The 273,276-nt window shown below is 41.7% G+C and overlaps 5 protein-coding genes across 5 annotated transcripts; 4 read left to right on the top strand and 1 right to left on the bottom strand.

The window, feature by feature from the left end:
* Positions 1-951: 951 nt before the first annotated feature.
* On the top strand, positions 952-6,377 carry LOC139648156 (anoctamin-1-like; the record flags this gene model as incomplete). Its single annotated transcript, XM_071524193.1, has 5 exons — positions 952-1,004; positions 3,623-3,807; positions 5,049-5,154; positions 6,126-6,249; positions 6,289-6,377. Coding segments are annotated over 5 exons (557 nt in total), but the record flags the coding sequence as incomplete, so codon positions are not given.
* A 30,448-nt stretch (positions 6,378-36,825) lies between these two features.
* LOC139648155 (SCAN domain-containing protein 3-like) lies at positions 36,826-38,316 on the bottom strand. Its single transcript, XM_071524192.1, has one exon. It carries the CDS (start codon positions 38,314-38,316, stop codon positions 36,826-36,828), a length of 1,491 nt encoding a protein of 496 aa, XP_071380293.1.
* A 73,676-nt stretch (positions 38,317-111,992) lies between these two features.
* LOC139648154 (seizure protein 6 homolog) lies at positions 111,993-177,490 on the top strand. The gene is made up of 17 exons (XM_071524191.1): positions 111,993-113,076; positions 114,094-114,914; positions 130,412-130,601; positions 147,751-147,936; positions 150,093-150,261; positions 151,906-152,072; positions 155,026-155,220; positions 155,432-155,570; positions 164,366-164,556; positions 166,481-166,675; positions 169,028-169,219; positions 171,104-171,298; positions 172,603-172,638; positions 173,073-173,181; positions 173,914-174,013; positions 176,973-176,981; positions 177,461-177,490. The coding sequence occupies exons 1-17, from the start codon at positions 111,993-111,995 to the stop codon at positions 177,488-177,490; spliced, it is 4,008 nt and encodes a 1,335-aa protein (XP_071380292.1).
* Positions 177,491-183,793: 6,303 nt separating this feature from the next.
* Positions 183,794-196,062, top strand: LOC139648152 (PHD finger protein 12-like). The gene is made up of 15 exons (XM_071524188.1): positions 183,794-184,443; positions 184,741-184,922; positions 187,143-187,215; positions 187,481-187,940; positions 188,217-188,337; positions 188,456-188,588; positions 188,728-188,892; positions 189,236-189,379; positions 189,798-190,539; positions 192,148-192,267; positions 192,488-192,628; positions 192,856-192,951; positions 193,468-193,550; positions 193,706-193,844; positions 194,902-196,062. The coding sequence occupies exons 1-15, from the start codon at positions 184,378-184,380 to the stop codon at positions 195,381-195,383; spliced, it is 3,147 nt and encodes a 1,048-aa protein (XP_071380289.1). The 5' UTR covers positions 183,794-184,377; the 3' UTR covers positions 195,384-196,062.
* Positions 196,063-200,749: 4,687 nt separating this feature from the next.
* Positions 200,750-242,762, top strand: brip1 (BRCA1 interacting helicase 1). Its single transcript, XM_071524189.1, has 21 exons — positions 200,750-200,769; positions 201,272-201,376; positions 202,217-202,328; positions 202,581-202,799; positions 203,284-203,313; positions 204,404-204,555; positions 205,377-205,514; positions 210,411-210,683; positions 213,874-214,095; positions 215,009-215,208; positions 215,626-215,758; positions 216,209-216,363; positions 216,495-216,672; positions 217,587-217,727; positions 218,322-218,483; positions 228,825-228,984; positions 229,967-230,088; positions 238,260-238,372; positions 238,466-238,548; positions 238,880-239,200; positions 240,955-242,762. The coding sequence occupies exons 2-21, from the start codon at positions 201,284-201,286 to the stop codon at positions 241,818-241,820; spliced, it is 3,873 nt and encodes a 1,290-aa protein (XP_071380290.1). The 5' UTR covers positions 200,750-200,769; positions 201,272-201,283; the 3' UTR covers positions 241,821-242,762.
* The last annotated feature ends 30,514 nt before the right edge of the window (positions 242,763-273,276 follow it).

Here is a 273,276-nt window from a genome sequence, read left to right as displayed (position 1 = left end):
CTTACTAGCTAGTAAGCTAGCCCTGCTAACTTCAAGCAGCTGTTGTGGTTGTTGTTCCCGAGATTGCAAGCTAATTTGATAGCTGTTAGGTCTATCTTCAGTCCTACGGTGACCAGACGTCCCGGTTTGTCCGGGATTGTCCCGGTTTGTCCGGGATTGTCCCGGTTTCAAGATGGGTGTCCCGAGTCCCGACAAATATCTGTAAAACACTAAAATGTCCCGGGTTTCAACATTAACTACCAAATTGTCCCGGTTTTCACCACAATTAAAATACTAATAATAGTATTATACTTGTTTTCAGCACTTACATAGATGTTTATCATGCTCTGTCCCGCTCATTATTACCTAACCCAATCAAAAAACATAAACAATGCACCACGCGACTGAATTCAACACTGATTTGTCTGTGTGTCAATCAATGTGTCGTTGTCAAGGCTGTTGCTAGCCTATGACGCTTGTGGCTCTGTCTGACAGAATCTGTCAGTACGCTAACGGTTAGCTGTCACGCCGAAGAGAAACTCGATCTTTTTTGGGATTTTTGGAGACAAAACATAATTTTTTGTTTGCTGAGGCTCTGTCCATGGTGTTGAAAGGTGCAGTCACTAGGTGTGCTAAGCGCTGAAATAACTGTCCCCCATCCTGATGAAAACGCCTATGGTGCATGCATAAGCGCATACATGTGCGCGTGCATGAACGTGCGGTACACTTAAGGGTCCCGGTTTGGGGGTTTGAAAATGTGGTCACCCTATTCAGTCCCCAATCATGTGTTGAAGTAACGCTAGTATATGCCAATCTGCCACGTAGAGTTTCCTACCTTGAGTGTTCAAAATGGCCGCTGCATGAATTAGGTCATTTGAGTCCAGAGTAAAAGACTTTGAAGTCAGTCTCATATCTAAGGTCAGCGATTGATGGCTATGTTTGATTGCTATGTCCATGTGTATGTGTCTCCAGGTATATGGTACAACTTACTCAGGGGGGTGGCAAAAGTGGCTGTCATCATTAATGTAAGTAAATCGTGAATTTACAACAATGCATGCACACACACATACATACAATATTGTATACATACACAAAGCAGATAGCTGTCAGAAGGTAGCGAGTGTTGCTCAACAAAATCCAACTTTTGGTTCCGAGTTCCATTATATTTCTTCCCATTCCTGTTTTCCACTTCCAGGACCAAAATGGCTAGTCTAGCTATCTAGTCTTTAAAGAGTAACCAAACCCCAAACCCAAATCTTTGGTGAAGCCTTCCATAGAGTACAACAGGTGGTGACATCACCTGGCACAAAGACCAGGCAATAGCAGATGACCAGTGCAGTACCCTACTTTTCACCATTAGGTGTCAGGCTTCATCAAAGATTTGGGTTTGGGGTTTAGTTACTCTTTAAAGGGCTAGCCTGGGCCTTGTTTCCCAATAGCAACCGCTCTTAGAGGTAAAGAGTGTTTTTGAGTGTGATCCTACGCTCGTTCGTTCAGAAACATGATTTAAATCACCTGCAGAGTGCTTACAGCTGTTATCTCATGTATGTTCGTGGGTTTAATTTTAATGTATGCTTTTGTCTTTTCTGTTGCTCGAGATACTTGCCCTTGAGCAAAAATGAATAGTCTGCCTCAGATTAATGATTCATATCATAGCTTCTGCTCTCTGATCAAGACAGCTGTCAATTTAAATGACACACTATTCAGGCGTTCGCACAACATTGCTGTCCTGGCGATAGCACCACAACAGATGCACAATTGCCTACATGATAGGTTTTACTGCACGTCAAGTTATTGAACATTTCTTTAGAAAATAAATTGTTCCCCTCCTTGTCCCATCTCCAAAAGTTCACCGCTCCAGTTGCAGCAATCGACGACAGCACACATTTTGTGTTTTACCTCTCTCAGCACCCGTTTTTTTATATCATTACATTCCAGCGTTCTCTTCTCGTGGGGCATATCGCTCCATTTCACACACAGATCATTAGTGGGAAAAAATATAGGCCTAATAAAGAAATAAAATATCTAGGATGAAAATAAATTAGACAACAGTAAATACGGTGAAAACAGCCTAATATACCTTAAACTCTCAAGTTAAAAAGTTGCCATGAGTCCTGCAGATGACACATTGAAATTTGTCTCAAAATTTTCCTTCTCAAGACACACTTAGCGTTGTATGACCGGTCAGAGGCAGTCGTTATCTACGATCACTTTTAAGAGTCTTTTTTGTTATTAAAGTTTGTTATTTATTTAAATATACACAAACAGACAGTATTATTACCTTTAGTTATAAAACATCCAAAGGCCCATGGTAAATGCACATATTTAGAACAACCAAAATAAACATTTACCAATTATAGCAATACAACCAGGTCATCACTGTGTCCTAGCAATGCTATGAGCGAAAAAGCGGTCCCATGACCTCTTAAAGTTCTCACCTTCATCATTGACTCTAGCTAGCATGTGTTTATATGATACTATTTCTAGCATAGATTCTATCCATTTTTTAAGATCTGGAGAGGATGTACTTTTCCATAATCTGAGGATCATTCGGGCAGCCGTGACAACCACTACATTTATCACTGCAAAGTCATGTTTTGATATATTGGGCAATTCTGTTTGGTCCCCCAGTAGGCATAGTCTTTGCGATACAGGTACTTTTAAGAGCGTCTTAAATTAAGATGCGCTTCGGAAACACTCACAAACTAAAGAGGCTTCGTAAGATGGATACTACGATTATCTTAGCCTTAAGATGCTTTTGGGAAACGATGCCCTGGCCTACATGAAAGGGCCAGTCAGGCCTAGCATGGGTTTACCCTTTGACTTGGCTTCTATTATAGGGCCAAACAGGTGTAGCCAGGGTTTACTCAGTAGCCTGGCTTCCAATACGGTGCCAAACAGGACCTAAGTCAAGACTTCTTTATTTAAATCTCACTCACATCTCTTATTCATTTTTGCATCTTCTTGCTGTGTTGTTGGTCTGACCCTTTCCCTGGTGAACCTCACTTAACCCTGCTGAGGAAAAGTTGTGCTTAAAAAAAATAAAGAAAGAAAAAGCCATTTGCAGTCGATTTACACCACCATGTAAAAGACATTCCACTTTTGCAGTGAATTTATGCCACCACTTTGCAGGGCTTACTTGTAAAACCTTATTCTTTATGAGGTTTTTGCCAATAAGAGGTCCAGTCTGACCATACTTGGTCAAACCTCCAGTTTGGCTTTAGGCTATAAATCTCCCAGCATGCTCTCTGCTTCTCTCTGGAATCTGTTGGAGGGAGATGACGAGATGGCAAAGATCTTCATCTTGATGGTTTACACACCAGGAGGAATATTTTACTTTTATTTTGACGTTTACCTTTATTCTGACTTACTTTACCTTTATTGCCCTCCTGGGATAGTTGTTTAAATTATTTAATTTGTATGTATTTCGTATGGCATGAATACCTCATTCGATAGAAAGTAGAAATGGGAGATTTATAACAGCTACAGACTTTTTAGTCCATGTGAAGGAGTTTAACAGCTGTTCCTAGAAAGCAGAGAAACTCTCAAATTACCATAGAGGATTAAATGTAACATGAAATCTCTATTCACATCTTTCTCTCTGACTCTGACTCCCCATGTCTCTGTACCCCCTCTTCCTCAGGCATTTGTCATCTCCTTCACCTCAGACTTCATCCCTCGGCTGGTCTACCAGTACATGTACAGCCCTGATGGCTCCATGCATGGCTTTGTCAACCATACTCTGTCCTATTTTAATGTCAGCCACTTCCAGGATGGCAAGGAGCCCATGGACCCACTGCACCTTGGCTATCCCGTTGAGATCTGCAGGTAGGAAATCAGTCTGTTGATAACTTAACTGACTCCATAGATAAAATGCAAAAAAAAAAAAATATTAAATGTGCTACGTGTAGCATTTTTAAACTTAATTGTGATACCTTGGTATAATTATTAGGTAACACTTTACAATAAGGGTCACTAAGTTAAGGGTTAGTTAATGCTTAATAAGCATTAAGTAACCCTTAATTAACAGTTAACTAATGTGTCTGGTAATCATTTACTAATGGTGTTCATGTTAATTAAGGTATTAATTAAACATTATTTAATAGTTTATAAAGATGACTATTACATAATGTATAAATTAATATCTTAGTTAACATGAACATCATTAATGATTACCAGACACATTAGTTAACTGTTAATTAAGGGTTAGTTCATGCTTATTAAGCATTAATTAACCCTTAATTAATGTACCCTTATTGTAAAGTGTTACCACAAACAGTTTATCTGATGCAAACACAACTCTAAAACAACCACCATGTAACACAGTGGTGTGTCAACTTATTTTCAAAGTTTTTTTCACAATATGAAACTGACACTCAATGAACTACACATGTCTAAGTGATACAAACCTATGCTGCCACATTAATGCAAAAACGTGTGCAAAAAAACGGAAATATTAGCACTCTTGACAGAACACAACACATTTGTGAGTCAACTGACATCCAAACTATTTCTCTTTTTCATTATTTGAGACTTGAGATTTGAGACAAAAAAAACGTGAAGTTCGTCTTTCTTCTAATCAAAGAGGCAAAGTTGTGTATTCTCAAAAAACTCTTGTAACTCTTGAAAGCCACCCACCCACCCACATACAGCAAAGACACAGAGAGAGAGAGAGAGAGAGACAGAGAGAGAGAGAGAGAGAGAGAGAGAGAGAGAGAGAGAGAGAGAGAGAGAGAATCATGAATCATAATTATGCTTTTAAAAGATGTTGCAGTTGGAGCACATTTCAGGTCAGCTGACAGACCATTCCAACTACACAGATTTTGATTTTAATCATGGCCATTTAATGCTTTATAGACAAGCTGCAGAATCTCAAAGTCAATCCTAAAACATGCTTGAGATCTGCACGTGGGAATATCAGTCAAATATCTCATTCAATGAGTCAATCAAGCAATTAATCAAGCACTTAAACAAGCACCAAGTCAAGCAGAAGAGCAATCAATCACTGAATTATTTCTAGATGCGTGGATGGGAAATTCAAGGCAGAAAATGTATTGTTCTCTCTGCAGGTATAAGGACTACAGGGACCCTCCTTGGTCAGCCACTCCTTATGAGATCTCTAAGGAGTTCTGGGCTGTGCTGGCTGTACGGCTGGCCTTTGTCATTGTCTTCCAGGTAAGGGACTGCTGTTTCACATCTAATCATCATCTAATCAATCATGATTATCTTTAATCAGGTAGTCTCTATGAGATCCAGATGTCTTTTTAAGAGCAACCCGAGAACAAAAGAAAAAAAAAACAACTTTCATACAGACAACAAAAAAAAAAATGCATAATGCATACAGGGACATACATTATAAAGAGTAATCGCAAATGTATCATTGAGGGGGATAAGAAATTCTAATTTCAATGTGCAGTCTGTTCCATTCATAGTGCAAGAAACCAGTCTTAAAGGATAAGGCTGGTGTTTTTTAATGCGCTGCTTACCGTCAACAAATCCTATGAAAATAACAAAATCAACAATGCGTTTGCTCTACTCCTGTTACTTTCTGACTTCCCACGTACCGTTTTTAGCCGTCAACCCGGAAGTCATTGGCTCCAATTGTAAGCTAAAAACCTTTAAATACAGCTCACAAAGACATAGTTCACATTTTATGTTACCATGAAAAGTCAGGCTGTTATAGTTATTACCAAATCAAATTCAAATGGGAACCAATTCTTCATTACGCCGGGGACTATTTTCGGTGCTACGGAACTACTTTCCTGAGATCGCAAAGTGTTTACAGCCGGCTTATTAAGTTGTTAGAGGAAAAAGTCGGCCGGCCCGGTGCATTGCGATAATGAAATATGTTGCCCAGAAGGCAACAGCATGGCTCGTGTTTTTAATCGTTTTTTTAATACAATGGAGTTCTATGGCTGCTGGGACATGGCTGCATTGGGCATCGGCTACATGGACGAGACTTGTTAGCAAAACAAATTCATTGCTGATTTTGGGTTTGGGTTATTTTCATAGGATTTGTTGACAGTAAGCAATGCATTAAAAAACACCAGCCTTGTCCTTTAACAAGCACAGCATTACTGTGCAGATACTTAAAACTAATCAGAGAAAACTACAGAAACTGACTGTTCTCTCTCTTCCTCTACCAGAACGTGGTGATGCTGATGAGCGACATCGTGGACTGGCTAATCCCTGACATCCCTAAAGACATCAGCCTCCAGATCCACAAAGAGAAGATCCTGATGGTGGAGCTCTTCATGAAGGAGGAGCAGGGCAAGATCCACGTCCTGGACAGCATGGCTTCTATGGGAGGCAAGGAGCACCGCAGCAACAGCAAAAACCACAGCCCAGGGCCTCGCCCGCGCTCTGGAACGCACACCAACAACGCCAACAGCTTCTGACGCTAGTAACGGTAAATTAGAATGGGCTCCTAGTTAGTAAGCTAATGCCTCTACACCGGTAAGCTACCTTAGCCGAGCTTAGCTAGCTAACAAGGCAGCCTGCTTGCTCAGGCCAAGCCAAATTCTGTGTCCTTATTATTGTCCGGAACATTCCAACAAATGGGAGAGGGGCTTCTAAGGGGATTTAACCAATGAGTGACTGACTGTCTCAGTTCACATCTTTTCTGTCATCATAAATATTTCACTGAGTAGCCAGCTATTTGCTAACCAGAACGATAGATAAACGGTCCACACGATATAGTTCTAAGTGGCGGCCGTGTTCGTGCCATAGTCCTACTGCTTCGCCGTTACAGAGGAAGAGTATTGATGTCTAGAATGTTTAAAACAGCGTGATGTTATGGAGGACATTGTTACATATTCTTAGCTGATACTTCTTTGTCTATAGCAATGGGCAATAACATGGTTCCAGTAGCACAACCTGGCCAAACTCTTTCTATTGCTCTGGAGCAGGGGCGGACTTAGTGATTTGGGGGCCCTAGACAAAGGCAAGCATGGGGCACCCCTGAATTCCAACTCTCTTGCTTATTAATCCATCCTTTCTATATGTAAACTTGGGTAGCTTTGCTTATTTTAATTTTTTAACTTCTCTCTCAGCTATTGATGCAGTGGCAAGGAAAATGAGCTTCAAGTCAACTGGCAAAACCAGAAGTGGAATAGCCCACTATAGCAAAAGAGGGGTGTTTTTCAAAAAGTGCATTTCTTTTAAATTGATTAAAAATAGGTTTACATTAGTTGTATTCTTGTCTTTTGTGGGGCCTTCTTCTGCTGGGGCCCAAGTTTGCCTAATGGTAAGTCCACCCCTGCTCTGGAGTCAGACATGGTAGCACACATCCAGTAGGAATTTTCACCAATCTGGACAATGGATCTAATTTTATAGCAGGATCCACAATTTCAAGTTGTGGGGAATGGTACACTCTTCTCAGTTGCAGCCCCATTTTACATGAAAAACCCCTGCCTAGTACAGCGTAAATTGGAGTTAAAATGGGAGCGTATCTATGTTCCCAGGGTCCTATGTTCCCAGGGTCCTAAGTTCCCAAGGTCCTATGTTCCCAGGGTCCTATGTTCCCAGGGTCCTAAGTTCCCAAGGTCCTATGTTCCCAGGGTCCTATGTTCCCAGGGTCCTAACTTCCCAAGGTCCTACGTTCCCAGGGTCCTATGTTCCCAGGGTCCTATGTTCCCCAGTTCAATATTCTTTTAACACACATTAACCCTCCTATTATGTTTGGGTCAAATTTGACCCGTTTCAAGTTAAAATATTTCATAAATATTATCAAGGTTTTTTTTTATTGGAACAAGACTTCAAAACAGCTATATAAACACAATAAAACCAATGGTTATCATTTTATTTGATTATAAAGGTCTCTAACCCTGACCCTAACGCTAACCCTAACCTAACCCTAACCCTAGAACTGGGGAACATAGGACTCTGGGAACATAGGACCCTTTGTCATGTTCCCATTATGTGCCATATAAATCTGGGGAACATAGGACCCTGGGAACATAGGACCCTGGGAACATAGGAATGACTCCGTTAAAATGGTGGACACATTTTTGTGCTTACAACAGACATTGCCATTTCAGCCCCCTCAAATTAGCTCAGTTGTGCCTCCATTGTGTGACTCCCATTCTCTCCTCCCCCTCGCTCCTATTAGAGCTGATCTGTCTTATTGAGGTGCCACTGTAACATGGGGGACCATGTTTAGGAAAAATAGATAAAATGGCTTGTTAGTACTTTCTGTCATTTCAAAAGACTTTTCTATCTTGCAGTTACAGTATGTGAGGCATCCAAGGTATTTCTCATAGCTTCATTGTATTTTCTAAAACAGGACGTAGACTACATGGGCTAGTTTTTATTCTTTATCTAGGACTCAAGCCTCCGCCTGAAAATAGCCAATTTCTATCTAGACAATAAATACCAGATATTTTTCTTACGTAAACTGTGTTCTGATGACATTTTCTTTATTTATTTAATTTTTGGAATTTAAAAATAATGTCACTTTAAGATAGGCCTATAACAGACTGGGATATAATGAGAAATATATTTGTAGCGGAGAATATTTAATTCTTTTTTTTTAAATAGATGATTTTTAATGGGTGACTGGGTGACTTGTCCTTGTCAAGCTGATCTCCACAATTGTGTAACCTTTCATTTAAGTCCATCAGAGGACAACAGACACAGAGGCTCTGCCTGTTTTTACACAGACACAAAATATATGGTTTTGTGGTATATTGTAAGTCTAATCTTTTCAGTGCTGTGTTAATAAGGGGAAATCACATTCATTGTTGTTTCTCCCTGTTTGAACAGCCATTATAAATTCCAATCTGTGCCAAAGAGTTAAAAAATCTCTTTGCCTGTTCTCAAGTCTTAGTTCTGTTTCTGTGAAGCTGAGCACTGCAAAAGGGACGGGAATGCAAACTACCTCCCTGCTTTCCACCCAGTGCATGGTGGGACAGGCTCCAGTCCCCTGTGAAATCAAGTCTCCTGAATAGGAATAAGCAGGTATGGAAAATGAATTAATGAATAAACACCATGAATATTTTTAGGTCACCATGCAGGTTCAAGCCTACAGTACCTCAGTATAACCAGCAGGTGATGTAAACCTGATGTTGAGCTATGGCCAATTCCATATCAAATTGAGGTACAAATAACTACTTTCTCTGGATTTTCTGCATATACATATACATACATATATGTATACATATACATGCATATGATAATAAGACTAATAGAAATTAGGCTACTGTTCTTGTCTTGATGACAGCCATGAGAGAATCAGATTTAAAAAAAAAAACATTTTCAGGTCGGATCTCTTTTACCTATGGAAGAGTATTAGGGCCATTGTAGGTGAATTTTTTTTTTTTTTTTTTTTTTTCTACCAAAGCCAGGAGGAGAGGGGTAAAACTCAGAAATTCTGAGATTAAAGTCAGAAAATTGCAAGAAAAAACTCTTGCAAATCTCAGATATTCTGAGTTTTTTCCCGCAAATTTCAGTTTTTTTTTCTTGCAAATTTCAGATTTTTTTTTTCTCGCAAATTTCTTACTTTAATCTAAGAATTTTTCTCAGAATATTACAGGGTATCCGCGGGTCATTAAAAAGTATGCAAAAGCATTAAATCAAGCAGCAAGCTTAATAAGCCTGACAAAGCCCGCAGTAAGAAAGCTGCTCCGAAACCAGAGTGAATATTGCTGCAAAGGTGGAGGAGCTTAAGACTCTGAAAACAAGAGCGATGCGGAGTTGGCCTTATGTTTATTGGACAGGTAAGCAACCTGATGTAGCTAAAGTTAGCCACCCACGCAACATAGCAAACTTTAGCTCCAGTGTTTCCCCTGTATTTTTTTTTCTGACAGCGCGGGGGGGATGACACTTTTTCCACGACCACATGTTGCTAATTGTCATTTCGATCATAAAGATGCGTCTCAGCAGAAATACATTTGATGAAAGAAAATCTAGCGGAGTTTCAGCAGCGGCGGTGCTACTGAATGACTTCATACTGAATTCATACTTTCTCAGTTTCAGACCACCGTAGCTCAGCGGGACGGGAGGGGTGAGAGAGGTTGGGTGGAGCTGGGGCTGTGTGACTGGTGGAGGAGAACCTCCTCGGGACACACGTTTGCCGATGTTGTTGTAGTTCCTGTGGCTGCTGTTCGATATTACTAAAGGGCCCATGTTACTGATCCCTTAACCTTGTTTGAATTTCAAAAAAACATCTGTATATTAATTGCGATTTATTATAGACAGTAATTTACGTGTGTCTGTGTTGGCATACCGTAGGAACCGTGGAACCTTATCATTCTGACAGACTGATTCAGGCCGGAACAAAATTGATGCATCATTACTGGCTGCTTGGGAACTTTAGAGTGAAATGAGTGGGAAAGTCAGTGGAGACAGACAGATGCACAGGAGATAGCTAGCTAATCCAGAGATGGGAAAATGCAAATTTTCACAAAAATAGCTGGAAGAGAAAGATTTTCAGGCATGGCTGCACGTTGGTTACGTAAATGACCGAGAAGCCTACTGTGCAGTCTGTGAGAAATCATTTAAGCGATGCACTATGGGCATCATGCTAGTGATTTGTTCCCACTCCATTCTTTTTCATCGTTACATTGGCCCTGCCATTGTTAAAACACTGTGGTGGAGTTCTTCTAACCCATCAAGACTTGTGCTTGGTTTTGCTTTCATACACTGCTTTTGTGTAACCTTCATGGTGTGACCAGTTACGGCTCGAAGTGGCATTCAAATGTCTTAAAAGTGGTATTAAAAAGGTCTTAAAAAGCATTAAATTCAATTTGCTGATACCTGCAGATACCCTGTATTACCCCCCTCCCCCCAGCTGCGGCAAAAAAAATTTCACCTACAATGGCCTTAATAATCTTCCGTTTTTATCTGTGTCTGTTGTATCTCCAACTAAAAACAAGGGAACAGGATCTCAGTAACACACACAAGATTGCATTGATTTTGCCCAAAAATGATGAATCAATGCTGATAGGCTTTGAAGAAACATAACCTTTTAAATTACTTTTTTGAAATAAAATCCTCCTATTAGCTCATATATCTGCCATAGCCTTCTCTTGTATCTGAAAAGAAAACAAAATCTGATTTGAAACATCATTAAAAAAGACAGATGTGTAGGCTACCACAGTTAAGAATCAGATTTTACTGATGTGTAAATGCTACTTTTGAACATTTTGTTGCACTGCAAAGCAAAATAATGGAACTTTTTAATCATTCTTTACTTAGACTGTTTGTGATTTGCAAAAGACTGAGGGCTCTATTTTCATGACTTTGCATGACGCCGGCAACGTGGTATTTTCATAAGGCGCACACAGGTGTTTTTTCTCCCCTGTGCCCATTTGGTATTTTGGTGACTTGCCGTGAACTTGACTGCACAAAAGTGGGCAGAGAGACCCAGTGCATATGGGGGGGGGGGGGCGCAGTCATGTTCTGTGCTATTTCCGTTGCTTCACCAAGCGATGCGTGCAAGAATAGATACTATACAACAGTGGTTCTCAACCTGGGGTTCGGGGACCACCAGGAGTCCTCGAGGGGGTTCCAGGGGGTCCCCAGCAAATGGATGAATTGTTAAACTTCAGCATTGTTTCATTTACAAGAAGTTAACACAATTAGAGAATGTAGAAGAATGACTGTTTTGGTCATAGCTTCACTGTTGTCTTTCTACCTACAATACAGATAGTCATGGAATTCTGGACAAAATCATATCTAACAATAAAAATATTCTCAGATTTGGGTCTGATAGACAAAATTTCATCAAATGGGGGTCTGTGTCCCAAATGTGGACTAAATTAGGGGTCCTTGACATGAAAAAGGTTGAGAATCACTGCTATACAACATCTTACCAACCATTTTTGTGGATAATTTGGCCAAATATGACTTTGATATAATTCATTCAAGCAGGAAAAAAGATACAGTATTCATTCATATAACTACATGCATGTGGCGGTGGTTGAATGATTGTCATCCAATATGAGCTGTCAGTATGCGCCAGGATGGCCCCCCTCCTGTAGCAAAACTGTCCCTGCGGTTTGCCACCAACTTCTGTTTGGCCAGTTTCCTCTTAGGAGAGGTGTGTAGCGGATCAGCTCCAGACTCCATCCGGCTCCATCAAAAAATTGTCAGTGTGCCACGGCACAGAGCGCACTGCATTTAAAGGGTGAGCCACACACACCTCTGGCCACAAAAATACCAACCATCAGACCCTAGCCTGCACTGTGTGCCATTGACTGCGCCATCGATTCAAGAATATAGAGCCCTGATTGTTTACAACTCATCCCTCTGTGTACAGGATATACAAGTGTAATGTAACTGTGCCTGCCCTTCTCTCCAACCATCACTAGTCTCCCTTCCTTTTCTATGTCCAGCTCATGTATTCATACCAAGTGGATATCACCATTTCAAATCAGCATAATATTCTACTGTATTTATACAGACTCTGTAGTACATGTATGGGAGATAATTGCCTATTCTCTATTTTGATGTGTTGTTGGGTAAATAATGAAATAAACTGAATGTAAAGAAACATATTGTGGTTGCTTTGACTAAAGGCAAAAGTAAAATAATAAAAAATAAAAGCATCTATTAATTCTGCTCCAACTATCAACATTATATTTTCTCATTAGTATAATAAACCACTAACATGGTAATTTGAATATATGTAGTATGTATATATGATGTAGTCTATGTATGACAGGGCTGGGCGATATGGACAAAATCAAATATCACAATATTTTTGACCAAATACCTCGATATCGATATTGTGACAATATTGTAGGGATGACTATTGGTGCTTTCACAAAATATTTACACAATGAGATTTTTGATAAATAATCATCAGTAATGTGGATATAATGACTAAGCGGGTAAAGGCAAATAATAGAACAGCTAGAACAGTCTGGTAAGTTCAGAAAATGACATCACTTTACTGTAATGCAGCCTTTAAAACCAGGAAAAGACAACACTTATGCCATATCACGATATGACAATATCCAAAATCTAAGACGATATCTTGTCTCATATCACGATATCAATATAAAATCGATATATTGCCCAGCCCTAATGTACTGTATATGATGCTATGTAAAGCCCTTTGAGACATGCTTGTGATAAAGGGCTATATACATAAACTAGACTAGGCTAGACTAGCAGCTGGTGAGCTCCCAAACACACAGACAAGAGCACAATATTGCGAAGTTTCTTTCCAAGTATGGCACATATAGACAGGTACCCGCAACTACAGACAACTACCTGAACCTTGATGACATCTGATGTGCAGTATGCTTTACTGATAAGGGGTGGCTCATGGATTGCCCTATTTCAAGATGATACAGGAGGGTATGGCTTCTCTGAGTCACACTCAAGAAAACCTGCTGCCCTTGCCCTCTGGAGTATATGATAAGGGCGCTGCTGCAATGCTGACCTTCACACACTTGAGTGATACGACTTCACGAGCAAGGACCACACCATCAACAGAATATCGAGGGCTTGGAGCCAAAGGGGCGTAAGTAATTAAACAAAAACTGAAAGCCGTAACAGTAAAAGTAGGGTTTTGTTTGCTGCCAAAAGGGCGTAACTGCACTTACGCCCTTTTGACACCAAGCAAAACCCCACTTTTGACACTGAACAAGCATTGTGGGTAGAGGATTCTAACAGCACTTAGGTCAACTCAAAATGCATGCTGACACAAGTAATGCTAGCATGGCAGCATGATCACATCATTTTTAGAATCCTATTCATATCCTAATTAATATTCTAGGTCAATGTTAGATTTATGTAAATATGTTAATATCCCCATGACATACTTAAGCCTATAGATTCAAAATGTTATTTTATAATGTTAGGAGTGTGAACTGGTCAAGATGAGCTCTGATACTAAAACTGCTGGTAGCTGAAGTTCTCCCTCAGTGTTATGAGGAGTTTTACAGGTCTGTGAATGTGTCCCAGGACACATCACGTATTGATGTGTCCTGGGACACATACAAAAATGTATTATACTAGCAAAAGAAAAATAAGTAGTAGTTTAGAATCAAAAGTAGTTTCTTATGTCTATAGAGGTTTATTAAAAAGGTTTATTAAAAGTTTTTAACAGAAAAAATGTATCAGTCAATTTGATATGTTCCATGTAGCCTACAATTTTAAAGGCCTTGGTGAAAGTTGCTGAGCATTACTTCAAGATAAAGATATTCATTCTGATCTTGTTTTATATTTCAGTGTTGATTGAAGTGAAATTGCTAGATTTGTATTGAAATGAATGTGTTTTACAATTGTTTACTTACATACGCCCATATTCTGCATGGCTGTATTGGGACAATGTTTGTGCCAAAAAGGCGTATTTCACTCTTTTGCCATTTTTAAAAAAGTTAACAAATATAATTCAAGTTAAACTGTAGCAGTATTGTTTTTATAGTAATGCTCAATCTGATAACACAAAAAGTTAAAAGTTTAAATATTGTGCTTAGTATGTGGTAACGGCAGCTGATCCAAAAATCTCCTGTAAAATCTACTATGACGCACTTACGCCCCTTTGGCTCCAAACCCTCGATATGGTTTGAACGTTTATTCAAAGATTGTGTTAGGTTTTCAGTGAGCACGGTTTGTAACGTTTGGCCATGGATGACGGCTTCTTCTTGGATATGGGTGAGACGTTGACTGTGGTGTGGGTGAAGGCTTTGAAAAGAATCTACCCGAGCTCCCGGGCTCAGCAGACCCCCTTGAGGACCCTGTGAAAGAACAGAGAAAGAGAGGGAGAGTGAAGAGAAGAAGGGTGGCGTAGAAAAATTAGGACAAACAGGTCCAGGGCAGGTAGACATGTATAGGTTAAGGCCGAAAGAGGTGGAGTTGAGGTGTGGCCCTGCTCCTGAACCTCAGCTTGTTAGGGTCATTAAATTGCCGTGTCATGCTACACACACCACCTACATGCGAATAATAATGCTCAGCTTCTTATGCTCAGTAACATTATGCAGCATTGATTCCAAAGGGGAAACACATCCAAGAATCTTCTGGAAATGGACAAGTCTCTTGTCTCTAACCTTTTGAGGATTTGTCATTTATTTGTAAAATGTGGCTATTTTGTGTAATATAAATTCAAACTAAACTGATGGATATGTGAAAAGTAGGGAGAGGGGATTTAACAGGACAGGTCTGTTAGACTGTCAGTTAGGTCAGTGAATTAGATAGGTCAGTGTGTTAGGTCAATGGCTGTTTACATGTACACTAATAATGTGATTATAATGCGATTACGGCAATAATGCGGAACCCATATAAGCACTATACTCCTTCAACGGTAACACTTTACAATAAGGGTCACTAAGTTAAGGGTTAGTTACAAACCCTTAACTAACAGTTAACTAATGTGTCTGGTAATCATTTACTAATGGTGTTCATGTTAACTAAGGTATTAATTTATACATTATTTAATAGTCATCTTTATAAACTATTAAATAATGTATAAATTAATACCTTAGTTAACATGAACACCATTAGTAAATTACACATTAGTTAACTGTTAATTAAGCGTTAACTAACCCTTATTAAGCATTAACTAACCCTTAACTTAGTGACCCTTATTGTAAAGTGTTACCCATATATTGAATGCCAAGGACCAGCCTTATAGAGAGGAAGTTGAGAGGTTTGTCAGCTGGTGTGAGGATAACTACCTGGATCTTAATATTAGCAAAACCAAGGAGCTGGTCATCGATTTTAGAAAAAAGAAGGAGAAGGCCACTCCAGTTTTTATTAAAGGACATCAGGTTGATATTGTTCCTTCTTACAAATATCTGGCTGTTCATGTTGACAAGGACTTGAACTGGAAAGAGAAGACTAATGTTGTATTTAAAAAGCCTAAATCTTGGTTGTTTTTCCTCAGAAAGCTTAAGTCCTTAAGTCACTAGCGAAGTGTGCTGACTGGCTTTAGCTTGAAAAGTTATTAATTATAAAGTACATACAATAAGCCAGCATAGTACTTGTTCAGAGTACACATGCACAATAAAACTTGGGGCAGCCCAGCAGGAAAAAAAAAACTCATTTTATGAATTCCATTATAATATACTACAGAGGCTGAATCCAGGTTTAGAGGGGCAATATATAAGATTTTTCCTGCCCCATAGCACATAATGACCATAATATATCTGTTGGGGTTGATAGGGTTGTTACATTTGGTGGAGGATGCAGGAGCAGAGAGGACCAAGAGGAGGAGGACCAAGAGGAAGGCCAGCTCTGAGTAGAGCCAAGAAGAGGAGGCCAAGAAGAGGATGAGGGGAACGGCCCAAAGCCCTCGAGCAGAGTTGAAGAAGGAGGTGAAAGTAGAAAGAAATTCACCTGTGTCCCCCCACAACGACAGCGGCAGCTCCAGGGGCCCTTCGTCCCGTAACAACACTGGCAGAACTAACAACATAAATCAGATAGAAAGATAGATAGATAGTGTGAAAGAGAATTACAGAAACATGAATTCTGTGTGTGTGTGTGTGTGTGTGTGTGTGTTCCATATGTAGCTTACAGTAAATATTAAGCTAAACAAGGATGCTGTCGGGGGCAGACAGCAAGGGTATATCCCCGAAATTCCGCAATCCTCGAAGGCCCCATTAAGTCAAATGTAATAAAAAGCCATTCAATAATCACGCAATAAGACTCCAGGGTTAATCTTCCCATTTATATTGGTTGTATATCCCAACTATTTTCATTTATAATATCTGTATAAATGTGTGTATGTGTGTTGTGTGATAACTGCTACCAAGAGTCAATTGTTACATCAGCTATCTGGCATAGGGAGATAAGCGGGAGCTATGTCTTGTCATTTAGCTGTCATGTACCTAACTGACCACTATACAGATCGTCGGTCTCTCTCAGTTCAAGGAGAGACTAACATCACTGACTGTGTTCATGTTGTTCCTCTACAGTGATGCATCATTAAACATCTACTTATTGATCAGATCGACTCCAATCTGTTCCTGTGCTATCAATATCACCATACAACTATATACAAATTAAAGTCTGATTCAATGGGTTTTTGTTTCAGACCTGAAGCATGAGGCAATACAAAAAAATACAATTGTGTATAGACTTTGGATACTCACTGTGTATGTATAGATATGCATACTGTACATAAATCATGTATATCAAAGCCTTACCAATGCATTATGAGGGAAGGGAAGATGGCACTGTATAAGCCTACCACAATTGCCTTGCTTGCATGTATTTATACCAATAGGGCTGCTGTGTGTGACCCTTTTCAACATAGGTATTACTTTAGCTGTTCTGTAAATTGTGAGCTTAGAATTATAATGTTCTATCTGCCTTCAGGATAGTTCTGAGATATTGAGCTTCAAATTGAGCTTTTCAGCATCCATTGAGTTAAATGGAGATGGGTCCTTTTATTTTGGAAATTACAGACTCAAAAATCATTCTTTTCAAAAAATAACACCACACATATGTCAACAGGCACTCATAGAATAGGTTCATGCGACTAACTCAGTTTTGACAAACAGGTCAGATAGAACCTTATAATACCAAAGTCACGAAATGTAGAGTTAATATTAACACACAAAATCTAGGAATCATTCCATGTATTTACTGATGTGCAACACAGTGATTTTGACTGTATGTTGAGTTTGCTAAGAAAATCATTTACAAAAGTACACTTTTATTTAAGCTTATTTGCAACATTGCTTGGGGTGCATTTGATTTCATGGTGTGAGAGGTGAGGACCTTGCAGTGGTTGAATCCTCACAGCGGAAACACTGGTGGAGACAAACACTGTGCAGGCCGGGCGTGCTGGAGACCTGAAGTGTTTGAGATTCAACAGACGCCAGTCAAGGGTTCTGGATAGATTCACTCTAAGCAGACGGGAAGCTCTTTTTCATATAAATACAGATATTGTGTTAAGGTCACATTCTTTCCTTTCCTTCAGAGCCAGGGACAGAAAATCCGATTTTTTTTTTTGCATGGAGTATTTACGGTACAGATCTAATTGTCTCATGGCTCTTCAAACAGGAAGAAATGCTAAGAGAAGGAAGACAACTTTCTGTTTCATGCCATGAGATAAGACATTTGTTTCTGAATCTCAAACCAAATTCCATACGGTTTTAGACATGAGAAGATGGGATCCGAGCCACAGTGAGTTAAAAATAAAAAAAACGCATGAACATGAAAACCCTGCCAGAAATCAGAGAGTAAGAGCAGTATTTGGCAGGACAGTGGTTCTGGAGGTACAGCATGGTTTAAACAGTGACAGGTGAACCATCTAACTATTTAGTCTGCCTGAGCTTCCTCAGATGATTGTTAAAGGAATAGTTCACCCAAAAATGAAAATTCTGTCATCATCTCCTCACCCTCATGCCAGTTGAAACACAGGTGAAGTTTGTCCATATAACACACAGGGAGGCTGCCAGCACAACTCCATAGCAGCCTTCTCCAAAACAACTGAAGTCAGTGGGGACCAGTTCTTCAGAGTTCCAAAAAGACCTACAGTATATTTACACCATCATTTAGTGCAAATCTTAACTACAGCTGATTGATTTGCAACAAATAATGGTGTATAGGTCATTCTATTCACAGTGTGATTGTTTGGCTGTTTTTGTTTTGGAACTCTAAAGAACAGGTCCCCATTGACTTCAGTTGTTTTGGAGAAGGCTGCTACCAGGTTGTGCTGTTAACCTCCCTGTGTGTTATATGGACTAACAAATTTCACCTGTGTTTCATTTGGCATGAGGGGGAGTAGATGATGGCAGAATTTTCATTTTTGGGTGAACTATTCCTTTAATAAGCATTTTTGCCTAAGCTTCACAGGGGGAAGGACAATGTGCCACATTTCCACTAAAACCTGTTTGCCAAAAGATCTGACATGCATGCACAGATGGATGGTATATCAAATAGATGCACCGAAATATGTGTATAACATATATATGTGTATAATATGTATAACTGCCATTTGACAGGAATAAAAAAAATCACGGAATTTGCTTAAAGACACTTTGGAAGACAGTATTTTTGTGTTTTAGTAATACAAAGTACTTCTTATAAATGCAACAAAATGTACTTATTTATTTTTACACCAGTTGTTTGACTTCTACTTAAGTAAAATATCAGCATGGTAACAGTACTTCAGCTTGAGTAGGATGTTTTAGTACTCTTTCCACCCCTGATCATTGGTGAGTCCAGCTTTCTCTTCCCTATTTTTCATTTATTTGAATAACATTTTCTCATTACTTTATTATTATTAATAATAATAATAATAATAATAATAATAATAACCTTTATTTGTATAGCACCTTTCATACACAACATGCAGCTCAAAGTGCTTTACATCAATAGAAGGCAGATAAAAGACAGATAAAAAGATAAAATTCATATAAAAGAACAAGCAAAATGCACTGCATTAAAATAATCAGTATAATAGAAAACATTGTATTGGTCTCATACAAAAAAAAAATCTAATAATTTCATTTTAAAATAATTTTGTAGCCCACAAATTGTGATAAAACAATCAATTAAAGAGGGAGAGCAGTATACACCCATTCCTATTTTTTTTTTCATTTTTGGTGGTGGGGCTACCCATTTGTTTAGGCTTATAGGTTTATATTGAGGATTCTGCCTTTATGATTGATAGACCAACCATTATAAATAATTCCTTTTTCAACTAAGCATGTAAGTTGCCTTTCTGAGTCTCACCAAAGGCATATCACTGCTCTGATTTTTCTTACACATTTTCTTCAGGTTTCCACTAAAACCTGTTTGCCAAAAGATCTGACATGCATGCTGGATAGTATTTCAAATAGATGCATCTGAAATATGTGTTTACTTAGTTTTGCATATTGTATAACTAGCATTTGACAAGAATCAAATTAATCTTCGATCACCACCACTACCAGTATGATTTAAAAGTATTAGATGACAAGAGAGCTGCAAGTCTGCGAAGGTAGAGCTTTATTTAATTATCTACAGTATTCTCTAATTCAGGAAATTATCTACAGTATACATAGGCTATTTCATGAGATCAACCAAAGATCCACATAACAGAAAGGGTAAATTCTTTTCATCTGCCAGTGAAAAGAATGAACTAAGCTACAGCAGAGGTCGCATCCTCCAACGTCACTGGTAGTCTGATTTTAAAGGACTACAAATGTATGGCGAGCCACAGTTAAATGTTTCTCACATAACAAATGTGTTAGTAACACTTTACAATAAGGGTACACTAAGTTAAGGGTTAGTTAATGCTTAACTAACCCTTAATTAACAGTTAACTAATGTGTCTGGTAATAATTTACTAATGGTGTTCATATTAACCAAGGTATTAATTTATGCATTATTTAATAGTTTATAAAGATGACTATTAAATAATGTATAAATTAATACCTTAGGTAACATGAACACCATTAGTAAATGGTATTTTAGCCTATATTCTTCCTGTGGACCCCAGGAAGAATAGTTGCTACCCCGGTAGCAACTAATGGGGATCCGAATAAAGAATAAAGAATATTTATCTAAGTATCAATTTACACATTTGTTAGTTTTGTCTGTGACTTTAAATTCAGAGAACGGGTGTGTGAATATTAATTCTACAAGTTCTGACATCGAGTCTACAAGCTCTCGGGTTTTGCGGCATAAGTACCTTCATACTACCCGCTTCTGCCATCAGACCTCTCACGTCACTCCCCTCTTCCACTAGAATTAACCTGTGTATGTATGTAACAATCTTTTTCTACACTCAATAAAATAAAATAGTTAGTTTAGTTAATTTATATGAGTGTAGGCATATCCGTATGCGTGTATGAAGCTATGTATGTACCTTTCCTTCTGTTTGTATCACCGGGTGTGTAAAATACAAAAAATGAAAAAAAATAAAATAAATAATAATAATTGCAAGGACATGAAAATATACTGGACATTTTGTGGTTGTACCCATTTATGAATTAATTGCAATAAAAGTATGAAAAAAAAAAAAAAACCTCTCTGATTCTACAAATGTTACTTATTCCTGGCTTAGCTGATGAAGACGGCTGATGATATTCGGTCAATTTGACAACTGCTGACAAAACACTTATTGTAAGATGCTTTGGACAAAAGCTCGCTTTCATAGACGTTAATGTCTATGAATATATGACAATGAGAATATACTGTAAATATTCTGTCACTCAGTACATGTCTCTTGATTTAAAAATAGTCATGTTTTATAAGTGTACATGGTTGAAGTTTAGATCCAACCACAAATGCCTATGTAGCATCACCAAGAAAATGGACCAGAGCATAAGGCTTATTGATAGAATACTCGTATGTGTGTGTGTGTGTGTGTGTGTGTGTGTGTGTGTGTGTGTGTGTGTGTGTGTGTGTGGCCCCAACAAATAAAAGAAAGCTTCTCTCAGGTTTCTGAACTTAGTCTGCCCTCAAGTGGTTGGACAGGTAAACTACATACTATCCATGCCAGGATACAGTGTGTGTGTGTGTGTGTGGTGGTTCTTCAGGTTTATGTTCCAGACTTGAATACTTTTGTTCAGCTATGCTTTTGCGCAAAAAAAATATTTTATTTATTTGTAGATGAAATTCTTTGAAGCATATAGGCTACTATTAATGACTGATGCATTTTAGTAGTCAGGCAGTGTATAAAAAGGTTCATCCACACTGTCTACACACTGGCATACACACTGTCTAATTATAGGACTTACCGAAGACAGATGGCCAGATGTTCCTCCTTTTTGCAAAAAGAAGTCTGCAGTACAAAACATACAACTGCACTGTAACAATAAGCAAAGGGTGGGGTTGGGGTAGACAAAGAGGACAACAGACAGTTAGAGATCACGGATTTTCTACTTGTATGCTATTGCCTAGAAGATACAATAAAGTCAGAAATATTAGATGTAATGAATTTCCATGCATCCACAGTTGAAGGTTTTGCCTTGTTTAACCTAGCAGTCATACATTCAAGATTCACAATGTTTTGAAAAGTGTGTATCCATAGATATATATAGATCTGACCAGCTTGCTGGATCACAGGTCAAAGTAGCTGTAGGGGCAAAAGATGGTTGCCTAGTGAGAACACTAGGCACCCCCACCCCGCTATCTATCTCACTCAAGGAGCCAGTTAGGGATCCAGTTAGGGCCCGATTCAATTATCACAATTGTGATTGATTTTTTTTGACAAGCATACATTTGTGATGTGCTTTTGTGCGTAGTTTTGTATTTCGTGTCTTGTGTTCTTTTTGTATAACTTTGTATGTTGTTTTTACTCTGTACTGTTTGTTATTGTGCTGTTTCTTTGCTTTGACCTGCCAAGGGACTACAGATGTAGTCTTGCAGCTATAATCTGGTACGGTGCATCAAATGGTGACATTTATGTTTGAACTGTACATTGTCCCTTTTAAATAAATAAATAACAAGATTTTCAAGGCTCTCGAAGTGAAGCAATTGTTTGCCCACAAGGTCATCAGCTGTTGTGCCATCCTTCACAACCGTTGCATCAGCAATGGGGACGTCTGAATCAGATGAGAGGGAGGAGATCATCGAAGACAGAGATTCTCAACCTTTTTCATATCAAGGACCCCTAATTTAGTCCACATTAGGGCCACAGACCCCCATTTGATGAGATTTTGTCTCTCGAACCCAAATCTGAGAATATTTTTATTGTTAGATATGATTTTGTCCAGAATTCAATGACTGTTTTGTAGTTAGAGAACAGTGAAACTATGATCAAAATAATCATTCTTCTACACTGTTTAATTGTGTGAACTTCTTGTAAATTAAATAATGCTGAAGTTTAACAATTCATCAGTTTGCTGATGGTGGTCCCCGGACCCCACGGTGAGAACCACTGATCTAAAAAACCGTATGGCAGCTGCTGTCTCTGCTCCTGATGTTCAAGCAGCACAGTCAATGTTCAGAGTTAAATGAACAATTTACCAAGATAGATCAATAGTACAAATATTCACAGAAACATCGCATTCAATGTTCAATTCAGTGTTCAGTTCTATAAAAAATGTACAGACAGTTCAATAGTTCAAATATTCATTTATTAAATATAACTATAAATAACATGTTATTAGAATGAAATGTTTTTTGTTGTGAAGAACCCTAAGAATATCTGAAATAAAAACAAAATATTAACTTAATATCAACTGCGTCCTGCGTCTTTCTCTTGCTCTTCCTCCCTCCTGCTCCTTTGCTCTCCCTCTCCATCCCTCCCTCCCTCTTCCTCTACTTCAGCCTACAAGTCAGAAGTGGTTCCCAACATGCTGTGGCCTTGTTTATTGCCAAGCACCTCATCCATGAGTGGGAGCCACTTCCAAGTCACAGCTGTTTCCTCCCCAGTCTCAGCTCCCACACCAGTGGGTGGCTTCACAAGCTCCTATTCATAACTTGCAGTCCCATGACAGGTTTGTAATCACTGCCATATTGATGCCCGACGCCCCCATTGTAGCAGTCGGAAGTAGCAAAACGCTAATGCTATTCTTTTGAGAGTGATTGAGAGGAATTCAGTTTGCATTTATTACCGTATCAAACTTTGATTGATTATGATGATATTCTTTATATGCATGCCTCTGCTACCTCACTTCAGGCTATAGACACAGTTTATCATGGAGCTTTACGTTTCATTCTGAATGCTAAATCACTCACTCATCGTTGTCACTTGTATGGTCTGACCTCATTACATTACCGCAGATGGCTTCATTGGCACATTTGTATCTACAAAGCCATCATAGGGAAACTCCCTGGCTATTTAAATCGCCTTTTCAATCGTATCACAAGTTCTTACAACTTGCGCTCTAAGAATTTACTACTTCTCACTGTCCCTCGCCCTTCCACAGAATTTGGGAAGATGGCTTTTAGTTGTTATGCTCCATGGTCCTGGAATCAGCTCCAGAAAGATGCAAACCTGGATCACTTCATCCCTCTGGGTGATTTTAAAAGTCTGTTGCAGTCTTTAAAAACTGAAGTTTGTAGCTGTTTTACTTGAGATTGTCTACTGTGTAATTTGTATATTTGTATGTATTCCTTATAATTTTATATTGTGGTTTTGTGTTGTATTTTTCTAACATCTGTTTGCTGCTCTCTTGGCCAGGGCTCCCTTGCAAAAGAGATGAACATCTCAATGGGACTCACCTGGTTAAATAAAGGAGAAAAAAAAACAAAAAACACGGAAAATCACTGAAAATGCCCATGATATGTTGTGCTGTTGGGTGCAACAATCGTGTTGGAATGGATGGGGTAAAATGTCATTGTTTGCCCACCGATAAAGACCGGCACGACTGGTGGCTAGCAGCCATCAGGGGAGAGAAGTGGATATCAACCAAGCATTCACGTCTTTGCAGTGCTCACTTTGTCTCAGGTAAGCGTGTAACAGAGAGAGTGATTATCTTGATAGATACCATAAGTTATATGTTAAATAGACAGACAGACAGAATAGAGTGGTTCCTGTAGGGACAGCTCAGGACTGGCAGTCCTCTTCAGTCCCTGTTTTTCAATTGAAGTGGGTCCGGGGGGAAGGAGTGGGAAAAGGAGGTTTTCAAGTTCACCATCAGTCCGCTCACCTTACTCACCATGGGATTCTTTCATCATTTTTTTTTTTTCTTTTCTTTTTTTTTTTTTTTTCTTTAACTGCTTTATTAATATAAAAAATAGAAATTGATAAAACAAATAAGTGTCATTAGTAGCCTAAAGTGATAAAAATAAGAAATAAAAGAGCTATAAGCAATAAAATGCAACACCGCACGATTGCCCCACTATTTAAAAGGTATAAAAAGAGTAAAAACCATAGAATCTTTGTCCTTTAAAATATACTGTATGTGGTATTTGTGTCAGGTTCCTGTATCAGTATTTCAGTAAAACAGACAGGGGAGTGCTGCAGAGGTATCTGGGCGGGTCAGTTTTTTCCTCCTCTATGGCCGGTTGCAGTGATGGGTTGGTTTCAGCTCTGTGAAGATATTTCTTTCCCAAAACGGCAATTCTTTCATGCAATGTCATCAGGCCAGAGAGTTGGTGGGTGTATTTATTGTTTGTATATTTGGGTAGTCTGTAGCACATTTTAATGGCGAGATTTTGGACAACCTGAAGTTCTGAAGTTGTGCTCTCCCTACGTTGCACCAGGCAGGCACTGCATATTCAAACAGTGGTCTGATGTAAGACTGGTACATACGCACAGCAGTTTCAGGATTCGCTCCTCCTTGTTTTCTGCAGAGCACTTTCAGATGATTGAGTCTCCGTCTCGCCTCTTTCTCAATTGCCGCTATGTGTGCCGTCCACTGCATGTTCTGTTGAAAGGTCACACCTAAGAATTTTGCTGTGGGGGTGGCCTGAAGAGTTTCTCCATATAGTTTGAGATCTATCGGCTTATTTTTGCGTGGGTGTTTAGAGAATAGTACACATTGCGTTTTTGAGGGGTTTAGTTTTACTCTCCACATATTTGCCCAGGCTTCCATCTCAGTGATGCATCTCTGTAATTTTTTTCCAGCATATTGAACATGTTTTGATGAGGCCCAGTAACAGAGGTCATCAGCGAATTGGGAGACTTGTCCCTCTCCTCTGGGTGGGTAGTAGATGTCACTTATATATAATAAAAACAGCAGGGGACTGAGAGCTGAGCCTTGGGGCACGCCAGCTTCTGGGGTAAATCTGCTGGAAGTTGATTCTCCCACTCTCACTGCAATCTCTCTCTGGGTTAAAAAACTATTTAAAAGCACCACCATTTGTTGCGGGAGTTGTAGATTACAGTCCAGCAGCCTGTATATGAGTCCTTCGTGCCACATTTTATCGAATGCCTTTTCAATATCAAAAAATACGGCAATCGTTACCTCTTTCTTATTAAAACTCCGCTGAACGTCTTCTGCCAGCCTTAGGATATTGTCAGTTGTACTTCTTGCCTTTCTGAATCCTGCCTGGTGGACCCCCAAAACTCCTATGGCCTGTCGGCCAGCACTCTTTCCAGAAGTTTGCCAAGGTTACTCAGGAGACTGATAGGCCTGTAACTGACAGGCAGGTGGGGATCTTTGTGTGGTTTGGGGACCATAGACACTAAGGCTGATTTCCAAGGCTTTGGGAAATAACCAACATGGAGGCAAAGGGTATAGAGGTCTGCAAGTACAGCCAGGAACTCTGCTGATGCTTCTTTGATAAGCCGATTGTCCACTGTATCTTCACCAGGGGCTTTCACTTTGAGCTTCTTAAAATGCTCCTGGAGTTCAGTTATTGTGACCACTTTGATTAGAGGATGATTGATTTCTGTATTTCCTAGGGGTAGATGGGTAGGCAGACAAACCTGTCGCTCTACTATTTCCTTCCACTCTGGATCGAACAAGGGGTCATCTTTTTCTTCCTCGACCATTTGGCCATTATGTCTTAACACTGTAATTCTTGAGTGTTTTTTCTTTCCATTAAGCTGATGGATTTTCTGCCAAAATGTTTTAGGATTTGGGTCATTGTTTAAATCCGTATAAAACCTGTACCATGTTTTTTCTCGTTCCTTCCTGATTGCTTTCCGTATTTGTGTTTGTAGTTGGTTGACTTTTTGTTTGATCTCTGGAGACCTTGTTTTCATAAATTCTCTTCTTAGTCTTCTTTTTATTTTAATAAGACGTAACAGAGAGAGGGGGAGGTTCTTTGGGCCTTTAGGATCTCCTCTAAGGCTTACTGAGCTTTCCCTGGCTGTAAGGAGTATCTGTCCTAGCAAGATAGATCTTTGGTCGATGGCAGAAGGTTCTGGATCACATGAAGGAAGGTGGGTACTCTGGTTGGCAGTAGAGAGCTTGAATGCTTGCCAGTTTGCTGATTTGTAATCATATCTTGTTTGTCTTTTAGCAGACTGGACTTCAAAACTGAGTGAAGTGAGTATTGGTAGATGATCACTGCCGATGTCACCGCAGACAGAAAATATGGTTACTCTTCCGGCTCTGGGGTGCAGAGGCAAAGATCTAAAATGTCCACAGAGTTGTGCATAGTGGAATAATGTGTTGGCTCATCATTGTTAAGAAGAACTAGATCAGTCTGCTCGATTATAGTATTCAGTATAGTACCTGACTGATTTGTGCTTTTATTATTGAAAGCTGAGTGTTTGGCATTGAAATCTCCCATTATGATTATTTTCTTCTCCTGGAGGAGAATCTCTTGGAAAAGATGGGGGGAAGGAATTACACCAGGAGGACAGTAAATTGACATCAGGAGTATGCTGGAGTTAGGAGAGAGCTTAAGTCTTGCAGTTATAAATTCATTACTTTGAGCTTGTTCTGGGCTTACTGAGATGATGGTTTTGTTGTATGTAATTGATCTTTTTATGAGCAGGGCAACTCCTCCACCTTTCCCCTGAGGCCGGTCTCTTCTTAGAATGTCATAGCCTGGTAGGGAGAAGTCTATATGTGGGGAAAGAAACGTTTCATTTATTGAAGCTGCATGAACATCCTTTTCCTGTAGGATGTGGAGGAGCTCTTCTTTGTTTGATCTGATTCCCCTTATATATGCAAAATATTGAATTGGTCCATATTGTTGTTCTTATTTAGAAAGACTATTTACTGAAGATGTTTCTCAAGGCATTTCCAGATGGCTTCGTATTGTTGTTTATCCTGGCACAGAGTCTTAAAGTCATTTTGGAGAATAGTGCATTGCACCAGGGGTCTGGAGGTTTTCTGGCCGGGGTGGAGCTGGGAAAGAGGCTGAGCCTGGGAGGATCGAATCATGGATAGGTAGGTAGGGCATTGCTTGGAAGCAGCAGAATGATTCCCACCACAGTTGGCACAGTTAGATTCATGTTTGGGCCTTTCACATGATTTGTGTGAATGGCCTGCCCCACATCTGACACATTTGATTTCATTTTTACATTGCTATGGTTGAAACCCTGACAATTGAAGCACTGTTTTATGTTTGTTGTAGAGTGAGCTTTTTCCACACGGTAGTGAAAGAGGTCCATGAAGAATCCTTCGCTGATGAGTTTAGCGGAGTCTTCTGGGTTGGATAGATGGACTCTGATGAAGTTAGTCGGCTGTTCTGTTCTCCTACTTATAATACGGTGAGCCTTCTGGATTGCCTTGATGATTCAGTTCCTCTTTGATTTGATCAATGGTGATATTAGGTGATGGCCCTTTAATAACAACTTGTTTGGCTGTTTGCCGTGATTCTGTCCCACCTTGACGGTTTGCCAGCTTTATGATGAGTTTGGTGCTTTTGAATGCATCCTCAGGCCACGGAGCCAGGAGCTGGTTCATTGAGCTTGGATCTCTTGGGAAAACCAGCAGCCCACCTCTCTGCAGATTGACCAGCTTTTGGACTTTGTTGGTTTGCACCGCATAATTTCCTTTGCAATATCTTTTTCATTTTTGAAGACTGTTCTGTTGATGTTGTCTATGATTATTGGTGGGGGTGAGTTAGTCTGTTCCCGTGTTATTCCAAATGGTGTGTTTGTTTTAGGACTTGGGCTGGGTCTGAGTCGTTTCTTTGGGTTTTGTACCAGTGTGAAGTCCTGGTCATCATGGCTGTCTGTCACAGCTTGGGCATATGATTTATGACTACTAGCTATAGCTGGAACTGCGTTATTTTCATTTAACAATATGTTATTCATTCTTGTAAGCGTATGCTGCAATTCAGGCACAAATGAAGCAAGTGGTGTTTTTTGGATGTGTAGACTCAGGTCTTTGAATAAAGTTTGAATTTGTCCAAAGATGGTTTTCAAAATCTCCTCCGATTTGTTGTGGTCCGAGCTCTGGCTATTACTGCTCAGAGTTGGGTCTGAGGCACTTGTTGACCTTCCCATTTCCTCAATATTCTGTAGAGCATCTTCAATAAAATTATCCAGGCTTTGATTAACATCTTGGTGGAGGTCAACAGGAATGAGAGGTGGTTTAGGCTTAATACTTTGTTGGGGCTTTGGCTTGGTTTGTTTAGATGGTTCAACATTAGGCTTTTGTTTGGTTGGGTTTGTTTTGGCATCAAAGGCTTTAGACCACACTGTTTTCCTCTGAACAAGTGTCAGTGCACTTGGGGCTCGCTTGGTTGCCATTTTAATATATATGTAAAAATCTTAGATAAAAACTATGGTAGAAGGAGACAATGTGAGTTAAAATAGGATTAAAACAAATATCCTAAAAATATCAAAAAGGGGCAATATATATAAAAAATATAAAGCTACAATTTAAACGTCTTCCAATATGAAAGCAGTTGTCTCGGATCTGAGAAGGAGCAGCAGCCAGGGGAGAAAAAAAAAAAAAAAAAAAAAAAAAAAAGGCTTGTGGGGTTTGGTGAGTTTGGTGAGAAAGTAGTGGTGAACTTCTTTAAACAGGTGATTGAGTGACTTGTTCCCGTGGAGAAAGTGACAATACCCGAAGGTTAACACGCCTTACCGCTGGATCAAAGTATCGTCCAGAGTGGTGGATAAGGCAATTTAGTGATTTGATGTGGCCTGGCGTTTCTCCTCTCCGGCTCGGGGCCGAGCTGCTGTCTGCCTCGGAACCAGGCGCAAAATTAGATGTAAAGCTGCTGGCTTAGACAACAAACAGTTAGACAACAAGCAGTTGAAACAATAGCCCATAGTGAAATCGAAGCGACAGCGTAATTCCTGATGACTGACTCTCTGATCTCTCTCCGATCTCTCCAGAAATTCTCCAGAAATAGCTAATTGCCTTACGGTCTTTGTAGCTCTCAACTCTCATCAGCCTCATTTTGTTACCTACTTGCCGCTGCTGCGATGTGCCATCTCCGTTAGCATGGAGCTAGCATGTCGTAGCAGCCTTTGACAAAAGGGAGGCATAACCCAGTAATTACATTTAAGTTACCACAAATTTACCAGCTAATGTTGCAATTGTGCTTTTAACATGCTATCTACCTCATTGGTTTAGTCACAGCAGTGCAGATATTTAACCTAATAGACTTGATGGCAGGCACATCTACACTGAGAAAAATGATGTGTAAGATTTACTAAAAAAAAATTGGCAACAATTTTAACTTGCAGTTATATTAAGTAAAATCTTACAGAAATAACATTCACAGAGTAAATTTAAGTAAAAGCAACTTAATTTTTTTTTTTTAGTATATTTCACTTGCTTATCTTGTGCAATAATACTTAAATCTTTCATTTTTTTAAAGTACATTTCACTCGCTTATCTTGTGCAATACTTACATTTTTCATTTTTTGAAGTACATTTCACTTGCTTATCTTGTGCAATAATGCTTTCTACGAAATGAGTAAAAAACACTTAATTATTAGTATTAATAGACATTTAAAATAATATTTACTACATACATTTCAATACTGTATAAATCACTTTACAATTTATCAAATACACTGAAAACAAGATTGTCAATTTCTTTATTGAGCCATCAAGTTTTTCATGTATTTTCATTAAACAATGATTCAACTTTCTCCCAGGTTGTAATCCCAGCAACCATTAAAAACATTGTCATCAACAAGTGGTTCTCAATGATTTTGACTTGTGACCCCTTAAAACAATGTCATGCCTCCTCGTGACCCCTCTTCACAGGCTCCCCAAACCTCCAAGTTGACAATCACTGTCATAAACAATGAACTGATACACATTCAATTAACAGCATTTTACATAAACGATCAGCAAAAAAAGTAGATTTTTTTTCCATCCAGATAAAACAAAAAAGCAATCAATACTACTGTATATACAATGCTACTCTAATTTACTCAATGCTACTCTAATGTACATATGTGTCACACATACCTTTCTGGCAGGACAGGATGGTCTGCAGGAGAGGGCAGTCTGACACACACAGTCTGAGGAGGGTGGAGGTGGAGACAGAGCCTGCTTGAAAGAGGGAGACAAACAAGAACACATGTATTGTGCAGCACAATGAAACACCATTGAATTGATTCATTCAGCGATTCATTCATTCTGTGACATTCACTGCTTCATTTATTGATTTATTCAAACACCGATTCAAACATTGATTCAATCTTTGATTTACACAAACACTCGGGCCCGAATCATCAAGTTAGAGACCCCTGGGCACAAATGTTTGATGGAACCCTAGCCAACTTGGTTTGGTATGATACTATGTTTAATGTAAGTTGTCCTCACACACACACACACACACACACACACCCCACCTCTCCAGGGGCTGTCTCTGTGTCTGTCTGTCTGTCGATCCCCTCCTCTCCTCTCTCCAGTTGCTCTTTTGGTCCTGTTCTCTCCTGTCCTCCTCCTCTGCTCTCCAGGGGCTGCCTCTGTGTCTGTCTGACGATCTCCTCCTCTTCCCTCTACTCTCCTCCTCTCTCCTCTACTCTCCTCCTCTCTCCTCTTCTGGTGATAAAAAAAGGATGCAAACGGCATAGGCCAACCAAAATCTAACCCAATCGCCCATTTTGTGATGTTTTTTTCTTTCTTTAATAAATCAGACATAGCATACAGGGCATATATGGAATAGTTCTAATTCATTATGGAGAGCACTGTACCTCATTGGAAAATGAGAAGTAACCATTGAAAGTAACCATTACAATACAACTAGACTAAAAGCCTTAAAGTATCAGATTAAATGGAAAATAAAGCTGCCGGAGATTTTTTTGCTTTTTCATAATGATAATACTATGTTTCATGTAGGTTGTCCTCTCACACACGTACACCTGTTGCTGTCTCTTTCCTGTCTGTCTCTCTCCTGTTCCCCTCCTCTGCTCTCCAGGGCCTGTCTCTGTGTTTTGTCTGTCTGTCTGATGATCTCCTCCTCTCCACCTCTCCTCTCTCCAGTTGCCCTTAGAACGACTTCTTCCGGGCTTTCCTATTAGCAAACTCAGTCACAACATCAAAGTCCAAGTCCGATTGTGAGAGGCAACAGGCCCTCGATCGATAAGGACAGCGCGAGCCTCTTCGTTGATTTCCCCCCACAACGCCGGGTCAGATGCCTCGTAAATCCACTGCGATTGTGAGCTGCTGCTGCTACGGAGGTCAAACGTTCTGTCCTAATGTAATCACAATGAGAGTTCCAGGCAGACGCTCTCATCAAAATTGACATCTCAGCTCATTTTAACATACTATTAAACATACAAATGGGTGATGTTAGAGTAAATAAATTGGTTGAAACGTTTCATTTGCACATTTATTCCTTAAAAAACCCAACTTTTTATTTTATAACCCAGAAATAATTATGCTAATTGAACTCTGTTTACGTGAGTTTTTTCCTGCAAACGCGGCAAGAAATCGCCGCAGCAGAAATAAAGGGGTTATAATAAGAAATCTGACAATATTTAGACAAATAAAATGTATTCTATCACAAGGAAAACTCACTTTGAGACGTTTTATTGATGACCTGATAGTTATCTATCCGCTATTTGCGGTATTTAGGTGATCTGAAAACGCTACAGACGCTACCGTCCAGCGGGACTTAGAATTCTGCAGCCTGTTTGGAGGAGAAATGGCACACAAAAAAATCGGCACTCGCCTCCTTTAAGAGGGCCGTACCAAGCGGGTATTTTGATTTGTACATTGATCTGTCACTTAAATTATAGCCAACCCCTGTATACACGTCAAGCCGGTTGTCCGAATTTGATACGTCTAAGTTATACCGACGAAAATTGTGTCAGTTCTGTTTACTCAGTCGGCTACTAGCTTTAACATTTAGCGGACAACGAGATACACACGTCTGATCGTTCCCTAACTTGTCGTCTACAACGCTGTGAAAACAGTTTTACATTTTCATTTGGGGTTTTTTTGTAATTTCTGTCAAAAGGCGTATTAAAAATTAAGAATCTAACGTCTGCTTGTTTCTAGCTTTGTTGATTAGCCAGATTAGCTCATGTGCGAGGTTCTATGCTCTGCAGTTAGCTGCACAGGCAGGTCGAAGCACAACATCCCCTCTGCACACGACTGTAATTTACAGCAACGAAATGTCATGGGTATTCCTATTACCATAAAGTACTATAACATAGCACAGTAGCATGTTTACTTTTTAACATTGATCTAAGCCTGCGGTTGTCTTGAACCTCCTCTATCCTCCCCGTTGATCCGATCTCATTCATTTACTTGCAGTGGTTAACATCATGAAAAAGCATTGTGGCACTTGTCTGCACTAAAAGTACTGTGATTGGTAAAATTAAATGATGCCACCAAATATCTTCCAATCATACGTCCCCACTGCCCCCCACCCCACCCCACCTCTGTTGCCTGCACCTGTTGTTTGTATATTTCTACTTGAGCGCCAAGAAGGAAGGACAGGACGACAAGATGAGCTGCAGTAAACTTGAGAAAAATGCAAAGGACGGTAGTAGTATGGAGTTCAGGGAGTGTGAGAGGTTGGGTGTAGGCTTTGAGTGCACTGTTGACAGAGCAGAGAAGTTGGATCATAACTTGCTGACCAACAAAGTTATGTTTGAGATAGAGAAGTATGTTAAAGTGATGGATGTGCCAAGCAATGAGCGTAGCTTAGTTGACATTGTGTGTCACAACTTCAGCTTCGACACTCAGGGACATGGTGAAGGCTATCGTAGCGTACTTGAAAAATGTGTTAGGACATATTTGCGTCGGGCTCATGTGAAGGCCAGAAAGATGCGTGGTCATGACAGGGAGATGTTTGACAGGGCAGTATTTCAGCTCCCAAAAGCACATGATGTGGCATGTCAGGCAAGTACAGACAGTGTCAGTGCTGATGAGGCTGTTGATTGTGTTACGGATGTCAGTGAGCTTGTAGGGGATCTGAATAGAGAGATAGTAGTTAAAAACAGGCTGCAGAGAGAGTTTGATCTCCTTTGTAATGAGAGGGACAGGTTAGATAAAGAACAGAAAGCCACAAACACAAAACTGTATGAGGCTGAAGTTAAAATTAGAAGCCTACAGTCCAAGTTGGCTAGGTGTAGTGAGAGGCTCACTCAGCAGCACCCGAGAAACCTTTATAAGAAGCTGAAGCGGAGGGAGAGTAAGTTGCAGAAAGTACAGCAAGACACAGAGGAACTTAGACTGAGGAACAAGGGCCTAGTAAAGGCAATAGTGCAGGCAGAAAGCAGGATTCAGGACCTTTGTGAGGATTTGGAGAAAATGAAATTAGAGAAGAGAAAGGAATCCCTTCGTAGTAACTACTACAAAAGGAAGGCAGGTCAGAGCAGTCATACAGTTACTGATTTACTAGAGCAGGTACAGGTTTTAAACCAGGAGGTAGAATTTTGGAAGGGTGAGCATGTTGCTGTCAGGGAAGAATTAGATAGGCTTGTAGGCCAGGCTCATATCACCACCTTTCAGCATGGCAAGTATTCTGATGCTGTTAGGGAAGTGTACATGGATTTAGTGACAACTAGAGGGGTAAGCGCCAATAAAGCCACAGAGGTGGTCAGGATCATACTAGAGAAGCTGGCTGGTTCCCAGGTAGAGAGGTTGCCAAGTGCCACCTTTTGCAAATATATGGTCTTGGAGGCACGACAGGTGGCACTGCAACATGTGCAGGATGCCATTCTTACAGAAAATGACATCACCCTGTGTACTGATGCCACCAGTAAGCATGGGCATAAATATGGTACTGCAGGCGTATTTTTAAAGGATGGCACTAGGTTGCATTTAGGTTTAAGAGAGCAAGCATCCGGCTCTGCCCAGTGCACATTTGATACAGTTAGGGAGATGATTCAGGATGTAGTTAGGAGTGGTGGAGGAGAGGTGAATGTTGAGTACTGTGAGAAAAATGTCTTCTCCAAGATCAAGAATTTGATGAGTGACAGGGCTAACGTACAGAAGAAGTTTAATGAAATTCTGACAGAATATAGAGCCAGCATTCTGCCAGATATAGTAGAGGGTTTTGATGAGTGTAGTGAGGAAGAGAGGGCAAGCCTCTGTGTAGTTCATGAATTATTTTGTGGCTTGCATCATATTGATGGTTTGGCACATCAGGCCAACAACACCCTGTGTAAATGGGAAAATCTGGTGTTTGGCACTGATAAGGTAGGCAGCAAGCGGAGCACACAGACAGCCAGTTGTGTGGTTGGAGATGACAGCGGGGATGTAGAGGATAGTGAATATGTGGTTAGAAATGAGAGCGGCACTGTTCGACTACTCAGAACAGTGTGTAAACTTGTACAGGAACGTGGATGTGAGAAGAGTGGCAAGCCTGTCCAGTTCAGAACATTTCTTATGGACAGGAATGGGTCTGACAGTGTTCCCCTTGCCCCCTTTAAAGGCAATAGAGCAAACATCACATTCCACAATGCTGCTGGTGTATACTTCCTCAGCAATGACCTTAGCGAATTCACAGCTGCCAACAGGGCAGAGAACAAGCTTGTTCAGGCTGTGAATGATGACATTGGTGTTCCTCAGTTTCTTGCAGATTGTAGGGCATTAGGTCTGATTGACAAGTTGGTAGTATATCCTCTGTGGGTTGCTCTTTCTAAGAAAGAGAGTGTACTTGCCATGAATGACAGGTATCAGGAGCTAGTTAGGAAGCTTGGGGAATGGCAGGCAGATGGACACCCATTTGTGAGAGGAGAGGTGAGGCTGTTTGAGGATATAGATGTATCAGATAGCCCTGTTTTTCAGTGTTTAGTACAGAACACCAATGCAGAGTTTGACGCTCTAACTGTGCAGGCAGTAGAGATCCTTCTAGCCAGCCTTGTCAGGGTATGCAGCTGCATGTTGGCTGACCATCTGCAGCGTGGCCGTTACTCTTTTGTAACCCAGGAACTGCAGGAACAGGTAACAGGTGCGCCAAAAACAAATGCCAGCTCAGAGCGTGATTTTGGCATGTTTGACAGGCTACTTAGGGAGAAGGCTAGGGCAAATACAATTACAGTGGAGGGAATGATGCTTTTTAAGCAGAACAGGTCTTGGGATTGGTTGTCAAAGTTAGACAGTGATAGGAAAGCACAGGTAATGTCTGTAGCCAGAAAATCTGTGCATGAGCAAACAGCCACATTTTCTGAGAGAGCCCAGGCTATTAGAGATGAGAGAATTAGGGTGCTACAAGACACTAGGGCAAAACGGGCAGAGAGAGAAGTTAGGAATGTTGCCACAAAGCAAAATCTCACACTTGAGATGTTTAAATATGGAGGCTTGTGGACAACAGTTGAAGAGGTAGATGACCAGCTGCAGGGTTTAGATGAGAGGATGCAACTGCTAGCTGTATCAGCTCAGTTGAGATTCAGGCGTGTTGTCCTTGGAATGAAGAATGTGAATGGAGTTTTTAACTTCAGTAAGGACAGGAGGAAGTTACCCTTGGACACTCTGGTCAGTAATCTGAAGAGTGTATTGCTTGACAGCCAGCCGCCAGTAGAAGAGGACAGTGAAGAGAGAGAATATGGTTGTGCTCCCTCTGATGTTGTTACTCTGGCTAAGGAAGAGTTTCTTCACCTGGCAGGGAAGCAGCAGGAGCGGGTTAGGGATTTAGGAAGGAAAAGAGGAGGGCTTCCACAGGTTGGTGTCCCACATGTCACTGCAGCAGAACAGCTTGTAGGAAAGTTAGACATGCATGCAGTGTAGAGCAGTGGTCGGCAACTAGCGGCCCGCGGGCCAAAATTGGCCCGCCTGTAATAGTATCTGGCCCGCCAGATGACACTGAAAATCTGATTTAAAAATAAATGTTTTTAAATTAAACAGAACAACAATTTCATACAGAATTCAGAGCCTTTATTCATAAAAGTTGTGAACTGACAAATGTGCTTTAAACATTTCTTTGGGGGGAAAAATAGGTGGGCCACCGCAACACACATATGAACAGTACAAATGTTGTTTCATTTAATAAAAACAAAAGACAAGAAACGCGGCTCAAAGATAAAATAGATCAAATAAAAGCAGCATCTGCTTGAATCCGGACGCACACAGGCTTGTGGTGGGAACTTGGGACATATGCGCTCCTGAAATTACAGAGAGAAAAAAAAGGAGAACGCGAAAATAAATTAGCCTAATATTTAAATAAAATTAAGCAACAATGTAAATAGAATATGGCTAGTAAAATCAGTAATAACAGGCTTAAAATGCTACTCACTTAATGAGAAAACTGGCATCTCCCTTCAGTCACGATCTTTTGGATGTCTGGAGATATGGATGTCATTTTAATTCGCAGGCAGTTCTCCAGATTTTTGTGCATCAGGCGATTCCTCTCGTGCGTCTTAATGGCATTCACGGAAGAGAAGGTCGACTCGCAGGTATAGGTGGAGGGAAACATCGTTAGCACATAAAAGGCGAGTTTCTTGATCCACCTGTACTCCTCTGAGCAGGTAATCCAAAACTCATCCACGGATTGCGCACTTTTGAGCGCATCGCTGAGCAGGGAGGATGTCTGAAAATCAATAAGCTCCAGCTGAAATGCGGCCTCATCCAACGAGGGGATGGTTTTTTTAGCCAGGGAGGAGAAATCCGCACTTCGGACAGTGAATGGGTCACGGACAAAACTGATGATGTCCTTCGGGATGGAGTAGTCCTCAAACCTGGACTTGAAGTTGGCCTGTAGCTGTTTGATGAAATCCACCATCAGCCCTGTCACTCGTCCCCGTCCCTGTGATTTTAGTGTACTGAAGTGCAGGAGCGTGCCACTTGATATGTCTGACTGGAACAACTCCAGTTTCCTGGTGAACGATTCCAGCTTTTCAATCATGTCCACTACGCTTTTGCCTCTCCCCTGTAGCTGCAGGTTAAAGTGGTTCAGATGGCCAAAAATATCCGTTAAAAATGCTACATAGGACATGGACATTTCATCTTGTAGAAAGGCAAGGTGGTCGTCTGCAGCTTGCATCTTGCTTAATCTCAGGAACGCCTTGACCTCATCCAGTAGCGCACAGAAGCGCTCCAGCACTTTGCCTTTACTTAACCAACTCACATCGTTGTGGAGCAGCAGGTCAGCATATGTGGCCTCCTCTGACTCAGCCACAAGTTGACGGAAAAGACGGTGCTGAGTGCTTGATGTACCCCTGATAAAATTAATTACTCGCATCACTTTATCCATAATCCCCTTTAGCTCACCACTGAGCCTGGCGCACAGGACACTCTGGTGAATGAGGCAATGCAATCCGTGCATTTGGGGCGCGATCACCTTCAATCTGCTCACCAGACCTCTGTGCTTTCCGACCATGGCAGGTGCCCCGTCTGTCACGATGAGGTTGATCTTTTCAAATGACAGTGAATGCAGCCTGAACAGTTCCTCCAGTTTGTTAAATATAATGTCTCCAGTGGTGTTCCCCTCTAATGGAATTAGAGACAGCAACTCCTCCTTGAACTCCTTCCCATCAAAATATCTCACATAGACACACATCTGGCTTACATCTGTGTGGTCGGTGCTCTCATCAATGGCCAGAGAAAAGTAACTGGCCTGACTCAGACCACTGATAATAACTCCGTGCACAGCATCCGACAGTGCGTCTATGCGCTGGGTAGCGGACCTCGCAGAGAGAGGCACCTGTTTCACTGAAGCGATCACTCCATCCATTGACTTATCAGTAGCCAGTTCCTCCAAAACTGCCACCATTACCTCTTTAAACATCTCTGCGTCAGTGAATGGTTTATTGTGCCGGGCGAGCACCCATGCTGCTTTCAGGGACGCACTTGTCACTTTTTGTTGCGCTGTGAGGCCTCGTACCAGGATCCTGCTGCTGTGCGCATAACCTGCTACCAGTGCTTCAAGTTTCTGCTTTCGTGCATCTGTCTGGAGTGGATAGCCAAATTTGAAGTTGCCATGCTTTGTGTCGTGGTGCCGTCGTATATTGTATTCCTTGCAAACTGCAACAACTTCGTTGCAGATTAGACAGACTGGTTTGGCGTTAATAAAATCAGGTAAGATGAATGCATACTTTTCTTTCCATTCTTCTTTGTATGTCCTACCTTCGCTGTCAACTTTTCTTTTCATTGCTTTTGACAGTGACATTTTGTCTTGCTAGCTATCAATGTTTTGCTAATGTCTCTGTGCACACAATGTAACCTCCCGCACAATAACGCGGGTAACGATGTAACGCGAGAGTAACGTACGTCGGATATCCAATCCTGAGTCCATAAAATAATTATTACAATACGTTAGTTAGGCTCAAAGAAGTAGTCATTTTCAAAATGGAAATGATACACATTTATTATTAACTGTGTGGAGAGGGGAAATATGAGATTTACACACATTCATGTCTTAAAAGACAGTCTGTCGGTGATTAAAGACAGCAGTCACATTATCAGCAGGTTACTATTATAAGCTGATTTATAACGCAGCCACAGAGTGGAGCAGGACACAAAGCAGTAATAACACACTAATAACAGTCTGTAGCAAATTCAAGTTACTTTATTTTAAACAAATAACTTTCTTAAATTACTATTTTGTACAATATATAATAGTATAGATTAGGAAAAAAAAGTTTTGTTTGGTAGAAAAAAAGGTTCTGTCCAAGATATTATGTTTTGGCCCACCATTCAGTTGCTTGGAAAAAATTTGGCCCGAGGCCAAACGTACTTGCCGACCCCTGGTGTAGAGGATGGCAGCAAAGTTTGGTATAGGGCCACAGTGATAGACAGGATAGAAATTAATGATAGGCAGGTATTTACCATGCATTATGATGGGGAGGAGCGGGTGAGACAGTGGGATGTATGGGGAGATTTCCAGCAGGGAAATGTAGTGATAGAGTCTGTCAGTGCTGCAGACATGATAGGTAGGAGTGTAAAGCACATGCTCATAGATGAGCAGGGAAAAGAGCAATGGCAGCCAGGTATTGTAGTTGCTGGTGGCACAGGGAATTTGCTCTTACTTGAATATACATTTGAAGAAGGACGTCTTTATGAATGTCCCCTCTTAGATGACTATGTTTGTCATAAACTTAGATTTGTGATATAGATCTCCAGTGTTGGTGTATTGTGTTTGCACAATAGTTAGGTAGTAACACTTAGAGTCCACATAAACCGAGTGCTTCTGCACTCTGATGGTCCTGTAAAACTTAGATTAAGTGGTTAGTGGATGCTGCTGCTCTTTGTCGGTCCTGTAACATGTAGATTAAGTGGTTAGTGAATACTGCAGCTCTTTGTTGGTCCTGTAACATTTAGATATTTTTGGTTAGTTGTGCCAGTGAACAGTCTGTACATAATTGTATATAGTTTGTCAAAAAAAACAAAAACAAAAAAAAACTTGCCTTGCTGTGCTGTGTTAAAACTGTATTTTTTTAAAGTCCATTCATGATCATGAATGAGATCATCAAATTAAAATTTGCATTGTTTATGAAACCTAGAAACCTTTAATCTATTTTCAGGTGAAGAATATCTTTTCAATTCAAGCTGAAGTCCACTAGATGGCAACAAAACCCAAATAAAACCGTTTCCAGTGAAAACATCTTTGTCTTAAAATGTCTTATTGAAATTATTAAATATTAAATTGATATCACAAGGTGGCCTTGGCATATATCAGATATCCATTTATTTTATTTGTGCCTATATGACTAAAGTAGTAGGCTATTATTTTGACCTGTTGGCATACAGTCAGACTCCATGAAAACTATACAATTTAGGCTATAATTTATAATTTTATATTATGTTGGACCATGCAACCTAACTTTGATTGTGTGGAATACTTTTTTGAGAGTACAGCTCAAGCTAGGATTATTAAACGATGTGTGATTTCAAGATTATTAAATATACGCAGCAGGGTTCGCCGCCAGTCCTAGCTGTCTGATGGTGAGCTGGAATCATACAGTCAGAATGTTGACGTGAGGCCCGCTAGGTCGGGAGTTTGGCTGTTTTGCACGTACGCCGTTTTGAGAGTACATTTTTCACTAAAACTGTAAAGTAAGTTAAATTTACTGCATGAATACCAAATAGTATTGATTATTGTTGTAGAAAAAAAGAAAAGATAGCCCCGCCCCCAAAGCCGCACAGGCGATGATCCGTTTCCGTCTTCCGTGTGATTACACGGAAGATGAGGGGGGCTAAATTTAAAATTGAATTTAAAACAAAAAAACGCACTTTCTAGGCAAGGAAACTTTTGATTTGTTGTTTATTGGTGATATACTAGTACATATAACGAGATAGATGCATCATAAGCTGTTAAAATGTTTTTTCAAAAAATCACGAAAACTGGTTTGACCTCCGTATGGTCAGTTGTGGTGAGGCTACTGCAAGTGCTAACGGTAGCCTCCGGTCCCGGATTAGCTTGCGCATCATCTTGCTGCTGAACATTTTCCTCAATGACGTTGTTAATGTTAACGTTTTCATCCTGATTTTGTTTAACGAAAAATGTGTCAATAGATGGCACACTTCTTAATAGTGACGCTCCCTCTCCTCTTTTTCTCGTTTTCTCTTTCGTTTGCTGCACCCACTTCTGCTTGTTTCATTCATTTTTGAAACTTATTTTTTATTTGGTTATTTCTCACATCCCCTTTTACATCAAAAATATTTCAACATAGGTTGACAGTTTCCTTTACAAGGAGTTACAATTGAGATAATGAAAATAATAATAATAACAATACTGAAAATAACTAACGTAAATAACACAAACATATCAAAACAAAACTAAACATGGGCTATATACAAGTTCACCTTACATAGACACACATATTCAGTCCAATATACATAAAGATATCCATATTATTTATCTAAAAATAAAAGTATATGGTCGTTCCATTATCAATCCCAATGGCCCTCTATTGCCTCCATTAATGGTGCCCATCTTTCTATAAAAATGTCCCTCTGTAATGTTTCATTCATTTTTAAACGATTGGGTCTGTTAGTGACGGCAGCGTAGGGGAGAGCGGGGCGGGGTGTAACCATGGTTTAACAAAGATTGTGACAGTCTAGCAAAGACAGTTTCATATTACTGTACTGTGACAGGATGGAAACACAGTCAGCCCTACTAACGTTACTCCTCATCATTTACTATAACATCGCTAGCTAGCTACAAAAAAGCTAAAAGTAGAATTAAAGTTAGCACTCACTTTGTTTCACGAACATTTCAAACACTTTTTTTCTAGCTAGCTATCTTATCCAACTTAAAAACATGGTGGAATGGTGAACACTTGCTGTATTATCAGCTGCCATAACCGTTCTCATGAAGTTTTCATTACAGTGTGAAATCAGCTGCATATGCCGATAGCCCCGATACCTGGTAGAACAGAACTTGAGACGTTTTACAAATTAAAAGATCTGGTAAATTTGGCATACAAGTGATCCGCAAAGTAGAGGTCTTCACAAGTCCAAAATGACGGACCCGAACCCTAATGGACCCGGGAAATTCGTTCCAAGAGCCGAATGGACCCGATAATTTTTAAAAATATATATATACCGACCCGTTTTTGCCCGAGCTATTACAGACCCGACCCGGTGCATGTCCGAGAGGAGAGAGACCCGGGTCTCGGGTGTATTTTATGGACCCGACAAACCCGGTAATTAAAATTGCTACTAAAAATGCCGTTCTACTGCTAAAAACGTTTATTATGTTGGATACAACATATGGTAGCCTAATAAAAGGAGATCAAAATAACAAAGACTTGCCAAGTTGTGCCGTTCTACAGTTTGTCCAGTAGATGACAGTGAGACTCCATAATGGAATCTAGCCGCTACGTAGCCTACAATAGACTAAGTGACAAGGAAATTAAATTAAATTATTATTAAATTAAATTATATTCGTTTTCTTTTAGCTTATTTTTCACCTCAGTGAAGAAGGTATCCATCTTGCACCTTTCCTCCGCTCCAACTCGCTTGCGCTGCTCAACGTTTTTTTCACCTCATTTTTGCTCTTGTAATCTGGTCCTAGGTCAGCCTAATCATCACCCAAGTTACACAGCGCTTCCATGCGTTTCTTGTCTCGTAACGTGATCAGCACTGATCACGGGTCTTCTTGGATCCACTCGGGTATTACACATAATGATAAACAGACCCGGGAGCCGCGGTAATAGAATGGGAACCGACCCGGTCCCCCTAACCGTAACTCGAACCCGTACGGGTCCCGGGTCGGGGCTCGGATCCGGGTAGACCCATGAAGACCTCTACCGCAAAGCAGCTCGTATTTCAATAAAATGTCAACTTGTAGAGTTGTTCACGCTGCCCGTCAGCACCAGCCCCCAGGCGTCAGGTCTCAGCCTTGCTGCCAATTTGACATGGTGGCCAATGGTGGTACTGCAGCCTAAAATTCACCTGCAGCCCAAAAAACGTTTTTCCCATAGACGGCCGTTATAAAACACAGTCGTCTAAAACTGTTAAGAAGATACCTACAACACCACACAAGACCTTAAAACACTCTTTGAATTATGTATTTTTTAATCATGAAGGCCGAGTTTTTTGTGTGTGACGTCACCCCAGGGTACGAGCCAAGCACGCGTCTCTGAGCTCTGCATCGGGGACGAGCGCCCTGCTTCCTCTGCTGCTCCGTCGCTTTTATTAATATATCAAGTATTTTACATGAATAGCCCACTGGTATTTAATATGTACAGATAAGAACAGATCACCAAAAACTGAGGTTTGGGATTAGGTGTTTTCTGTGCTTGTTCATGACATAGAGATGTAGACAGCAAGCTATCTATTAGCCTTGTTTTTAGCCTACTTGACATGTATTTCACAGGTCTGTCTGGCGAACCCAACTAGTCTGACATTACATGCTATTCATCACTTTTGTATTTCGTTGTGAATTAACTTTATGTTCTTTTATTTTTTTTAAATAAACGATTTTAAAAAACTTGCCCTGTACGCGATTTCCAATTCAGTTTCATGCCAGTATTGTATGGTGCTGTGTGGTGAACCTGCCTGCATGGTAGTGACTGTGAGTCTAGCTGCCAGTCAGAGTTGCACTGTGTTTCTAAACAGAAGTGTTTGTGGCTGCTGTGTAGGGAAGTGAACCAGGTCGACATTTAGTTCTGACAGATAAACTAACTGTATGATGACATCTTGTCAAACTACCACGGCAAAGTGCTGTAAATGCTTGTACAAGGATACAGGGCCAACTCATGATTTTCATTACCGAGTTCTGCTAAGTAACTCAAATAAAATAGCAAGGAACTGAAGCTGCATTTAAATGTCAGAATGTAATGTAATTTCGATTGGATTAATTACGTACGCCTGTTTTAGTCGAAGATAACAACTCCATCTTGTATATAACTTTCTAAATCCTCTTACAAAAGTTGAATAGGTTATTTACAAATAAAAAACTAAATTAGATCTACATGTTGACGCTGAATGTATTGAGGGGCAGACGAATATGAACTTTAGGAGATTCCTTCTCTGCTCTGCTCTCTCAGCCGCCCCTCCCCCATCAAACGTCCCACGCTCCCACCTGCAGCTGCTCGCTCCCGACCTGCTCACTTGATGACGAGAGCGCGACTGGGCCAAGGCGGGGCTCGCTCGTGGGCCCGCTACTCCTGGCGGGAATACGTAAGCAGACACTACTGCACAAGTTCCGTGGGCCACACATCACGGAAGTAAACCAGGAAGAACAAAACTTTTTTGGTGTATTGTAACGTGCTTGGTCGTGTCTTAGCTTACGTTAGCTTTAGGCTGCTCCAAGATAGCATGACAGAGCCAGATGACATCAGTATTGGGATTTCACACATGTACCACTTTATTCACCTATACTTGTCAACCATACAATGCCTGGTCTCTAGGGCACTATAATCTCTCAACATACATGTAGATTGATATAGTTTAACACGTACCCAATCGTTACTGAAGACACAAGCTACTCGTCGGGAGACAGACTGGGAGTAGTACTCAACCTGTGACTGTAACTCTCAGTAAAACCAAGGAGCGCCACCCAGTGACCCAATCCGTCACTGCAACCAAACAATGTTCCAAAAGCATATTAGGCACATTTGCGACTGTTACAGTATGCGCTGGGTGAGCAGCTTACGTTCAGATGAATGGGCAGCCATTTTTCCGTTCATCCTCCAGTCAATATAGAACCTCCTTGGTCCTGTCCCAGCCAACATGTGTATGTGGGCCCCACATGGGTTATGCTTGGGCTACATGGGTACCTAGTGGGCATGGGCCCAAAATGGGCATCTTATCTGGGACCCACTTGGGTCAACTAAGTAGGTCCCACATGGGCAAACCCAGGTGGGCTCCCTATGTGGGTCCTAGTTGGGTCACTAATGGGAAATGAGTGCATGGGCTCAGAATGGGCAACACAAATGGGGCCCATTTGGGTTTACCAAATGGGTTAGACAAGGGCAAACACAATAAATCCCATATAGGCTGATTACATGGGTCCGAGGTAGTACACAAATAGGTAAACAGTATATGGGTTCCTAATGGGGAAATACATATGGGGCCCACTTGGCCAAACCATATGGGTAAGACGTGGGCAAACACAGGCCAAACATAGGTGTCTGTCTGTATGGGTCCAAGGTTGGTCAGTAATGGGTAAGAGGATATGTGGGATCAGGGTGGGCAGTGGGTCGGGACCCCATGTGGGTCAACTGTATTGGTTACATATGGGCAAACACAGGTCAAACCCGGCTGTAGCTTTTGTGTGGACCCAGGCAGGCGGTTTCAGAATGGTAAATGCATATGGGGCCTATTTGGGTGACCCATGTGGGTAAGACATGGGCAAACACAAGCGAAACATAGGTGGGCGCCTATATGGGTCCTAGTTGGGTCACTAATGGGAAATGAGTGTATAGGCTCAGAATGGGCAACACAAATGGGTTAGAATTCAATATAGAGCAATTAGATTAGCTACAGGAGCTATGAAGACCCACATGTGCATCATAGTGGAAGCAGAGGAAGTCCCACTCAATTTAAGGTATGTCAGCGTTGTCAGCTTGGGTCAGATTACAAGGGAGTGTGGGATAGCCATCCAACAAAGTCAGTTACATGAGTGTTGGGACTACTCCATGAAGGCAAAAGGGTTTGGGTGGAACATAGACAGATCATCAGATCAGTTCAGGCTTGGAGTATAGTCCTGCAATAGCTATGAGGAATATTTCCCCCTGGATGCTTCCAGCCCCCCAAGTAAACATAGTGATAGGAAAGAGTTTAATGATCAATAAAGCTTTGTGAGTTACAGCAAAACATTTATCAATATAGTTATATTAAAATGTATACAAATGGTTCAAAATATCCTGAAAATTGTCACTTTGGAATAGGAAGAATGGGTTACAGAATCAGTAGGCTATTCCATAGAGATGACTGGGATTATAATGGCTTTAAGATGGTGGAAGAAATCATTCAGTGGCAGAGTGGACAGGGTGGAGTGTAGCCTACTTACACCCAGTGGCTACTTTATTAGGAACATTTGTGCACCTGAACACTAATGCAAATATCTCATCAATCATGTGGCAGCAAGTCAATATGCAGACACCGGTCTAGAGCCTCATAATGTTCAGATCAAACATCAGAATTGGGAAGAAATATGATCTGCTGGTGTCAGAGGGGGTGGTTTGAGTATTTTGGAAACGGCTGCTCTCCTGCCATTTTCACATCCAGTAAGCAGCAGTTCTATGGGGCAGAAGCACGAGAGGTAAGAGGAGAGTGGCCAGGCTGGTTCAAGCTAACAGGAAGGTGACAGCAACTCAAATAGCCACACAGTGGCGTGCACAAAAGCATCTCGGAACACAAAACGCATCAAATGTTGAGGATGACTACAACAGCAGAATGTTATGCCACTGGAATAATTATAGACCTTTTAAATTGTACTTTTACAGTAATTGTATTTCCTTCCTCCTTAAAAGATTTAATATAGAAGAATTCATATAAATTAATTAATATTTAGTAATAAAAAAAGTAATATTAATAAGAATAAGAAAATCTATTTAAAATAAAAATAACCGTCATTTTATTTTGAAGTCAATTATTAATAAACATAACATAAAAAGGAAACAGACAAACAAGGAACTTTAAATTTAATGATCTTTTTTAAAACACTTTGAGAAGATCGAATTGTAAACCTTTTTCCCTGTCAATTTTCTGTTCATTATTTCTATTCCATTATTATTATTATTGTAGCCGTGGAATGTCAGGCTGACATGGTGTGAATTAGTCTCAAGTAGCCTAAGTGCATTACAGTCTTTTAGACCCAGTTTGTCACAATTAAATCCGACAAATTCAAGGTGTTAGGCATTTGGACTGGATGTCTCAAGGTAATAAATACTGATGCGTTATGACGCACGGGGCGCATTGGAGACGCCGGTGCCAGGCGCAGCGTCCTCTACAACCTCAGAAAAGTCAGAAAACAAGAATACAGAACTTGTCTATGCGTTTTTTATTCACATCGAATTTATGTGAAATGTTGAGTGCGTGGTTACGTTCACTCTTTCCAAAAACAAAAGGCACATTTACGATACCTGGATCAGGAAGATATAATGCGCCAACTGTCGGTAACTGTCTGTCGGTTCTGAAATAACAGGTGAAGGCCTTTGCAGTTTATTTTCATGACTTTTTGCTGGGCTGTGCTTACTGTGTTATTTTTCTTGGTTGTAGGTTGCGTATTTAGCAATAAGGCAATGTGTGATGATGGTTAACGGGACATGCACGTTGCGCATTTGGCACTGCGTAATGGTGAGAGGGACACGTAGTTTTTGGCATTTGGCACTGCGTAATGGTGAAAGCATATGGCAATTTGGCAACAAAACGCATGTCAGGAACAAGTAAAGTGAAAATTTTCATAGATGATCCTATTTTTCTATTTTGCATGGTGACGCTGTGTGTGTTAGAGAGAGAGAGAGAGAGAGAGAGAGAGAGAGAGAAAACTGATTGATGCTGTGGGTTATTGTATGTGTGTGTGAGTTTAGCACATGCGCATGCGACATGACCACTTGGCGGTCTTTTTCTTCATTTTCTTCACCGACGGCGAGCAGCAAGCAAGCTTCTAGCGGTGAGTATCTGCCAATTTGATTAAATATCATGTAAATGTCTTTTAATAAACCGTCCTACGCAATACCGAAGTATTGTTTTTTTGATAAAGAAGCTAAGACACTGTGGAATTACGGTAGCCAATTTGCTAATGTTAATTTGAACTCAGCTAATGTTAGCTAACGTATTGTTCTAGTGTTTAGCTAGCTAGTACAAATCAACCTAAGTTAGTTGACATACTATTACACTGGTCTTCATAAAGCCCCTCCCGAAATCAAAGGCAGTTAAAGTTTAAACATAAAACGTTTGTGGATCTTGAATATTTCTTTATTTTGTGTTGTTCTCCCAATAATGTAAGCTTTTTACAGTGAAGTTCAGCAGCCACCATGATGCCGCTTTTTTTCTTTTTAGCCGCGCCCGTTTATTTTTCTTTTCTTTTTATGTGCATTTCAGTCCGAGCTTTCTTAAGTCAGTCTTTTTGTCTTCTTGACTTCCGATAAAATCAAACATGTTTAATATTACTGGTGTCATATTTCTTAACGGGAGTTTGGCGTAACAGTTTCCCCAGAGAGCGCAGGAGCTTTATTTTAATTCAAACACCTAATATGTATGTTTTTTTTTACGTTTTGTCATCACTACAGAAACACGGCAACAGTTAAATGCTAAAGTATGATAAGGTTGTCTGACGTTGACTGCTGTTATTGGTTTGATTAATGGTTTACACTCTAATAATGTGTGTTTGTATTGATTACTGAAGGTGGCTGATCAGGCTAATCATCAGCTAATTGTACTCAGTTTCTAATGGCAGTATGCAGTAAATGGTTTCCCTTTGTGTGGTGTTTTTAAACTACGTTCCTAATTAAACATGATGTGCTTGATGGTGTTAGGGTCATTCTGCCGAATTTGCATGTTGTAACTTTTCAAAATTAAACTTCATTCTTTATCTTTTTTCAGCACTGTAATAACACACTATTCAAAATGTGTCAATCAGGCCATTTTTTTTTTTTTTACAAGGTTCCTAAATGGAAGATGGTTGCATTTTTCTCAGTCCTGTTGCCAAAACTCTTACAACTGTTTAAATATCAATTAAAATGGCAACTAGTTTCTTTGTTTTTCCCTAAAGTGGGTATTTTAAAGAAATAATTGGTTACATGTAGAGCTGCAACGATAAGTTGATTAATTGATTAGTCGACAGAATATTAATCGGCAACTATTTTGGTAATCGCTTAATCGTCGCTTTTAAAGAAAAAATGTCCAAATTCTCTGATTCCAGCTTCTTAAATGTGAATATTTTCTGCTTTCTTTAGTCCTCTAAACTGAATATCTTTGGGTTGTGGACAAAACAAGACATTTGTGGACGTTGCTTTGGAAAACAGTGATCAGTGACCTATCGATTAATCTGGAAAATAATCAACAATGAAAATTAAAAGTTAGTTGCAGCCCTACAAATTATATGATTGATATTAGTATTGATAAAATATTTATTTACTATTTATTTTTTAATATTTATCTACACAGACAGTTGTAAACTACTCAAATGGCTCTCGAGTGCCTGTTTTGTGTGTTATTGTATTTGTGTGAGTTGACTGTACTTCCTTTCATGTGACAGCTGGCTGAGTGAAGTCACACACGTCAACCCTCAGGTGTGGTCCTGGTGTGTGAGGTTCCTGTTCAGCTCCGCCCTCCAAGACAGGTGAGTGACAGATGCTGACAGGTCACAGTGATGTATTAAACTGCAGTAAATATATTCACCAATAATTCTACTGTGTTCATGTCATGTTTGTGTGTTTTATGTAATCTGAGTCAGACTGGAGTCACTGAGTGTTTGTGTTGCTTCAGAATCCTGTCAGAGAGCGGTTGTTTCCTGCTCATTATGTTCGGAGCGACTCAAGAGCTCCTCAGTTCTTCCAGTGTCGAGGACCCAGACCAGGACCAGGACCACAGCTGGACTGCCAGCTGCTGACCGCCTCCCAGTCCCTCACACTCTACCAGGTAACAACACACCTGAGTTGTAGTTAAAATGCTTTAACGATTCATTATTTACTGTATAAGAGTGTGGCTGAATCCAAATGTCTGGACTTTGCGGGCTCATTCCCGGGAAGTCTGCGAGTGTCGTGGTCTGTCCAAATCCACAATTCATCCCTCGTCGCGCCCTCGCAGACTTGACGTGATGATGGTGAACACGTCACGGTACGTACGACTGAAGTCCGCGAGGGTTCAGTCCACAAGTCCGGAGGGTGGACATTTGGATTCAGCCTCTGTTAAAGTTTCCTCTGTACAGCAGGCGCATGATGTGTTGTGTGGTCAGCAGCAGAATTATTATAGTTTTCTATTTTTCATTAGTTTTTATTTTTATTTCAGTTAACTAAAATGTTTTGTTCACACCTAATTTTAGTTTTTAGTTTAGTTTTAGTTAACTTAACTATAATAGACTGTAGTCAGACTCTGCAGTGTGAGCTCAGCTCAGCTCAGAGGATCACAGCAGACAGACGCAGGTGTTCAGAGAGGCTCAGAGGTCCTTCAACAGGTAGGAACGTTTAAAGGAACAGTCCCACATTTACTGAAACCCTCATGTTCTCTGTCTTCTCCAGAGTCACATGAGAAGATATCCGTTCTAGTAACTTAGATTAACAAAGATTTCATAGTAAATGATTCATTTCTTAACTAATTAAAAACATAATTTATAGATGAATCAATAATGAAAATTAGAATTAGTTGTGATACATTAAGTCAATGATAGAATCAATGATAGCACTATATTTACTTTCAGCTTTAATGTGTCTGGAGTCGACAAGGAACTGTCACCACGACCGTCCCAGAGTCCACACCTCCCCGCTCAGCAGGTCAGTCAAATTTAAGGCTTTTTTCAAGTACAGGACGCAGTGGTTCCCCTAGAATTTTTTTCAGGCCTGGTGGTACGCACCGAAAAAACCCTAAACTGACGAGGCACGCGGGATGGCATATTGGCGCGGTTGGCTTCGGTCAGATGGCGCAGCAGGTGGTCTGCAATTTATATTTGCGTTCAAATTTTTGTTTGATTGGTATATTCAAGACTTAAAACAAAGTGATCACAAGGAGAGGATGACTTAATAAGCCGCATTTATTGCATAAAAATATGCTGTGTAACCTATGACCTTTGCAAAACATTAGCAGATCATGAACAGGGGCTGAGGTCGAATAGTCTTTTTTGTTTAGGAAGGTTCCTAACTGAGTGAAATGACCCGAAAGTATCTAAGTGGCAGCCATGATAAGAGCTGTTCGAATTCTCTAAATGCTAAAGAAAGGTGCTTCAATGCTTCCTTACTTAGCTCCTTTAGTTAGTTAGTTAGTTTATTGTCCCCGGGGGGGAAATTCTTTTTCACAAAACTGTACATCACAAGGAGAACCAACAATACACTTTACACACATCATCACATAAACAACATAAAAAGACAAGACTCATAGTTCCCTTAGCGAGTCACCCTGTTAGAGCTGCTATGGCTGCAGGTATCAGGCTTTTGCCAAAGCGAGCCCTTCTGCACCTCAGGGTCCTGGACCTGCGCCCAGAGGGCAGTGCAGTGAAGTGGCGATTGAGTGGGTCTGTGATGTCCTGTACTGTTGTATTTGCAATGCGTGTGATGGCCTTACAGTTGAGCTCTGAGAGGTTGGGTGTGGGGAGACCTATTATCTTAGCAGCAGTGTTGGTTATGCGTGTGAGCATAGGATACACTGGACCATCCTTTACGAAAGGAAAAGAGATAACGCCATCCCACAATCCTCCAGCTCCAGTCTGTCTGGACTGAAATGGCTAGTGAAACCCCCCTGACGTTCGCTGTGACTGCCGGTTGGTCCAAAGTTACGGTAGAAAATGAAAATTTTGCCATGTGCTAATGTAGAGTTTTCCCCAGGATATTGAAATCAGATGGACCGTGACGCATCTTATGTCATTATTAATGTAGTTGCAGTGTTTGAGGATTGTCTGAGGGTCGTGGGCCCAGTAGTACTTCTCGATGGGTTTACTGCTCCATAAAAGAGGACAATAAACAATACTGTGAAAACTGTACACCTATACGTTTAGTATGCTGTGTGATGTAGCGCCACTGCTTGTTTTTGGGCTGAAACTATATTATAATTATATTCATTATTTATTTATCATATTTACAGACCTTGTGCTATGCCATTCGGCTGACCGCTGCTCACATTTAGTGGTTTCTGTAACTAGATCCCCCTCTCAGTTTCATAAAATTCTGTGGCATCTAGTGGCTGAATCTCTTATATAGCCACTTTAAGCTTTGTTTTTATATTATCGTTTTCCTTACTGTAGGTGGGGGCTGTATGCTCATACATCTTCTTCCTGACAAATTTTCAACTGTCCCATTCTTTTCAAACTTTTTTTATTATTGCCCTGATTGTACCAAGCACAAAGGTGCTATTTGTAATGTTAGCTTATATATTCTTAAACCCAAATTTGTTTTACAGAGGCTCTTAAGAAGAACGCACTGACGTCAAAAGTCAACCAGCAAGAAGCTGAGAGGGCGCTGTCAAAATGGTTCACTGGGGCAAGAGACAGAGGAGGACACGGCGTCTAGAATGCACCAAAGGTCTGGCGTGTCTGCAGAGCTCTCTCTCTCTCTCTCTCTTTCTCTCGCTCTCTCTCTCTGGCCGAAATGTGCAAAATCATCTACCATATATATTTTTCTTTTACTTTACATGGTGTATACAACATCAACGATTTCCCTGAAAAAAAATGCAGCATGAGTTCACAGTGTTAATGCTGCATGGTTGTAAACGCTTATGCAAAGGACTACCAACTGTTGTTGTGACATAAACATGACATAATATGATGGGTAGTTAAATAAAAGTGGAATTTGAAAAGATTTCAGTCTCACCGTGTGCTCTAATGCTTTCTGCCATGGTAATATTTAGCTAACTTATTTGTGTGGTGTTGCTACTCAGATTTGCCTGATGATGGATTATAGGACAACATTTTTAAGTGTAACCATGTGTAAAAAAAATGCTGTGTGTCATGTTAACATAGTAGTATGTCTGAGTGAGGGAGGCATTTATCATCTTTTTTTGAAAATTGTTCAAAGTCTTTTATTCTGGTTAATGGGGTATGTTGCATAGCCCAGGGGTGGGCAATACAGCAAACCACACCGTCCCACAAAGGGCCGGTGTGTATAATAAATTCACAAGAAAAAAATGTTAGTCTGTTCCAGGGGGCCAGTGTGGCTGCAGATTTTCATTCAACCAAGCAAGAGCACACCTGATACGACTAATCAACTGTGTGAAGACTGAAATCAGTTGATAGTCGAGTCTGGTTTGCTCCTGCTCGGTTGGAATGAAAACCTGCAGCCACACTGGCCCCCTGGAATAGACACCAACATTCTTTACCTGTAAATTTATTTTTGACCTATTGTGCCATATATATTTTGCATTAGTATTTACAATACTAGATGTAGCAGAAGTTAGGGTTTTAATTATACCCTCACTGTAAATGTGTACATCTAGGTCCAGTGTGAAACCCATGTGTGTGCAATCTGCATGGGGCCAGCATGGAACCCGTGGACAAACCCACTTGCAACCCAGATTTCAGCCCATGTAGTTCCCGTGTAGCACCCACATAAAGCTTGAAGATGGGACCCAGATGGGTCTTGCGTATGTTGCCCAGCTGGGCCCCACCTAACACCCAGTGTAATCCTGCATGAAACCCACATGGGCAATTGGCATGGGGCCAACATGGAACCCGTGGACAAACCCACTTGCAACCCAGATTTCCGCCCATGTAGTTCCCGTGTAGCACCCACATAAAGATTGAAGATGGGACCCAGATGGGTCTTGCGTATGTTGCCCAGCTGGGCCCCACCTAACACCCAGTGTAATCCTGCATGAAACCCACATGGGCAATTGGCATGGGGTCATTATGGAACCCGTGGACAATCCCATATAGGACCCATTTTTCATCCCATTTACTACCCACATGGGCCCCACATACAAATGTTGGCTGGGGTGTTTGGTGGAAGTAGACTGGCGAAACAGCAGAAACAATTTTAAAATTTTAAACTATACTGAAATAAAAGCCGCTTGGTGTATCAGGTGTGCGCCGTATTAAAGACTGCCTCCTAATGATTCACCCGGTCCATTCGTGTTTTTTTCCTCTGTTGATGGTCGCTGTGTGCTCGCAAAATAATGTAAACATTCTGTTCTCTCAAGTCCAGAGTCAACATGAGCTAATTTGGACTTGAGAGAACAGGTGTTTGTTATTTGCTCTAATCAACCTGAAATAAAAGTCCGACCTGATTCATTCAGAAACAACTCAACAGAAACAACATATTGCTTAAAGATATGTAAAACTACTTAAATATTTTGTTTTGTTTCATGATCAGCCTTCAACAAATTAAACTAAAAATAGGATGCACAACAAATGAGAACTATTAAAACTATGTAGGAAAAATATAGTCCAAACTTAACAAATCTATTTTCTTCCTAGCAGAATGGAAAGTGGTCAACTATGTATGACTGGATACTTTAATAATTTGTCAGATATTACCAAAAGTGGCTGTAAATACTTCACTGGTAAGAAGAACAAAGTTCACCCCGTTTATCTGCGTTAAACCAGCAGTATATATTAAGTACAATAACAAAGTGACAATTCTTTGTATTGTATGTAGAAGTATATTAAACATTATGTTTAGTATACTAAAATACAATGTTATAGTTTGTATACATGTACCCTATTGCCTAACCCTAACCCTTATGCTCCTACAATTGCTAATTAAATATAATAAATAACCGTATTTCAAATTATGAAAGGATGGCAGTAACATTACAAGTAAAACTGCAAAACAAGTTTCACAGTAGCATCCAGGAAATAATTTACAACGACCAATCAGAATACATCTTAAACCCAGCCATCGGATTTGAGTATGACACCGAATACAGCAACAGAAACAAAATGATCAAAGATGTACCCAATGTCAAGGATTTTGAACAAGTAAGATCTTTTATAAATTTGAATGGACATTATTTAATTCAATTGAAGTTTATTCCCAACGATTGGATATCTGTGACAATAATAAAAAATTGTTAAAAGCGCATTCCACCTACAATCTGAACTGTATTTTGTCTCAGCTTTTGGTGTAATTGATTCTTCCAAGAACGATTTTTGCTATGGTCTTTAGTTATAATTCTTTTTGACTTGGATTCCTATAAAAAAATAAATTACAAAAATACTATCCTCTGTACTCAGTCTTACAACAACTTTTTCATTTTTGAGGAAAATATCTAAAAAATAATATATTCTCTTCTTAGGTAAACATCACTGCCAAAGTGGTTCAGCTGAAAAATGTTGGAAAGCAGGACACAAGTAATGGTGAAACGATACCATTTAAATCCTACCTCATTAGTGATGCATCAGGAAGTGACAATATGACTGTCTGGGGACAACAACATATAACAATCAATTGCTGGTATTGTTTTGAAAAAGTGACAGTCAAGACATTCAATACCTGCAAAATCATCAGCACCACGCCACACCCTCACCCTCTGGACAAGCAAACAAAATAACGCCAACCAATGAGGAAAAAAGTCACTGGCCAAATTGCAAGAGTCAACATTAAGAGGACCTTCATTTGCAAGAATTGTAGAACATCCTTTCCTGACTTCAACCCAGACAGTTTCAGCATCAAATGTGGTGACCGTGTCCGAATATCCACCCTCAAACCAAAAGTAAAAGCAGTCCTGACATTACAGATTGCACAGAGAGAAAAGCAGTTCCATATATCATCTTATCATTTGCAACAGATTGTTGAAGATATAAATACACAAACTCCAGAAGAATTGGAAATTCAGCTTCGGAAACTGGATGAAGTGACAGTAACTACTGAAAAAGGTCAAATCACAAACATTTAAATCTAACAGGTTCATCACAAATTGTGTCACTTTTAAATGGACTAGGACATTATACATCATAATATATAATCTATGAATAATGTAGTAATGATAATGTAATCATCATAATGTATTGAATGCAAGGATGAGACATGCTGTGACATTAACACATAATTGCATACCATATTTTGGGCTGATTTTGAGCTGTAATGCATCTATTGTAGAATTGTCCATTTTTGGCATTATTCAAAATTATAGGGGGTGGGGTAGCATTTTGATTAATTTCAGCCATCTTGGGCCAAAATGTGCTTTTTTTTTTTCTTCCTCTGATTACACAGTGGCTACTGAAAATTTTGATGTATAAATAAGTGTTTTGCAAAAATTTACCATGTGCGTTTAATTTTGCTTGGTGCCAATCACTGAAGTTGAAGTGTATTTTCTACAAATTTGCCATATTTCATGGTCTAAATTCACACTTGAGTATACTAATGCACCAATAGAGTCTCAGATGTTTAGGTACATGCATAAATGTCAGTTTGAGAGATATTTTGTGTTGCTAAAATGAATATAAATGTTACAAGCAAAACCAGCAGCATAAGATTTTCATTTTTTTTAATTCACATTTATATACATTTATGGGTCGTGACAAAAAACTGCAGGATATTTTGTGGAGAACTTTTAACACAAAGTCCATAAGGGTGTTGTCTGTGCAAAAACGCATTAAAAAGTAGTGCCCAGGTGTGGGAACGAAAATCACTCTTTCTAGCCACTTTTTCTTAGTTCACCTTATGGCCTATACAGCCGATCATGACTCCTCCTGCTACCAGCATTGTTGCTGCTACCAAAACTGCTGCAGTTACCACAAGTCCTGCTGACATCACTGCTGCCATCAGTGCTCCCACAGCCATGACAGCTACAAGCACTGACAAAGTAGCCCTTCACATGGAATGGTCAGATGAAGATGACACAAGCCAGTGTTTGTCTCCTGCCAAAATGTTGAAATTCCAAGAATAAACTTGGACAAATGGAACTTGAGTTTAATTAAATTTATATTGAACTTCTATTCTAATAATTTAGTTTTTCGGACGCTTTTCAGTTAATGTACAAAAAAAAAGACTAAAATGTTAAAAGGGAATAGAAATATTTTGTAGAGTTGTCATTGAGAAGATTTTCTTTGCATAAACCAAAAATGGCAATTTGAGTGTATATATGATTTTGAAGTTATTGATTCTGCCTGGATATTTTGTCAACAATGGATGAGTAGTATCTCTATCTGACCGTACTTGTTCTATAAATTTCTAAATCAGTCAACTGGTTTTAAGGGCTTTATCTATTGTCTATCTTAAATTAATGACTCAAGTCTTACTGTTTCACAAGCATCTTCTGCAATAGCCTTTTGAGTTATTTTCTACATGAAGAATATTTAGCATAAAAACATACTCATTAGGGTAATGCACCTATTCCTTATTGGCGTTTTCATTTTTCATTTAGGTTTGTGTTAAGTTATGTGCTCTCATCTGTTACATTATTTATATTAATTTTAAGTTGTATAAATCATTTGTTAGAATTATATGCTCCCATATTAAATGGTTTACGACCAGAAGTCTTTTTGTGCGCTTGTATTGTAAACCATACGTCCTGGTTTCGGTGACGTGCACTCCATGTGACTATTGCTCATTTTCTGGGCGGACACATTGTTTTTCTCTCTTCCTGTTTTTACAAGAGCACATGCCATGGCTGCTGATGTTTTTCCAGTGCTGTGAAGGAAAGAATAAATGTATTGTATCAGAAGATATGTTCTGCGTGATCCTTCCTCAGTATGGACAACGAAGCAGAAAACGCAACAGTTGCCTTTCTTCGAGGTGGATTCCAGCCCTCTGCCAACAACTGCATACTAGTAAAACTCTCCATCAGTTGAGGGACAAAGCAAAAGTCTAAGTGTGTCCATGTAAGTGTATCCATGTTATTGTTTCATATGTATTATGTAGTAATAACATTCAATTGAAGTGAATTCTAAAGTACGAGTTAAAAGAAGCTCATTTAAGAACCTGACCCAAACTGGCCACTTTCCTATCTAATCCATAGATGTTATCAGGCTTGGAATTTCGTCATTTTAGAGGCAAAGCCATTTGGCCTTTGGTGTCACAATTTTTTTTAGGGCACAAAGGCCACATGCCAGGGCACAAAGGCCACTGAGTGAAATAAGAGGATTTGGAGCCTACAAATAATATCCTGTTAAGGCCGATGGAGTTACGAAAAATCGCGATGGAAGATGGTCTATTAATAGGAGATATGAATGTTATACTGTTTTGAAAACATGGGGTCTTGAGCTTTCAGAATCCGTAAACCAACTGTATGTTGTCCAAACTATGTCTCATTACGAAGTATTTTAACAATAAAGTCGTACAAATATAAACTTCGTAAATATAAGAGCAAGTTGTGATCAAAAGATCCGGGATAATTTTCTCGTCTACAATACAACAGTCTACAATAACATGCTTGCTTGGTATCGCTGGAAACTAGAAATTCTGAACTCTCCAATGACCCTAAACGCACCACGACTGGAACGATACAACGTCCGCCATTTCCGGGGAAACGGAGCAGTCAAACTTCACATTTTACAGTCACACTGACAAAAATCTATGTTCTTGCCAAAATATTTCACCAAGGCTTATGTTATTTTCGCCAAAAACGGCAGATTTTAGTTACTCACATTTCTACCGTAAGTTTGAGACCGTTTCTGACTCAATGGCCCCCTTTACACCTTGCATTAAAATGCGTCTCGTATCCAGATTGTATCTAGATATGATTTAACCTGATTACATTTACACCTGGTATTAATATGTGTCTCCAGTGTCCACATTGAGATCCGATTAAGATCCGATTGCTCTGTCCAGCTCAAACAACCGAACGTCACATCCTCCTCTCGTTTGCACAGGTCAAAAAAAAAATAAAAAGATGATACCCATCCGTGAAGCCATGCTATTTTATGGACTTACGCTTGCTTTTGGAAGCAAGGGAAGAAGCCGTCTTCAACAACTTGAATGCCGAAGACGAAAGTCGCGCGCGATTACGTATTTCCGCCCACGTAGTTGTTGTATGTGGTTTCAAAACGCAATTGCATTTACACTTGTGTTCAATGTGGTCACAATGCGTCCCTGACCACCTCCGGAGGTGGTTTGGCCGATCGGATCACAATCCATCCTCAATGCGTCTTGGGTGCATTTACACCTGTACTTTCATGCGGTCAAGCACTATCCGATTGCAATCCGATCACCCAAAACGCATTTTAATGCAAGGTGTAAAGGGGGTAATAGAGATCCTCCGAGGATTTTCACCAGCCATTTCAGTCCAGACAGACTGGAGCTCTATGGTGGGAGCTCTGGCTCTTTGTCGCCATCTGGTGGCTGTATCGAAGTAAGTTACTAACGTATTAAGTATTAACGTTGAGTGGTATTAAAAACAGAGAGGTTTGATTCAGTTAAGCACTAAACAAGTCAGCTATCTATCTATCGATAACTAGCTAGCTTGCTTACCTGCATATAGTCCTTCTCAGTTGCGCACCCATTTTCTTGATATTCCGAAATGAATTCAATGTAGCCTGCTAGTGGCTTTGATGCAATGTGATGCTGGCGCGCGCATGCACACAACCAGTCCAAGCTACAAGGACTGCTGCAGTTCTAAGAGACCACTGACACTTTTAAAGCAACCTTGAGATTTTGACAGTATCAGGGCACAAATGCCATGGTGGCTGTAGGGGCGTACAGGCATCACGGCCAGAGCGAGGGCCATGGCCGTCGTGAAATTACTACCCTGGGTGTTATGTTTGGGAATACTCGCTGTCTTACAATATGTCATGTTTTGTGCTTAAGATTTGCAGATCTCCATCCATCAACCATCAAGTCGGGCTCCTGATGAGTTTGGACTACAGAGCTGACTCCATATGCATTATCTTTTCCAAATTTGTATTTATTTCTGTAATAAATCATCCATGTTGAATTCAATTCAAGAGTGAAATCTCTGATAAAAGGGGGGGGGGGGGGGGGGTAAAGGGGGTCACTCTCTCGTCAAGTTCGGTGGACGCAAGAGAGGGTGTGTTGCTTGTCGGAGAAGTGGACGGAGGGCAAAGTGTGGGCTGGGTGTAGAAACAACTTTTGGATGCTCCACCTCTGCAGTGCCATTGTGCAAACTGGGACCATGTTTCCAAGAGTTTCATGGCATGCTGTAAAATATCTGCCTGATGATGGCGCTGTTTGAATGCATGGCAGTTTGTTCAATTCAAATTCAACAATTTGTTCTTGAGTCTGTATTTCTATGGTTTGGTCTATTTTAGTGATGTCTCTAACTCTTGGTAAAATTAATATTATTGTAATTACCTAAATGCCCAATTCTTACCATATTTTATAGAAAATGTATTTGAATCTAACTATTCCTATGAATTTTCTGTTAAAAGTTTGTGATCGACTGTGATTTTTACTTTCTATATTTGTTACATTTTTTGAAAGTCACATTGAACTATAGACAAATGAAAATGGTTATGGTTATTCCCTACTCAAGTGAGTTGTAAAGCCCACTTGGTTTAAATGAAATAGCGATTTACAAATTCTCAACAGTTTTAGTGCAATATGTTGTTTTATTGGGTATTTTTTTAAATGTGTTGAATTAAACTCAGTCTAAAAAGCTACACATGCCACATATTTGGTACCAAATTAAAGAGAAAGTTGTTTTTTAAAATGAAAACAACTTGTGATTGTCAATTTCTTTTTGTTTTTGAGATAGAGCTGTTTGTTTGGATTGAGTAAGAAAATGTTCATTTAAGTGAGGGTTCTCAGTGAACTGCAGCAGCATTCTAGAATTCTACTGGGGTCTAGAGGGTTAAAGGCTCTGCACACCATGGTAAACCCACATGTGATTGTAATTTGGCTGATTAAACCTGTTCTTAGGACTGTGAGGTGTGAACAGACTGTTTAATTGACATCTCCCTGACTCTTCTGTTAGCTTTGTTGCACTGGTCAGGGCAGACTAATTACGCCTTAATCATTCTCATTAGTGCATATACACAAATTGAAACAAACACAGACAAGAGCATGCATGTAGGTTGCTGTGTTCCTAATGACACAAAGAAAAAAGGTGTCGAGCCATTTGATGCATGCACAAATACAGGCACTAAAAGGCACAAAACACAAGACAGGCTTGGAATGGCAGGTACTGTGAATTGCAATGTGTTTTAAGCTTGCCGCTGTTCCTCAGGCAACATAAAGTGGTTTATGCTAACATGTCTATAAAAATAAGGGAAAAGTACAAAGTGACATGATTTATGCATAACCAAAAATTCTTGAATACAAAACAATAGTGGGATGCTTACGTCATTGGTAACGATAGTCATATTAACCTCTTCATCACGAGCTCCGGGGGCAGCTCCGCCATCTTGCAGGAAACGCCATATAAGGGCATGTTAACATGTAGCAACATATTCATGTGGCACATCCACTTAACGGGAAGAAGCTCGGCTAAAAGCCCATGACAACCATTTTTACCTAAACGAAACACAATTCCAACACCAAGCAACTACATAAGCACGGAGCAAAAACACGCTAACGGTGCACGCGCTTATCTGTGGCGCTAGCGATTTTGCTACTTCATGCTACCCGCACAAACGATATGTCCTATGAAAGCTGAGACGCCACAGATTGCAACGGTGCAAGTCCTATCACTATGTGACCAAAACTCACTGAACTAGCAGCCGAAGAAGAGCAAAAATAAACTTCACTTTATACAGGCAGAACCATAAATTATGTCTTATCTTTGCTGTTTTGTGATCAAAAGTTGTGTTCGAGGGCATAACACCACTGCTAATGGCTACTCCAATGTCTCTTTGTCATTTTGAAATGATTCCTGACAGTCCCTGGGTGTTTACATAGCCAGGAGGAGGTTTCTAATGTGTAGTAGGTAATCTTCGTACACTTTGGATCTTTGTATTTGCTTGCTTGTGGTTGGCGCATGGTGTTGTTGACATGAATTTGGGGACTGCCCCTCGATTCTACTGGCTCTGACGGTTCGATAGAGGTGTCAATCATCCAAATTGACCAATGGATTCCTGAGATATATCCCCGCGTACTGACCGGCACATACTGACAGCTCAGTTGTCATTACGCACCGAAGCGCAGAGCGCACAGCAGGCCATCGACTACATTGATCGATTTGGATTTCGCTGTTGTTATTTTCTATTTTCTTGCTATTTTATCGAGGAAATAATGGCAGGCAGGGAAGAAAAAAAAAAAAAATTTACGATTGCGGAGGTACTGGATATGCTCGCTACTGACAGCGGGGCCAGTGTTTTTCCTGTGGACTCTTCATCGGACGATGAGGACCTCCTGCAGCAAGAACAAGACCCGGACAACAGTAGTAATTCAGATTATCTAATTCCATCATCGGAAAGGTATGTAATCTCTGTTTTGTTATCGATTACTTATTGATTTGGTGTCAAATTACCGATCTATCTACCGTATTATCCTGCAATGAATTTAGTAAATGCACTCACTCAAACTGGCGCAAACTGGATTGTTTGTGGGCTTGTTTACCCCAACATATTGTTACTTGTCTGTTTGGAGTTACATTTTCAAAACTATAGGCCAGTGAATGAATATATTTGTTTGTTGTTTGTTGACTTCCCCAGTACAGGGCTTGTTTACCCCAAAATCCATATATTGTTCCTTTGCATTTTCAAAACTAGGCCAGTGAATGAATATATTTCTTTTTCTTCTACATTTGGTTCCACAGTGATGATGATGATGATGATGATGAGCCATCTACGTCAACCGCCTCTGCACCAGCATCTGCCCGTCCTCATCAGCCACAGCCGTCAACATCTGCCCCCTCTCAGCCACAGCATCGCTCCACTCGACGTGCTTCTGCTCCAGCGTCTGCTCCAGCGTCTGCCCCCCCCCTCTCAGCCACAGCCACAGCCACGGTCATCGACACCTACCCTCACCTCTCAGCCACAGCACCGCTCCACTCGACATGCTTCTGCTCCAGCGTCTGCCCCCCCCCCCCTCAGCCACAGCCATCAACACCTACCCCCACCTCTCAGCCATCAACATCTGCCCCCCCCCCCCCCCCTCTCAGCCACAGCAAGGCCGCTCCACTCGCTCCAGGCGCACTTCTGATCCCCTTCCTCAGCCACTGTCTTCCTCATCGGATTCAGACTCACCTGAAGAAAAGCAACCCAAAAGAAAAGGGAAAGCTTCTTACAAATCAGCAAATCCAAAGAAGCGTGGTCGAGGTGGGTCTGCCACTTCAAGAGTGAGAGAGGAAGAGGAAGAAGAAAGGTGGCACAACAGAGAGGAGAAAGACAAAAAACCAGACCCACTCAGATTCATGCCAGCCAGGGTCCCTGGCCCCACATTACCGCATCCTGGTCTCCCCTTTCTCTTTTCCAGCTGTTTTTTAGCGCTTCCGTTGTCCAAAGTGTCATTGACAACACCAATGCCAACGCCATCAAGAGATTACAGGCTGGAAGGAAGTTGGTGTGGAAAGTGCTGACGGTGAGGGATTTTTATATTTTCATGGCCATTATAATTTTCTCAGGCCTTGTAAGTGTCCATCAGAGATCGGACTACTGGAGAAGGGAATGGCCATATAACTTCCACTTCCCCAGTGAAAAAATGACACGGGACCGCTTTGAAGCCATCTTGTGGTCACTGCACCTGAGCACCCAAAAGATGAGGACAACGACCGCAAGAGGAACACTGCCGAATATGACAGACTCTTCAAAATCAAGCCCCTGTACACTGAGATAGTCTCTGCCTGCCAAGCACATTTCCATCCATATAAAAACATCTCCATAGATGAAAGGATGGTGGCATCCAAGGCCCGCATCAGTATGAAGCAGTACATGAAGGACAAGCCCACAAAGTGGGGGTACAAACTGTTTGTGCTTGCGGACGCCTCAACAGCCTATACCTGGAATTTTTTTGTGTACACAGGTAAGAGTGAGTTCGCCACAGGCCAGGGTCTGAGCTACTCCTCAGTAATGGACCTTATGCCATTCCCTCTGCTCGGTGGGGGCTACACACTCTTCGTGGACAATTTTTATACCAGCCCTGCCCTCTTTCAGGATTTGTCCAGCAAAAACATCGGTTGTTGTGGGACCATTAGGAAGACTCGTATTGGTTTTCCAAAGACTGAACAAAATGACTTACCCAGAAAGGCTGAGGGGGGAGATTTGCGGTGGATAAGGAAAGACAAACTCCTGTTTGTGAAGTGGATGGACACCCGTGAAGTGACCATGTGCTCTACAGTGCATGAAGCATTCAGTGGACAGACTGTAAAACGGAAAGTGAAAGAGGCTGGTGTGTGGCAGACTAAGACTGTGTCTATTCCCGACTCAGTAGTTGACTACAATCGAAGCATGGGCGGTGTGGATTTGTCCGATGCTTTGATTGGTTACTACAGTGTCCACCACAAAACCATGAAATGGTATAAGACTTTTTTTTTACCATTTTGTGGACATTGCAGTGGTGAACAGTTTCCTTCTCCACAAGGAGCTGTACAAGATAAGGAATGACCCTACCATGAGAAAGCCACACACCCAGAAGATTTTCAGGGAGAAGCTTGCTGCAGAAATGCTGGAGTTTGCAGAAGGCTCAGCACCACCACCACCACCACCCACCTGCATGCCTATGTATTATGGGGCAGATGCTACCCAATCCAGGAGGTACTGCAGGAGGTGCCAGGATACTGGCATCCAAAGAGTGAAGACGCCTGTGTACTGCAGGAAGTGCCAGGTCCCTCTGTGCTTCACTTCAAAAAAGAACTGCTTCCAGGAGTGGCACGACGGACATTAGTATAAATGTAGTTAGATGTTAGATAGATAGATGTACAAAGTTCTTGCCAGCGTGTTGTATTTATCTAAAAAGTGACTGTTGTTTTTACCTGTGTTTTTGCCTTTGTTTTTCTCAGTTATGTAAGGTCCAATATTTAAAATATATCTGCTCCAGTTGGAGACAAACTTCATTTCCTTTGTATGGTTTTCTTTGAATGGGAAAATATATAGAGGTCTGGGTGAATTTTCAAAACAAGTCAAAAACTGTTGTATTTGGATGGAATGAATACCTATAGTGATATGTCAGTGAAATAAAATTAGTTTTACAGTCTAGTACCTGAGAAAGGTCAAATGGCACAGATGGTACCCAAAGGTACCCAAATGGCACCATTTGGTGGTCCGCCTGGACCTACCTCTACTAAAACCTCTCTAAAATTGCTCTGGTTCACTTTATTAGCATCTATCTTGGCACAAGTACTCATCAGATATTGGTCTACTGCTCCCTACATAAATTGGGCTACTATCCCATAATTCCAAGGTGGTATTCACTCTAAATGATGATTTTTTTTTAGACGGAAATACAAATTTACATTTTTTACTATGTTCTAGCTGAATTTACTCTGACACAGTAACATCTACATTGATTCTGACTTCTAACACTTCTGCAGCCACCTCACAGGTGTTACCTTTCTTTTGATACCAAGATTATTCATATAGCCCTTGTAGTTGTGGAGATATACTCTATTCATTTTGGGCATGTCATTTCGGGCAGGAGGCCTGAGAAATAGGCCTAGGGCTGAAGAGGTTAAAGACATAGTCATCTGGAGGTAGCCTAGAAAATAACATGATAATAATTATATATACATGTGATTGAGTGCAAAGACATCAATATGATTGTAGCTAATCTTCAAACCTTACCAGAAGTATTGACGTGGAATCAGCATCAAGACCTAAAGATGCGACCACAACAGCAGGGTCCATTGAAGGCCTGGCACCCAACACCTCATGCATGTCTCCAAAAAACTGCCAGGTGGCAGCTGTTGCTTCACCGCCATCTGTTCCAGATCCCGTTTTGGGAGTTTTCAGGTCCTGCAATAAACACACACAATGTTATCCTCCCTAATCTTCTTTATCAAACACAGCTATAACAATTATCACTTTGATTTCAATGGCAGCCATGGGTCTGACACGTATGAGATTATTCTTACACATCTGGGATAAGGTTGCATCCACAAAGGAAATCCTTCGACGTCCAGTCGCCCTCCACACCAGCACACTCAAAATGCAGCCAGTTTCTGCAAGTTGTGCATTGTACCCATGGGTAGTGCTTTATGTGGTCATGGAAAACACTGGTAAAAAACAGAAGTGGGACAACTTTACCAATTTTCCACAATACCTTTTGAAGTACAATCAAGTTTGTCCATTTCAAATATTCCAAAATGTGTTTTTCCATATAATCATAAGTGACTTCACTATAACTGACCTTATCAACTGCGTTGTGTGTAAAGTGCTATATAAATAGGGTTGCGTTGTCATTTCCGTTGTACATACCTGATTGTCCCAGTTGCTCGCTGGAACAAGCATGACTTTATTTTCCAGGCCAGGCAATGGCTGCTGGAGTCTGTCTTTTTTGCTTTTTAGCTTCCTGTAGTCTAATTTCCTTTTTTTCCATCTTTAACATTTCTTCCGCCGTAGGTGCGAAGTTCTGTGTAACAAAGACCTTTGCTGTAACCATAGCATTTCTCTTATTACCAGTATAAATGTTATATACATATTAAGAGATCAATTAGTCTAACCTCAGCATTCACATTTTTCAGCATTTGGGTAGCATGGCGCATACGAGGAGTCCTGCACTTCATTTTCAGCTGCCTAGTTGGGAACAAAGCAATTGACTTTGATGAACCCACAGACCACACATGCACTGAACAAGAAGACAAGCAACTCACAGAACAGGCAACTCACAGAACACACGAAAACTCCACAATTAACAGAGACCTGGGCCCTCATTTACAAAACAAACGTACGACAGAAAACTGGGCGTACGGTCATTTCCACGCAAAGCTCGGCATTTATCAATTTGGACGTGAGCGGAGGCTACGATCAAATCTCACATCAAGTCTCAACTCGTGTACGCAAGTTCTGGAGTCAGCGTGGACTTGCGGTGCAGCATAGTAAATCTGGCTGAGTCGGAGAACTGTTAGGATTAGACCATATAGTATTCTGACTGGCATCTAAGCATATGCAGCCACATATTCATCAATTAAAAATATGTAGCCTATGGCAAAATATTATATAGAACTAATTGGTTCAGTTGGACTTGGCAACGTTAGAGTTTCTATTTCGAGGTCGGAGAAGTTTCGCTTCTTAGACGTATTCCGCCTCTCCATGTTGTAAAGTCTGGGAGCGAGGCCTCTAAACTGAGAATATTTAGGGGCGTGATATTTAAATGACTATTGTTTTCAGCCTCCACATTTATCAACGCCCGATCATTCTTATGCTGGGATTGGCGAGATACGAACGTTTCATGAATCACACGTGAACCCTGTCGTAAGATGATTTCTGCGCTCGGATCTGCGCTGGTTTCTACGTTAGATTGATAAATGAGGGCCCTGCTGCTTCCACCGTGGAGGATACACAGTCCAACCTTGAAGGCCACCAGAAAATCTGAAGACATTTCTACAACAGAAGAAGGTGGCAATAGTTTAGTATGATCATAATGTCACATTACCTTACCAATAAATGATAGATGTTGTATGTAACTCTCTCTTTATCTGAGGAGGTCCATGTCATTATCACTGATTTTTGCATAAAGCATAAGTGAATCATAGATTGGAATCTGTTTGGCTTTGAAGTCAAACCTACAAGGAAATAAATCTGTCATCACTACATTCCAAAACATATTACAAAGTTTTAGCTCAACTGACATAAGTTTAAATGTAGGTCATGGTCTAGGTTATGGCTTCACTGTTTCTGCATCATTTAATGTAGGCGTCTGAACAAAACCACTTCCGCCAAAAATGTCATACAGACATATTTACCTATCCAATTCTATAAAAACCAAATGATAGAATAAAACCTTTAAATTAATGGTGGCTCACCCAAAGATGATATGTGGTGATGCGTGATATGATATTGTGGGTCATTTCTCTCCAGAGACGGGGAACCATTTCATGTTTTATTTTGCTATATTATCTAGCTATTTTATCTTGTGGTGTGACTTATATACTTTGGTAGTAATTAGTGGAAACTGCATAAACGGGCGCAAGTGTTTGGAACGGCTTTGTGTCAGTCCCTGCAACACCTGAATTCAGTCTCGTTAAGCCTTGTATTTAAAGCCCGTGGTTTGTGTGCTCGGTGACACCGTGTCACTCTGTTGCTCAAGTACTCGCTAGCCTTTTGAGTTTCAAGTAAAGACCTTTTGATTTTGACATTGCATTACAACTACTGGCAGTTAGCATCATTGCTTGTTCTGAAAAAAAAACTTCAGTGTCTTATCAACTTTCTTGTTCACTTCTAAGCCTTACGTCAAAATTACACATTGCCAAATACTACGTCGAATCAACTGCAGTTTTACCCAATTAACGTTCTCTGTCCCAACATTTAGCAATTTTATTTAACGTTTCAACTTACTTGTGTTTTTCTGCAACTAGCCTGCTTGTTCTCTGCCTCCTCCTTCTATTAACAAGTAGCCCGGTAGCACGTTTGTACATCAGCACAGTAGTATTGGTTTGCGCTTTTATTTTGAGTGACCGTGCTCCGTTTTTAATAATGTAAACAGTACGTTCTAATAGGTAAGCAGCTGTGCTAGTTATGTAACAGCTAGTCAATGTAGTAGCCTGCTGGTAGAGACAAAGCTAGCAGAGCTAGCACCATAGCCGGTTAGAAGCAAAAGCAAAGACAAACCGATATGTACCGGTTGGAAGCGGGTTTGAGTAGAGCGTTATCAGTACGTAAAGGAGGGGGTTCCAAGACGTTAACATCAGGGTATCCAATTCCGGACAGAATATGACCAAAAAATCACAATCATATATATTTCATCCTGTACTGTTTTCGCTGAAGTTTCTCATAAATTGACAATCCTCCATCTGTCTTTTTTAAAGTTTAATATCGCTTTTACCTTAACTTGTAATTGATTTCCTTCCAGTCCCTGCAAATGAATGATAGCGCACCTATTTCTGAGATTCAAAATTCGTATCCAATTCCGGACACTTACTTTTGTCGGTGTTGGTGTATTCATATAGCCTACTCGATATTAACCCTTTATTAAAACTTCCTGTCCCTTCACAGTGTTACAGATAGGCCTACTTGTAAGAAGTGCAGGCTATGTACTCAAAGCTATTATTTTTCCATTTATCAGCCAATACCGATTCTCTACATGAAGTAACTGTGGGATTTAAGGCTTCCCGCTTCTTGTTCGTGACTAAGTTCGTAACTTAGTGTTTTATATGATTAAATGTGTATAGATATTTATGAAATTTGATACCTAGCTTGTGAAATGTGTATGAATTTACGTCACTTGTAAACACCGGAAAATTACGCGAGTGACCGAGTGGCTGGAATTGGACACATTTGAGCCTTCTTGAGCTGTCGTGGGAAACTGCTGAGATTCCAGTGACTTTCCGAGCTACATTCACTCAGCCTGAAGCTATAGGTAGCGGGTGAATGTTGCTGTCTGTAGGTTCCTGCTGTTACACTTATAACAGTACAGCCTTATGTTTTATACTACTTTGCATGGTAGTCGTTACTGGAAACTCCAAATTTGGAATCTACATGAATAATCGCCTTCGACAGTTTAACTGGTGTTTGAAGTAACTTGTTAGGACCCATTGTCGACTAACCAGGAAATAAACAATCTCATTACTTCGTCTTTTAAACAGAACAGTCTGCTGAAACATTAATTTGGTCCTCATTACGAAAATCGTCATCTGGTCTCATGGATTAATAAAAAAGAAAACTCGTGCAGGATTCGACCGCTGGAGCTTTGATCATTACAACTTCTGATGCATGTCACTAAGGCAAGAGATGACAATCCACGTGTCCATCTTGTTGTGACATCATTAAGAAACGCTGTACAATAATAAAACCTTAATGCTTCTAAAACCCTTAAGAACAGTGCTTGTGGTGTTTCTACTTTTATTCCAGGTATTGGCAAACTTGTGTGTATTGTAGATTATAGATTGACATACAGTGTAATGATAGCTTTAGAGCATATTGTAGCTATACTTGCATCATTCAAACCCACGAAAATCAAATGGTTCAACACAACAGAATAGGCAAAACGGCAGCTCTGATTTAAAGAAAAATAAGTTAAAATGCAAGTTTTGTGTCTTGTTATAATAGCAACTGGGCTTACCCAATAATGTGAGGAAGGACAACAATAATGATCAGTAAAATATCTATTTTTTTTATTCAACAACATGCAGTGAATAAATAGTCTCCCTCTGTGGAGGGACGTCCAACACAGGAGAGGTGATACCACAGTTTGCATGTGGTGTACTCAGTCTGAAAGGGAAAAGAAAAAAACATAACTTTGGAGAATACCATATTATTTCTTAAACCTGTATGCTAATGTGTGTCAGATTCTGAGTTGAAATCCTAGTTGTGGGTCTTTGGAGTCAGCATGTTCTCTTTATATTCAGTGAGTTTACTTCAGGTGCTCCCGTGTCCTCCAAAAGTAACATGCAGGTTAGGTGAGTGAAAATATTCTTGTCAATGAAATTTCTGTGTAAATGTGACATCACCCAGTGATATTTATGTAATCCATCCAAGGTTCTTCCCAGTCTTTTGGACAAAAGTTGGTCTGAAGTTAAATTAATATTCTTGCCCATTCATCAATGTCAGCCCCTGAGCTGTCCTCCCCACAGGCCCAACACAGCTGGGATAGGTCATCTGTACAGGTAAAATACAGGCATGTAACAAAGTCTGCAGACATTTTGATTATAGATATATTTTGTTTACCTTGTATAGTATACCTGAGCGTCTTTTAACAAAGATGTTGCCATGTCCAGCCTCAACCTGGCTACCCCCTCCTGGTGCACAGGGAACTGGACATTTTTCCCTGGCAGGATTTGTTCTGCGAGCTATGAGATCATGAGTTTGTGATAAGTATAATTTTAATGTTACAGTGCCAGATTGACAGAGAGATAATCAGTTAGTTACCTTGCACACAAACACGCCGCATGATGGTGTGTCCTGCTGAAATCCTCCTTCTGGGTACATATTCTGTAAAATATGGGATTTTACCAGTCCAGCATATCTGTGTCTAGGATGATAGCTAGATCTATGAAGCAGAGCATGAGTGTCTGTCTCCTTCAAAAATACCTTAATATCCAGTTTGGACGTGGTCAAAAAATTAGTCCCCTTAATGTGGTGGTATCCAAAAAATCCACAGTTTCACAGAGCTGTTATGGTTATTCAGAGTGTTCAAAAATATCTCAAAATCCTCCCTCGAATGGGGCCACACACCCCAGATATCATCCAGATACCTTTTTTTTTTTAATGCAAGAGGCCAAGGCAGAAGTTTCCCATTCAGCCATAAAAATATTGGCATAAGCTGGTGCAAATTTCTTGCCCATAGCAGTGCCTTTAATTTGCAAAAAGGATTCACCATTAAATTCAAAGTCATTTCTAGTCAAATGAATCTCTAATAATTGAAGTAATTATTTGTCTGGTCTGCTTTTGTTAGAATATTTTTGGAATATATTTTTTATGGCTTGTATGCCTTCTTTGATGTCAATATTTGTGTATAGACTGTCAATGTCCATGGTGAATAGGATGGCATTTTGAGGGATGTGGAGTTTTTAAATTTTTTCCACAAAATCATAAGTGTCTTTAATGTAACTGGGGTGTCCCACTGAGAGAGGATTGAGGTAGTAATCGAGGAAATTTTTCTCATTCAACTGCCTGTATCCCTCCCAGAGATATTGTTCTCTATCCAAAATAACAACTGAACTGCCCTTATCCGCTGGTTTGATGACAAGTTGTTTGTTGTCGCTGAGCTCTTTTAATGCTCTGGCCTCCTCTTTGTTGAGGTTAGGCTTTATACGACAAATCTGAAAATTTACATCAAAATGATTGATGTCCTGCTGGATAAGAGTATTGATCTCAGTGGGCAGTTTGCTATTAGGAGGAGTCCAGTCTGATCTGGGAGTGAACGGCGGTGGTTCCGAATCTTGTTTATTTTTAAATGTTATGTTGCCAATTTTAATCTCCTGTGATATTGCTGAATATCCCATCTACTTTGCTCAATAATATTTTTGTTACTGCCTTTAGTAGGAATAAAATTTAGTCCTCTATTAAGTAGAGTAAATTGGGGGGGGAGTCAATTGGAATTTTTTGGTCAGAACCAAAACATTTTTAGACCCTTCCTGCTTAGGCAGGCTTATGGGGAAACCTAGTTTACATGGTCACTCCAGTGTTGTATGTGTCGGCCAGTCTCTGGAGTCCAGTGTATGTTGTCTCGTTCCGTTTCAAAGAACTCCACTGGCAACTCTGGTATGTGTTTGTAAAATTTGGCGGTATGTGAGTTCAGTTCTGCCAAATTCCCCTGTTCACCCAAAGGGAGATACCTGGAGTAATTAATTATACGCACCCAGATCTCAGCCAGTGGGAATTTGTTCCTTGCAGTCCTAACCGCAGTCTGCAGTTGTTTAATGGCTGTCTGTTTAACATCTTGTTGTCTGTTATTGAGGCCAAATGACAAGATGACCAGTTCAACTGCAGTGAGGGAAATGGCTTTGGCAATTATGACCTCAGCATGCCTGAAAGTAGCTTCCGGATAGCTGTCAATCTGTAGGTCCGGTGACGTGAAAGGTGGGAGTCTGCCTAAGTTACAGTCCCCAAGGATCAGCATTTTCTTGCTCACAGTCAAACCCCAGTTCTTCATCTTGTTGGTTGTGTTGATGTGTCTAGTGGGCCTGCGTGACGCTGAGGTTGGTGTAGAGAGTATGTGTAATGTTGTCTGTGTGAAGTTCCGGTCTAGTCGGCTCTGAACAGTTCTTTTGAGTCTGCTAGAGCTTCTCAGAGTCAGAGTACCAGCAAAACTGGAGACTTGCGGTTTAGGCGGTGGTGGGTCCCGAAACAAATCATCCAGCTCCTGTGATGACAAATCAGCAAGTCCAAGCCCATCATAAATCACTTGTATTAATCACAGGATCAGCATAGGAAGAGGCCTGGTGCTAGCCATTGGTTGTAGTGGTATAGCAGCAGGTGGTTGTGAGAGAGTCTCTGCTGTGTATACGGGGGGGGGGGTTTGTGTGTGCCATTTTGTTCCACACGTGTGCTTGTGTAACCGGGACCACGTGGGTCCAGGGTTAAAAAAATTGTGGCCGGTAGCCTTGCTCTTGGTAGCGGTGTCGGGAGTTGTCCCTGAACACACCTCGCCCGTCTCTTACTACGGATGCGTAGGTGTGCTGGCGGCCGTAAGAAGGGCGAGAACGGTAGCGGGAGTCGTTGCCGGGCGGCTCTGCGTAGCTGCGGTGTTTTTGGCGGCCGCGTCGATGGCTGACAACCGTCCAATCCCCCTCGTTTCCTCGTCTGCTCATCCTGGAGCTATGGAAAGCAAGTCGGCTATGCTACGCTAGTAGGCCCGAAGCGTTAGCTTAGCAATGCTAAGCAGGAAGCTCCAAGGCTGTAGCTTCAAAAAAGCCACGAAACAAGCCTTAATCGCGATGTTTCGGTCCTGACAAGGACCTTCCTCAGGCTAGCTTGTTAGAGCAAAATGTGTAGAAAAGCTAATAAAATTTTAGAGCGTCTTCTTTCTTGTATTTCTGTGCTATGTCTCTTTTCGATGTGTCTTGGTGATGGGTCCAAGAACAAGGCCCTCCTCTCCTTCAGATACATGATCTTAAAATATGAAATTAAACATTAAAGCCAATACTCTCCTTTACCCGACGGTCTCATGGTTGTGTTTGAATATGTTAAGATTACTTACAATGAGTGTCCAGTGTCCTTTGTCACACACTGCTCCAGCCGCCACATCATATTTCAATAGGTCCAACTAAAAACAAAAAACAGAAATTAACACACATACACATCTGAAGGGGAATTTATATGATAGTGTAAGGGTTGAAATCCTACCCACCCTTCTTAGACCTTTTTAGGAGTCCAAAATGAGCGCACCCTTCCTTCCCACCGCAATTAAGTAGGCATTCACAATCTATAAGTGCAAGAGTAACTTGTGATCCATTTTTTCCTAACAATCCTAAAGATAAACATCAGGAAAAGTATTTTAAAAAAATTTACCTCACTCTCCAACTCTTTCCCTGGGGCCAAATCTAGAATATTCTCAGAATATATTTTATATGGCCCAATCCTTGACCACAGAGTCGTCCGTTTTCTCCCAGCCCATATCTGATTACTGTAAACATATCAATGTCAGTCATTTGTGAAATGCATCATTTGAGGTGTAATTTGGGTCAGTTTACTGCATTGTCACAGGGCTCCGGGGACTGGGAAGATGTTGAAGGTGTTGGGTGTAATGAGGTACAACTCTGTGGGGTCTCTATGTGTTGTGTCAAGGTTTGTGTATGTGGTGGAAGTGTCTGTGATGGACCAGCCAGAGGAGAGGGATCCAACATTTTTCTCAATTTGGCAGGGATCCTCTCCTCTGGCTTGATGTAATGTGTGAGGTGATCGATGTCCATTTTGAATGTCTTTTTGCCCTATTCAGACACCAGGTCAGCACTCTTGCCATCAACAGATATCATTTTGAGGGGTCCCAGCATGTCCGCTTCCATGTTCCCCCCTTTTCTCTGCTCTTGTCTGATGTTCTTATGTAGGACAAGATCTCCCACCTGAAAATTGTCCTCTTGGCCTGTCTCCTCTTTTCTCTTGCGGACATTATCCTGACTTTTTCTTATGTTGTCCTTCACCTCCTTGAAGACAGATTGTTGCTCCTTGAGGCCTTCGCAAACCTCCTCCTTGAGCAATAGGGTCTGTGACTTTGTCTTCTGTAACCTGCCAAAAAACACAGATTAAAGTGAGGACATTGATGGAATAACTGGAGGTTGATCTGAATTTTTTTTTATGGTGAGAACATTAGAGCATCTTACTTTGTACTCCTTTGGTACCTCTGAGGGATACCTCGCCTCTCTCCCAAACATCAGGAAATAGGGGCTGTGTTTAGTGGTCAGTTATTTTTTGGTGCGGAGACCAAACATTGTTGATTGTAGGAATCTGTCCCACTTTTTGGGGCGATCAGCCACCAGTTTATTTAGGGACCTGTAGCGTGTTGAATCGAAAATATCTAACTTATAATTTGGTAAAGGCATATAAATATTAATATTCTGATCAAGAGATCAAATTACACTCGTAGGGGCACCACCTTCGTAAATGAAGGACCTTTACTCATACTAATCAGTCATCAATCTAAAGATCATGAGATCTTTCCAGTTCAGGGATTGCTTTTCTCTGCAGGTAAGGAAACACATGACAACTTCTCTGCAATAGATGGGAATATTTATTTAACGATCCAAGTATAACCATATTCAATGAAATAAGCAATATAAGTCACTGATATTGATCACCAGAATGAAATACGGAAACTAAACTAAAATAGACATGGAATGTAATGAAACAGAATAAGGATGAAAGGAAAATGATAATGAAATGTGGGAATAAGAATTGGCAGCAGTAAATGGAGATATGTATGGATCAATTAAGCAGAGGAACGAGGCGGAAAGCTACGGGACACCTAAACTATAAAGCCTAACTTTCTTGATCTATTTAATTTGAATCTAAGCTTTTGCATCAACTCTCAGCAGTAAAGACGTGGATAGTCAGAGCCTACTTTGTTCAGTTGGGAGGTCTTGCCGGTCGGGTTGTCTGGTCCCGCTGAGCTCGGAGAGACGGACTCGGCGAGGCCGGTTACCTGGCAACGGCAGACGCTGGATGGAACAGCTGGTCTCTGGTACTATCGTCACGTCGGGGCAAGCAGCGCTACCGGCTCGTCAAAGCTGTAGTTGTCAGGCCCGTGGATGTAGAACTGTGGCGATGTTGCACCAGTGTTGGCTGCTGGATGGAGTTGAAGTTTCTAGCTCTTCTAACTGTTGTAAAGTCTAAATAATCTCGTTCCTAAATAGCTTCGAAAGCAATCTTCGCTTGGCCGGGCGTTGATAACTTCTTGACTATTAGACGCGAGGTTCAAACTTCTTGCAAGCGATTCTTAAGTTCATCTGGAGAAGACGTCTCTAACTCCAGGATCAAACTCTAAGTTTCACTAAAGGCGAATTGCAGCTAAAATTGTTGATCTTGGTTTCAGCAGGTTTCTTGGTGAGGGCGGAATCTTGAACGAACGTTGAACACTGAACGTTGAACACTGAACGCTGAACTGCGAACAAGGCCAGATAAGAGAGTTTTATAGATCTTTGAATTTCCAGGCGTGGTTCGCCATGCAAATCACGCCTCGCGCTTTTTTCTGTTACGCCTTGTTTACTAATTAATTTCTTTGTTTGAGACGGTTCCACCCCGAATAGGGAGAGGGGGGGAATGGATGTAAGAGGAATTTTTCCTCTAGTCTATTTTATTTTGAGATCCCTTACAAAGTGAGAGGTGGGGAAAACAATGATTCAGGTGCTCCAAGAACATGGCTGGAGTTAACGCAAAGGAAAAGCGCAGAGGCAATTCCTTCGTTAAAGAGCTGGTGGTGGACTTCCGCAGAAGTAAACACTCTCCTCCTGTACCAGTGAACATCCAGGGAAAGGACATTGAGATGGTGAGGTCTTACAAGTACCTGGGTGTTCACCTGAACAATAAACTAGACTGGACAGACAACATACATGCACTTTACAAGAAGGGCCAGAGCAGACTCTATCTGCTGAGGAGGCTTAGGTCCTTTGGAGTGCAGGGGGCAGTCTGCTGGGGCAGCAGCATCTCAACTGCCGACAGGAAGAAACTTAACAAAGTGGTTAAGAAGGCCAGCTCTGTCCTGGGGTGCCCCCTTGACCCAGTGGAGGTGGTGGGGGACAGGAGAATGATGACTAAGCTGTCATCCCTGATGAAGAACATGTCCCACCCCATGCAGGACGCTCTGACAGCACTGGGCAGCTCCTTCAGCGACAGGCTGCTTCACCCGCGGTGCGTGAAGGAGAGGTACCGCAGGTCCTTCCTTCCTGCTGCTGTCAGACTTTACAACCAACACTGCTCCCAGTAGACCACACACACACCAACACTGACAATTTCACTCATGTGCAATATTGAATGTATACCAACTGTGCAATATCATTATTTCCTTACCGGCAATATTGTGATTAATAATTGTTTACTTATTTATAATAATTGTTTACTTATTTATTTATTTATTATATGTTGCTTTTACTGATGCCTTGTTTTTACTTACTTGCTTTTGCACTATCCCCCTTTGCTGCTGTGACACCATAAATTTCCCCGTTGTGGGATTAATAAAGGATTATCTTATTTTATCTTATTTTATGTGGGGATAATTTGGGGCTGAACGCAATCCTTGGTTACACCGAGAGCTTCTCCGGGAACAGTGTGTGCCGTTGGTGCCAAGTGAAGAAACAAGCCTTGCAAGCACAAACGGTGGAAGACAGTTCACTACTGAGGAATAGGGAGAACTATGTTTCGGATCTGGTAATAAGTAATCCAACAGTGACGGGTATCAAGAGACAGAGCGTTTTGAACAACCTGCAATACTTCCATGTGACAGACAATGTAGCACCTGATGTCATGCATGACATACTGGAAGGGGTGGGGGGGGTATGAGACTAAACTGGTGCTCAGTTCTCTCATCTCGCAGAAGCTGATAACCTTAGACCAGGTGAATTATCGAATTACCAGCTATGATTATGGCTTCTGTGACAGTGCCAATAAGCCATCCACCATCAGACCCCATGAACTGAAAACACCTGACAGTGCCACGAGGCACGATGAGGGGCTGCTGGAAATCCAGTGGATGCGCGGTTCCCCAGCACCAGATGCCGTCTTGCAGTTGTTCTCCTGCAAGTGTGTGAGGTCGTGCAAACCACCAGAGTGCACATGTCTCAACAATGGCCTGAAGTGCACAAACCTGTGCAAACTGCAAACCTGTGCCAATCAACACAGTGAGGAAGAGCCTGCTGCACAGCTGACAGACTCAGATGTGGATGACGATGATGATGATGTTGACCTAGTCGTGGGTGGCATGGTGTCTCAGGAAGGGTAGATTGCATTGTCCTAATATTGTGCTGAAAGACTGGACACATTTTGAATGCAGCTGTTCATATACACATTAACACAAATAAAACTCTTTGACTGAGAGATGTGCCAATTTAGTGGACACTATGTAGTATAGTATATCTAGACATGTCTGTTGAACATGTTTCTACATGTAATACTAACAGTCAGTAGTCCAGGCACACCCCAGAGAGAGAGGATATAATGAAAGAAAGATGATTTCAAGGGAAGGCACTTCCCGGTTTTGAACGACAGCAGTCCATACTTTAAGAGGGGATAACCACTAATAAGCTGCCAGTCTGCAAGATCTATCATATCAAAACATAACACACATATACTATACACATACTATACAGGCGCTAATAGGGGAAAATAACAAAATGCCCAATAAATATGAAAAGCTGCTCCTGTGGAAATTAATTTACTTCTAATGACCCTATAAGCAATTTAGTATAGGTTTTGCCCACTCAGATGGTACCGATATCTGGTCTGGCCCATGGACTACTCCACGAAACACACTGGAAAGAATCAGCTGGTCATTGGCTCCCATGAAATGGGTGAAGTACATGTTCATTGTTCCATCTACTGTGTCTCCATCTTTGTTGCTCAGCCTCACTGCTATGGTGTTTCTGCACTGTACTTCCCACAGATCACCTGTCAAACAGTGTTGGTGGAGCTTGGATTTTCTGTTGATGCAGTTTGTTTCTCTTTTCTTTGTCTGTTCAGCCATGGTGGCTATCACTGCTCATACTAACTACCCACTTCTTCTGTTTATTCCAAACAAACCGGAAATGTGAAACGCATCACTTACTGTGTGGCAAGGATATTTCCCAGGAAAGAGCTATCAGACACTGTCTGTTTAGAACAGAAAATGGAAAAGATTTCATGAACTGGACTCACTGAATCACTATTGTGTTATATCAATCAGTGATAGAGTAGGAAAACTGACATTTATTTACATGAAAATGTTGTGCATTATTACTTCCAACTGTTGTTTTGAGTCCTATTGTCTTTTAAAAATCTATCTGGCTGGTAAAATTAAAAAAGTGGCTGTTGAATATTGACTGATGGATAAGAAAGTTAGATTCCTTCCCTGTACATTTTGTTACATTGTTAACATATGTTAACATATGTGAATATTCATGTAACATTTTTATCAAAAGAAAATACACTTTGATGATTTTTAAATGCAAGTTCTCCTTTCCTGTGTCCTTATACATTAAAGACACAGGTATACAGATATAATGGGAAGCAAAAATGTATAAAGCTTACATAAACAGCAGCAAGGTTAAAAGCCCTACCCAACATACTGGATTAAATACATTACCAATACATTGGGTTGTTTCAACCCAGCAAAATGGTCATTATTACCCAGGAGTTGGGTTAAATACATTCAAGTTCAAGTTTATTTATATAGCACATTTCATACGACAGGCGTAGACTCAATGTGCTTCAAAATAAAAAGCAAAAAATAGGCAAAGATCATACATGACAAAAACATATAAGATAGGGACATATAACATAAGAAGGTATTACATAAATAAAAACATATAAGAAGATAAAAAATATATATGGTATTACAATAAAAAGGAATACGATAAGAAGGTATTATCACTATTATTAAAAAGGGAATAATAGTAATAATACTGATTCTAAAATAAAATACAATAAAAGTTCTCCTGTTAACCACACACTTTAAACCTAACTAAAAGCTTGTGAAAAGAGATATGTTTTTAGTCTGCTTTTAAAGGAAGACACTGTTGTAGCAGACCTTAGTTCATGTGGTAGAGAATTCCAGAGAGTAGGACCATAATGACTGAAGGCACCATAAGCTGATTTAGAGTTTATTCTAGGTATAGTGAAGAGACCTTTATTTGATGATCTAAGGGATCTGTCCGGTGTGTATTCAGTGAGCATATCAGCGACGTAAGAAGGAGCTAAGCCATTCACAGATTTAAAAACAATAAGAAGTATTTTAAAATCAATTCTTTGTTTTACTGGGAGCCAGTGAAGAGAAGTTAAAATAGGAGTGATATGTTCAAACCTTTTGGTTTTAGTTAATACTCTGGCTGCAGCATTCTGAATAAGCTGGAGTTTATTTAACACCTGCTTTGTCAGTCCAGCAAAAAGTGCATTACAGTAATCTAGTCTACTGGAAATGAAAGCATGAACCAGCTTTTCAGAGTCTGACTGTGACAGGAAGCTTCTAACTTTAGATATATTCCTCAGATGATAAAAGGCATTCTTGGAGATATTAGATATGTGCTTCTGAAAGTTAAGATCAGCATCCAAAATCACACCCACATTTTTGGCATGCTCACAAGGTTTGACCGACAGGGGAGATAACAAAGAGTGAATCTGGTGCCTTAAAGTCTTGGGACCTACTAAAAGAATCTCTGTTTTGTCATCATTTAGCTGTAAAAAAATTTTGGCCATCCAATATTTGATATCAGCAATGCATTGGATGAGGTCATTCACTGGGCTAAGGTAGTTGGCAGAAACAGATATGTATAACTGTGTGTCATCAGCATAGGAGTGATATGAAATGTTGTGTTGCTGAATGATGGACCCAAGTGGGAGCATATACAAATTAAACAGCAGTGGGCCAAGAATTGACCCTTGAGGGACTCCATATGGAATGCCTACTTCATCTGATTCAAAGTTACCAATAGAAACAGAGAAAGATCTTCCAGTAAGATAGGAAGAAAGCCAGTTAAGAACTGTGCCTTTAAGGCCTAAACAGTGTTCAAGGCGCTGAAGAAGAATTGTATGGTCAACTGTGTCGAAGGCTGCACTGAGGTCAAGAAGTACCAGAACAGAAACTTTATGGTTGTCTGAGCTAATTTTAAGATCATTAACAACTCTGACCAGGGCAGTTTCTGTACTGTGGTTAACTCTAAAACCAGACTGGTAAACATCAAACAAATTGTTATGTGACAGATATGTATGTAATTGTTGGTATACAACCTTTTCAAGAATTTTTCCCAGGAATGGAAGATTTGAGATTGGTCTGTAGTTCTCAAAAACAAATGGGTCAAGATTACTCTTTTTCAACAACGGTGTTACAATAGCATGTTTGAGACCTGTGGGAAAGATTCCAGAGAGTAGGGAGGCATTAACAATCTCAAAGACATCATCTACCAAACAGCTGAAAACATTTTTGAACAACTTAGTAGGCATTGGGTCAAGAGCACATGTTGCAGAACTTAGCTGCTGCACCACTTCTTGTAGTTCACTACGTTGAATAAGGGCGAGGTTGGACAGAGTGTTGGCAACATGGCACTGAGTGGAAGAAGAGCAGTCACACCCACCAGCAGTGGAAGTCACAATATTATTCCTAATATTGGAAATTTTATATTTAAAGTATGTGGCAAATTCATTACAGTTATCTGAAGAGTGGAGCTCAGCAGGTATTGGTCTAAGAGGATTAACCAGTTTATCAATTGTACTAAACAGAAACTTAGAATTATTCAAATTTTCTGTAATAATTTGAGAAAAGTAATGTTGTCTAGATTTTTTCATTTCTTTGTTATATTTACTGAGCAGGTCCTTATAGATATTATAATCAACCTGCAATTTGGTCTTACGCCACTTATTACGCTCAGATTTGCGGCAGGTTCTTTTTAGTGCCTTCACTCTTTCTACATTCCTCCAAGGTGCTTTTGTTTTTCCAGAAATGATCCTGGTTTTTATAGGCGCAATGTCATCCATAATCTGTGTCACTGAAAAGGTAAAATTATTGACCAAATTGTCACACAAGGACAAGGAAGACAAATTAAAATCAGGATGTGGCCAGGTACACCTAACAGAGTTAGTATATCTAGCGATAAACCTATCAGATGTATCGGCACAAATGCAGCGTCTTTTGACTAATTAAACTAAAACCAGGTACATGTTTGGTCATCCAAGCAACATCGAAAAAAATACAAAAGTGATCTGAAATCCCAACATCTAGAGTGCACTTTGGGGTTATATCAAGGCCTTTAGAAATAACCAGGTCAAGAGTGTGACCCTGATTATGAGTAGGCCCGGCAGTGTGCTGTATGAAATCAAAGGTTGATAACATGTCAGTAAACTGGTTAGCAAAATGGTCAGTGGTGTTATCAATATGAATGTTAAAATCACCAGAGATAAGAATTGAGTCATACTCAACAGTAATTTTAGATAAAAGCTCAGAAAATTCAGATATAAAGCCTTGTCTAAGCCTTGGAGGGCGGTAAACTGTGAGCACTAGACAGGGATATACAGATCTGATCACCAGAGCTAAATACTCAAAAGTAGAGTAAGAACCAAATAAGACACTTTTACATGATAAAATATCTGAAAAAATAGCAGCAACACCACCACCCTTCTTGTTAGGCCTGGTACAGTGTGAAAATGAAAAATTAGATGGAGAAGCTTCAATGAGTTCTTTGCTGCCAGTTTCGTCAAGCCAAGTCTCGGTAAGGAGAATACAATCAAGCCTATGAGATCTTATAATATCATTAACAATGAAAGTTTTATTAGTAAGGGATCTGACATTGAGGAGTGCCATCTTTAAAGAGCTTGCCGAAAAGGTAAAATTGTCAACTGTGGCAGGCCTAGGATGGCTAGAGTTTTTCAGAAACTGTGATTGAGAGTCAGAGTACACAGAGGCAGGACCCACACTGTTAGAACTGGATACAGTAGTAGGAGACACAAGGGTCTGGATAAGGTCTTGCCGTGGTGCATATCAGAACAAGTTAAAAGCTATAAACTGGATAAAATTATCAGTCAACTGCTTTGTTCCCTTTCTATTAGGGTGCACACCATCTGCTCTGTACAGGCTTGAATTAGACCAAAAGTAGTCAAAGTTTGAGATGAAGTCATATCCTGTAGCAGAACAGAAGTTTTTTAACCAGTGGTGGAGACTGAAGAGTCGACTAAAACGTTCAGAGTTTTTGGAAAGAGTTGGAATGGGGCCAGACATGAGACAACGTCTTCCCAGACTCTCAATTGTGCAGCACACATTACCAATACATTGGGTTGTTTCAACCCAGCAAAATGGTCAACACTACCCCGAGTTGGGTTAAATAGTCAACCCAACATGCTGGGTTAGATTTGCAACCCAACATACTGGGCTAAAACTACCAAGCGCTGGGTTAGTCCATATGTGACCCAGCACTGGGTTACACAAACAACCCATATTGGGTTAATTTCAACCCAGCGTTTTTTAGAGCGTACGTGGCTTTCAGGTGTGACGAAGGCAGACAGTGTCCTCTCCTGGCTCTCGGAATCAGTGTGACTGTGGAACATGTCCAGAGTCCTGGTGAAAACCGTCTGGTCCTCGGAGCTCCAGGCTTCTGTCCCCAGCTGCTGCATTATTCTCCCATAGGCCTGGGTAACAGCAGAGACGGTCCTTAAAAATAAGAGATTCAATGTTCATAATTAAAATGAATTATGTATAGTAGAACAGCAGAAAATTAAGTCACCTTCTAACCAGAAAAGAACATACTTTGATACCGTATTTATGGTCTAGGCAGGGGCATTTGCTGTTAACCTATTGTTTGCTCTCTGCTGAAGTACAATCCGATCAAATGTCGTATTTACCGGGTTAGGAGGGATTGACAGACTGCTCTGCCAATGACTGACTCGCACAGGATACGCAAACAGCATGCACGGTTCTCTGTGCTGTCTGGCGGGCTGTCCCCGAGAAGTGCCTGTGGCAGGCATGGACATCTTTTGAAATCTGCAGTAACGTTAGATAAGATAAATTACCTAAAATCCTTCAACTTCAAATAAAAATCAACTTCAGCTTCAAATACCACGTCCATGGCTGGGAGAGAGGTGAGCAACTTTGTTAACATCACCATGTTGTATGCATTAACGTTAGCTAACTAGCTAATACCCCTGTGACTTTATTAGCACGCTTGTGATAATCTGTAACGTTAGTCACTAACAGTTAGCTAACTGAGGCTGTGTTCGAAATGGCTCACTGTTTAACTAGTCACTATACAGTATAGTGTTGTCATCTGAACTATATAGGGAACATCTTAACGTATTTTTTTTTAATATTAAACATTTATTGATCAAATTCTTTTGTGTATCCATCACCTCCAACTGAACGAAAAATCATTGCTTCAAAAAAATGTGCCGGACATTCCTGTGATGCACCGGAAAGCGCCCAGCAGCTCATAAACAAACCAAGCATTGAAGACAGCGGGTTGAAATGTACTCAGGCAGTATCCATTTAGCGAAGTAAATGACAAATAAAAGTGTGGTTTTGTCAGCTAAACCGGCTACCAGCTAAAACTAAGTCGTGCTTGTTTCAGTAAAGATGACACTTATTAAAGTAGTTCAATTGAGAGAGGCCAGGATCCTCCTAGTGGCACTGGCAGCCTGTGGCACCTCAGTGGCAGCCTGTGGCATCTCAGTGGCAGGTAGTGGCACCGCAGTGGCAGCCTGTGGCACCTCAGTGGCAGCCTGTGGCATCTCAGTGGCAGGTAGTGGCACCGCAGTGGCATCTCAGTGGCAGGTAGTGGCACCGCAGTGGCAGCCTGTGGCATCTCAGTGGCAGGTAGTGGCACCGCAGTGGCAGCCTGTGGCATCTCAGTGGCAGCCTGTGGCATCTCAGTGGCAGCCTGTGGCACCGCAGTGGCAGCCAGTGGCAGGTAGTGGCACCACAGTGGCAGCCTGTGGCATCTCAGTGGCAGGTAGTGGCACCGCAGTGGCATCTCAGTGGCAGCCTGTGGCACCTCAGTGGCATCTCAGTGGCAGGTAGTGGCACCGCAGTGGCAGGTAGTGGCACCGCAGTGGCAGCCTGTGGCATCTCAGTGGCAGGTAGTGGCACTGCAGTGGCAGCCTGTGGCACCGCAGTGGCAGCCAGTGGCACCTCAGTGGCAGGTAGTGGCACCGCAGTGGCAGCCTGTGGCACCTCAGTGGCAGGTAGTGGCAGCCTGTGGCATCTCAGTGGCAGCCTGTGGCATCTCAGTGGCAGCCTGTGGCACCGCAGTGGCAGCCAGTGGCAGGTAGTGGCACCACAGTGGCAGCCTGTGGCATCTCAGTGGCAGGTAGTGGCACCGCAGTGGCATCTCAGTGGCAGCCTGTGGCACCTCAGTGGCAGGTAGTGGCATCTCAGTGGCAGGTAGTGGCACCGCAGTGGCAGCCTGTGGCATCTCAGTGGCAGGTAGTGGCACTGCAGTGGCAGCCTGTGGCACCGCAGTGGCAGCCAGTGGCACCTCAGTGGCAGGTAGTGGCACCGCAGTGGCACCTCAGTGGCAGGTAGTGGCAGCCTGTGGCATCTCAGTGGCAGGTAGTGGCACCGCAGTGGCAGCCTGTGGCATCTCAGTGGCAGCCTGTGGCACCGCAGTGGCAGCCTGTGGCACCGCAGTGGCAGCCTATGGCAACACTGCACATGTCTCTTCATTATTTTGAAGCTCCTCCTCCAAGTTATCCACTTCCTCCATCTTCTCCATTCTTCTGACATGATAACTTGAATCACTGGGTTCTGCACTCCCAATGCGCTTGACCTCCTGCATAATCTCCACCAGCTTCTTAAGTACACACTTCTGGAATTCTAAAATGATATGAAAACATTTGACAAGAATATTAATTCCATTTTATCTGAATTATTTCCCCCTGAAGTCTGCACAATGCATTTCTTTTAATATATTACTTTATGAACCTGCATGATACACACATTACAAAGGCCTGCATTTTAATCATTCCCACACATATCACGCCTGTCACTTTGTGAACACAATCAGCATTGGCAAAGCAGTTTGTTCAGAACAGGCCGCATGAATGGGGGAAAAAAGCAAGTGATTTCTGGCTGAAGATGATATTCATATTGAAGCTATTGGCTCAGACCATGCACAGAGTGAGGAGAAGCTGAGTGGACTTTGGTTTGTGCTCGCACAGGTGCTTTATTCTGTTGTCTCAACATATGCAGATAAATACACAAACAGTAGGCTCTATGCATATCTATAATAGTACAAATATATTAGTACACCAGACAAGTTAATTACTTACTGGAAATGGGCATTGGAAATACAGCCATGTTGTGGCCAGTTGGAGCCCTTGGTGTTTCTGAAACAGAAGAAAAACAAGAGAAAAAACAATTTTAGCTGCACACTTAATACTGCATTTGCAAGACAGGAACTGATAACTAGGAGAAAACTGACAGACTGAACAAGTTCGCTAAACAGACAGGCCTGAACATCAATGCCTCCAAAAGCCAAGTGATGTGCATTAGTGCCACTCCAGATGCACCAATCACAGTGAATGGGGACACTCGACTTATGTCGAGGAGTTTACCTACCTTGGAAGTCGTCAGTAAAGACAATGCAACACAAAAGGACATCAGAGCAAGGCTTGGCTTTGCTAGGCTCCAGTCTATCTGGAAGTCAAAGCAGTACAGCCTAAGAGCAAAGGTCCGACTGTACAACAGCAATGTAAAATCAGTGTTGTTGTATGGTTCAGAGTGCTGGCGAGTGACAACATGTGACATGAAAAAGATCGATGCCTTCCACAATGGATGCCTCAGGAAAACCTGCCGCATCTTCTGGCCTGAGAAGATCTCAAATGAACAGCTATGCAAGATGAGTAAGTGCAACAGTGTGGTGCTGAAGATCAAAGAGAGAGTCCATAGAGCTGGACTGCCCTGTAACACCAACATGGGACTTTGTTACGTGGCAACTAAAACTGGTGAACCCAAGTGCGGACACAGACAAGCCGGAGACAGGGATCAGACAGGTCCAAGGCTAAGGAGCTGGCCTGATGAGGCGCAGGCTGGAGACAGGAGCTGAAGCAGAGTAGCTGAGCTGATGAGGCGCAGGGCTGGAGACGAGGCTGGAGCAGAGCAGACGGAACTGCAGGAACAGGATCAGGCAGAGAAAACGGGCAACAAGCAAATGTGCGAGAGAGTGGCTAGACATAGACTGACTGAGCAGGAACTACAATCTGGCAAGGTGGATGTGGCAAAGCTGAGTCTTTGTAGAAGTCTTGATTACAGGATAGAATGCAGCTGGTGGCGCTCCACTCTGACTCCAGCACACCTGACTCCACTAAACAATCAAACAGACATACAGACGCAGTGGGGGTGCATCCCAAGTCTCTTAAATTGCATCCACGTTTCCCTCACTTGCGTCTTTTCCTTGTGTCTTAGTCCCTCCCACCGAGGATGCATGGAGAGATGCAAGGAAACCATGCGAGGAGAGAGGAAACGAGGAAATATGTGTTTAGAGAAATGAGACGTCCTTTCCTCTGAAGCGTCATGTGAAACGACGTCCATTTCTGTTTACAGCGGCACAGCTGGATCTGCTGCCAGCATCTGTCGTTACCGTTATACTCACACTGACACAGTCCCCCCCCGCCCCGCCCCGCCCCACCCCACCCCACCCCACCCCCATATAAACATCGAACAAAAAGTTCGGAAATTTGTGTTTGGTAGATTATTTCTCTGTTGTAACAATGCTTCTTGGCAATACATTTTATACCGTTGGAAAGCCTGTTTATTTCCCTTTTAAATGGTGCCCCATTTGTAAGGAACATGCATTTGTGGGATGAGCAGCACAGCTGAGTATGTGGGTTGCGCTCATGAAAAATTTGCCAAATCTTCTCTGCCAGTGCCAAACAGCTTATTCTGCTGTTGCTATTGACTCTTGTTTTGAGCTTCCGGTACCCCCAGGTGATGACAATCAGGTACCTGATTGGCACCTGCACTGGAACCTGAACATGTGGAGGAACGTTATGTTCAGCGATGAGTCCAGATTCTGCCTACGGAAGTTGGATCGTAGGGTCAAAGTGTGGAGAAGACGGGGAAAACGCTATGCTGATTGCTGCACCGATAGAGTAACACCTTTTGGTGGAGGCAGTGTGATGGTGTGGGGCGGCATCTCCATCACTGGAAAAACGAGGCTTGTCATCATTGGAGGCAATCTCAATGCAGAGAGATATCGAGATGAGATTCCGCAACCAGTGGCAATCCCATATCTCCACAGTCTGGGACCGAACTCCATCCTCCAAGATGACAACGCTCGCCCCCACAGAGCGGGGTTTATCAGAGACTACCTCCAGAATTTGGGAGTAGCGAGAATGGAATGGCCTGCCAACAGTCCTGACCTCAACCCAATTGAACACTTATGGGATCAGCTTGGGCGTGCTGTTCGTGCTAGAGTGACCGACACAACCACGTTGGCTGACTTGCGACAAATCCTGGTTGAGGAGTGGAATGCCATCCCACAGCAGTGTGTGACCAGGCTGGTGACCAGCATGAGGAGGAGGTGCCAGGCTGTTGTGGCTGTGTATGGTCCTTCCACACGCTACTGAGGCTCCTGACTGTTTGTTAAATGAATAAATTGTAAAATTGCCAATATGTCTTGTTTCTTCCTTGTTACTGATAGACTTCAATCATCCAATCCACCAAACAACACCAAACAAGAGTCAATAGCAACAGCAGAATAAGCTGTTTGGCTTGGCAGAGAAGATTTGGCAAATTTTACATGAGCGCAACCCACATGCTCAGCTGTGCTGCTCATCCCACAAATGCATGTTCCTTACAAATGAGGCACCATTTAAAAGGGAAATAAACAGGCTTTCCAACGGTATAAAATGTATTGCCAAGAAGCATTGTTACTGTAACAGAGAAATAATCTACCAAACACAAATTTCCAAACTTTTTGTTCGATGTTTATTACAGTTTTTCTTGATTGCTAAGACACATTTCTTGAAATTATGTTCCATTTCCCAAAACTCTAAACACAAATGCATAACTGCACACTCATCTTCACAAACTTCAAACCTCCATGTCAAAACCAAACTCTCCACTCAAAACCATGTAATCCTACATCTAAACCAAACTTTGCCTTCAGACATCACACAAAAGCCATCAAATATACACACACTACAAAGTAGCCTTTACACACTGGTGAGATCAATCAATCAAAACACTACTGTAAAAACCTGTTACTGCAATGAATAATGGCACTCATGGTTTTCCCCCAGAACAACCTCTTTACATGATGAACACAATATAAAGACACAACACATGTATACATTTTCAACATTTTTAATTCCTCAATGTACTGTAGTAAAATAAACTGAAATTGAGTGAAAAAGTAAATGTACTGTAAAAATATGCAACTGATAAAGAACATAGAATACAGTAAAATAATTTCCATGTATTTACCAATATAAACCAATTTAAAAAAAAAAACTGTTTGTAGATAAAGAAAGAAATCACATTTATTCTGCCTCAGCATCCCAATTTGAGAATCTCATCTCATCATTTGTCTCCTTGCCCTTGCCCTTCCTCTTCCACCTCCTCTCCTGTGTCCTCTTCCTCTACCTTCAGGTCTTTGTGGATCCATTGTTCCAAAACAAGTGAACTGACCCATGGCCCTTTTATCTATCTATCTATCTATGTATTTATCCTGAGGTTCTGATTGGTGTGTGAACAATTTTGACTCTTAGTGTTTGCACCTGGGGAATTGTATGTTAATTGGGTTTGAGCTGTGATGACTTGAGTTAATGATATTGAATGCCAGTGCTTTCTAAATGAGCACATGGTGCAGCCAGTGATATATGAAGGGATTTGTGTGTAGAGTTTTTCACAAAAAGTTCAACAAATGTGAATCATGTGTGAAAACAGGGGAATAGTGTTTATAGTTTTGGCAAATGGGTGTGTCTTTTGATAGATGGCATCATGGTTTGGGATGTTTAGTTAGTAGGTCCAGTTATAGTGTGTAAGCGATCGAGAAAAACTGTAATAAAATAGAATATTAGAATATTACTACTTATGTTACTTATACAACATGCCACTTATACTTATAACAGAATTGTAAGGAATAATATGAATTAAAATGGTCAGTTTTACAATTAAAAAAGAAAAATCTCATTTTTTCATAGACATCGTGCCCAGGTACACCTATGGGACTTGACAGTAGTTTCAGCAGCATGGAAGCTGTGGGTGTATTCGACTCAAGTTACCAGCCAGATACCACTCTTACCAGCACGTCATCATCAGAAGAGGACAGTTGCAAAGACTGGCATGACAAGAAGTTTATTGTCTATGAGTCCAGCCTGATGTCCATGTTCAAATTTTGTCAGATGTGCGGGAAGCCCATTTCATCCAAGACTGTTCATCACTCTGGGGCCCAGGTAAAGGTGAAGTGGGACTGTCTTGCGGGCCATTCTGGTACATGGTCACCTGAAGTGAGGGGAATGCCAGAGGTGAACCTCCTCGCAGCAGCATCTGTTTTGTTCACGGGTGGCACATATACAGAACTTGTGGACTGGTGTAACAGCATGAATGTGCAAATTATGAATGCCACCACATATTATGATATCCAGAAGGCCTACTTGCACCCTGCTATCGAGGACTTATACCATCGCCAGAGAGCAGAGATCTTGGCCCGACTTTACCTCGATCAGGAAGATGGGAAGCGGCCACACGTATTGGGTGATGGCAGGTGTGACACTTCCGGGTTCAGTGCAAAGTTCAGTCACTACTCCGTCATGGTCGACGACACAAAGGAAATAATCCACACTGAAGTCGTGCAGGTAAATGAAAGATCAATATTGGCATCATTAGTAATAATTACAGTTGCTAGTGTGAAAAGCATAATTTACATGTTTAAATTGAACAAACTTTTAAAACTTACTTTTTAGGTTACAGAGGCCTCCAGCTCTGTCGCAATGGAACCACTAGGTTTCAGACGGGGAATGACAGAGATCCTGAGCCAAGGCTTAGATGTGGAGGTGATGACCACGGACCGCTCCTCATCTATTCGAAAAATGATGAGGACAGAATTCCCGGAGCTCAAACATCAGTTTGACATCTGGCATACTGCCAAAGGTAATTTCTAATTTGTGTTAACGGGTATACAATACCAGTGAAAAAAAATATTTGTGTTTTACTAAACTTGTGCTGCATTTTTCCTCACAGGATTCAGGAAGAAGATGTTGAGTAAGGGGAAAAAAAGGGGACATGAGGCACTGGTTTCATGGTCCAGGTGAGTGTTGGTTTGTAATGAGGCAGGCTAAAATTTTAGAAAATGTGTCAAAATTATTTATTATATTTTCTTTTATAGGTCAATCACAAACCACATGTGGTTTTCCTGTGCAACATGCAAGGGTGACACAGAGGTAAGGGATCAAAGGCTGTAATATCGCAACTTTATATGTTTGGTTGATATGTTCTTTGTTGTTTGAGAAAATGTCTTTCTAGTGTGCTAATTGAGAATAATAATTACTGTTTCATACAGGAACTGAAACGGCGGTGGGCGTCCATTCTCCACCATGTGTGTGGTGTCCACGAATGGACAGAAAACGGACAAAAGCACCAGTGTCATCATGCACCTCTAACTGTCCAGGATCAAAAGAAGCGGGTGTGGCTGAAGAGGGATTCTGTGGCGTTTCAGGTGCTGTCATCACTGGTCCAAGACAAAAGACTGCTGAAGGACCTGGAACAGATGGCTTTGTTCAAACACACTGGTGAGAATATTTCTCCTTTCAGGCTTGTTCACTTTTAAAATGTATTCCCTAAAGATCATAGTTTCAGTATGTTTCTTTTTCCTTTTTTAATGTTACTACACACAGGTGCGCTGGAAGTGTTCCACAGTGCCCTCCTCAAATATCTCCCAAAACGGCAGGCTTTCTCCTACATGGGAATGAGGGAGCGGGCTCATCTTGCCATCCTTGAGCACAACGAAAACATCATCAAGAGGAAGCAGGCCACAACCAAGACAGGTGTGTTTTGATGTGTTGTAAGAGCTCTGCAACTATTAAAATTCCAATTTTCAAAGCAGACTCAGTTGCCAGCATTTGCTGAATGTTTTACTTTGAGGGGGTGGGCATAGAAGTATGTAATTTAATTTGTTGGTTGCTCAAGGTTCCTTCTTTTTCTTATCTTTAGATATATTTTCGTTTTTTAACATCATCATTGTATTCCTGCAAACAAAGCAGGAGTCATTCATATATGCTTTTACAGATTTTATCATTCTAACTTAGATGTAACATTTATTTTCCTCTTGCAGGAGAGCCACGTTTCTCTCAAGTGTATTGTAAGAGATCCAAACAGTGGGTGTTGAAAATTGTGTTCAATCCCCACACCACAGAGTTCATTGGCACACTCATCCAAAGTGTCATTGACAGACGACTGAACCCGAACATTCCCTACAAGGCACCAACCTCATCACTTGCCCTGCCCCAGCCTGCGCTGCCAGCCAACATTGCGCCGATACCCAAACCTTCAAAGGGAGCTGCAGTAGCACAATTCAAAAGCCACTTCCGACAGTGTTACATCTGCCCCTGGGACATCATCTGCCACGCCCTCTACCTCAAATTCAGCTTCATCTCATCTCTGTCCAGTCAGTGATTTGGCGCTATGTAAATATAAATTACTTTGCATTAATATCTTTTTACCTTATTCCTGTCTCCTCATCTGAGTGTGCACCTGGGTTCACCTGTTCTGCAGCCCCACGTAACAGACAGACTTCTGGGCATGAGGGGTAGACTGCAATAATAGTTATTGATTATGCTGATTCAGATTAAAATATCCTCATTGACACATTTCCAATATTCTTTTTAAACTGTCAATTTACTTTCATGTTATTACAATAGATCAATAGATACAATACAGCTCTGTTTTGCAAACAGAAGTAGCAGGGATAGATTATAAAATGAAGTATTGTAATTTATTTGTGTAAGTACTGCAATAGTTATACTGGCATAAAACAAACATTTGATGTCTTGGTTGGTGTGAAAATCAGTAGCTCAGCATCTCAAAGGTTTGTTATCAACCTTTTTCCACAGTTAAATATTAGTATTTATTAGTTTAATACAGTACTCTAGTGTAATAGCACTCTGGCTATTACAACAAATTATGTTCAAGTAATGATGCAGTTGCATAATGAATCTATGCCAGCAATAGCTGTGTGTAAAGAGAATCTATTGCAAGAAGCACCAACCTAGTATTTGCTGCTGCTTTGATAACTCAATACCATGTCCTCACAAACCAATGTGACATAACAGAACAAACACAATCAACATATATTTAAAGTTTTATTAAATTAAATTAAATTAATTAAAAGTTTTGAAAAAATATTAAATGAAATATATGCAACCTATTACACACTGCAATGATTCTGTGTGCTGAATAATGTCATGATGTAGCTCCTGGGAAAAAAATGAAAAAATGTGTAGGATCAGTTCACAGTAGGATCAGTTCTTCCGGCCAAAGTCACAGTTCTTCTTGTGCATCTGCTGTTTCTATGAATCCGCGGTACTGTCCGTCAGGTGATGGAAACTTTGCTCTAATGGCCTGCACTACACAGGCTGGCAAAACTAGATGATTGTCTCTCCCAAGTCTCTCGCCCTGTAGAATCCACTCCAAGAAATGGCGATAGGCTGTCAGGCGATATTGTCTGCAAAAAATGAACACAATAATATTAGCAAGGCAAGCTTATTTACAGTATACAGCACATTTAATACAAAAGGAATGTCAAAGTGCTTTACATAATGTATAAGAATACTAACATTGAATGAATATAGGGTATCTAGCAGAGATAATATCACAGCATGTCCCTGTTGAAGAGACATGCAATCAGTGGAGAATGTAAAAAAATCCCTGATGAATTATACAAACGAATATAATTGGGGATATCATGCCACTTTCCATAGGGCTTCATAACACCAATTTTTCACAAATTAAATGTACTTCTAGATTGCATCAAGCTGACATAACCCGGTTTGGCTTCTTAGCTTTTTAGGACGAGGACTAAACTATGTGTTTTGCAAGTATATGACAAGTATATGAGTAGTGTAAACTTCCCCAACTCCTACAAACAGCCGGTTAGAGCTACAAACTTTAGGCTAAACTCTGATAGCACCGCCGGGTAACAAACTGTGGCAGTGTATGTGCTAAGATAGTCTTGAACGGGCCTCATAAAAAAACGACCCCAACAAAAAGCCTTCTGGAGCACACTGGAAAAGGTGAAAAAAGATGCAGGAGGAAAAACGGCAGGAAAACAGAGATATGTCTGATAACTGTTTGTGTTATTTGACATTTTTCAAGCAAAGGTATAAAGCTAACCAGCTAGCTAGCTAACGTTAGCTAACGAGAGCAGCTGATATAGTATCATGATGGGAGCTGGCAGATGAGCTGCTTTACCTGTTGTCATCTAGCTAGATAGCTAACTACCTTTACCACTTATATTATTAAAGCTATCTATTTTGTTCCATCTGTAACTTATAAATGGTCATGGACACAAAATAAGTCTGCTAAATCATTAATGAGCTAGGTTATCACTTCTAAAAATGTATTTTGCGTAGTTGGCCACAGGAAATTATGTCAGCTAGTCAAAACTAGTCAGGCTGCTCAGTATTATTGCAGATAGATACCTACATTATTATCTGTATAATTTCCAGGTGCACTTTAAAAATATCTGGGTAATCCCACCACTGCACAAACTGAGGACTCTGCTGCTCAGTCTACTGCATCACTGGTTTCCCCCTACACATGAGTCCATCGGGAGTGGGGGCTCAATAGATGGCCGCCTCCCGATGGCCTCATGCATCAGGGAAAACTACGGCCAAGTGGCTGCCGTGCCGTGCCAACCCCGCCCCGCCCCGCCCCCCCCATCTGTCCCCGTTCCCGTCTGTGTTTTTTCTTTTCCGCTCCTGGAAGATATCAAACAAGGGATTCATCAGTGAGATGTAGACACACTGAAACCACTAGATTGTGATGCATTATGTAAAACAACAACAGTCACAAATGCTTTATATGGAAGTGAACTGAGCTCATAATAAATACAAAGTCTCACCTTATATTTCCTCTTTAAATTGTCCCATTTTTTTTAGACTTGTGTGGAGGTAAGTCGTCCCTCCATGCCCATCATCCTTATTATTTCCCTGTGGAGGACAAAACATGTCAACTTATTGGATCCGTGGTATGATCCCAGACACAAGATAGCTATGTTCAATATTAGTAAAAGGGTATCTCTCGTTAATAACTGTAATATTACAGTAAATTGACAATGCCAGAACATATTCTACTGTGGAACTTTATTATCAAAGTCAATATGTTATTAGCAAGGTTTATTCTCACATATGGCATTTGACTCATGAGAGTCTCACATGCAAAGTGAGGGGAAGAGCCTAAGTGTGATCACTTACAATAAGCGAGACACATAATAATTACAGCAAACACTATATTTAGTATGTAAGTGGACAATGGTGATAGCGCGATGTTGCATTGATTATCACACAGTGCAGGTGCTTGTGCTGGTGAGCAAAATAGCATTGAGAAAACAGACATAAAACAGTGAACTCACCCCCAGGCCTTCTTGGCTGTATGTCTCTTCCCCGTAAAGAAGTGGTCATTTTCTGACCTGTATTTAATTAAATTTGGCTGTGTCTTCCTCTGTCCCTGTTGAATGAGACATATTTCAGACCTTTCAGTAAAGGGCAACCTACAAGCCATGTGTAGGCACCCACACCGTCATTGTCATCACACAGCTGGAAGGGCCTTGCATCCTGTGTGAGCCTCTTCCCTGATAACAGATCTGGAAAGTGGTTGGATCGTAAAGGAGGCCACTGACCTCTTGGTGACTCACTCCATTTTCACCCTAAGAGCTGGTATCAAGGACCAGTCCTGGTAAATAACCATAAAACTCCAACCCTCAGCCCTGTCTTTGGTAATCTCCAAAGAGACAGGAATGTTACCAAAATCAGAGGAAATCTTTGTGATACCCAAGGTTTCATGAGTCTGTATCACTGTGGTGGACTCTAATGTATATGTCTAATTTTATGTGTAACTGTGATGTTTTATATAATAGTTATTAGCATTATTCAATTTCTTTATCTTTACATGGGGCTTAGATAGCCATGTTTGATATTAAAGTGTTCAGGAATTTGTGCTGAGTTTAATAATGTTAATGTTGCGACGGTCAATTACATTGGATAGGTCTGGGAACCAAAAGTAGGGTTTCATGCATATGTAATGAGCCGTAACACTAGACATGCCAGCCCACGCACACACCCCTCAACTGATCACAACAAAACCAAACACACACATTTCCAATGCGGATTTCATGCACTTTACGTGGTCGTGACACGTGTGCTAACAGAGTCTGACAACAACTTTGTTCCAAAGATTGTCTCCAAAGACAGACTCAACTGCATCATCATCACAAGCCAAGTAGAAAGCCTGTTTCACCCGAAACAGTGAAGAGAGCCTTGCTGCCTGCCTATCTGCCAAATACACACACACACCAGCACGTGTGTCTGTGTGTCCTGCCTGCTACAACCTCGCTATCAGCTATCCTGTTGAGTTTAACTCTGAAGAATCATGGGAACCTCCAGAGTGGGTCGGCGTTAGCCTTGAGAGACCCACAGCCTACGTGCTTCACTCTGTTGCGGCCTGCTGAGATCAACTGAACAGACGTCGGATCTTCATCCTCCAGCACCTCGTCGAGCCGAGACTCCTCACATACTCCCGGCCTCAGCGTGCTTCATCTCCCTCCGGACCTCCGCTGGTGTCGTATGTACTGATCATTGTCCACTGGGCATCATATCATACATCACACATAGCTATTCCATTACATTCACACTTCACACACATATCACACACTTTATTACGGCTCCCTGTAGTTACAGTAACCATTCAGTTATGCAAGGATTCATTTAAGTCAGTTTTCCAGATAGTTATACGGTCGCCCCTTTGCTATCGTTGCTGACTCATGTCTTCCACTGCTCATCTTCCATGATTGTGTCTGCTGAAATGTTGATTTAATTATCAGTATTGCACATTCACATGATCATCTATTCCTATTGCCATTAATTCATCACAATTCATAGGTATACCTCTTGTATATACTGTACTATATTCACTTGTATTTACCTGATTATTGAGTGTGCTTTAGTAATAAATATATTATTTTGCATAAAGTCACCTCCTGTGCTCATTGTGTGGGTTTAAATTCAAACATGCCGAGAATTCACTCCTTCGGATGAGACCTGTTGATGCTGTCTGTTATCTGGTGCCCCGTTCTTAATTCTCATTGAAGCTAACTCTAAATTATATTGATATCAGACACCATTAATACCTATCACCACTACACGTGACACACCAGGGTTTCCCATTGATGTATTAAACTGTGGCGGGCCGCCACAATTTAATTTGCCCCGCTACAGTTTCACGTTGGCATCCGCCCGCATTAGAGGTCTTCACAGGTCTACCTGGACCCTAGGATCGGGTCCACGTTTTATTATGGTCAATCAGGTCCGGGTCAGGTCCCATTCTATTACCGTGGGTCCCGGGTCATCCATTTAACATGAAGATGTTAAATTAAGATATTGCGCAATTTAGGCGAGAACGAGTCTTCAGAGACCGTACTGATTTTCTGGCCAATGATGATGACTGGCTAATGTGCCGCTTTCGATTTCCAAGAGCTGTTCTCTTGGAATTGTGTGCTGAGTTGGGCCCTGTGTTGGAACGGCACTCTCGGAGAAACCATGCCATCCCCATCCATCTACAGGTATTGACAACACTCGGGTTTTTGGCGACGGGGATGTTTCAGCGGGAGCTGGCGGACAGATCAGGGATATCCCAGTCTTCCCTGAGCCAGGTCATGCCCATGGTGTGGGGTGGCATAATTTCTTTAACTAACAGATACATCAGGTTCCCTTACACAGCAGCTGAACAGGCCAACATCAAAATGCAATTTGCAGCGATGTCCGGTTTCGCAAATGTAATCGGAGCTATCGACTGCACACACGTTGCAGTAAGGGCACCTTGGGAGGATGAATTTGTTTACGTTAATCGGAAACATTGTCACTCCGTCAATGTCCAGATCATTTGTGATGCTAACGCAAATGATGCTAACAAATGTGGTTGCCAAATGGCCTGGGTCAAGCCACGATTCATTTACACTGTCTCAAAGCAGTGTGGGGAGGAGACTTCAAGCTGGAGCAGTGCCAGATGGATGGCTTCTTGGTAAGATGTGATTAACTACTGACCTTTGATAATTATGCTGTTTCCGTTTCATGCAATTTAAACCATTAAATGCACACATTTTATACCCTCAGGTGACAATGGGTATCCATTGAAGCCATGGCTACTTACGCCATTTACTAACCCCCAGAGCGCTCAACAGACGTGCTATAATGTGGGGGCAGAGCATTGCATTGGGCTTTTAAAAGGGAGATGGTTGTGCTTGGATGCCACAGGTGGCAGACTACTATACCAGCCAGAAAAAGTAAGCAAAATTATAAGGGCGTGTGCTGTGCTGCACAATCTGGTGGTGAGGAATGCAGTCCCCTTCCCACCTGAACACGAGACCTGATGCCCCCGTTGAACCTGATGATGAACACCAGCCAGCTGCAGCAGCAGTCCAAATGCGTCTTGATGTGATGCAGCGACTCTATGCATGGGAAGTCAAGTGAACATTGTGTGTGTTTTATGAAACAAGTAGAGGATGGATACACTTTATTTTGTCACAAGTTCTTGTAGTGTACAGCTTATTTCACGTAAGACTACTTGCAGTTCCCTCAGTTCCATGGCAACATTATCAATAGAATTTATAATTTCTTTTTGTGACTCTAGGACAGTGTCAGTGAGGACACGTGCACGTGTCGGGGCAGGCGATGGCTGTAGCGCACTCGCACCGGATTCTCTCCCCCGAACCTCAACGTGTTCGCTGGAGGCACCAGGGTCTTCATCAGAATCTGTGAATAAAATATTTTACATTGTAACAAAGGACAAACAAGTATTTTTTTATTGCAAGTCCGATTACAATAAGATTCAAACTGGGCGACTTACCAAGTTCTATCTGGGCAGGTGCATCTGTGTCTCCTAAGTCATCTGGCACAAAGCCACTAATGGCAGTTTGGCCCAGGATACAAGCCATGCGCTCATCAAGCGGAGAGAGCGCTGGGGTCCCCTCTCCTCCTCCAGTAGCCCGCACACTAACGCCGTGCGTAGTAATGCGGCCTCATGTTTGAAATCAGACCACTTTTTCTTTATCTCCTCCGGGGTCCGTGGCTCAGAACTAACGGCGTTCACTGCTTCAGTTACTTTCTGCCATTCAACATGTTTCATTTTGTTGGTCATGCCAGAGCTTAGGCTTCCAAATAATAAGCGTTTTCTTCTTTCTATTTGTTCAACCATTATTTCTAGTTCAGTCTGTGAAATTGTGCTTCTTCTTTTTCCCTCTCATAAATGCTTCCGCCATTTCTCCTCAAAACTAAACTAAATGCTGGCCCTTTGTATGCAAACCAGGCAATTGGGGGTGTGTTGGAAGGCATTTATAGTAAATTGTGGGCATGGTCAGACGGCTCGTGCACGTGCGCACAATTTCAGGATGATTGAGATTTATGAGGAACAAACACGTAGGAACAGACGTACGTGGGGTTTTATAAATCTGACGAAAAGACTGCGTATGCATGTTTCCTGTTTTGGGCGTACACAGATTTCTACACCTAAATATACACAGAGTTTTATACATTTGGCCCCTGGGGTTCACCTTCACGCGCTTGTTTTTAATACTCTATGCCGACCAGCAAAGACTATGAACTGCAGTGATATTGTATGAATACATATCTTCGACTCTGGTCTAGCCTACAAAATTAACTCATGCTAAGAGATGAATGATCAACTTCATCCATATAAAAGCGGAAATTTCTTGTTCCAATGTAGCAAATTATTTTGGTATTACAAAATGTACCAAAACATAACTTACTTTGTGTAACGGCCGAAATACATGGGACACGGATGCGGCGTGACACGTCTGCCGCAGAATGCCTGCAACAGAGCGTGTCTATTATAATCAACTGAAGCTGCTACACGGACCACGGAAGCCCCCGCGCGGGCATCACGCAGCTCATCTCTATTTTTGCACGTCTGGTCTATTTTTTCCCCTCTACGCACGGCTACGCGGCCCTCAAACAGGTAAAAACTCCATAGAACTGTGTAAAAAACGAGTACAATCTGTTTAAAAATGATAAAAATAAATACCTCATTGTACCAGAGGCAATGTGACGCAGCAGAGCAACCTTGTGGGTGTTTTTACATTGCACATTAAAATAAATCAATCAAATCAATGTGTATCCATGATCCTGTAGTTAAAACGATCTAGTTAATTAATTCAGTACCAGTTAATATCGCCTACACTTCCAAACCCTGCATAACCAACTGCATTATCACTTGGCAAAACTCAAAAAACAGTGAATCCAATCATCTATGTGGCACGCAACCACACGCTACAAAGATGGAGTCTGTGTAGCAGGTAAAAAACCCCGCTCCGCCCCGCCTACGTGACGCGTCACGTCCGTGTCCCATGTATTTCGGCCGTAAGTATAAATGCACAATGCACAAAACTGAGGACACAACCTTATGTATCGAGACATCAGAAAAGACACTAACTAAAATTACATTTTGTTGCTTAAAATTCCATCTATTAGCATAGGAGATATCCTCAACTAATAACACCAATAACACACAAAACAGAGCAAATAATAACCTCCTTTGTAGAAATTGAAGTGCACAATGCACAACACAACAACACAAGAGCTGACACTCTTATTATGGACACAGTTTTCTTTTTAAAGTTGTTTAATGTTGTCGATTTTTGATGAAGAATTTAACTGCTCGCCAGTCTCTTTCTTTCAGGGCATTGGGTTCGCCGTTGAGGCAACGCTCACATTCCCTTTTGCCTGGAACTCGACATGATGAGATGAACTTTGTGCCAGCAATTTCTTCCCCTGTCCATTTTTTTTTGACACATTGACGGCCTATACGAACACACAAGAAGACCCAGAAGCTACAATCCCAGAACTCCATCCATCCGAGGAAGAGCCCTCCGGCGTAGCGAGAGAGCAACAAGCCCCCGCCACGCATCCTCAACCCCGACACGTTCCCCAGCTAGTCCGAGACACAGGCGAGATTCTCCGAATGCAGGTCCGGCTCCGCTCCGCTTCGAAGCCGGCGCTCTCACGCCCCGGCGAGGTCCCCCGACGATTCACTGCCGTCAACGATTCCGAGTGGACAGTGGTTCGACTCCAGAGAGAGTTAAAGGATAGAGGAATTCCCTACCACCGCTCCGATAACAAAGCAAAGTCATTCGAACGTTTTACAGCTTCCCGCCATACTCGATCCACCAAACACACACAAAACCGTCTTCTTCCGAGTAGCGTCACCAGCAGCGGCGCAAGACGCGACGTCATCACGCACCAGCACTACGCTCCACAAAACCGGGGAACCCGGGGAATCACTGCTACAGCTCCAGGATATCAGCTTCTCACCCTACTATTCCCAGCCTCCTATAGCAGCGCCTGCCTCCAGTCAATGCCACTGGCACCGGGTTGCCAGTTGCTCACCCTTTTTCCCCCTTTCTCAGCAGCTTCCTCCCTCAACGAACGGCACCGGGTTGCCAGTTGCTCTCCCTATTCTCCCCCCATCTCAGCAGCTTCCTCCCTCAACGAACGGCACCGGGTTGCCAGTTGCTCACCCTATTTTTCCCCCCATCTCAGCAGCTTCCTCCCTCAACGAACGGTACCGGGTTGCCAGTTGCTCACCCTATTTTTCCCCCCATCTCAGCAGCTTCCTCCCTCAACGAACGGCACCGGGTTGCCAGTTGCTCACCCTATTTTTCCCCCCATCTCAGCAGCTTCCTCCCTCAATGAACGCCACTGGCACCGGGATGCCAGCTCCACTCTTTACCTTTCCCCTACCCTGCTCCGTCACAGCACTCTTCCGGGTGACGTCATCACGCGCACCCCAACGACACGTCGCGACATCAGCCTTCCAGCTCAAAGGCAGCAAAAAGTGCGGCAACAAAAGCAACAAATTGGATCACCAGCCAGACCACATAACAACAGGGTTTCAGCAACCACCTCCCGTCAATATCTTGCACAATCAGCCACGTCAGTTGGAGCGCCCGACACTGGAGTTCCAGGACCCTCCGCCTCCCATCTAGGTTCTCATCACCAGGACCGACAGCCTACACCATCCAGGGCAAATGACACAGCGCCCCCAGCCATCCAGTTCCAGCATTTGCAGCTCGCGCTAGCTGGGGCTTCCGGCACCGGGATGCCGGCGCCCTCTGCCGCCCGCTTCCAGCAACCGCAGCAGCTCGCTCTAGCCGGGGCTTCCGGCACCGGGATGCCGGCGCCTCCCGCCGCCCGCTTCCAGCAACCGCAGCAGCTCGCTCTAGCCGGGGCTTCCGGCACCGGGATGCCGGCACCCAGCTTCCTCCACAGCTCTCGCTGCAGCAAGTTCCTGCTGCACCTAACTCCGGTCTCCTCTCTCAAACCATTCCAGCCCAGCAGGCAACCGTCAACTTCACCTTGCCTATGGCTAATCCTCCCATTCGTCCTCCTTATACCTTCGCCTCCCGTCCTTCTCCGGTTCCCGCTATTCTATGTAAACAAATCATTGATGGTAATTACATAGACCTTGCACTTCTCATGCCTTCCCTCCACCAACCACCCATCGATAGATTCCTCGAAGGACATGAAGGCACCCTTCTCCACCCGAAAGAGGGAACACCCACCCGTTCCAGAGAGCTTACACCCGCCGAGTTCGCCTGCGCCTTCTCTCTCTACAGAGACGTTCTTTGTTCACAATTTCCCACCCGCCGCCAGGAACTGTACGACTACATGGCCACCGTCCTTAATCTGGCCCTCCGTTTTGGAGGCAACGGTTTCTACCAATATCACACCCACTTCGCCTCCGAAGCCGCCGCCCGCCTTCTGCAATTCAACGAGGCCACATACTGGGGCGTTCTCGACACTGAAACTTACTGTCGCATCTTCGCTGCCCGTGCAGCCCATACGTGCCTTACGTGCATTTCCCCTTCCTCATCGCCACCTTCTTCCGGCCTGGTCACTCTGACTTTATACTCACTCTGGTTTTATCCGACCTCGGGGTTCCCCTGTCTGCAGAGAATGGAGGGCCCCTCCACATCCCTTGAGTTCCTCGGAATCGCTCTTGACACAATTCTGTTTCAGGCTTCTCTCCCAGTCGAAAAAAAAAAAAAAAAAAAAAGAAAAAAGCTCAATCGAATCAGCCTTCTGATCTCCAATTTCCTGCTCGCCCCGTGCTGCTCCAAACGCCAACGTCTCTCCCTCCTAGGCCATCCCAACTTCGCCCTTCGCATCATTCCACAAGGGCAGGCCTTTATCTCTCACCTGCTATCCATCGTTTCTTCCGCCCCGTCTCTCTTGACCTCCATCTCCCGGGACAGTCCAAGCCGCGCCAAACTCCGTCTGTGGCTCAACCTCCTTGCCAACTGAAACGGGATCACCTTCTCTTATGATGACCATCTGACGCACCCGCATGACATCAATCTGTACACAGATGCCGGTTTTGGGGGTTTCTACAACGGAAGATGGTTCGCAGCAGAATGGTCCCGGAGCTCGCAAACGAATGCCAGGTCACTTCCTCTGCTCTCTTCGAAATCTACCCCATAATAGCCACCGCCATTCCGTGGGGTCACGAATGGTCCCGCAAGGCCTTCCTTATTTACTCAGACAACCTCGTAGTCGTTGACATAATCAACAAAGGACGCTCCAACTCTCCATCCATCATGCCGTTCATGCACCGCCTCGTCCGGCACTCCGTTACACACCAATATATTCTCAGCGCAGCCGATGTTCCCGGCCACTCCAACGCCATCGACTTTCAACTCGTAAATCCTGCCCTAATACCCCTGATCGTCGAATCCCAGAACTCCATCATCAACAGCCTATCACCCACAACCCTATCATCCTACTGGACAGCTTGGAAAGTTTCCGTCACTTTCACGTCCAGCATAACATAACCTTCCCATCGTTCGATCTCGTCACCCTGACTAGTTTCATTACCTATTCCCATTCCGTGATGGCCATCAAAACACACACCATCAAAGTTTATCTTAGCGGCATCAGCTTCTTCTCCAAACTCATAACCGGCAGTCCGAGCCTAGCCTCCAGCCATCCTCAGATAACTTAGCTCCTCAAAGGACTCCTACGTCAAGAGCCAGCAAAAAATCCTCACTGCCTTCTTCTTACTGCCGACTTGCTGTCAGCCTGCATCCACACCATCCGCTCCGGATACGGCACTCCCCACGTAGCTCGAACCCTAGAAGCCATATTACTACTCGCTTTCTTCAGATGCTCTGAATTCACCGCCTCAACCGTCCACTTCGACCCGCGCCACCACGCTTGCATTTCAGACTTGTCATATTTCTCAGAAGACACCATGGTATTCCACCTAAAGCTAACCAAAACCAATCAATCCGCTCAGCCTACACCTGTCTTCTACTTCAAAGTCCAATCACCACTGAATCCCTTCCAGACCCTCGCAGACTACTCGGCGTTCCGGAAATCCCAGAGCATAACATCTTCAGATCCTCTCTTCGTCTCCGAATCCAGACGAGTGGCTACTCGTTTTTGGTTCCACCATCACCTCCGCCACGTACTCTCCTTGTCCACCATTTCTCCCGTTCACTACTCCGGACACTCCTTCAGGATCGGAGCCACCACTTCAGCCTCCCACAATGGCATCCCAGAACACTTCATTCAACTCATGGGCCGTTGGTCCTCCCAAACATATCACCGCTACATCCGTTCAGATCTCAAAGATCTCATATCCGCTCAATCTTATCTCCTTAAGTAACTGGAGGTTTTTGGGGGTCCGTCGTGGCCCGGGTGCCGCGGCGGATTCCCTACGAAGCCTCCCCACAACGCATTCAGCTACCAGAAACCATGCTCATCAATCTTCCTTCAATAAATCATTTAAACGCATCTTGTTGATGGTGTGGTCCTTGCTAGTGAATTGAAGCTTACCTAGCGAGTTTCAGGAGCAGGACCACACCTCAACCGCGCCTCTTCCGGCATCCCTTAAATACCACCCCTCTTCCCCTTTCGCTCTCGTATTCTGCGCCCCTCCCCCCCGCCCTATTCTTTCTTCCTGTTCTCCCTCTCCTTCCTCCCCCTTGGGGGTCCGTCGTGGCCCGGGTGCCGCGGCGGATTCCCTACGAAGCCTCCCCACAACGCATTCAGCTACCAGAAACCATGCTCATCAATCTTCCTTCAATAAATCATTTAAACGCATCTTGTTGATGGTGTGGTCCTTGCTAGTGAAATGAGTGTTCTTAGTTTAGTGTGTTAGCATGCTAACATTTGCTAATAAGAACCAAATAAAGTACAGCTGATGATGGCGCTAGATGAAAAGTCAGAGGATCACCAAAGTTATTACAATTCATCCTGAAGGGAACATAAATGTCTGAACCACATTTCATGGCAATCCATCCAGTCGTTGTGGAGACGTTTCACTCAAAACCACAACCTCATGAAAAGTCAGGGGATTACCAAAGTCAGTAGGAACCATGAATGTATGTAAATTAAGTAGATGTTAAGATATTTCACAGGATAAGTGAAAACTTTTGACCTGTTGATGGTGTTACAGGAACATTCAGTGGATCAAAGGTGGACCATGAATGTCTGTACACAATTTCATTGCCACTCATCTGGTAGTTGCTTTTATATATTATTTATTATTTCAAAGTTATATACTGTATATACACAGTATATAGTCCTCATATCTGAAGCACTTTCTCTTGAAGGGAAACATGTATACTTCCATTGAAGCATAACATAAATCTCACATTTGTGTGTAGCTTTTCCAAGTATATTTTCAAGTGCAGCTGATTTTTGTTTGGTATATAAGCCACATACTTGGACTCTGTAAGGCTCTTGGAAGAGGTCAGAATAATTTTCGCAGCAATAGCATTTTTCGTTTTGAGCTACGCATTATGACATTCTGTGACATCGGTATTTCTTGGCTGCTTGACTGATTATCCAGTCTCAGTCCATTTCAGCAAGAACGGCGACGCCTTTGACTAATTTTCACTCATCTGGAATGTATTTCCTCTAACCCTAACCCCAACCCTAACCCAGGGCCAGCAAAGCATCATAGGCCTGCTTGGTAAAGGGAGACCTGATGCAGTATGCTGAGACTAAGATGGCTATGTTAGTGGCCAAACAGAACATCCCCTTCACCTTCACTGATTATTTTGTTATTTTCATTCTTTAAAAGACACCAGAATGCAGGAAACAAAGTCTCTGAAACTCAAATTTTTATGGGGGAGGACCCCCAGACCCCCCACTTTGGTTTCGAAATCCTCCCTATTTTTGAGGTCTCAAGGTTGGCAAGTGTGAATACAATCTAATTATTAACGTTAAGTTGAATATTTCCATTAATGATGCAGTCTGATAGAATAAATGTCACATCTTAGGAGATGTGGAATTTGATGTCTCCATACATCTCTTGTCGAGACACTTATCAGTCCGACAAGAATGGAACACTGAATGAGACTTCCCAGATGAGTAAACGGACTAGGGCACTCTACAATGCCATAACAGCCCAACAAGGTTTTACAATTATGAAAGACAATGTTACGGAATGAAATTAACAAAAATAATGTGAATAACAAAATTAGTTAATAGAATAAAATAGATAATGAAATAAATAAATTAAACAATAAAATTATATATAAGTAATCAAGTTAGTATTGGTACAATTCCAATGTGACTTTAACAATGCAAGACAAACAAAAACAATGCTAATGTTGTGTTAGTGTTAATCTACTGATAATAAAATAAAGAGATGTTAGTGGGGATAATACACAATATCAATTCTATGGATAACAAAAGAAAATCTACTGATAATAAAATAAAATAAAGAGATGTTAAAATAAAATAAAGAGATGTTAATAGTAGGGATGATACAACACAGCCATTAGTCTATTAATAACAACATAAAAACAAAAACAAAAGAAGATGGTGGCGGTAAGTAGAATATGGTAAGTACAAGTATATTTATAAATGTCTATCTGTCTATACTTCTATGTCCTACTGGTTATCTCTTTTGTTGTGGCAGGAAGTGACATATTTAGCAGCATAATACCAGAGTGCTTATTTACTTGTATGACATTGTCTAAGCAGTAATGTGACCACTCTGTCCCCCGTTCTGCTTACTGACTCATAGATGGCACAGGAGTCAAGGTGGATGGTGCATTCAAGTCTTTTATTCTACAATGGGACACATACAACCAGTCAGTTCAGGAAGATGGATAGATGGATCGGCACAGCTTGCTCCCACCACAGCATGACAATCCTACTCTGCTATAGGTTACTATGTTGGCTTGAAAAACTTAACATTGTAGTCTTTACATTGTGATCGTATAGTGATATAATCTTAATAAAATAAACTTACAAATGAAATAAAATAAAATAAATTAAAATGACTGTGTACCTTTTACAATATTATGGAGCCCCTAAAGTCCCAAAAAAAAATATCACTTTAGGGGCTCCGTACAATATCAATAACACTCTATAACATAAATATCTACACAGTTATACCAAAACTAGAATGGATTCCTTACAATAGAAAAGATGTGTCATTTAATGTCATGCTCTAAATGGTCATAGTTTTATTTTATTTTTTATTTTTTACAAGGGAATAATGAATTTATAAATGGTCCTCTGCTGCCACCCTCAGGAATGTTACAGTAACACCAGGCAAGCTGGCTTACCCCAGTCAACAAGCAAGAATGAACAGCCTTTACCTAATGGTAGGGATGTGCAGAGAGTATTTGCACTTGTATCTGTATTTGTTGAGGCAGTACAATTATTTTATAAAATTATCACGCAGTCCCAGGCACCCCAAGCCTTCTTTAAATCTGGCAAATACAAATGATCAGGAAATAACACAAATTACATTTTCTGCCATATGTATATCACATTCATGGACTCTGCATGTTATTAAACTCACTGGTTGACAACCTCCTGCAGCCTCCCCTCCAGGTAGAACTTGGTGGCTGACTGGACAAGGGTGTCCCTGTCCTCAAGGCTTCTGATGTATCTGACTGACCCCAACATGGACAGCTCATCAGGAGCCTCCATGATTTGCCTCCATGGCCGTTTCTGGTGACTCAGGAGATTGGATCTGAATGGAATTAAACACAAAAGATACTTTGTGTACTTAACAAGGCCGACATTTATTTTAAGTTACTAAAAGTTTAAGCGTGTGAGTAAAGTACTTTTTAGTGAAAATTTGCCATACCAGTGCTAAAAAGTGCTACTTCAGATTTCAAGTCAAATGAAGTAAAGGTTGTCTGTGAAACTCCGAAAGTACTTACTTTGAGGAGCTTATCCTCGAATGAGTAGTCCACTATTTCAGTGATGTCAGGTTCTGGAGCAGGTAGGCCACATACCTGGATGTAGAGCCTCCTTGAGAAAAACTGAGGCTCTACACCTCCATGAGCAAGGCACACTGCAATCATGCAGCCCACCAGCCTGTACTTTCCAGAATAAAGAGCGAACACACAGATTAACAAAAGCATGAGATTCTATTTGATGTTATATTCAAACAGATACAACGTCAATGTCATTTAGCTCATCAAAAACAGTTACTGTTTGTTTTATAAACTGACCTTGACAATTGCATGGCAAAACGTTATTCCAGTCAGGGCCTTTGAAAATGTCAGAGCTATGAATGTCCCTCATAAGGAGCCTTATAAATTCCCTTGTGGGCCCTCCCTCATCTGCCATCCCCTCACCAGTGCCTTCTGCATCCTGAAATACAATGTCTAATTTTGACTCTGGGTCAAATCTCCTCCGTCCAAAAGCTCGAAGCGCACCTTCCAGAATGCTGTCCCTCATGACATTTATCTGGTTGGCAGGGGAGGTGACGTTCAGGACTTTACTACATAGAAGGGAAAGCAGCTCCTGGAGGTCAACTCTAAAAACAATAAATGCAGATTAGATGTTTTTCTTATTTCCACAGTGCTAAGAACATGTCTCAGCAGTAAATGTAAAGGGCCTAATTACTCGTTATCCTCCAGAATGTAGTTGAATGGAGTAGAGGAGGGAGGAAAAGGTGTGGGTGGAGGGGGGTCCATGGTAGATGTAGTGGGGGTGGTGTAGTAACTGCACCCACACCGTCATTGTCATCACACATCTGGAAGGGCCTTGCATCCTGTGTGTGAGCCTCTTCCCTGATAACGGATCAGGAAAGTGGATGGAAAGTGGTTGGATCGTAAAGGAGGCCACTGACCTCTTGGTAAATCACTCCATTGTCACTCTCCAGAGCTGGTATCAAGGACCAGACCTGGTAAATAACCATAAAACACCAACACTCAGCCCTGTCTTTGGTAATCCCCAAAAAGACAGAGAGTCTGAGATGACAACCATTGGAATGTTGCCAAAATCAAGAGAAATCTTTGATACAGACTCATGAAACCTTGGGTATCACATTGTGGTGGACTCTAATGTATATGACTAATTTTATGTGTAACTGTGATGTTTTATATAATAGTTATTTACGTTATTCAATTTCGTTATCTTTACATAGGGCTTCGATAGCCATGTTTGACATTAAAGTGTTCAGGAATTTGTGCTGAGTTTAATAATGTTAATGTTACGACGGTCAATTATATTGGATAGATCTGGGAACCAAAATTAGGGTTTCATGCATATGTAATGAGCCGTAAAACTAGACATGCCAGCCCACGCACACACCCCTCAACTGATCACAACAAAACCAAACACTCACATTTCCAAAGCGGATTTCATGCACTTTACGTGGTCGCGACACGTGTGCTAACGGAGTCTGACAACAACTTTGTTCCAAAGTTTGTCTCCAAAGACGGACTCAACTGCATCATCATCATCAAGCCAAGTAGAAGCCTGTTTCATCCGAAACAGTGAAGATTGCCTTGCTGCCTGCCTATCTGCCTGACAAATACACACACACACCAGCACGTGTATCTGTGTGTCCTGCCTGCTACAACCTCACTATCAGCTATCCTGCTGAGTTTAACTCTGAAGAATCATCGGAACTTCCAGAGTGGGTCGGCGTTAGCCTTGAGAGACCCACAGCCCTGTCCAGCAGCCTGCGTGCTCCAGCCTGCGTGCTTCACTCTGCTGCGGCCTGCTGAGATCAACTGAACAGACGTCGGATCTTCATCCTCCAGCACCTCGTCGAGCCGAGACTCCTCACAGCCTCCCGGCCTCAGCGTGCTTCATCTCCCTCCGGACCTCCGCTGGTGTCGTATGTACTGATCATTGTCCGCTGGGCATCATATCATACATCACATATAGCTATTCCATTACATTCCCACTTCACACACATATCACACACCTTATTACGGCTCCCTATAGTTATAGTGACCATTCAGTTATTCAAAGATTCACTTGAGTTTTCCAGATAGTTATACTGTCGCCCTTCATTCCTATCTTGCCGACTCATGTCTTCCACTGCTCATCTTCCATGATTGTGTCTGCTGAAATGTTGGTTTAATTATCAGTATTGCATATTTACATGATCATCTATTCCTATTGCCATTGATTCATCAATTCATAGGTATACCTCTTGTATATACTGTACCATATTCACTTGTATATACCTGATTATTGAGTGTGCTTTAGTTTAGTAATAAACATATTATCTTGCATAAAGTCACCTCCTGTGTTCAGTGTGTGGGTTTAAATTCAAACATGCCGAGAATTCACTCCTTCAGATGAGACCTGTTGATGCTGTCTGTTATCTGGTGCCCCGTTCTTAATTCTCATTGAAGCTAACTCTAAATTATATTGATATCAGACACCATTAATACCTATCACCACTACATATCTGGTGCCGCCGTGTGAGGCGGAGTTGTTTGAATTGCCCATACATTTCTGGCACAGCCCGTGGCGGATTTGCTTGAATTACCCACACAATCAACTCAATATTCAGTGTTCATATTTTATAGCAGAAGGTATAGGTGTGGCTCATGTGCTTGTTGTACTGGGAGTACTGATTGATGATGATTGTCCTGTCATAAGAAAAGTGCTTAAGACTGCGGCTATTGCCTTAGTTAAAATAGCAGCTCAAGTTGTGCACTATTAGTGCAGTGATATTAATGTTGCAGTATTGTGTGGCATCCACCATTATACTGTTGATTGAGGCATTAACGCCTGATTATGCGTGTACCGCATCCTAGCCGATAATAGTGCTATGAGTGTAGCTCATTAGTCACTAGGCTTATTCTGTCTAGACTGTTGTTTTGAAGTGCTGATCTATACGGACGTGCCTATAGATTTAGCCAAGCGATCGCATGGTGTAAAGTTCCTTGGTGATAAAAGTCTAGCCCACTTTTATCGTCTCTGCTGGGCCGCAGATATGGAACGTAATTTGGGTAAATCTCCGCTTGTAATGAGTAATTGAATGAGTTTGCAACTTGTTGCTGTACACTCATAGCTGGAGACCTGTGTTTACCCCTAGAGTAGCTCAACAGATAGCCATTATAGCTGCGCTCGTAGCCAAGCTAACTTCTCAAGCTGTGTTGTAAGCTATTCAGTGAGACCCTCTTGCTTAATGCTCAAATAGACTAAGCCAAAATCGGGTCGAGTGTCACCGCACAATCACCACTGTGAGCCACAGGGCCATAAGTAAATTTATTGTGTGTAGCGCTTCTCTTGCCGGCCTCCGTGCCCCCAATCTGCATAAATTTCACCTCTGGTGCATCACCGTGGTGACGTCGCAGTAGACCGCTCACGTTACAGCGCCAACCTCCCACAGTGGAGAACAGCGTAACTGCCGGTTGTAGTTCATTGTAAGCCCACCTCTGTGGCAAAATTGTGAGTGCAGTGCACTTCACCTAAAGTGACTAATCAGACGATTAGGTACCATTAGCATACTATTGTGTGAGTGTCTTGGATCAGAGAGGCCTACTAACCAGGCCTGCAACCAAGCATTGTGGCTAAGCTAATTGCTTTAGCCTTTACCACAGATGTGCTAGGACCCTCCGAGCCTAGCCTAGCCTAACAGCCTAGCCTAGCATATGCTCATCTCAGTAAGCTAATAGCCTTAGCATAGCATAGGCCGTGCTCTCCTAAACAAATAGGGATTTCTAGCACCCTCCTAGCCTTTATGCATGCTCACATAAGCTAAGCTACTAGCCTTTAGCATAGCGCTAGTTCACTGAGCAATAGTGTCTCTAGCATCCTAATTAGCCTAGCCTAAGATAACTAGCCTAATGCTAGCTGCATGTGCTTGAACAGACTGACTTGCTAACCCACTCATTAGTATAGCCCAAGGCCTGCTTGCCTTAGCAGTGGTATTATATTAGCCAGTGTTTGCTTGAATAAATTGTGCTCACTAACATCCTTAGCCTTTAGCACAGATAGCTGTAATATGAATGCCCTCTTCCACTAATTGCATTCATTCAATTGGAACATCCAATTTAATTTTGAAATCTACCTTAAGTTGGGATCGACGACCTCCCACCTCAACCTTTCATTGCAGCCTTGCAACTATAGCACACTATTCTAACAGTTTGGCTTGCTGCATTCCTTAGCCATCTGTTTAACTGCATGCTTGTTGCCTGTCGGTGTGTGCACACATTCACTATTATTTCTAATTAGTGTTGTGATAAGCAATCTGAGCAATTGTGACCCACTTAGTATAGAGTTGAATCAACCAATAAGTGAAGTACACAATGGCACCAAAATTTCCTATCATGGAACAACTTGTGAGTGTTCCACCTGACACACTCAACCATACGAACATGGAGAAAAGTAAAGATGATACTGACCTGAAGTCAGAACTATTAGAGAAGCAGAATAAAGCTCTAATGAAGGCCACCATGGCCATGACTGACCTCTTAGCCCAGGTTGAGATGAAAGACAAACAAATAGCAGAGCTGACCCACCATAGCGACGAAATCGCAACGCTCAAAGACCAGGTCACTCAACTCACTCGATATCTTGACCAGTTTCACCAGCGAACCTGGGAAACCGAGACAGAACTGAGAGATGTGGAGTGCAAATATACTGCGGAGAAAGATTCATGCAATAAATACATGAATGAGCTTCAACAACAAAAGGAAGCCTTGCAAGAAGCACAAGGTAAGTATGAAGACCTCCTAAAGGAGCATGAGGCAACTCAACTGGAGTGTGCCACCACAAAAGGTAAGTATGAAGACCTCCTGAAGAAGCATGATGCAGCTCAACTGGAGCTTGCCGTCACTAAAAAGGAGAATGAGTTCATCTTATCTGAGAAGACGAAGCGGCAGGAGATCTTGAAAGATACCCTCCCTGCTACCATCTTGATGAATGAAGGTCATGAGAACGGAGCGCCTCCCCATGGCTTGAGTACAGTTGAAACGACGGCGGACCGAGTCACTTCCATCCCAGTGGTGGAAGGAGCCTTCTCTCCTCCTCAAACTCCCCGAGCAGATCTTGAAGATGCATATCAATGTCATCAGCCTCCAGCCCCACTGGGCATGTATACAAGAGACCTAGACAAAATTGCTAGGAATATCTTGAAATTTAACCCTGTCCTGGGTGGCTCAAACGACACAGCGACGTACCTCAGACAGTTGGAGTACTACCTTCGGAGACATTCAGAAGCACAATTGGATGACAAGGTGTACCTCTTGAAAGTCACCTCCAGTCGAGAGGTCAACAGCTTCATTGAACGTCAAGCCCCTGAAGTCCAAGCTAACTACGACTTGTTGGCTCAGGCCCTGACGCGGGAATTTTCAAATGTCAGTGACAATGAACCTGACTTAATAACCGCCATGACTGTTAAACAGTCCAAGAATGAATCACCTCATGCCTATTACCACCGCTTGCGAAAGGCATTCTTCGGTAATATGAATGAACCAGGAATGGAAGAAGAAAAGTCATTTAAGCAACTCTTCATTCGCAATCTGCATCCAGCGACCAGCCTCCACCTAGGCGTCGCTGCAGACGAAAGCATAATGACTAGTCTCCAATTGCGCAAACTTGCCACTAGGGCGTTCAATAAATTGAAAGTGCCTCAGAGTAAATCTGCTGAGCACCATGTTGTTAACAATGACAACTCAAAGGCCGCAGGCCTACAACTTGAAGATGTGCCAACCTCGCACACTCCGCCCATGGCCATTAAGTCATCGCGCTCATCATACAATAAAGATTCTAGGTTTCGCTCCAAGCAAACTGACTTCCAGTCAGGCAAGTCTAGAGCTGGAAACCATCCAACTGGCCAACACGAACGCCAGCCCGTACGTAACTGCCCGTCAATGCGAGACTACGGTAACCATAGGAATTATAAGAGACCAGATGATCACCATCATTGCTATGGATCCCAGAATGATAGATGGCACCAAAGGTCATTCCACCGCCACCATCGTTACCGATCCCAAAATGATGCACCGCATAGAGAAAGCCAAGATCATGGCAAGTCATTCAACATGTCAGCTGATGAATTGAGATCCATGTGTAAAGAATTCACCTGCAGAGCTTTTGAGAAAATGCTCAGAGGAAAGAAAGGTAAGCAGTTATGACTAACGGCGGTGGACTATGATCCACCAAAGAATGAGCATAAACGCTCCAAGACCGGCTTGCCTACGACAACTGAAACCAAACAGAACACATGTGTAACTCAGACAGTGATTCCTAACATTGGCAACAGCCAAACCCTGGATCCTGGAGAAACATGTGATGATTTGTATTTGAGGCCAGACAATGTGCCAATGCCTGCCAAAGCTGAAGTTGCAACACTGAAGAGAAGACCGCCTTTCCGCCGGTTCTTGTGCAACCTCACCAGAAAGGGTAGAAAGCGAAAGCCCTTTCTTTCAACCAAGCTTGAAAACTCCCTATTCTGTGATGCCCTTGTGGACACAGGAGCTGACTTGACAGTCATGTCAAGTTCCGTGTATGACCAGCTGCAAACAGCCTCGTTTTCAAATGGCAGATACCCCGACATAGACCATTGTGATTTCAGTATCAGAGGTTTCACGGAAAACCAAACCCACATCGATCGAGTGATGCTTGTTGAGCTGAAAATTGGACCCATGGTCCTCATGCATCCCGTCTACGTGTCAGAGATGGACACTTTTCCTCTGATCCTTGGTATGGACCTCCTTGATCGGTTTGAAGCCTTGATCGACCTCAAACGCTTGAAAATCTACGCTCAGGTCAGAGAGCCACTGCCCATTCCCAACAAGTGGTTCCACGAAGACCAGTACGATGCTCTGTGCATGGATATTCCAGCTCAGAAAAACATCCTTGACGATGCCCTTCTTGACTCAGCTCCAGATGAAACCAGCCAGGCTCGAGAGCCATGGCCACCTGCTGAGTTCTTCCACAACCAAGACACACTCTTGTGCTCTTTGGGCCCTTCACAGTCTGAAGGACAATGCCCCCTTGTGGTGAATGGCTTTGACTTGCAAAGCGCTCATGTTGAACATGTGACATTGAGTCTCGGGACAGAAAAGTCTTCCATCAGTCTTGAACGCCAAGTGGGGGACAAGGTCTGCGACACCTTCAGGCAACCAGTGGGGGTCTCCAAGACATTCCTGCCCCATTGGTCAGACCCACAGAAGATCACAGACAAACTCTTCCCAGTGACCAACCAAAGCAAGATCAGTAGGGGTCAGAAGGACCTCACCTTTGAAGTGGTTCAAAGAAACCAGAATGAACTGTTCAAAAACCCCATGGGACGCGTAGGGGATTCTCCTGTTGTCAAATAAACAACACATAGGATTTCTTTTAAAGCACCCTGTGTGCTCATTCCCTCTTCTAACTCTTTAATTCATTGTTGCATTAAATAGTTGTGACTATTAGTGCGTGATACATTTAACTGTCCAGTTCACTCGTGATCATTTTAGTAAGAATATTCTTCCCTGTCAGATATAACTGAGAGTAAATTGGTACTCTGTGTGCCAGAGCACACCTGCTTCATTGGTGGCGATAGACGCCACAGCATAGTCTAATTGCAGCCCTCAATAGTAACTGCTGTGATCTACAGTCTACTATCTTCAACTGCACTAATTCCAATTGATCAAAGCCTTGTTGTGTGCTGTGCTGTTTAACTACTGTGCCTCTTCTAACCATCGTGCATGCCCTCTGTGTCATCCTCACGATGAAGATTTTCTGGGTGCTCGTGTTCCTATTCAGCGCTTATGTTGCTGATCAGAGCCGGACCAAAGATCAGTTTAGTGATGCTGAGATTGACATAACTCACAGGTTACACCAGTTTGAGAAGTTCAAGTTCACACAAGCTAAGCTGCATGGCTCACAGCGCTCCAAACATTTTCTGGGTGTAGTTGTAACTGCCTCCGCTGGTGACTCCCTGTTTTCCACTGGGACCTCCACAGTGAACGCAGTCAGATTGTCCACTGTTAAACAACAGGTTCATGATTTACAGGTAGAACTGCCCGAAATCCATCAACAGACAACCGATCAACTTGCACAACCCAAACAATTGGTAGAAAATTCCAAGGCACTGTTGTAGTTCTCAACACTCACAGCACTGTTTTCAGCTAAACTTTTCACACTGTAAGTCACTTAATAGAAGTGATGCAGTATGATTTGGCCCATACTCAAAAGGTTAACATGCTAATGACAAACATGCTCAGAGAAGTCAGTTCCTCCAACGACAGCCTGACCATGAGCCGCATTCTTCCATATTTGATTACTTTTAGCCTGGTGAATGACATCCTTTCAAGAACCATAGCTGGTAATCTCATTCCCTTGCAAATGCACATAGTCTCTAACTTAGGTAATGCTCCTCATCCATACATGAGCACAGAGGCTCAAGAAGTGGCATTCCTGCTCAGCCTCCCAAGTGTAGACCATAAGAATATCTACAGGTTGAAGGATATGATGAATGTTGGCATGTGGAAAAGTGACATCCAGATGAAAGTAAACACTTCTTCTGTTATGGCAAACCATGACAGTAATTGCAAATTGTACGTAATACCTAACCTAATAATGTGCACATTAATGAAAGACAATCAATTTTTGTGTCCAAGCAGAACCTTTGTGAGGAATGACACCGACCAATCGTGTGGCAGTCACCCATCGAGCAACAGCTCGCATTGCAGAGCCGAGGTTACCTCCCGCTCTGTCACAGACACCAAAGAAATGGTTGGGAAATGTTTGCTAATTACTTCCCTTGCGTCGATTGCCACTCTCACGCATGGAAGACATGACACGGCTAACAGAATTACGCTACCCAACCACACTATGTGGATCCAATGTCCTAGCCTGTATCCTCTGCCGAAACAAGCCTATAACAGTGATAATTTTGATGGCCTTGGCACTGGCTCTGGAAAGCTCCTGAGCCTGCGTGCCGTCCACTCCAGCACTGCCCCAGCTTGTCAAAGATTCATAAAGTACGCCTTCAATGATGACCTTAATTTAGCAATGATATATATGCTCATTTAGCTACCACAAGTTATGGTTAGGATATGAATGTAACAATTAGTTACACTTAGACTTAGCGTGCATGTTGTTTGTCAAGTTTATTAGTGATTATTATAGGAGAGACCCTTAGAGCGCCCTATCACACTGAAGCCACTTCAGACAAACACACTTCTGTTAATTCCACTGTTACATATACACACCTCACTGCCCATGTGTCTGACAATGATCATACTGTGTGCCAGTGATGCTTGCTTGTGTCCTGCAATGATGCTCCAGTTCTTTCCAGGAGACGCACCATTACCGGACAAGTGGGGGAATGTAGTAACTGCACCCACACCGTCATTGTCATCACACATCTGGAAGGGCCTTGCATCCTGTGTGTGAGCCTCTTCCCTGATAACGGATCAGGAATGTGGATGGAAAGTGGTTGGATCGTAAAGGAGGCCACTGACCTCTTGGTAAACCACTCCATTTTCACCCTAAGAGCTGATATCAAGGACCAGACCTGGTAAATAACCATAAAACACCAACACTCAGCCCTGTCTTTGGTAATCCCCAGAGACAGAGAGTCTGAGATGACACCCATTGGAATGTTGCCAAAATCAAGAGAAATCTTTGATACAGACTCATGAAACTTTGGGCATCACATTGTGGTGGACTCTAATGTATATGACTAATTTTATGTGTAACTGTGATGTTTTATATAATAGTTATTTACGTTATTCAATTTCGTTATCTTTACATAGGGCTTCGATAGCCATGTTTGATATTAAAGTGTTCAGGAATTTGTGCTGAGTTTAATAATGTTAATGTTACGACGGTCAATTATATTGGATAGATCTGGGAACCAAAATTAGGGTTTCATGCATATGTAATGAGCCGTAAAACTAGACATGCCAGCCCACGCACACACCCCTCAACTGATCACAACAAAACCAAACACACACATTTCCAATGCGGATTTCATGCACTTTACGTGGTCGCGACACGTGTGCTAACGGAGTCTGACAACAACTTTGTTCCAAAGTTTGTCTCCAAAGACAGACTCAACTGCATCATCATCATCAAGCCAAGTAGAAGCCTGTTTCATTCGAAACAGTGAAGATTGCCTTGCTGCCTGCCTATCTGCCTGACAAATACACACACACACCAGCACGTGTGTCTTTGTGTTCTGCCTGCTACAACCTCACTATCAGCTATCCTGCTGAGTTTAACTCTGAAGAATCATCAGAACCTCCAGAGTGGGTCGGCGTTAGCCTTGAGAGACCCACAGCCCTGTCCAGCAGCCTGCGTGCTCCAGCCTGCGTGCTTCACCCTGTTGCGGCCTGCTGAGATCAACTGAACAGACGTCGGATCTTCATCCTCCAGCACCTCGTCGAGCCAAGACTCCTCACAGCCTCCTGGCCTCAGCGTGCTTCATCTCCCTCCGGACCTCCGCTGGTGTCGTATGTACTGATCATTGTCCGCTGGGCATCATATCATACATCACACATAGCTATTCCATTACATTCACACTTTACACACATATCACACACTTTATTACGGCTCCCTATAGTTATAGTAGCCTAACCATTCAGTTATTCAAAGATTCATTTGAGTCAGTTTTCCAGGTAGTTATACTGTCGCCCCTTCATTCCTATCTTGCCGACTCATGTCTTCCACTGCTCATCTTCCATGATTGTGTCTGCTAAAATATTGGTTTAACTATCAGTATTGTATATTCACATGATCATTTATTCCTATTGCCATTGATTCATCACAATTCATAGGTATACCACTTGTATATACTGTACTATATTCACTTGTATTTACCTGATTATTGAGTGTGCTTTAGTTTAGTAATAAACATATTATCTTGCATAAAGTCACCTCCTGTGTTCAGTGTGTGGGTTTAAATTCAAACATGCCGAGAGTTCACTCCTTCAGATGAGACCTGTTGATGCTGTCTGTTATCTGGTGCCCCGTTCTTAATTCTCATTGAAGCTAACTCTAAATTATATTGATATCAGACACCATTAATACCTATCACCACTACAATATATGTAAATATTAAAATGTTAAAAAAAGGTAGGCGACTGACTTGGGAGCCAGAGGGCCCTACAAAAGACAAGAATGCAACTAATGTAAACTTATTTTCAATCAAATTAACAGAAATGTACACCTCTCTTTTGTTACAGTAAATTATTTCAATCTTGAGTCATGGAGTCATGTGGAAATCTATGTTAATATATTTCTTTTCCTTATGGAGATGCAAGTTTTCACTGCAGCTGCATTGGGAGATTCATTTTTCCATTTCACATTTCTCTACAATAACTTGTGGAAGCGTTTGAGCTAGTAGAAACTTCATCTCAAGTTCTGTTGGCTGTCTTGGGTCAGTGTTGGCTGCTCAAAAAGTTGCTAGAAGTTGTCAGCAACTTCTAGTTGTTGCTAGAACGTTGTGCAGTATTTTGCATATGCATGATGTCATCAAGTTTATTTGCATGCAAAGCTGGACTTTGAGAGAGAGGGAGAGCACCTAACTGGACCAACCAACAGCCTCTTGCTCTCAGTGGAGGTAGACTAGACTGTGTATGGGAAGCGCTGTGATCAGAACTCTGGATTAGACAAGAATTGTTGCCAAATGATTTGTTAACACATTAACATTATTTTTACATGGTCTCTTCCTAAATGCCTGGTCACATGACACTTAACCATGCTTACCATTGCTAGGATACAGGGGGTGGCTCAACTTACCCACTGGCTCAACTTACCCCACTCTCCCCTATCTAGTAGCATTTGTGGTGATGGTGATAGTCAATACTGTTTTTAGGCCAATATTAAGGTTTTGTAGGCCAATATTGATGATATTTTCGGTCTGAAACTGCCAGTGTAACCAATCAAACTGCATCATATAAATCAGTGGTTCTCAACGTGGGATCCGGGGACCACCAGGGGTCCTTGAGGGGGTTCCAGGAGGTCCCCTAGCAAACTGATGAATTGTTAAACTTCACCATTGACAAGAAGTGAACACAATTAGAGAATGCAGAAGGATGACTGTTTTGATCATAGTTTCACTGTTATCTCTCTACCTACAATACAGATAGTCATGGAATTCTGGACAAAATCATATCTAACAATAAAAATATTGTCAGATTTGGGTCCGAGAGACAAAGTCTCATCAAATGGGGGTCTGTGACTCTAATGTGAACTGAATTAGGGTCCTTGATATGAAAAAGGTTGAGAATCACTGATATAAATCATATCAGAGGTGGACGACACTGATCTGATTTTAAATCAAAGGACAATACCGGGCCCCATGTAATGACAAAACAACACATAACCCTAATGGTGATGATTGGTGCTGAATGGTACTATTTGCAGTGTGTGGCCATAACCTGACAGCCCCTCTGTCTGTGTGTCTGATCTTTCCAGATAGGCCTGGGTACTCTGGCCTCTGCTCAGGACAACAGACAAGTCTATTGTTATTGCTGAGAGCAAGGATACAGCTACGTAGCGTGAAAGGCAGGAGAGTGGAGAGTGGAGGACAGAAGTCTGTTACTCCTCTCTCTCTCACTCTCTCTCCCCAGCCTCTTTGCTCTCAGCTCCGCCTTTTGTAGCCGGCCATTGTCGGCGGAGGATTTGAGGTGTGTGTTTGTGGCTGAGGCAGGCCTTTTAGATGTGCACAGTGCAGCGCTGCACTTTGGAAATCCTCTCCGGTGGGGTTTTTTCAGATGTGGATGGGGTTTTTTTTTCTTTTTTTTTCTTTTTTTTTTTTTTTTCTGCTTCAGGTGAGCCACGCTTGATGGGTCAGCTATCAGCTCCGTGCAGCCCTGCACATCAGGCTTTGATTCACCTCTCGAAGACACACTCACACACACACACACACACTCACACACACACACACATATTTATACACACGTACACGCAAACAGAGCACAGTGCAGGTACATACACCTTTGTACACATTCTCCTTCTTATTGCCCTTGACTTTTCACTTGACTTTTTGGAAACTCCAGCCTTTGTACCGGCTCGCTTTAGGGAGAGAGAGAGAGAGAGAGAGAGAGAGAGAGAGAGAGAGAGAGAGAGAGAGAGAGAGAGAGAGAGAGAGAGAGAGAGAGAGAGAGAGAGAGAGAGAGAGAGAGAGAGAGAGAGAGAGAGAGAGAGAGAGAGAGAGAGAGAGAGAGAGAGAGAGAGAGAGAGAGAGAGTCGATGAGCGCGCTGCATACATATAGACTCAAATTAGAAAACTAGAATTTTCCTCTCTAGCATTACTGGTGACAGAATGAGCAATAGGCCCGCAATAATGCGAGGAAGAAATGGAATACTAAACGGAACGAGAGAGAGAGAGAGAAACAGAGGAGGCAAAGTGGATGCTACAAAGTGCGTCGCTGTCAGAAATTCTGACTGAATCGATGGCACAGTGTTAATAAAGCTGCCCTCAGGCTCCTTTCTACTCGGAGTTGTTCAATCGATTAAACTGATCTTGTGTTAACACCCCCATTGATGCAGAGAGAGGTAGATATGGCAGTCGCGCTGACCTCCTGTAAATAGTGAGTACAATGAGGAAAGCGCTGTGAGTTTCTTCAAATATTTCTGCGCTTTTTCCCCACTGCTGAATTTGATCAAGATCAAGAGTGGATCGGTAGAAGTTGGAGCACTCGCTTAAATATGAGGAAACTTACAAGCCGTACTACTCACATCCTCCACTCTCACTGATGTATTTTGTAACATAATTATGAGCTTTGGGTTCGTGAGTCTTCTCTACTTTCTCTCCTTCCGCACTCGTAATGTAAGGTGCCTCTCTCTCCTGTTCCCCAACTCCGTCTCAGATGACGCCGAATCCACCGGAGACAAGAAATAGTCATTTGGAAAGACAATTATCAGTGCTTGGCTTACTTTGAATATTATTTGCGCTTTATATAATCTCAGCGTTCCCCAGACGGTAGAAATCCTTGAACAGGCGTCTCTGGTGTTATCGCACTATCACAATGTTTCTCACTTCTGTTTCATACTGATATACCGGAATGAAATTTCCGCGCACAGTTCCCTGAGAAAAAGAAAAAAAAAACAAAAAAAAAAACAAGATAGATTTTATTTCCCTCTATGCAATTTATTCTGTTCAGCACCATTTCTCACACAGGGCCATTCATATTCAATGACAAACAGGTCCCAGCATCTGAATTCCCATTCTGTTTTTGTTCATACATACAGTATCCTGCAGCGCGCCTAAATATATTTTTCATTTACACCTTAACCTTACTTGCTCATCATTCCTGTCTCTCTGTTTTTTCCCCCCGCGCAGTAATTTCTCCCCCTCATTCAGGCGTGTTGCATAAAACCAATTTTCCGACAGGCGTGTAGGGATTGCGGTGATAATGAAACAGCAATAGGCGAGGTGAATGTTAAAACAAGATAAGTGCAGATCCATAAAGTGTGTGGATGTTCAGTTGCTTTGGAGGACGAGTGTGTTATCCTGCTAGTCACAGGGAGAGTATCGTATGTGAGATGCAGTTATATAAATATGCAGAATATATAACCCCATCAAGTTTAACATGTTTTTAAAAAAAAAAAATTATTTTACGTTAAAGCAATATTCCACTTAGTTTTAACATGGGGGTTATTGATCGTCATGAAAACCAGAATATAAACTACTCACCAAGATCAGATGCAGCTGGACGAGTTTGTAACATTCAGATTTTTACTTCCCATTCATTTGAATGAGGCCACGAAAATAGACTGAAAACTGACATTTAACACGTTGGTGAACAGATCCAATAATAGATCCGACTTTTAAGACAATAAAGCAGTCCTGGGTCTGTCCTCATTTTACATTTCTATTCTTGGTTTACACTAAAATTAGTATTTAAAAATAAAAGTAGATCCGGTCTCCCAAACAAGAACTATCTCTCTTAAATCGTATCACTCCGCTATGTTTTCTTCTATCAATAAAAAGTATATTTGGCAAAATTCTGTTCTAAAACATTGGATCCACAGTCAATTGAAAATCACAGCAGCAGGATCTGTTGTTGAATCTGTTCACAAAAGTGTTAAATGTCGGTTTTCAGTCTATTTTCGTGGCCTCATTCAAATGAATGGGAAGTAAAAATCTGAATGTTACAAACTCATCCAGCTGCATCTGATCTTGGTGATTAGTTTATATTCTGGTTTTCATGGTGGTCAAGTGCCGAATAACCCCCATGTTAAAGCTAAGTGGAATATTGCTTTAAGCTTTATTTACCACAAGGAAGTCGACTGTTGGCCAATGAGCAGCTCCACAGGAGTAGTTAGTGGTTCAGTGCCTTGCTCAATGGCACCATGACAGTAGTTATTGAGGGTGGAAAGAGTGTTAATCACTTTCCTCACCCACATTTTCCCGACCGGTCCAGGGATTCGAACCTGCAACCTTCCACTTACAAGCCTGCATCTCTAACCGCTAGGCTCCTGCCTTTGCCCTGTATTTCTTTAAAGTAGTAATCTTCAAAACCCTCATTTTATTTTTTACATTTGGTGCTTTGCTTTGTTGCTAAGCATTCATTGCTGTGGTGTTTCTGCACTGCTCTTCCCAGAGATCACCTGTCAATCAAACAGTGTGTCCAGTACTGTGACGTCTTTTTCCTTGGATTTTCTGTTGCTGCAGTTTGAGTTTCTCTTTTCTTTGTCTGTTCAGCCGTGGTGGCTATCGCTGCTCATGCTAACTACCCAGTTCTAAGTGCTAAGGACCCTTCTTCTGTTTATTCCAAATGAAGCAGAAATGTAAAACACGTCACGTGCCTGTGCGCCAGAGGGTTTTACCCAGGAAAGAGCTACCAGACAGCGGGTGCTTCGAACAGCAAATGGAAAAGCTTTCATGAACTGGCTGTAGGTTGAATCACTGTTGTGTTATATCAATCAGCAAGAGCCATAAACAGCCAATTTATGTATATGAAAAATGTATTTGTACGAAAACGTTACAGCTCATTTAACTTTGTTGCCTATACGGGACGATTTCAGCATGATCTACAGTATTTGTCCAACCAAACATCTGTCTCGTCTATATAGTCTTGCCTTTCTGAAGGCGGACTTTACAAGCTCTCCACTCTTCAGCTTCAACATACAGTACCTACTCTCCCATTCAGATGACCTTCTACCCATCTGCATTCACACCGGCCACGAAACAATGATTACCAAGGTGTCCTAATGGAAAAAAGGAATAAAACAGAAAAAAAAAAAAAAGACACTCTGTCTGCTCGGTGTGACACAATGTTCAATTTCTTTTCAAACAGCCGGCCTAATCTCGGGCCTCTCTCTTTTGTGTTGTTAGCCTTGGCTCTTGTGTGATAGCAGCTTTTGTGCGAAAGACTGGAGGGCGGTTCAAGGACGGGGGCGTGAATGCATACAGGATATTGTCTGCCGCTTCTCTTTTATGCGCGAGAGAAGACCGCGTTCGCAGCCTTATGTCGACTCCATTGGCGAGAGGGTCGGCTGCTGCAGCGTTTGTTCCACGCACAATCGTGAAAATCCAAGACAACAAAGCCTCTGAAGCTTGTCAATATGGACACCCGACAAGAGAGCGTAATCTATAATATATATAATATTATACATCATTTTAACACTATCTTTATCTTACTCTGGCTGAGAGTTTGTAGATGAAGTGCAATTTATATCAAAAATAGTACTTTTATCACAGATGTGATTCACAATGGCTTTCTGCCTCGCGCAGGTGCTTGAGATTGAGTACCTCATGTATCCTTTCAATGTATTGTGTGCAATGTTACTTCTGTTTTTTACATAAGTTAAGGTAAAGTATACAACTTCTTTTTATAATGTTTTTGTGGTGTGGTGAGTTTTTCCTCCCGTTTATTCTGGTTGGGTCAGAAGGTTTGGACATTTTGGACAAAATGTAAATTTTATATATCAAATGAAAGCTACAAAAGGCAAGATATGTATGTAAAAGTCCAGCCATCATATCAGCCTAAATCACAAAGTGGAGCTGCAATTCTGACTTTTCTTTTCTCACAGTTCTGACTTTTTTTTCTCACAATTCTGACTTTATTTCTCACAATTCTGACTTTATATCTCACATCTGACTTTTTATCTCAGAATTCTGACTTTATATCTCAGAATTCAGATTTATTTATTTTTTTGGCTAGAGAAAAAAAAAGTCAGAATTCCAATATATAAACTCAGAATCACGAAAAAAAAGTCAGAATTCTGAGATACAAAGTCAGAATTCTGAGGAGTAAAAAGTCAGAATTGTGAGAAAAAAAAAGTCAGAAATCTGAGATATAAAGTCGGAATTCCGAGATATGAAGTCAGAAATCTGAGATATAAAGTCGGAATTCCGAGATATAAAGTCAGAAATCTGAGATATAAAGTCAGAATTCTGAGAAAAATCCTCACAATTGAGTCGTTTTTTAATTTAATTGAGTGGAGGGAATGGGCTTCCATACCATCTTGATCAATTTACAATGGAAATTAACTGGAAGGGTGTACGTTTTTTTTTTGTTTTCCTGCACAGTCAAAACCCACTCGTGTTAAAATCTACTCCCTACCTCCTACAGGCCTCCTCTCATTAAGGCAGTTCAGACAGTAACTGAGCAGAGATATTTATGTCACAGAAAAAAAAACAAAAAACAGGATTTTCATCATCAGTGGCCTTGGCTGACGTGCTATGGGACGCCTCAGTGTCTCTCTGTTCTCTCCCCACCGTGACCCACTTCTCCTGCTGGAACAGATGTTCCCTCGACTCCATCGTTTACTCACCTCCCTCTTAATTACTGCTGTTAATTAGCAGACGGTACATACACACACACACACACACACACACACACACATTTCCATGGGAACACACGCAGGATATATTTTCATCTGATGATAATGACCGTGATATTGCTTTGATATATAAAACACTGCTTGTTGCATTTAAGAGGCAAGTAAGTTCAGCAGTTACAGTCTGCTGAATAGCAATTATGGATGAAGGGAGAAAGTGTGATGTTTTGAAGGAGGCAAGCAATTAGAGGTAAATAGTCCTCTTATTCTCTCCTGGCCTTGCTTTCCATCCGCATTACGGAGAGGAGGAGACAGAGAAGAAGATCAACAGAGAGTCTCAGTGGGGAACAGGAGAATATATAATAGAGAAATACAGTCTTCCAGTACAACATTGTTGTTGTGATGTTTTCGCATCACGTTGGATCTTCCCCTCATTTCTCTCTGTCTTGTTCTTGGTGTCGCTGCGTTTGTTTTCATTCGTGTCTGCGTGAAAGAGCATCCCTTCACACACACACACATACACACACACACACACACACACACGCACACACATACACACACACGCACGCACATCGCAGACTTTGATCCATTAGTCAACACTATATCCCAGGGTTCCATCTGTCCCTATTTTGCGCTCATCCTCCACGCTGTCCCCAAAGTTGCCGGCTTATATTTAATGAGGAAGTGTCAGTTGAATTATTCAGCCATCATTTGTTGCTTTTATAAAGTAAATGGATGTCAGGACGGCTTTTCTTTCACACCAGTGCGCTCTCTGTTCTCTATTCTCTGATGTGTCACTGTATAAGATAAGAAGTGTTATAAGTATGTAGTTCTTCAGTATGTTTGATTTATGTGACGGAACAAAGCAGAACAGAACAGAACGAAACAGAATAGAATAGAATAGAATAGAACAGAATAGAATAGAATATAGGGCTTTCAGGCGATGTAACACACCCTCTGGCGGCCATATTGGAGGTCCACAGCTCTTAGTAACAGTGGCTGGTTACATTTCTAAATGTACAGCTTGGACAGAGTTCGATAGATAGTTCATTTCTGTGCTGTTTTTGACTGGGAGCTGATCATTTCATCGCTGATACATCTGATTGATTTTGTGTTTTGATAATGTGAGATTGTTAGCTAGCTAACCACAGTATCTGGTTTAGCTAACTGTCTTGTTGTGAACACATCATATGATTTAGACTCTAGCTAACATATCTAACAGGAGCTAGTGTTTGTACTAGCTAGTAGCTGTGTGTTAACATCAAAGGATAATTCTGGGTATTTTCAACCTGGGCCTTATTTTCCTAGTTTTTGCCAATATGATATTTACTCTAGCTAACATATCTAATAGGAGCTAGCATTGACCTTATTCACATGGCAGCCATTTTGAACACTCGGGGTGGGAATGCTACCTGGAAGAGCGACTCTGTGCCACTGTTGTGAACCAAGATAGATCATACAAACATTTATCATTTCACATTCTCCACTAAAAAACATATTTGAAACGAATGGAACTCAAGAATCCAGAGGGATATGTTTACATTTTAATATATTTAGTCCATTATCGCTATACTAGCTAGAGTCTAGCCTAGGTTGCTAGCTAGTAGTTTACTGACTAGTTAGTAAGCTACCTACCTACTACCTTCCCTGCTAAATTAAAAAGTTGTTGCGGTGGTTGTTCTCAAAATTGCTAGCTAATTTAGTAACAGTTAGGTTTATCTGTATTTTGTGCTCATTTATGTGTTTAAGTAGCCTAATCCTACTTTTATATAGGCTATGTGCCAATCTTCCGGGTAAAGTTTCCCACCCTTAGTGTTCAAAATGGCCACTGTGTAAATAAGGTCCATTAGTACTAACTAACTAGTCGCGTGTTAACATTGAAGGATAATTCCGGTTATTTTCAACCTGCACCTTATTTTCCTAGTTTTTGCCATCATGACGATTGATTTCATGACTTACTTCACTGTAGAGCTTGGCGTAGCTTCAGTTCACCAGGCGCACTGCTGTCCAACACACACGTACAGGACCAGCGTAATCTCCAACAGTTGAACCCTGCTATTTGAAGTTGCAGTTCTTCAGTATGTTTGAATTTAGTTACGTGATACAGCAAATAGGAATTGAATAGAATAGTTTAGTGGGGAAACTTCATTTTTGTGACTGCATAACCTATGACATGTTTGCATATCTGAAGTCGCATTTCTTTCAGCCAGTGATTTGGACTCGGAAGTGTACTGGCATCCATTACGTCATCAAAGTAATAACTCTGTTTCCAGACATGGGTTCACCCCCCCATGATTATGTTTGTGAGGTACAGTTATACAGAGGCTGGACTTGTGCCAGGGCAAATTGGATTATGTTCCCTCAAGTGTTTTATTATCCCTGAGCTCAAGGCATAATGTGATTACTTGGTGATGCCCTTTGTTCGCCGCACTATTATCCTGATGCTGTGTCCATGAGTTCATTAACAGCACATTATGACTTGTTATACACAACGACGCTGCCACTTTGTCTGTGGCACATTGCAGAGGCTGCCGTGCTGCTATGAGTGCTTCATGTTATATTCAGGCTAGGTAGGCTGCTATGTGGGTGGAGCTGCAAGACAAGTTTTGGGTAACAAAGTGCCCTATGAAATAATAATAGACATATATAAATAGTATTCAGTGCAGTAAAGTGGCAACTGTCATCAATTTCTCACTGATTTTATACCTGAAAACACCAGCAAAACTTAGTAACCAAAATAAAAACTTCTTGGCATGAGTTCGGAATTGAACCGTTTTTTGATGTGGCATGTGAACTGGCCATTGGGTAGTCATTAGGAATTTTAATGTACTCATAATGCCTTATGACCATGCCTTTAAGAACACATAATGCTTACTGATTAAATCAACACTCATAAAACAATATAGATATAATGAATTATGAGTACAAGTGTCCTATGAATGTTTATGACCATCTATCAGAGGTTGTCTGACAACATTCTAATCTCAATGGGACAAGCTCTTGTGCCATGTGCCCTTATAAGCATGGTCATGAGGCATTATGTGTGCATCGTAATTCCTCATGACTGCCCTTATGATACTATATATACTGTATGTACAGCAGTCGCAGAAACCCAGAAGACATTTAGACATTGAATAGATGACACAACGGCCTGTACCAACCTAGGAAATCGGTGTAAATAAAACACCAAGATGAAAGTTGAGTCGTCCATACCTGCATCGTTTTGTGAAATCAGGACCTCAAGATCTTTCTGATATCAGTTCAAAACAATTTCCAAAGCTGTTTAACATGAATTTTTACCATGCAATAATATCATATTGTAAAAATGTTGTGTTGATTTGGGTTGAAGTTGAACTTGGCCACTTCTTGCATGTCGCCGTCTGTCAAATTCTTGCGGAGTGCCAAGTTCTGTTGGTGGTTTGAGCTGTAAATTCAGTGGGGAATTGATGACTGTCTTGAAAACTGTTTATTATATTATTTATATACATGTCTATTATGTCTATTTTTATATTATCGGACACTCACAATATCATTGCATCGCTAACCATTAAGTCTTTAACTATGATTTGCCTCTGATTTGGATATTCATGTAATATTATCATACTGTGTATGACAGATACGTCCTGTCTGTGGATACACTTCACTAGACAGTCTCCCTCAGCAGGTTTTCCCAAGGGAACTGGGGATCCGTCTGCCAGCTAGGTGAGATAGGATGCAGTTGATATGATCTATGGAGGGCCACATGAAGACAAGATGTATCTCTTTCACGCCTGAATAAAGATATACCTGCTGTGATAAAAGCTGGAGTGACAAAGTGGCATTTCTCGCATGCTGTCAGTGAAGACGACAGGTTGACAATTATCAAGCCTATCTTCAGTGTAATCACTGAGGTCTACATTGGCCTTTTGGCTATTCCATATTTCTTACTTTTGATTTGTGCCAGAGTGTTATGGAGTGTAGAATGCCAGCGCTGGTTCATGTGATACATGCTGTACATTGATGTAATGTTTGTCATTTGCTGCACCACACTGACTTAGACTGAGCTTTGTCCCAGACCAAGAAGCTTCAACACTGTGCTTAATCCACAGCTGTAAAGGTCACTAAGATCACGGGTTCCGTTCCGGTTTGCGCACCTAATTTTGAACCGTTCGGAGCATTTCGACCAAAAATAAATTGGTTCAGAACCCGAAAAGTTGGTTCCCAGCTGGAACCAAAAAATTTATGAACCGTGATGACATCAGTGGGCGTGTCATATTCTACAGGTATAATAACATAACAAAAGCTTGCAGGTAATCAGTGTGAACCGCCATCTTGCTACTACTGTTTACTTCCCGTGTGCATTGTGCAACGCCCTCCGTTGATGACGCATCCTTGATTACAATGGTTCCACTCAAAACTGGTGGAAACGTGGGCTGGTTCGCTAGATAGCACCAAGATTCCAAGAATCCTGAACGGAACCAGAGCTAATTTGGTGGAAAAGGGGTGAGAGATTCACTAAGATGTGTGAAGTGAACACTAAGAAGTGTTTTCTTTCAAGAGTGCAGAGTTTTTGGCTTATTCACTAAGAGATTCCTGCAAATCCAGCTGAAGCACAAACAAGCCCTCGAAGAGACCCCTGCGCAAGCAAATAGCCTCCTTCATCAATTGCAAGTGCAAATAGCTTCACCTGTAAGACTGATCCACCAAGGCTGGCACCCTTGCGCCCTAAATCCAGTTAATAATTGGAGCATGCTCTGATCTGATCATAGATTCTCGGATGGAAAGCCCTTTGCCTTGGTTCTTGACTTGCTGGTGGATGATGCAGCATCTTGCAGCAATGATAGTAGCCATTCTGGTCATGTGTGGGAATCATAATGAGATTAATTCATATGCCTGACCATGACAAGCGCAAAGATACTATATTTTTTTTTACCAGTGCTATTAGGTAGCTTTCCACTTACTACGCATGGTTAGTGAATAGCATGTCTTTCTGATTTGGTCGTTTGGTGATATAGCGCGTTCTTCCCTGCGCACACCTTTAGTGAATCTGGGTCTCAGTGATTTTTGTCTTTCTGTCCCTTTCCAGGTGATGAATGTGAATCTATCGGAGGGTGACAAGGTGGTGTTTGAAGACCTGGGCAATGGGGAGAACACCATGCTGGCCAATGAGTCCATCCTGATGAGGGGGTTGGTAGTGCGAAGCCGCAGCAACCAGATCACCATCCGCTTTCACAGCCAAAGGTCTCAGGCCGGATCAGTCCTGTTGCGCTACCAAGGTAAGGCTGGATTCAAATCAAACTGTGCTGGTATGTTGTTGACACTTTTCCCAAAGGAGACTATTAAACTACGATTTTGGTAATGAACCAACAGCAAATTTAAATGTCGCCTCTTGAGTAACTGCATTTTTTGCCGCTTTGACATCATTAGGCCTTTCAGTATTCATTTAAATCTTTTGTGCTCGCTGATGCCTACCTGGGGTGTGAAGTGTGGTTTGTAGGCACAACCCAGTAGTGTTAGATTGATATATCGGTTTGCCAAGAGCTGTGGAGCTGATATTGCCCATTTATTAAAAATAAAATATCAGCCAGTCAGTGTGGTCCACCTCTGATATGATGGATATGATGCAGTTTGATTGATTACATATTTATTGTAGAATTGATCAATACAACACTGGTTGTGTGACATTTTGATCAGATTCAAGAGCTGTTTCACAAGCCACCCTGACAAGAATAAACTTCCTGGGGAACCACTGAATACTTTCATTTTTGGGTCATTTTTTGGCATTACAATGGTGAACAAAAAAATGCTGACACAAGATATCAGCTATTGGCAGCTTCATTTCAAAATATCTGTATCAGCTTTCAAAAACCTATATTGGTTGAACCTTACTATCCAGTTTGTTCATTTGCACTAGGCAATATAAATCACTCACAAGTAGAGTGCAGGAAAGAATATCTAACACATGACCCAGTCTGGCCACAGCACACCAAGCTCATTTCCATTTATGATTTGAAATAGATTTAATTACTATTCTGGAAATGGAATTGATTCATCTTATCTGGCACGGCGGGATCACGTATGCAAAGTCTACCTGTCTCGTACTCCTGGCAGGCTGTGGGCGACGTGTAACAGGGCAAGACTCTGTGTTATCACTTGTTAACATAATGTGTTGTTCTTGTCAGCCAGAAAATGACTAGTGCTATCAATCAGTCACTTGATTAGCTAATAAATTATCATTGTGACTCTACTTTAATTGTCAATTATTGTACAAGAGATGTCCAAAAGAGACATGGATTTCTGAAAGACTGCATGCCCTGCAGCTTACAAATGACAGAGGAGTGAATTGAAAGTCATCTTCTGCAGCCGCTTTTGTTTCTCTGCATTGAAAATCCTTGGATGGTTTTAAGTGGGTGATGTTAGTTTGAGTTTTTACACTGTAGAGCCTCTCTTACTGCTCAATTTTGTCTGCTTTCTCTCCAGCCTTCTCTCATGCATTATATGTCAAACATATAATGGTTGTACATACATGGTTTTGACTTGTTATCATATAGATGATGTCGGCAGCCATGTTCTGTCGTGCCTGGACAGCATATGCAACCTTTGGTAGAAAGCACAGACTAGACCGACAGCTCTGGGAGTCCAGTACTGGCTCACGTCCTTATTGGCACAGACACACAGACGATTATCAAAGCTTTATCTAGTTGTTCTCCCATTTGGCCAGCGGTGGTAAGAGCTAGCAAACAGCTCACAGTTTGCTTTTAAGCAGCAGGTAATGATGTTGATGCAACAATTTATCAGGGGAGAAGTTTCGTTTGCCATCTGCGCTTTGGAGGGCAATCAATGGAAACAAGGGATGAATGAACGCATATCAAAGAAAGGAACCGTCTCTCAACACGGTTTTCAGGGGATGAAAGTTGAGCGGGTCCAGATCTGACCCCGTCTCCTGGTGGCTGTTGAAGAGACAAAAAGATATGGTGAGACTTTATTGATCCAGGTGGGGATACTGGGCTGTTGCAGCAGCAAGCGTAATAGGACACAGTAAAGACATTCTAAATAACAATATATTAGTATTATAGTTTATAGCATATATACACATTTGGAAACAGTTTGGATTATGGCTGTTTCACCTCATCTCTTCTGTGGATATATTTGTTTCCTCTCTGCAGTATGCAAGGAGGTCAGGACTAGACTGAGCTATGTGCGTGTGTGATTGACAGGTAGGGGCGGGACGCCTCCTTGCAGAGAGCTGTCCTGATTGGTTGTTAAGATTCAGGCACCCTGAGATTTTGGAGGGGTTACAGGGCCTGGACAGCTATAGAGACAAGATTTTTTTTCTCAGAGCATTTGATTTACTGATAGCTGTAAAGAGAACTTCACCAAATATTACCAAAATGGTTCAAAAATAAATTGCTTACCCCAGCTTTAAGCAACAGCTAGCAATAACTGCTGCTGTATACATTGCCCATACACAGATAGCTGCTAACAAACTGACACTGAATAGCAAGCATGTAGCCAGAAGGTACACATGGTAAGCGTACAGAGGGGCTAACAACATAGCTGCTCCAGGCTAGAACTAGCCACTAAGAACTTTCGGAGATAAGCAGTACGAAAGTAACATCGTAGCTCATTTACCAACCTTGAACCTGAATGTTCTGCCGAGAAAATGAAGAGCGAGTCTATATGGGGGAGGGGCCTTTATAGGGTCGGCCCAGCCTCACAACGCATACAGTAGTGAATCATAAAATCCTTTCCTCGAACGTATCCCTCCATCATGGAGTGATATCAGCGACACTGGAGTGATCCAATTGAGGGAAACATAACTCGGATAAAAGGAGACACTGTAACTGGAGAAGCTATTGATCGGTGGAGAAAGTATTTTGTACCAGTGCAGACGTAGTATTCTTCTTACTCGTCTGGCAAGTTAGCTTGCTAGCTAGTCTAGCTATGTTACTTGTGTTACAATCCTAGATTGAGCTGGAAATTCTAGTAAATGATGCTGATGGGTTAAATAAGTGAGGTGGTGGGAGCTTCTTCTCCAAGCTGCGAGATCAGTATTAAAAATTAAGACGGTCCATGTCTATTACCTTCAATGTCTTTCAAGGTAATACATTTATTCAACATCCACTGGGGTCTAACAACATACTCTATGTCTGTACGAGTGAAATTATGAATGTAAACAAATCCAGACTGTTTACATGAAGAACTCTGCTGGTATCTTTAAGTAAAGCTAGATGTAGATGGGGGTTATTATTTTGTTTTATTTACCAGGGGATAGGGTTTTATATGAATTGATATCATAAGAACAACCAAATATCTGATGAATTAAAGGCAAGAGTGAGAAGTCCAACAGGTGAATTAATTACACCCAAGGTAGGGACAAAATATTATTGAGGTGAATTATCAATAAAATGATAAGAGAGGAGAGAGACATCACACTTTATGCCTTCGTTCACAATTGCTAGTCAGCAGGCTGTAACTGCTGAACTTACTTGCCTTTTAAATGCAACAAGCAATGTTTTATATATCAAAGTAATATGACGGTCATTATCATCAGATGAAACTATCTTCCATGTGTGTTCCTATTGAAATGTGTGTGTGTGTGTGTTGAAGAATAGGAAATGTTCTGCGGTACAGTTGGTTAAAGTACCAGTCTCATAAGAGGAGATTATGGTATGATTATTTGAATCCCAGCTGGGCCTTGAGACCAGCCGGCTACGTCAGATGGCTGACACTGATATTTTTGGATCGAAGCCAATAGCCAGTATTTTGTGTTGATTTTCACTATTTCGAAATTTAAGTTTATTTGTTTATACAGCACCATTCATACATAGAATGTAACTCAAAGTGCTTTACATAAAATGCATTGATTAAAACAATAAACACTTTTAAAACAGTGAATGGGTTAAAACTAATACATTGCATTAAAATAACATTAACATTTCAAAACAAAAGCATCCAGCATAGGAACGACCCTCTATGCCAATGACAACAGCAGTTTTACAATGACCAACCAAAATGACAAGCAAACAATAAAACAGCAGAATAATAAGAATAATATTACAAATTTGACAATTTTCATGCCAAAAAAATTACAAGGATTCAGAATTGTATTCTTGTCAGGGTGGAAAAGCCTCTGAAACAACATTTAGACCATCATGGGACACTAAAACTCTCCACTGAAACCCAGGAGAAAAAAACAGTTGAAAAATAAAATAATAATGATAAAATATAGTCATACATCCTTGTATGGAGTGTTTGATCCTAAGAAGATTCATTCATTGCCTATTGCCTGTGCATTTCTCAAAGCAGCATTTATATATTATATTCTTTTATATATTCTCCCGCCACCAAAAGAACTTAGCCACTCCCATATTCATTTGTTTACACAGGAATGATTTCTTCATTGGTCGTTGTTGCGCCCCTACCTGAAACATGTGACATTAGGGCTGGGCGATAATTCAATATTATCGTTTATCGTCTTTCAGTGGAATCATATCGTGATGATATGAAGATATTTTAATATCGTGACACACATTTCTGCTGTCTAAATTGATGATGACAAGCAGATTTTACTTAAAAACTCTCATAAAATGAGGTATGGTAGGAATATTATTTGAAAATTTCAGTTTTGTTTGACACCACACCTAACATTACCATTCGGTTCAATGGGATGAACATTAATTTGATTATTTAACGTGATTTTGCATGCATGAACCATATCGTGATATATATTGATATCGAGAAAAGTCCTTATGATTATCGTGATATTGATTTCACCCATATCGCCCAGCCCTATGTGACATTGCAGCAAATTAGCGTCAAATTACAAACTTTGGACACATTTTGCTGCACAAGAACGCTAAATTATGGGACGTCGTCAAATACTAAACAAAAATGAAACGCAAACAGAAACAACTACACACGCTTAGAATCATCACAGAGACGTGTCTGCTGCTTAACGCAAAGATAATTACGTGACAATGCTTATGACACGCTTTCTGAGCGAGAGAGCTGGTGTTATTCCGGCGTGGATGAAGGATGAAGGGGGGCGGAGGAAGAGGAGGAGGGGCGGTGAGATTGGCGCGCCATCCATCCACGACTGCTTTCACCGCACGTCAACGAGATATTGAACATTTCGTTTGAGAATAAATCCCCCCCCACCCCATCCCCCCCCGCCCTTCCCTGTCCCGTCTCCGGAAGCTCAGCGCTCCGGTTGCATCAACCGCCGCCGCCGCCACTCATTTCTGTGTTCTGTCTCCTTTTTCATGGTTCCCTCAGCACCTGAAGCCTTTTTTTTTATCATTATTATTATTTTTATATCATTTTATAATTCACTTTTCCTCTCTCTCTCTCTCTCTCGCAGCACACCACTCCATTTCACCAAACTCATCCATTTTATACAGACATGATTAGTGGGAATATATAGGCCTAATAAAGATATGGAACATATAGGATGAAAATAAATACGATAATATTAAATAATATAAAAACGTCGCCTAATTAACCTTAAAATCATGAGTTTATTTGTGTGTATATATATGTTATGAGTCGGTTTTTTCACTTCTCAAGAGACATTTAGTGCCATCGTTATCTATGATCATTTTTTTTGGAAACACTTCACAAAGTAAAGAGGCTTTGTAAAATGGATGCTACAATCATCTTGGGAAAACAAAGAAAGAAAGACCAATATCGGCAAACAGATATATATCGGTTGAACCCTGGGACATACTCATACTCAAAACTACTCCTGGTACTCGTGTGTGTGAGTGTGTGTGTCCCTGTGTGTTTGCGAGGAGGAATTGATTTTTGAAACTGAGAATCAAGACGAAACAATTCAGTCCCCCGGCGGCACCTTTCACCCTCCAGTCCTGACAGTCCCATATGTCTCTCTCCCTCTCTCTCTCTCTCTCTCCCTCTCTCTCCTTCCCTCAGTCTGATTCGTTCACACATTGGTTTATTAAATTCTCTCTCCTCCTCTGAGACAATCTATTCTTCTCGTGGCCCTGCTAGAGGCTAGATCAGGAAGAAAGACCTATAGACCACACACACACACACACACATACCACTGTATATGACCCGAAAAAATAGCCCCAATCCTATTGAACTGATAGAGAGGACATTGCAGCAGTGCAATCTGCAGGGTATCAGGTCCTTGAAAAGTAGGAAAAAGTCTTGAATTATCTCAATTTAAAGCCTTCAAAAGTATTAAAGTGTCATTTTTTTGCCGCAGGTTTATTTTCAATTCAGTTTTGCTTTGAAGCGACTATAGAATAAAATTGGAGTTTTTGACAGATTGTTTTTATTCAGTGATATTTAGTGGAGGCAGATTTGAAAGTAAGTAAATTGTGTAGTGTCATGAATTGTGTAGTTTCACCAAGGTGTGAATGGAATCGTGAATGGAAATTTTGTTTTCTTATGTTGTATTGCATTACGTTCACTTCACTTTCACTAGTACATACAATTAATACAATTTGCCAAACATGTCGGACTTCATGTCCCTCAACAGTTAATTTCCTGGTGTCCTGTTTCATATGCTGAGCTTTGATTTTGGATTTCTTTTCTGTCAGAAATAGGCTAGTTTAGTTTGTTCTTTTTGGTTGATAAATGAATATTCAATTCAACGCCAGGTAGCATTAAAAAGGTCTTGAAGAGTCGGCGTTCTGAAACCTACAGATTTCCTGTGTGTTCGACAGCCAGTGAACTTTTGCCTCGTTGGTCCATAAATTAATCTCAAATTAATCCAAAGATACAAATTGTGAAACGTACGGTTAAAAACTTATATGATGACTTGGTGACATGTCCAGAGATAGTAATATCTTTCCTTTTCCCTGCTGGGTTCTGCAATTGAGATTTTATTTGTCAGGGATGGCTGGCTTTAATGTATCACCCTGACCACTCCTGCACATAAATCTTCAAGGCACTGTGGGACTGAAATGATCGCACTTTTGTCCCTGCTGGCCACCGTACACACACACACAAACCCATGGAAGTATTATGGTCTAACTAAACCTAAACTTCTGCAAACTTTTACTCCTGTTTCTCTGCTGCCTGGGTGTTTCCCATCTAGTCACTGTACACTCTCTCTGACCTTATTCTAGATCCAAAACTGCTAGGATGACATATTTCTACAAAAAATTTATTATTTGGCTTGTACAAAATTATGCTTTACAGGTCTTTTTTTTTTTTCTTTTACCAGCCCTTGGTAGAAGAGGCAAAAAGTTCAGTTTGGATACTGATTGTGTGTTAACGGAATTGTCTATATGCACTTGCTGTAGGAGAGACATGGGCAAAAATGCAATTTCTGAGTGTCATATTGTATCGCCTCAAATATGGAAGAGATTCCATACACAGCATGCCTTCATATAAGCTCTATGGTAGCCCTCTGATAACCGGAAACTCCGAATATTGACTTGGGAAACGGGGTTAGAATTTTCCGAGGGGATGTCGTACGCCTGTCAGAGCTGAAATATTGCAAATAGACCTCTCATGTTCGACCCTGAATACAATCAAACATCCAGGGCCAGCGCTGAGCAGCTGCCTGTCATTTCTGCACCACTATAGCCCCGGCCTGCAGCTTCCTTTTCTCTGCCGGGGAACAATAAGTGTCACCGCCGACTCGCTGTGATGAATCCTATCTCAAGTCAACACATGCGACTCCTTTTCGCCGCTCAGCCGATTCCGCAATCCGGAAAAAAAAAAAACCATTTCATTTATTGATCAGCAGCTTTGCGGGGGGAAGCGGGAGGGGGGGGTGGGCATTTTTCTGAATTCACTATTTCCAGACAAAAAGCCAGGGAAACAAGGCTAGCTTCTTGGAGAGATTTGAATGGTGAAGCACAAAATGTAATATTTTAGCGTGCATCTTTGGCAAACAGTCGCCCGGATTGTTTAGAGCGTTATCTCGCTGCCTACAGTGTGACCAACAAGTCCCCGCAAACGCAAATATTAAAAGTAGGGTTAGGCCAATATATGGCTTGCTGATATATATCGGGCTGATACTGCTCTTTTTATTAAATATCACATATCAGCCAGTCGGTATTGTCCACCTCTGATATGATGGAGCTTACTGTCTGGAAAACCTACAATGATTTTTTTTTCTTTGCGCACTTCACTTATTCATTTAATTTTCCAATAATGTTGTTTTTTTTGCAAATGAATTCTTCATGTAAAGGCCTAATGTATCCCTACAAGCTGCTAACTCTAAAATAATCTCATTAGTCTGGGTTTCAGTGGAGAGTTTTAGTGTCCCATGATGCTCTAAATGCTTTTCCGCAAGAAAATTCTGGAGGAAACACTGACAACTTGTATTTCTTTGGCATGAAACTAGTCAAATGAAAAGATAGAATGAATATCGGCAGCTTAAACACAAAAATATTCAGTATCAGCCTGCAAAAACCTAGGGTTAAAATGATGCACTCTGAGTTTAAAACTGTACAACTGACAGAACACTCAGTAACCTTCCATTGGATTCCAGCATGGTAAGAGTGGCGCCGAGATCTTAAGCTAATTGTTCTGTCGCGGAGAGGCCAGTTCATCTTGTTCCCTCGTTAATTATAAACCATTGACATGCTGACAAATTAATTTTTAAATGGGCATGTATCTAATATTCTTTTGGTTATTATGAAGACGTAATTGCAACAGGATTTCCCATTACTTAATTATGGGTCGAATTGATTTTTTTTTATTTTTTTTTTTTACATTAAATTACCACCATATCAGACATTTGCATGAATAACAACACGCACAAATAGGTTGGGTATTCAGTTTAGTCTGTCAAGCATGAAGAAGACATGGGGTGAGCTCTCCGACGGCAGAATATTCAGCTGAAGAGGGAAGAAGTACATGTGTTAGTATCACTGTAGGAAATTCTGAGTTTGTGTTTCTAAATGACATTTTCAGTTCGCAAAATTTCTGGGAATCTTACCTATTCATTCATTGGTTTTAAAACACGTATACATTTTGGAAACGGCATGATACTTGGTGTTCATTGCTCAATATATTAAAAAAAAACAAAAAACTGATTATTGCATCTTTTTAAGTTTTCTCCTTGAAGCAGGAAGTGTATTGTTAGCACCGCCCTCCTGCCCCTCCGTTGGTCAAGTCCCTGCCCCAACATCACATCATCCTGCTCTGTGGCTGCTAGCCTCACCGTGATAGCCAGAACCAGCTCACTCCTGGCCACACCCATGTGACACGCCCACAATAAATGGTACACGGCCCAAAACATCATTAAAAAGACAAGTTCAGGCAAATAGAGGGATTTAGGCATGAAAAACAGACTGATAATGTAGAATATACCCCATATATTTATTGTCATTTTAATGTGAAAAAGGCTGCATATTGCAGCTTTAACTTGGTCTGCTCTAACTTCCGTGCCAGCAGGCATTTCACAAAAGTTACACAGTTACACTTTACTGATCACATTTTGTAATGAAACTCTCGTTGATCCTCCCTTAATTGGTAGAGAACAGTAAGACAAGAGGTGACAAGCTGCTGTTATTTATAGGCTTTGTGTTGGCACCTGCTGTGTAAAGGAAAAAATGAAAGGTGTGTGATTTCCATGGAAACTAGGTAGCATTTAGACCTGGGTTTTAGCAGTTTGTATATACATTTCTCACTTTAGAAGCCATAGTGTTTTGTTGACGTATGGCTAAATAAATACTCAACTAACCAGGACTATGAATTATCAGTGCATGTATAGCCAGGCAATACGCAGTTAGAAATGTCACAGTTGCGATGGTTCGGTCTAAATGGCTACATTCACACCGCAGGTCTTTATGCTCAATTCTAAATATCTGCTATCTGTTTTTGTTTCCAACACATTTCAGTTACAGTATGTGCCTTTGAGTTTTGATGAATTGAGAATTGATGCATCCCCCATAGAACTTGAATGGTCATTGCCATTTAAATCAACGTTCCTGGATGGTCAGAGCGGCAGTCATTTTTATGTGTACCATTGGGCTAGCTTCCATATAAACTGACGTACGGCAAGTTGCAGAGGCGAGAGGTTTTGCAGCGAGGACCAAAGCAATGGAAAAGGCTACTGGCAGCTGAATTAAGTTGTCAGTCAAGGTCTTTTACCAGTTGCTGCTGTCTTTATGTAGGTCAAACGTTTTGATGTGCACAGTTAGTAGAAATGATTATAGTGGAGTTAATCTCAGTTTCAGCCAATGTCCGTGTTCTTCTCCACTAAAGGAAGGCTCAGCTATGTTAGTTTCTAGCATTTAAAGGGTTATATGACATTAAAGGTAACTGTTTGATGCTGTTTACCAGCTAGGTTTGCTAATATGCTAATGTCGACTAGAAGAGCTAGCGAGAGAAGCACAATCTTTAATAATGCTATGTTGTCGCCAACCTTACCTTTCATTTGAGTTTTGACAGTTTGCTAAACACTCGTGCAACAAACACATCGGCACAGTTCTCAAGCAAGTGTGACACACTGTAAAACATCAGATTTGTGTCTCAAAAAAAATCTGAATTGGGAATTGCTGCAGTGTGAACGCAGCCAATGTTGCATATAAAGCCTGCCACACAGAGTCCGAGGCTCAAAGCCAAGCCAAATCCGACACGGCAGAGGTTATGACATTGTGTGAAATCAAATCTCATCACTGAAGGATATTTCCCACCCACCGAGTGTCCTCTCCTGTACAAGCCTGTCACGCCCAATTATTCTCAATGAGCTCTGATGAGCGAGGCGTAAATGAATCCCCTCTGTCAGTTTATTATTGATGTCCGGGCACGGAGGAGGATGTATCTATTTTTCATCAGTCCATGTAAAATACAGGAGTGCTAATAGACCATTCGTCTCTGTTAGCAAAGGAAAATTTCACCGCGCTATAAATATAGAACATCTGCAGAGCTGTCATGACACAGGATGCTGACAGTAAAGTGAAAGTGTGCAACCTTATTCAAAGAGACTGGAATCTGTAATTGGAGCGGAGGCTTGTCCACTGTAATATCTGCTATAGCACCATTAGTGCTTACAGGCTAGAGCGAATCTATGAATACTTAAAACATGTATATTTAACATGGATGTGTACCAGCATACAGCCAGAGAAGCATGCACTGATATTATGTATGAAAATATTAGCCATTTAGGCCCAGCAGCAATGTGTAGAGTTGTCATTTCCCTCCTGTAAATATGTTTTTAGACGTTATGCGTGTTTTATATGGTAATGGCATGCAGCAAAACAGCTAAATATAAACATCATGAAGATATGGCAAAGCTGAATCCCCCTGATAAAAGGAAATTGTTATAAACCGTGGTGTATTTTATTGACATATATATTTCATTAAGCATTTTTAAAGAGTTTCTATCCTGGAAGTGCATTCTAAAAAGGCTTTTTGTGTTGAAAATGCATCTTGTCAGTGAATGTCATTGCACTTTTTGGTTTATCTGGTTTATCAATAAAAACATACATACATATCATTTTTGATCTCCTATAAGAATTTCAATTTTGCATGTGTACTTGCATATAGGGACGAGACAAAAACAAATGCAAAAGTTGTTTATAGGGGATGCATGTATGAAACTTTGAAAAAATCTAGGCACATACAGTATGTTTCATCTCTTTCAAATACAGTATGTTCAGAGAATAGGATTAGACTGACTACTAGTTATGGGACAATATATCGAAATTCAATATATCACAGTACAGAAATGTGACAATACGTATCGTGGGGCAGAAAAATGAATCACGATATTAGCTCCATTTTATTCTGCTGTAGTAATCACAAATGAGACGGCTTGACCATCACAATTTCACAAGCTCTCCATCCAAATTATATTATTCACATTTTGTAGCAAGCCATTGCCATCGCTGGAAAGATCTGTGTCTCAGAAATAAACAGAATTCTACATAGACTTTGTTGTCATTGAACTTTTATATATTACATCGTATCGTGGTTGTATTGAATCATGAACCCCATATCGCATATCGAATTGTATTGTGAGATAAGCATATCGTCCCGGTAAAACCTATATATCGGGCTGATATTGTCTATTGTATTAAAAATGGGATCTGGTCCAGTCAGTTTGATTGATTACATATTTATTATAGAATTAATCAACACTACACTGCTTGTCTATGGGAAGCCCTTAACCTGAACTGATTGTAATGAGACGTTTTGTTCAGATTCCACATAAGTATGCAGGAATATATTATTATTCTAAAGATATTGCATATCTAAAAACTTTCAAAACCCCATATATCGGTCCAACTCCTCTCCCAGGAGTCAGGAAGGGACGAGAGGGGAGGAGAAAGACAAACCCGAGGCTGAACTCTGATGCTTCCGTTAGAAGGACTGGGCCGTGAGCTTCTTGCGTTACTGAGGAATTTACAGCCGGCGGTGGCAGCGGGCGATAAAGACGTTGGCTATACCGGCTCATCTCCCCGGTATGAGTTTCCTCGACGGCCCCCCCCCCCCTCTCATTACGGCACCGCCATCTCCTTTTATTGGCCCCGCGGAGCAAGCCGGCCTTCAGCGGGAGGAGAGGGCTGCTAGTGGGGTGATTTACCACCGGAGGGGAGTTCGGGGGGGGGGGGGGGGGGGGTGTTTCCATGTTAGTCTAATTGAAAGAGAAACGGCAGGGTGATCATGCTATAACAACATGCCCCACGCCCCGCACCCACAAGCCCCCGCTGAGCTGATAGGCCGCCGCAATAAAGCATAAATAAAATGGATCGGGGGTGTGTGTGTGTGTGGAGGGGTTGGGGGTTGGGGTGCCTGGAAGCCCCCCTCGTTGGCTCATTGACTCTGAGAGAGTAGGGGGGGGGTGGGGGGGTAAAGAAAAGAGAGGAGCACTTTCATTGCAGCACAGATTAGATGACAGTCTGCCGACAATTTGTTCCTTCCCTCGTTCTTTTGCTTCAACTCTGCACTGTATCATCTGTGTTCCTTCTCTCTCTCTCTCTCCCTCTCTCTCCCTCTTGTCCTCTCTTTAATATATGATCTCGATTTGTGTGTGTGTGTGTGTGTGTGTCTTCATTCTCTCCTCTCTCCTTCTGGCTATTTATCATAGTAGATAGTCTCTTGGGGGTGGAGGGAAAGGGGGTGCAGCCCCGGTAGATTCTCCTTGGAGCAGATAGGCCTTTTTTTGTATTAGAGTTAAAGCGATATATATGAGGACAATATATCATTCTTACTATAAATCAAACATCAGCCAGTCATTGTCGTCCACCTCTGATTTGATTGAGGTTCCTCCCTGACCGCAGCTAGTGAATATGTTTTTATCATTATTACTTTTATATCAGATGTCTGACCACAGAAATCATTCCAGTGTGGTGTAGGAGGATAAAACCTGCAGTGAAACCTGCCTCACTCTGCCTTAAGGAGCTGCTAACCCACCTGAAAGAATTTCATTAGTCTGGGTTTCAGTGGAGAGTTTTAGTGTCCCATGATGGTCAGAATGCTGTTTCAGAGCCTTTTCACCCGGGCAAGAATTAAATTTTGGGGGAAACACTGAATACACATAGTTTTTTTGGCATGAAAATGGTCACATTTAATGATACTGAATATCAGTATAATAACTCTCTGCAGCTTCAATCAAAAAATATTGTTATCAGCCTTTAAAGGTCCCATATTCTACACTTTCCAGTGTTTTATTTTATGTCTTGAGGTCCATTCAAAGCTGTTTGTGTGGTGTCATGTACCAAAAACACTCTCAATCCATTTTTACATTTTTCCAGCATCTCTCTGAGCCTTACCAAGAACAGGCTGTTTCTGTCGCTGTGTCTTTAAGGCTCATTAATATTAACGACCCCTCTGTTCTGGTTGGCTAACCGTTTCAAGAGTGAAACGTGAGACACCGCGGCAGCCCGGCAGCTACAGGTAGGGAAAACACTATAAACAATGACAACCGCTCAACCGCTTTAAAAAAACAATTTGTTAGTCTATTATTTCTTACAAAAATGATAATGAGCGAACCTTTGTGACGCCACAAAGTTACGGAAGTCCAAATGGTTTGTTCAGAGGCTCGGCTTTCTAATATGGATTTCACCAAGTTTAGATAGCACATCCAACTCCTTTAAGAGGCAAGGGAAATTCCATTTTCCACAATATGGGACCTTTAAAAACCGATATCGGTTTGTCCCTACTTTGGATGCCTCACATTTAAATCAACCAAAATGAGATTAAGAATATGTTTGTCCTAGTCTAACATTTGCCTCTGTGACTGACTAGACGTTGGTTCTCACACAGTGTTATGGACTATACATGAGGCATTGTACAGACGTTAAAAACTTGGTGGCTTTTCCTTGCAAACTCTTTGGCACAGAAATCACAAGTGCAAAGGCAGGAAATGGAACTACGAGATACATTAATCTCTCCGGAGTTTGTCAGCTCTTCACAGTAATGCGAGGCCAATGGTCAGCTGAAATAAATGCTTCGAGGGAACAAACAAGATTAGAGATGAAGTTTGATCCGAGCAGAGCCGTTTCACATCAAAGCTGTATCACAATGCAGCGGCAAAATAAATAAATTCAATTTACATCGGCAAGCCACAGGGGCCCATTAAACATCTCAAATTATTGCACTTCTCCTGTGATCTATATTGTGGCCACAAGGCCCGATTAGATCCAGTTGAGGCAAACATTTTCTCATAGCAATTGCACAGAGCCTTTTTATGGCCAATTTAGGACTAGTGTTGGTTTAGAAGCTCAGTAGCAGGGATGAAAAGCGTACTAAAATATCCTATTCAAGTAGAAGTACTGTTACTTTGCTGAAATTTGACTCAGAAGTAAAACTACTGGTGTAAAAATGTAAAGAGTTCTTTCAATAAAAACAGCCATATGATTTTTCACATGCAACACAAAAACAACTGTGAAAATATGTGATATTACACCTTATGGAGATTCTGAAATTCATGTCAGTATTCTATTTAAAGCTATCCAACTAGTTAGCAAGGCTAGTGAACTAGCTAGACAAGCTATTTCACTGTCACTAGGCTAGACTAGGCTACACAAACAATAATACTGTAGCTGGATGGATGATAACTAAACTGCTATCATGGATACATTTTGTGCATACAGTTAGTATTGTTAGTTAATGTTTCCTCTTCATGCTTGTGCAGGTTTGATGCAGATGTAGGCTAATTCATGATTATGGCAGTTTCTGATGCAATGCTATGGACAGCCTACAAAATTCAAACTCTGTATTGGATGCGATTTAGAATGTAGCGAAGCACAGTAATTCAGTTCAGTCAAAACATATCTAAATAAAAGTAAAATTGCAGACTTCGAAAATATTAAAATAGTACAAGTACACAAAAAACTACTCAATTACACTAACCAGAGTAACTGTAAGTTGCTTAAATTGCTTCCACCCTTGCTCATTGTGTCGGATAAATGAGTTCCTGGATATACTGTGGCCCTGAACTGTCTCTCTGAAGACATGAACTGTCATTCTTCATGCGGTCCATTAGACTTTAGCTGAGCAACATCCATGAAAGAAAACACCATATAGAAAGAGAAAAAGCAGTGCTTATCAATAGCCTTTCATTAAAAGCAAAACAAGATAAATGGCCATAGGGTCTGAGAAGACAAGACAAAGTGATGTAGCATATAGTGGGCATTTTGCAGTTCCAAGGCAATTTGTCTCTGTGAAAGCTCCCTGTTAGCACCAGTGTTATGACGCCACAATGCTACCATGATGACTCTTTTATCTCTTTTTTCGTCCCTGGTGAGCCCACAAGTTTCATAGTTTTTGGTCGGCCTGGATATTTATAGCTACAATTGACCATGGTAATGACTTGCTCGGGGAATGATAGGACAGAGCTACAGCAGCTGCTACGGCAGCACTTGTCTGGGATGTTGCTCTAATGAGAAATACTATAAAGACCTGCGCTGCTCTTCTTATCTCTATTTATTTGAGAAACCACAGAGCTGGCGAACATCCCTCAACACTAACAGAGTGTTTCGAACCGACTGAGGTCATAGGTTGTCATTTATTGGCCTATTTAATCTCCCTACATATTTCCTCGCCTGAGGCACAGCGCTGTCCCTAACAGACAGAATCAATAGCAGTGCTACTGCCAAGCGATCCGAGGGCTAACAATAAAACTAGGACAATTACAGTGAGATGGATCAGAGTGTTTAGCAGAAATATATTAATATGTATGGCTAAATGCCAGAAGGCTGCAGGAAGACAGATCGGTGGCAATAAAAAAGCAGTTAGTTAACTGGTCACTTGAGAGCCAAGCTGGACATGTTCCTGAGATATTGGCATTGTGTGTTGTGCCAGATATGACAGTCCTTTGTGCAGTGTGTGTGTGTTGGTGTGTGTGTGCGGGTGTGTGAATCCTACCTTTACAAACCCAGTGGGTGGTAACCACAGGGGGACACTGGTACAGCAAATGTCAATGTGGTGTTATGCTGTGTAAAATGGTATTTTCCCATGGACCTTTATTGTTTTGTTTACCTTTGTTTAATCAGACAGGTTAATTAGGAATAAATTCTCAGCTGCAATGACAGCTTGGCAAATCAGGGCCTGTGGGGTTTCTGCCACATTTATAAGAATAAGGTCTCATACATATGAGAATAAATGCAGTGGAGTAGTAGAGTAGTTTATCCAAGCAGCCTGGGTGGTGAATGTGTGGTGAATATTTCAACACAGTTTCCACAAAATGTGTAAAATTAGCCAAGTGAAATAACTTCGGTCAAGGTTAGGGTTCAGTGTAGGCAGCTAAAACTTTGGTTAAGGTTATGTAGTGGAAGGTTAGCGGAAGGTTTTGGTCATGGTTGAAGTTCCCATAATATTCAGTTTTCATGGTTTTGTTTTCAAGTATAATATGGCTCGGGATAAAATGTTCTTCATGGTGTTTTGCAAATAATTATGGTTTAATTAAAAGTTGAATTGAATTAGTTAAACAGAATGAATGTGAAGACGAAGTCCTCACAATGCTGGACCCTGATTGGAGCCTTACCAGTTCAAATGTTGCAAACTGGTCTGATCGGATGGATTTCAGTAATTCTTTAGTGAGGGAGCCAATCAGCACCAAGTCCAGTTGTGATGCATTTACCTGAATTTGTCTGAAACTGACTGGGACTGACTGAGGTGCAGTGGGGTTGGTGGTAATCAGTGGGGGAAACTGGTTAATTAATTCTGCTCTACAAGCATGGTGGGGAGTCTTTCTTTTAAATTTTTACAAATTTCTGTGTACAGAGTTTCAGTGGGGTGTTTGTCCCATTTAACAAAGTTTGTTTTGGACCTCTTGGACATTTTTTGGACCTCCACACTTGACTGGCATAAAGGGCAACTGGCTCTGATTTGACAGTTTTTAGTCATATTCTATTTGGAATGACTTCTTAATTGCATAGAAAACCCTTTTTTGCCTTGTCCTTCAGTTCGTTCACAGCCAGGTCCAAATTTCCACTTGAACTGATTTCCAATGTCAAATCTCTCTCTCCCTCTCTCTCTCGTCCCTAGCCTTCGTGTTGAGCTGTATCTTCCCCCAGCGGCCAGTCTATGGTGACGTATCGGTGAGCAGCCTCCACTCCGGAGGGGAGGCCTTCTTCTTCTGTCTGACAGGCTACCAGCTCCAAGGCCCCAACACTCTGACCTGCCGCAACGCCAGCACCCCTTACTGGAGTGGCAAGGAACCACAGTGCCTGGGTAAGCTGCCACAGCTAGGCACAAGCAGATCAAAGTGTCTGTACTGCACACACAATATGGCATCAAACAGTTACAAAGTTGTTATTGTAATCTGGTAAGCTCTGCTGTAAATGTATATATTTATAGCAATACTGTATATCCTGAATTTCCTGAATTTCCCCAAGGGGATCAATCAAGTGCTATCATATCATTATTATTATTATTAGTGGTGGTAGTAGTAGTAGCAGTACTAGTAATAAATTATGCACAATTATTAAAATCTTAAAATTTGCAAATACATTAATATTAATAATTTACAAACATTAATGTAAAAATATTAATATATTAGTCTTATAAGCTCTGATATACATTTATATATTTATAGCAATATATTTATAGATTTGTTTGCTGATTAAGTAATTTATATCATTTATTACATTATACAATAATTATAAATATTTAACTTATTTAACTTATATTTGTTTTTTACTAAAACAATTTAACAAATTAATATATTTTTTCATTCTTAAATTAGATTATAATTTATTATTTTGTATTATTATTAAACCATGCACAACTATTAAACTATAGCATTTACAAAATATTATTATTAATAACAATAATAATAAATATACAGGCACTAATGTATATATAACATTAATATATTTGTTTATAATATTACGTTATATAAATATGATCTTAAATATTAGTAGTAGTAGTAGTGTTAGCATTGGTATTTGCATTATTATTAGCATTATTACTATTAGCTTTATGAGTATTAGCAGAATTCTCATTATTATTGCATCTTGTATTATTTGTAAACTTGCCCCTCCAAGTGCTGGCTTCTTTGCTTTGTAAAAAGTTAATTGGATTTCACTGTCAGTTCTCAGCATGAATTTTCTCAATAGAAGCGTTTACTGTGCTTGTCAGTGAGAATCTTAAACAGTTCTCCCTCAGCCTTTCAGAGAGCTCCAGTCAACAATCAAAGCTTTTTTATTTAAAGGACTTACAGCCAACAATTCTCAATTGGAGTTTCTCCCTGTTGTCTGTGTTCTGCTGGCCTTTTTGCATGACAGGCATAGAGATAGACGGGTCTTGGCTCCCACTGGAGTGTTTGGACGACGGATCTCATTTTGTTGCTCCGATGAGACTCGCTGATGAATAATAAGTGACCGTTTTACCCCTGGCCGGTCTGATCGACATTGCTTTGGAGCACAGGGAGTGTTTCTCAGAAAGCAATTTGAAAGAGGGTTTTGTGTGGCTGTGCGTCTGTATCTCTGCAATCTTGATTGTGTTTGTATCTGTGTGTGTGTGTGTGTGTGTGGTGTGCTCTAATGTGCCCTCAGTCAACTCAGAGCTTAAAGCAGGTTTGTCGGGGTGTGATTACTGAAGACTGGGCAGGGTGCCACCGGGTTTCGTCCTCCTGCTCCACTTTAATTAAGTTTTGTCTGCATGGATAACCTTGACCTGATCTGTAGGGACACAACACATACACAGTCATTCCTACAGAGGGCGCTGTATGTCTTAATGGCTCTCTGTTTTTAGTCTTAACACAATTGTTGTCTTTCCTCCTTGAAAGTGAATAGCTTTTTACTTAGACACTTTCGATACATATATATGGCCTTCTGTAGACCTGTTAATGTGAATACGACATACATTTTGCACAGATTCATATATTCTCTCTCATTTGTACATGTTGCATATATCTTGATATTTGAATAATTTCTGGCTCGTTTCATACCGCATGGAACTTTATTTTCCCCCACGGGAATCATTTAAAGCTGCACTAGGCAACTTCACACATTGGCGGCCCCTAATGGCAGCAAGAGGTAACTGTTTGAATTTTGAGGACTTCATTGCCCAGAAACCCTGTAAGGTCTTCTTCGTAGTGTGTGGTGGGGTGGAGGTGGTGAAGAGTCATTGTTGGTGAGTCCAGCTTTCTCTGGACAAAGCGCCGCTCACTGCTGTTTAGGAGACAATTTGGGATTTCACCTTTAAGTTTCGATTCATCATTTCCTAGCAAATTGAATCGACAGCATCTCAATTAGTGGAGATGAGATTGCTCTTCTCTGTTGGAGCACCACTGTGATTTAGAATGATAAATTGGCTGGATTTTTACATGCTTAATGCAGCTTTAAGTGTGATCTTACCCTTCCTTCCTCCTCCTTCTCTCTCAGCTGCCTGTGGGGGTTTGATGAGGAATATCACCGTTGGTCGGATTGTGTCCCCCGGTTTTCCCAGCAACTACAGCAACAACTTGACTTGCCATTGGCTGCTGGAGGCGCCAGAGGGCCAGAGGCTGCACATTCACTTTGAGAAGGTGGCGCTGGCTGAGGATGACGATCGGTAAGCAGTACAGTTAACTTTTGTATGTGGACTGATATAGGGAAGGAAAGTGTCAACTTACGCCACCTGCTGGTGGCGCTCAAAGAAATAAAAAAAACACCATTCAATTTCCCATAGGGGGGATTTAAAATTTTTGATTATAAATTAGTAACAGCTTGAACGTTCATATATCAGACATTTTGAGACACAAAGGGCATAAAATTGGCTAAAATATCAGCTAACAAAACACAAAATATTGGTATTGGTATCGGCCTTCAAAAACCTCATATCGTTCAAACGCTAACATGGTCTTCAGCTAAATCAACCTTTTACTCCTGTCAGCAGCCTTCATTTCTTATGCAATAACATGGTATTTAGCATAGGCCTCTGTAACAACTCTCTTGTGGTTCATGCTCTGTTAAATGTGATGTATTGCCTTCCTCTTTGCTTGTGCACTTATCTTCACTTGTGTGCAATAGTCAGGCCTCTTACGCTTAGTGACTTATGCTTAGTCAAACCCTTGAGTTTTCCTTAAGAACATCATTTATGACGACTCCACGGGATAGGAAATGGCTGACGGTGCAGCTCACAGAACTGACAGTAGAGTGTCATTTTATCAGAAGGGGGCTCTCATTACATAGGACTAAAAAGAATAGCCACAGGGGAGAAATTAGCTGAATGATCCTTTTTGTCAAGCAGCCAGCCGCTCCTTAGTCTTCTCTAGCTGCTGTTATACACTGCTATTACAAACCTAGTCCTCATACATTTGAAGGAACATCTGGAAGTCTCTCAGGAAAAACAAAAGATGAGGAAGAAGTGATGATTAGAAAAGGATTGCAAAACAAGCTGACATATACTTTCAAAGAAATAAATGAAGACAGGGTGGAACATTTTCCCTTGAGAGGCAAACAAATGAAATCACATTGAGGTCCTACTGTATAATATACTGTATGACTTAAATGACTATGGTGGCTTTCATTGGCTTTATGAAAAAACAGCTAGATTTATGATTGTGTTGTTGGTCAGCTGTTAAGTGATGAGAACACAGACACCAAAATCATCCATGTGTCCTTGATGGATCATTGGCTCCAGTGCTCCATGCTAACACGTTATCTTACACTATGTTGAGTGCCAGTAGGTTCCATGCAAACTCGATAGCTTACACTATGTTGAGTGACAGTAGGTTCCATGCCAACACTTTAGCATAAACTTCAGTGATAGTAGGCTAACACTTTAAAAATACCCTATGTTGAGTGATGGTAGGCTAACACTTTAAAATACCCTATGTTGAGTGATAGTAGGCTAACACTTTAAAATGCCCTATGTTGAGTGATGGTGGGCGCCATGCTAAGTATTCAACCCCATACATTTTTGGCACATTTTGGCACTGGTTTGTTAATGTTGTTTTTCTAAAGGGCTGAACAGTCCCACCATCTAATGCAATGAATGTGTGAAACAAGTTGGAAAATACTGCTACTTTCCTGTAAAGTGACCCATTTGTAAAATGATCTGATATTCCCTGACTTCCCAAGAGATTTTATCACATTCCTTGACTTTGCCTACCTCAAAAACACCTCTCAAAATTCCAGGATATTACAGGAATTCCATGACCAGTAGGAATCCTGCTTCAAGTACCACAATTATTCTTTGTTCCCTCTCATCTAGGTTGCTAATCAAGAACGGGAATAGCATAGATGCGGCTGCCCTGTATGATTCCTATGAGGTGGAGTACCTGCCCAATGAAGGTCTAGTCAGCACCTCCAGGCATCTCTTCATTGAGCTGACTACGGACGCTGCAGGCACATCTACTGGCATTGCCATCAGGTACCAAGGTAGGCACCAGCATTATAGATTTTTCAATTACAGTGCTTACACATTGTACACGCTATCACTCAAGTGATATAATTTCTTATGCCGCGCTCATGTCATATTGGATTTACCATAAACACAAGCTGCTGAAAAAACGTTCACGTCAGCCTAGGGTGCGACAAATTGCATGTCAATACAGGCAGCAATCATGTCAAACAATGTCAGCAGTCCAAGGTATTTCTTTGCTTCCTTTGATCCTCAAGGTCTTTCAGAAGAAGATAATGGTACCTGCCATGGTTGTTTGTAAAATATATATATTATTCCAACGACTTAAGCATGTGAATGCTTCCAGATTGTAGCAGCGAGATGTCATCCCGCTGTTCCGCTTCTTCTACTATGATGTGAACACGGCATTAGAAAGTACTGCCTATGAAATAATGGACACAAAGAGACTTTTTAATTCAAAACGGGCGCAGATGGGAGCTCTCTGTTGTCTACATAAACGGAAAGCTTGGCATCAGCCTGAAACATCAGCCTGGTCTTGGTCCCAATGAATAATTGATGCAGACAACTGAGCTCTTGGTAACTTCACGAGAAGTCCTGCTCATGAAGCATTATAAGGCATCATAAGCACATTGTGAGCACAAGATAATTATTATAATTAAGAGCGTAATTAACTAGAAGGGCACTCGGAGAGCGCAGACCTCCGCCAAGGTTTGTGCTATTATTGCTTGTTCGTGAGTCTGATCCGGATCCGCTCCAAAATTTAATGGGTTCTTCCTTGGCCCATGCTACACCCTTCCACCAAGTTTCATGAAAATCGGGCCAGTAGTTTTTCCGTAATCCTGCTAACAGACAAACAAACAGACAAACAAACAAACAGAAACAGCACCGAAAACGTAACCTCCTTGGCGGAGGTACAGTAAATATACATGTTGTGCACATTTTTTAGGGGGTTGAAACATTTGGGACAACTGTATAGTTAAAGCGATTTAGCTGTTTTGCGTACTTACCCAGAGTTAGACGAACTTGTGGATGCCTTTTTTTATGTCTCTTCGTGCATTTTGAAGTTATGGAAAGGGTTAGCTTAGCTCAATTGCTGGAAGCCTGCGGGATCAAGTAGCAGCTCCTCTTAAAAGTAGTGTTTTATACCAAAAGGGACAAGAGAGGCTAAAGACCTAACATTGCTGAGTCCAGTGTTCTCTGGACAGAGCGTGCATTTGCTGCTGTTTAGGAGACAGTTTGTGTTTTGCTCTTTAGTTTCAATTTGTCCCTTCCTGTGGGCAGAGAAGTGACCATACCAACACCAGAATTTCATTCGGGCAAGTAGGGTGAATCAGTGTCTCAATTAGTGGCGATGGGACGCTCCTCTTTCTGCAGCCCTACTTTGTGATTTATGCTGATAAGACATCTGGATTGTTACATAAAAAATCTTGCCTAGCGCAGATTTAGAATGAATTTAATTTTCTAATATGTTTGATGATTACATGGTGAGAAAAGTTTATCTATGCTTCTAATGGGATTACAATCTGCTTGTAATGTATCATAATGCACTTCAAGTAAAGTGTCCTCATATTTCTTAATTTCTTTCCCATAGTCAAATTTTGACAGGCTTTTTCATGTTTATAAGTCCTGAATTGACTATTGATATTGTCTATCACTCTGAAATGTGTACAGGATTTCCCTGCCCACAAGTTAATTTCAACAGGAACTAAACATCACATCCCGATATTTGCATTTATCCTTCTGAAAACCCTCAACTCAAACAAAAACTATGCTGTAGTACTGTAGTATGTGGGAACAGATGAACAGTCCACGAGGTCATATATTGAGACGATATTTACTTGCTGCTTCTACAGGCATACTTCTCTCCATTACTGGCCTTATTATGCATTTTATGGTAATTTTCAGGCAAAATATAAAGCTGTCAGGGACTCACATAATGGCCAGTGCAGGATATCAATGAGTTTCTCTTATCCTAATGAAATCGTTTTTTCCTCACATTCTTCTCGCCACTTATCACCACCCTCAGGTACATTTCATGTCTCTGTTCCATCTGAAACACAGTTCCCCTGTCGAGGGCCACTTGGAAAACCACGGCAAAACATTCAGCCATTATCCAATAGAATCAATGTAATCTGCTTAGGCCTCCTCTTCACTGTAGCAAATGGGATTAGATCCCAAGGGAGCAGCCATGCATATTTCTAATGGACTTCACTGTGGCCTTTAACAGCATGTAATGTTGTTCAGTCCATCTGCGTAACAGCTTTGTTGGCCCCTCTCTAACCCTGATTCAAAACACACACCATTCACACGCTGGCGCATTGCTAACCTCGTTCATAGTCGTTCATTCATTCACGGTCGTTCATTCACTCATTAATTCATTCATTCACTCCTAACTACTACATGTTGATTCTTCCCTCTGTTATCAACTTGACACCATCCTTGAAAGGACATCACCATATAATAATATTCACTTTGGGTTTTTGTAATTAATTTCATTTATCAACCACATATCACAGACTACATTCATTGTATACGGTCCAGTGTCAAGTTACTGAAGTACTGTAGTGATATAGCAGGTGACTTTAGCACCATATGTGCTGTGGTAATTTAAATGGCCCCTTGTGTCTGTTGCTGAGTCGCCGCGATTATTGCATCAAAAGCCGCAAAAAGACGAGACTTTCTAATGTGATGTGAAGATTACGTTCCTCTGCCATGAAAGGATTATGTGACAGTTTTCACATGTTCGTCATGCATTTATAGAGCAGCATCAGCTGGTCTATAAAGGTTACTACCGCAGGCATTTCAGACATGGCAGTTCATCAAGGACCTAATGAAAATCCTACAGGCTCTTTGCCACTTCAGCACATTTAGACACTTGCCCTTGCTTTTTATTTGCCTATAGAAAAGCGCAGCCCTTTCTACCCTTGTAGATTTCCATGTAACATAACTACACACCTTTCCCCTCTGCAGCCTTTGCGGCAGGCCACTGCTACGAGCCGTTTGTGAAGTACGGTAACCTGACCAGCAGCGACAGCACATGGGCGGTGGGAGCTGTGGTGGAGTTCTCCTGCGACCCCGGCTATACTCTGGAACAGGGATCCGTCACTATTGAATGCATGGACCCCAACAATCCCCAGTGGAATGAAACCGAGCCTGCCTGCAGAGGTCTGTGTGTGTGTGTGTGTGTGTGTGTTGTTGAAATGAATTGCCGCACTGATTAAAAGGAGGAGCACATCCTCCTGTGCTGATGAAATGAATCGTACACTCAGCATTCCACAGACTGTACCTCTCTTGATTGATGTGTGTTTTTTGTGCCCACACCCTGGTTGATGTGAGTATACATGTGAATACATTTGTGTGTGTGTGTGTGTTGCAGCCGTGTGCAGCGGAGAGATCACCGATTCGGCCGGTGTGGTCCTCTCTCCCAACTGGCCTGAAGCCTACGACAAAGGCCAGGACTGCATCTGGGGAATCCACGTGGAAGAGGACAAGAGGATCATGTTGGACATTCAAGTGTACGTACCCCCTTGTGTGTTTCTGTGTGTGTGTGTGATTGATCGGCCACTTCACCCCTCGCCCTTTGATGTTCGAGCAATCCCATCGCCACTCTTTCCTCGGCCTCTTTGAATCTAATCACGACTCGAAACCCCCGATTCATCTCCTCGCTCTTAACCGGTGTGCCGCTCGTCTGCTGATACGCAAGCGCTCCCTAGCTTCCAAGCCGCAGGAACAGTCTAAAGATTACAAAGAACCACCTCACCGTGACTGGTAAAACATATTAAAAACAAAAAAAAAACGCGCCGCTAATGAAAGAGCGCCAGGGCTTGTGAATGAGATGCGTAAGTACCAAACAGACAAAGGTCAATTAGGTGCGGCAGGGAAAACTAATTATATGAGGGGGGGGGGTGCTTCATTTGGAAGTGCCCCCCCCCTTTCCTCCTCCTCCCCCTTCGTGTGTCGAGCAGTGAAGGGTGTGAGTGTCTGGCGGGCGTGTGTGTGTGTGTGTTTCCCTGCGATTGCGGTGCCCAGGTGAAGACGTAAAACAGCGCGTCCCGCTGTGTCGGAGCCCGATAAGTTAGTCAGCCGTAGAAAATCATTTGCCTTTCGCAAGCAAATTAAGGAGCGCTCATTTGCATGGGTTTCATCTTAAGCTCTGCTCGTTTCTGTCTTCCCCTCTTTGTCTCTCTCTCTCTCTCTCTCTCTCCCTCTCCCTCAGAACAACACCTATGCTCTTGTACTTTCAAACGTTGATTAATGGCATCCTCAGCCTTTTGAAGAGAAGACTGCCAACATAAGTAATTTCCCCGCTCGTTAAGCAGAATAGGCGATTTAGGTAGATGTGGCATGCAAGGTACCCAATGCAAACATTCAGGCGTTGACTGGATGCTGATAGGACGGCCTGCACCAATGTTGAAAAAAAACAACCTATGTAGTCATCTATGCCAGTGGTTCTCAACGTGGGGTCCGGGGACCACCGGGGGTCCTTGAGGGGGTTCCAGGGGGTCCCCGGCAAATTGATGAATCGTTAAACTTCACCATTATTTCATTTACAAGAAGTTAACACAATTAGAGAATGTAGAGGAATGACTGTTTTGATCATAGTTTCACTGTTTTCTCTCTACCTACAATACAGATAGTCATTGGAATTCTGGAACAAATCATATCTAACAATAAAAATATTCTCAGATTTGGGTCCGAGAGGCAAAATCTCATCAAATGGGGGTCCGTGGCTCTAATGTGGACTAAATTAGGGGTCCTTGATGTGAAAAAGGTTGAGAATCACTGATCTATGCTGCGTCGTTTTGTGAAATCAGGACCTAAATATCTTAATGATATCAGTTGAAAACCGTTTCCAAAGCTGTTTTAGCATGCTTTAATGTCATACTGTGAACATTTTCCTTCCTTTTTTCTCATTTGCGTTGACATCGAACCTGCCGTCCTCCTGCAAATCACGGTCCGTCAAATGTGTGTGTTGGCTTTTGGGTCGTAGATGCAGATTTTTTCCACGCATTGCGCATTTGAGCGTCTGTGTGCTTAAGTTCTGAAAAGTCGATGTGCATTTTCAAAAGCAACCCAAGCGAAACTTGAGGTGTCAGCACACCGTGGTCCAGTTCCACAAAGAGATCACTCAAGGGAATATATAAAAACAGACATTTCCAGAGAGATTTCATCCAGAGAGAGGAACATTTTAATCTAGCACATGGCTGCCTCTCTGTCTGTGAAACTGGTTTGAACGTGTGCGCTATGAGTGAGCCAACCAAGTGTCCAACCATTTATATGACGCTTATCAATAGCAGATGTTTTCCTTCTGCAGTCAGGGTTTGAAAATCTATAGAAACATATAAGGCCACGAACAAGGTCTCTTGGTATCGGTTCTTCACATTACACACACACATATGCACACATGCACATATGCATATGTCCTTTTTCATCTGCGTAATGGCAGAAAAGATATTATCACCGGGGTGTAGCAAATTACTTTTATGGATGGCCTTCAAATGAGAGAGGAGGGAGCAAAAGGTGTGATGGAAGTGTAAGTGAGGGAAGTAAAACGGATGAAACGACCCTCTCTCCCAGAATATATATATAGTGTACACTAAGACTAATGAAATTCCTACCGTCCATTGGGACTGGCTGGGCAACGGTAAAGTCTAAAACAGTGCTACTTTAAGCATAAAGTGGTAAGGAGTCTCTTCGTCATTAATCCTGAAATGACTGAATGCTAAAAAGTTCCCAACAACTAAAATGATAGTGAAGTATACCGTTTCGGAACATTTTCAGGTGCTCCACGTGTTATGACATGTGAGAGCGTTTCCCATGGGAAATTCGTGTGGTAATGGGATGACATCTCACTGCTACAACTTTGAAGTGTTCACGTTTGACTTGTTGGGACCAAGCAGCCAAAGTCCCAGGGGAATTTTGAAACCAATGGGCAAGTGGCGGGACAGACTCTATTGCCCTCTACTGGCTGTACCACTAGAGGGCAAGTCAGTACATTTTCTTCACAAGAAGTTATGGTCTCAGTGGCTAATTTAGTAATTCTAATGTGTTAATTCTTCTAATGTGTCCGCTTACAGTGGGTTTTAAAAGAATTGTGCCAATAAGAAGATATGGGGGCGTGTTTGCATAGTGATTGACAATTGGTTGAAAAGAGTGTGTGTCGAACATGGACTGTTGGGCTGAGGTGAATAGTATATTCTAGTAGTATTTACCATCTGAAAGCTAAGATGAACAGTATTTTCAAGGAGGCTGCTCATATCTGCCGAGTTTCCTAGATCAGTGATTCTCAACCTTTTTCATATCAAGGACCCCTAATTTAGTCCACATTAGGGCCACGGACCCCCATTTGATGAGATTTTGTCTCTCGGACCCAAATCTGAGAATATTTTTATTGTTAGATATGATTTTGTCCAAAAGAGAGAGATAACAGTGAAACTATGATCAAAATATGAATTCTCTAACTTATTGTAAATGAAATAATGGTGAAGTTTAACAATTTAATCAATTTGCTGGGGACCCCCTGGAACCCCCTCAAGGACCCCTGGTGGTCCCCGGACCCCACGTTGAGAACCACTGTCCTAGATGACATGACTGCAGTATTTGTAGATTAATAGTAACAGTTGCAGGAGACTTGCTTAATTATAGAATCTTTTCTGTATGTCTTATTTAACTGGGTCTCATGATTTATCAGTTGGTTGTGAAATGAACAGCGATACATGTCACATTGTAAAACAATTTCTAAGATTTAAAAAGACTTCAGATTTCAAAATGTTACATCTCAAATATATCTCAAAATCATTAGCATCCCTCAAATTCTCTGTTCTGCGTTTTCATAACTTGAATTAAACATGCCGCATCTAAACTGCTAATTCAAAAGGAAGTGTGAAATTTATGTGATTTTACAAGTCAAAGTAGGAAAAATGAGACGGATAATTGAGAGCGTTTCCATTACAGTGGTAAACTGTGTTACTGGTCTTATATCTGAAGCCTGAGTTTTGAGTAATGAACAGCTGGGCATTTCTTCACGCATAATATAAAGCTTCAACCTTGATAAGTGTGTTTACTTGACAGCAGCAGGTAGGATAAAATGAGTTGTATCAGCTGACAGATGATTTTGTTGAGTCCATTGGTTTTAAAAAAAAAAATAGAGTAAAAATTGTTTGGTCAGTTTTGTGATAGAGTGGGAAAGTAGTGTGAATCCAGACGTTTGCTTGGCCTATGGTACAGTTCCAGACATTCTTTCGTTTCTTTTATTTCTGACTTTCAGAGAGATGAAAATAGCAAATCATAAAAAGAATAGTTGGGGTAAAATGTGTTGGCAGCCGGTCCCGTGGGCCAAGGCAAAGTGAGCCCTGTTTTTTCAAATTGAACTAAATCAAATTAGTGTCAGGGAATGGAGGCTGTGATTGATTTTTCTCTACAGATGCTCTGCAGAGCCACGCAAAGGCTTGTTTAGCTTAATCACAACAAATTTGACGCCAGCCAACAATATTTCTCAATCTGTCTTGCCCAGCGAGCAGGTGAGAGGCTTCATCCGTTAGGAATCAAATAAACACGGAGCGTCATGAGATTTTACAATTCTGCTGAGAAGACTGTGGGCTTGCTTTATTGTCCTTGTGAGAACCAGTTTGAGTTTTAGACCTTCAGAGTGATAACATATTTACGAAGTGAAGTCATCTTGGCCGGTCCTGACTTCTACGAGGGGTTAGTTTAGGATTAGGATTTGGGTTTAGAGTTAAATTTAGAATTAGGATTAGGGCTGGAGTGTAGGAAATCGATCCTAACTGCCCTAAAATTCTAGGGATGATGCAAATATGGAATAAAATCATGTTATCATCATTCCTGTTACATAAAAGTACTCATATCTCAGGATGTCTTTAAAGGATAAGTTTGGCAATTTTGGACCTATGTATAATTTGTCTCTTACATACCTGTAGTACTTGGACCCACAGACAATATTGGCTCCAGAGTCAGCTGTCGTTTGAAACAGCGAGCTCTGTTGCCTCTTGCTGCTAACAATGACTCCAAGCTGTTTGTCAAAATATCTCCAAAAAACCCGTTTGTGGCTCCACAGGGGAGTTGAGAGTAAACATGACATAATTACGCCATTACGCACACTTTGACTAGTCAGGAAATCTCAGAAGTATTTTTCTCTGCCGCTGCACAGACTGCTCTGGGCTGAAAGTACATTACAGTTTAATCAAAAGATACTGGTCGGATAGGGATTTTATACTTTACGTGATTGACCTTTCTTGGGTCTATTCTGATCACCTCTTACCACAGCGTCAAGCTTTCATGCCGTCTTCCCGAGAGCAGTTATTTAACCTATGGGGACTATTCTCAACATGTTGGCGGTCAATATTTATTAGAATTGATCTAACAATAAAGTCTTACCTAACAGCCTGGAAAGCAAACATATGGAATGTTCATTGATGGGTTTTCTATTTAAAGTTTTAAATGTGGACATGTGCTCTTCTGGCCTGCAAGCAAGCTAATAGGAAACATTGGGCCTCATGCAGCAACATTCTCTTAAATTTCTCTTATATTTTCTCTTAATCTTCTGTTAAGAGAAAAAATAAGAGAAGTCAACTCCAGATGCAGAAAATGTTCTTAACCATCCAAATCTGCTCTTCAATATCATCCCAGGGTTTTTATAGTCTTAATTGGGATCAATGGACCAATAGTATTTCTTTAGCCCACAAATGTAATAATCCAATCATTAGAATTACGCTAAAACATATAATAATCTAAATTTGATTATATGATATTCATGCATTTTTTTATGTTCCTCAAATTTAAAACTTATGTTTCCTTGTGTTGGACAAACAATTTGTGGACTGTGAAAACGAAATGTTTTTTTCTTATCTTGGTAAGAGTGCTCTCAACCACTCATAAAATTTTCTCTTACCTGAGAGAAGAGCAAAAATAAGAAAACATTGGTGAATCGCAGAAATCAATGGGTACTAACAAAATAAGAACAAATCGTAGATATGACCAAAAATAAGGGAAAATGTGTTCGTACATCGCTTCCTGCATGAGGCCGTTTGGTAGAGTTGGGGTTAGGTTTGGGTTAAGTCCTCACAAGTATAGTAATTCAAATGTGTGTGTGTGTGTGTGTGTGTCTGCAGCTGAATCAAGACAAATGGTTCTGCCCATGGAAAGATAAACATTCCTCACAACTCTCAACTCACATTGACAAGCTCACTCACATTCCTGCAGTTCTTCTAGTGTTTGACCAAGAAATCAAAAATAAACTTTCCGACGTTTCTCAGGATTTGCTGTGTCGATACAATCCACAGCTCTTGATCTCTTGATTTTCGCGCACTCCCATAGTGATTAATAGCTCAATCTCTTGCTCGCTAATGAGTTTTATCAGGAGCCACTGGTGATTAATTAGCGACAGCAAAGAGCATGTCACTGCTTTATTCTGGCTAAGTCATTTCCTCCGTGCTCTAAATCTTTCCTCTACAAAGAAGATAGCTCAGCCCCAGGTGACATTTTCAAACAGCTTTGAGGTTTGTAGGAGGGTGAATGTACAGGCTATGGTCAAAACAACGGCATCAAGGCAACCCCCAGTGACAGAACTGTGATAGTGTGCATGCTTATTTGGCATGGCTTTGGTCCATTCATCTCATAGAACGAAATGTCTACATTAATCACTACTGACACCACGATTTTTGTGCTCCTCATCTGTCTGAAGAAGTAATAAAATACCATTGCAGACATTTCAGAATGTCCTGTCCAGGCTCAAATGGGATGATATGAATTTAAAGCTGCACTAAGCGATTTTATGGCCACTAGAGGGTGACAGAAACTGCAACACGTTTGTAAATAAAGCACAGCAAAGCTACAGCACTATGGAGGCCCCTAAGGAAAAACCTAGCAAAGAACCATGCTTAAAGGCTAATAGCTAAGCTAACCGTATACAGAAAAGTGTTGCCAGTTACCAGTGTCACTTTACCAGAACTTTTTCCCGCTGAAGGTTACATGTCCCACAATGACAAGTGAAGAGGTAGGTAGCAAGTTTACTAGTTTAACAAGTTTACATGCTCGCTTCATCGAGTACGCCATTATGAGATAAAGCGCTGCTTTTAAACAGCGAGGGAGGACACAAGCTAGTTTTAAAAAAATGAAAAGCTACTGAATGGGCCGGGAGGAGCTGCGTTTGCTCTACTCCCGTTACTTTCCGACTTCCCACGTAAAGTTTTTAGCCTTCAACCCGGAAGTCACTGGCTCCAATTGTGAGCTAAAAACCTTGAAGTACAGCTCACAAAGACATAGTTTCAATTTTAAAAATCGCTAACTGTTACCACGAAAAGTCAGGCTGTTGTAGTTATTACCAAATCAAATTCAAATGGGAACAAATTCTTCGTTACGCCAGGGACTATTTTCGGTGCTATGGAACTACTTTCCTGAGATCGCAAATGTGTATACAGCCGGCTGTAAAGTTGTTTGAGGAAAAAGTCGGCCGGCCCAGTGCATCGTGATGATGAAATATGCTGCCAGAGCAGCAGCATGGCTCTTTGACGTGTTTTTAATAGTTTTTTTAATACAATGGAGTTCTATGGCTGCTGGGACATGGCTTCATTGGGCATCGGCTACATGGACGAGATTTGTTGGCAAAACAAAATCATTGCTGATTTTGTTATTTTCATAGGATTTGCTGACGGTAAGCAATGCATTAAAAAACACCAGCCTTATCCTTTAACCTTGTTTTGACCTGTAATTGTGATGCCCCCTTTGGGCCAAGAAGTGTAATATTGAAAAAGCCAGAACACACCAGTGAGATGCATCAATCCTTTGTGCAAATATCAACGGTACAAATGAACGAATGAACAAACGAACGAACATAACAAAATTACAATTCTGGGAGAAACACTGAATACCCCCAGTGTTTTGAAACGTTTTGGTATGAAAATGTGGAAAGATATTGAATATTGGCAGGAATATCAACTATTGGAAGGCTGAAATCCAAAAATATTGGTATCATATTGAACCACTAACCCTTCAGTGAGAGAAGACTTCATGCTGGTGTCTGGTTATTGCGTCCACATCCAGGAGGCACTGCCAACTTTTTGGAGTGCAATAAATAAAAACATGATGGTGTTTTTGCCATCCCATCAGCCCATAGATGTGAAGCAGCACAGGTAATCTAAATTCAAATGCTTTTGTGGCTGGCACAGTCAAGTCAAGTTCCTCTGAAGGGCACCTTCAGTTTATTTTTTGACACAAACAGTTGAGAGCCATTTGGGACTGAAAGAGGAATTCTGTCGTTTGAAATCCAATGCGGCAGCGTGAGTGGCGGCATGTCAAAACGCAGCCGATTGAAAAAGTGAAAGCAGAATGGGCCAAAGTAAGAAAAGCCCAAATATCATCACAACATGGGTGTTGGTAATGTCACACTACTGGGTTACAAATAGGCTTAAGCTGTGCTTTATAGTGAAAGTAACCGATTTTATGTTCACAAATATTAGATGAGACGAGACTATATAACTGTCTTGCTATTAGGGGCTTGGGAAAGTGGTATAAGTAAATTGCTGTATCTGTCTTCCTTGCCTTTAAAGCTAGAATATGCAACTTTTTTCTTTGTGACATTATGTATATTGTTAGTCCCGCCCTCCTAGCCTGCGGTTGGTCAAGTTCCCGCCCCAACACTGGTCACTCATTTGAAGCAGGCGGTGAACGCAGCTTATCTGCAAAGCAACACTGATGTTCACCATGTTTTTGAACTTTTAGCTTTCTCTTTTCTTTCTTTTCTTCCGGCTTTTCTCCATTGTTGTTGCTGTGACTTCCCTGCTCTGTGGCCGCTAGCCTCACTTTGATAGCCACAACCAGCTCATCTCTGGCCATGCCCACAGCAAATGGTATACACCCCAAAACGTCCCAACATCATTAAAAAAAGACAATACCCTATTTATTTGTTATTTTAATGTGAAAAAAGTGGCATATTCCAGCTTTAACTTGCTCTTATCTTCATCATCTCATATAAATACAGACTGCTTCAAAATGCTGATGAATATAAAGGAAGATAGGACTGGAGAACTTCTTGAAACTACCAATTGTATCAAACAAGAAGGTGCTCTTTGGCAGAGTATATATACAGTAGCCAGGAGGATATGAGAAACCAGGGCACTCAACTTGAAATGAAAAGAATTAAAATGCCTTTATTGCATTGGCAAGTTCCAAATACTGAACATGATTAAAAAACTAGTGGCGTCTTGCCTTCTTCTGGGAGCTTACTAGTTTCTGCTGATGAATATAGCTCGCTGATGACAAATTATGGACTACTTCCCGTGTTTTCGTTCTGCAGGCTGAACATCGGGAAGAACGACCTGCTGACCTTCTACGACGGAGACGACCTGACGGCCCTGGGTCAGTACGGAGGGTCGCGGTCCCGCTTCAAGCTCTACACCTCCACGGCCGACGTCACCATCCAGTTCCAGTCCGACCCCGCAACCAACATCTACGGCTACGGCAACGGCTTCGTAGTCCACTTCTTCGGTAAGGCAGGGAACCGAGTCCTCAATCGTACTCAACCCCAAATAGATTAACACCCCAGGAGTCACTCATTGGAGAGTTCTTAGAAGTGGACCACACTGACTGGGTGATATCTGATTTTTAATAAAAGTCCAATGTATCAGTGTATCTACAAGCCAATATATCAGTCGGACTCCAGTGCCAACATTGCCCAGTGATAATAAGCAAATAGAATTATAGGGAAATAAAAGACTTATAGGGGAGTAAAAGAGCAATCACAGAGGCGAAAGAGATACTGTAGCATGGGTGATTGGGCGGAGAGAGAGAGAGGAGGAGGGATAGAGAGAAACAGGGTAAGATAGAACAAGAGGGAGGACATGAAAGAGAGGAAGAAGGAGAGTTTGGGACCTAAAAAGGAAAAAGGGAATAAGAGCCCCTCCCCCGGTGTTGACGGGGCCTTTCCATCAGCGCCGCACCACACCATAGCCAGCGCCCTCTATCTGATAAGACCTAATGAATTCAGAGGGAAGGAAAGGCTACAGAATGCAGATCATCGAGAAAGAGGGAGAGAGAGAAAAAAGAGGAGAGGAGGAGCGTTTTTAGTACAGTCTTTCCATGAATCTCATTGAAGAAAAACAAACAAAAGGCAGCGAAATGGGCAGGTGTTGGGGAATTTGCTTGCCTAGTGCCCGACTGCAATTACTTTGGTGTGTTTGTCCAAATTAGCCTTGTAAGCGGAGGGCCTTGAACCTGCTGCCATATGCCTGGGAATGAGTAGGGCAAAGCCAAGAGGCCTGGCAGGTTGAAGTCTCCCCGCTGGATACTTCGTTTGAATTGCCAGAACTAAAAAAAAAAAAAGTAATCCTCCATGAAGGATTCCCTTTGTTTCAAGCTGTGGTAAAAACTCTTAAGGGATCAGTGACTTTCCGACCTCCATCCAGGCACATATCATTTGGAAAAGCTGCTGAAAGAACATTAAGTATCTTATTTCAGCGGGTCACAATTTATCTCATGACACCGGGGTCAGACCGGTATATTGGTTCGCTGATATATAGGACAGATAGTAGCCTTTTATTAACAATCAGACAATCAGTGTGCCTACATCTACCTCTGATATAGTGGATTTGATGCAGTTTGATTGATGACATATTTATTGTATGACTGATCATTACTACACTGGTTGTCTATGGGAAGAACTTAACCTGAACTGACTCTAATGAGACATTTGATCAGATTCCATACAAGTATGCATGCATGCATACATTCTTATTCTTATTTTTGGTTTCAGTGGAGTTTTAGTGTTCGTCTAAACGCAGTTTCAGAGGCTTTTCCACTCTGAGAAGAAGAACTCTGGGGGAAACACTGAATACTTGTAATTCAATACTTGTATCTGTATCAGCCTTCCTTAAGTAAAAGTAGCAATACCACAATACTTAATACCATATAAATACTTAATTAAAAGTAAAAGTATAGAAGTATTAGCAGTAAAATGTACTTAAGTATCAAAAGTAAAAGTAAGTAAAAGTCCTCATTCTTTCAGAGAGTTCAATTATTGAAGCATTAATCTGTAAGAAGTATTTTAATGTTGTAGGTCTAACTGCGCCATATACTGTTGGGGAGTTTAAACAATAACAATGCAACATATTTTGTATGTTTTGCATCTAAAACCTTATTCTCCAAAGTAACTATTCACTACAGCCATCAGATAAATGTAGTGGAGAAAAAAGTACAAGATTTCCCTCTGAAATGTAGTGGAGGAAAAGTAGAAAGTCTCACAAAATGGAAATACTCAAGTGTCAGTACCTCAAAACTGCACTTAAGTACAGTACTTGAGTAAATGTACTTAGTTACTTTCCACCTCTGCATTTTTCTTACGGGTATCATCTTCTAAATTTCCACTTCCTTCTTTCTTTTTCGCCACCTCCCCTCTCTCCCCCCACTCGTGCAGAGGTCGCTCGGAACGATACCTGCCCAGAGCTGCCGGAGATCTCCAACGGCTGGAAGAGCACGTCCCACCCGGAGCTGGTTCACGGCACGGTGGTGACCTACCAGTGTTACCCGGGTTACCAGGTGGTAGGCGCGGAGCTGCTCATGTGCCAGTGGGACCTCACCTGGAGCGGCGACCTGCCGAGCTGCGAGAGGGGTGAGTGGAAACACGCTGCCGCATGGCCATGCTGCATCCTTTACTGCAGGTGGGAAACATGGTAGAAAAGCAAGTGTTCCACTTGAAAATACTGTTCAGCTTGCAGATGGTAAATACTACTAGAAAATACTGTTCACCTCAGCTTTCACATGGTAAATACTACTAGAAAATACTGTTCACTCAGCTTTCACATGGTAAATACTACTAGAAAGTACTGTTCACTCAGCTTTCACATGGTAAATACTACTAGAAAGTGGGAAACATGGTAGAAAAGCAAGTGTTCCACTTGAAAATACTGTTCAGCTTGCAGATGGTAAATACTACTAGAAAATACTGTTCACCTCAGCTTTCACATGGTAAATACTACTAGAAAATACTGTTCACTCAGCTTTCACATGGTAAATACTACTAGAAAGTACCGTTCACTCAGCTTTCAGATAGTAAAAACACAATATAGAGACATGTATAACAAAGTATTATTAGAGAACAAAGTATTTTTATAGCCTATGTTTTAGACTCTTTACAATGAATTTGGGATTTTATATATGGGGTGATATATTTGAATTTAATATTTTAATAACATTACTTCATCCATCAGTTGTTGACCAGGTTTCCATACTCCCAGCAACTTGGAGATCATAGAAAATCCCATCTTTCCCTGTATATTCCTCCTTTTTTTACATATACTTTAATGCGTGCCCAATTCAGAATTCTGATATTTCAGAAAGCACCCTGAAGGCAGCATAATGTTCATTCATTAGGTCGACTCGGTCGCAAATTCACGCGCAACACAGTCTGCCATCGTTAGCTCAGCATGTGAAAGGTAGACACGCGCACACACACACACACACACACACACACACACGCAGCTGTATGGAGGCCAGCCGGCAGCCAGTCTACAGAGCTACAAAGCAGCATGGGGCTTTTGTTTTATCTTTCCGTGTCGATGTTGCTGGACTCAGTGCCGGCCCACAGGTCGAGCAGCCCACCGGTAAAACTCCCGCTACTCCAGATGGCCAGTCTGCCCCTGCTTTTCACCATCAAAGTCATTCCGATTGTTATTCCCATATGATGTAAAAATCAGTAACAGCAGTCTAGAGATACAAAGAAACGGGGTTTTGCAAACTCAGGATGGCGAAATGTCACACTTTGCAAAACCGTCCTCTCTCCGAACGGCCTAACATTTAAACTGGCTCTCACAAGGCTAGTAAAACAATGGCGCACACACACACACACACACACACACAAACACACATACATACACAAACAAGCAGCATCCCATGCCTCAGTGCCAGCCTCACCGGCCCCACTGGCATCAGACGGGGACCTTGGCTCCAACATGGCTGACTTCCACGCTGTCTTCCCGGCCTCGCTGGCCCTTCTCCTGCTGGGCCCAGAATTGGGTTTGGGGCTGGATGCTGGGAGAGACACAACTCATTCCTTCACCGCCCCCCCCCCCCCCTCTGCGGGCTCATGTAACCTGGCTCAGGCACACAAGCCGCATCGTCTGATATTTCCTTTAGAAACGAAGGCCCCCCCGGAGAGCCTGTTAACTCTTTGTATTGACTTCAAATGCGAGGCAGCAGGCAGAACTCTGAGGCAAAAAATCTGCACATTTTCTACAAACGTTATCTATATTTGATAGAGTGAACATGTCTAGACTCTTACTGTGCATGTATATGGCCTTCTATAAACCTGGTAATGTGAATACGATGCACTTTTTGCACGTCATGCATTTAAGATGTAAATTGACCTATTTGTATTCTTCACATATTGCATATATATTGCCATTTGTTTATCATTTCTCACTTATTTCAGAGTGCATATATATAATCTATGGTATATTTGAATATTGTACATTCATGTTTTTCTTTGTCTTAGTGTACTAATGCTGTTATTTTGCACACCATTCAAATGCTGTAATTCAAATTTTTTTTATACTTTTCATTCGCTATATTCGTATTGACTGCTCTTATCTTAAAGCTGGATTGCGCAATATTTTGATGAAAGAGAATCCCCCCCTGAAGGTGACAGTCTAGAAACCTGAGACAGAGCTGAGCATTGCGCTCCACCTCTGAGCGTGAAGTTTTATTGGTTGACAGATAGCCAAACGAGGACAGGCAGTGTCATTAAGTTTGCTAAGCACCTGGAATTGACCCGATGTACAACAACGCGGTGAACGTACACACACAACATAAGCACGCCGTGTGCAGTTTACTGACGACATCTTACGGGATGAGTGTATTTTTAATGCCGGGTGAACAGTAGGAAGCCGGTGGAAGGTGAGAGTCGGACAAACGCCGGCTCACTATAAATAACTCTCGTTCTCTCTCTCTCTCTCCGTCCGTGCAGTGGTGTCCTGCGCCGACCCGGGGAAGGTGGAGCACAGCCGGCGGGTGCTGACGGGCCCGCGCCTCACCGTGGGTTCGACCATCCAGTACGTCTGCAACAAGGGCTTCACGCTGTCCGGCAACAGCCTGCTCACCTGCTACAACCACGGCTCCTCGGGCCCCAAGTGGAACCAGAAGCTGCCCAGATGCCTGCGTATGTACCAGGGCGTATGGACCAGTAATATTGTTGGAATGAAGCCGCTGATAGCTGATGTTCAGTATCTTCAAATTTGTCTATTTTTATGCCAAAAAATTACAAGTTTTCAGTGTTTCCCCAAGAATTTTCTTCTCATCAGGGTGGAAAATCCTCTGATATAGCATTTTGAAACAAAAGATGGCAATAACAAGAATGCTAATTATAAGTCATATTCATGCATACTTGTACTCAAAATGTCACATTAGAATCAATTCATGTTAAGGGCTTCCCATAGACAACCAGTGTAGTATTGATCAATTCTACAATAAATATCGAATCAATCAAACTGCATCATATCCGAGGTGGACCACACTGACTGGACCAGATCTGATCAGTCCACTTCTAGTATATTCTGGAACAGTAGCAGTCTGCAAAGTTAATAGGTGACATAATGCCATTGGGTAGGCGCTTTTGTCCGAAACACCTTAAAGTATCATAACTACCTACATTATTGGTATTGACAGTCCCAGTGGGAATTGAACCCCTGACTCTGGCAGTGACAGTTCATCCTCTACACACTGAACTACGGTAGCCTGCAAGAATCCTGAAAGGTCTTTCTCTGCAATCCTTTGAGCCATGTCACCTGTCCTGAAAGTGAAGAGTTTTTGGAAATCCACTTTTTTGTTTTCTCTGACAGAGTAATTTAAGCGCTCTTCAACTCACGGCCGCCATCTCATGCATAACAAAGACCCGGCCCGTCTTCTCCAAAGTCATTCCCTTTGTCCAGTTAAATTAATTGTTAGTCAGTGTCAACATGCGGTAGATCTCCCCCGACCGCACGGCAGCATGTGGGACATTAATGCAAAGCAAAGAGAGCCTTCAAGGTTGTTTTAAGAGGAAATTGTATTGGACTCAGTCTGACATACTTTTAGTTTGACAGTGTTGTCAGAAACAAATGAGGAACAGGAGATTCAAGGCTTTGAGAGCAGCTGGTGATGATGGCAGTGTGTGTGTTTGTCTGTCAGTGTGCACAGGATTACAGAAAAAGCACAAAAAGATGGGTAACTTATGATGAAAAAATATCAAATTACAGATGTTTTTGAAATATTACCCGATAGGTTAGAAACGTGTCTAAACAAAGAAAGGGTGTCTTGTGAGATTATGAACATTATATTGTCTGCAAAAAAAATTTCAAGGCTCTAGATGTAGCTGATAATGCAAATTATACAGTAGTCTATATACTGGAATGAAGTGTCCACTTGACTTCTTCTTCTGTGGACACTAATAATCAAAAGGCAACTAAAAGTGATTCAATGATATTACTGTGCATGTTTTTTTTAATACTTTATTGTAATCTCTGTTTTATTATTCCATGTGCTCCAAAGCATTTCTACTGATAATTACTATATTTCTTTTTTTTTCTCATTAAGGGTTACCTTGCAAATACATTCAAAGAACCTCCTACCTACATTAAAAACAACACTACCAACATACACACATACAGATGTAAACACATTAACCAATATGAACACACATGCATACACATTCTCACACATATATACACAACCTAGGGTTTGACTATAATGGCTTTTTGAAGGCTAATACCAATACTGATGCTTTTTGAATGAAAGCATTTAGACCATCATGGGACACTAAAACGCTCCACTGAAACCCAGACTAATTAAATTACTGTGATAAACATTATGCCTTTAAATGACGAATCAATTCACAAAAAGAACATCATTACACAATTAAATGAATAAATAAAATGTGGAAAGAAAATAAAGATTTAAGAAAATAATAATGTAGCAAAACAGCAACTTTAAAAACCCATATCAACTGAACCCTAATCTGTAACGCATTACATTTTCTAACTGTTTTTATTCCCCCGCCTCCCCACAGCCGAGGCCTTTGCGCCCTGCAGTCACCCAGGAACCCCCACCTATGGGATCCCCAATTCGGACAAGCTCCTCTTCCAAGCCGGGGAGACCCTCCGCTACTCCTGCCTGGCTGGCCACAAGCTGCTGGGCGAGCCTGTTCTCCACTGTGTCCCTGGACACCCGTCCCAGTGGAGTGGCCTGCCACCTGTCTGCAGAGGTGAGGAACTGCAGGCTGACGTCTACATGATTAACTTTATATACACAGCGTACCCATGGGTGCTTAGAAAGTCTGAAAAAGTCTATTAAAATAATGCAAATTTAAGGCATTAAAAAGTAGGAGAATGTCTTAAAGCCAGTTATTAAAAGCCTTTTTTTTTTACCATGCAATCAATGCCAGGTTTCTTTGCACTGCATGTTCACTCTTAATTAGACTGATTAATCCAGAACAGGGTTAGTAGAACAATGTGAATCCTACCTGCTTTACTAAACACAGTTGGACTTCATGTTCCTTACCAATTAATTTTCTGTTTTTCTGTTTTTCCTTTTTCTTATACTGCTCATTTACAATTCCACAGCTTTCATCGGCTATGTTCAATCAGAAATAGTCCGGTTTTAGCAGCTTTATTTTCGTTTTTAAACTGGTCTTCAATTCAATTCCGGGTAGTATTAAAAATGTCTTAAAAAGTCGTAAACTTGGCTCTGTGAACCCTTACGAAACGCTTCACAAGGTTAAAAGCAAAAGATAACAAAACGAGACACAAGCTAAACAAAAAAGACCAAGCACATTTCAAAAAAGCCGGTAGAACACATCAGTCACACTGAAAGGCCAGAGAGTTAAAGTGGGTCTTTAATCGATTTTAAAAAAAACCCCAAAAAAACAGCTTTGGATTCTGTTGAGCTTGACACTTTGAGGAAGTTTGTTCCAGTCTAGAGGCTGCAACAGCAAAAGAACACCCTTTAGATTTGAGCCTGGACCCCGATCTGAGCGACCTCAGGAGTCCCACGGGTGCTATAAGGACACAAAAGTTCAGAAGTACACTGAGGTGCGACACCGTGCGACGCTTCATATACAAACAGCGGGATTTTAAAGTGGATTCTGCAGCTGAGAGGGAAGCCAGTGAAGACGCTGTGTTTAATGTGCTGTGTTTGCCATGTGTGTGTGTGTGTGTGCAGTGATGTTTCTGAGGTTTCACAGCCCAACTGCTCTGCATCCCCAAAGTAATGAACTGATATTTAACTCCATTTACTGGAGAGAGCCTGAACTCGTAAGGACTGGAACAGCACTCAGTTGCGATATTGCTTTCACATTTTGGTTGAAAAGGGTCATTCAGCAAGTGAAGGGAATGCACTTTCTTGAATTTTCATCAGGTCAAAAAAGTCAGACACAGACAGAATTGATGACGATCGAAGTCGGTGCTAGTAAGTGGTTTTCACTGAGCTGTAGTGTGCTGTTTTTTTTTTATTAGTAATTTTGTTCTTTTGCCCAAGTCTAACATGTTAACTCTACTGTATCCTTCCCAGCCCACACAATGGAGTATGATGAGCGCAGATTAGATGGTAAGTGTCATTTAGCCGGGAAATCTTTTTTTTCTACCCCCTCAGACTGCATAATGATATAAGATTTTAAAGGGGTGATTACTGCTAACAGCGATAAAAGCTTGTGGAGTGCACTTAGCTGAACCAAGCTTCTTTTTAAATGACACTACTGTGATATTCCCTCGGCTGCTGTTGGAAGAAAACCCAGAAAGGTATCAAGTTTTCAGTGTTTAAGAAGAACCGCCTTGTTTTAGCTTGGGGAACCATGCACTTTTTGAAATTAACCAAAGGGGGTTTGGAATGAGTTTAACGCAGTCAAGGGTTATGAGACACACTCAGAACAGAGGAACGAAAGTAAAAAAACAGAGGAAATGAGAAATCCCCAAAGTTGGCAAGATTTTCTACATCATTTCAACTGTGAATATCTCTGAACAGCCCCTTCCTTTCTCCAACAGTGGCTACTGCAGACTCAAGGATGGAGGGGGCCCATGTAGCTTTTGCCGTCTTCGTTCCCGTCACCCTCCTCCTCATCCTCATCTTTGGGATCTACCTCTACTTCTCAAAGTAGGTTCACATGACCAGTGGTGGAAGAAGGGCACAAACTGAAAGTAATAATCCGGGACAGTTTCATATAAATAAATGTCTCTCTATCGCCAATTGATATAACACCATAGTGATTCAAAAAATAAATTAAAAAAAGAAGAAGAAAAGAAAAACAGCCTCGTTCGAATAGGTACAAAAGTATGACGAGAGGTGAGGATTCAAATACACAGTTATAGCAATCTAACATTTAGGCACCTCAGGTGAAGGCCAGGTTCTTGAAATGTTCATTAAACACACACCGGGTCTTTGTGAATTCTTCATGCGACCCCTGATCTGATCTTTTCAAAAAGAGAATGAGCTGAAAGAGGGGCAAACGCAGTCGTATTTAGCTGATAGCTGAGAAGACCCATTTTGGACTACCTGAAAATAGCTGTCACGGGGTTAGGATCAAGGGTTTCACCACACAAAGAAGAAAGAGACTCAAATATAGAAGCTCTGAAGTTGGCCAAAGAGTGACCCGACCAGAGCGCATGACGCAGGGACGCCAGAACAATCAGTTCCTAACGTGTGCTGTTTATTTGACATTGACTTTGAATTCTTTGACTATTCCTTCGCTCAAGAGTTTGCTCCACTGTGTGAAGGGCAATGCCTTTATTCTGGGGCACTAATGACTTAAAACCATGCTTCATAGCATTGCTATCCTACAATTTCCTTGAGTTTTTCATGAATGTCTGTTTCTCTGTTTGGGGTCAGGGTCCAGAGAAAGCCTCTACGGCTTCCCCTGTCCTCCACTCTACCGTATGACCACATCGCTGGAGAGTCCACCTTCGACAACTCTGTTTACGACACAGCGGTAAGTCAGCATGTGCAAGACTGTGTGTGTGAGTGTGAGTGTGAGAGAGAGAGCGAGAGAGAGCGCGAGAGAGAGAGAGAGAGAGAGAGAGAGAGAGAGAGAGAGAGAGAGAGAGAGAGAGAGAGAGAGAGAGAGAGAGAGAGAGAGAGAGAGAGAGAGAGAGAGAGAGAGAGAGAGATGGTAAAATCTGCTAAGCGGTCACTGGAGAAGAAAAAAATCCTCCAGCAAGAGATCCATAAAACAGGTTAATCCTCAAAATAGCATAGCCTAGTGGTTCTCAATGTGGGGTCCGGGGACCAGCAGGGGTCCTTGAGGGAGTTCCAGGGGGTCCCCAGCAAATTGATGAATTGTTAAACTTCAGCATTTAATTTACAAGAAGTTAGAGAATGTAGAAGAATGACTATTTTGATCATAGTTTCACTGTTATCTCTCTACATACAATACAGATAGTCATGGAATTCTGGACAAAATCATATCTAACAGTAAAAATATTCTCATATTTGGGTCTGAGATACAAAATCTCATCAAAAAGGGGTCTGTGGCCCTAATGTGGACTAAACTAGGGGTCCTTGATATGAAAAAGGTTGAGAATCACTGGCATAACCTACTAGAACTAGTGTTCTAAGCATGTGTAGCTACAGTTCGTCAAGTCTGAGAACAGTGTCGAGGTTGCGAGAATAAGCTTCTTTTCCCTAATGAGCATCCTACAAGAACTACCACAGAGCATCTAAATATCAGGCTTTTGTCCTGCGTTGCACCAGTTCAACATCAGTTCAAACGTAGGCTAGCTTTAATGTAAATTCTCACTAAGTCTGACTTTACACATTCTTCAAATTTTAACGGTTGCACCAACTGAAATAGTTCCAACATAGACAGAAGTTACAACTTAAAGCTATATGTAATAACATCAGCGGCTACTCTGGTCAGAATTCGCAACTGCAATCAGTCGATTTTACTGCCGTCGTTCTTTTAATGACGTCAGATAAACAAACGTGTGCTTATTGATCACAAAAAACATTCTCAATACTGTAAGATGCTTAGATAAAATGCTGTGTCTGCTTTTGTAGAATACTACTCACAAAAGCTAATGGGTTAATATATAGCTATGATGCTAACGCAGCTGCGGTAGTTAGCGTTAGCGTCTACCAACATAGTACCTCGATGTTAAGTAAAACACATCACTTCCAATGCGACTCTACTATTTCTCACCAGTGTACTATCCAGTACACCGCCGCTCAATTAGCTGTTCCACAGTGTCTAATTTTATGGAGCTTGGAAAGGCACGCTCCAACACTAATAGCAATTAAAAGTGAATGTTTTACCACAAAAAAGTGATCACCCTAGTAGTCGTAAATGTCTTCATAAAATATTGGCATGGTCACTGAACTGATGAAGAACCAAACTACAATTTTAGCTAGCTAACAATAAAATAATGTTTTTCCACCCTGTTAATGGTAGGGGGAAATGCATTAGGTCTAGCTACATAATTTCTACGCTACTGAAATTAGCAGTTAAAATACTTGATTTCACAATAAATAAAAAAAAAGTTTATTATAGGGGAGACAAACAACAAATTAATCATCATACATTGGACAAGATAATGTACAGATTTGTTGGCATTTGCTGATGTTAAATTAGCAAGGTTTATCCTCTTTTTCTCTTGCTATCATGTAAGTTTGTTAATATTAACTTAGGCTACCATTTACTGGAGCAGGAGAAATTGATTTTGGCTCACTACAATGTTTTGGTTAGTGGTACATAAACTTAGTTAAGATGTACCTTAAGTCTCCATGGTGCAACTACACAAAGACACAGCTTTAGTGTCAAACTTACTAGTTTCTACGTGACTTTTAATGTAGACTTTACACCCTAACCTTTATTACCTTGATGACAAAATCACATATTCTACTAGTGAGAAGAAACCCCGTCTTGACTGTAACTTTAAATTGTGTCTGCACCAAGATGTTGGAATTGCAAGTAGTGATGTTAATACCTGTTTCTGCTCCTTTTTCTTCCTTTTAAAAAAAAAAAAAAAAAAAAAAAAATCTTAATGGAGCAGCACAGGACCCTTTGGGAGAGGCAACAACCGTTACGCCGAAAGATTCCTAACGGGTCCTGTATCAGGGCTATTGAAAACAGAGAAAGTAGTTCTTGCTTGTTCAAATAGTGTTACTTTCATCGTTTGAGTAAATATTGCCAATCTTCTACACAATACTACCAGACCATATAATTTCAAATTACTTACCATTTAGCTTTAGAGCTGCTACAAGTTCTCATTTGTTAGCGGCCTTCTAGCATTAGCGTTAGCATTATGCGGACAACACAGTGTATGCTAAAGTGTTAGCAGCCTACTATCACTCAACATAGTATATGATAAACTGTTAGCATGGAGCCTACTATCACTCAACATAGTGTATGATAAACTGTTAGCATGGATCCTACTATCACTCAACATAGGGTATGATAAAGTGTTAGCATGGAGTCTAGTATCACTCAACACAATATGCTAAAGTGTTAGCATGGAGCACCGGTGCCACCGATCTACCAGGAACACATGAATGATTTTGTTGTCTATATTCTCTCTCTACTTTAAATTTAGGATGAGTGTTAGCAGGCTATATGAATGTGTGAAGAAGGATCAATTGAAAATCAGATATATTTTCACAATAAAGCATTTACTTTATGCTTTCTTTCCCTTTAGAAGACCCTATCCTCATAACTTACATTAGATCAATACTATGATGTATTGGCTACTCTAAAAAGGCGGGTAAAGTCTGTTTTGCATATAAAAAGGTGGGCCATCTGAGTTTAGGTGTCCTCCACTGCATCCCCTTATGTGAGTGCGCTTGCTCTGTATCTATCAGAGATGTGTTGCCGTATCATTTCAGCTGATGATGTTTTCTGTCTTTCCTTGTTTCCTTCTTTTTCCTCTCCTCTTTCCCTGCTGGCATTCCTGAAGAACAATGAGGTGAGATAGCTTCAGTCCCACACTGAGTCTCAATTCTATACTCCTTTCCCTTCTGCATGCATTGCGACCCATGATGACACGAAATTAGTGTCTCACATACTATACTGTATGTGCCAGGCCCTGCTGCTAAGTGCATGTCAGTGCAGCTTGCAGTACTGACGGCCACCACCAACAGGCAGTGATGGACAATGTTTCCAATATTGCCTTTGAGCTCAAAGTGGGGTGTGGGGACTCCCGGGGTACCGTGAAGGGGCTCCAGGGGGTCCCCTGCAAATTGAAGAATAGCATAATATCACTATAATTTAATACACTAGAAGTCGAGAAAGTATAAGGATGACTATTGTAATCCTAGCAATTAATGTCTTCCCATGTGGGTTCCTTGGACAAAATCAAATCTAATGTGGGTCTATTATGATCCGGTGACCTTAATTCAGAAGTATTTTCTTAGTTGCCCGCTGAGTATATTCTCCTCTTTGCAGGAGACAAGAGAATACGAGGTTTCAATTTGAAGGCACGGCTGTGTGTGTTTCAGCATGGACAGATAGGAAGCCTGTTGGCCTTTTGAGCGTCCGTCGCACTCATCCCTCTGGTGACTCCCTTGGGTTCCTGACATCTGCACCCTGTTCTCTGTATACCGAACACGAGCCTCCCTCTATTACCCAGAGAGGACGACACACCACCCCTGGAAAGGCTGGGCCCCTGGATTATTTTTCTAGCCCTTCAACAATGGTCCTGCAGCGGTCTGTACAGTTTTTAAAATCCTGCGCTCGCATCCTGAAGACTTTCAGTGCAACATCTCAGAAAGCGGAGGAAACCAATGCGGAGCTTGTGCCAATAAGTGCATATAACCCAGATGTTATGTTGTGTTATGTACGTTATACATTATATGTCTCCTGCCACCACTTAAAGAACAATGTTTATGTATTTATGGATTTATGGGATGTATATTAAGAGTAGGGTCTTAGAATTAATCTACACAAAAACAGAAAACTCAAGCATTTGCTTTTCAGATCTCTCAAATTGAATGGGAGTGTGCCCAAAAATATTTATTTCTTTTGTTGTTTGAATTGATGTAACCCCCCTAATCAGAATGTGCCTTAACTAGAAGGCCCTTAAGAAGCAATGTTAATATACAAAGTATATCAATCTACATATACCAGTATATCAACTTCCCCTATTTTCCCATATACAGTGGCCAATTTCCCCATGGGGATCATTAAAGCATCATCTTATCTTATATTTAAGAAATACAGATTTCACATGTAACGTGCAGAATTAAATGCAAGACAAAAGCATTTTCATTTCTGCTCAAAGTTTCTTTAACATCAGTTATCTGTTACATCACAAATACAGTTCAAACACTTAAGAGTGACAGAGTGTGTTTCCTTTCTTTGAAAGAAAAGGAAAATACAAACCAAGATGAGCTGTTGTTCATATTGCCATTGCCTGTTTTGAGATTGCGTCTAAATTTAGACCGCTACTGTCGTTTAACATTCATTGTCATCTGACTGAGAATATGTATTCATGCAAGCTGGTGTGATGACAATGATGATGATTAACCTATTTTTGATTCATTGTACATAGTGTACTGATTAAGCTACTTCACAAACATCTTCAATAAAAGTTATTGTTCAGAAAAAAAAACGATACTTAGACCTCATTTGTCGTATTTGCCTAGTTACTTGTGTCCTTGTGTGAATAATGTGTGTGTGTGTGTGTGTGTGCGTGTGTTGCAAACTGAAAATCACTAGGAGTAATCTATGGAAAGAGACTGAGCCAGCAGAAATTGTATTTGAATACATTTTCATTTGTCATGCTCATATTTTACTGTTGAAAAATATGAGTGTGTTGACCAACACATGAATATGTTCAAAGAATACTATACACTATCACATTTTGACAGTGAGACCAATATGAGTTTTTGAAGGGTGATACCAGTACTTACAGATTGAAGTCACCAAAAGCCGATATTTGTTTAAATCTGACTGTTTTCATGCAAAAAAAAACCCCAAAACAAAGCAAGTATTCAGTGTTTCACCTAGAATTTTACTCTTGTCAGGGTGGAAAAGCCTCTGAAGCAGCATTCACACGATCTTGGGACACTAAAACTCTCCATTGAAACCCAGACTAATGAAATTTTAGGCAATTCCCCCAATTTTAGGTCTCAAGGCAGGGTAACCCACCCCACCTAGTCAGTGGGAGGGAAAATCACGTGTTGTCCATTTGTAGTTCTTGCAGTTATTTCCCCTTTTGCTCCATAACCGAAGAAAGCATCTGTTACACACCGACGTGATGACAGCAGTGAGACAGGTGCGGCGTCGGGAAAACACCGGTCGGGCAACGCAACCAGACAACACAGCAAATATGGTGCAAACAAGCCCCAGAGGAGAGTTCATTAGACCAACACGGAGGTAGGGAGGGGAAGACGTGGCGGGGAGTGGAGGGCATCCTACAAGTTTCAGTTTCAAAATTCCACACTTTTTCCCAGACTTTGATTTCCTGATTTGAAGACTTTGGTGTTAAGCATGATTTACACAAATTGTCGTGTTGCCCTTATATCTTTATAGATCATTCTTCACAGCAACAAATAGAATGTGTGAGATGACAGTGCCAAAACCACAGAAAATGTGCAGTTGTATGTGTATTGGGAGGTTATTTAAATACAGTTATTTAAAGCCTTCATATTTCAGAAATGTTATGGAAGGAGGGGAAATTATCAACGCCTAGATCGGCTTTGGCCTTTCTAGTGTTAAACATTATCCACATAATAACCAAACTATTATGGTGTAGCAGCAAAATGTGCAGACTCTCGGCCCTCCATGGCACATGATTGCCCATCTATTTCCAGACCTACAGGAACCCTACCAGCAAGGTGAAGTTGGAAGGTGGACATAGGCAGTGGCGTGCACAGACTCTCTATGGGGCAGGGGCAAAAAATTAAAAAGGGGCACCTCTTCCGCCCGCGCCAACCAGAAGCCACCTAGGTTTGGGGGGCATAAGTACATGCTGATATGCCCCCCCCAATTAATTTAGGCTGAATTAGGTCACAAACGAAGACACACACTTTACGCAGGAGTGTGTCTTTCAGTGGCATGGACACTTTCTGAGAAATCCCTGTGCACGCCACTGGACACAGGGATCCAGCAGCTAGGCAGGCAACTCAAAAGAGAGAAACTATCATGAGGATTGGGGACAAGCTGGAGCCACAATAACCTGAAGGCTGCCTCTCTTATAGAGCCGCTGACGAGCTGGAATTGACATCAGGTGTGACGGTTGACGAGCTCCAGCTGTAGGCAACTAGCTTCCTGATGTCTTGTCCCTGGTGTTGTGTACTGAATATCTAGGCATGGTGGCCCAGCTGGGCTGGGGAAGCAAAGGTCCCTGGTTTGCAGCTGGGGCCTGTCAATCTTCCCCCACCATCAGCAGCAGTGGTAGACATCCAACCTCAGGGCGCAGCAGAGGGGAGGAGGAGGGACTGAGACAATCACAAAGGGCCAGAGCAGGCCAGCACCATGACCTCCATCACCTTCCCAGATCTGCAATACATCATTCTCAACAAATCCACACAAACACCCCACGCTCTACCTTCTACAGGCCCTGGCTTGCTTTATTGTTTATTGTTTATTTGGATCCCCATTAGTTGTTACCAAGGTAACAGCTACTCTTCCTGGGGTCCACGTTAAGAACATAAATGTATACACATGCTTTCACATACATGCATACATTAATACAATTACAGCAATAATCTGGTCCACCCCAATTAAAACAGTATAAACATTACAAAAACCAAATACAATTTCATCAAAACCATGTGAAACTCTCTCTCTGTAGGCTACATCTATCTATATATGTATACATATATATATGCATACACACACACATACACACACTTATATACACATACATACATACATACACACACACACACACACACACACACGCATACATACTATATAACAAGCAGTATCTATGACCATGTTTACCTAATACTTTGAGCTACCAATTTAACAAATTTGACAAATTTAACAAAACCAAAGTTTTTTTATTTATTTATTTATTTTGCAGGCCTGTACCCAAGAATAACCTCTTTAGTTGCTTTTTAATACTTTCTTTACTCGTTGCTTGGGTAATAAAGTATGGCAAACTATTCCAATGAGAGATGGCTCTATACATAACAGTTTTTTTCAATCGCATTGGTTCTAGGTTGAGGAATTGTTACATGACCCCTCCTCACTTGTCTTTAAACACCTATCGACGGGACGCTGATAGAAACGGGGAGAAAATCAAATAACTTCTTATGTTTGCAGTGTTTCCTTAAGAATTGTAGCACAATAAACTAGCCTGTAATGGCAATTTGACTGTTTTGGCTTCGTCATTGAGGTTAACCTGTGAAACTGGCTGTGGTCAGGTTCCCCCCTATGAGCCCAATTGTGGGTGGAATAGTTATGGGTCAAATTCTCAGTGATCTTGCCTCCACAGCGGTCACACTACTTCCTATGATGTATACTGTGATTTCACCTCAAATATTGATATCAGTTTGGGTGGGTTTATCCTTCACTACATCCCTGCTGTGTCGGTGTTGATCCTCACCTCTATATATTAGTCTAACCTACTGCTATGTGACATCAGATGAGACCATCATGTTCCCTTACAGACTCAACAGCAATATTGAGATGAGGAGAAATCATTGGCGTAAATATTTGTTTTATCGCTATGGCTTTCGACAGTATGGTTCAAATTTGAGAACATGAAAAAGACTGGCAGATGAATATTAGGATTTTCAAAAATGAACTGTCATCTGGTCAACAGAGCAGCCAGATTAGTTCTTCATTGTTCTTTCCATGCTAATGTGTGTGAGATGCATAAACGATTATCTTGGCTCACTGCGGAGGCTAAATTAAAATCTAGTCTTCTGTTATTGATGCAAACTGTCATCTGGAATAATACACCACACCTCTTTTGTGAAAAACTAGTATATACTGGTTTTTGTCATGGGTATATGACACATCAAGTGAGTACTGGTCATCTGGTAGAACCTAGTCCACGAACACATTGTATGATGAGAACTGTTCTTTATAGAGGCTCTTCTGCCTGGAATATGCTCCCCACCATCAGACAGATCAAAAACAGATTTTCTTTCAAAAAGTCTCTAAAACAAAAATTGATGAAACTCAAATAGCTCTAATAGTTCTGTTTTGGAACCTCTTTGTTTGTTTTTATTTATTTTATTGGTGCCAATTTTGCTTTTGTTTCCATTATAGGTTACTGCTATTTATTGTTTTATGTGCAGAGTCATTTTGTTTATTTTCTGATCTTTATATTTGGCTTATATGGCTTTTTCTTGTTGATACTGTGTGATTTCAAATTGTCTTTTTATTGTTGTTGTTTTTGTGTGGACCCCAGGAAGACTAGCGACCACTTTGTGGAAGCTAATGGGGATCCAAATAAAGAATACAGAATAAGAATAACTGTGAGCCGGGAAATGCTGGCCACCTCTCATATCATCCTGCTCTCTTTTGTAACATCACAGATAAAGGTGCGAGACACATGTTGCTCTCACATTTTCTTAATTTCTTACAATATTAACAAGACAATGGGGGGGGGGGGATTTTATGACCACAAATGAGCTCTCATGACATAAAAAAAACAGGCACTTGTGGGTTTTAAAGTTAAAGCCTTTAATTGGAGAATGCTCTGACATTTAAAAAAGTAAGGCTTTTAAAACTTTCAAACCCACATGAGGGCCTTGCCTTGGATTTTTTTTTAATACCACAAGAACAAATTTGTGATATTTCTTCCCTTTCTTTCCAGTGTAATTACTGGCCTGTGGTTTTCCTCTTAGAAATCACCAAAACAATATGTTTATTTAGGCAAACTTTCCCAAGGCAATCATGTAAAACTTTAAATTGAGTGGGGAAAATCAATTTGGCAAAACTACCCAACAATAACAGAGCACTGCTTCCCTCTGCTGGCAAGGGCTAAAAATTAAATCACCCATTATCAGGCAGGGATTTGGGGACAGCAGCAGATTAATAAACCTGGCATAAACATGTGACTTTTACCAAATCCTCTGGCTTTGCCTTCCCCATGATGTAGCCCATGCACTCACACTCATAGAAAATGGAATTTGTATTCTGACCAACAGGAAGACTCAACATATCAACTAGAAAATGGATTATTTCCTGGAGATGGAAATGTGGGGGCTGTAAGCAACTGGAGAAAATATCTAATCTGCAGGAAAGAAAGAAATTCTACTCGTAGTAATAGTAGTACTTTAGAAGCAGTAATAGAAATAGCAGTAGCAGTAGTAGCAGCAGTAGTAGGCTACTAGTACTGGCAGTAGTAGGCCTACTAATGGTATTAATAGTAGCAGTACAAGTAGATGCATAGTGCAAATATTAGTTGTGTAGTACCCATGGCAGTAGTACTAGCAGCAGTAATAGCAGTAGCAGCACTACTAACAGTATTACTAGCAGTTGGAGTAGTAGTACTAGTATTAGGAGCAGCGGTAGGCCTACTAGTAGGCCTAACGTTAGTAGTAATAATGATAGAATCAGCCGTCGCAGTATTATTAGTCATAGCGGTGGTAGCATCAGCAATAGCAGTAGTTGCGGCAGTAGTGGTAGTAGTAGTTCTGGTAGTATTACTATGATAGCGTAACGTTATGCAGCTTTATAATCGCTATGTCTCTAGTCTGACCATTCCCCTGTAACAATGTTGGTATCCGCACCAATGCGCATGCGCATCCGGCGGTTCGCGGTTGCGCCAACTGGTAGAGGATGTTGCTAGCAGCCAGTGTTGATGCACAGCATTTTTCACAACAATAACACCAACCAAATTTACATCTTCACATACCTGATTTGCGGAGTATATCTTCCGAACGCTATCGGCAACCGTGCATTGGACCACGACACATCGAATTTGCTTCCATATTTTTCGCTACATCTTGTGTTGACAATGGGAGCGGACGGGTTTGCAGATTTACAAGGCTCCTTTTTGCAGGAGCAGAAACAAGAATCATGGCTGGCCAGCTAGGCCGCAGATGGATTTTGTAGCTAGCAGCAGCAGTCGTTTGACGTAGAATATTGTAGGTAGACTCGGCGCTAGTACGTGGCGAGTGGTGCTAAGAAGACGTTCTTTTAATTATATGGTTATCGCTGTTTTTGTAGTCTTTTTGGGCCAACAGGGCAGGCTAGAGAGCCCGCTAGCCTCGCAACCTTGACTGGTTGACGTCTTCGTCGATAGCTAGCTAACGTTGGCTAGCATCGGTTGGCCAGCCATCTGCGGGCCAAAAATAGTTGCAAAAAGAAAGTTATCCCGGGATCTACTTTCAACATTGTGCACTCGTTAGTCATTTGTATCGCAAATTCATTTTGCAACGTCTACTCCTGGATGAATGTGGGACAAAATGGAGACCCCGACGATTGTGTACGATTTGGATACCTCTGGGGGCTTAATGGAGGTGAGGCTGTTGAGCTGGAAGGCCTTATATGAGTGAAATAACTGCTTATTGCAAACGTTTGTATTCTTTGACACCATATTAAGCTATGTTATCTGCAATTCACGCCAGCCTGCTGTCAAGCGCTATTCAGCAAGCTAACGGTAGTAGTTTGGGCTCCCAATGGAGGCCACAAGTTACTCCCTAAACTGAGCATGAAATGGCACAGCGGACAAAAGCTGTATGTTTTCCAACACCATAGTTAACCGAACAGACATGGCAGTTGTGAGCATATTTTAAATTGTTGAACAACTTTTACAGAAAATACAAACATTGTTGGCGCCCCCAAAATCCGAGGAGGTGGAGAAGAGGAGTCGGAAGCTGGTGAGGGACGTACGGAGGAGCGGCAGGGCCACCAACCACGACACCTGCGATAGCTGCCGGGAGGGAGGAGACCTGCTTTGCTGTGACCACTGTCCTGCAGCCTTCCACCTCCAGTGCTGGTAAGTTCGGTGTGTTTGTACTAAACACTGGGCAAAGAGGCAGAACACACCACCGACGAACAAGCCATGCATGCATTGCTGGATACAGGGGCTTTGTAACTTCGAGTTTCTCTTGGCTGCAGTACAAAGATTGAGAATGCTAACTAAACTTACTTCAGCTTTGTTTTCACCGATGCGCTCCGCTCTCCCGGCATGGCAAAGGGCGATACATCTATCAAAAATCTGGCAATTTATTGCAGCCTCGAATAATCAAACGTGCACGCCTCGTAAAACTTAATTAAAGAGCGTTTGCCAATTGTTACGGTTCACTCGTAATTTGTGCATACACCCGATACACCAAGCAGCAGTTGTTTCGATAAAATTGCAACTTTAATCACTGGTTCGCCTCTTATTCCCACAACACTCTTTAAATGTGCAGTGGAGGGCGGTAGCGAGCAATGTGTAACAATTTTAAAAGTTGTAATTTTATTGGAAGAAGCTGCCGCTCCGTGGATCATTTGTATGCCGAATTTAGCAGTGGACAATAACGATTTGAAATGTATCTTAAGTCATGTTGTACGAGGTATGTTCCCTTTACCGATAAACAAGGTAGCATAAACTGTAAACTGCTTTGAATGGAGTTTGGTCACACGGCCTTTCAATACAATAGAACGGAACGTTTCGGGCTCAACCTATGTAAACCGTTTCATGGCGGCGTCGAGCAACTTAATTAAAACGACTGTTATGCTACCTCGCTATTGATATACAGTGAAATGTAACTTAAATTAGGTGTGCGGATAGTTTTTGGCGTCTCATTTCTCTTGGATGTAACATACATTGCAGTCAGGTTTCACAATTCAAGACCATCATTTGATTCATGGTTGTCAATTAAAATCCATGTTGACCAAAGGTAATGGGCTATAAGAAACGTGTATCTAGTTGTTGTGGGCTTATTCTAGTCTGTGAATTTGGTTAAAATGTGCTTGCAGTCGGTCCTCCCCTCCTGTCGCGGCTGCAGGCTTGTGGAGCTGCCGCTGCTAAAAATGGAGTCGAGGCTGCCTCTGTTTACAATATGGCGACCTCCCTGAATTTTTTTGTTCTATTCCAGCGCCATCTTACCAACCTTTAAAAACCAACTCTGGATGTAAAAGGTGCATAAATGCGACATACGAAACGTTATGTCAGTTTTTGAGTCGGAGATGCTGCGTAGTGTATTTGTTGTAGGCCTCGCAGGTTGCCACCTTGTAGCATTTCTACCATGCCGCTTTGCAGCTCTCTTCGTCAAACACAACGCATCTGTCTGCACGATTATTTTAACCCTGACATTTGGAAGAGTTGAGTTCAGGCTGTGTCGTTTGGAACGGGTGCTTAACAAGTATACCCAAACAGAGGAATGTGTATGTCCATAAATGAGCATGCCTGGGATTCGCTTCATCTTCATCACAATTTGTTCATTATCACATATCACAGCATTTTGAGATGAAGCATACTGCATGGATCTACTATGGATGTGATTGTGAGGCTGCTGACTGTAAAATGTTGACACTTGATATTAACACTTACACAGTAGAAATCAATCATTAGATGGTTTTACTTGATTTATTGTGGTTCTACCAACTAGTTGTCTCATGCTTGCTTCACCGAGGGTGGATTTTTATCCCTTTGCTGCACTGAATTATATCCCTCTTTATCTGAAAGTGTTTAACTTTGAATTCAGATGAAGTTCCCTAAGTTCATTTGACTGGAAAAAGTATAATTATTTTGGTCATTGAGGGATGTTACACAGATGACCTACAGCATGGATATTCAGATAGTTGATCAGGATGTATGTTTGCATCTCTTTCCACACAGATGATATTGCATGTCTCAGACGTTGTAACACATAATACAAACAAATTGGAAATTGAATTAGACTTCATTCATTGTATGTTTTACATGCTTGTGCTGTGCTTCAGGCTTTTCCCTTAATATAATGCAGTAACATAATCAGTCCACTAGATGGAGGCAGAGTGGCTTTAGTCTACTAGCAAAATTGAAAGTTGTCTTGCACTGAGATTTCTTCTTTACCACTATTTTACCAGATAGAGCTATTAACCCTGCATTGATGGTGTAAACTGCTTTAGAAATGAATGAGTCTCTGTGGCTGCAGTAACGCTCCATAGCTGCTACATGTTGGGACACCAGGATGCTTGCTAATTAACAATCAGGACACTTATAGTAGTCTTTCTCTTCTTCCCACAGCAACCCGCCTCTAAGTGAAGAAATGCTTCCCCCGGGGGAATGGATGTGTCATCGCTGTAATGTTCGAAAAAAGGTGAGCAACAGGTTTTCACTCTTACAAACCTGTTCTTCATCCACTGACATGGTAATGCAATTGCTAAACAAGTAGATACAAACTGTTTGTGTGCTATATTTTCTTATGGATTCATAATGCTTGGCATGCCTGCATTATCAGTCCATGATAAAATATACTGTAAAGTAACATCTTTAACTTTATCTTTAACCATAGTCCTTAAAAAATCAATGGACAAAATGCCAAGTGGCCTGTAATTCTCTCTCTCTCTGTCCCCATCCCTCAGAAGCGAGAGCAGAAGTCAGAGCAGACCAACGGCCTACCAGACAGGCCTACCCTGTCCAAGCGTGCGGCGTCCCCGGCCGTGGAGCTGGAGCTTAACGCCGGCCCCCTGCGACTGGACGGCCTGCCCCCAGGGGCTGGGGCGGCGGGGCCCGGTCTAAGGGTGGCCCAGGTCCGCCTCCTGGATCGCAGGACCAGCAGCAGACCCAGCAGCCGGCCCGGTACACCCACCTCCAACACCTCCTCCACCCCGACCCCTTCGGAAGAGCAGAACGACGGGGAGGAGGAGACCGCGGAGCCCGAGGAGGAAGCGCAGGGTTCGGAGCTTGAGGGCGCCACACTTTCTGCCCCGACACCACGCCTTCTCAAGAGGCCCTTCCAGCTGCTAATAGCTGCTGCTATGGAGAGAAACCCCACACAGTTCCAGCTGCCCAATGAGCTTACTTGCACCACTGCGCTGCCAGGTCAGTCATATTGACTACTAGGGATATTTCCAGCACCGCTACAATGCAGTTGGATAGCAGAAACTGTTTCATCTGTCTTAAACATCAATGGTTTTGGTGTCAGTCCCTTAGAATTGAAGAGCAAGGCCTTCTTTCTAGATTCAACATTTTGCACCAATGTTCAACAATCATACAGAGAGAGACCCATCGTAGAAGAGACAGAGACCATCTAACAATGTAAGAGTATCTGGGGGATTTTTACTTAAAGCTTTGTTCCAATCCTGCTTGCTTCTCCAGGCAGCAGCAAACGGAGGAGGAAAGAGGAGTTGCTGGGGAAGCCATTCAGGAGGCCTCAGCATGAATTAGACCCCAATGGCCTGGTCCCTCTACCAGTCAAAGTGTGCTTCTCCTGCAACAGGTTAGTACGGCAGTATTACACACTCAAATGTGCTCATACATTTGAGATGCAAACCTTGTGCTGGTTTGACATTTATCCATCAGATAACTGCCTACTCTCCTTGTATTTCCTCTGGTAGGAGTTGCAGGATGGCGCCACTGATCCAGTGTGACTATTGTCCCCTTCTGTTCCACATGGACTGTCTGGACCCTCCACTCACCGCCTTACCTGCTGGCAAATGGATGTGCCCAAACCATGTTGAACACTTAGTGGTAAGAGACATGGTCTTGGCTGTCTGGGTCAGAACAAAACAAACTTCTCTATGACCTCTATAACCTGAATGCCTGCTCTCCCCAAAAAAATAAAGTACCCCTAAGATGAGATGCTAACCTGCTGCCTCCTGTTGTCCAGCTGAACCAGAGGAGCCTGAGCCTGTCCAGTCGCTGTCAGCTCTTTGATCAGTTCCAGGACAGGATGTCCCAGCACGCCGTCAAGGTGGACTTCCTGCGCCGCGTCCATCGGCAAAACACACCCAATCGACGCACAACTCACCAGCACAACAAGAAGACTATCAAGGTAGAGACTCAGAGTAAAAGTGTAGAAGTTCTATAGGCAGTAATCTCTTCAGTGTTTCCCACAGATTGAGAGTGAGAGTTAGGTGATCTGTGTGTTAAATGTTCTTTATTCTTCAATTCAGTCTATTTAAATTAAGATGAAATCATTGGTTTTTATAAATACACTGACGAGAAACAACAATGTACTTTCGCGTCTGTTCATCTACATGCGCAGGCTACTCAAATATAATCAATATTTGGGAAACCCTGGTCTTTCAGAAACATTGCAGTATGTTAGAATAAGCAACATGGAAGTGTTTAAGGAAGCAGAGGTCATATTTCAGTGAAACATTGTTTGGACTCAGGTGCCAGATGCCATCAAGTCCCAGTACCAGAATCCTCCCCCCATGCTGGTTCCAGCAGGAGTTCGCCAGTCGGAGCTGGTCTGTAGCGGCATTCCCGACCACCAGCCGTCCAAGCACTTCACCACAGAGGCCGAGCAGCAGGAGGTATGCACACAAAGTAATCTGCTCTAACAACACTGTAACAGTTTGTGTAATAGTGTGTTCCCAAATCACTGTAATCAGGGTTAGAAATTTCCAACCGCCATGCACCAAAGATCAGTAAAAATTTGTTGGTAACCTTTTGAGACAATGGTATTTTAAAGCCTCGGTTGAACTCAGTTCTACTGCACTTCATGATGAGTTACAAACTTCATTCATTGTATGAGCGAATGACCAAGTTTGAAATTAACACACAGTTTCTGATTCTAAACAGTAGCACTGAAAAAGGGCAGGGTGACATTTCTGTGAAAAATGTATATTAATTACTTTTACCTGTAAAAACTATTGCTTTGACAATCATATTGACAATTGATGTCCGTTTCATGTTCTGTTGTAAAACATGTTGTTTTGCTGTGTTGGACAGTGGCTTCAAGATGTCATCGCCCTTCAGTGCAGCATCATGCGTCACCTATCCATCAAGCAGAAGGCTGCATCATCAACCTTGGCATCGTTACCATCGTCAGGAGAGTGGGACTCTGAGCAGAAAGCCGATATTAGACCCTGCGTAACATCAGAGGACATCAAATCTCGGGCCTCTTCAGAAAGGACTTCCTCCCCTGGCCCCTGTTCTAAACCCTGCAGTACACCCGATGACCCCCGCGGGGCTGCCGTGGCAAGGGGCCCCACGGCAGAACCGGATAGTTGTAAATGCATCATGACGCCCTGTCAGAATTGTAGGAAACCCAACGGGCCTGTAGCAGAGGAGCGCCAGCCTCCCAAGGCCAACGGACCCGTAGACTGTAACAGTGCCTCAGACTCTTGCAGGCAGGCGGAGCTGCAGCACAGACTGAAGCCCAGTACGAGCCCCGCAGACTCGGCCTCTGCCGCCGGGCTGGCCAACCACATAGGAGGAGAAACGGTTAAAAGGGAGTGCGAGACCGCTATGGAGGTCTGCGTCCAGAAAGACTGTCCCGCTGCCCCGACGATATGCCACCACACGGGGCAGCAGAACCACAGGAGCCAGCCGGAGCTCCAGACGGTGTGTATGAGCAGTGACGAAAAACCTCCCATCTCCATCACCAGCAGTGCCCACTCAGCTACCCCAGCTAAAGGCATACAGGACCACGGCACGACCAAGCTGGGATCATCATCGCCCACTCCGGCAGGTAAGGACTCCTCTTAACCAATAAAGAAGCCCTCAGACTGCGAGTAATAGTTGGATTGGCTCCTCAGGTTAATTTGGACGTTTGACTTGTATTGAACTTCTGAGCTAGATCGCTTTCTAGGGCTGCAACAAAAACAGGATAACCATGGTGCTTAGAAGGCATGTCACGGGTTTCCAAAACATTCTGCTTCTTGTAGGTAAACATTACCATAATCTGAACCGCGGGTCATTTTTGAATAATTCATCATAAATGTTGTTTTGTTTGCATCTTTATTTCCGCCAGTCTCTTGAGATTCCCTCACAAATTGCTGTGTCAGTGATTTGGTAACATTCATATACTCAGCCCAGATAGTTGGAATAGTTTTACAGTGTTCACTTATAGAGCATCTTGGTTACAGTAAGCTTAGTTGTGATGCCTATTAGCCTATTGCCTAAACTGTGTTGATTATTTTTGTACTGATATTCATATTATTATTGTATTGTTCAAGAGCTTATAGCAGCCATGTGATGGCTCCCGTCACAACCCAGTTATAGCCTTTGACCCTATTGTTGCCATCATCATGACACTGGTTATATTTAGGGCCCATATTTATATATATAAGGCCCGTTTTGGCTTTGAGTAGAAATGCACTCACTAAATTATATTCCAAATCTGCATTCAGTTTGTTTGGACACAAATGTGTAATGTGTAATCCAAAAAATGGATACGTCTGTTCTCTCACTGGCTATAATCCAAACGCATAAACAGAGAATAAGGCCTGTGTAGGCCTTGCTGTTTATTTAAATAATAGTTATGGCTTGAAAATCTTGCTGCAGTCAGCGCTGTGCTCTGACCCGTTGAAGTAAAGGCTCATACAGCAGAACCCTACTGCAATCATAACTTTAATGAAGCCTTGTGTAAACAGCAAACTGGCAAGATTGAAAATGCCTTAAATCATGAAATTGAAAAGATAATGCAGACAACTGCTCCCCCTTTGAGAGTCAGGAAGGAAGTGTGTGTAGAATAAGCATAACAATATATCAAACTGTCTGTATGCTCATGGTCCAACTGAAATGAAACAGGCTTTCAGCTGCACACATCACAGGAGGTAAATGTTTTAGGGCTGAGCATTTTAGGAAATCGGCATATCTATCTGCAACTGTTGTAACATGAAAACATTTCTTCTTATGATACTTTATGGGACTCGTACTGGTGTTGTATCAGCAATCCACATCAAAATATTAGGAGACTCATATCTTTACAAATTGAAGTCCTCAACACACAGCTGAGTGCTTCATTGCATGTTCCCCAATGTAGGGATTTTCCTGCCCAAGACTTGGATGTTCACAGTAATCAATAGCCTACAGCTCCTTCTTTTGGTCAATGGAAATATAACCAGTTGCCTGAAAAACAGATGCTTCGGAAAGTTCAAGTTCCACAGCAATAATAACATTTACATTGATTCAATAAGCTCGACTGATGTGATAACCCAACGAAGAACATGCAGAGAAAAGTTGAAATGGAGTCTTTGGGACACACCCAAATAGTATAAGATAACAATTCAAAGTCAGAAGTCTGCTATCCTTCAGATCGCTGCCACTTCCATTCACCCCCATGTTGTCTCTGCAGGCTTCTCCTCTACAGATTTAAAGTCCAGTCCTGGAGTGATGGACTCGCTGCTCCCTAGTGCTCTCTCCTCCATCGCCGACCTGTCCAGCCGCATGAAAGCTACCATGCAAGATGACGGGGGTAAGGGTGTTGACTCGCTGTTTATTATTAAAGGGTGAAATCTGTTTTGTAGTTAATCTGTAGTTAAGGCAACTTACCATCGTACCATCTTTATTGTGGCTGTGAGCATGATTTCAAGTCAGGAATACTGTAACAGAAGCTTGTGTTTATTCACTACCCATAAGCCTATATTGAACCAAATTGAATGTATCTTTCCCCTCCGGCGGTAATGTATCTGCAGGAATTGAGCTGGACAAGCTGGACGGAGAGATGATCAAGCTTCTGGCCTGGCAGAGGATCCAGCAGCTCTTCCCTCCCAAAGCGCCCAGCATTCCTCCTCTGGCCTCCACCGCCCTGAAACCTCCATCGCTACGCCCCGACAGTAAGAAACAAACTAACCTCTTGTTAAATGCCGTGTGTCCATCTACAGTTTGTTTCCTTTGGGCTGAACCATAGTCGCAAAAGGTTAAGAATACGTGAAGAAATAGCTGAATATGAGTATCAGTCTGGACTGCGGTTCATTTTGTTAAACCAGTTCAAATGATCTGCTCCAGACATGCTTGGTGTGACCGCTGCCAGCTCTTAGGCTAACCAGACCTTTCCCGACAGGCCAGAAGAAGGTGCAGGCCAGAGCGGTCTTCTACCCTCTGACGGGAAAGGGAGAAGCCGTCAGCATGTGCTATAGGACATTGTACATAGGATCTGGTAAGAAGTGCTTACTATATTATAACATCCAAGCCATTCATCCAAAATCATTTAGTGTACTAAGAGTAACTACATCTGATCCTGTGTGTTGGTAAAGACATTGGTCAACAGTACGGTTCGATATGAGTTTTTGAAGGCCGGTGTTGTTATTTTTGGGTTGATGCTGCCGATAGTTTGTACCAATTTGACCACTTTCATGTCAACTACTATCACGGTTTTCCCATAGAAATGTATTCTGGTCAGGGTGGAAAAGCCTCTGAAGCAGCATTTAGAACACGGGACACTAAAACTCTCATTGAAACCCAGAATAATGATAATACCAACATGTCCATGCATACTTATGTGGAATCTGATCAGAATGTCACATTGGAATCAATTCAAGTTACGGGCGGCTTCCCATAGACAACCAGTGTAGCATAGATCAACTCTACAATAAATATGTAATTAATCAAACTGCATCATGTCCACTGAATCAAAGGTGGGTGACTGTGACTCTTAAAACCTCTTTCTGTCCAGGTGCTGACATGGACGTGTGCCTTACAAACTACGGTCATTGCAACTACGTATCGGGGAAGCATGCCTGTATTTTCTATGATGAGGTAGGTGTTTTTTTATTTACACCGCTGTCATTGCTTCTTGTATATTGTACTGTACTGCATGTAATTCTACCCAATCATCCCGCGGAAGCTCTGTGGTTTTTGTTGACGTTTTAGTCGATGGACACGGTGTAAATGACTTCTCTGTTCCCTGCTAGAATACAAAGCATTACGAGCTGCTCAACTACAGCGAGCACGGCACCACGGTGGACAACGTGCTCTACTCCTGTGACTTCTCCGAGAAGGCCTCGCCGTCTCCACCCAGCGGCCTGGTGTCCAAAGTCCAAGGCATTATCCGTGAGTCTATTTCTCATTTCCCACAAGCTTGGTGTTCGATCGTTTTAACGCGCTTTAACGTGAGCGGCCCTCATACTTTATCAATCACCATAACGCAAGTAGAATCCACCATTAGTGGTGGGTTTTTGAAGCCCGATTCTGATATGGCATTTAGGCCATCACGAGACACTAAAACTCTCCATGGAAACATGATTAATGAATTTCAGTTAGATGAATGAAATTGTTTTAGGTGGGTTAGCAGCTCCTTAAAGCAGAAGTGTGCCCATTTTTGACCTGGAACCTATTTTTCCATCATACGATCAATTCTGACCCAGCTCTCATCAATATCTTCACTATAGAGCTAACCCAATTCAGTCCTAATGGGCCAATGGACACAAGAAGGACGCAAAACGTGTCTTTTTCAACATATTGACGCTCACTCTGTAATGAGACATGTTGGTAAAAAGATGTAAATGAAAATGAGCCAAACTCAGGCCTTTCTCCCACAGTTTTGACACAGTGTCCTCTTTGCTGGCAGGTTGTCAGGTCATGGATAGAATTTTGCTGCTGTGCTTTTGGGGTCAATTATTATTTTTTTTTTTTACCCCATTTGGATTCTTAACCCAAACTAACCCTAGTGATAGCTTTCACGTACCACAGTCTGTATTAGGGCTGAACGATTTTGAAAAAATATCTAATTGCGATTATTTTGACTGATATTGCAATTGCGATATGATTTGTGATATTAGAGGGAATGATAATTTTTACGTCATTATTTTCATTTTCATTGAAAAACGTATTATAATGATTATGGTGTGATTTTTGCGGGGATCTGTACCAAACAAAGATGTTTTCTTAAGTCTGTATAATATAATGTGTAGGCCAGGACATCTCTGCAGCACGACAGTATTGAATTTAAAATGGTATTTTGACACACATTTCACCTTTAACAAATATTGCACCTCTTGTGATTTGAAAATTGCAGTAGGCCATATTGCAATTATAAAATTTTGATTAATTGTTCAGCCCTAGTCTGTAGTCTGCTTTCTCTAACGCCGTCCTTATTTACCCCTCGCAGGCCGCAGTAAGAAGCGGGAGCAGGACGACGGCCCCGGCTCCCTGGTGGGTCTGATGCCGGCGGGCGGAGTGATGAGCTGCCAGCCCCAGGGCGGCCCGGGGCTCTCCTGCAACTGCAAGGCCAGCAGCTCCAGCCTGATCGGGGGCAGCGGCGCCGGCTGGGAGGGCACGGCGCTGCTCCACCACGGCAGCTACATCAAACTGGGCTGCCTCCAGTTTGTCTTCAGCATCGCCGAGTTCGCCAGCAAGCAGCCCAAAGAGGAGGAGACGACCATCCCCGCCGCCAGTTGCACCAGCACCACTACCAGTGCCGCCACCGCCGCCGCTACAGCCGCCGCTACCACCACCACCACCACCACCGCCGCCACCGCCGCACCACCCAACACTGCCACAGTCAGCAGCCCTTCCAGCCAGGATGAGGCCGATAAAGAGACTCTCCCTACCCACCAAGTGCCCGTACTGCGCTCCAACTCTGTTCCATAGCCCGCAGAGGAAGTCCCTCCTTTTTCTTTTGCACCTTCTTTCGAGTCACAATGAAGGGAAAGCTGCACAGCTGGTTGGTCAACAGGGAAAATAATGTTTATTTTTTCATTTTAATGGTTTGTACCTTTGCATGAACTTGAAGTATTATTGACAATCTCTTCTGTTTTTGAACGACTGACTGTAACCTTTTTGTTCACTTAAGACCATTGGGACTTTGAGCGAATATTATTTACCTACGCTCAGTTTTCTTTTTGCCAGTATAGTAGTTATGTATGGTGTAACATTACTTTGTCAGTCAGCCCATTTAGCACAAACCTTTTATTTTGTAGTATTGAAGTCCATACAATATAATTTCTTTTGCTGCTTTTGCACCACAGGTAGCTATATATGTATGAAAACATACATGCTTATACACTATTATATGTATATATTATGTAAATATATACAATTCAGTGCCTCTCAATTGGAGAAACATTGGATTCCATGTAGATTTACCATTTTTTGGTTTTTAACTGTACAGTTCATGGAATTTGTGATACCGAGTAGAGTAACAGAAGTTTTGTGATAAAACTTGTTCTTAGTCTGTACTTTCCGCTGTAGTCTATCTGTAAATAGCGTATTGTTTTAGCACTCATTTTAACATCTTGTGCTGCTCTGTATATAAGCACTCTTTGTCTGTACCTGCTTGTCTGTTAAAACTTGTAAATACAGAAAGATTTTCTAAGAACAAAGTCAATACATGTGCGTCCTCTGTTATTTTTATGGTTTTGTGGGTCAACTTCAAGCTCTTTTCATCAAGTTGTCATACTCCATGTTCTACCTTAAATACTGCATGGGAATTACAACTGGGACAAAATGAATGTAGATAGTAGCAGATTACAGATTGAGTCGACTACTTTTTTTTTTTTCTCCACCTGGTTCATTTATTTTCTCACCACCACTAGAAACAATTTAAGAGATTATACAGTACTTGTGTATATTATGTAATTGTCCTCTTAACTTCCACGCACTGATTAGTCAAAATCCCACGCATCATTTAGATGTTGAAGTAGGGCTGGGCAGTAATTCAATATAATTTACTGTCTTTCAACAGAATCATATCCTGACAATATAATGATACAGAGTTATTGTGATACACAATTCTGTTGTCTAATGATTAAAAGAAATACTAATTAAAATCTTACAAAACAATACTATAAACAAACCAGGGAATATTTGAAAATGACAGTTTTATCATACTTTGTATTACCATGCAGTTCAGTGTGATGAACATCAATGTCATTATTTAACAGATGATTTTGCATTATGTTTGCAGATATCGTTATATATTTATATCGAAATAATAGGGGTGTAAATAAAAAACTTCCACTCTAGACGATGACAAAATGGTGTTCAGATGCATATAAGTAAAGCGCCTCTTTAGTACATTTTAGTAAAGATTTAACACTTTTAAAACATTCAGAAGTCAGACGTGTTAAATATGAAGGTGTGTGCTGTTTTTGTGCCATCAATAAAAACTGAACGCAGTTAAAATGTAAAGAAACATAGGGCTGAGCTTGTAGCCCCGCCCCAACTCCCAGCTTGCATCGAGGGGTTCTTGACAAACGTTTATATATCTATGGTAAGTGTTGTGGCACATTCTCGAATTTCCTATCCAGTCTGTTTCCTCAACAGTGCGGTTGTTCCTACCAGTACCAAATGTTGCGGTTGAAAGTATCAAGTTCATGCGGTGGAAAAAGAGGCGGTTGTTATGGATAAATTGACGCCTCTGGTGTTAATGGTGTCAAGTGTAACAGGCAATGGTAGCCGCCATATTGGTCTGAAGTAAACGTTACTATGGTTACAGACATTCTTTACAACCATCGCGAGATCGGAGGAGTGGAGTAACTCCTGTTACCCGTACACAGACTGGTAAGATTTTACCAGACATATGCGAATTCACTCTCATTCATAAATTCGGTTGTGGTTACCGAATTCTGGCAGTGTGTACGTAGCCAGTGGCTGTTATTAAGATTATATGAATGCCGAATGGAAGACTGGATAGTAATGATTCAGAAAAGGTCTTTAGTTCTATTATATGATGTTATTTAACCACATGCTAACCAAGGATATATTAAACTGTCATATTTTATAATGGAGTTTGGCATGTAGTTCTTCCCATGAAAGAGCGAGTGGTACGTATCGGTGCAGGTTAATGGCTGAAGTATTATGAAGATTAGTTAGTTTCAGTGTGTGAATCAAGAATATATCATAGAGCAGAGCTGCTCCACAGTGACTGTGTGTTTATAAGGGCAGTTTTCTCTATTGAGCATTGCACTGGCATAGCTCAGCGGTTACTTCCTTGCTCAAATCTTCCAGATTTCGCGGTCTCTCTCCCTACTCGGGATCAAACCACGGGCGCTGTCCAGTGTTTTCTCTCCCTCTGATCTGACCTGCCAACCTCTAAACTGTTCTCAGATAAGCAAAGCGACGTAAAACGGACAGATAAATGGAGTTTGGAGTGACGTCCACTCCATACAACAGAGAACAGTACATAACAGCCGGGTAATGGCTGAAGTTAGATTCTTCTTCTCCATGCATAAATCAAGGATGCATTGCGGAGCAGGAAGGTCTCATATGTATTGGTGAAGTCAGTTTCCTTTTTTAACTCACTGCTACTTCCACAAATCTTTCACATTCCCAGGCCCATAGACGTTGGAAGTAGGGGTGCGGGGGGGTGCGGCATTACCCCCTACTGACAGCTTCCCATTACTGCACCTAACTTTTTTTTTTTTTTTAAATAAAAAAATGGTGCTTAAACTTTCATTTCTGTCTTCGATATTTATGTTTATTTATATATTTATTTCCGTTTACATGATTGCACAAACTGACAACTCCCCAGAATCCCGTTTACATGGCTGAAGCACTTAGTTTGATTATCCAGAGAGAACTGTAGAAATGGGATATACTCAGTGGTGCAAAGTAACTAAGTACATTTACTCAAGTATTGTACTTAAGTACAACTTTGAGGTACTTGTAGGCTACTTTACTTGAGTGTTTCCATTTTATGCTGCTTTGTACTTCTACTCCACTACATTTTAGAGGGAAATATTGTACTTTTTACTCCATTACATTTATTTCACAGCTATAGTTACTAGTTACTTTTCAGATCAATATTTTATATTTAAAACATTTGATCATCTTTATAAAATAACTATAAAATAGCATTGTTATAGATTAGACTACCCAAAAGTATAGCTAAATTGTTAAGATTAGCTTCACGTTGACAACTTTAAAATGCTGCTTACATGTACATGTATGTCAATAAATCAGTATTAATATTCCAATAATTTATGAAAAATATAACTCTCTAAATGGGGACAGTTTGCATAATAAGTATGTTTACTTTGATACTCTAAGTACATTTTGCTGCCAATACTTATGTACTTTTACTTAAGTAAGATTTTGAATTCAGGACTTTTACTTGTAATGGAGTATCTTTACATTGTTGTATTGCTACTTTTACTGAAGTGAAAGATCTCAGTACTTCTTCCACCACTGGATATGCTGTAATGGGATAGCCTATACTGTATCTCCCTCCGCCCCCCACAACCAAGATCCAATTTAGTCTGTTCCAAAATGTGCCTGCCAAGTGTAGTCCATCTCTTTGTCAACAATATCAAATCACTGTCATTTCATTTGTCTGAGTGTCAACACATGATTGCTGTTTATACTGTTTTGCATGTAAGGATTTGCACAATCAACATGTATCAGTGTGAGTGTGTATTTCAACTGAAAACAATAGTTTTAATAGTTTACTAAGACCTTTGGTTTAAGGTCTTAGTGAGCTGCTAATAGCCCTGTGAGACACACTTCTTTAAATTAGTGAAAAAAAAATCTAATTATTGGGGGTCAAAGCACGTAGCCTAGTGCCAGAACCCTATATTATTTGCTGGAAATCTTTCTTCTTTTTCTCCTCTAAAAGTGTCTGCAGCTCAGAAACTGTAAGTACAGCAACCATATGTGGCAGGTGGGCTCCTATGGCCCACCACTACTCAGGCAACAAAAAATACATCGATTGGCCACATGGAGGCACTATAACAAGCAAATCTATGTTTTGGCTAATAACATCTAAACCCTGTGTCATAGAGAGAAAATTATTGTGTCCTTAGATTCTTTGGAAGGCACCGAGTACAATATCACATTCATTGTCTGCCATATTGGATTTTCCGCCATTTAGATTTTTTTTTTTTTTTAAATAGCATAACACAAGATTCACTGATTCACAAGAAACTTGGTGTGGACCAGCTTGGGACCATCCTCTTTAAAAGTTATATAAAGGTAATTGATAGACCATCTAAGTATGTATCTATCTAGGTGCATCTAATCAAAGCAAAATGTGAAAGACATGTTGAGGAGTGATGCTTGAGCATGCCCACAAGAGTTTTGAGTTCTACCACTAGCGGGCGCTACAAATGCGAACGGTTTATATCTCATAATTGACTATCTAAGGCCAAATAATACTTCTGCTTAGCTACAGCGAAAGTTTAGTATTCTTCCCAAAGTACCAGAACCATCAGAAAGTTGGTGGAAATTTGAGTTGGTGATATTACCTGTTACTGCCACATATGGGTATGTTTGGGTTTGACAATTAAATACAAATAAATTACGGTAGTTTAAATAGATATTTCTACACGTTTACACTTTCGCGCTTTTATTTTGAAGTCTAAACGCCCAAACAAGAAGCATCTTCTTTATCCTTTCTCCCCGAGGAGGTTATGCTTTCAACACAACACACCTCGACATGCATAGACATGTCTATGGACACATGTACCTCTGTTTCTCTGATGTTCACGGATGTTTACAATCGTAACTTCCGTTATGATGAGAAACGTCAAGCTATATCCAGGCAGTCACAGACAGACAGAATAATAGCGGAAATTGGTCGATTTTGCATTCAAAATAAAATACATTAAATTTGTCACTAAGAAAAATTTGAATAAGCACTGGGGTGTACAGAACAACAAAAGCGTATGACTATGAATATATGTCTATATAAATTTGTGTTGTGTCTGTGGTCTGTAAACGTGTATTTCGTTTTGAAACTATGTGAGTGTTTGTAATTGGGAATGTGGAGCAAGATGGTGCTGAAAAATAGCATGTGTGGTCAGCCAACCTTACTCTGGGTAAATAAAGGATAAATCATAAAAATGTACTGTTCAATGATATTTTAGAAAACAAACGAGAAATGTGTTACAGTGTGCCACAGATCCCGTGTTGTTCTTTAATAAAGATTTTATTTTGAAAACTGTAACAGGAAGTTCTATTGTTTGTTCTGGCTAACTTGACCTTGGTTAAACGTCATATCTGAATTTTGCATGGCGGGAAGAGGATACACTAAAACAGTGTATGCCCATCGATATACATTTTTCTTCTTATAACATTAGAATACATCTTTAGAATCGAGGTTATTAGCAATTTAAACATGTGATTCGATACTACTGAATGAAAGTATTTACGTTAGTGAACTAAGTTGCTGTTAGCTAACGTTAGCTAGTAGCACTTAGCTAACTGGTGATAGCCTTCAAGTATCTCAGGTAGGTTCAATTACTTTAGGCAGATAACGTACAGACCATACAGACAGGAAAGTTCCAGATAATTGGGTAACGTTAGTTTAACTTTTAGTAAATTGGCATGGCAACCATTAACTCACAGCCGGCTAACGTAACGCATGTAAATAAAAGGCATTCTAGTTACGTTAGTGAACTAACTTAATGAATTGCTCTAGCTAACGTTAACAGTTCCTTTGCTCACACTATTGACCGTTTCTTCTATTTGTGTTACCTAATGTTAATTTTGAAGTTATTAGACATATTCAGCATCTAATCGTGCACATATCTGTGGACCAGGGACATATAAACATGGCTGCACCCACAGTGGAGTACACCATTGGAGGGGTGAAGATCCACTTCCCCTGCAAAGCTTACCCATCCCAGCTGGCCATGATGAACTCAGTGAGCAAGCACCCTCTCCATACACTACCAGTTATCTGTGTGTTATAGCATATGGGTCAATGAGAAAGTCATCAAGAATTGCTGTCATGCATCTAATAAAAAATGATGTAAAAATTGTAACAGATCATGATCATGATTTCTTGCAATACATCAGTTGTGTAGGCTTTATCTTGAACCAACCAATGCAAGTTCATCTGAACTGTTTAATAGATTTAAGCCACATTTAAAGCATATTTAACTCACATACTGTCAGTCTGTGTATCAAGAGCTCTGACAATCAATTTGAGTGTGAAAAAAGCATCTAAAGTACAACAAAAGTAACATAATGTTGCCTGCTTTGGTGAGATTTCACCCTTTCTGTCTACTTACCAACAAGCCCATCAGTTATTTCAGTACACCCACAAACAAACCACTGAATAACATTGCTGTTCCAAAATCATCTATATCTGATTGTTTGTGTAACCTATGTCTATTTGTGTGGTGGACAATTATGTATTGACTATTTGTTGACAAGATGGCAGTCTGGGCTTCAGTATTACTCCCTAAGACAACGCTGAGCAGTCAGGAAAATGGAAGTAACAACCGCAAATTGCTTCACCAGAGCTAGCCTGGGTGGATGTGCCTGTCTGATTGTAAATTAGCATATGCATTGGTAATGGTAAGCCTGTTTAATAACACGGACTGAGTGTTGCGGGGTGTTGTCATCCAAATATTACAAGGAAAAGGAATAGATAATAGATGTCATGTCTAATAACGGACACATTCAACAATGTTTAATGCTACTGTTAACGCTGTTAATCGTATTGTTGTTCCCCCAAACCTTTTGTACTTTGCCTGCAGATTGTACGAGGGCTGAACTACGGACAGCACTGTCTGCTAGAGAGTCCTACAGGGAGTGGGAAGAGCTTGGCCCTGCTCTGCTCAGCTCTGGCCTGGCAGCAGGCTCAGTATGGTAGGTCTGCTCTGACTGACACCAAAGGGAAATTCTCCTATGAAGGGCAAGTAGGCCTACTGATTTTGTCAGATAAATGGAAGCAAATTGCTTTGGTGCACATATTAATTGGAGCTGAAAAATAATTGTCTTTTACACAGACAGTGCCACTTGGCTGTTTTCCCTTTTGTGTATTCGTTTTTAATAAGATTGTATGTATAATATGGAATGTGTTTGTGATAGTTATTTCTGTATTTCATTGTGTGATTACAGCTAAACCCGAACAAGGAGGAAGCCCACTGGAGGGCCAAAGCCCCTCGGAGGGTAAAACCTCTGCCGACTGTAAGAAGTCAGAAGCCAGCAGCCCCTGTCAGTGCAGCTGCCACAGCAAAGCCAGCTGCACCTCAACTACAGCCAAACCTGATGTTGTGGACCTCACTGTGTCACCCGAGAAAGAGCTGGCACCGCCGCCACCTCCAACATCTGAACCTAGTAAGTATTGTATCTTTCAGTCCATCCGTAATTTTACTCTAGTAGCAATTGAAACATGCTAATATAATTAGCCTAACCTGCACTTGTTTTCCTTTTGGATTCCCCTTTAGCACAACGGTACCTTGATAATTACAAAGTAAGAGACCTGGTTTCAAATTGATTTTATTTCATTAAAGCTACACTAGATTTTTATGTAAGGATCCACCTGTCTCACCTGCCTACATCACAAAGTGGGGCTGTAACAGTAAAGAGTGTCCCATCCCTACTTATTGAGATGTTTCATATTCGCCTTATTTGAAATGAAATTCTGGTGTGTCGGGTATCTACACTTCTCCACCCACAGAAATGAATTGAAACTTAAAGGATAATGCTGTTTTTTTTTTTATGCATTTCTTATCATCAACAAATCCTATGAAAAAAACAAAATCAACAATGCGTTAGCTCTACTCCCATTTCTTTCTGACTTCCTGTGTTCCCTTTTTAGCCTTCAACACAGAAGTCATTGGCTCCAATTGTAAGCTCAAAACCTTTAAATACAGCTCACAAACCGGCTACATGGACGAGACTTGTTGGCAAAACAAAATCATTGCTGATTTTGTTATTTTCATAGGATTTTTGATGGTAAGAAATGCATTAAAGAAACACCAGCCTTATCTTTTAAGAGCGAAATATAACATTCAGCTAATTACAAAAGCACCTCCTAATAGTAAAGGTGTAATGAATCGATGCACCTGGCTTTATGTTATATCAGAAAAAGCCTGATATTACGTGCATCTTGTTTTATTTTAGCACTTAATAATGTCGCTTACTCTTTGTCTTGTATTTGTCACGCGTCCCCCTGACCCTCGCTCAAGCAAAACAAACTTTCCCCTGCCTTCCCTGCCCTTCTGTCTATTGTTTTGTCAAGAATGAACGGAGAGCAAATATACGACACCTATAAATTGCAAAATTGCATAAAAATCTATAGGAATTGTTCTAGGAGAGCCAGCCAAATATAATCAGTATATGGGAAACCACGTACTTGACTGCTGGGGTGTTAAACTCCACTTTTTCATCTATCTCGTGCAATAGTTGGCTATGTTCAACTGTATGAGAAAAGAGAGAGAGATTTTAGGGTCAATTCATGTCCATTTCATTGTCTTTCTCACCCTCCTGATTTTGCATTGTGAAATTAACCTATCCGCAAAATTGTTACACTGACAGTACAGGTCAGCGCAGCATGCTCTGTGCTCTGTGAGATTTCAAAATTGTCCTCCTTCCAACAAAAGCTTGTCCCTGAATGAGTGTTATAGTGGATAAATTACTGTAGACTGTATATTTCTAAAGAGTTAATTCATGCAGCACACACTTATTGTATATACTGTATATATTTTCAGGAATCTCTTCTTTCTTTCTTCTTTGTTTCTGATGTTTGATATTGAAATTCTATTTGTAAAGCTTGATTGCTGCTTGTTTGTCTGTCTCAATGCTTGTATATTGCACTGCACCAACCTCACCAAGTCAAATTCCTAGTATGTAAAAATGTACCTGGCGAAAATAAACCTGATTCTGATATATGCGTGTAATCCATGCATGTTTTGTGCGTTGCGCTTCCTGTGTTTCAGCATCCTTACCAGAGGAGTTTCAGCCAAAGAAGCAGTCGTTAGCCTCCCGCCTGTCTGAAAAGCTCCAGTCCTCCATCAACTCTGACTGTGAGAAAGACGACGACTTTCGACCAGATAGGAAACGTATTCGCACTGCAGCTGCTGAGTCCAAGGTAACTGTAGACTGTTTATCTGTCTGTCTTACGACTAAAACTGCCTTCCCATGAATGAAAATGCACTAAGATTTGTACAATAGTCCCGGTCCAGTCCAAAACAGCACATACTGTAATATGGGGCCTGTCCTCCTGATGGTGGCGCTATAGCAACTGTCCAAAGTTTAAAGGATACAGCTGGTGTTTTTAAATAAATTTCTTATTGTCAACAAATTCTATGCAAATAACAAAATCAACAATGCGTTTGCTCTACTCCCATTACTTTCTGACTTCCTACGTTCCCTTTTTAGCCGTCAACCTGGAAGTCATTGGCTCCAATTGTAAGCTAAAAACCTTGACATACAGCTCACAAAGACATAGTTTCAATTTTAAAAACGCTAACTGTTACCATGAAAAGTCAGGCTTTTGTAGTTATTACCAAATCAAATTCAAATGGGAACAAATTCTTCATTACGCCGGGGACTATTTTCGGTCCTATGGAACTACTTTCCTGAGATCGCCAAGTGTTTACAGCCGGCTTATTAAGTTGTTTGAGGAAAAAGTCGGCTGGTCCGGTGCATGGTGATGATGAAATATGCTGCCAGAGCAGCAGCATGGCTCTGTGACGAGTTTTTAATCGTTTTTTTAATACAATGGAGTTGTCTGGCTGCTGGGACATGGCTTCATTGGGCGTCGGCTACATGGGCGAGATTTGTTAGCAAAACAAATTAATTGCTGATTTTGTTATTGTCATAGGATTTGTTGACGGTAAGAAATGCATTAAAAAAACACCAGCCTTATCCTTTAAAACTTGACAATTCATCACAATTTTTGTTCTACAGGGCAGTAAAAGGCGGTGTCTGGAGAAGGGAGTGGTGTTCATAGACGACGAGCCGGAGGTGGAGAGGCAGCAGTCAGGGCCTAAGAGTTGGACCATGGAGCCGAACAGCCAGCCAGCCAGCCTGCCCTCACCATGCTGCGTGAGTCCTCTCCAGACACGGATAGTGGGCCAGTATTCATAGTATTTCCATGCTGTCACATACATTTCCTACCAAAGTGGCGCTTTACAATACACACAGCTCATTGGCTGTGTGTGTCGTTTGATTGTAATCACCTGTTAATTTATTACCTGTTATTTTCCTACCAAGATGGTGTGGTGTGGTGATGGAACAAAATACTATGAATATGGACTTACTGATATTTGAGGCCGGCATTTGCCTTTTAATAGAAATCACATATCAGATATAAATATATCAAATATTGAAACAAAATATCAGCAAAACTCTTCTTGGATGGTCTCAGTGGTCTCAGTGGGGTAGAAGACTGGTAGTTTTGTTCTGATTTTATGATTACAATCTGAGTCTCCATATCAGCAATATTGTTGCCATTCAGTATCACCACTGGGTGGCAGTACACTCCACTCAATTGACTGAGGCTGTGGTTAAAGGTGAGCGTTATAACAGAAAGCAAAGTACACAAAAAAAGATAAAAACAGATGGGAGTTCATTACAAATTCCAAGAAACAAGCCCAGAACTGGTGTGTGTGTGTGTGAGGGTGAGAATATATGACTTTACTTGAATTGAGCTGATTTCCTATCCATGCGATCTATATTCCTTTATTGAGTGCCAAGTGATCCGTCAGTCTCTTTAATCAAGAGCTTTTTCAAGATGCTAAGTTTGACTTCCTTCCTGTGGTAATGCAAGTGAGTAAAATAAATACATAATAAAATAAATATTATTCACCCAGGAGCTAGAACCATGCCTGTCAGTTTGCAGGAACTTGATGTTAATGTAAAGATAACTTGCATTTATTTTCATTCAAGGGTAGAGGAGTGGGTATTCTCAAATATTTGTTTAGCCAATAACTGTATGCCATGAAAAGGTATTAGTCATGAGATAAAAAATCAGGATGTCATCTTTCTGCTGTCAATACTGGTGATTGGAAAGTTAGGGGAAATCCTAGGACACCTGACTCATAAAAGGAAACAACTGTAATAGATTAAATATCCCTCCATAACATCTCATAGAGCTGTGTAAATATTGACAGTATGGAATCTGTGTCATGTTTTTTGGTGAATATATATTTTTACTTTTATAGGCGGTGTGGGCAGTCCACCCTCCTTCAATATATTATATATTTATGCATGTATCCATTTATTTATCTAGAAATGTATTTGTAGTTGACAGTGGTACGAAGTAGAAGACAGGTCTCTGAAAAATGGCATGAACATGAGTAGGTATTCAAACTCATGTTATTCATGTTGTGTACATGTCTAGTGTACTCAGCAGACGGAGCCAGCTGGGTGCCCCATGGCGGATGTATTTTAAAATTAATTGCACAGTACTAGTAGAATGCAATGAAGGCAATTTGTGGCAAAATTGAAAATTTGGTCTCTCAGATGGTGACCATATGCTACCACAGTGCGTTTATGCCAAATGTAGCATTTTCTGCTATTAACTGAGTACTTTGGCAAAGTCCTGGGTCTTTACAGGAAAAGTACAGCATGTTGTGTGAACCCATTGCTACAGTCAAAAGCGACCAAACCAAGTGCATCAGGTAACACCGTGCTGTGAAAGGTATCAAGATGCTGTGGCGGTGAATAATCCATGTTACCGAGTTCTCTCCAGGTCCCACAGACCAACAGGTTACCCATAATCATTATACAAGCTCAGAGTCAAAGAATGCTCTTACACTGCTCACCAGAACGGGTAAACTCCCACAACTGCATCTAATACTGCCACAGGTGTGTGGCTTGGATTTGGAGCCGTGGATGGTGGGAGGTGGAAAAAGAGGAGGAGGGAAAGTGAAGTCGAAAAAGCGCGTCCGTCTCTGGTTTCCCTGCAGCTACATGACCCTGGCTCTTTTGTCCCACGAGCGCTGACTGACGGCCTGAATGGGGCCCTTTGAAGCAAGCTCCAGTTTTAATTAAGAGGGTTTGCCTCGCTTGGGCCGCTGATCTGTGAAAGCCACGGGGATAAATATTGAATGGGGTTCACCCGCTGGTTACTGCGCCCGAGGGATAAACAGGTGCTTCGGAGGGCAGATATTCGCCAGGGCTCCTACCTACACGGTGTGGTCATGCAGGGAGGAGGGGGTGTTCGGTGTCATGTCTTCTGAGGTATTGGCTATTGGAGCCCACCCTTATTGGAATGCATTCCAAGCCTTCGAAAGCTGTGGAATGAGGAGCAAATTGGCGTCCAGCGAGAGGCGCCAGTGATACAGAGCCGGCCCACAGCCTGCGGCCCCTCTGCGCCCTCCGACTGGCCCCCCGGAGTGTGAGATTTCCATCTCTCAGGTGTTGGCAGTGGAGTATAGCAACAGCAGCAGAGAAGCCTGGGTATCATTACCTGTGAATACTCTGAGGTATTCAGTAACACCACTGAACTTAGCCCTCTATTCCGCCAATTCCATCTATGTGGAATGGTCAGTGAAATTGTTCATACATAGATTTTTAGCTCCGCACACACTAATACCTGACGGTACAGGTGTATTACTGCAAAATGCCGTGTTAATGAGACACACCAACTCTCTCAGGTCACATATTGTTGGCCAGAGAAAGCGGGGCTTTCTCCTTGGTAGCGTCACCCAAGCAGCAACACCAGTGGAATTGTTCTGCACTGAAAGAGGCGGTATGTTCTTGCTTCTAGCAGAGCTGGTGCCCTATTTGCCCCTTTCGCCAGTTATCTACATTCCTTTCCAGGGGGTGTCTGCTCTGGGCTGTGGGGCCAGGCTTGAAACCTTGTTGTCCTGGCATCTCGGGAGGCAGGCGCGTAAAAGGATACCCTTGTGTCAGCTGTTTCCTGCTGCTGCCTCTGACAAGGGCCTCTATTCATCTAACCACCCCTTCTACCCCGCCCCAACCTACCCCTCTTCCCCCCACCTGCCGATGAATAAGTAATTATTGGCCATCTTAGGGCAGGATATTTGGATGGCTCTATTTAATGTGGCAGCAGCAGGTAAGGTGATCGGGCCTAGGGCCCAGGCTGTGGAGCGTAACTGTTCCAGAGGAGAAAGGTAACCTGAACTGGTGTTGGGGCCCCGCAGCACCTCTGTTTATTTTTCACATCGGCTCAGGGCTCCTTATCCCTCTTAACTCTGAGAGACAGCTCTCTAAGGGCTCTCTTTGGCCTCCACTCCATCACACATTGTAATATTTGATGGGCAAACATGCTTGGAGAATCTGAGCTGCCGGGTAACTTGAGCTGCTCATCCCTTGTCATAGGTCCTGGCTTCAGATCCCCAGCATAAGTTGCAATACATGACATGAAATGGCATTAATTTTATTTGTAATCATACTGGTCAGTTGTAGAGGATTTTGGGATAAATGCGTTTGCCAGGCTTGTGATTATATTTACTCAGAAGAGAATACCATTCAATGGACAAGGTGCATTATGATGTTGGCCTATTTGTTTGATGCCATTAGTGGTCACATAGTACAAAGTGCCAGAATGTCAACATAGACCTTGTCAGTCAAAGCCCAGGTCCAGGATGTCTCCATCTCTGTGCTCCTGGTTTATTTAAGATTGTTATCCAAGGACAGTCCATTCATATTTTTCTTTTTTAAAAGAAGAACAGGCTGGTCCACTTACCGTTATCATCTTTATTCATTCAGACAGTGGGATAGTAGTGGACACACATGAGAGAAGGTTCTGGTGGGATTTGATCCAAGACAAGAGACATAACCACTTGACTATCTCTGGTCTGTATTTCTTACCAACATTCACCCAAAGCTACAAACCATATGACCATGAGTGCAGTCTGTGATGTTATTAATATGCACAGCCTAAATACTCTCAATTCACAATGAATGGGAGCCTGACTATTATGTTTGAGACTATCTGCCCAAATCAGCATTATTTCATGGCATTACTATTACAGTGCATTGGTGTGACATTACAGATTAAGTAGCATGATTTTTTCTTTCATTTTTAGCCAAGGGAGATGGTGGTGAATCTTCACTAATACAAATCAAACTGTCCTATGCCTCAGGAATAGCCTGTGAAAGAATGTTCATGTGGAATTCACTAATATTCCTCTTCAGGACGTACCTCTAAACTCTGGTCCAGTGGTACTGTTTGTATGCTAGTACATTCTTGTGCGCAGTCTAGCACAAGTTCACCTGTCAGCTAATTAGTCTGGAATTAAGGTTGTGGATTGGGCTCAAAATGTAGTCTGGGGTATCATCATTTTCCCTGTCAAATGAAAATCCTTTCAAACTTAGTTTTGCATTTAGACCACAGAGTCTCTAATTATATTATGGTTGGGCAAGAGTTGCAAAATACTGGAATTGAGAAGCCAGTGATTGGATGATTCATGAGAGCCATTGAGTGGTCGGAAAGTAGGCCACTTAAAAGAGCTCATCACATGAGCAGGATCGGTTTCATAAGCGTTGCCGGCTACACCTGTGAGCGGGAGAGAAAGAATCCACCACATGTCATTGGACAGCCAATTATGAAGCAGCTAGATTTTCTCAGTCCCAACAATGGTGGCCTATCATCTTTCAGGCCCAGAAAAGGTCATCTGACACAGACTGACAGGACACCCTATGTATGGATACAAATTCTTTATGCGTCTCCGTGTGTTTTTCAACAGAGTATACAAGACAGTCTGTCAGAAGACCTATTCAGGCAGTGGATAATAGTGATGACTTGATCTGTCTGGTACCGCAATACACTGAAAAGCTAAATGTAGTTTAAAATTTAGAATGTTAAGACATGGTTTTCTCTGAGTTGTTGTGGTTTTGTTAGCCATCAGGGACTGAAATGTTGCAATGTTGCATGCCCCAGTTCATCACTCATATGACTTATGTACTGAGATGTTTGGACCTGTTTGTAAGCTGCCTCTCAGTGTTTGTTTCTTGGCTCTATCCGTGCAGTCCCCTGTGCCCTGCTCCCTGTGCCCATGTGCTTTGGCCAAAGGGAGTGTGAAGGGCAAAGACAAAGATGCCAAAAAGAAGATCCCCAAGATTTTCTTTGGCACGCGCACACATAAGCAGATTACTCAGATCACCCACGAGCTGAAGCGCACTCTTTACTCCAGCGTGCCGATGACCATCCTGTCCAGCAGAGACCACACCTGTGTCAACCCGGATGTGGCGCCTCACTCCAACCGCAACGAGCGCTGCAAAGACCTGTTGGAGTCCAAGGATGTGAGTATGGAGACTGACACACACACAGACATTCATTAGAGTTGAACCAATAGGAGTTTTTTTAAGACGTTTTTGACACATTCAACAGCTAGGTTGGGGTTCAAATTCATTGTGATGACATTTGACTGAAATTCGAATATTGAAATTCGTTCTGACAGCTATTTTAAGCCAAGAAACTGCAAATATTCAGTGTTTCTCCCAGAATTTTATTCTTGTCAGGGTAGAAAAGCCTTCGAAACAGCAGTTAGACAATGTGAACTAAAACTCTCCATTGACTAAGTAGGACTTTTAGGTAAAAATACACCCTCTTATAAGTCTTATCGGCCTAAGTCACTGAATGGGGCAGTGACAGAGATGAACGTTGTATCTACACTAATTGAGATGTTGTAGATTCACCCTGTTTTCCCAAATTAAATTCTGATGTGGGATTTGGGTATGGACACTGGCAGGAAACCTTCTCCACATACAGGAAATGACAAATCAAAACTTAAGAGTGAAATCAAAAACTGTCTCCTAAACAGCAGTGAGAAGAGAAAGTTGGACTCGCCAACGCTGGCTAAACCTCTTCACTACCTCCACCTCCACCCCCACCCGCCACTAAGAAGAAGATATTTAGGTCCAAGGAGTCCGTAGTTGACCTATGTGACATTACATGATTTCTGGGTATTGAAATCCTCAAAATGTAAAATATTACCTCTTGCTTCCGTTTAGGGCTGCCAACATGTGAAGTTGCGTAGTGCAGCTTTTAGGCATGGGGAGGCAGGTTTCATTGAAGGTTTTACAGGCTGCCCCCCCTGAAGCTGTTGAGTATAAAAAAGGGAAATCTCCATTGTATCAAATGCGGATGACATTGATTGGCCAATATATGATCATTAATAAAAGGCCCGTTATATCAGCAAACTGATATGTCAGTCTAACCCTAACACATTCAATCACTCACAAAATCTACCCATGTCACAAACCTGTATAATCATAATAATATTGATGGCAACATACTGTCACTGTTGATGGCTGAAAACTTGAACCTCCAAAAACTTAACTTTTAAGGAACTAAGAAAGCAGCCTTGTCTTTAGCTTCACCACCATGTATTTTCTAATTGGTTTTGAAAGGGTTTCAGAATTTTCTCAACCCATAGAGAAATGTGTGATCCTTCAGTTGAAGATAAAACATGAAAATCACCAAAACTGGAGATGCAAGGTTTCCACCCGACAACGGATGAAAACCTGTCTTGCTATGTGACTGGAAGCTTTGTGTAGTTAATCTACCAGCTAGGCCCTTTTGTCCCACGGAAAGGTCACCATCTCTACATCTGCTTGAGCCTATAACTTAGGCCAGTTCAACCTCTCTGTTTGTTGCACCCTCTTACCTTACAATGGACTATTCTAGACCTGAATTGGACTCTTTTGAACCGGGATTGACCCCAATCCAGCTGTGAAAACCAACACCTCATGACACACACTTTCTCCATGGAAGGGAACTAGTCACAGTAGCTGGTGGATTACAAAATGTACCAACCACTTTGACAATTGTTCTACAGTTTTACCCGCCAAGTTGATTTCTCTCTCTCTCTCCCCCTCTCTCTCGCTCGCTCTGTCTCTCTCACACGCACACAGAACTTTGGGACCCAGTATATGTGATGTTTCTAATCCCATGAACATCACCCCTATCACGTACTGTAAAAAGACCCTTGATTCAGAGTTTTCCAGCGGCCCTGTAACACAAACCCACAGTTAACTACTAAAGCCAGACAGAACTCCTCCAACACTGTAGCCTTAGAGCACCAATTATGCCACTACAATATCCACAATTGGTCCAACAGGCTTGACACCACAATGTCAAGAGCCATTGACTGAGCTTTATTTAAGGACATAAGACACTTTAGTGGCCTTGCACCCCTCCCTCCCATACTGTCCAAAAGGTGAGACGCCTAGTGTAATGAGGACAATTACACTGTCAGTTGAGGTGTCTGCCTCCCATGTCGCTTTAAGTCTTCTCATATGAAAGAGCTGGCCCAGTCATAACCCCATACTAGAGAGCGGGTGTCACTGATGTGCCGCGTCTTCGTCTCTTCAGGGCCCATCTACAGTCAGCATCGGGTTACCATGCTGTACAGACACACAAAGATTCACACACAGAGAGACACACCGGCTTTGACTAATGGTGTTTTCACTCATCCTGCAGTCAAAACGACCGCCCTTAGTTTGACCAGGGGTGTAAGCTGTCTCCGCCTTCATAAAAGTGGCTGCGTGGCAGTTAATCCCTCCAACTCACCTTTCACCGAACAGACAGGGGTACAGTGTCAGTAAAGTGTCCGAGCTTAGCCGCCTTTACACATCGCTGTAAGGGAGGAGGTGCCGTAAAGACACACCCTTTCATACGGAGACGATTGCATTTGGAGGTTACCGAGTCCAACGGCATATATGTGTGACAGTATCACCTCAAGCTGTTGCATTCATAAGGGATATAGGGTGGGACAGGGTGGTGACTAAAGCAGGCACCTCTGCTGACAGGGTAATTGGGGCTTAGTACATGAGATTCTTCTCCTTCACACGTCCAGTACATTCACTGTATGAAAAAAGGCAACTGAAATATGTCACGTCAGATCAAACTGGAAACCACAAAGGAGAAAAGAAATTAAACAATCCGTTATCTTTGGAACAAATACGTGAAAATACAGTTTACCTAGGCACAGTTTAAATTCTGACCTGATCTTTACTGATAAAATCACTACAACTATGACAGTTTTTCATCTGTAGGATTGCGGCCATAAGTCAGTTAGAAATTCTGATCAAACATTTAACTTTCTCAAGAATTGTGACAGATGACCATGGTTTACCACTAGGGTTCAGCTGATATGGAATTTAAAATGCTGATACTAATACTGAGATTTTTGGATTGAAGCTGCCAGTAGCCAATATTTTGTGTCTCTGTGTATCTTTAAATTTGACCATTTTCATACCAAAAATTTAAAGGATGCAGTGTTTTCCCTGATTTGTATTCTTGGCCAAGTGGAAAAACCTCTGAAACATTTAGACCAGGGGACACCAAAACACAAACTGCATCATATCCATCATATCAGAGGTGGATGAGTAACCGGTCTGTATTGTATCGATATGCAATTTTTAATAAAACTTGTCCGAATAAATTTATACCTTTTTTATACCTTTTTTTTTTATATCTCGGTCCCAGGGCAGGTCATGCCGCTACTACCACGGCGTCCACAAGATGCGGGACCAGAACACACTGCAGTGGGTCCATGGGCTTCACCAGGCCTGGGACATTGAGGACCTGGTCGGTCTGGGCAGACAGCTCCGTTCATGCTCCTACTACGCTGCCCGCGAACTCATGCAGGACGCCTGCATCATCTTCTGCCCGTACAACTACCTGCTGGACCCGCTCATACGGGAGAACGTGAGTGGGCTAATCTAGTCTAGTCTCCCAACAGCCACGGCTGACGCCATTTCGGTGGTCCATCAGAAAATTGACTGTGCACTAGTAATGGCGAAGTATTGTTGTGGGTGTGGATCCATTTAGTAATATTGCAGCTAAAAGTGAATGGGTAGATTTTGTTATTTAGGTTACTCTGACGTGGTAAACTACAATGTGTTGTCCTGTTTGGCCCCTACTCCAAAGCACTATAAGTTTTAGCTGGAGAAGTGCCAGCTCAGTTAGCCTAAACAGTAAATTTTTGGCTTTGTTAGCTCGCTAGCCAGGCAGCAAGGTACCATAGCAAAGCGACTAATGTTAATATTAATATATAAACTGTGTAATTCAGATGTGTCAACAAGATGGTGCTAGTAAACTTAGCAGATGTTATGGTTAGCTAGCTAAAAGCCTACATTATGTAAACACAAAATTGATCAGACGTGTCAGTGGTGAAATGATCAGTTCCCAGTCAAAAATGGTTGTTGAGATAAGCCGAGTCATAAGTGTAAAAATGCAATTGGCTATTGTTGCTAAGGAGCTCCAATATGGCTGCTAGAGGGCACATTATTTAACGTTAAAGCCCTTTCTTTATTCTGTATTCTGAGGTAGAAAGAGATGGCAAGAGTAGTTCAGTGTTTGCAGATAGGTAGATAAAGGTGTAGAGATAATCAGAACAGGACACAGTGGTGTTGTTTCAGTTGGCTGTAAAACCAGTAAGATACCTACTGTGGTCATATGTGAATAGGTAGCTCTGGAAGCCACAGTGACTGGGAAAGCAGATGCGCTTGTGAAGCTGAGACTAGATTTTGACAAAGAAGCAGATCAAGGGGTATACATGTGGATTTACCCACTCCTTCCCCTCTCTTCTTCCTCTCTCTACCTTCGATTCCTTCCCCAGATGGATATCAGCCTGGCAGGTCAGATTCTGGTGCTGGACGAGGCCCACAATATAGAGGACTGTGCAAGGGAGAGTGCCAGCTTCACCTTGGACCAAAACAATCTGCTGATGGCCAGAGACGAGCTGGACGGCATGGTCAACCACAACATCAGACGCTCCAACCACGAGCCACTCAGGGCCTTCTGCTATAGCCTGTTCAAGTCAGTGCCTTAGATATACATGTACTTTATTATGTGTCCTGCATGTGTTAAGGTTACACTGATATTGGGCTTTTGCTTAAAATCTCTCATAGCTTACTATAGTAGACTGAGTTTGATCAATGATTGCAAGCTGTGCTATTGCCATATGACAAAGGTTAGGCCTAGAGTTTGGCCGATACAGGTTTTTGAAGGACAGTACTGATATTTGTGGCTGAAAGCTTTCAGTAGCCAATCATTTTTTTGCTAATATTCAATAGTTTAAGAGTGGTAAATTTGACCAGTTTAATGATTTCGTTACATTAGTCCATGAAATTTAGGTTCAGTATTATTTTGAATTGGGACTAGTTCTGCTTGTGTGTGATGCTTATAAGTATGAACAGAGATTCAGTCGGGATGTGTTTACGTCCCATGGTGCAGCTGGATGCAGGAGAGCCAGGGCCTGCTGTCTGAGCGGGGCTATGAGACTGCCTGTAAAGTCTGGACTGGCAAGGATGTCGTGGGCATCTTCCACAGCCTGGGCATCACTGCTGCCACCTTTGGCATGCTGCAGGTAGACCAACTAGTCAGGCTTTACTTGTAGACTACCCAGCTTTACCACCGTCTTACAAGTTCCACTGTTCAACTGTGTTTTCTGCCATGCTTTGCTTTGCCGTTTAAAGGTGCTATATGTAGCATTAATCAATAAATACACCAGGGAGAGGGAGGGGGGACAGGAAGCGACGGGGGTTCTGGGAAATGTGGTTTTAATTTTGAGAAACGCCAGCACGAACCGTACCACTGGCTTGAGATAGAGGCTACCAATCATCTTGACCGTGGTCTCGTGTGTTTACGGTAATTGTAACAATGTATCACAATCAATTTGACAATGACATATTGATGTTTAAAAATGCTACACGTAGCACCTTTAAATGTTTATATTTGGTTTCAGATGCATGGTGACCATCAACAGCATTGTTTTCTTCTTACGTGGCTTTCCCACTCTCTCTTTCTTCTCTGACAGAAACACTTGGCAGCGGTGTTGGAAAAAGAGGAGCGTACCGGGTTGGTTAATGGTAAAGAGGACACAGTGCAGGTCCCGGTCATCAGCTCAACCACCATCTCCGTTCTCAAAAGCCTCTTCATGGTGCTAGACTTCCTCTACAGGAACAATTGCAGGTCAGAGATGACCCAACAAGTTCGCCTGACCCATTTGACAAGAATGGATGTAAAAATGATAAGTCTCCCCAGTGTTTCAGAGGAACGCTGTGGAATGAGCGGTACCCCTGTCCTGCCCTGTGTGTCCGTAGGTTTGCCGAAGACTACCGGGTGGCCCTGCAGCAGAGCTACACTTGGACCAACCAGATCCAGCCCGACGTCCCCGATGCCCAGGGCTTCTTTGCCCGGCCGCGCCACCGACGACGGCAGAGCACCCGGGTCAAGACCCAGGTCCTGACGCTCAGCTTCTGGTGCCTCAACCCTGCCGTGGTGAGAGGTTAGGCCTGGAAGACACTCTGTGTGGGCCAGATTAATTTACATATATATATATAGAAACAAAGATGAATCTCACTTGGCAGAGTCTGATATAGGGCTGGGCAATATATCGATATTATGTCGATATCGTGATATGAGACTAGATATCGTCTTAGATTTTGGATATCATAATATTGTGATATGGCATAAGTGTTGTCTTTTCCTGGTTTTAAAGGCTGCATTACAGTAAAGTGATGCCATTTTCTGAACTTACCAGACTGTTCTAGCTGTTCTATTATTTGCCTTTACCCACTTAGTCATTATATCCACATTACTGATGATATCAAAAATCTCATTGTGTAAATATTTTGTGAAAGCACCAATAGTCATCCCTACAATATTGTTGCAATATCGATATCGAGGTATTTGGTCAAAAATATTATGATATTTGATTTTGTCCGTATCGCCCAGCCCTAGTCTGATATCAATGTCACCCATAGAGAGCCAAATACTGCTAAGATAAATCAATAAGCGTCACCCGCAACACTGGCCGGTAACTTTTTGAAACTATGCTTCAATAATGCTCTCTTGTAATTTGAAAAATGAAATTGCATAACTGATTGAGCAAGTTTTAAATTAACACGCAGGACCTGATTCTGTACATGAAATAGCATTGAAAACGGGTTGGGTGACGTTTTTATGAAAAGTGTATATTATTTTAGCTGTTTAAAAATTATTCTTTTCAAGTTTGCTAAAGACTTGATTTCAGACACTGTGACTAGACATTTGGGTTGGGGATTGTTGTGTATGTTGCTGTACAGGGCATATCCAATGGAGCCGACTTGACCACACTGAGCCACCGTGGCACCCTCTGTATTGAATATTTCCACGGTGGTATAGTTTTTTTTGTGTCTGCGTCTATCTCCCAGGCCTTCTCTGACTTGAGTGCGTCGGTGCACAGCATCGTGCTGACCTCGGGTACCCTGTCACCCATGGGCTCCTTCTCCTCGGAACTGGGGGTGAAGTTCTCCATCCAGCTGGAGGCCAGCCACGTTATCAACAGGTCCCAGGTCAGTGGGTTTATCCATGTCACTGAGCCTCTGGAAAAACTGCTGCTTACACATTTTGAGGCAGTCTGATAGAAAGCATGATTGTGCAAAGATCATAACTCATATGTAGTGAGTGAGTTATCAAGAATAATGTTATCTGATATCCTTTATTAAAGACTGATAACAATACCAGTATTTTTGTATATAGGCTGCCGATATTGCTGATATTTATCTTTAAATTTGACCATTTTCATGCCAAAAAAATCCTCAACATCCGAAATTTTAAGGGTTTCCTGCAGAACATCTTTGTTGTCGGTGTGGCAAAGCCTCTGAAACAGCATTTAGACCATACTCTACTACTATACCTAAACCCAGACTAGCAGTCGCATAGCACAAGATGTTGTGATATGGTGTGTGTGTTCCCTACAGTGCAAAGTATCATGCTTTTGCATATTTAAACTGCTTACTCCTCGGTAGCAAAGTCCAGTTCATCCTATTCAGACCATACAGTATATAGTCCCCTAAATTATAATCATTACTACTTTATATCTTAAACTTGCGACCCTTCCTCAAATTTGTCACAAGAGCTTCAAATTTCAAATTCCCTGTCCGCAGGTGTGGGTGGGCACTGTGGGTTCAGGGCCCCAGGGCAGAAAGCTGTGTGCCACCTTCCAGCATGCCGAGACCTACGCCTTCCAGGACGAGGTGGGCGCCCTTCTGCTGCACATTTGCCAAGTCGTGGCCAAGGGGGTGCTCTGCTTCCTGCCTTCCTACAAGGTAAATAAGCCACCAAAAACATGAAGCATAGGCCGTGAAATTAGCGGTCGAGTGACATAGAAATGATTTATTTATTGTTCCCCACGATTAAATCAGAGGGGGACTGTGGAGTGGTGTCCATCTGTCCATCACACCTGATGTCTTGGACCCATACCGTGACATTGAACTGCATGAAATTTGGTTCACGTATCCAGCAATCCTTGCTCTACAAATTTCCCTCATTATCCTCAATGTCCACTATATTGGCTCTACCATTTTGAGTTTCTTGAAAAATAGTTTTCGCCCCTAAGGCTTTTTTTTCCCACTTCTTTTACTGATTGGCCCAAGTGGTGACTTCATTTGTGTAATCAACCAATATGGGGTGCCATAAATGCCAAAAATAAAAGAGCAACAGATAATGCGAATAGCCCTACAAAATGCATTTGTATGATGAGACTTCAAACTCTTTCACATTTTTGTAACATATTATATACAGCTGTGGAATATTGTTACTGACTGATGGTGCACTTCTGAAAATAAGAGCCTTTGCCTGTGGTCATATGACATTTATATGCATCAAAATTCACACAAGATAGTGGATGAGATTCTATTCAAGTGCTGGTGGATGCTTCCCTGTTGGTCTATTCATTTTCCACATTTTGCCACTGGGAGGAGTAAGAGACCACACATTGGCGTCAAGGCCAATGCTTGCATGTGTGAAGACATTTAAACATGCAACTTGTTTCATGCAAACAAATGACAGTTTTCAAACCATAGGATGGTTAGCAGTTCCCATTGCTAATAACCAGCTGTGGATGGTGTCATATTGTTACAAGAGATCATTACTAATCAATAGGGCTACTTGTCAACCCTAAGATGCCACCATCCTCTCAGAACTGTATCCTCTTTCAGTTAATGAAGGCGCTTCTAAGAGCCCACTGATAGACACTTTGTCCCCCTTTGTTTGTTATGCATTTTTGTCAATGAATAATTAATTTCCACTCAAGCTCGGTTGTCACATCAACTTACTAAGGGCCAACTGGATTTCATGTATCATTGTGTGTGTGTGTGTCTCCATGTTACACATATTACATTATCTTATGAGTGTAGCTGTAATGAAATAGAAATGGCCAGATAAACCGACTCCTTCGCTTGCCAGCCTCAAGAGCTAGTGTTTGAAGTGGAAGTGGTTTGAATTCACAATGAAATGAAAAACCTATTTATCAATAAATGCCCCAAAAAATTTCAAATTTAGTAGGTTCCCCATGTTCTCATCATGTAAAACCTTCAACTTCACATCGTTTCACAACAAAAAGTGACACGAAAAGTGACATGAAAACCCTGTTTGCGGTTGCGTCCCGGTGGCTGGAATTTATTCATTTTGAAGAATCTGAAATTTATGACAGCTCATGATTATGTACAAAGCAGTTTTGAACAATCCCTTCCTGCGTTATGTCCCACCTCAACATCCTGTTTCAACCAGAAATATGTCGTAATACGGAAGCAAGACACCATTGAATTGTTTCCTTGTGACTTTAAACCGGTCAAGGTCAGTGTGAGAGGATTTTTCATCAAATGATCGCCATCTAGTCGTGAAATTTTCTTTTTGCCTTTTGCGTATTTGTACTTTTTGTGTTTCACTCTTATTTCAGAATGTCACATGCAGTGTGCCTTTGTTTGATTTTTCTGCGAGCCCTGTTTCCTTGGGATCCAGTTACGCACTCAAACAGCTAATGACACTGGCATCCAAACTGTCAAGGAAAGCTAAGCCTCTTCCCTTTGCCGTGCCATTTTCTCATTTTCCCTTTATTTTTGTCAGCCTATGACGCCAGCCAAGGAACAACTGTGAGCTGTGGGATATTTTTTATTATTGATAGCCATGTTGGAGTCTCCTATCTCTCTCTCTGTGCTGATGCATTAATATTTAATCTACAGTCAGCTCTTAAAGATGAGGAGATGAGGGGATATGAAGGGCTGGGGTATTAATTGGAGCCCATGGAGGGCTTGTTGGTGCCGCTGAGTCCCGTCTGCCCCGCGACGCTGTGTGCATGCGTGTGCATTGGTGTGTGCGGGCGTGGGCGTGTGTGTGTGCCCGGCAGAGGGAGAGAGGATAGGTCATCTCCAGACGTCCCTCTTCAGTGTGTCTAGGTGATGGCTATCAGCCCCCCATACACCGCTGGCCCCGCTGCAGACACAGAGAGCAGTGAGGCGAACAGACCAGCAGGGTCAAAGAGGTGTCCCTCAAGGCTGTGTCTGCTGCCCTCCCTCAGTTTTACACACACACACACACACACACCCCACACACATAAACACACTCAGTCGGCTCACCCAGTGGGTTGTGTTGCTTCAAGGAAATAAAAGCTAATACTGTCTGTGTTTCCTGTGGGATGAGGATCATTTTAGTTTAGAGACCCAGATTTGCTTTTCTAGTTGTAGTTTCAGGATCATTTCCATGAGGTTTTGCAGTTTGAGCCTCGCTCTTATTTGTATTTTTGGATCTTCATATATGGATAGTTGTGCTGGAAGATGTAATATGTTTCTTTTGGGTGCAGGAGGGGGGCAGTAAGGCCAGAATAATTCATTTAATTGTATTTACCGTTTTCTAGCTGTAGGCGCAATTTCCCAGCTAAGGCGGGGGTGCACTGCAGCTAATTTAATGTAAAGGAAACTCTGTAGTGTTGGACATTAGCGCACAGCTCAATGGGTTTCCATTGTAAGACACACAGACACACAAAGTATGCCCATAATCATGAACACACACACACACTTTCCCAGAGAGCCCGCACCGGTGCTGTGGTTTTGTAGCACTTCAGCCTCAACAGCCCCCCAGTTAATGCCCATTAAAACCACAGCAGGCCTCGCCGTCTGGTCCCAGCCGCCAGAGGAAGGGACCAACACACCGCAGGAGGGGGACTGATGGTTTATTAAAAAAAAAAAAGTGGGGTTTTGCAGAGGTGAAAAGATGAGGGGGGGGGGGGGAAATACAAGATGCTTTTAAAGGAGATTAAGATAAGGGCCATTAGGGGTTATGTCGCCTCGCTGTCTGTGTGAAGACGCACCCGGCGCTGGCGCCTGGGCTCTGCCGAGCGTGTGTCAAATCAAAGTCAAACTGGACTGCAGGGTGAACACACACTCCAGCACGCACTGTCCTCTGTCCCTCTGGGGTATCTGAAGTACCAATCACCCAGCTCCAGATGCACTGTTATCTCAAAGTGAGTCTTTGTGTGCGTGTGTGTGTGTGTGTGTGTGTGTGCACATATTAGGTTCATGGGTCATTTTGCTCTGTAGCATATCCTTCCTGATTGTGAGAGCTGAGATGATGTTTTATATGAGCCTTTACAGTGGAAACTTCAGGATTACTGCTGTCTCGCTAAGCTGGAGCCTTTCGGGAGGCTCACGGCTTTAGACTTTAAGAAAACATTCTTTTACACAGCAAATGTAACCCCTGCCATCCTCTTATTTGGATATAACCTCCGACCACAGTAGCTATGGAGCATTTCACTGCACCAGTTAACAAGTTGGAGTGAATGACTTGATGTCTGTGAAGCAAAACCCAACGCCCCTGGGCAGCACCTGTCTTTATGGATGGCAAGTGTGGAAAGGTCTCTAGATCAGTGGTGCTCAAGCTGGGGTTCAGGGACCCCCAGGGGTCCTTGAGGGAGTCCCTGAGGGGTCCCCAGCAAAATCAGGATTAGTTTATATCTATATGTAATTCAGTTCACTAGAAATGACCCTGTAGCAACTGATAATGTAATTAAAACATTGCTCTGAATGTGTTGTAAATGTAATAAAATCTGTTATGATGATGGCAATAATAATATTGACTAAAACTATAGTAACTTGTAAGAATAAGAATTAGTCAATATTGTTATTACATCATCAGTTTTTTACAGTCATTAAGTAATATTCGGTAATGTTATTAAATTAACTGAATTTGTTACATTAAGAGGTTTTATTACATATTCAACTAATTTAAAAGGACATTTTATTACATTTTGACAAGTTAATACATTATCCGGCAGTTATCAGTTGTTTCATACTTCAGTTATAGAATGTAGAATAATGAGTATTGGAATCTTATGTTTAAGTATTACTATTATCTCCCTACATGCAGTTTAGACAGTTATACATATTTCCGTACTAAATTAACAAAAGCAAAAATTCTCCTATATGGGTCCATACGACTAAATCTGATCAAATCGGGGTCCCATGGCCTGCCGAGGGTCTATTTGGGGATACATGACATGAAAATGTTTGAGAACCCGTGCTCTAGATCCTCCTCTAAATCCTCTAGGTCTAGATTCAGTTCTAGCGCGCACTTCTCCTTTTGACAGCCTGAGGAGAGAAGAAAGAGAAGTCATATCAGGCAGCGACTGTCTACTTCTGTGGGCAGTAGGCAGTGTTTTTGCAGCGTTGCGTTGTCACCACTGGTGTGGCTGGGAGGTGCAGAGCAGACGACAGGGGAGGAGTGGCAGGCCAGAGGTGGCAGGTGGCTCCTCGCCACCGGCCTTGGCGTGATGGTCGCTGTGATATTTTGTGGCTGAATAATTTACGGCGCAACAACACGTCTCCCCTTGCTACTGCGAAATGTGGCTCCTGGCCGCATGTTTCATTAATGCCATCGCCTCCAAACCCCTTCCATAATTCAGCAGGCGCTAGAGGAGCTGCGATGTGTCGCCACACAGCTCACTGACACCAGGGACACAGGGAAGGAGATAAAGAGAGGCCGGATGTAGAGGAGGTGAAAGATGGGAGAGATGGTAGGGGGGGGGGGAAGAGGGGGAGTGTCAAAGTGCGAGAAAGAGAAGTGTACAGTTCAGTGCTTCTCTGTGGCAGTCTCACCACCCTGTCCCGGTGGGCGAAAAGATCTGGCCCACTTTACCGTGTCACTGGCAGAAGCTGAGCATTGCACCTACCATGCCTAGAAATGACAATGAATTATTCACACTTTGTTGTGCCTTTTACGCCAGCATGCTAAATACTGCTCATTCCATTTGTGTTGCCTGGGTTAGCCTAACTGTGCTGCTCCAAAGTCTCTCACTTAATTCTAGGAGTGCTGCGTCACAAACTGATTGCAAATTGAATAGTTAGCCTCCCTAGCAGGCTGGAGAGCCTGCTTTGGTATCATGAACGTATCATGCACTGTTGTAAAGAGTAAAACCAGCACTTTGAACTCCATTTGTGCACCATTAAATGACAGCCTTTATCCAATGTGGATCTGCATCAGGTCAGACCGTCGTTTAACCCATCCATGAACTGCATACCACTTCATTAATTTCAAGCCAAGTGTATGCAGTTTACTTTCAAGGTACATTTCTAAAGATTGATTGAATTTAATATAAAATACAGCGTTAAAACTATCTGGTTAAAAAAGTTGGATGACTTATTTTCATGGCGGTCCTTAAACTGTTCAGCAGGCAGGCATAAGCGAAAAGTATATTACCCACCATTTATAATATAACCTTTTAGACCTTGACCCCTACATTCCTTTGGTAATTTGAACTATGTCTTGAAATCACAGGTGATCTGATTCTGATATCGGATGTGTAAGTGTATGTATGGTGCATGCATGGTTTTTTTTTTACCCTATTTTGGGTGCTGCTGGGTTGTTCCTGTCATTTGTGCACCTGAGCGTAAGCCGAGCCTGCAGATTGACATTTTACATCGCGCTGCAGCCCACCCCAGTCCGCCAGCCAAACACCAGCCCTGTCAGAGAATGGCCCTAAATTAATCATGAAGGCTCTGCGCTCATCACCCCCCACACACACACACAGACACACACATACATACACAGAGACCAGAGGAATATACACAGAGGAATGTAATAAACACAAAATATTTACTTTCAGTAAGTTCGTTGTTGTCCCCCACAATGAAATCGGGGAAAGAGCTACGGATCAGCCCTGGTCCATCGCAATATCTCGGGCGCCACTGATCGGATTTTGACGAAACTTCGGAAAATGGCGCATGTCATTGCTCCGTTCTGACATTTTCAAAATTAATTCAGGTAATTCAGAAATTACATGAGGTCCACACATAACACTAGTCCAGTCCAAATAGGGCTTAAAGCTTAACTCCAGACATTTTGGACCTGGAACCTATTTTCCCATCTTTTTCCATGCCAGTTGTTTCTGATCAAAATCTTGTCAATTGCTTCACTATAGAGCTGGCTAGTCACATGCTACCGTGGTTCAACAAGTGATTTTCCCCTTGTTAGCCACCTGTCCAACTTCATTCTATTGTTAATTACGGACGATTTGCATCAGATAGGCTTATTGTCTTCTATGGGGTAAAGCACGGCTCCATTATGTGACTGCTATCGTCGACCTCAGATGTTTCAACCTCTGTGGAAAAATAGCTGACCAGTTGATTGAAACTGGCGCTGTGGCTTAAAGCACTATGGAAATGGTGGTCCCTGTTATTTTCTCATACCAATGATTTTTCTCATTTTTCTCAAATTTCAAAATGCAAATCCAATTTAGTTATTAGCTAAATTAGCTAAGTAATTTAATTAAATCCAATTTAGTTACCTTTGCTCCTTGAATTCTCTGGTCGATTGAATGCGTGGAACCATATGGAACCCAGCTATTTTGAAATCTGGGTACTACAAATTAATGGCCAAAACACTTCCAGAACCTTGATGACGTCGGGATTACCACGTGACTTGCCAGTTTATACAGCAATATACGTTTTCCTTGACTGGGTGTGTGGCTCTCCAATACAGTCCTAACGGGCCAATGGACACTCCAAAAATCAACCCCAAAAGCACACAAAATCTGTATTTTTCAACATATTGATTGCTCGCTCTGTTGAAAGTGGTGAGTTATGCTTTAAGATGATAACTATGGTAATAGTTAAAGGAAAATTGCACCCTGGGATACTCTTACACTGTTACATATTATCAATCTGTGATGTTCAATGCACTCCATTATATTTAGCAATTTTTAGTTATTTTGTAATAAAGTGTTTTAATTTACTTTTATGTTGTGTCCAGTTTCCCCTCAACCTGCCTTGTCTATTTCTACTTGAGTTAGTGATTTCCCATATTTCCCAGAATGATTTTTGACATCCCCCAGAGAACTTGCCTGGACTTGTTGTAACCAGCTGATGGTTTTACATGTAGGTGGAGAGAGTAATAGCGATAGCTTTTGGCAAGAGAGCAAGAGTTCCCAGTCCAGCAAAGTGAAAGTCATGTCCCTTATTCAGCACACGTCATGTGGCTGCATTGCATTCTGGTCTGTTGAGACTACTGTTGGTGGAGTAGTTGGTATCTCTTCCCATTCTATGATGGATTTCTCCTAGTATGACTGCTGAACATTGGTGCAAAATGGTGGCTCTAGAAAGAAACACTTTCTCTTCAATTCTGAAGGACTGACACCAAAACCTGACATTTACCAGTGATGTTTTAGATTGTTGGAAATATTTCTCCTTTTAAAACATACACATTGTCTATGTTTTCCCAGTTATCCACTAGAATAAGATCATAATACATCGGCAAACAACAAAGTAGACCCAGGAATGAAAGGTACATCGCCAATAGCTGTTTTTAATTGTGTTAAAGTGTTTTAGGGTGGATTTTTCCTTTAATAGTTTAATAGTCTAGGTGGCTGCCCTCCTGCTGCCGGCTCCACTGGCTCTGAATCAGACCCTGTTCTGTCAAGATGAAGGATACGGAAACCGTGTCCGTAATTAAATGGCTCCGTCTCAGGCAAACTCCCAGCGATGTTTACTCGTAGGGTCCTTGAGATACAAGCATTAGCGACCATTACCCCCAGCGACCCAACTGGTAACATAGAGTGGCACTGGATTGTGTTTCACCCCCCGCTGTTATAAGGCTTTACAAATTACAGCTCGGGGAATATAAACAACTTTGCACAAGGACTCTTTGTGCTTGCATGTGTCCCTGTCTTTTAAGGGCTCTGTCGTTTTTATTATCAGGTTACGCTTGGGTTATTATCGGCTTACCCATCATTCCAAGACAGAAATTAATAATGTCGGCTGCAAGACACCGATCCAAGATGCTGACTTCGCTGACCCCTTCCCATCAATTTTATCAGTAAGAGCAACTTGCCTCCAGCCTCTTCTCCTTGTGGAATCAGCTTCTTTCCGAGTGCAGCCTGGCAGATAATGGCTGTTTTGTTTAGTGGCAGATCTACCTAAAGTACATAACATGAATTATTCATCCCCCGGTCGAGATTGGACTGGAAAGCAATTGCGGGACAAACAGTTTGCCGAGTTGGAGGCGCATGTAAGGGGGGGTCCTTGTCGATGTAACGCTGCATCTTTAGTGAATGTGTCATGTTTTATTGATGTAAACTTCCTGGCCCCGCTTGCTGTAGGAGGCACCGACCTGATGAAATCTGCCTCATGCTTCATTTCACAATTGTGAAGCAGTCACACTGGCATGCAAGAAACTATCAACGCTCTAGTACAGTCTCATTTCCCTATCTGCCTCTATTGTTTTCCTCTGCGCTGCACATACCCTGCAGATTAAATTTCTGTTCAGAACCGTGTGCTGGTGTTTTCGTCGAGTACTTGACTTGGCTGTTGTTTCTGCAGGTAAACAGGATAGGTTCACACTTGGGGACAAGGCCTTAGTGAATACTCCCTTCCCTCCTCCCATTCGATAGGCCTAGCCGCTTCTGGCTCAGGCCTTACAGCATGACACCACTAGCCTGTTGTGAGAAGTTTTCTGCTGACTACAAGAAGAACTTCTACTTGACCCTTCTAACACATTTCCAATTCAGTGAAGATGCTCTTTGATTGTGAAGCCATGCTTATTCAAGGATAAAATCCGCACAGTACAGACATGAGTAGGGCTGTGCTAGGGAGAGGGCTTTTAGATCAATGTTCCTCCCCTGAGAGTCGCTGACTTTTTGCACTAACAATAGTGCAGCAACAGTGATTTTATTACAGAGGGGGTTTAAATGCATCAACTTTCTGCCAAGTGTAGGAATGGAAAGAAATCCAAGCTACATGAGGACAGAGGGGCACATGATGAGTGGCTGAATGCCTCCTTTTCTGTGCTGCAAACTTTAAGTTTGGGACTTTGAGCATGTCATACAGTGTAAGGATACCAAGCCTGTCAGGGCAGCAGTCCTGAGAAGGTCAAATTCTACCAGCTTTGAAAATGGATTTCATGATTTCAAAAGATGGAAACCTGTTGCTTTTGTCGTTTGGGAGTCAGCTGCATTTAGCCAACTGTTAAACCTGCCTGTGCTATTTGTTTCTCAGACTCCAGTGTGAGCTTCCTTCAATGTAACTAGACTTTATAGTCCCTGTTGCAGTCTGAGCTCCCTGTGACCAAAATTATTAACACAGGCTCAACAATAAGGCAGAGCTACTTGTTGCTGCTGACTAAACAGCTTCTTCTGCTCAAATTCTAATATTCAAAAATATTTTCATTAAATATCTCGGTAGTGATCTTCACATAATTGCTTCACAGTGGGATGATAGGCTGCACATGCTCTCTGAAATTGAGACAGTGTTCAAAGAAACACCTTTTGTTTCCTGTCCCTGGTGAGGTGCTGTATGCTCTGGTGCCTCCAGACTGCTTACTTAGACCACAAGACAAGAATGTAGTTGTTTTATTTGTCATCATGTTATCAGAAATCTCTCATTGCAAACAAGATTAGATTTAAGCAGAAGTTGTAACCTAACCTGTATGACAAAGGTTAGGCCTAGGGGTCAACTGATAGAATTTTTGAAGGCCAATACCAATGTTTTTGAATTATAGCTTCCAATAGCTGATATTAGCCGATATTTTGTGCTTTACATCTTTACATTTTACCATTTTCATTCCCTCCAGATTTTTACTGTTGGCATGGTGGTAACAGCATGTACACCATGGGACTCTGCATTGAAACCCAAGTTGATGATGATACTAATCATCAACATCTGCATGCATAATTATGTGAAATCTGATCCAAATGTCACATTAGTTTCAATTCAGGTTAGTTTCAATTCAGGTCTTCCCATAGACAACCAGTGTAGTATTGATAAATTCTACAATAAATATGTGATAAATCAAACTGCATCATATCCATCATATTGGAGGCAGACGACACCGACTGACCGATTTTTCATATAAGGCCAATATCAGCCCCATATATCAGTCTAACTCTAGTTGGACCTACATTTAATACCAAATGTGTTAATAAATAAATGAAACCGTTTTCATTTCTGGTTTAAAATTTTAATTTTAATTTTGATGCTGATTAGCTACTTTGTGGCTTTATTATCTCAATGGATATTGCTTGTGTTGTACTGCATTTGTTTGCAGTTTCTGCTCTCTTCATCCTCTCAATTTCTATAGATAGTTGGACATCTATGTTTATGATTTATCCTTCATGATTTGCTCAGATGCTGGACAAGCTGCGAGATCGCTGGACCAACACCGGCCTCTGGGAGAAGCTAGAGGAACGGAAGACCGTGATCACAGAGCCCCGCGGTGGAGCGAAGGGGGATTTTGACGAGCTGCTGCAGACTTACTATGATGCCATCAGACACTGTGGGGAAAGAGGTGAGACTCAGACTGGTATAGATCCTCACACTGGCCTCAGGACTAGCTAGTGGCTTTGCCCCAGGCCTATCACACTGGACAGCCAGTGTGGTGATTTGATGGTGATATAAACTAAAACTTAAGTTATCTTTACTACAACTGCAGCTTAAGATACAACAGCACTGTGCTAGTACTTCTTCTGCAGTGCACAACAGTAGTCATTTACTAAAACATAAAGGATGTTTTCTTAACATGTAATAACATTTCTTAACATGTTATAAAAATATAGCATCTAAAGTTATCTCACGCTATGAGCCCCAATGCAAACACTGTGCTATCGTAACAGATTTACAGTACACTTATTGTGAAGATGCTTCCACATCGGGAGGTTTTATTTTCAGATCAAGCAGAGTGTCAAGCATGCAGCGATAAGACTGGAAATAGGGCCATTTTACCTCCTAAATAAACACCTAAAATTTGTCACTTAGCTACCAGATCTCCGATTCTATAACCTTTAGGAACAGTTGTACCACTTGCTATCGAATAAAATGTGCTTTTTCATTTTGGGAAAAGCTACAGTGTGTTTTCTTCTATTTTCATTTTGGAACTTTGTGTTAAACAAAAAATTATCTGCAATGTGTGTTTGTCAATATGGGTTTTATTTAGAAAATTCCAGGTATCATATTTTTTATTTTGACTGGCTTGACACAGATCAAGCACGCTTGTTGTACCCCTGTAGTAAGCCAAGTTGATCATACTACCTTAGTACTAGATTCCCACGCTTTGCTATACTTTAGTCTTTACTTTGAAGGCTTGCTTGAAGGCTTTGTCATCCACAGACCTGCTGCGTGCATCAGCCATTTTCAACATACCGACAAGAAGTGAGGGATCTGATGATGAATCGACAATGGGAAACATTAATCGATGATTTGACATCGATAATGACGATAATGTTGAATAGTCGTTGCAGCCCTACTGTAAATTTCAAATTTCATTGTTGTAGATGGAGCACTGCTGATGGCTGTCTGCAGAGGGAAAGTGAGTGAAGGACTGGACTTCACAGATGACAACGCCAGGGCAGTGGTCACCATCGGCATTCCCTTCCCAAACATCAAAGATCTCCAGGTAAGAAGAATTAATATGGCCTGAGGCATTCTAGAGTTATTTTGTGAACAAGTGTTGTAATTTACCTTATTGTTGCACCCATTTTCCTTCAACCTGTCTCATCGACTTCTATTACAGTTAGTGATTTCCTACATTTCCCAGAATGCCTTTCAACAACCCCCAGAGAATGTGCCTGAGCATGCCTGAGCATTTCAGCAAATTTGTATTCACATTTTGAAATCAAAGCCCCTGTGCTTTTTAGATATTAAACATTGTATCGGTATCAAAGTAAAAATTCTGGTATCGTGACAACACTAATGTCCAAGATGTGTCTGTAGAATGTCTACTTCTTCATTTTTGGCCCAGGTTCCTGTGCTTTGGATAGCATCAACACAAAAAGTTCATCACACACACATACACACACACCAGACAAGCACATCCCTTTTTGGTGATCCGTGAAAAAAAATCCCAGAGCGATTGTGCTGTGTCTGCCCCGTCCTTAGCAGATAAAGCTGACCTTTAAGTTCTGCCTCCCCTTCCCTCCACCTCTGCTCCCCTTCACTCCTCCTTACCTTCCTGTCAGAGCACGATGAAGCTTTCACTAACCTGTTCTGTCAGTGTGGGAAGATGTGTGGGTGATTGACGCTTCCCAGACCCTTTCACCTTAGCCAAAGCTGTCAGTTTCAGCTCTGTCGGCTCTAGGGGGGGGAGTGCTGTACCTTTTTTTTTTTTTTTTTTTTTTTTTTTAATTTTCCTTTTTTTTTTTTCTTTTTTTTTTTAACACTTCTCTTCCACTGGAGGTGGATGGTCTACATCATGCTACACAGAAGGCCTGTTTGGGGCCTTGGTATATAGGGTTTGGCCAATATGGGATGCAGGCATTTTTGGATTGAAACATGATATTTTGTGCCAATGTACTCAGTGTCTTTAAATTGGACTATTTTCAAGAAAATCCAAGCATTTCCAAGGACTCACTGTTTCCCTCAGATTTTTTTTTCTTCACACGGTGGAAAAGCCTCTGAAGCAATATTTAGACCATCATGGTACACTAAAACTCTCTGGGTTGCCAGCTCCTTAAAAATTTCAATTCGGTCATTATCCGCTCAACCTCGTGTTGGTTGAAACACACAGCTAGCACTGCTCCGTATCAGCCGTCTCCAAAAGAACTAACGTGGCCAGGCCCTGGTTCTTCAGAGTTCCAAAAAGGGCAAATAATGACCATAAAATGACTCCAAACAGCTTGTGCAGCATAAACAATAAGTGTTCTGAAACCAAACAATTACACAGTTGGTCCAAAAGTCCAATATTTAGGCCTTTAAATAAAAACTTCTCTAATTAAAACTCAAATTTAGACCCAGGATGATGATGATGAAAATAATAAATATAATAATTGCATTCATACTTGTGAAGAATCTGATCAAAATGTCAAATGCATTAGAATCAATTCAGGTTAAGGCCTTCCCATAAACAACCAGTATAGTATTTATCAATTAACAATAAATGTGTAATCATATCCATCATATCACAGGTGGACGACACTGATTTTTAATAAAAGGCCAGTATCGGCCCCATATATCGTATGAACATATTCGCCCTGCTGGCATCAGCTTTGTAAAATGTGGCCCCTGTCTGTTTTTTTAGCCCATGAGATAAGGGGATGGGGGCAGAGGACCAGAGGGAGAACTGAGGAAGCCAAACCTAGGCGGGGCCAAGGTGGACTTGGCCAAGCGTGAAGACACCGTGCATTCTAAATGCCATGTTCGGTGCTCGGCGACAACAATATTTGTTCGTTTGCTACCTGTGCTCAGCTCCTTAGAGAGCCTGCCTCCTCCTGCCACATCTTGTCATAATTGTGGCGGCTGTAGGATCAGGTGGGTGAGGGTGATGGCGGCGACTAGTGACACTGTGACTTTGCAGTTTGACTTCTTCTGAAGGTCACACCAAAATCCCCATGGTTCTCTCAATTCCCCTTCCACTTTTTGGTACCAGATTTTAGCAGACAATGTATTTATTAGGGTTAGACCGATATACAAGTTCTCTGATATTGGCATTTAAAAAAAAAAAAAAAAAAAAAAAAAAAAAATCAGATAGTGGCCAGTCAGTGTCGTCCACCTCTGATATGATGTAGGTGTCTCCCTGACCACAGCTAGTCAATATATTTTTTTTATCATTATTATCATTTTTATATGAGATGGCTGACCAGATCATTACAGTATGCTGTGGGAGGATTTTCCTCTATGGCAGAGTTTTAGTGTCCCACGATGGTCTCAGTGCTGTTTCAGAGGCTTTTACACCCTCTCAAGAATAAAACTTTCAAGAACTCAATAATTATTTTTTGGCTGTGAAACTGGTCAAATTTAAATGTATTGAATATCGGCACAAAATATCAGCTATCGACAGCTTCAATCCCAAAATATCAGCATGGATCGATACTGGCATCAGTCTTCCAAAAACTGCTAATTTGCCAATTATGTGTGGGTCACAATTCATAATGTGAATGAAAACTCGCTTCTCAAATAAGACCTCATGGACCATCCTTCTAAATTCTAGTGTCTATTTCCTCATCCTTTTCTTTTCACCGTCCCTTCGTTGCAGCTTTTTCCCTCCACTAGATAAAACCACATCTCTGTAGTTTTGCCGGTCCAGCCCGTCGCTCCCTCCCCCCCCTCTCCATTTATCTTCTCCTCCTATCTCCTCCGCTGTCAAGGACGGAGGCTGTGTGGCCCCCAGAGGAGCCCTCCGGGGGTGTAAAGGTCTGTGAGCTGACCCCATTAGACCGCTGAGGGGATGGGGACACTGACACTAATGACTGTCAAACTCATGCAGCCAGGCCTGACAGCATGCTAAAACAGCACAGGTACCGCTGCAGTACGCCATCAGAGAGATGGCAGATAGAAACCCACGTTAAAGGAAAAACCCACCCTCGGATGCTCCTACGCTGTTAGATAACATCAGTTTGTGGTGTTCAGTCATGGATTCCAGTGTTGTCATTTACTTTTTTGGCGTCCCCACTTTCCCTCCACCAGCCTTCGACCTTCGACAGCCCCGGTGATTTTTTTTTTTCCAGTTTTGCTCAGAGGTTAGACTTTGCTTCGGCTCACCTCTTAGCTAGCTAGGCAACCTAGTTCAAAAACATTGGGGCATGTGTATGATTGTGGCCGCACCCCTTACTCAAAACATAACATGTTTCCGCTGCATTGCATTACGGACTATTGAGATTTCTGTCGGTGAAGAAATTGGTATCTCTGCCTCTTCTACGATTGATTTCACCCTGTTTGACTGCTGAACATTGGTGCAAAATGGCTGCTCTAGAAAGAAGCCCTTGCTCTTGGACTTTGGGGACTGACTGATAGCTGAAAAATATCTTGGAAATATCTTGATGTAACGTTGGCCAGTTATCCACAGAAAAAAGAACAATACACTACCAAACAAACAAAATGGGCCAAGAAATTCAAGGTAAACAATCACCAATAGCTGCTTTTTAACAAATTTGATGCAAAAATGTAACAAACTGTTACTTTAACGCACGCATACACCCACATGCACACTCTGTATTAAACGCACGCACACGTTATCATATTCACACCACGTCTCACACATTGAGTCACACATACATGGGTGACATATATTTCCCCTCTGTCACTTACATGCACCAGAGCCAACACGCGCACATTCTCTCAAGAGCACATATGGACCCAGACACATGAACTCGCTCGCTCTGTGCCACACTCAAGACAGCACCCCATTGCTAGGATAAGAAGCGTAAGCTCAGCCTCTCTCCATTTTTTTAAAAGACTCCCGCACCCTAGATGCCTGCTCGGCCCGCATTCCCAGACAGGCATAACTCTTCGACCGCACGGCCTAAGCACATGGCATGGCATTTTACTGGCCTGTTGTGTTATTGTGACAAAGATCAAAGGTTGAACTTGAAAAGTCCTCCGCAGCGAAAGCTCCGCCAAAGCCGCTCTTATATATATGTCGAGTTTTTCCAGCGGCATGTTTTACAGTGAGCAGCCAGGTCTTGCGTGAGTGAGCGAAACAATCAGTGGCTTTAACAGGCAATAAAAAGACACTTAACAGCTGATAAGGCATCTCTCTCAGCCTAATGACGGGCTCAACCAACCTTTTAAGACACCCAAACAACTTTTGTCTCTCTGCCGCCAACGTTTTATATAAGACGAGCAGTGAGAGAGTTTTCGGGTCCGAGGTTGGCGAGTGTGTGTGTGTGAAACGGATGGCTTAAGAGGGGTTGGGAGGAATGTGGAGGAGTTCATGGGAATCGCGAAGAAGACGGGACGACGGACGCTGGGGATGCACAGCTGGATCGGCCCGCGATCCAAATGGGCAAACATTCGCTCTAAATATATATATTTATATTGCAATATTCCTTTCTAATAATAAAAATAATAAAATGATATAATTAGTCACGCCTAAACCTATTTCTGGAAAAAATCGAGGACTGTCTTTTTTTATTATTTTCATTTTTGAGTGAATTATTCCTATAGCACTTGTTCAGCAATGCCTCGCATATCCTTTATGAAAAGGGAAAACAGACTGTCGGCCAAAAAAGGGGAGATGCTCTTCCTTGAAATAATCTACCGTCGATGCTTAATTGTAAGACATAGTGTCCAGGCCTGAGCTATTGCTTTGGTCGAAGGCTCTGTGAAATGTGAATAAATCATTAGGCGTAACTTTGGCCTTTGCTGCCTGATATTATTTTCAGATTTCTCGGCACAGTTTTCGTTCACAGGCTATAGACTTCATGTTTTGTAGCCAGACCTTGTGTCACGTTGCAAATGTCTATTTTGAAGAAAGAAATAAGCAACAGCTTTTTATTTGGCCTTTGCATGCCTATTCTTATTTTCAGGCCTGTCGGAACAGTTAGGAGGCCTATAATACATACAACCAGGCCTACAATGAGCCTATTAATTTGTCTTGCCTTTTATTCTAGGCTCTATCAGCCAGCTTTATTCACTATTTATTTATGGTTAATGTAGCCTGTTTGTTACGTTTAATTTATGTCCTGTTATGTTCCGGAAATTGAAATTAGGCCAGTCTTTTCATGTGATAGCCTATGTGAAGAATGAATGGTCTGTTATGCTGAGCAATCGCCCATCCTATCAGCCTGCTCAAAAACATGTTTTTTCAATACAGTCTACATTTTTGGGTCCCTAAAATAAATTTTGAGTCATTTTGAAATAAAGGCTAATTGTTTGTCAGCCTACAAGACGTCAGTCTACAAGACGCCTGTTAAACAGTTGTCAATTCATTATTTGTTTTTGCTTCAGGACTTCATATTTCTTTGGGCTACTTGATTATTAAAACGTCTGCGATATCAACCGAGGGCAAAGCTGCGGGGGCTGGAATGGTGCAGCCGGACAGTGTGCAGTTGATTTGAAACAAACTAAATATAATAAGTTTTAGTCTACTTCTAAATATTTTGTAGCCTGTATTAGCCTAAAGATGAAAATTTGTCTCCAGTAATCTACAAAATAGAACGTTTGTTGACTGAAACGCAATTAAAATCAGTGCAGAACCTTTTTTTCCATAGGTTACAGATAATTTATAAAAGGCAACAATATTCAACAATGAGGCTCTTTATCAATGTTTCTGTTCTGTTTAATAGAACGGAATAGAAGCATTAAGTCTACTAAAATTCTACTGCTGTAGGCCTAGTACTGCTACCCCCCCCATCACCTGTCCCCTCCAACACACACACACACACACACGCCAAAGGGAAACAAAACGTTATCGGCGGGGTATCGGCAGATACGCCTGGCAGAATATCGGAAATCGGTATCGGCTCCAAAGATCCAGATCAGTGCGTCCCTAATGGATGCTCCAGGCACATCCAAGAAGGTTGCCCATATGGCATTATCACTAGCCACTGAAGGAATGCTATATCATACATGAACACTACCTGCACTCTCCTTGACAGTGCCTGATACCAGCATTGGAAATCGCCTAAATCCAAATTATGGTTTGCCGATGCACATTCATCCCTTTATTTCCCTTTGGAAACGAAATGTAGACATTTTCCCATGATGCATCACAATGCGATGCTAATGGCGAGAGCAGAGGCAAGCATCAGCTTTAGCATATGGTAGCGCTGCTTAATCAGAATAAAAATAAAAAGCATTGCCATTGTAAAAATATATGGCAAAATGTAAAATGAAGCCTCTTGATTTCACTAATCAATAATGTAGCAAATTAGCAGTTCAGTTTTTAATTGGATTACAGAACTGTATGAGTTCTATATGTCCTGTGTGTTTGGTCTCGGTGTGAGCTGATCCATGAGCATGTTGGGACGAGGTGCGCTGGTCCGATGCCCTTGTGAGTATGTGTGCACACATGGACGTTGTCTAAGGACGAGCCACTCAGCTGTCAGCCCGGCCACATGAGGCAGATGAGGCGCTCAGCAATCTCAGTGACAGGCACAAGATGTCCCGGACTGCCAGGGGCGTGCACACTGACACTGACGCACACACACATACGCACACACACACACACACCCCGTCTCAAATGTATCTCAAACAGATGCGCTCAGCTGCGAATCATGCCTAGTGGTCAAATATATGTTTTTAGGGATGAACAGGTAGCTGTAGAGGACAAGGCCAAAGCAAGCGAGTGATCTCTTGACATTTTAACTAATCCCTTCAAGCTTGTGGTTTCTTGCACATTTAGGAGATTCGCTAGCAGCCAGAATTGGCTTTTTCACATATGCAACCTGTCATGTCAGATTCAACGCTGACATAGTACAGACCAGGGACGCAACGGGTCGGACGCTGAAATGGACTGTGATTGGATTTAGATGACACCACCGGCTCGAGGCTACCAGCCTTCCTGCTCAAGCTGTGGTTTCGGAAGTGGATTCTTTAACCGCTCTGGTGTCTCATAGACTGGCAAACATCTCACCACGGAGCCGCCAGCCTTTGCGAGAGTTCCCATGGCATGGTTATAAAATTTGTCTCCAAAAGAGAGCCTGCACTACTCTCACAGATGCAGCCCTTAATTTAAAGTCTTTTCACAAGCCCAGACCTACACTATACAAATTGTAAAAAAAAAAAAAAAATCAAACACTCTTTCTATATCAGTGGGAATGTTTTTTCGTGGGGGCAGGTGTGGCAAAGTTGTTTGCCTGCTTCTTAGGTGAGGTGTGATTAGTCATAGTCCAACTTTGGGGCGACATTTAGGATTGTCTGTGACTGGGCTTGTTTGTGTTTATGTACACAAGCCCGGACAGGCCGCAGTGGCATTGCGTGATGCGCCTCGTCTCCCCCTGTGACAGAAAGCGTAGGGGGACAGGCTGTACCTGCCGCGGCCCTGTGTGTTTGGTGGCTCTGGGCGAGCACACGGTACCTGTCAGAAGCAGTTAGAGCCCCGCTCGCCAGCCCGCCCCGCATGGCAGCCCGTCAGACGCCAGCTGAACTTTTCACTTGTCAATTCGGAAAGGTTAGCGCTAAAATCAGCAGCGACAGATGCAAATGGATGGATGCTTTCCTGGCATTTTTGTGCAGCGGTGGCTCGTGTTGACGAGACCACCTCGTCTGCCCCCCCCCTCCTACCTCTCCTCTCCTCTGTCATGGCCTCTCTTTAGCCCCTCTGCTCCCCTTTCACAACACATCTGTCTGTGGGGGCAGGCAATACCCAACCTCTTCAGGCCCTGAGTGGTATTGGCTGGGGGTTGGCTTTGCCCCATATCCCTCGCCCCCTTACCTTCCCACTCCAGAGCCCCGATTAATCCAATTAGTTCCCCATCAATAGCCATGCATGAAACCGCCTCGCCCAGGTGCTGCCCCACAGCTGTGGTTATTGTTTGCTAGAGCAGGTTTTTAGTTTAGTGTGTTAGGTAGCTGTTGTCCAAGTGGCTTCATGCCAAACCTCTCTGAGATACATTTTTTTTTTATTCTTTTACATTTTTGCTTATTTGTAGATTGTAGAAATTTGTGTTTTTTAGTCATAGAACAAAAAAATGAAAGAGCTCTTAGATGACATTACTATTGAGCAAAACAGCATAGCAGCATTCATGATGTTTAAAATGATATCTTGTGGTGCTTGTCCTTCTCATCCTTTGTGTTTGAAAGACACCTTTTCCGGTCTCTCCTTTATTGTGTTTTCTCTTTGTTGTTACGCCACAATAATATGACACAGCATACTGAATCATCCCGTAATATCTTGGCCCGGTGTTTCAGGTGGAACTGAAGATGAAGTACAACGACCAGCACTGCAAAACCCGAGGTCTCCTCCCAGGCAACCGCTGGTACGAGATCCAGGCCTACCGAGCTCTGAACCAGGCCCTGGGGAGGTACGTTTGCCCTCCTCATCCAGCTTTTCATTCAAGGCTTGCTCTTCCGCTGTCTCTCTTTCATATCTTAATATTAAAAAATACATTTTGCAGGTGTATCCGCCACAAGAATGACTGGGGGGCTCTCATTCTAGTGGATGACCGTTTTAGGAATAATCCTAATAAGTACATCACAGGTACTCAAACTCTTTACAGTGTATGAACAAAGGCTGGCTTTATCTGTCCAATTGCAAAGCCTCACAGCTTGGACACTAGATGGCAATGGTTGTCCATTATAAGATATAAGGCTTTTTTTTTTTTTTTTTTTTTTTTTTTTTTTTAAAGCTGTATTAGGGTTAGGGTTTGTGTTTCTGTACATGTAGGCAGTTTGTGTTTTTGTATAGTAACTGCTCAACTTTAGAATTTATTAATGATTTAATAACGAATTATCAAAGTAGAATTTATTGCAGGGATGAAATCATGTGTATGTGGTGGCGTTTGTAACTGATGCGTCTCTGTGCATCTCAGGTCTGTCCAAGTGGGTTCGCCAGCTTGTCCAGCATCACGACACCTTCGGCAACGCCATGCAGTCTCTGGTGGCGTTCTCTGAGTTACAGCAGAGCGCGGAGGTGACCCATGCAGGCGGCAAGACCCTCACCAGTGCCATCTCACCCCCGGCCAGTCACTTACCAAAAACTACAGAGGAGCAGAGTCCTCCCCAGGCTTCAGCGCCCCCAACACCCCAGTCACTTGTCAAACAGCCTGAAGTTGGTCATCGGGGCACAAGCTCCTTGGCGCCCGCCGTTGTTTCCGTTACACCTGAGAGAGTTGAACAAAACGGAAAAACAGGTGAGCTGAATTCACGGGTGACGTAAATGGAAGAGCACTTAGCGCCTTGAGTGATCATGGTGTTTCTGTAAGGTCCACCGTACAGTGGCTGCTTGTCTTGTTTGACCCATCTCTCCCGCTCCACTCCCAAAAATGTAATTATCGACTTTATTTATTAGTCCAGTGAATCCTGTCCAGTTTCTCTGTACTGCCTATCTAATTTTGAAACTGAATTATTGCTGATAAATCTGCAGTATGATAAAACTTTTTTTTTTATATATTGATGGGCAAATAATTGAGACAAATCTGACATTTTGTACCTAGGTCTTATGTTTTCTCTCAAAATATATCAATTCTTACATCCCCAGTAAATAGGCAGCGCATAAAGAATGGATGCAGGATTTGCTTTTTCTTGTCTTTGATAAGAGACAGGAGCGACATTGAGGAATATGAGTTGAGCGCAGAAATGTCTTTAGCATTGAAAAAAAAAAAAAAAAACTGTCTTGGGATTCCAGCAGGAACCAAATGTAACACCAGAACTGGCAATGAAAACAATCTGAATCCTACAAAAATCCTTTCCCATCTATGAAAAATGTTTTACTCTATATTGGCACTGTTTCACCGCTGTTTTCACACAAGCCCAGTCGCTTAAGGAGGACAAAGTACTGCTTCATAATTTCAATCTCAGTATGTGCCTTCATTGTGTTTTATTCATGATAGAGTGATGTGATGAAGACGTCCCTGTTCCACTAAAGTGGAAAAGCCTGAGGGAGCAGCAAAAGGGGAAATTTTGATGCTTTTTGGACAAGCCTTTGATAAATAAATGAAATGCCAACAGGGCCAACAGAGCCTTCTGGGGTCTAGTCTAAGCTGATTCCTTGATTTTCCTGCTTGTACTTAAGAGTGAATGTTAGCCTGTACAGAAATGTGGTATTCTAATATATCACAGTGAATTATCAATAATCTGTTTGAATCTATGCTCGGAGTGTGCGTAAACAGAATTTTCCATCCAAAACGTTTAGATTGCTTAATGTATGCTTGTAGATATTTCAGCTCTTGGATAGATAGATATTTTTATTTCTTCATGAATTATGACTGATATGTAAATTCTTCGAGCAGCACGGTTTGCAAAAGACAGGAATAAAAAGATGCATGTCATTTTTGCACTCGAGGATGTATGAGAGTGATCTCACCATGAGATAATATGGCGAGGTGACGTGTTTGCGCATGGCCGTGGCCGGCACCCATTGTCTTTAGGGTCATGACAAGGTTGAGCTGCTTGCTCAATTGAATTTGGTGTGGTGGATAGGGGTGGCAGGAGCGGATCAGGCCGTGGTTGGGGGTGGATGTCGAGGGGCGGGGGGGTGGGGTGGGGTGGGGGGGGGGGTCACAGGGTGAGTTGAGTGGCTTGCCTCATTACTGTAAGGTCTTTTGCGTGCCTGAGTGGCGCTGGAGCGAGCTGATGAGCAGATGTTGGACTGTTGCTTTTAATTAAATCCCCTTGACCTTTGTTTGGGTTATATTGAGCGTAAGCCTGCATTCATGTTTTTCTGTAATGCACAGATTCATCAAATAATATTGCAACCTTGGAGCTTTGCCTGCCAGTCTCATTTCATTGTGAGGTTCAAAAGCTTTTGCGAGTCTAGCATCTTTGCTCTGTTGTCTTTTTGTCATAGATCTGTCATATGTTGCTAAGTATCCATAAACATTTTGTACACAGATTTACTTTTTTACAGATTTATTTTTGAACACAGAATTATGTTTCCTTAACACAGATTCTCAGAAGATGATCCACAGTCACCCAGCAGAACCCTTCTCCCATCAAAATAGTGAAGCCAAAATCCCTCTGGGCACCGTTAGTCCTCAGCCTGTGTACCACCTTTTCACCTCCACCCCCATCAGCACCCGCTTCAAGAAGCCAATCTTTAAGGCGAGGGGGCCTGGTAATGCCATCCAGCACTGTGAACCACCTAACCTTTCTGAGGGCAAGGAGAATCAGGAGAACTCCCTTGCACAAGAGAGGAGGCAGGCATCTTGTCCAGAGCAGAGTGCCGGAGACGGGTCCAATGAAATGAAAGTGGCACCTCACATTCTGGCTCATGAGCTCTCCGCCGTCACAGCTCCTCCCAGCTGTGAAAGTGAACCACCTTCAGTAGACGATCCAGAGGAGGACGACCAGACTGCCTTCTTTACTCCAGAACTTTTTGAGGATGAAGAGGAGGAAGGCAGCCCACGGAAAGAGGGGGAGACCGAGTCACCTCCCAGGACAGTTTTAGGGGCAGGCAGTCCTGCCCCGCTGTCGGAAGATCTTTTTGGCTCAGAGCAGGCCCTGAGGGAAGGGCAAGGGAAAGCCTTAGATGGCCGGAGGGATAGTGCTCTTTCAGTCAGTGAGGACAGTGCAGCGCAGGAACAGACAACCAGGCATGATATACAGCAGAGTGGGAGCAAAAGTAATGACCAGGCCAAAGAACTGTCACATGGACAGAAAGAAGACAAAGGACAGAAGCAAGGTGAGAAGGGAGAGCAGGCGGAAGGCCAGAGCAGACAGGAAGGCAGTAGGCTTCATAGACTGTCCAGGTCCAGACAGAAAGCTCCCTCCACTCCATCAGGTAAACTAACAGCCTGGTTTCACAAAATTTAGTGAAAAGAGCACAATGTCTTAAAATCCAAATAACATGCTCCATGCACAGAGAGAAAAACGTTTTGCCTCCACGAAAGGATTACTTTGGGGGAGACACGGCTAGAAACAGGCAGTAGTTTGATATTGTAATATTCTGGTGAAAGTAATGGTATGGAGTTTGGGGTGCCTAACCAAAATCCTTCACCTGAGTTGTTTTACTTCCCTGTAAAACAACTCAGTGTGTACATGGCTGTGTCCAATTTGGTGCTATTATCACATAATCCTTTCGTGGTGGAGGAACGCAGTCTTCACATTGTGTCCACAACACGTAATCACACCATTTTGTTTAGACTGTGTTGTAAGGTAACCAACTACGTCACAGCTACGCCTCAGGCAGCTAGCCCACACATTACCATAGATGACTAGGCTTCATTGTGGACTCAGCCAAGCCAGCCCCCATCTCAGATCAGCTCCTACTTATCTAGTGTGACAGCATGGCCTTATTAAGGCCATTAAGGCTGTCTAACTGCTGCTATCAGTTAAAAACTGCATAACTAAACAACGTTATTTAAATTACGGTGTTGATTCTAATGTGCTGTCGCTTTTTTTTGGCTAATCATTAAAATGCAAGAACAAATCTGCCTTTTACTTTTCTTGAAAAAAAACACTTCATTGTTCAGTTATGTCTTTTAATGAGATACTGTGTGTTTAGTTTGGTGAGGAATGTATATACTGTAGACACGCCTGACTTAACCTAAATAAGAGACCTTAATTTTTGCCATTGAAATCACAACCTTCCAAACATAATTATGTGCAATATACTAGAGGGGGATTGGTGTGTGTCTGTGTGTGTGTGTGTGTCTTCGCCTGTGTATGCATGTTATGTGTTCAGCTGCAGCCATTTGTGCGACTTCCAAGTAATTTGTTCAAATTTGTTTATGCTGGCATTCATTTGAATTGTTGAGTCAGAAAAAACAAATAAAATATTAGCATATCATGGATAATGTTTTTTTTCTCATCATTTTTCCTGCAATGATCTCTCCTTAAATATTAACACCCTCCAACAAAGTTGACATGTTTGTCATGTTTGTGGCCCAATTTCCTCACATAACAGCAAGCAGTGATTTAGATTGGACTGTACGATATAGGTAAAATATACTGCCAACTGTCAACTTCTGATATAGTTATTTAAAGTCTAATTACATTTTTTGACAGTAAAATACCCTCACAACCCCTATTACAACAGTATATAATAGGAATATATTTACCAGCTACAGTGGCATAACCATATGGCTATGTGTCTTCAAAGGTAATTTGTTTGTGAACAGCAATGACAACCAGCATGAGATATCGCTTTGTTCAGTGTTCTTATGCCTTGTTTTTTTCACAGTAAGGTTGACTGTTAATTCTTTCAACCACAGCATATGACGGAAATGTAAGGGTCAAGTGTTCTCTCAGCCATCTAAATGGATTGAACTAAACCACAAAAATTGTAACAAGTTTCCTTGTTTGTAGTCCTTTGATGTTATTTCTCCTCTTTGGCAAAATAAATGTCATTCAGATTTAAGCCTTTCCATTTGTAATTTTCTGATGGTAAGGAAAAGATGATTATTTGTGGCCTTAGACAATTTGTAATCATGATTTTAATGGCCATATTCTGCTGTTTGAGTCTGAGGAACTGCAATCATTTAATCAAGCCAATGCTAAATGCAGAATCATGAAACAGGGAAAGGTGAAGGGAGATGGGAAAACTAAACATGATCGGACTGACGTGATTTGACTCGTTACAGTACAAACTTCACCAATGTGTGATTTGTGCAGACGAGCAGAGAGTAGACAACTATTCCATTAAAGCCTTCCCTTGCTCATCAGTTGCCTCCCTCTGACCCTTGTATATGTAATCGTGCATGGCTACTCGTTAACATCATTATCAAAACACAGAGCGTGGAGAGGGCAGCAAATGTGTGTTAAAAGCACCCTAATAGGGAGTCACCATCACTGGAAGACTCGGTAATGGCTGCGGATGGCTCTCCGTTTTATTTCATTAGCCTAATTCACCCTTTTTTCCTGACCAACTCATTAAAGCTTCACTAGGCAAGATTGCTATGTAAAAATGAGCTACTGTATAGGGACTACAGGGAGTACTTAAATATATGACTTGGTTTAATTGATAGGTGGAGGCTATGAAGCCAACAGTGCAAGGAGAGTTGATCTTCGCCAGATTCAGACCAGGAGCACCCAGAGGACGAAAGACCAGGCCAGAGCAGGTCCTGATTTAAAAGCATTGGCCCTGGGGATGAAGGGCAGACCCTCCAGAGCCAGATCTGCTAGATTGCCTGGTCCAAAATCTAAACAGAAATTAGGACAGAAGGCTTATCATGCACATCACATGCCAGAGGTCCAGGATGAAGGCCAGATGACCTGCCAAGAGGGCATGCTAACCTTGGAACCAGGTGTGAACTCCAGAATGAAGGATTCAAGAAGGTCCTGTGTGGACGTGAGAGCACAGAAAGCTCTAGAAAAAGTGCCTGCCACCCCTGTTGGTCCCATCATGGCTGAATTTGACATTGTCACTCCCAAGCACAAAGATAGAGTAGGCCTTCAGGATGCTGGAGTAGCTGGGTGTAGTCCTTCTAGTCCACCAGTGGATGGTTCTGGAAGTCAGGGCACCATGCCAATAGGTAAGCTAATCTGTACACAACATCATATAATAGATAGTATAGTCCTGTGGATGTGAGGTTACCTTGTTCATGTCTAGCCCTACATTCTTCCATGCCTCTAAGACACTTTGGCTCAAGTACACTCTGCGAAAATATGTGAACGAGACACAAGTCAAGCACTCTTTTGTTTTTTCTACATTGTTGGCTTACGATACACCTGAAGTCATAAATTTCTAGGAGACAAATTTGACAGAGGGATAACGCAACACCATCTTGTGGACCACTTGCATGTGGAGTGGTTGGATGTGTTGAAAATGTTCAGCTTCTTTGTCACCCCACTTCGTCAGGCTCTGCTGGACATTGTATTTCATGGGCTAAACACGTTAAACTTTTTTAAACATTTGTATTTTTTTATTTTGACTCCGTTGGACTGCTATGCAGTAATCGAGGGTCCGTCCTTGCGTCAACAATGACCTGCTTCAAACGTTTGCAAAATAACGCTATGTGCGCAACTTCGTCTGCTGATTTGATGTACCGTCTTACTCAACGCAATCTTCACCCTCTCAACAATGCCCTGACTTCCGACAGCTGCTGCGACCAAGTTGCTTGGGATGCAGCATGGAAGCATATTTCAAACAAAATTAAACTGCCAGGTTTGTTTTAGCATTGTGTTAGGTTTTCTGTTTATCTGAAATTGGAGTGCGTTCTGAAGTTACAGCGCATTTCTCCTAATGCAATTGCTTTGCGCCGTTGTAGTGCATTTATACCCGTTGGCCACAGTACTAATGAAGAATTTGGAAAAATCCAAGGTATCCGTCATCCGTAGGCCAACGGAACCGACAGCCACAGGAAGTTGCTGGTCCATTGCTGTCGTTGTTGTGAACGAGGCGTTATCGCTAACCCTAACCCTAACCCTAACCCTAACTCTAAAGAAGGAAGAAGGAAGTCACTGCTTAGATTCAGCAATTTTGGAAGTAATTGCTTCAATGTAAAAGGCGTTGAATGTTTTTGAAATAGAATGTTTTTGTGAGTCGGGTTTTGCCGGAGTATTGCTGTTTCTATAGCTCATTTATGCATTTATGTCGAATAAAGTAATACAAATATATTACAATGCTTTTTTTCTAATCAAGCAATAAAAATACAGAGGACCTGCAAGCAGAAGCGCAGGAGGGTTAACAAGGCCTCTCCAAAAAGAAAGGTGAGTGGCTGGTGCCACTGCTACGGCAGGTTACTATAGTGTTGGGGATCCACATTTGGTGCCATGGGAGAGTAGTTTGAGCAAAGGGAACGAATGTGGCTTTGGCATGTAATTTCTCAAACGTTATTTCACCTCTATTTTTCTTTGTGCTGCAGTAAAGGAGTATTGCTATCATAGAATCCTTCATTAAAGTGTACAGTGAATGTAATCTAAACCTTTTTCACATAATTTAGCATTTGACTTTTTGTGGACACTTTTATACACAGTCTTATGTGCTGCCCCCATGGGAATCAACCCTTTACACTGCCTGCGTTATTGCCATGCTGAACATGTTAAGCTATGCAGAACCAGATCCTTCTGTTTTGTGCAGGTGCAAACTTCTCAAAAAACTTTTCATTTACCTTTTATTGCACTTACAGAGAATGAAAGGCCAGAAACTATGTACTTTGGGACTCCACTGTGCTATGTGTGAACAGGAGCTCCTTCCTGTGGCTGAAGGTAATTGCGCCGCAATCCTTGTAATGTTGCAGTTCAGTTATAATGGATCCACAATGTAAAGCATGTAATTTCTCAATGTAAGTACGCTTGATATTTTTTCACTGACATGTGATTTCATTTTCAGGTGTGTTGCGAAGTGCTGTGTGTGTAATTGAACATCTAGCTTGCCTGAGAAAAGGCAGATTTTGGCCTGTAGCAACTACAACACGCCATTGCCAATGCGCACCGCACCAGCCATCATTTTTAGACAACTCAGCTTTACTGCTGGTAATCCAAAGCATCTCATCTCTACAGGCCCTAAGGGATACTCTGCAACCTTACAGTGACAGTTTAACTGGTGAGTCGACAGCTATTTTGTTGAGATACCATTGCGGAATTGGTTGTGGAAATTTGAAAAAATTATAATAAAGAATACGTTTTTTGGCATTTTAATCCTATGTTGATCAGTTGTTGTTTTTTTTCATTTTAGTTGTCCTTAGGTCAGATCATCAATCTTCTAAGTCCTTTTTTTTCTTCAAATTGCTTCATCATAGGAGTTTTCCAACTTATAAAAACATCCTCCGTTCCTGCAATTTATACCAAATACCTTGACATTTTGCCTTTTACTGTTATTTTCTCTGTTATATTATATGTTATATATTCGGTATTTATCAAATTGTGGTGAAAAAAATATCCGCATTTCACTTAACCAAAAACAACTTTTAATATTCAATTGGCACCCATAGCAACAATCTAGCCCATAAGCTTGAAACCAAAGTCATTTTTAACAGTTTAGCTGTGAAATACAGATCCTTATTGTATTAATCACAAAGAGAGTTTAATATATTCACAAATATGAACTTGTTAGACCTAGACTTTGATTCTTTGCACATTGCTGTTGTTGCCTAGGTTGTCAAAGTTACCTGATATTTTCAGTCTTTCTCATTCATGCAGCATATAATGGCATCTGGAATGCTGAAGAGTGCTCTATTACCAGGTTTCTGCAGTGCAGAGGCTGTTCGTCTCAGAGCCCAGCTCTGTCTGCAGCTTTCATTGCAGCTGAGATCCAGTATCTTCGAGACCCGGCTCAAGATCAGGTAAACCATCAATGCGAACCAATAGTTTGTGAAGTCTTTGTCATTAGACTTTAGTGTTCTCATGTTCGTATGATAATAGTGTTTTGTTACTGTGTGAAAGGAAAATATGAAGTGTGACTTTGCTTAGGGTGCTGGAACATGCTAGCCTGGTTCCAGACTCCTGAATCTCGTCCCGCCCACTCTTTAGATTTTGTTCTGGAGCGATTCAGAGAGTCTGGTGTTGCTCTAGTCAACAGCTTGTTCTAGATTGGAGAAACAATCGAGCCAATCAGCGCCTTTTGTGGGTGGGACTAAAGTTTGAACCGTTCATGCAATGGTTTTTCATCAGCGTTTCGGCAGAATATTTGTTGAAATCACCTGCTTAACCAACATAGTGTCTTTGCAAAGGTGATATTTTTTGTCAGAAATGACCAACATTCTTGGTAAAGTTGTTAAATACGTCCAGCATCAGTGTGACTCAAGTAACGTCAGAACAGCCGGATATGTCAATCACTAGAGATTGGTTCGGGGAAAATCAACCCCACTCACACACAGAAAATGGCTAACATGGAGGCAATCTCAAGCTGAATAATGGAGTGGTAACGAAATGGCCATTCAGTCTGAATATTAGGCTAGGAACATGCTGAAAACAGCAGGCCATATGAACATATAGCCCGCACACCAATCTGCTCCAACACATCTCTCTCCAATTAAACTGTCATTTCTAGACAGCATTAGGGATGTGAACTGCAGGTGCGCACACTGTGCCTAATGTAACTTAAAGGACCAATATGTAATATATTTACTGTACTAAATCATAAAATGACTGTGATATGTCAGCAGAGATTATGGAAACATGCTAAGTTGAAATACTGGCTTCTCCGATGTATGTATGTTCTCCTTTGAAATTTCCGTTCCGGAGCGGAACGTCTGTTTGTGTTTTGGCCTGTGTGATCCCGCCCACTGCCCATTTCCACAGATATTATTGGTAGTACCATTTCGACACCCCGGGTTGCCAGGCAAACACAGCGTGCTGCAGCCATGGAAGCAAGCAAACGAACTGTATCAACAGAGATAGATTCTACCCGACCTAAAAAGCCTCGGCATCCTTCTAAAAAGCTCCATGACTTGAGACGTAGTAAAACGCGGGTAAATATTGGAGAGGCATTTGAGGGATGGAGACAGCTTAGAGCCCAGAAGGATTTTAACACCCAAGGCTGATTATCTGAAGTTTACTTGTGTCCTTGTGGAGAAAGTTCTTCCCAAGTTGTCTTGGAGAGAACAATCTCCTGAAAGTAAGCACAGAGAAGCCTCCTTTGTGGTTTGAGATGGACAGTGTTCTTCACATTGCGCACATGATAAAGACACAGCTGTTCAATTTTATTTTGTTTCATCAACCGGCCCTGTACTGTAGACTACAGCGCTGCTCGGACTGCTATTTTCATATTTCACTCTATGAAAAGGACCCTTACCATTACTTCTCACATTTGTACAATATTGATATTTATTTTTCCTTTATTTTTATAGGCAATATTACACAATAAAGAATATATTCTTTAATTGTGATCTCATGTCACTCATGGGTAATTATATGGTTGGAATATTTGCTTAAGCAACATTAGTGAGTTTCGCTTTCCTTTCCTCTTTCCGCCTACATGATCAATGAGCTGTTAGACCTGACATAGAATGAGCACTGGCTAGTTTTTATCTTGAAGGTTCCTTTTCTGTTAAAAAAGTGAAAAATCACTACCATCAAATACCTTTGCACTATTACTTGTGTGGGGCATTTATCCATAGTATCCAAACTCTGAGCTCAAATTTTGGAATACACTTGAGGGAGCAAAATATTTCCCACAATGCATTGTTTTAGCTTGCAAACAACCCTGGTCACTACAGTGGTGAAAATGGACCATAATGGTTTACAAAGCCGCTGATCACCAAGCAACCAAGTAAGTGTGTCTGTATGTGTGTGCATGTGTTTGTTTTTGTTTTTTTATCATAGCATTCAGTATAGGGATAAGATATGTAGGTATATTTTTTGCTAGTGGTAGCCCAAAGGTTGGAGAAGCAGGCTTGTATAACCGGAATACCAAGTAAGAAAAATCAATGTAATGTTTCCCCTTCCTCAACAACTATCAATCAACAACAAATCAAAATGTAAGGGAAGTAAGAGTATGGTGAAAAGTGTGAAATAAAAATAATAAAAATTGTTTTTTAGACAAATTTAAAGATATTGATTCGGTTGCTCTAATGCTTTGGGGAAATATTCCAGTCTCAGTTTATCCACGGCAAAATCCCAATCATTCATCAGTCTGAACTGGGACCTCAGGAAGACCAGATGCTTCTGATTAGATGATGTCAGGGACCTAGCAGCCCAGGTGTAAATGATGTTAACTTGTGTTAATGTCAAGCAGGGCTGTGCTGAAAAAGAGTGCACATGCTCAGCAGGCGTTCCCTGGATAAATAAACCATCCTTGCCATTTGTTTGCATGGGCTGCTGTGATACAGTGATGTATGGTGATGTTTATAAATCTTTTTATGATCGATGTTAGACAATACTTAATCTGGCATTTTATAATAAATACTTTTGTTATATAAATAGCGAATCTACACACAGTAGCCACTGTATTAGGCACATCTCCATTTAGGCAAACAGCTCACTTCTCCAGACAATGAGGAGTGTAGTGACCAATGTAAATAAAGTATAAAGCACACAAACGGGACCCAGATGTTCAGTTACTGTTGAACTCAGTGTTAGAATGGGCAAGACGTGTGATTCAAGCGCATCATGAACGTGGCATCGGTTCCAGCATCTCAAAAACAGCTGACCTCCCGGAGTTTAACAAGGATGACGCGATAAACACACCCGGACACCTGCAGTCCTGCTGGTGAAACCGCTGCGTTCATAAGAGAGGTCAGAGAAGAATGGCAAGATTCGTTCAAGCTCGTTCAATAGGTTGTCCACAAGTAATCTAACAAAATAACTGCTCAGTACGACAGTGATGTGCAGTAGGACATCTCAGAACATAACTTGATCTTTGAAGTGGATGGCCTATATCAGCAGAAGACCATGCCAGGTTGCACTCCTGTCAGCCAAGAACAAGAAGATGAAGTGGACACACAAACCAAATTGGTTGATTGAGGAGTGGAAAAACGCTGCCTGGCCCGGTTTCTGTTGTGACATGCCGATGTCGGTGTCAGAATTTGGCATAAACGGCATGAATCCACAGATCCATCCTGCCTGGTGTCAACAGTACAGGGCATACAGTACAAGTTTTCCTCATATTAGGCCTCTTAGTACCAACGGAGCAGCGTACCTAAAGATTGTTGCTGACCTTTGTGATACTTCTGGGAGGATAATGTGCCATGTCACAAAGCACGCATGAACATGACAGTGACTGTAGTTTACTCCAGTTGCCTACACAGTCCACCAGATCACAACCAGATAAGCAACTTCGGGATGAGGTGGAATGGGATGTTGCAGCATGAATTTGTCGCCACAATATCTGCAGGCACTGAGTGACGTAATGGAGTCAGCATGGACCAAGATCCCTGTGGAACGTTTCCAGCACCTTGTGTTGAATTACAAAAAAAATCAAAGAATTCAAGCTGTAATGAAGGCTGTTTCCTCTCGTCTCGACTATTGCAATGCTTTATTTACCTGCCCCCGACAAATTCACCGTTGCTAGGTTGCAACTAGTCCAAATGCTGCTGCATGATTACTAACACATACAGTACTACTCGTAGATCTCACATCACTTCAGTTCTGCTGAAGTGATGATTCTTTTAATCGCATACAAGGCCTTACACAGTCTTGTGCCTACTAATATTTCTGATCTGTTAAAACCCCTTATGAAACCTCACGGCCTCTTAGGTGCTGCGAACATGGGTTCTCGCCGTCCCTCTAGCCAAGCTTAGAACAAGAGGTGATTGTGCTTTTTCTGTGTTGGTCTACTGAAAGCTTCAAGAAGTACCTTAAAGCTCACCTTTTTTAATTAGCTTTCCAGCTATGAATCATGATTGTGCCTTTTTCATGCTTTTACTGTTTTTGTTTCATTTATACTGACCTTTTATTTATTCGTGTTTATATTTCTCCTCTGTTTTCTACCTCTGATACTCATACTATTATTTCTCTGTTTTTATTGCTTGTTTTACTCATGTTATTTATTATTATAATAAATAACAATAATTATAATTGCTTTCGATATTGCCCTGTTTTAAATTTTATTCTGTATGTGTTTGTAGTGCCTTTTTATCTAGTTGTTTTCCATTTCCGTGAAGTACTTTGTAATCTGTTTGAAAGGTGCTATATAAATAAAGTGTAGTCCTACCCGGTACTAGCTAGGTTTACCTAATAATGTGGCTACTGGGTGCATTTATCTACAGTATGCAATATATTTTAAGCTATGTTTGCTAATGATTGTATTTTCCATAGAAGAGATGAAGGAGGCTGATCAACTAGGGAGCCAGAGAGCTGAAATCACATGCAAATAAACTGATCATTAATTAGCTCTATACATAAAACCTGTGGGTGTGAAACAGAGAAGTACCTTATTTATCTGAACCTTAGACATCTGAGGACACCAGTAAACCAAGCGATTCTACACTTTGCGATTATGTTTGGAACAACACACTACAAGATTAAAAGAAGAAAAATGACAGACAGACAAAAAGACCAAGCACATTTAATTTCCAAAAAATAGGTAAAACGTAAAAATAGGTAAAAAAAAAGTGGGTGTTTTTGCACACAGATTCCACTCTTCTGTGTATTACCTTAAGCAATATGTACTTTTAGGTGTACCATTATATGCCTTAATGCACTGAATTTAAAATAACCATCTGATCTTATTGCCGTCTTGCCTCGTTTTTTAAAAGGGACTGATGGCTCCAAAACCTGAAGTGTTGAATGAGTAGCAAATATGACAGATGGAGGTGGCATTCTGAGCTATGTCTGGCACAGACATGCTGTAATAATAGTATTATGTGCTCAATGATCTATGTCCGTGTCAGAAAAGGAGAAAATATTAAAGTCCAGCCAATGAGTACATTGTTAAATGCCCCTTGATAAACCCTCAGGACTTCTGTACAATTGCCAAAGTCAGTGTACTGTTTTATTTTGGTGTTTGTCATTTGTACCTCCATCTCCTGCAAAGCGACCACATGCTGTGCCATGAGGCATTGGGGTATTTCAATCAATACCCACTCCCATCCCTCCCATAATCCGATTTACAATGGCAGCAGAACTGAGACATGGTATAACGTATCACAGCTTCCTGAAATGCCTTAGCCGATTTTTATGTCTTCATTGATTTGTAAATCCTTAAGCTGCTTTTTTACCGTTTGGTTTACAGTCAGGAGATGCCTCCCAGCTATCTTGTATCTGTTAATAATGGCATGTAATCATGTGCCAGTTAGTATGGAATGACTTTGCCACAAGTTTTTCATTGGTGAATTTAAATTTCCTGGTCCTTTCGATTCTGTTTGAGAGGGGATCACACCAAAGACAGTTGAACTGAAAACCATAGATATTTGTTAAAAAAGATTTTTGGTTGTAATCAAAAAAACATTTTGAACAGCTGTGTTCCTTTGTGAAGTAATGGAAAAAAAAAAAAAAAAATTTTACATGGCTGGGGATTTTAGTAAAGTATAAAATCTAGCTTTTATTTTACTGTTAAACGTATAAATGGCAAGTATAATGCATAAAAGAAAGTTCACACTTTTACAAAGTATGTGTATTTGGAGTTTATATATCAATCTAGGATAGTGGATGTTGGTCTTATTTATTGTAAGAAGATTCTTTGTGATACTGCACATTAATTTTGGAATAATACATGCTAATACAAACACTTGTTTTTTTTTCTTATTTAAGTTTATTAATATGTTTTTTTCTTCGTGGCAATAGTTTTAGTTTCAGTTAACTATAATAATCCTGGTCCTTAAAAATGTTACTTTGTGGACAAATGGAAACTATTAGAGTTGCCATGCAATATTTAATGGAATACTAATTACTATTTCTTATTGTCCAACAGATTGTCATATGTCAAATACTATTTCTTATTGTCCAACAAATTGTCATATGTCAAATACTGTTGAGATTATCACAGGACCTGTCAGATTAAAAAGATTAACCCTGATCGACTGGTCAATTCAGGTTAAACTGAAACTTTCCAAACTTTGTGGTACTTTCTGATCTGAGTTTTCTACTCAATTTGGTCTAATCTTTTTACTTAGGGTGAAAACACATAAATCTTCTTTCAGATTTTTTGAACTACTGAAACAAATTTACTTTCCTGGCCAAATGATCCAGATGAAGGATGTCAGGATTGTCTATATCCTCTAGTTATTTGGGAAGGGTTAATTAGGGCTAATTGGTTCAAACTGTTGATTTGACTAGCTCCGATTATAACAAGTCGGACATGGCAGCCCTCTGTGAGACGCAGGCTGGTTCACCTCCTCTGACCTTTGTTGGAACATCTTGGTGATAATGAGTGGACTGTGCCCTCATTGCAAAGTCCTGGTCGTATAAACATGTTTCAAACTGATACAAATCGGATTGTCTGAGCAGGAACAGACAGCTTGACCGTTAGCTCATATGCTGACTCCCTTTCAGTTTACAGTAATGGGAAGATGTTCATAGTTTGGGGTACTCAAGTGAGTGGATTATTGGGGGATGGGACACCGTCACAAATTGTAAAGTGGGTGCTGTTACACTGTACCCTCCATCAGTGCAAGGCAACTGTGACAAAAACGCAAAAAATATTCACAATCACGACTTGATGATAGAAAAAAAAAAATACAGGAAGTGCTATACAGTATAGCTTCAGTATGGCTTTTTGGCCATCTGGACGACACAGTGTGAATCTCTCTAAACCCACCAAACAAATGCACATCTCTGCCCCCATTCTGCTGTGAGGAGTTTGGGATGACACACTCTGGTCCACACGTTGCTGTTTTTGTACGCTTGCATGAGGCCTTCCTGCTGTTCCTGCTGTTCAGCTGTGAATTTGACACCATATTGCACTTAAACCTTTGGAGTCTGTCTGGGTGCAAATACCAGACATCTAAACTCCAATCTGTATGAAGCCACGTCAACAGACTACAACACTCTTGGCGTGGGGCATGACACACTCCAACAAGTTTACTGGCATCATCAACCACTATGATTTCGACCTGTTAATCTGATTTGTCATTGTTGTCATAAGCTTTCCCCAACGTCTGCCACTTTGTCGTCTGTGCCAAAACTTGCCACCCCTCATCCCCCTAACACCCGCTTTTGTTGCCCCTTCAAATCTTTACATCTGAACTGGCCATCCGAATATATAGTTATTGGAGGAGGCATTATTACTCATTTCCAGATAATGGGAAGGCACGCAGACACCATGTGTGTTTTAATATGCTTTGTTATAGCACAGAGGAGATTTGAAGCTTGCAAGCTATAGTGACCTCTAATAAAAGACAGTCCTCATGCCTGAGTGGATATTAAACCTGATTATTTTCATCTGAGCGATTTATTTGTATTACACAATGAATTATATTCTGTAGCTCCAGTTTTACAGAAAGCTTTTATAATTCATCCTTTGATGTGAAATTTAAAAGTTTGTAAATTCATCATGAATAAGTTATTAGGTCTTGTATTAGATGGCTCACATTTGAACTAAGATGAGTAAGAAGATGTTCAAAAATGTCTGTCTAATTTATGTCATAAATTTCTGCAGTTACATTAAGGGTTATGTTACCATTTAGGCCATGGATAATATATAGTGCATGCCATATTAAAGCCATTCACAGTCATATTACTAGGCGGTCATAACTTGGCTTGGGTCATTGATAACATTATAGAACTGAAAATTCTGCAGTTCAAGATAGAGCCATGAAACAAAAATCAAAAGGCTCAGTGATGCCAAGGGGCAAAAATGAATTGATAACCCTCCTTAAAGGAACAGTTCACCCAAAAAAGACAGGTGAAGTTTGTTAGTCCATATAACACACAGGGAGGTTGCCAGCAACTCCGTAGCAGTCTTGTCCAAAACAACTTAAGTCCATGGGGACCGTTTTTTTAGTGGTCCAAAAAGAGCAAAAAATGACCATAAAATTGCTCCATGCAGCTTGTGAATATAGCAGCTCAACTAGATCAAAGCACTGGCCCTGTCCAGACATCATAAATATTACTAGAGTCAGGTAATGTAGTTTTTACCTGAATGATTCAGTGATTTCAATCTCGTTCCCGATCAACTATATTTGCCCAGTGGGAGTAGCCTATTGTTACCAATCAAAACACTTTTTCAGTAAAGTCTCACATCCTCTGTCAATTGTAGAACCGTCCGGATGTATGTGATTTATAAATTAAAATTTGCCTACTTTGTGCGATAAGGGCATTTTGAAATCTGATGGGAATGATACGCCCCCTCAGTAATTTATGGGACTGATAAAGTAATACATGTACGCAGTCCGGAGAGTGGGAAACCTGGCGACAGTGCCAGTGCCAGCCGGGACAAAGCACCAAATCCACGGACTGTCCTTGGAAAATGGGGGCAGAAAAGTCACTTGTATTCTGCAATGTTGCCCAGTCACAGGAGCTCAACCCTAACCCTAACCCATGGACTGCAACTGTTTTGGAGATGGCTGCTATGGAGTTGTGCTGCCTACCTCCCTGTGTGTTATATGGACTAACAAACTTCACCTATGTTTCAGCTGGCTTGAGAGTAATTAGATAATGAAAGAATTTTCATTTTTGGGTGAACTATTCCTGTAATTGTCCTGAAAGGGTGCTACAAAGGCATGGCTTATCATAAATTGGCCATGACCCACAACAGTTTGTCTAATCATCAAGAAACTTGATACACTTATTGAGTTAAAGGATATGTTTGACGATTTTGGACCTACATATAATTTGTCTCTTACATACTTGTAGTACTTGGGCCCACAGACAATAGAGTCAGCTGTTTGTTTAAAGGCGATCCCTGTTACTAACCTCTTGCTGCTAACAAGCAGTCCAAACAGGGTTTGTGCCAGCATTTCATTTGTGCAGCATGAAACCAAGTGGTTCCAACTTTTAGTTAGTTGAAAGTGAAATGAAATTGAATGTATTGAGAAATACATTTTAAAAATTGGAATGCCTTTTTATGAGAAGCCACACCCACAGCCAGGACCCCTTTGGCCAATCGGTGTTCTTCCTTGCCTCATGACCAAACTTTCCACAAAGTTTCATGCAAATTAGTTCAGACAGACAGACGGAACTGGACGAAAACATAACCCCGTCCAACTCTGTTGGCGGAGGTAAAAATTCATAAATAAAATAGCAACTAGAAACTGAACCCTATCGAGTTAATAGCTTTCTCTTCAGCCTTTAACTCAGGGATGGGCAATCGCTGTGAGGGCAAGAGTGTGCAGATTTTCATCCCAACCAAAGACTACACCAGATGATTTCACTGATACTTTCTCCTCTCTGGTTGAAGGTTTGCTGATCAGTGAAATCAGCTTCCCTAGTCTAGAGTTGGAATGAAAACCTGCATTTGCTCAGCCCTCCATGGCACATGGTTGCCTGTCCTTGCTTTAACTCTGTCCAGGTCCACGTGCTTGTAGAGGAGCTCTTTCACATTTAGAGCTGAGCTTTGTTTTCTGGATATTGGACTTTCTTACTGACAAATCCCAGTGTGTTTGGGTTATTCATATTCACTCATAGCATCCCACCAGCTTCTCTCAGGGTTGTGGTCTTTCTTCCTTCTTGCACATGTTATACACCAATGACGGAGGAGGAGTCTGTCCTCTTTTATTGTATCCCGACGGATTTTGGTACCTTCATGTTTGGTTATGTTTACATTTTATACAGCTGGCACGCTAATATGCCATCATTTCTTACCGTGCTCCCATTGGTCACCCACAGGAATAGTGGAACTGGTCATACTACACGAATATGGACCCAAATTTCTGCCAGGACTTTGTCGGAACCTAGGACTCTTTTAAACCACTTTTAAACTGAAGCAAAGCAACCAGGGATACAATTATCACCACTGCATTTAGATTCTTTAATTTACACATGAAATGATGTAAGGTGTTGTGCTTCTATGAGAACTTGTGAGAAACCTTTTATTGCACTCTGTCAAGCTGTTGACTCCTTTTTCTGGTCTTATCAGCTGATGTTGGTCTATATGGGTACTGTATATGTTGCAGCAATTTTGAAGCTTTCTTGGCTGACACTGCAGATGTGCATTTGTGACATTGTTTTTGGTCGTTAGATGGGCCACTTGTTCACTTGGCATTATTCTTTAAGTAGTCTCCACTTTAAGTAGTCTCTAACACAAAGGTTAGAGAAGCAACTCCGAGGTGTAAATGTGTGTAATTGTATGAATATGAATCTGGGCGGTGCTGAAAAAGCATGTGTGCTTAGCAAAACCCATCCCTGGATAAATAATGGTTAAAAAAACAGTTTCCCAACACTGGTATTGATTGAGGGACAGCACAATAAATGTGTGCCATTGCATAAGATGTGATACGTGGCCACTGATGAAGCATGCAAGTGGACCAAGTATTTCTGTTGTTGTTTCGGGATTCATAATAAGATCAGAAAGAAGTTCTAAATATTTACTCTTATCTATTATTTGCCCTCCAATGGAAAACCGATACACAACGCTTGTGCCTTATAACAAAAGTATCTAAATGTATATATCCTGTTAGGAAATAAACAGCTAGTATTTGAGCACTGTGGTACTTAAGGTGACTAGCTAATGAAATTGATTTCTTTAAGCGTATGTAGCTTGATCTGGATTGTTTGAGCGGATCATCTTGTAGTTGGGGATCTTTTGCAATCTGTCTGCTGGAGCAGCTGTTAGAACTTGGCTTGAGTCATAGGTTTGGAGCCCCTTGGATAATAAACCCAGATTTATTTCAGAGGGTCAGTGGAATTAGACACCTAATCTGCCTATGTGATTTTATAAGTCGACTAATCTTGATATAGACATCCGTTGTTTGGGCTCATCTTCGTGTGCTTACACCGTAAGCTGGCTAATACTATAAGTGTGATTGTGGCAACCATTTGTCAGCTGAAGGCCTGATGCCTTTTTATTTGTGCATATTGTAGTAGGGTCTCAGCAGGAGAGCAATAAGAACTGGCAGTTAGCCATTTCTGCAACCTTACCTCCTTATGGTAGAACACTGATAAGAAATTCTGATCCATTAAACTACTTAACTACTTTGTTCAGTACTATGTTTCTTTTTTATTGTGCAGTGTAGTTGTAAATATTTTTCTCTATTTACATCCATAGTGTGAGGTTGTGTGTGTGTGTGTGTGTGTGTGTGTGTTCATGTGTGCGTGCTCGCGTGTATGTGTCTCTACTTGCAGTGAAAAGGCAATTTATGCAAGATTCTCAGTTATATCAGTTCAAGCACTCTTGTACTGATTTTATTTTCCTAATACTAGGCATGGAAACAGGAAGATATAATTACCTTGCTCCATTTTGTTTGTCTATTTTGTAATTTCTTTATTGATTTTTTTTAATAGCGGTGATATTATCCTTTTTTCAATCAATACAATTGAACTTCTCTTATTGGATATGTTTTAAGAGGTTTCACTCTCTGCCAAATTAACGAGGTGATAACACTGATCCGCGCTAGATAGAAGATTAAATGAGAGTTAATGTAAGTATTCATTTATAACCTAGACTATCATTTATTTATTTTTATCTTCTTATGCATACGCTCTCTGCACAATGCTAGCACCATATTAGGAAGGCAGATTTGTCTCCAAGGGTCAGTTTCATGGCATTGTCAAGCAAGAAGTTCAAGACTACCTTGATATTAATGGATCCCTCTGATTGGGACATCTGAGTACTTGACCCGATGCTCATTGGTTTTGAAGATGTGAGCGTATGCTGGCCAGACACTCTATCATTCGTGGTAATGTGACTGCTTCAAGAGAAATCATACACTGAAAGGCCATTGCATAGTTTATTTTCCTGAGATCCTCCCGGTGAAACGAGGCCATCATGGATAACTCTAAAACTTGACAGCTAGATTAGTAGGCCTTTGTATCAAACCTCTTTTCATTGCCTACCCGCTCTTAGTCGCCATATATTTTACTGAGCTGCATAGTTTGCGTTACCTGAAATGATGGTATCTCGTAAATCTGTCCCGGTGAAACATTTGCTTCTCATTTGGAAACCGCGTTTGGGTTCGACTTGAGGTTTTGTTGTAGGCGGATGACCTCTCTAGTTTAAAGCAGCGTTGCATTAGCGTAGGTATGCTCCAGAAATAAAGTGCACCGTCTCCTTAGGATGTACTGAAATATTAGCGCACAAAAGCTCCGTGTAGCCTTTCCTGAGCCGCAGACCCGTCTCCTGTTGAGGAAGGAGAAGGTGGAGATCATGGAAAGCACTTTAAAGGCGTCCTCTATCTGCCGTTAGGTGGTAAATTACCAGGTGCCAGAAGGTCTGGCTTGGCTGTGAAGATAGCGGGAGACCTGGCGGGTATCAGAGCAGAATGTACACTCTACAGCTTTCAGCCCATCCCAGCGCTGAGCCTATCTGTAAATCACATCTGTATCAGCCTGCCTTCGAGAGCGAAAGAGTTGAAGAAGTGATTTGTGAATGTGACAGAGACTTGCCTCAGTGCCCGCGAGTTGATTTGGTTGCATGAAATGAAATAGCTCGATCAAAGGGACAGTGGGGAAGAACAGTTTGAGCTGAGGTGTGAACGCAAGTTGCTGGAAGGAGGATGAATATTCAGTCAGCCTCATCCATCATTGTCTGGATGAACGTGACTTTTGATGCCTTACGATAAACCTGAAAAAATTAATATGTTAGGAGTACAGTAATGATCCCCAGGGTGAAGTTACTGAAAGCTGCTACTGCACACCCTCAGCAGATGTGGGGAAACTCCCTCGGATATGCTTAAACACTCCCACGTTTGGGAATCCTTCTGCAAATATTTCGACAGATCAAACATGTAACTTCTCACTCATCTCCCTCCAAACGCCGCTGCTTTTCTCTCCCCCCTGAGAATGATGGATCGCATTTCTTTTGACGCGAGGTGTGGGTGAAAGGTGAGGTGTAAAAGCTGGAGCGACTCTTTTAAATGTCATGTCAGAAAGCCAAGTTCGAATTCGGGGGCTTAAAGATATGCAAGGGAATGTGTTTGGAAATGGGAGGAGTGAAGGGCGCAGTGCCGTTGGTGGTCCGGACCTGTGTAAATATTGTAAGTGCCGAGACGCGGTGTGTCAAAACACGCCGCGGCTTCAAGAGGTCCGCTAATGAATGCGGAGCCCGTGAGAAATGCACCTTAGCGGGTTGTTTATGCAAATAGAGGCTGCAGTGGTACCGGACAGGGCATTGGACACCGTGAACCCAGCGAATATACAGGTAAAGCACACAAAAAAAAAGTTCTCACAACGTACAACGCACTGTATCCTTCCACTTTCCAATTAGCTCACACCTATTCCCATCGCACACAAACACATCGCCGCGTTGAGGAAAATCCCAGCCGAGTAATGATGGGAAAGTTCTTTGTTCTGGCCTCTTAGCGGGAATCTATAAGTGCTGACAGACAAGACTATTTAAGAACAGGAGCTCTTAAAATCAAACAAGACACACTCACTCTGGATTTCTGTGGCAACATACCCGAGAGCTTGCCCTGACTCATCACACTTTCAAAAGCTCGCTGGCACACCTCGTCGTGGGAATGGCACTTCTCAACCCATCTCTGTTTGAACAGGTTGATTCCACTTTCCCCGTGCTTTGCATTCGGCGTTCAGCAGCCTTTCCGATTGATAATGAACGCCGGCCGAACGCACAGGCCCGAACTTCAAAATGTGTTACCAATGAATAGGAGTCATATGTGTGTGCGCGTTATGTGCCTACCGCTTCCGTTTGAAGTATGAATTAATCCAGTTTTATTGTTGACACCCTGGCAGGTTGGCTAAGGGAAAATGCCAGAGGTGAGGACAGACAGGCATCAGTATGACTTGCCGCTGAGCCCTATGGTTTTCTTTCTGTCAGTGTTTTCAACATCTCTCAAACATTTGGGTGGCATGCCTCTCACTTTGCAGGAGCACCCGAGTGTTTTCGCTACCCTAGATACAGATTTAGATTAAAAAAAAAGTAACATATTGTGTCACATTGTTCTGCTAAAATGTGTTCATTGGCTGATAGAGGGCATATAGATAGAGAACACACAGTAGCTGATGAAATTCGAATACCTCTCTGAGCTAATATACACACTGGTATTAGGTTTTGAATGCAATGCAATTTTATATTCAGTAGGCGCTGTTAGTCATCACTTACAAAAGGATTATGCATCTACTGACTACACATTGGTTATAAAAGCATAAATCAGGATCACTCTAGGGTTAGACTAATATTGGCTTGCTGATATATTGGTTAGCCAATATTGGCCTTTTATCAGATATCGAATATTGTCTTGTTTCAGAGGCATTTTCCACCCAGACAACAACCATATTCTAGGGAAAACAATGAATCCTTGTAATTTCATGGGCATAAAAAATGTTGAATTTAAAGATATCGACACAAAATATTGGTGACAGCTTCAATATAAAAACCTTGGTGTCCGACTCAGCTTTCAAAAACCCATGTCCGTTGAACCCCGGATCACGTGTCTTTATGCCGGTCCTTGAGAAAGTTGGGAGTTGGCGAGGCGCGGTGTTGATGATGCAGGTGTCGTCCTCTACAGACTCTCTCACTGCTGCCAGTCCAATAGTGATTCAGTCACGCATCAGTGTGCACCCTCCCTCTCTACACCCCCTGTTCGTGTCAGAAAACAAAGGCCAGGGGCGTCCCCACAATACATAGCCGCTGGGGCAACCGGGACAACACCTCTAAAGCAAACAAGTTTACCCACTCTTTATAACAGCAGCATAATGCTCAGCCTTTGTCCCTTCCAATCCTCCGCCCTGGTCTTCCCGCTCCGCAACAGGTGCCACTTGAAGTTGCTTTTCTGATTCATTGTTTCTTCTACTCCAAAGCCCATCTCTTTTTATATTTGCCCTCCTAGCAGACTTTGTAGGTGACTTTTTCTAAATGTACTTAACAAAGCTGCACCCTTTGATTTTGGTGGTGCGGTGAAAGCATGGCTTAGCAAGTGTGTGTGTGTGCACTGCTGCTTTTATGAAAGGCCACAGGTTCTTATTGTGAAAAATGACACTGCTCCATCTCTGCCCTGTGTTTTTTTCCTGAAAGTAGTGTGGGTGAGAGAAATCACAGTTGGATGTGATCAAAATAATTTGAATTTTCAATGTTTGAGCTCCTGCTACACTTATTCCCTTAATTTGGTAATTCAAACACTTAACCACATTAGCTGTATCATAACTCATATTTTCAAATGTGAGACCCCATTTTGTAACGGCAGAGCAGTGACTGGGTTCTTGAATGCCTTGAATTTAACTGACTGATCCATCACACAAACCCCATTGACTTGTTGATATGGTTTGTGAGGTTACATTTTGAGGTACATAAATAATCGGATAAATGGAGAAAATGGAATCTGAGCTTGGAATTTTCTGGCCTTATATTTTATGTGATCTGCCAGCCAGGAGCGACTCTGTTTGGAATATATTCTTTTGAATGTTAACTGTGATTGACAAGTGTGTTGTAATATCAACCAAATAGAAAAAAAAGTCTAGTCTAGTCAAGTATAAAATATCATCACATATGGAAATATTGCTAAAAGTTCCATAAATTGATTTGGTTGGGTAATTCTAAAAAATAATTGACCAGAACACCCTACCATTTAGTAATAAAGTCTCAAATTATATACCTATTAGACATGTGTTTTTTGCTGATAAGTAAGGCATTAACAAAGCCAGATTTTTAAACAGACCTTCATGTGGTAGGAGGGCCTTCAAACAACAAAAACCCAGCCTCGGCCCGCTCCTGTGTTTTTGAATGCAGAAATCTCCGCAGCACGTGCGCCGAGGCCGTTCACCTTGTTTCACTCACTACCATTCAGGAACCTCTACTGATATTTACTAGTCATATTATGCTTCAGGAAAGCAGAAATATTACACATTTAACCTTTTAAAAGACCTATTATAATGTGAAAACGCGCTTAGTGAAGACAAACAAACCCAAAAGTTGTTTTCTGAGACATTATTATAAATTGTATTGCCTTTGTGCCTCATTGATAATTAAAAGAAAAAGTAAGTATTGTCTGTGTGGATCTAGGAAAAGGTTTTTGTGAATAATGTTCATTTTACCCTTAATTTTAAAAGTTTGTTGAAGGAAATTGTTTAATATTTTACCACAGCGGTGTATGAGCTCATTTTCTTTGATCAGCTGAGACTCATCCAGAGCTAATGATCGCTTGGTGACCATCTCCCATGACTTATCTCAATAAAGTCCCGGCGTCAGGGTGTAACAGGACTTTGAGTTCACTGAGTTGCAAGCATTGCAATTGTGGCAAGTACATACAAAGAAAAGGTTACACAACAAGATCAGTTGGGTGAGAGCTTTTCCTTTGACACCGAGTTCACACAAGTTCAAGCAAAGGTCAGTTTTAATTAGTTAGCATCATCAAGATTATAAGATTAGTTTTTCTTTAATCATCTGATACTCATCCAAAGGTGATGAAAAATCATTCATGTTGACATATATTTGTGTTATTATTATTTGTATGCTGGAAATAAACCAGTTGGAGCACATATATACTTGAGTGCCTTGTGTCTTGCCCCTAACCCATCACTTAGCTCACAACTTAACCCCCAATGACCCAATGTGCGTGGGATCATGGCCTATATAGAGTGTGTCCACTAAGAATATTACCTTCATTATGTCTCTCTAACGGTCCTCAGGGCCTGCCATATAATCATAGGTCCAGTAGTTGGCTGCTTTGAACGCTGTCTATCCATGAGGGCCTCAGGTGAATATCAACTAACGTCAAATCCACAATTCTATATCTCCTAATTTTAAAAAGACATTATTAATAATCTAATCTATTTTTACGCCTTCTTTCCTCATCGTATACCATTGCATCAAACATGCCAATTCCTCTGCCCACTTGCTTCTTGATACAAATGCGTGGTTGGCTGAATTATCTTGCCCAGAATAGGCATTTCTCTATATTCTTTACGGGAGAAGGATGCTTGGGTCTAGTGCTGCATCTACTCTGAGTTTATCATACTATTTTTTGATTAATAGGATCAACCCGACTACGATCTGACCTAAGTGACCTTCTGAATGTCAACTCTTGCGTCTTACTCCCAGCTATATGACATACAAACATTTAATTACATAGATATATAATTGTCTAAATGATAAAAGAAAGAACGTTTTTTTAGGGTGGCATATTTTGGTAGTTGTGTAAGTCAGTCGTTCTCAACGTGGGGTCCGGGGACCACCAGGGGTCCTTGAGTGGGTTCCAGGGGGTCCCCAGCAAATTGATGAATTGTTAAACTTCAGCATTATTTCATTTACAAAAAGTTAACACAATTAGAGAATGTAGAAGAATGACTGTTTTGATCATAGTTTCTCTGTTATCTCTCTACCTACAATACAGATAGCCATGGAATTCTGGACAAAATCATATCTGACAATAAAAATATTCTCAGATTTGGGTCTGAGAGACAAAATCTCATCAAATGGGGGTCCGTGGTCCTAATGTGGACTAAATTAGGGTCCTTGATATGAAAAAGGTTGAGAATCAGTGGTCTAAGTGTTACTCATGAGGCTTTATAAAGTATTACGAGCACATGATAATCGTTACCACAAAAAAAAGAGTCATAAAGTTACTGTGGCGGTGGCTACCACTGCGGAGACACTTTACCGTGGCGTTATCGCCTGTAGTGGCCCAGGTGAAAGCCAATGCAAATCAATATGTAAATGAAGTGTTGTATATTGAACACCCCCCCCTTCTCATCCACGCCCAAGCGCAAGCACAATGGATCGCAAACTAGATATGTCAGAAAGGCAAAGAAAGAACGTTCTCACCAGCAGAACTCGTATATTAAGAGAAGAGGTTGTCACACAATGCAAAATGTATTAACCACGACCACCTGTTTCCAAGGACAACACTGAAACACATGGACAAAACATAGCTTTTAGAGATATTTTGTTTATTAAAGAAACTGTTTGACGTAGATAATGAACATGCAAATGATCAAAAGCGGGCGGTGGTGCCAAAATAGCACAGGCGGTAGAACTGAGGTGGTAAACCCCATTTGTGAATAGGGAAAATGCTTACCGCCACAGTCTTACCCACTACCACATCTTTAACCCTGCCCATGAGTGTTATGAATATGGGCCATAACGTGGAAAAACTCAAAGTATACCCTGTGGGATAACTGGTAACAATCTCAACACGCACTGTCTCATAACTTAAACCAGTTTTATATCATAAATGTTTGTAATGTGATTATAATGAATGAATAATGAATGTATGCTCACAATATCCTTATAATCAGTGATTCTCAACCTTTTTCATATCAAGGACCCCTCATTCAGTCCCCATTAGGGCCACGGACCCCCATTTGATGAGATTTTGTGTCTCAGACCCAAATCTGAGAATATTTTTTATTGTTAAATATGATTTTGTCCAGAATTCCATGATTATCTGTATTGTAGGTAGAGAGATAACAGTGAAACTATGATCGAAACAGTCATTTCTACATCTCTTTTCTTGTAAATTTCTTGTAAATGAAATAACGGTGAAGTTTAACAATTCATCAGTTTGCTGGGGACCTCCTGGAACCCCCTCAAGGACCCCCGGTGGTCCCCGGACCCCACGTTGAGAACCACTGCTTATGATACCCTAACATGAACATCCAAGCAGTGTTTTTTTTTTAATTATCTTTCATCACTACTCAGCATTGTATCCTTCTGTTATATATGCCATATACTATTTTTTAGTAAAAAAAAAAAAAAAATGGTTGCTCTAGTGCTGTAAAACTGGCAGAATGAAGAGATGAAAGACGGCCACGAGATAAGAAAACATGTCAGTAGCTGCAGCTGAGTTGATCCCTGAGCGCCAGTGGAGCCACATACATCAGCCAGTAGTGTAGGTAGTAGAGGTGCAGCAGCAAATAACTTACCGGAGCTAAAGCCAGAGGATCATGAGAGTGCAAACATGATTATTGACAGAAACACAAAGGGAGGTTTAGGGTAGTCTCATCCCAGCTGTGTGAAATTTCAGCCATACACAGACATGTACAAAGAGGGTGGGCAGGTGATAGTGTCAGGCAGTATGAAGGACCTACCCCCACGCCCGATTTGTATGCAGATTGTATTATTCTCGTCTCCCCTTGCGGTTTTCAATCATGACCCACTTTTAGGGGGACAAAGCCCCTTGCACCCCTGTTGTGCTTACGATGGCTGTGTCTCCAATTAACGGGGCGGCCTGTATTTTTGTGTGCGTGCATCTGTGTATACTGATTACAGGGCAGCCTAATTATCCTTTTTTCTGTGACACGAAGGTGTTGCAGACATGCTCTCTTTGCCTTTGCCCACCTCCTGTTTGATTCTTTAAGCCTTATTGCCCTTGACAACCTGCCCCGGCAGATAATTCAGCCGCCCCATTTGTCTTACCCCTCATGGACAGAGTGGGGCACTGTTCCCTTACTTTCTTTTTCACTTGAAGAGACTCGTTTGATTAAGCTCTGAATAGTGTGCCAGCACTTTGCAGCCACCGAGGGCTCACCATTGGATCTTTGTCTCTACTGTGGTGTCGTCTGTGTCAGCAGCAATAAGGAGACATCTGTCTCTTAAGCTAATTCTACTCATTTGCCATCCCAACAAAGCTGTCTCAATTGAGTGGCTTACCCAGAGACAACAAGGCACCGCCATGCCTCAGTTCTTGTCATTGAATGTTTTGTTTTACCAGCTTGTCCAAATGGGTTCACTATTACTGAAATTAAGTGGTTGAAAGAGTGTTGAAACAAGTTAATAATCTGGCCAGGCGTCCCAGGATGGGACATACACCATTTATATTGACATGAGCTGAGCATTTCAGAGACTAATGGAGGCCCAGAATCAACACTGGTATCTCTGGGGATGAAGCAGTAACAACATTGCTGAGCACAAAAACAATGGTCACTCTACTGTATGCAGCTGATCTATGGATGAGAGCCCTGACTAAGCCTGGGGTTGCCCTGAGACCATTTACTATTATGGCACCCGCTTTGGCCTGCCAGGAAAAACATGTTGAGATGGATTGTAGCCAGACTAGTGTGTTTTGCTCAGGGTGCCACTGGGTGTTACGAGCAGCCGTGGGGAGTTTATTTTTAAAAAAAAGTGCCGGTGGTGATGACATCAGCGTTCAGTTCTGACACTCTTAAGTTGTGTTTGCTCGGCTTTGATTTTCATCATCTGGCCCTCATGCCTGTTTGCTTAGGTGACAAAAGGGATTTATGATTATTTCGAGTCACACACAGTTAGTTTACAGTACGTTTAAGACATTTTATTCTATTCTCTCTTGGACTTGGTCTCTCTTGGTTCACTGTCTCACAGAATTGGCCACATCCATATTTGACAGACATCACTATCACTACTAAGTCACTATATGAACTCTATGCACCTACTATCCTATAGTCAGCTCTTAAATACTCAACTCTGTTCTGGCTGTATAGTTCCATATTTATACCTTTATACCATTCCAACTTTTTTTTTTCTCTTTTTATTTCCCTGCAGTGTTCAAAACACTCAGAACGGTACAACAGTGCAATATGCTCTAGATCTGTATATATTTCTGTTCATCCTCTTTTTGCCTATTATTAACTTCCATAGATTCCTATCGGAATCAGTCAAGTTCCATCAGAGAGCCACGAGCAGACTATTAGCAGACTATTTGCTATTATAGCAGATTATTTTTATACTACTCATAATTTTTATATAATACTGTATACATACAGTGTTTCTTTCTTTCTTTGTATACTACTCCAAATAAACCTATTCCTTAAATTTATACATTTATACACTTTTTTATGTGGTACTTTTTTATGATTTTGTGTTTGTGGGTTTTTTTTGGTGTGACCTACAGGAACAACCCACAAAGTCAGATTCCTTGTTTGAGTAAACTTACTTTGCCAATAAAACTAAATCTGAATCCGAACTTACTGCCTTGCCACTGTAAACTGAATCAAAATTGCCCAACTAATGGCGCTAAGTGAATTCCTCAAAACACACTCATGCCATTAACAAAAACATCCTCACACACTCTTACCTAGTAAGCATACACTTTCGCGCAAACACATACAGAAGCGACAAGTATAAGCTGCAGAGCAAACAAGGGAGTGGAGCCGAGAAGCCCTCAAGCAACAGGCCCCGTGGGTGTCAGGGAGAGCTCTACCTCTCACCTTTTGAATTGTGTGTTTGCGCACACATGTGTTTGCTTGCCTGTCTATGTGCGTGTTTGCAGCTAGGCATGGATAAAAGTGTAATGTTTGCTCGCTTAGCCTGCTTGACAGCTGTCTCTCAGCTAAAGCCCTTTCCAGTTTTTGGCTTTCAATAGCATTCAGTGCTAATGGAAAAATAAGCATAGGAAGGAGAGGCAATTTGAGAGAACTCATTAATTGTGGTCAGGCCTTTGTAGCCATTGACTGTGAGAAATGGACAGCCATGAATCACTGTCCTAATGAATTTCCTCCACCCAGGCTATATTTACTCCGTATTAATGTAACAGGTTGATGAATACTTGAACAAGGCACTAACTAGTTTGTAATATGGAGTTTGTGAATGTACAGTTATCACAAATACATTTTGAACATGCTGCTGATGAGATCATCTTCTGCTTATTTTTGCACCCTAGCCTCTGTGCTCCCAACAGTGTTGTCTGTTCTAGTATATAACATAGGTCAAAGTAAATGACATTAAATTTTGAGAATCCACAATAGCTCATAAACCACCTAAGATCAGAATGTTCACTGAATGGATTGAGGAATTGGGAAGCACATCATGCACAACTAAAATGAGAATATTTATTGAAGGATTTAAGGGATTGGCAAGCTAGGACTTCCTTTGTGCAGTAATATTTCTAGATATTAGTTCTTGAGGATGGATCAAACCGTAATCAATTTTTTTTAGAAAGCCCAGATATAGTCATAAAGTGCACTACAATCTCCCAAGGAGCCTCCATGTTCAGTTTTCAATTTTGACAATCCAGTACATAATGTAGCTGTGTTTGTATGTTCTGTATGCCATCTGTGGTTATCTGTTGTCATCTCCCAGCCCAGCCAGACAGTTATCTACATGGTTGGGAAGGCAGGCTGGGAAGCTGGCACCTCTGGGCACCCGCACTGAAAACCCTGTTTAATCCCTCCCTCTCCCTATCCCACCCATCCTTTCTGTCTTCCCCCCCTCTCTCTCTCAAACGCTCACATATACATGCAGACTCTCCCTTCTGCTCTCCCACTGAAGCAGACGCACTGTCTTGTTAATTTCCTGATTGTGTAATTATATCAGGAGGTTGTTTGTGCTATCTGAGATTTTACAGTCATTGTTTGGGCTGTGTGTGTTTGTGTGAGATGAGTGCCAGTGATAGGCAGCTTCGGCTCCGCGCTAGCGCTATCGCAGCCATCGGAGATAGCAGCCATGCACTCTCTGACTTGTTCACATACCACACACACTTCTAACGTGCCCTTTCACCCGACCCTGTGTTTTGAATGAGCGAGACCTGATGTCAGATAGGGAAAGGTAAGCGTTACAGAACTGTAAATGTGGTGGTGGTACATCCTTGTCACTCTTCCACAGAAGGCTCGGAAGAAGCGATGTGTTTGCAGGGCAAGCGGATGTTTTTCAAAGCCAGAGAGAGGACAGAGATACTATCCAGCCCATTAACTGTAATTGTGCTTGTTTGGAGTTCATTTGACAAAGAGTGGGGCCTGTAGGAAGAAGCCAGCGGAAGGGGAGGTGTCGTCCTCTCACATCAGACATGAGGTTTTCGAGGGGAGGAGAGGAGGTGCAAATGGGTTTAGGTCACAGGGAAAAGGGATTGTGAGATTGAGGTGATAAGTTCCACTGCCGTTGCCCACCCTTCCTGGCCCTGGTGATGATAATCACTCAATTTGTTTTGCCTTCGCTACTCCATGCTAGAAGCCAAGGGCTAAATGACAGACTCTAAACAAGCACTTGAGATGATAAAGGGCAGGCTGCTGACTCTCACAAGTAGGACCAGTCGTGCTCTAAAAAGGTTCTGTTACAGTGGACACTGCAGTAAGGACTCCAGTAAAATATTACTGGTGACAATAAAAAGTTTAAATAAAATCACAGCATCTAGCTTTTCATGCAACTTTACTGGTTATACAACTAACTATAAACATAAACACATGCATGCAAAATATTGTAAGAGAACATGGATGGACACTAAACAAGATGTTTCCCCTGTTTCACATTACATCCTTTCCTTATAGTTTCTTTGACAAAGGGGAAACACACAAATCATATTTTCTTGATTTCCAGTGTAGAATTGCTACTGCAATGAAGATGCTTACCACACATTACAGAGATAGGAACTTAACTTTAATATAAATGACATCTTTTATGCATTCCTCCCAGATCAAAACATTCATATTATAAACTGATCTGCAGTTTATTTCACCCTTTATTTCACCCTAGGACAAGAAAACAAGCTTGTGATTGCTTATCACAATAACTACTGTCAGAATGCTTCCTACTTCTGTTTAAGAACATATTACGTGGTTTCCAATCCAACATAATGGGATCAACCTGTAAATACCCTTTCAAACAGCTACACTAACAGGATGTGTGAGCCATTCTTTAGTCATGTCCCTGGTCAACCTGGCTGGACCGCGTTAAGCAGACACCTGATTTGATGGTCAAGCCCTGTCAGGTCTTCACAGCCTAAGCCACAAGGGGATGAGCCACAAATCACCTGCTAAGAGTCTTTAGAATCGGAGCTGAGGCCCTAAATCCCCAAGTTTACCTGTGCTTAGTGCACTTACTGTGCGTCCGCTTGGCAGGACACAGGGCTTTAAGATTCCTGGAAAGGTCACCTGGTCATGCCACACCTGCTGTAAGGACACCTGGTGTCCAGATTCACTGAGATTGCGTTGCGAGGGCAATTTCCGTGTTGGTATTTTTTTGCACCTCAGTTGCTTGAGCTAAGAGCGCAGAGTTTTCGTGTCATTCACTAAGAAATGTATGCAAGTGAAGTTGTGATGCAAACAAGCACTCAAAAAGTGCACTGCGACAACAATAGCCCCCTTCATCACCAATTACAAGCTCAAATTATATGCTTCAGCTTCAAGATCAATTCAGCAAGGCTGGCACCCTTATGCCCAAAAGCGCCCTCTATAATTGGTGTGCTCTCTGATCTGATTTTAGATTCTAGGATGGAGAACCTTGTCTCTTGCTTGTCTGACTTGCTGGCGACAATGCAGCATCTTGCAGCAATGATGGAGCCATTCTGAATGGTCAAACTGATCTCAGCGTAAAGCCTTTAGAATTCAGAATTTCAAACTACTCCTGTCACAGTACATGTATTCCAAGATGATAACACAGTGTACCACTAAACATAAACACTCCTACAGTCTGCTCCGAACATATTCCCTTCCATTTCCTGTTGTTTGGCAGTACTTTATATTACCATTACCATTACCTTACATTGAACACTCTTTATATTTCATTTTATGCCGTCATAACTAACAAATACAATATCTAAAAACTTAAGACTAAAAAGCAAAGCACCAGCCTTTCGGTCCCAAAAATGTCCATCTGGGATGAATGGCTTTACCTGGCAACAGCAAAGTTAACATTAGAGTTTTCCCTTTGTCTATAAAATAGTCTGTCTGCAAAGCCTAAATGCCTTTAACTTTGGGAGTTGTTTGAAGTATTACAATAACATTAATTACCAAGCCCCATTGCATATATGTGGGTCTTGTTGATCAAAAGTCTGAAATGCGTATGGAGAAGGGGAGAACCTACTGTGAGGAGCACATCCAGGTCTTTACAATAGTGCCAGATGTACAGTTTTGATAGGGTATCTGCATATAAAAGACTTTGCTTGGCGATGGTGGCTCTGTAATGGTGTGGGGTGCCTTTTCTGGGATGGTGTAGTCAATTGTCAACAATGTCAGTGCTAATCACAATGATTTTCAGAGATCGTCTGGTCTTTACCTCTTTACCATAACTGTGGCAAATCTCACATACTCAAAACTTCAAAATGTCTGCTGTATTATATTTAGTTTTGTCCCCTTAATGAACATGAAAAGATAATATTTGAGAAAAGTGCTTAACATACTGCATGTTAAGCACTTAAGCAGGTCATCAGAACCATGTGTCCTGGTCTACTTGGAAGTGGTTTCCACTCTATTCTACCTTTTGTGTTGGATCCAATCATGAGTTCTATCCGCATAGGGCGTGCAAAATGACAGACATAGCTGTCTTGTGCCTCTCACCCAGCCTTTCTTTAGATACTTAATCACCTTCAGGAGGATTGTTTCTCCTTTGGCTAACCTGCCAATCAGCAGCGTGTGATCCCTGGTAAGCCGTATTTATCAAACTAAATACTTGATCCGGACTAGGCCGGCGACTGAAGATGAAGCCCTAAGGAGCCAGCTCAGAGCGTTTTGATCACAGACTTAAAAGAGGACAAACATCTTAGTGGGATATATGTGACCGCTTTTCAGGATCCAATCTCCAGATCTTCGTACAAGCTGAAGATGCCATGTGAAGCCCAGATTCCTTGGCCTAGCTGTATTGTAGCCAAACCGGCTTTTGACAAGGTGTTGTTTCTGACAAAGCTGCTACAGACATTGTCTCAGTTCAGTGTATTTTCTTTCCAACATGCAGTGATTGCACAGATGTGAAAAAGATCATGTAGCTCTTCCTCAGTCTGATGAGGACTTGGCTGAAATTTGTTGGTGGAATAGAATAATTTTCAACTATATGGAGAGAACATTACATTGCAGTGTTGCTACATTGACATCTAAGACTTATGATATTGGAAGGGTCTCAAAGCTAAAATACAGAGACCTAAGACATCAAGAAACAGTCTCTGGATCTTCTCCATTGATAGTGAATGCTTGTTTTAGCCTTCTCTACTTAAATTTGGATTTATTTTAATTGTGCTAACTATAACCATAATATATGCTCATATTCCTTGAAAATAATCCA

Source organism: Centroberyx affinis, unplaced genomic scaffold (genome assembly GCF_046629955.1).
Source record: "Centroberyx affinis isolate AG114_WGS23_722 - 3 ecotype Tasmania unplaced genomic scaffold, CSIRO-AGI_Caff_v1 ptg001164l_1, whole genome shotgun sequence".
Lineage (NCBI taxonomy): Eukaryota > Metazoa > Chordata > Actinopteri > Beryciformes > Berycidae > Centroberyx > Centroberyx affinis.
This window is presented reverse-complemented; position numbering and strand designations above follow the sequence as displayed.

Bases quoted from the DNA above. Each gene is read 5' to 3' on its own strand.
- LOC139648155 (XM_071524192.1), bottom strand. From the start codon at position 38,316: ATGTTTAAAGAGGTAATGGTGGCAGTTTTGGAGGAACTGGCTACTGAT.
- LOC139648154 (XM_071524191.1), top strand. From the start codon at position 111,993: ATGGAGAAAAGTAAAGATGATACTGACCTGAAGTCAGAACTATTAGAG. The intron at 147,937-150,092 runs GTAAGCTGCCAC...CTTCTCTCTCAG, and splicing joins CAAGGAACCACAGTGCCTGG to CTGCCTGTGGGGGTTTGATG. The intron at 166,676-169,027 runs GTGAGTGGAAAC...CCGTCCGTGCAG, and splicing joins CCTGCCGAGCTGCGAGAGGG to TGGTGTCCTGCGCCGACCCG.
- LOC139648152 (XM_071524188.1), top strand. From the start codon at position 184,378: ATGTGGGACAAAATGGAGACCCCGACGATTGTGTACGATTTGGATACC. The intron at 188,893-189,235 runs GTAGAGACTCAG...GTTTGGACTCAG, and splicing joins ACAACAAGAAGACTATCAAG to GTGCCAGATGCCATCAAGTC. The intron at 193,551-193,705 runs GTAGGTGTTTTT...GTTCCCTGCTAG, and splicing joins CCTGTATTTTCTATGATGAG to AATACAAAGCATTACGAGCT.
- brip1 (XM_071524189.1), top strand. From the start codon at position 201,284: ATGGCTGCACCCACAGTGGAGTACACCATTGGAGGGGTGAAGATCCAC. The intron at 215,209-215,625 runs GTCAGTGCCTTA...CCCATGGTGCAG, and splicing joins TTCTGCTATAGCCTGTTCAA to CTGGATGCAGGAGAGCCAGG. The intron at 228,985-229,966 runs GTGAGACTCAGA...TCATTGTTGTAG, and splicing joins CAGACACTGTGGGGAAAGAG to ATGGAGCACTGCTGATGGCT.